The following is a 288,358-nucleotide window of genomic DNA, read 5'->3' as shown; positions in this document are numbered from 1 at the left end:
ACAGACACTCCAAGAATATACACCTATACGCATTAAATTGTGAACTTTCAAATTGTAGCACAAAATGTATATGCGGTACACGAAGAAAATTAGACAGATATATTTTATTGATAAGTTATCGTGGAATGTAACAGAAAGTTCTTTATAAATTTTTTAAAGCGGGGTGCATGAAAATCTATATGATCTTCAACAATGTTCAATAGCCGGGGTACTTGATACTCAAGGTCCTGACGCCCATAGTTAGTTCGCACAAGTGGTGGCATTCTCGTTTGGTGGCGTAATTGATATCGACGGGGAGGAACGGGCAGGCTACTAACATGGAGCCTGTGCTTTTTTATGTACAAAAGTAATCTATAATAGTAGATTTGATTTGCTCTGATTAACGAGTGTTTCTCAAAAAGATTGTGTGTGGGTAAATCTCGCGGTCTACCGTGATAGTTTTCGAAAATTCGCATTGCTCTTTTTTGCAGGTTTATTAATTTGTTGTAATTTTTTGCAGTTGTTGTTCCCCATAATACATAAGCATAAGCATTATAAGCATAAATAAACATTTTAATGATGTCTCAACGGCGGGATTTAAACTCCAGAATACAAGTATATACCAAAGCCCAATGTTATACTCCACCTCATCAGGCACTCTACTTGAAAGGTGAAATATAACGCCTTGATTAATGTCCCGCGGGCAAGTAAGCGTGCCCATACGCTTAGCGCGCTTCCACATCGCTGATGGTTTCTTCAAGAGCTTTCTTCGGGCAAGAAATATACTTTGATTTAGCTGGCACGCTTTCGAAACATTAACGTAGTATCTCCGAGTCGTCATTCATACAGTTCACATTACCAATTATAATGTGCAGCTGTAAATGTCGCCCTCTATCGCAGCAGTCTTTCCCATCGCAATATTGGATCACTTGTACGCTACAACCTACAAATACGGTACAGCCGTTTGTGGGGGTCAGTTGCTCTCAAATATACTATGTTGTAGCAGTGGTTATGTTACTCTCAGTTGCAGTGACCTGAGATGCCGGCATTCCGAAAATATTTTTCTGATCACCATCATTTATAGAAGCGGTCTCTCTTGATGAGGTGCTAGATAACGTTTCCTATATAGCTATAACAAGAAAACTAGGATCCAATCTCTCAGCGTCATCTAGCACTTTACGTGCAACCTAATTAAGAGTACAGCTAGTGCAAATGTAAGAGATTGCCTCCGTATACTGTCACAGACACATACAGTCCCATAATGTTGAATAACTAATAAAAGGAGACACTACAGACTGCAAATTTGGCTATTTAGATTATGTTTACAGCTGTAAATAAAACTCTGCGCTAACACGAAGGACGAATGAAAGTCAAGAACACTATCACTGCTTCGCAATCGAAGTTTTATCGTGACATGCTTGGAATACACATACAGAGGCATAAAAAAGAACAAGAATATGACGCACGAAAATCACGAAAGGCAACATCCCGCTTCAAAATACATACGTACATCCCGTACAAACCTGAAGCAACACTCGACATTCTCTCTTTGGCTCATCCAGCAGTTGCGAATAGGACTGTCCGCATGTGGACGGCTCTCCTCGTCGTGCGAGTGCTTATAGCAAGTACACCATAGGAATCAGCCTTCCGTGCAGCGATTCAGCCAAATCACAAAAGAAATCTTAATGGTTTCGTTATCAAAAAGAGAAAGAGAGATATTAATGGTTGCCTTTCACGCACTGGAGTACTCAAAGCAGTTGCAGCACGCGCACGCACGCATGCTGAAGGTATAGCCAGTGTATTTCACAAGACGTGGCCATTACCTCTCATCCATGCCAGCTTGCGGAATGCTTCCACTATAGCGCAAACGCCAGCCGTGTCAGGTCATAGCGTACGCGTGTGAAGCATGCGTGCGACACATGAGACCAGCTAAGCGTCGCGGTTCCTACGTCCAAGATGATGCATGGCTACTGACCATACGTGAGTGGCGCCTTGGCGCCACCGCAAACGCTCATCGTCACGCGTCGGGGCCACTGGTATCGTGCTGTCGTTTCGTCTGTTCGCTCACGATAAGTTCGGCAGTATGCAGTTCCAATTGGCACTATATATGGAAGCAAGCAAAGTGCGTGGTTTCAAGCAACTTTACGTGACGAGATTAGCAAATACTAGTTCCTCGTCATCCCCATCCGCTGGAAACATGAACAAAGCCTCACCGTGCGCATAGTCGCTTGAAGTCAATAGTGATCAGCTCCCTTCACCCTCAACGATCCTCAGTATGCGTCTCTCATAATCATATAGTGGTTTTGGGATGTTAAACCCCATATCAATCAATCAATCGATCAAGTAAGACCTCTGCTCAATGTCTTTGGCGTATTAGAAATAAATAAACAAAACAAACAAAGAAATAAAATAAAAGCTAGAACATCGGAATGCGGGCTACAACATGGGCAAACAAGACTAGTTCCTGCTGCGTTACCTGCATATTATAGGCGATTATTTCCTGCGGATTACTTCAGCTTTGGTACGCTTAGGGTATATCTCGCGTCTTAAAGTTCCCAAACTTAAATATTTTTTTCTTGTATACATCTCGGGTGGGGGCTGTGGGTCATGTGGAACGTACTACCACGTACAACGATGAGCACTGTTTGGGTGAACACGCGAGCGCGTAGCCAACAGCACAGTCAGTGCACCGCGTAACACCCATCGTTGGAAACATTGCAAATGCGCAGCATGTGTGCTGTCGCACATTTTTTTTTTCATCGCACGCCCACGTCATAGATATGGTTCTTCGCTGTCTGCTAGCGTCATTTTTGTCTGGTGAGCTAGCGCATCCTCCATTTGAAGGTCCATCTGGATCAGAAGGTGGTGCGTGAATTCAACAATGAGCATAAAAGAGTAAATTCGAACAATTTGCATTCGAACATGTACAGTATGGTCCACTGCTAAAGGGAACACTCTAATGTACACCAACAATATTCCTGGCCACCGAAGAGCAAGTGGATTAAGAAACAATCTTCATGCAAGTCAATAGTCGGTCAAGACGAGTCGGAACTTTCAACCACCAGTAGCCTTATGCATATCTAAGCCGCTACGATTCCGTAAGATAGCGAAATCTAAACATGCTGTTCACGCAGGTGTTCTCTTTAATAGTGGACCCGTCTGTACATTCGAATAAGTACGGCTCTTTCCACCCTGACGTGGTGGAAAGACTGTGTCGCCGCGCACATGCTGTGCACGCATGAGCAGTGTTCCCAAGGACGGCTGCTACGCGGCGCTGATAGTGCCATCGGCCACGCGCTCACGTGTTCGCCGCTGTACGGTCATGATGGTATCGGGCCTGTCTTTCTCGCGTGCCTACCGCCAGTGTGCTCTCACCATCAGCTGTGACGTAATCAAACCCGCAATTGTTCTGCTTCCCCTCTCCGACAGGTGATAAATGGGGTCAAGATTATGCATGACTGTCCTAAACATGAGTTCGACGAAAATCGGGGCTACAGACCATTACGCATAAAACGTGTCCGGAGCTGCATGATTCACTTCAAGTGAACCAGAAATACCTGTTCGCGAAATAGCCTGTTCGACCAGCTTAACAAGTGACGAGCTGAATATCCAAGGCGGTTTTATAGATTATGCGGTATAGCACTGGAAGGCGTCGCTTTTACCAGCGTATAGGCTTTAAATTTAGAAAAATCATCACTCTTAATTTCTTCGGGGAGTTTTTGTAAGCATAAATGAAGAAAGGCAGTCATTAAAAACAGAAAAGCACAAATTAAAAAAATAAAATTTTCAATATCATAAAATAAGAGAATCACCGGCATATCTGATTGTTTCTCAGATATGCTGGTGATGGTGAATGTTTCTCAGGGCTTGTTTGTGTCTTTTTAATTCGTCCCGTGAGTTTGTGCGCTAGTACTGCCCATAATGTATCACCAACTAGCCAAACTATCAGTCCTGTTTCTCAGATCCGTCAACCCAGGACCTTGTAATAAACAATTTTTTTAATGTTTGTTAGCTACAAATCGCCTATACTGAAGCGATACACGAGCTACGCCCATTCCGCTCTTTCGTAAAAAAAAAAAAATCACGCTCTACTCCGCAAACATCGACGTTAGATATCTGCAAATAGTCAAGGAACCCCTGAATGCGGTCATCTAAATTTGGCCTGGATTGTCTTCTGCACGAATATTCAAAAATACAATTTTCATTGCATGAACAGCAAATCACCGGAAATAATTCTTTATGTCTATAGTAAGTGCCTTATTATGATGGAGCACTTTCAGGCAATGAATTACTTCGAAAAAATTTATGACAAACAAAAACTGTTCACATCGGCGATTCATTGGTGCTCAGCTGCTGACCAGGAGGTCGTGGGTTCGACCCGGCCCCAAGGGGTGACATTAAATGGAGGCGAAAAGTTCTGGTCCTGTGCGATGTCAGTGAACGCCAGATGGTAGAAATTCCCGAAGCACGCCACTAAAAAGTGCCTCATAGTCACATTATGGTTTTGCGCCCAAAAAATTATTTGCTATTATGTTGTGTATCTCCTTTATCCAAGCTTTTGCGTATATTATTTCGACATCAAGCCACTTGTCGAGCGTGCGTATACGTAATGGCCGGCATATCCTTAGAAAGTAGTTAATCCTGTGAAACCTGCGTCTTTATCAGAAAGCACAACCGAAAAGCTGTCCTGCTTGGTGACTAAGACCCTCTTTAGTGGCCCACCTAATTTGAACACGCAAAGGCATACAGCATCAACTCTCTCTCACAAACCTTTCGTGGATGTTGTCTTGAGCTCTGTTGGAGACACTTTTCACCATGTTCACAAAACTATGGAACTGTTCCTTTTTCAACCGCAAACTGAGTGTCTGAGATAGGTGGTTTTTCTCGCGTATTTAGTCAGGTATAGGAATACACTACCTTAAATGTCGACCATTTCAGAGTTGCACTTACCTCAAGTGAATGAGTTTAGGGTAGAGCGCAGGTGTCCACGTCAGCTTTTCAGACCACAGTATTCAAAGACCGTGAACCAGTGCCCATGCAGAAGACGTACTGCAGCTATCCATTGCGTCCTGGGTTTCACAAGGAAGCCACTTGGCGTGGATGCATGGCACGCACGAATGCTAAAAAGTGGTAAGCAAGCCTTCCACAGCTTCGTCGCGAAATGGGCTGCCTTTCTTAGAATGCGCAGTAACAGATGCGCCCACACTTCGACACTACGTCGTGTATTTCTACAGTGTGTTTTTGTTGCACCATGGCGCTGAGAAAGTGCGATTGTCAATTATGAGTGTGAAATCGCTCGTGCATTCCCCCATATTTACATGTGTTCTTTGAAAAAAAAAAGTCACTTGGAAGTCAGCGCATGCCTGTGTTCACCCTTTCCGCCGTCTTTTCTTTTGTCACACTGTTAAAAAAATGACACTTATAGCAGCATAAACCACACAGCCAAAGACATTCGCAAAAATTAAATACATTTAAGACATGCTACAAGGGTAAAGTGCATAGCTTCGGGTGTATACGACCATCGAGCCGCCAAGAGCGATACGGCATAATCATATCAGGGTTGTGGGATGTTAAGCCCCAGATATTATTACTGTTATGAGTGCAGTCGTTCAGTCAGCATAAACTAGTGAAAAGTTTGCTCTCTTTACAAAAGAATGACCTTAGCCACTAGACCACCGTTGCGGGGCGAATTGATTCGTTACTTGCTTTTATTTCTACCCTAACTTTTCACTTCACATTCGAAGGACTTGCAACTATATTAGTAATTCGCATGACAAAGTAGAATTGCTTTTTATGTAAAGAGGGAATGTTATTTCTGGTCCACTGTTTTCATTGCAAATGCAGTAGCCAGCCAAGCAAGAAAAATGAATCCCAGCTCGATCTACTCTTACGGTAGCTATTTACATATACCACACGCGCATGAAGTGCGCTGTCACTTCCAAAAAAAAAAAAAGAGAGACTAGCACTATCCTCTCAGCCCACACAATGCAAAGTATATACAGACAAATGCGGAACCATCTATGGGGACTGGATGTTCAACATACCGGCAGCCTTAGTACCAATCATATCTAGGAAAGGGAAGTGAGCCATTAAACATGGTCGGCACACATGTTGCTTGAGCTAAAGTAAACATCGTTTTAACTTTCAAATGAAAGCCAACAGCTCATGAAAGCACACCAGCTGATATGTCATACGCGGCACGAAAAATGAAAGTTGTGCGCGAGCGTCGTTTCATTAAGAGAAAAAAAAACATAGTTACGCGGAAAAGGAAAGATGATCGCCAACGTGTACATACATCGTCCTCTATCCGATAAGGCATTCTGCATCGCTGTCGATTCGGGGCTCACTGTATGCGCAGATGGGCACGGAGTACTACTCGAAATTTCCTTTTGTGCACACGCAATTACGTAACTTATGTCTGTTACCCACCTCTCCTCCCATCATTCCCGACAACGCAGCTGTGTTTTCATTTCGTGCAGCTGCACTTGGTTCTATATCAATGTTTTGCCATCTTTGCTCACTCTTCGGTGCATCTGTTTTTACTCTGTGTTGCTAGAGAAATTCGTTCATCTTGTGGGCGCAGCGACAAATGTATCAGCTTGAAGGAATCGATGTGAAAACGCGGGGAGGTATATAGTTAGAATTGTATTGACTCTTCTTACATCCATTACTCTCTCTAATGACTCCTAAGCAGCCTCCACGTATATTTAAAAAAAAAGGGGGGGCACTACACCCACTGACACCGACAAACTAGCTAACACTCTGTATTAAAAAAAAAATTGGCTGCTTTGACTGGAAGAGCATTTTTGTCGGAAAACATGGGACTTCAACAGCCAACGGCATAAAATTGTTTAAACCATGCGGGAATATGACATGTCGATATATAGACCTTCTTACTGAGGGCTTACTGGGTGCTGCCATAATCCTCTCTGGGCTTTGGTTAACATGCGTGACTCCCAACAAATGCACTGCCGAGGCTCTGACGTCGGCTTTTGTGCTCAGAAATAAGGAGATCCTCCTCTCCATTAGAAAAGCGCATTGTTTTACTTGCGTAATACGAGTGGAGATGTGACATAAAACTAAAGAGCATTGATACTTTAGTGCCGAAACATGAAAGTATCAACGCCGTTGTCAGTCTGCGGAAGTTTTGCATATTTAAAATGTTAAGAACCATGGTTGACCATCGATTCGCGATCGATACCGCGGCCCGCAAAATCTCTTAATTGGTGCACACGGCACTATTCCGTCTACAGAGCTTGCTATCTGATAAGATGGCCATGCTCACCTAGAATCGAATTTCTTTTTATGAACAGCAAAGCTGTGTAAGCTTTTCTTGGCATGATAGTAGGAACAATAATTATCCTCATCATGAGCAAGCACGCACTTTCTTCGTCATGTTATTGCGCCGATTTGTCGGGCATGGAATGCAGTAACTCTGATCGGGGAGTCGCAGGACTAAAATCACATATCAGGTACGTAATATTGCGTAACAACTAATGACGTCACTAAAAGTTACGTAACATCTAGTCACGTGACTAAAATCGATAAAACAAAACGTAACAAGTCCTGTGACTCAAATCACCTGGCATCTAGTCAGGAGATTGAAATATTGTAACATCACATAACAATTAGTGGCGTGACTAAAGGTCACGTAACATCCCATAACTAGTCACATAGCATAAATCAAGTAACATTTAGCCCCCCGACTACAATCACGAAGCATGCGTATCCACTAGTCACGTGACTCAAAATGACGTAATATATTTTCACGTGACGGTCACGTAACATCACGTAACAACTAGTAACATGAGTAATTAATGTAACATCACGTGACAACTAGTCATTGAACTAAAATTACGTATGTGACAATACCTGATCACTAATGACGTGAATAAATCACGGGACATCTAGTCACGTAACTAAAGATTACGGAATATCACGAAACAACTGGTTACGTGACTAAAATATATGTAGAAAAACATAACTAGTGGTATCACTCAAATCACGTAACCAAACATTCGCGTAGAATGCCTTAAGAACTAGTAACGGGACTAAATATCACGTAACATATCCCGTAACTAGTCCCATGACTGAAATCTCGTAACATCTTGTCGCGTGACTAAAATGACGTAACATCATCTTAAATTTTGTCCCGCGTCTAACCGAACGTAATGACTACCCACATCACTAAAATTAATGTAATATCATGTAACCCCTAATCACGTGAGTTATTCCGGCAAAGACCACGCAATAGTTTGTCGCGTGACTCAAATCATATAAGGTCACGTAACATATCCTTGTCACTTGGCTCAAAATCACGAAACGTCAAGTAACAGCTAGTCACATGGCTAAAATCACGTAACATCCTCTCCCAACTAGTCACGTGGTATATTCCCGCCAAAAGCCCAGTAATAGCTATAGCCACGCGGCTAAAATCACATCATGTATAACATCTGGTCACGCAGCAAGTTTCTTCCAAAACCCCGTGACGAGTGTGTAGTGTGGGAAAGCGACCAAAACCAGAGAAGAATAACCAAGCCTAGCCATACTTAGTACCACTAGCAAATACTTGGCATATTTCACAAGAGCTTGGTATTACTAGCAAAAACTTGCAAGTTAGTTCGGAAACTTTCTCCGCTGTCTATTGGTTCCAGCCTTGCACCACTAAGACAGGCTGTGCAGTATTTTTTTTTCTCTTTTGTGTTTGATCGCACATCGCACAGAAATTGCGTATGACATGAATAGTGAGAGATTGCCTTCCGGAATTCGTTGCTGGTCTGTTTCTCGGCAGACTGTGGTGCTTCTACCAGCGAATAGATAAGAGTTCTCGCGTCACATTTGCTCAGTACCAGTTGCACCCGTCATCTGCTATATTAAAGAAAATTGGAACATTACGAGCCCTGTAGACTTCACAAATTTCAATATAATAACAATTTTTGGAGTTTACTGTCCTGAAACTACCATATGATAATGAGAGGCGCACCGCAAGGGAGAGCTCCGGAAATTTCGACCACCTGGGTTTCTTGAACGTGCACTTAAATCTAAGCACACGGGCCTCAAGGACTTTCGCCTCCATCGAAAATGCGGCCGCCGCTGACGAGATTCGATCCCGCAACCTGCAGGTCAGCAGGCGAGTGCCTTAGCCGCTAGACCACAGTGGCGGGTATTTCACAAATCTGCTTCAATGCAATCGAGTGAGAAGATGGCTTTCACCTTCGAGTCGCCTAAGGCGAATGTCTGAGGAACCGTGAAATTTTTTTAGATGCCTGCTTTTGAAGGTCAAGCGCAGCACGAAGCTATCAGCCAAAAAAACTACTCCAGAGCCACGTCATGAGCGACGCTAGCTAAATACACAGGCTTGATCGCGCACACATACGTAGATACCTAAGCAATGTATCTTATTAAAGTATACTGAACTTCCAACTGTTGACAAAGCTCGTTGACGACGCAGTGCTCTGAAAGGCTTAACCGAGTGCTGTTGTTCTGTCGAGTGCACTGTCCACTTCTTTAGCGCGCGTCAGAAGTGTCGTAAACATAAAGCAACCAGTGAACTCCCAGCTAGTTACGTTAGGGTGTAACTAAGCTATATACAACTGGCTATAACTATAGCTCTCAACTGGATTGATTGACGGATCATGGGAGAGGCCTTTGCCCGGCAGTGGACGCAGTCAGACTGATGATGATGATAATGATGATAAAGATGAAGCTATAGAAAACTGGGCACGTCTTTGTTTGCTCAAACTAACCATCTTCTTCGTAATTGCCATGTATTGTCATAACTTGTCACATGACATAAGTCAAGTAACATTTAGCCCCGCGAATCTTTATCTGAGCATTTTTAACTGCTCTGCTACATATGGAACCAGAAATGTTTAGTAAAAATGTAGAACTATAGAGATGTTTATAAGCTCGGTACGTTGTTTTTTTTTTTTTTTTTTGCTGTCAGGAATTGGGGCAAGGACCCTTGTCAAGCTGCTAGATAGCAGGTTTTTGTTCTTTTCCTTGTGTTCATCATCTAAATGTAATTAGTGTCCAACATAATTGATTGATTGATTGATTATAGACGCATAATGCTGAGCGGACACTGTGGCTTATTTAATCGGATGCGCAATTGCGTCACAAAAATTGCGATCCCACGCAGCATGTCTCAATGTCCGGCCAACGGCAAACCACACCGTAGCAATCCTGTGAATGAGCGGGAACAGCTCAACTCAGAAGCTACGGCCGGGCACGGACTATTATCTGCTCTGGGGTAGAACGGTAGATTTCATGGGTATGCTGCAAGCTAAAATTATGCTCGGCTTGACTAGACAGCGTCGCCTCTGCGTGCACCGAAAGCTTTAGTCGGGAGCAAACAAACGAGGGCGAGGAGGATGTGGAATCACAGCGGTGATGACGCTTGATTCATTTAGAGCGGCCGGGTTTACTGAATAGATGTCAAAGACCCCTCACTCTTCCCTTTAGTCGCAGACCATTGCGTAAGCACTGTACGCTAACAATTCGACTTTTTATTTCGCTACAAATCCCAAGAGACAGCGAGCGCCGTCGGTTGAGTGCGGCAGGGGAAAAAAGAAGCTGACCATGTTGTTTCGTCGAGTGTAAAGCTCCGGCCTTATTGTGGTGGGTGCAGATGTCTGGATAGAGGTAGATCTCGTTGCAGCAGGTGTCGTTCCACAATGACTACGCGCCGCAAAGGTACTGTAAGCTTCAGCGAGGCGTCCGCCTCGACGATGACCAACGGTATGCTGGCGGGTGCCTATTACCGGCGTGGCCCCGGCGGTAACTTCATCCAAGACAGCTTCCACAGCTCCACCGACGTCCCCACGTATATCGCGTGGCAGACCCTGTCCACCGACTTGTCTGAGGGCTTGCGCCAAGGCTCGATTCGTCTAAGCCGTACCAACACGCTCGAGTACGTGCCCATCACCGAGGAGGATGAGGAGGCACCGTTGGTAAACATTCAGGACGCCGCGAGCTTGTCAAAGTCAACCGTCTCCACGCCCACTGTTGAGCAAGGTAAGTGGGCCTGTGTTTAAGGCTGCGCGCCTTGCTTATTTCTGTTTCAATACAAATACTGAGCTATTGCAGTGCTCGAACAAGAGTTATGTGCTTCCCGCGTTTAAACAAGAGTGTCTAAGGCCAACCCGTTGCTTTTGTTTTTTTGTGTGTGTGCTAGTAATTCAAAACCTACTGAGAGAATAAAGCACTCTTGGTAAGCTACGCTACACAACAAAACAATTCGTAATCGCCTAGATTTTTAGCCCCATAATCACATTGATCTTGTGTGTTGGCTTCATGGTGGAACCGAACACAGGGGGCGGACTTCCTATAGACCTCACATCTATTCGCTCTCGAGAGCAGCAGCACCGCTTTTACCACTGGCGGTTGCCGGGCATCCTACTAGAAATAAATCACGAAGAGAAAATTTGTTTCATGACGTCACTGGTGTGGTCTCTAAATGATAGGATAGAACGAAAAAATCTAGAGGAGGAGGGTTGCCGCAGGAGCCTTCCTTTCCCACTTCGCATGCAAGCGGAATGAGCTCGTGCCTTCTTTGAGGTCCGTCGGCCGCTTGGGCAATGCTGCCATAAAATTTTGTGAATACTTCTTTTTAATTGTGTTCGTGTTTTCTGAAGAGGCGAAAGTTAAGCTGACTGATTTCTCAATAACACGAAAATCTGTCGACACAAATGCACTTTTATTGCATGTTTGTAATTAAAAAATATAGATACATACACGCCGTGTGAAAGTGTCTATACACAAAAGCAACTTTAATTTACAATTTGCATATGGGCATAATGAGCAAACTTAGAACCCAGAATATCCGAGCCAATGCGAAAATTATCGACAATTGCGAGTTGGACACGTCGTATTTGATTGAGTGACGCTTGTTATAACGGCGCACATAGTTTTCTTACAGAACTTGAGTACCAAACGAGACTGTAGTTCAGAGGCATGAAGAGGCTTGAAGCGATCAGAAGTTTTCCGAGAAAGAACGTCACTAGAATCAGTGTTTTGGCATGTTGGCTTGTCCTCGTCAGAGCAACAGCGTTGCCTTGACGAAGAAAAGTTCACTTGTCAAGATGTTGGCTCCATCTACATTCTCTGTAATAAATTTTAGCATGATTTAGTTCATCACGTGTATTTGAGTGACACTTTTAGAAGTAGACTTTGAAACCACGGCTACAAGAAATTCATCTGCAGGAAGCAGCGAAATCATGTGAACTACACGCCAAAAGTAAAAAAAAGCTAAAAATATGTAGCCGAACCAGCTCGAATTCGAGCCTTTCAATAAACGCATTTTTTTTTTTACAGGAGCTTAGCTGCCGTCTTCACACATTAGTCGAGTGACACTGCACTTCTGTCGATCCAGACAGGTTTGCAGAGAACTGGGTCAACTGCACACATGGAAAAGCAAAACTTGCTAAAATAATGGGTCTAAATTCTTGTGCTCACACGTTTCCTTAACGAAACGCTGAAGAACCTTCACGGAAATAGAAAAATCTGGATCAGCACACCGCAGAGCCGCGGAAAACTTGTGTTGCCCGATTAAGTCATCTTTGACAAATGCATGCTTGACTTGCTCGGCGTAGCTCACCGCTGCTTCCGTTCTCTCCCCGCCACAGCTTGCTGCCTTTATCTTTCCCGTAGTTGGCGCGCCAACCGAGCGAGATGACTGAGCGCGATCCAACTTCTATAATATTGCGGAGCGAGGGGCGAAAATGAGCGGAAGCAAGCACTACGAACGCTAGTCAATCACCTCCCCCGCTTCTTCTGATTTAAAATTCACAAAGTAAGGAATAAGAAAATACATATAAACAAAAGAAAATAAAATTTCTTTACAAGGTTAATGATTCTTTTTGTAAAAACTCGCGAAAGCGAATAAATGCGAACGTTCAGATCAGCCTCACTCCGTTCAGCCGGATCTTATAGGATGCCCGGCAACCACTACGATCGTGCAGGGGCCTGCCTTACTGGGAATGTAGCACACAAGACGACTGTCTCGGTGTGTGCATGTACATTTATCAACTAATAACAAGTTCGGGGAAAACTTCCTCAAGCTGAACGAGCAAGATGCCCACTGATTGGTAAACTACACTTGAACTGATTCTTAAACTCCGGCATACTAACGGCTGCTCTTAAACTCTTCCACTGCAGCAACAAGCGCCCAACTTCTTTCCGTCTGGGCAAGCTTGATACGGAAATATTCATATTATCTAAGGCCTTTCGGCAGCTCAACGCACACTAAGTTGGCGGAGCACCCCTTGGCACACTGCGGGTGCGTGGGCGCTTGGTTGAAAATGCGGCTCATCAGCGGAAAACAATAAAAAGAAGCTGAATACGTACTGTCTTTTGCTTTCAAATGACTTCGAAGCCGAACATTTTCATTGCCACGATGTCGTTCTAGTCAGACTGTGTATTTATCGGAGCCTGACGGTCAATTCGCAGGGGTCGCATGGAGCGTGGCCGCTTTCCTGTTGGTCAACTCGGCTTTGGGCGCCGGGGTGCTCAACTATCCGGCTGCTTACGATCGCGCTGGCGGCATTCTGGCAGCAACGCTCCTACAAGTAGTAAGACATTTGCCACACTAAGTTTAAGCATGTTGCACCGGGTGCACAGGAAATGTGTATTTATTGATCCGCTTTCGCGATGTTCTTTTCTACATCCGTGCAGCCCTCTATCCCGTCTTTTTTATGCTTATCTCTTCAGTGTTTTTACCCTTTTGCGACGGCGCAGAATAGTCGTTTTTTTTTTTTTTTTGCAGTGTATACGTGGCTGGCATTCCTATTTTTTTTCACAATCTTCCTGCACCTTCGGATTCTGTCGCCGTAAGCACGCGCTATATACAGCTGATGAATCGGCATGCAAGAATGAATGATGCTTGCTGCAAGTGTATGACGTCCAAACGCTCACGCTATCCTGGCAACAAAGCCAAGTACAACGTGAACGTGTCGATGGCGATGACTACGGCGACAATGATCTGACCGCACATGTCGCTCTATTTCTGTTTAAGTTATATTGCATTGCGGAACCACATTTCGTTCATAAAATTTCTGCACTTGGTGTTTTATTACAGTACTGCACAGAGCTGGTGATTTTCGTTACGCATAATTTCTTTTCACTTATGCCTGCTAGAGACTAAATTACGGATTGGTTTTGGTGCCACCGTGTTGTAAGCCTTGCCGTCTTGTATCTGTAACAGCAAAACTAACAGTGCTACAATGGGTGCATTTATACGTGAAAACGGTTGCGTTGGTGAATTCGGCGCTTCGTGACTTTGTTCATTTAGGTCGGATATTACAAATTAAGAAGACATATGTTTAACAGTCCAAGTTGGCGGTACCCATGCGTATCATGCAAAATCATGAGCAGTTACTTAAGACTATAGCCTTTCTATCAGAACTGGACTGAGATAGGGCTGATAGAGCAATTCGTCAGCATGCAATCCTGAAGAAACTAAACTACATCTATAGCGGAACATGTTGACACCAAGCTTACTATTTTGGCGGGGCATGTACGTCTAATCCGTGCGAAATGGATGGTTTGGAAGCCATGCAGTGATTTCATTCCTTTTTTTTTTTTTAATACTGCGTAACTGGTCACATCAGAGACGCGCTTATCAAATGTTCATGGATAGATGACTTTCTGACACAGTACGTACTCTGGGTAACGTAATCGTGAGTTATTCCTGCTTAAACTATAGATTTTTTTTTGCATCTTGAAATACCTGTAAAACATTAAACCAAATTTGGAACCATGAAAAGTAGTTAACCACTTGAATGACAATTAGTGATTGAAAAAGCACTGTCACGTCGTGTTCTTTTACATTGAGGAAGCTAGCAGTAATAAAGTGGCGATGGTCACCACTTTGCTTTAAGTAAGAGATGGAACCACACCATTGTCGCAGCTCATGATCTTCTTGAACGTGGTGACCATGCTGATCCTGGGCTACTGCGCCGACCTGAACGGTGACAACACATTTCACGACGTGCTGCTGACCACATGTGGTCGGCGAGCACAGCAGATAGCAGCTGCATCGATCTTGCTGTCGTGCTACGGCGTCTGCATCACCTTCCTCATCATCATCGGTGACCAGTATGACCGGTGTAAGATCAATGTTTTAATTTTTCCCCTGTTATAGTCATTCATGTGAATTGCCAATTACATTATCGATGAAACGCTGAGCCGCAATGACCGACGATGTTTCCGAGGTGAAACTTGGCCTTCCCAAATGGAGAACTGCGCCCACCTGCGAGCTAAGAAGTGGCCTCTGCATGACGAGAGAGATAAAAAAAATTTATATGAATAATTGGGAAATGTCGGGTGCGTGGAAGGGGGGGGGGAGCTTTAAGTCCAGAGCTTTAAGAGCAGCTGCCGCGTCCCGTGCCCGACGGACCAGCGCCCGCTGGCCACTCGGGCTTTCGTCACGCCACATCGTCACGCTACAAGCCTCCCAGTCTTGTAGTGTTGGCAGAGGAGTTGGGAAAGCGCCTGGAAGGCCGACGCTGACATACCAGTGTTGCGTGAACTAACGTAGGGACAGCTTCACAGCCAGGGCTTTTGTCAGACTAGGAAGTAGGATGCGAAAGAAGTATATAGGCTGGCGAATGTGTTAGCCTGCAGTTGACGCACCACGGTTGCATCTTCTCGGGTCAGCGTGTAGAAGGGTATACCGAAGGTTTTTTTGTTTACAGTAATCGAGAGAGTTTTGACATCCCAGAAGTTCCGTGTTTGTGTCCTCCTCATTTGGGTTGGAAAGTTCTGCCTCCGGTTGCATGTTAGTGAGTGCTCGGCGGGTAGCTGCATATGCGCAGTCATGATCGAGGAGAGAAGCGTGCCCACGGGTCCAAAAAAGTCGGAACTTATGCGGTGTGTGAAATGCAGTGTTCAAAATTCAGTGTGTGTGTCTGTGTGTGTGTGTGCGTGCGTGCGTGCGTGCGTGTGTGTGTGTGTGTGTGTGTGTGTGTGTGTGTGTGTGTGTGTGTGTGTGCGTGTGCGTGTGCGTGTGTGTGTGTGTGTGTGTGTGTGTGCGTGTGTGCGTGTGAGTGTGTGTTTAGTGAGACGATACCAAGTCTGAAGGCTCGATAGGCATCCTGTGAATGTATAAAGATGTGAGAAGGCCCTTGAGAAAATGGCAACCTCGCGTTCCGCTTGTGAACGCTCGCCATGCAGGACTGCAACATTTGGGTGAGCTGTTTACAGCAGCGTCTGCTTTACGCTATATGTGACCGCGTGGCGTGCTCCAACAAGAGTTTGGGACGAGTAACAACAGCAACTGCGGTGAATTCATGGTGTGCTACACTTGAAAGGAAGCGTTACCATCGGGCAAGTTGCCCGTTATGAGCGGAACTTTAAGTCGACCCATCACTGCTTCACATGCTACTCATGGTTCCCTTTAATGAGGGTGGTGTAATAATTTTTTTCAACTATTATCCCCGAGAACGAGCAATGGTGTCACTGCGGTGACGGCGATGTCACGTCACCGCAAAGAGTCGCCAGCTCCGCCAGAACTTGTGTACACACCCATCGTGTACACGCTCTTTAGCGATACGTTGTGGTAATTCCTCAATTTCGTGATTTCTCAATATACAAAATGCAAGTTTTAACAATTAGTGAAAGTTTGGAACCTGCATGTAAGAAGTTTAATAAATTTAGCTTAGGATAGGCAGACTACCATCCGAACAGAATATTTCCTGTGAAAATGGTGATTCAGGAGAATACGTTCATTGTTTTCATCGCGTACACCACAGAATAAGTGCCCTGCCGTGGTGGTCCAGTGACTAAGGTACTCGGCTGCTGACCCGCAGGTCGCGGGTTCAAATCTCGGCTGCGGCGGCTGCATTTCCGATGGAGGCGGAAATGGTGTAGGCCCGTGTGCTCAGATTTGGGTGCACGTTAAAGAACCCCAGGTGGTCGAAATTTCCGGAGCCCTCCACTACGGCGTCTCTCATAATCATATGGTGGTTTTGGGACGTTGAACCCCACATATCATCAACCACAGAATAAGTGCTAAAAATATGCTAAGTGGTACTAACGTGATTAAAACTAGGCACACGTCAGAAATGCTAATGGGAGCATCACGTGGGAGCACCACTGATAGCAACGATTTCAACACAAACGTCAGAAAATCGAAATGAACTCTTTTTTTTATGGCGTACTCACCGACGTGATCCATGCTGTGGCGTAACCAGGGGATGGCTCACCGGGCCTGTGCCCTACCCCCAAATTTTTTTCTCCGTGTAGAGAGAAAAATGGCAATTTCAAAAAAGTGCCCCTCCCCCCCCCCTTCCATAAAAAATTCCAGCCTATAGGCTCTTGGGCCCATGTTATAATCAAATATCCTTCGCCTCGCTGAGGTGGCGACTGGTCTCGCATGTCATGTCCACCAACAGGTAATCAACTCCAAGAAAATTCAACATATGAGGTGGCTATCTCAACTGGTAGTTAGGAGCGCGACCGTACGGTTGCTACGATTCTGCACGGAGACAGAATCTGACAGCAATAGGACTTTCAGCCCCTAAGCACAACTGCACTATACATCAATAATTTTAGTCAATTAAGGCTTCGAAAGTATTGCGAGAAAAACATGAAACTAAACAACGCGTTGAGCCAGCAAGTACACGAGAAAAACGCACGACAGGGGCCGAGGTATTCTAGGGCGAGCGCGGGGATCGACGCACATGTGAAAGCGCTGTCCGTAGATACGTGGATTACTCCGGTACAAATTATTCTAGGAGAGGAGAAACCCCGATATCTCCGAAAGGAAACACCCATATACATTTCAACCAATAATGTAGATATGGTGTCTTAATTATTTCTCAAAAATCACATGATTACTTGCCAATGAGTTTGTTGTATCCAATCAGAAGCGTGTTCTTGATTTTCACATCTGTCGGAATGCGGCTGTCGTGGCCACGAATGGAATTCATCATCGGGTTTAGCAGCGCAATCAAGACCTTTTCACTCCTTTCACTTTGCTACACGACCCAGTGCGTGATTGTGCAGAGGCAAAGGTAAACTTTTTATTGTTTTACCTGAAACATTACCAATTTTATTTTTTTATTTTTCATTCATCTGCAGCTTGCGATGAGCAAAAAGCGAATGCTAACAGCGGAACAGCGCGCGATGTGAGCGTATCATTATGTAGGCGCGCCGCTGCTGGCATCGAAGAGTCCGTGCCGTGACGTCATCCGCCAGGCGGCGCCACTCCAACTGAGTGGTTTAGATCCGCCACAGTGGTGTAATGGTGTTCGGCTGCTAATCCGAAGGACACTGGTTGAATACCCCGTTCAGTTCACTAACAACGTCAACGCCAGTGGTTTACACAACCACCCTCGTGCACTCGTTCTGGACGTCGTCTCGGCGGCGTTTCGATTTAGACAACGGCCACTTCTTGAAAATCTTTAAGCGACAAATTCGGTCTTCGCATGATATACTTCATTTTTCCCATTTGATCTGATCACCTTTATTTGCTATATAAAAGCCTAGTTGATTTAGTTTTGTAATTACTGCCATAAATAATGCATATATTTATCTACTGATGTATTGCGCCAGAATAAAAGTAATACCAGAGATAAAAAAGCAAATATTTCAATTTTCCCAAGCCGAAAATTTTCGGACAGATTTCTTGAAACACTTGGTAAACTAAGATACGGGTGCTTAACCGAAACAATGAGCGTAAACAGCTTGTATCATATGCGGACTACTCGTACGTGGGGTCTGCCAATGTTTTTTTTTCTTTATTCTATTGCTCTTTCTTTCTCTTTCTCTCTTGGCTGATACTGTGCTATCTTGGCTGATACTGTGACACTTGGCGGTGCCCAGAGGAAAAGTGAAGTTTGAAGCGCTAATCATTTAACTTGGTTCTTCGTGCAGAGGAGCAAGTCCGCCATCATCAAAATTTATTAATATGCGGGAAGGAATACTTAGTCAAATTCTGGAATCCAGCTCACGCTATTGGTATGCCGTACGTTGAAGTAAAAAAACCCATTTCATCCATGAATTAAATTTAAGGCGCGAATATGACAGACGAAGAGAGACAATGCACACACATGTAGCGCTCTCTCTCTCTCCTCTCTCTCTCTCTCTGTGCGCGCGCGCGCGCGCGCGCGCGCGTGTGTGTGTGTGTGTGTGTGTGTGTGTGTGTGTGTGTGTGTGTGTGTGTGTGTGTGTGTGTGTGTGTGTGTGTGTGTGTGTGTGTGTGTGTGTGTGTGTGTGTGTGTGTGTGTGTGTGTGTGTGTGTGTTATCCCTCTTCGCTCATGTTATATTCGCGCCTTAAACTTTAAGTATGTTAAACCAACAAGCCCAGTCTGCCAATCTTTCATCGTGAATTTTATCTTCTTACGTTAATACGAGGGGGATTCTTTCCATGGCAACGCCATTTATTTTGACTGGTGACCCGATGTGCTAACTTCAGCAATCGCCTCTACTATACTGACACGACGTTGTGCGCTGCAGTGAATGATTTATCCGCCAACCTCATGACGGCCACATGTCCTCGTGTATATGAATTCCTGTATATTAAGAACTCTCATGACATCTGTAAATATTCGAGAAAACCATGTACCACATTCTCGCAGTGTTTACATCGCTGCTCGGTCCCTTCTTTTGCCACGAGTGGTACCTAAACCGCCAGTTCACCACGTCTGCTACTGCCGTGCTGTTCATCCTGCCACTCTGCTACTTCCGGCGTCTGGATTTCCTCAAATACGCCAGGTTTGTGGACTCTGAGTAGGCACTGCCCAGAGAAGATAACATTTTTCAGTAGAAACAATCGGTGATGATTGTCAATGAAAGCTAAAAGTAGAATGTTTCTAGAAGTTCGATTCCTTTTAGTAATGTAATATAGTGCGCATCTGGTGGTTTTTCTTTGCCGCAGTGAGAATATTTAGTCTTTTTTTTTTGCACAACGGCGCAGACTGCAAAGCTGTTAAACCGCATCCAGCACCTTTGTATTGTTTGTCAAAGTCCAGCCATGCACCTTTCATGGTAAAGGTGTAGTAAATTTTAAAAAGGGCTGGCACATTCTGGAATTGTGTGCGAGACCGTTTGATAATCAAGATGCAACGAACGAAGAGTTGCGAAGCCAGATTTCGGCCCTGTTTGTTTTGTTCAACAATAAAAAAATTGTTGCGTATCAGCACCATTTGAGTCTAGTTGATTTAAACAGTTTATCTAATCATCTAGACTCTTCCACAGAATATATCATGCTGTTAAAATATGTAACGCATTTTCATTTTTAAAATTATTTTTACCGTGTGGTGAACTTGGGTTGAACGAAAAGCACATTATACTGGGCAAAAATTGTCACTTCTTAGAATGATCAATCTGATTACCGTGTAATATCTGATACGTTTTCATTCTTTCTTTCATTCTTATCTTTCCAGCACACTCGGAATCTTTGTTATGCTCTACCCCGTTTTCCTAACGATATTCATTTTTTCCACGGAAGAGCTGGAGGACGTCACCATGAAGTCAAAGTAAGTCTTCATAGTTGAAGTCTACCATTGATTGCTATACAACATGAAAGGATAAAAAAAACGCGCAGATGATTCCGACGCTGGGATGGGGTGTGCATGTTGCCTTAAAATGAGAATGAACGTTGGAGATGGCCAAACAACTAAGTCAATGTAGAGTAAATTTTAATGGATTTTCAAAGGAAAGGACAGGGCTAGCTTTTTTGAAAACCAACGTGAGCTTGCAGTTCTCTAACCACCGGAACCGTACTATGAAACGGAACGGATCATCAATTCTTGTGTTTTTTTTTCATTTTTTAATGGCGTGTCGTATATTGATCGATATGTGGGGTTTAACGTCCCAAAACCACCATGATATGATTATGAGAGACGCCGTAGTGGAGGGCTCCGGAAATTTCGACCACCTGGGGTTCTTTAACGTGCACCCTAATCTGAGCACACGGGCCTACAACATTACCGCCTCCATCGGAAATGCCGCCGCCACAGCTGGGATTCGATCCCGCGACCTGCGGTTCAGCAGCCGAGTACCTTAGCCACTAGACCACCGCGGTGGTGCTGGCGTGTCGTATAAGCAAGGTACCACGTATGCGTTTTCTTATCAACCCCTATTTCAGTATAGGCACTGGTGTTTCTTATACCCATTTTTATCTTACATCAGTGTCTCTTATAAATAGATTCGACTGTATATGCACCAAGAGGAAAATGTTCAGAAGCCAGTGGAAAGAAATAACATGAAGTTCGTCACATTTTGACAATTTCCTAAGCTATTTCTCACCTACAACCCAACAGTGGCCAAAAGCCATTCTTTTTTGTAGCGTTAGCTACACTGGCCTCGCTGAGCCGATTTCGCGTGGCACTGGTCTGTGCATGCGCAATGATACTCCGCCGCCGCCGTGCGCGGCTCGCCGCCGGTGTGTGCGCAATTCGATGCGCTGCGCAGACGATCACTGGTGTCACGCACCGGAGCCGGCACCTCCCTCGCACTCGCACTCGGCCGCTGCCTCGCGCGACTCGCCGCCGCCGGTGTGCGCTTTCCAGAGAAGTTTCCTACCTACCTTCCAGAGAAGTGCCGTCATAGCCTTGGTAGACATATGGACGCCGACGCGCGTGCCTTCCCTGTGCAGTCGCCATCTGACACTGCGCTGGAGCCGCTTGATAGCTCCTCTGACTGGCGTTTTCCACTGTGGTATAGCCATGGAGAAGGAGAGTGCAAATGCTGCTCAACGGTGCAGTAGAGCGGAGAAGCTTAACTCATCGGATCCCGAAGTAGTTGCCCGGCAAAATAAATATACATGTGCCACATAATACGTATACCGTGTGTGTGTGATTGGAACAGCTGTAAGCATGATATCTGGAAAGCTAAGAATAAACAGCTGTACCTTTGCTAACGCTACGTATATCCTGGCATAGCTGAGCTAAGCCACTGCCATTTTTTTTTCAATAAAAGTCGTAAGCTTTCACTCATCTTTGCCCCGAACTGAGTGTTCAACATCTGCCTCATTTAATTGTATCGTGAGTGAATGGTTGCGGCGATGGTGTTTGATGCCTTGTTTTTTTTTTTTTTTTTTTTGTCGATTCAGACCAGACAACTTTATCGACCTTGTCGTGATCCTGCCAGTCATCTGCTTTGCGTACCAGGTAAGTGCCACGCTATTACGCTGTGTGTTCAACGCTTTGTTGAACCCTTTCAAGAAGAAATGGCTATTTTGCCGATGCGCCATATTCTGCACGTGTAACTTAGAAAATAACTTCTGTGTCACGTGCCATGATAAAATGGGTAAATACGGCATATAAGTTAGCTGGTTAGATGCCCTTGAGTAAATCGATGTGCGTATTCAAATGTGATTAGCTGCGTGTACTGAGTTGAACAGTTGCATAAATATGCCTGCGCAGACATTATGTATAGAAACAAAGGGTTGGGCAAATAACACCATTTTTTTACGCTTGTTGGGAAAAAATTTATGAAGTGTAAATGTCACCATGAGAGGCTGCTGAACACCACTGCCAGCTATATAATAAGTAAACCATGTTGTCTAACCTAAACGTGATGTGCATTGTAGCAGCTGCTTTTTGGCCAAAAACGCAAGAATTCACGAAATGAGGAACCAAAAACCAAGTACTCGGCAGTCATGTTCACACAGTGGACATGGGTTGCTTGATAATTTTCTTGTGCACAAAATTTCTAAGCGTTCTTTTTTTTTTTGCTGATGCCCTTATATGTCTCTTCTTTTATGATGAAATAGCCTGCCCCTTATTAGCCATAATTTTCATGTATGTGGAGCTAATAAGCACCTCCTGTCTTCGCAGGCGCACGAGGTTGTTGTCCCCATCTACGCCAACATGCGTGACCGACGACTGGTGAATCTAGCCAAAGCCACGGTCCTCACCACTGCCTTCCTGTTCGTCATTTACACGCTCATGGGCACGTTTGGCTACATGGCCTATGGCTCGGCCGTCAAGCCGGACATTATGCAGATGTTCGATGCCTCCAATCCTTGGGTCCTATTCGGTATCGGCGCCCTCATAGTCAAGATGGTCACCACGTACCCACTGCTCACCTTCTGTGGTCGGTCGGTGCCCTATTTGCTCCTCCACTTTGTCGTTCACTGCCTGCTTTCACCAAAGCTTGCACGGAGAACTCGGAACGTGAAGAGCTTAAACAAATTTGGTCGCACACGCTTCATAGCGTCACTTCATGCAGTTTTTCTTGCATTCGCGCGTCCTTGCGCGATTTTTCTCCGATGCTCGTCATGGTTGCCGGAGCACAGTGAAGATTGAGTCGTGAACCAACAGACCATTCACCGCCTAATCAGCGATTGATTGATTAGTGTATTAATTGATTATCTGATTGATTGATTGTGGTGTCGCATAGCAGTCGCTTCGACAGCATTAGTCTTACTGAAAGGAAAATAACATTTCCGAGAAGTGAGACAGCCATGGTAAAATACAGAGTAATCAATAGTAACTTAAGTTGACGTTGCTCAGTGGTAACTTATCTCTGATAAGTTGGAATCTTGTTCACAGAAATACGCAAAGCAGTAACTTGGAGTAATGCTTCGGATATATCAAATGCTTGGTGCAACTACTATCAAATCGGAATATTACGACATCTGATCAATCGAATTATCCTTTACATTCAAATATTTTCAAACACAATGCTTCAACGTCCATGTGTATCTACGGCTACGTCAAACCAAAATAGCCTGAACGCCTCCTATATTGCATATCAGGCAACGTGGAACACCCCTAAAAGTTGGCTTTTCCTTACAACTGGAGTTTGCACCGAAGCAGTCTTAGAGTTCTTCTCAGCGAAGCGGTCTTTCCCGAATACCTTTGAGAGACCAAGTGGGACGATGTGCGGAGCGAGTAGAAGCAACCGCCTGCCGTCACGAGCCTTCTCCTATGACATCTCGCTGGCGCACCGTCGGCCCATCGTGCGCAATCACGGGGTTCGCCGTTCGTTTCTGCACGCCACTTCCCTATCTTTGTTAATGCGACGGTTTTTTGTAAAGCGTAAAAACCTGCTCGTCTCCGTAAAGTTGGGGATAATCAAAACTCTCGCAACATGGAGAATGGAAGTCTGATGTCACCGCTACGTGCAGTATCTCAAGAAGCTCGTTGAGTACGATATTGAAGAACCATCCCAGCGTTAGGGCCAATATGCGCACTAAGGGCTTTCCTACGACTACGTGCAGCTTCGTATGGAAACGTTGAGGTGCTGTTTACATTGACACAATTCTTTCTCGCGTGCTCCTGCATATACGCGTAAGTCGCACCCATAAATAAAACCGCGAAAAAAATAAAAGCTAAAAAATCCCTGCATTGTTGTCGGTTCTTTAGCATTATCGCGAATTGGTGCCATGAAACTAACTTGCGCACAAACGATACGTTTTTAAACTTGTGTATAGAGTTATACGATACAGCAAAATTACCCTATTTTTGCGAGCTCAATATATGTGGGTTTGACTGTATACGCATGACGCAGACTGCGCAATATGAACGTACAGGTAACTTTTATATGATTATAGCATGACCATGTGTGTCCGCAATTGTGCAGGGGAGCCTTCGATGGCTTGTACGCTGAGTTTACGAAACTTCCGGCGAAGGAATTCATCAAAGGCGAGTCACGGAGACGCATCATCATCACCACAGGCTGGTTTTTCACCACCGTTGCATTCGCCACTTTCACGTCCAATGTTGGCGTTGTGATCGACCTTCTTGGCTGTTTGGCAGCTGCCAACATATTCATTTTTCCAGGTAAGCTCGCACTGAAGACTTTACAGCAGAGATGTTATGCCCGAGGTTTGCCGCGTGTCATATAAATAAAATTACTAACCGTCGCGTACTCTCTCGCGTCCCAGAACACGCACTTGTCCGTACTTCTCTATTCTTGTGATGTAAACATATACATACCACCTTATATGTCAATGACAAGGGTTGCAGTCGGAACGCTCCCATCACCTCTTGCAAGCTAGTCGTCATTACAGTGGCATGACCAATTATGACCACTGGATATATAGTATTCCACAAGATGCTACTTCACTTCATGCATGACGGCCTAGCGGCTCACATCTAATACGAATATATAACCAAAAAAAGTCAGTTTCGCCGCAAGGGCGCAATGAATGCGATAGCAATAACTTGGAATGTAACGCTGAGAACGGCTAGCAGATGAAAACGTCCAGTGCGCTGCTCACGCACAAATGACGCATGACAACAACACACACAGGACGAGAGCTAACAACGTTTAGAACTCGACACTTAATGCGCTGTTTAAACAAAAACGACTCGCGAAACGTAATCACAGGTATACATATATGAGTGTGAACTAACGAATGTCTCAGTTGTTACTTCGCTGTGTTTGAAAAGCACGCTCTTTTTGCAAACGGCGCCTGTACAGCGAGTGAAATTGACCTTAGTTGTCCAGGCAACTAACACAATCATTCCGGTGACAGGCCAAGGCACACGATTCTCCCCACCTAAAGATAAGCGTGACCGCACGAACACCTAACCGCCCCGCCGCGGTGGTCTAGTGGCTAAGGTACTCGGCTGCTGACCCGCAGGTCGCGGGTTCGAATCCCGGCTGCGGCGGCTGCATTTCCGATGGAGGCGGAAATGTTGTAGGCTCGTGTGCTCAGATTTGGGTGCACGTTAAAGAACCCCAGGTGGTCGAAATTTCCGGAGCCCTCCACTACGGCGTCTCTCATAATCATATGGTGGTTTTGGGATTTTAAACCCCACATATCAATCAATCAATCAACGAACACCTAACCCTCCACCCCCATGCGTGGGCAAAGAACGCGTATGAGATAAGCGCGCGTTGGCGTATCGCGACGAGCTGGGTGCCGAGCGCGGGCGGCTTTTTTTTTTTTTCTTTCTTGAGTTTTCCTACACGCATACATATACGGTGCATGACGTGCAGCTTTGGCTTTGGTAAAAACCAGCCAAGACTGTCCATCTAATTGTTATCGCAATAATATTCGTGTCATTATACCGGTAATAATTCATTGCCGCTAGGTTGGATTTGCAGAGACTATAGGGCTAGGTCGAGTCACGCCGATGTCTTGCGTGCTGCCATTCGCGGCGAGATCGCAGCACCGTCCCCGCTAAAGTGGGGATCAGGCGGCGCGTATGCGCTTTGTTACGTGCCGTGGAGCCGATTGTCGGCGGATAATATGCGCTGACTACAGTTTACCCTTAATATCTGCACTCCTCTATACTGAATAGATGCACGACACCTATGCAAGGTTAACATCACCCGCAAGTAAAGCGCATTCTGTCATTCAAAGGGGTGGTCGCACTGGGTGACTCTCTTCACGCTTTCGCACATAACGCCTTTGCTGTGTTGTTTGTACGTGGTTAGCTCGCGTTGCGCCTGCTACGCACTGCTGCAGCGTGACTGAACTGCTTATTTATATCTTTGTCATCTGCATACTACAAAAAAGAGACAAAGAAAGGTCCTAGAAATCCCGCATATCTGTGCGATCAGTTCAGTACCTTATACGCATGTTTTTTTTTTCGCTCACTCTGTTCACCATGAAACGTGGGATAGTCGATAAGTCTAGTCAGGAAAGCTTAGTGGCTGACGGCGCTTTCCGCTGCACTGCGTTTACCACGTGTACGCTCTTGTTCAACCGTAACAATATAAAAATATTGCATGAGTTCAGCAAAAAGCTTTCATCGATGGATTACTAGCATGACAGTGCTACAACTAAGGTCTGGTTAATGAAACAAGCATGCTTTTTTTTTTTTCAGACAAAATATGACCACTGATTTTCGTAGGTTACTAACAATGCCACACAAACGCTGAAGACAATGTAAAAACAATGAAATTCATTTCCAATGTCTGGGCTCTTTATATCGTTCTGAAATCTAAGCACACGGTTGCGCACGGTAACTCTGCTTCAGGTACAGTTTAAGTCCCGATGTGTCACAGTTTATGTGATAATAATATTTCTGTGTATGATACCATGGCCTGATGAACACAACTAAGGCTCTTCGAATGATCAATAAACTACAGTCACTACAATGCCGTAGTTGTACACCTATCAATAGCGTGCAATTGCATGACTTAGAGCGTTTTTTTTTTTTTTACAACCGAATGGCTATAAAAAGCTGCATTCACACACCATTTAGTAGTGCTCATGTTGGGCAGGATACCACGAGCATTTGGCCATGTGCTTGAGAACGAAACCGGCACCCACTCTGAAATTATTTTGGTGAATAGAGGGTACGACGACAATAAGCAGCTCTCTGAAAAGTTGCACTCGCTAATCTTATTACAATGCAGTAGCAGCCGAGCAAGACCAAATTCTTTCGTATGTCGTTTCAGACATTCGTAGAAACAGTTGCACTCGCGCTGACATGACCGACAAACCACACTTTGAAAACGTGCATGACGTGCGCGTACATAGAAACACGACGGGGCTAGCAGACGACGCACGGAGAAATCCACACTTCGCCCCTTCGGCCAGTTGCCGCCAGGCGGTGACTCTACTCGATATCGCGGCCAATAGGCGTGCGCAGGGTTCCCTTTGGGAGAGGAGGTGAATATTCATTGCAGCGCTGCCCCCCCCCCCCCTGTTCTTATGAAAGGGGCCCTGCAACACTTTTTTAAGTAGCCATAGAATGGATTCAGAAAATGAGCTTATTACCTCACGAATTCACCACAAGAACTTTCAGAATCCGTCCAGTATGAGTGGAGTTACTAACACATGTCGCACGCTGCAAATGCATGCTAAAGTGCTAAAAGCTAAGCATGGGGAACTGCAGGGAGGAATAGGGATGCGCCCGCGCCTGCACCTTGTGACCACTTTCTCTCTCTGTCTCTCCATATATATATATATATATATATATATATATATATATATATATATATATATATATATATATATATATATATATATATATATATGTAATACAATTGCTGCTACTTGGCTTGGGACGTATAGTGATTTCTGAGCCTGTGCCGTTCTTTGTCGAGAGAAGAGAAAACAATTTTTATCAGTCCTTGCGAATTTATTGTAAATTCCACACCTCCTCCTGTGCTATAACGCATGGAACGCGTGTTCTCGGGAGATCCGACTAGCGATCGGCAGCGTTGTTTGACCATGCCCCCCCCGCCCCCCGTTCACACGGCTATGCGTGTAGTACTGCCGTGGTCAGCAGCATTATAGCACATATGTGAAGCACTATACTAGACCAAATCAAGTACAGGAATACAAATCAAAGGACCGGAGTGTTACCTAGAGATGTTGTGATGCTCCGACCAATTATAATTCGGGCGTGTTCTGTGGCACCGCTTTTCAGAAAAGCTTCAATATTCTTCCTGGTGTTTGTTTATTTCTGATTTATGTCAGCATTTGAGCAAATCACAATTAGTTATTTCTGCGAAACATTGCTTTGGCTCCTCATTTGAGTCAAGCGCAACCCAATAGCGAAAATTTGCTTTGGGATAACGTAGTCAAAAAGCATCGGCCCCAGTATGGCTGCTCATGCGCATTTATACTCGCAGTAATACCCGTGTTCCAGTTCACCTATCCTATTGTCACATAATTAGAGAAGTAGTCAAATTCAGTGACAATAAGATAGGAGAACGACGATCAATTCAGGGTGGTCATTACGTGACCACCCTGAATCGATCGTCGTTGTGAGTTAACCGGACAGGAAAAAGTGGATTGGCTGGAGCGCGACAATCCGTTTTCTTTTGATGGATGTTCAAACGCAGAGTGGCTGCTTGCAGGTCTCTGCCTTCTGGGCGTGTTTCACCAGCAAGAGAAATTCAACCTGAGGTGGCCCACGGTAGCGTTTGCCATCGGCGCCATCATGGTGGTCATCGGCAGCTTCATCTTCGGCGTGGTTCTGCTCAATACCATCATGCATGACATCACCGAGGGCAACTCTCACCACCTTCTGTGCACGTGACGGCGTTTTATACCTCCACCCTACCCGCCCTCACCCCCTCTCTACCTGTTTACATTTTGTCTTGAAGAGTGATGAGTGCGCCACCTTTTATGATGTTTTAAGCTTTAAATATCTAACTTAAGTGTATTGCGAATTCTGACTTTACTGCGTTTTTATTATAGCATTGTTTTCTGATCAAGTCCGCGTGTTCTTGTTAGAAATAAATGCCATCTCAGTACATCGTTCAATACTCGACGTCATGTGCCTATTTTACCACGATTGCTCCTTGTTGCTGCTCACCGACCCTTTCGCATTAGCGACGTACAACGCTTACGACTCTGGGGTGTTTGACTAGAGTATAAAGTTGGGCATGTTGGTAAGACATAGTTGATCGACGTAGCGCGTTTAGAAACATAGGACAAGGGAAGGGACAGAAGGGAGCGCTCCCTTCTGTCCCTTCCCTTATCCTATGTTTTTAAACGCGCTACGTCGATCATCTATCTGGGGTGTTGTTAGATTGTTGAAGAACGGATGCTATAAAAGCACAACACTGGACAAGTTCGATGGTTGTAAAACTGAATATTTTGTAAGGCAAGTGAGAGGACTACAACGGAACTTGCCAAAGCATCCGGACGCGAGTTTGGTGATCTCGTTTACTGTCTCACTCGAAACACACTATAAAATTGGTCGTTTGCACATCACTAAACGTTTTATCAAAATAAACTTTATCTTAGTGATGTGTATGAGATAATTCTGTGTAAATGCCTTGAAAAAAATTACAACTCGATCGTGTGTTCTTCCGTCTTTTACTGTTGGCCAGACCATGTTTCTCTCATCCGAATTTTTATGCAGAGCTGTGACTTCGCTCAAAATCCTAAAGTGACATATTAAGACCTTTACAGTAACGGAAAACATGAAAATTGTGATATTGCAAAAGACTATGGCGTCGAATCTGTTTCCATTCAATGGCAAGTCATTCATGCGAAGTCAATACAAGCATTTGCGTACACAAAGAGAAATTCTTTCCTGACGTCCACTTCTCTTGCAAGGAGAAGGAGAAGCTGAATGCAGTCATAATAAAATGGTAATTTGCGGCTGCAATCCCTACGAGTGGGTGCGCGGAACATTCATAAGGAATAATCGTGACTACTAACGTTCGCAAATGCCATTCATTATATCAAAGCTAACATTTGATGGTGTTGAAAGTTGATGAATTATAGTTTATATAGTCGCAGGCATAGGTTGCCAATACTTGTAGAGCTCATTCAGACTCACTCATGAAATATGTTTAGAGCTTTGGACTGGCCGAGACTCGCGAAAGTTTTCTGGGCCGGACTCGCTCAGACTCATACTCGGGAAAATTTTCTTCAGCCGGACTCACTCGGACTCAAACTCACCAAAACATTACTAACTCATACTCACGGCTCGTTCTGAGTCTGGGGGAGTCCAAGTGAGTCGAGTTATGAGTCCATCAGCCTAGAATTAGCTTCTTCAACCATGGTTTCGATTCTCTTGACCACCAATACCTCTCGTAATCGATGCTCTCTTTGGTGCCGTTTGACATAGTATCTTAGAAAACGAGTCCTCAGTGCTTCCAAACCAGTACGGTAATTTTCCTTGGAAGAGGGGACAGCGTCAGATATAATTTATTGATTTATTGAGAGTACTTTCAAGGCCCGAAGGCACTACAGAAAGGAGGTGTAAACAATAGTAAGCGCAGTTTAAGTAAAAAATAAAAAGAAAACAGAAAAGAATGGCAGCATATCCACGGAGTGAATGATGGAGAGTGGGGCGAAGCATTCGTCCGTCCATGTGTCCGTCTGTGTGACCGTCCATGCGTCTGTTCGTGCGCCCGTCCCTGCGTTCGTTCATGCATCCGCCCCTGCGTCCGTTCATGCGTCCATCCATGCATCTGTCTGTGTGTCGGTTCGTCCATCTATTCAACACTCCAAGTCCCACCATCTCGCATCTTTTTATCATATATTCCCCATATAGAAGCACCGCCATTCAGTGGACATTCCCAGGACTAAACGAGAGGTGGCACATGCACACTTTCTTACGGCTTGCGCTTCGGGTCTACTTCCCACCGTCATCCACCTTGAGTTCATGGTATATACTAGTTCACTGTATTCATGGCACTGCGGCCCGATGCTCGCTAAACCTTTCTAAAACCAAGGAGGTTACGCCCAGCGAGTATAACGTAGCAACCTTTTCCTGTCAGATAGTGCTCAATGTACATGCCAGTGGCTGCTAATGTGAAATGAGAGACAGGAGGATTCAGCTTTTAATTTCTTACGGCTTGCTCTTCGTATCTGCTTCCCCCCTTTAACCACCTCGAATTCATTCATGGTATATACTAGTTCATTGTATTCATGGCCCTGCGGCTCAACGCTCGCTCAACCTTTCTAAAACTAAGGAGGTTACACCCAGCGAGTATAATGTAGCAACCCTTTCTTGTCCGATAGTGCTCAATGTACATGCCAATGGCTGCTAATGGGGATCGCAGCGTGCGCGTTGACTAAAAGCCGAATGCTACTGTCTCTCATTCCCCATTAGCAGCCACTGGCATGTACATTGAGCACTATTTTTTATTGTTAAACAACGCACAGAAGAAATCTCTCAGCGGCACCATCTTGGAGGTCAAATGTTATACCTATTTCGGGTATGTGCCACTGGTGGTTACGTACTACGAGGGATGCCCAAGCCACGCCATAAGGAGCTTGAAGTCTTTTAGGTCTGATACAGGCGACGGAGGCGGGAAGGTGGTTCCAGGCCGTGCTTGGTCTTGGAACAAATGAATCGCTATACAGTCGGGTGCGACAGGATAGTATGCTCGATGATATGCCCTTGATAATATGAATAGAGGTGAATGAAAGAGGGCGTCCTTCAAATGACTGTTATGATATAATTTGTGAAAAAGGTTAAGGTGAGACGATTTGCGGCGCAATGAAAGACCGGGCAAGTTTAGAGTGCTCTTCATGGATGTGACACTGGAATGGCGTGAATAATTCAATAAAATGAAACGCGCTGCGCGATTCTCAATGGCTTCAAGAGATTGAATGATAATGCCATGAGTTGGGTTCCATATGGCGCATGCGTACCCTAGTTTTGATCTGGCCAATGTTTTATACAATGTTAACTTGAGTGACGATGGAGCAGAGGAAAAGTTATGGCGCACATAACCAAGCATGCGGTTAGCGTTGTTAATCACATATTTTGTGTGTTTATTCCAGGAAATGTTAGAAGATAGGTGAACACCAAGTTATTTATAATTGTCAACAGATGGTAAAGGAATGTTATTGAGAGAATAAGTACGTGGATAGTGGGTTGTAGTGCGACGTGAAACTTGGATGCTCTTTCATTTCGATATATTGTCATGAACTAAGTTACACCTCGCGAATATGTTAAATAGGTCACGTTGAAGGTTAAGATTATCCACAAGACTGGTTATTTTCTGGTAGAGGACACAGTCGTCTGCGAATAGTCAGACATTAGAAGAGACGCAAGAAGGTAGATAATATTGTAAATTAGGAAAACGGCCGATATCTGGAGTTTAACGTCCCAAAACCACCATATGAATATGAGAGACGCCGTAGTGGAGGGCTCCGGAAATTTTGACCACCTGGGGTTCTTTAACGTGCATTCAAATCTGAGCACACGGGCCTACAACGTTTCCGCCTCCATGGCATGTAAATTAAGAAAAGCAGTGGGCCTAAAACGGACGCTTGTGACGGCGTATAATTATCATGAAATTCCCCGAAATAATTAGTGGGAGGAGGAGGTTAAGGCAACTTCTACGTAATTGATGCCTCTAATTAATAAATATTGAAGCGGTGTATGAACGACACTGCTTTGGAGTACCTGTAAGTAGACGTGAGTATAAACACGAATCTATAGGTAAGGCTGATAGTGATGCTGAAGATGAATAGATAAGACTTTAGGTCACCAAAAGGAAGTGGAACTCGCTTAGACTCACTCAAGAAATATATTTTGCGCTTTGGACTCGCTCAGACTCACCAAAATTTTCCTGAGCCGAACTGACTCGAACTCACACTCACAAAAATGTTGTTCACTCGCTTGGACTCACGGCTCGATTATAGTCTGAGTGAGTTCGAGAGAGTCAACTTAGAAGTGAGTTCACCGACCTATGGTCACAGGAGATGCCGACGCGTGTCTATCTAGCGGGCATCCGTGGTGAAATCATTCATGGGAGTGAAAGTCCTGGTGTTGTCATTCTGCCATCAGGAGGTATATCTCTGATGGCATATTCAGAAGACAGATCCCTATCGCATGTTCAAACGTCAGGGTGAAGTGACCGAAAAGGTAGACCAATCCTGGAGATATTGTAAGATAATGCTGACGGAAACATTATTGGTGATCGACCGACCTAGATGACTCAAAAAAACCGCAAGTCTATTCTAGGAAATGTTGCTTTCTCTCCCGGTCCGCTCCAGGCGCTGCTCTCGACGGAACAGCACTATAAACACTTTTAGCTGGGCGTACGTGACGAGCCTACGTATGCAGCATGGCTGCAGCAGTGAAGTGTACATGCGCCGTATGCAACGCATCTATTCCACCAATGCGTCTGTAAGCCCGAAAAGAAAATAACCGGCGCACGCAAACGTAACGAGACGTAGCTACGTCTCTCGCTCCCCTTTGTGCCCTTGTTTTGTATACGCCATCCTTTTCAAACCAATGCCTCCGAGTGGAATACTTACAACTGCTTACAAGATATAAAGGCTCATGCGGTCAATCTCAATCGCTCTTATGTCGTTCGATTGATTGATATGTGGGGTTTAACGTCACTAAACCGCCATATGATTATGAGAGACGCCGTAGTGGAGGCTCCGAAAATTTCGACCACCTGGGGTTCTTTAACGTGCACCCAAATCTGGGCACACGGGCCTACAACATTTCCACCTCCATCGGAAATGCAGCCGCCGCAGCCGGAATTCGATCCCGCGACCTGCGGGTTAGCAGCCGAGTACCTTAGCCAATAGAGCACCACGGCGGGGCCTCTTATGTCGTTCCTGTCCTGCTGGTGTTCCTATACAAACGCTGCGAAGGTTGTGGGTTCAACTCCCCCTGGCGAGAAGCCGTTTCTTTAAGGGCGAATCTTCTTATGCTCGATGCTTGTCCGTTGACGTTGTGCACCGTGGCCGCAACTGACGATGAACGATGCTGATGACGATCAAAAACAAGCGCGTTCAAACCACACCTTCTTTTTCTGCCATGCACGGCACATGCATGCCATGACGATGACGATGACGCTCATGACAATTCTGACAATGATGAGCACGGACAACTACGGGCTTGTGCAGTAGATGACTTCGCGATATGCTTTACGATGCGTTTCGTATGGCTGGAAACAAACAACAACCACCAGGGGAACGTGCCCAGACATCGTCTTTGCCAACTTCAGGCTAGATTCGATACCAATCAGCAATAATGAAGGTGAAATGAAATTCACAACTGAACACAACTTACCAGTTACGACCAATAAACCTTGTATGCAACTGTGCACCGCTTGGCACTCATTTACATGCATGAGTGGTAAATGTCACCGGTAATTTACGGTAACACCAAACGATCCCACTGCTTCTCCCACTCATCATTATTCAATTCGTTGATATGCCGTGTTTTTTTTTTCACATCTATTTCACTTTATTCCCATCACATAACTTCTGTACTTCACTAATAAGTACAAATAATCTTTTTATACGCTTTACCGTGCACTACAGCTTTTTTTAGCTGCGAGGTTTATTACTAATATTATACGTATATAAATCATGTTGATGTTATTGTCTCACTCCTACTGTCCAGACAGATAGCCTCTTGACATTTTCTTCTCTGTCATTTATTCTCTCTCTCTCACACACAAAAATTATTGGCTCAACTTAGTGCGTCATTAGTGATGCTGCGTTAATTATCTTTAAAGTTACTCTGATTGGAGGGCTAAATCAATCAGTAATTGGTGTTCGTCTTTCAACTGCTCTAGCTGAGCTATGAAATTTTCCAATTCCTGCGAAAGCCACGCGAGCAAATATTTCCTATTTTAAAGCTATCTGAAAGCGAAACTGAGGCAGGAGAGAGTGTCTGTCACGTCAACCTCAGCCCACTTCTTCTTTCATCATATTACCTTAATCGTCAATGACATGGCTACGCAGTCCGGACTAGCTCCACAGTCTGAATTTTTTTATTAGTATTATGCGCATATTTGATTTCTATAGTTGCTCCCATCATTCCGCACCAGTGAAGTGTATTCAAGTAACTTAAGTACGAGTGAACAATCTGAGGATTGGAAGTGTGGTCTCTCTCTTAAGTATGCAAAAACAATCGATAAAGCTCAAAGGCTCGTGTTGCAACGCGCTTAGAGGGAGCGTATAAGCACCCGCCGCGGTGGTCTAGTGGCTAAGGTACTCGGCTGCTGACCCGCAGGTCGCGGGATCAAATCCCGGCTGTGGCGGCTGCATTTCGGATGGAGGCGGAAATGATGTAGGCCCGTGTACTCAGATTTGGGTGCACGTTAAAGAACCCCAGGTGGTCAAAATTTCCGGAGCCCTCCACTATACGGCGTCTCTCATAATCAAATGGTGGTTTGGGACGTTAAACCCCACAAATCAATCAAGCGTATAAGCAGGCATACATCACCCAAAAACCACACACATGGCTTATTTCAGCAACAACGGCGAACTGCTCGGCAGTAACTTTATTCGAGCGAATGCAGCCGCTATGTACAAATGGCGAGATCGTCGGTGCGCGTACAGGCAACCGGCCCGATTACGACATCTGGCGAGTTGTCGCAATGCGCAGTGAGTGTAGTGACATTTGTCCGATTTCCGAGTGCCGTGCAGACATGCGCCGCGGCCATTGCTGGAAGCACGGCCGTAAATCTCGTACGTTGCCGTCACGTTCGCGAGGCGACACCACGCCTCCCGTCGCCATGCACGTGACGGTCCGCACGACCCGAACCGGTAGTCGTGCGGTATAAAGGGACCACATACCGAGCAAAGGTGTTCGCGGGGCATATTAGCGCCGCGCTTGTCTCGACGGCGTGATCACACCGGATGTCCGAGTACCCGACCAGGCTCGCGCAGGTTAAGCTTCTGCGACACCGCAAAAGATCAACACGATTTATTACTCGAGTTTCCCATTAGCAAAGAGACACGTGCCGAGGTCGTCTTTACCATGGGACCAGTGGTGAACTCGTGTCCCATTCTGAATACGGCACGCTTGCGCGCGACTCTGCCTCAGTTGTCGAAGGTGCCGTCTATACGCGCCGCACGTGCCTCGAGGTGTTCTCGTGATGCTTGTGTCCGTCGGCATTACACGGCAACGCGTTCATCAGGCCAACACAAAGAGCAATACATAAGTGCAGAACGAGGACACCATCTCCGAAGGACGTGCGCCGGCGGTCGCGCGTGTCATCTGAACATCTAGGTGTATATATACGCACACGCCTCAGAGCTCTGACTGTGCCGGAAAGAAGCTGCTTCCATCAGCAAAATGAGTGCTGCGTGTACGCGCCCTGGAAAAAGAGTGGTGCTTTTTTTTTCGTTTGTTTTGGTAGCTGAGTGCACAATAGTTGCTTTCTATTACAGCACCCTGTTAGCCACACCGATCGGAGTCGACACAGATGTACCGCACCTCCTGCGTTCCCGCTCATCATGAATGCAATCACTGAGGGTCACCGACAAGCCTCTATTATTATTATTATTATTATTATTATTATTATTATTATTATTATTATTATTATTATTATTATTATTACTATTATTATTACTATTATTATTATAAAATATTCGCGCTCAGCCTCACGTTGTGAGGAGACAATAATTTATTTTCAGTATTTTATTCCACTTTCAGGCGCATTCTGAAACCGAACCTTTCTCCCCACCCTCTCAGAAAAGAAATGGGGCTACAGTCCTGCTGGTGGGGCTTGCTAAACTTTTGTGGCACATAGCTGCGCTAGGCACACGCAGACACATCCTAACCACATACAGCTTCGCTGTAATGAAATGCGACGGCACCTTGACATTCGCTCACAAATTCACCGTGACGTCACATTTATTATGACTTCTGCCAGGGCTAGAAATTATGTACCGATAAAAGTTACTTAAATCATGCTCTAAAAGCGCCAGAAACATTACACCTTAAGTTTCGAGACATCTTATTGAGAAGATGTGGCCATCATAGGAAGTAAAAAAAAAACAACTTCGAAAAAATGATTTCACAATGACATCTATAGGCGCTGAAGTATCAGTGCAATGCTCAGAAATGAAACTTTGACGTATTTTTTTTTTATTTTAATAATGAACTCACGACAGCAAACTTATCGGCAATGCAGCCCTCAAGTCATAATATTATTCTCAACTAATTTAGTCTTTTATTTTAATGTCCCCTTAAAGAGACCCTGATATTTAGTGAAAATTGACACGAACACCCATACAACCTGCCGTATAATCTAGAAGTACTTTTGAAATTTAAAAGCCCATAATTTGTCTCACTTGCCAAATCAACCATTTCGTAACCGGGCTCAGAGTTTCCTTTTTCTTTAATGAAATTATCCTTTTTCCGCAATGTAGTCAAGAGCCCCCACTGTTAGGAAAGTTGTGCAGCTAACCAGTGATGTTTGCGGCGAGCGTTCGAAGCTTTCGCACACCTATGTGCCGGAATGCCTGCGCGAGCCCACCAGCTTAGGCAGCTATTTCTGTGGACGTTCCTTTGGCCCGGAAACTACTGTTTCGCAATAACTTGTTAAATTTTCTGAGGTGGGAGCCAAGCCTGCGCCATATACCTTTACTAAGCTTGGTTTGTCTCGTCCGCGTTTAAATGCCAAGGTTATGGCTGTGCAGGTTTTTGGCGACGACGGCAACTGAGGCAGGGCCACTGATGTTGCACTCAAAAACTGTATACCACCCACCCTTGCCCCCAGAGAGACGGACACCAACGGCAGGCCGTTGAGAGATGCACATCATCGCTTCATTCTCTTTAATTCAACCATCTCCGAGCTTAGGTAAATCCTGGGGCACTGACCGTTAACCATACGTGTATCTGATGCAACAGCGGTGGAACAAACTGCCAACCATGCCGGTAGGTGCTTTTTTGCGCAGTAACATGTTGTATTGCCCTTCTAAATGTCTCCTCGCTCGACATTCTAACCATCTTCGCAGGAAAGTTGACATGCTCCTCCTATCAAAATATCCATTTAATCCTATTGACGTTCGCGCGTTTATCTCCTCGTCTTAATGGCAGAAGAAAGCAGCCACCAGCAGATGCGACGACCGTCTGCTCCTGTTAGCACTCTGCCCGTTTCGTTTATTTTCACCTTGTCCACACACAAGTGACCACTTTGCCATTCAGGGACGTCCACCACACGCAGAACATATATTTACGACAGGGCACGCAGCAGTTCAACTCGCAATTCTTCGGCCAAAAGTGCATCGGTAACTGCGACTGCTGCCGCAAGCATCAAATATAAAGAGTGCGTGAACTCGGGTTTACTTATTCGCTACGAAAGTTTGTGAACCACTGCCATATAAAATATAGGAGTTCTCAAAACTTTTGCCTGCCACTGACATCTTAACAGTGTTATACGCGTTCTTCTAAAACAGGGACGAAAGCTCAATCCACGTTCTTTATTAGTTTAGGAACGAGTTCCCATTACAACTTCCTTAAATGCAAAAGGAACTCGTTATACCGTTACATTCCTAAAAGTTGAAAGTTTCGTTACATATACGTTACATTTGGCTTCCTAATGAATATATCGTGTCGGGTAAAGCTGGGGTGGAATAAAGTGAGCTATTTCAAACTCCCATCGAGCTGTATGTATCACACGAATGTAAAATTGCTTACCGCAGGGTATACGTGCATAAAAGTAATGTAAATAAACACTGCTATAGACGAATTCTTTAGAGCCTTACTACAGACATGCCCAAGTGCAGCTTTCATGCTCGCCTACTTCCAGTCCAACAAATGAAGCACTTTCCACGTAGGTCTTCAAAAACGCCGTCAGAATACTGTACTTCAAGTATTCAAATGAAAATCTCGAATGCAACAACACACTCAAACTTCTTGCATAGGAAACCATGTCGAAAGGGACAATACTTACGTGTTTAATAAGTGCTTATAATTATATTGCCATAAGATAATAATGTCTAGGATAGACATTTACAACCTAGTAAAGTCTTTTGTTTGCAGTCAGCGAATCTATTTCTGTACATATTGTTCACTGTCTTTCTTTATCTCCTTGTTCTGTTTCGTTCGCTCTATTTTTCTCTATCTCACTTTATATACCTTTCTTCCCCCCTCTCTCTCTATACCCTAGTTCTCACCTCATCCTTTCTCTCATCTTCACCCTCACTTACTTTCCCCACCCCTTTGACGTATGGCGATATACAAGACTGTATATGCCATGCAATTCAAGCATGCGAGCGTGTTGCAGGAAAACGCATAGCCAATAATTTCCCCAACATTCCACTTCACTAGCATGGTCACACAGGTAAAAGGTGTATACGAGCAAATTGAAAGACAGTCGGTATGGTATTTGCATTGGTGTTTATGCCTGCCGCCGTTAGTGTATAACTGGAAATGGACGTTACTTGATGTATTCGCTTTAATCAATCGAATTCTTTAGTGGTATGTGTTGGTCGTTGGGTCGTGATAAGAGCAGAATGAACTTGTCTGTCCTCTGTCTGTTATGAATCGCTTCCGAGTGTTACGCCTACATTTTGAATAAATACTACTAAAGAAAAAAACTACATATTGCCACCTGGCCATGAACTGCAGCGAGCCCGCATCCTGGAAAAACAAACGAGAAAGTCGTTTTTGAGACAGCGCATGCTCTCGCCGAAGCTTTTTGGTTGTGTCGCGTCACTCACTTGCGTCTCTGCGACTACGTGGTATTCCTTGCCCGAAGTCCCTCTTTTTCACACGCGACAACTGGTGGAGTCACTGGATATTCCCAGCCAATGATCCAAACTCCTCCTGGTAGCCCTGTACCTGCAGTAGCAACACCTGTCCACCGGGCCAGCCGAAAAATCCAAGGATTGTCTCCCGAGCGTGAACCTTTACTGGGGATGACATCAACTGCATCACCCCAGAGGGGTACGGAAAATAACTCTGATGGCTAATTACGCGCTGCAGAAGCCACGGGTGCCGAAAGTGTTCCGCGGCTCCATGTTGGAGGATGTCGCGGACTGGTTCGCTCACTTTGGACGCATTGCTGCTTTCAACGAGTGGACCGACGCAAAAAGCTGCGGAATGTATACTTCAGCCTTGAAGATAGAGCTCGTACTTGGTACGAGAATCGAGAACCCTCCTCGTCGTGGACGGTGTTTTGCCGTCAGCTGCTGGCAAATACCGCCAACCCCCTTCGCCATGAACGAGCGGAACGGGCCCTTCAATCACGCATTCAAATGCCGAACGAAAGCGTGATGACGTACGTGCACGGAGGACATGACGAGCCTTTCCGTCACGCCGACACAGGTATGGCCGAAGACAAGAAGTTGCGGTACCTAATGCGAAGAGTTAAGGAGCAGCTATTCGCTCGTCTCGTCCGAAGTCCCCCGAAAGCTGTAGCGGAGTTTTTAACTGAAGCTACGGTGATAGAAAACATGAGGCTGTAGCGATCGGCTGTGTGCGACCACCATGCCGATGCTGCTTTGCCGGTGGACCAGATTGGAGTTGTGGAGAGTACCATCAGTCTCGAAGCTCTCTGTGACCTCATCCGATCAGTGGTACGCGACGAGCTGCAAAAGATTCACTGCAGGCCTCCACCTGCTGCAGGATCCATCTCCAGCCTCATAGGGAGTGAAGTACAGCAGGCTCTTCAAGTCCCGCTTTCCAGCTATGCTTCCCCGCCTCTACCGATGGAGCCTCGCCGTGCACCATATGCCGAGGCTGTGAGCTGTTACGTCTCTCCTGCATCATACGCCGAAGCTGCGAGCCGTTACGCCCCTCCAAGCCGTTTCGTACCCCCACACCTCGCAATGCACTTCCATCAGTCCAACCAGTCCAGGATTTGGCGAAAAACTCAGAGCGATCGAGGAATACCTGTCCGAGCAGCGCATGCCACTGCCCCCGCGGCGCCAGTCACGATCACCATCTCTAAGAAGGTCTTGTTCAAGTGTCCTGAACTACCCAGGGGCGGCGCCAGCGCGGTCGCTCAGCCCTAGGTGGGAAAACTAACGACAGCGACCTTTTGGGCTGGGGCCGCTGATATGCAACACGAGCAAAAGCCCCCATCGACGCGAGTACGTACCAGCAGCGATTCGATGACGACAGCTCCCGAATAAGAAAGCCGACTTTCCCTAGACATACCTGCAGTGCTCGACGGCCACCACGGTGCTAGGCCTTATGGCTGACTACTCCATCATGAGCAGAAAACTGGCAAAGCATCTCAAGAAAGTTGCAACGCCGTGGTACGCTACACCAATCCGTACAGCCGGCGGGCACGTTGTCACCCCTCTCGGTATGTGCACGACTAGAGTCGGCATTCGCGGACGCATATTTCTCTGCAGCTGCCTTCTTTCCGAATGCTCCCGAGACGTCATCATAGGCATCGGCTTTTTACGTGAATACAGTGCTATAATTGACCTCCGACAGCACACCGTGACGTTCTCGACAGACAAAGCAGCAGAAAAACCTGATGACAGCTATCTCGGCCCATTTCGTGATTCGGTCGACATAATCACGTTGCCCCCGCGTTCACGCGTCCTGGTTGATGTGTGTGACGAGCTACGGGACGGTGAGGCAGTCGCCGAAGGCAACTTGACGCTTTTGTTCAGCATATGTGTCTGCGCGGCCCACAGCCTCATTATGCTTCACGACAGACGTGCCACGGTGCTTGTGACAAATTTTAGAAATGAGCAGCGACACCTTTTTCGTCACACCGCTATCGCTTTCGCCTACCCCATCAAATACGTTGCTGAATGTTTTGCCGCCACATCCAGCGGGCTACAATCGACATCGACAGGTGTTTCTACGGCTCTTACAAGGTGGACATCAATTTGAGCCTCATGCAGCAAGAACGCGCAGCGCTGCAGGAACTGTACGTTGCTTGAATTCCAAGAGTGTTTTGCTTCGTCCTCGAAGGTGCGTCAAACGCCGCTTATGAAACACCGGAGTAATACGCACACCGATGTCTCGCCCATAAAGCAACGGCCCTACCGAGTTTCGGCCGAAGAACATAACGCGATCGATGCTCAAGTCAAAGAAATGCTTGAGGATTATTTTATACAGCCGTCCAATAGTCCGTAGTCATCACCAGTATTTCTTGTAATGAAAAAAGACGGAACGTTGTGTTTCTGTGTTAACTACAGAAAGCTGAATGGCGTGACTAAACAAGACGTGTATCCTCTGCCACGCATCGATGATTCACTAGGCAAACTACGGCGGGCAAGATATTTTTCATCCATAGACTTGAAAAGCGGATACTGGCAGATTGAGGTTGATGAAAGAGACCAAGAAAAAACTGCTTTTGTTGCAGCGGATGGCCTTTATGAATTTCAGGTGCTCCTCTTCGGGCTGTGTTCTTCACCAGCCCCGTTACAAAGAATGATGGACACTGTTCTCACCGGTCTTAAGTGAAACATCTGCCTAGTTTATGTCGGCTACGTCGTCGTGTTTTCCGTCAACTTTGAGGAACACTTGAAGCGTCTGCAGGCTGTTCTGGAAGCACTCCGCTCTGCGAACCTCACGCAGAAGCCAGATAATTGCCCCTTCAGCTATAAAGAACTTAAACTTCTGGGCCAAGTTGTGAGTGCACACGGTGTTAGACCTGACCCCGAAAATACAACCACCGTAGCCTCCTTTCCCGTTCCCCGGGACAAGAAAGCAGTCCGTCGCTTCCTAGGCCTGTGCCCTACTGTCGTCGCTTCATCGCCAATTTTTCTAGCATTGCCGAGCCTCGGACTCGTCTCGCACGACGACGTACGATTCGTTTGGAATGCAGAACAGAACGCAGCTTTTATCGATCTACGTGAGCGTATCCTGGCACCACCAGTTCTTGCTCACTTCGACGAGGATGCTGCCACCGAAGCTCATACCTACGCGAGTAATGTAGGTCTTGGCGCCGTGCGTGTACAACACTAAGAAGGCACCGAGCACGTAATCGCTTACGCCAGCCGTACCCTGCCTCACATCGATATGAACTAATCCACCTCGGAGAAGGAGTGCCTAGCAGTAGTGTGGGCTACCATGAAATTCGGGCCTTACATCTATGGTCGTCACTTCAAAGTAGACGGTTATCATCATTCATTGTGCTGGTTAGCCCAATTACGAGACCGAACTGGGCGTCTGGCACGACGGAGTCTTCGTTTGTAGAATTCAACCTTACCATCGTCTATAAATCAGGCCCCTAGCACAAAGATGCTGAATCCTTGTCCCGTGCACCTACTGGAGTTTGTGATCCGCACATTGAGGATGACAGCGGCTTCCTCAGAGTCCTCACTGCAACAGACGTGATCGCACGACAACACGACTGTCGCTTGGTTAGTGCCGCGAAGTGGCACGGGGACGCAAGAACCGACACGCACAAACTGGCTCCCTGGACAGAACTGGGTTCGCCGCTTTTATCGGGACCGACATATATAGACATACACAGAATGTACAGGGGTCGCCACGCTCCGATGGCAGCCTAATCAAAGCACAGAAAAATGGCGACATCTACATCTCCCCCCTTGAATCGAAGCACTAAATGTCTGTTGGGAGGATGGAGGAAGCCTAATACATGGTTTCACAAATCCACCGTGCCGACCGTAACGTGTTCGCGTCACACTGCGGTATCTGGTCACAGGAGACCGTTGCGCCAAGTGCCCACGGTGGGTTGATGATTCTGCGAGGCCAGCAGGCTGAGGTTCCTGAGTGGAAACATGCTGCGGTGGTGGTGGTGGTTCTTGCGCAGCTATCTGCGGTGGCTCCTCTCTGGCAGCAGCAGGTGTAAAATGCACTAGGTGACGGTGGTTGTGCTGCAGGACTCCACCTCGCTCTGTCTCGACCACGTAGCTTCGGGGCCTTTACCCTGCACTCAGGACTTTACCTTTCACTTTCTCGGGTCGCAACCAGACAAGCTGACCGGTTTGAAGCAGTGGCAGGTCTCGTGCTCGGGGATATACGTTGAAGTTGTCTGTCTGCTTCCGCTTGTAAGTTGTATCCTTAGCAGCGACGTCTTTTCCTGACGGCCAGTTGGGACGTAGCTTGGATTCTTGTTTCGGTACCTTGGTTCTGAGTTGGCGTCCCATTAACAGCTGGGCTGGGCTGAATCCATCAACGCCTGGAGTATACCGATAGCTGAGCAGGGCCAGATGAGAGTCGCTCGACTTGCGGAACAGGTCCTTGACTGTACGAACCATCATCTCTGCCTCTCCGTTCGATTGGGCGTAGTATGGACTTCTGGTCGCATGTTTGCAGCCATACGATGCTGCAAATGATGCAAATTCTTGTGACGAGAACGGTGGGTCGTTGTCTGACCTAACCTCTTGCGGGATTCCGTGTCTGGCAAATATACTATTGAGAGCCTCGATGACTGCCTGAGCTGCCGTGCTTCTTAGGGTAACAACCTCAGGGAACCTCGAGTAATGTTCACCCCTAGGATGGACATCTGACCATTGAGGTGGGATAAGTCCGTTCTAAGAAATTCCCAGTGACGTCTAGGTAAGGCCGTGGAGACCAGAGGCTCAGCAAAGTTCACGTGGTGGAGTCACACTGTTGGCAATTGGCGACGACATATGCGATGTCTGCAGAGATGCTCAGCCACCAAACCGATTCCCGAGCTAGGGCTTTGGTTCTGTTGATGCCCTGATGACCTCCGTGCAACAGCATTAAGACCACAGACCGAAGGGATGATGGAATGACTATACGGGGGCCTTTGAGCAAAACACCATCGCAGACTGAGAGCACGTCTACTACAGAGGCGTGCTTCGAAAAGCACAGTGGTATCTTTGACTTCTATGGCCAACCCTGCTGGCAGAAGGAATTGAGAACCTTGAACTCTCGATCGGACTCTTGTGCCTGTCGTATGTCTTCATGGCTCAGTGGCAAGATATACGATGTGCAGCCGACGACTTGTGCTGCAAAGAGGTCCACTGTGTCGAGGGGAGTGGATGCCTTGACGATTCGAGACAAGGTATCTGCTGTCGCTAGCAGTTTTCCCGGCACGGGTAGCATACGAAATTGGTATTGCATTGTCCTGACTCACAGTCTTTGAATACGAGGTGGCACACAGGTCCAACTCCATCTTGCCCAGGAGTAAAACGAGCGGCAAGTGGTCAGTCTCGACGTCGAAGTTGATGCTGCGGACGAACTCGTCCAACCTTTGAATAGCCCATGTCGTTGCCAAAGCCTCTTTTTCGGTCTGGCTGTAACGCTGTTCGGTCTCAGTCAGTGACCTCGAAGTGAATGCCACAGGACGCGCTCTGCCGAGGGTTGCATCTGTAGCAAGACTGCACCGAGTCTGAACGAGCTGGCGTCTGCATACACTGTAGTGGCGTATGAGGGATGATACTTAGCCATGCACCAGTCTTATGTCAAAAGCTTCTTATTTTTCTCGAACGCAGCTTTTTGCCCGTGTTGCCACACCCAACTTGCGGACTTGCTCAATAAGGCTCTGATGGGTGCTGTGACGTCCGAGATGTGTGGCGAAAATCTGGTGAGATGATTCACCATTCCCAGCAGTCTTCTAACGCTGGCGACGCCAGTTGGAGCTTCCATGGCTTTGACTGCTTCGATCTTGCTTGTATCTGGCTTGATGCCCTCTGCTTAGACAACTCCGAGGAAGTAGACCTCAGATACTCCAAAATGGCATTTGTCCTGGTTCAGTGTGATGCCTGCTTTTGCAAGACGGGACAGCACCTGGCTCAGTCTAGCGTCATGCTCTTGGCGGTTGCGTCCAAAAGCCAGAATGTCATCGATCATATTGGTGACTCCATCTTGTCTCTCCAGGATTCTCGACAACTGATTTTGGAAGTATTAGGGCGCGGAGGTGATGCCAAAGGGGAGCCGGCAAAAGCAGTGGCAGCCTTATGGGGAAATGAACGTCGTGAGCTCTTGGGAATCAGCTGAGAGCATAACCTGGTGGAAGCTTGCAGGTGGATCGAGCTTTGAAAAAACTGTTGCATCACCATGGAGGCCAAGGACTTGCTCCACAGTTGGTAGAATATGACGTTCACAATGGACGACCTTGTTAGTTTCATCAAGTCAACGCACAGCCGGTAGGAACCATCGTCTTTGCGTACTACAATGAGACCGGAGTACCATGGTGCAGGCGTGTCGACCCTTCGAATCACGCCGGTGCTTTCCAATTCGTCCAGCTCACGGCAGGCGACTTCCAGCAACGGGATAGGAATCCTTGGGGGGACACTTAGTGAGAAGGGCAGGCCATCAGGTTTCAGCTGGATGATGTACTCGTCTTTCAAAGTGTCCAGTCCTTTGAAGAGCTCGACGTGCAGCGTTGCCTTCAAAGTCTTGAGTTCGTCAAAAAAACGTTTTCAACTAGCAATAGTCGCCCCTCAGTTTACACTTCATTGGGTACGACACCGCCTCTGCGCAAAGCAAGAAACTTTACTACTTGCAGGTCTTGCAGTGCAGGCAATCTCAGAGGAGGTACAGTGAGAGACTGTATGACGTAGAGGCGCTGGCAACTTGTTTTTACTTGCCACCAAAGTCGTTCCAAATAGGAGTCTAGCACGCGAAGTAGCTGTCCTTCAGGGCCGGTGAGCAAGCTGTCGACTTGGTCGAGCTCGGCGGGCAGCATAGGGAAGTCGCTGGGCACGGCAGATACTTCGACGCTGGAGCCAACCTTCAACTGCGCCGTATAATTGTCAAGGGTAACGTCGACAAACTTTGCCGTGGTGGGCATCCCGATGGCTTAAATGAAGGGAGCCGAACTTCTGCTTATACTTCCTCGAGTGGTACACTTCAGCAAAGTGCCCTTTCTTTTTGCAAAAGCTACAGGCGAAGCATCGAGCTAGACAGTCTGAACGTCACTGAGGCGCGCGGCCACCGAATTCACATGTGGACGGCTCGTGGGCGCGCTCTGCTTGCGGCTTCCGCGCAGTAGTCTTAGCTCCTGAACGACGATTGGCGAGTTTGTCCATTTTTGCGGCGTCGAGGTTGAGCTCACGCGAGTTCTCTGTGCAGTTCTGAGAATACTTTTCTTTATCGGCGTATTAAGACTGACGGGCCTGAGTACATGCCTTCCTTGAACGTCAGCTTCACTCTTCGGCACAGCTGGTCCGAGAGGCGGGAGTTGTGGAGGCCGACGACGAACCTGTCACGTACGAGCCTTTCCTCGACGGTAGCTAACTGATAGTTACAGCGCTTCACCATCCTACATAGCTCTGCGTAGTGCGTATCGACGCTTTCATTCGGCAGCTGGACGCGTCGATGAAACCGTGACGACTCGTAGAGCTCGTTGGCCGGTTGCACAAAATGCTCAGTGAAGCGAGCGGAAACAACTTTGTATGAGGCGAGCGACAGGGCATCGAGCGAAAAAGTCGCGAGGAGCGGGCGGGCGTCCGGGCCCATGCAGTACTGTAACGAGCGTACCTGCACGTCTTCCGACGCTTTTGTGAGCCCCGAAACCACGGCGTAGTCTTCGTGGCAGCGGAGTCATGTCGCCCATATGTTGCCGGGTTCGCGAAGTCGAACGGAGCCGGTGGCTGGAGGTTGACGCCATACAGTTGCGGCAGTTCGCTTGTCTCATTGAGATGTGGTACGCTTTCACCATGGTTCCGTGCTCGTCAGTGCTACGAATGTAACATCGGAGAAAATTCTGCCACAGGGAACCGCAGTAGCCTGTGCTGTGGATGCTGAGCCTTTAGGCGGAGTGCCACTTAAAGGGGAACTACGGCGCTTTTATTGCGATAGCAATTATGTGGACACTCTCAGCTAAATTTCGCTGCCGGCGTCATGCTCCATATCTGTATACGTATCTCTATATATGAAAACGCAAGAAGGAAAAAATCCAGAAAGAAGACTCCGCAGCACGCGTAACCAAACGTGGAACCTCCGCGTCTTGAATGCGAGGCGTTAACCACTGAGCCACCGAGATGTACCTTTTTCAACGTTCAAACGGCAGTCTATTTGTATCTACCACTTACCGCTGTTGGTGGGCATCTCGTTGGGGGGGGGGGAGGAAGGGGAGCTATCGTGTTTCAGAATTGTCAGCAAGATGGCACATTGAGCGTGCGACGGCTCTCGTTTCACGCGTACTTTGGCCCGCAGAGAGGAGGGGGGTGGACGATCTCTCGCGCGACCCCATCTCCCAGTAGGGAAAATCATACGTGTTAGCTGGCGTAGGGCTTGCACTGGAACGATTCTGTTGTAGTTAAGGGGCGCACAAAGGTCACTGCAATCGTTGCACAGCATCTGTTTGCGAAAAGGGCACGCTTTTCAGCCACAGCGAAGTAACAACTGAGACGCTTATTCGCGTTCACCTGTATCTGTGAGTACGTTTCGTGCGTCATTTGTGAGTGAAAACGCGGGGCACGTTTCGATCTGCTTGTCATTCTGAGCGTGGCCTTCCCATTTGTTGCTATTGTGTTCATTGCTTCGCCTTTGCGGCACAGCTGTGGAGGAGGAGGAGGAAGAAAGTTTAAGCGGAAAGACAGGGAGGTTAGCCAGTTCTTAGACTGGCTGGCTACCCTGTGCCGGGGAAAGGGGTGAGGGGAATAAAAAATGTTAAAATGAAATGTTGCGAACAGAGAGAGAGAAATTGCAAAAAAAAAATGCAACAGAGGAAAAGCAACATCAAAGAGTATAAGACACTATAGTCTGTCTCTGAGGCCAGTTGTCCGCAAAAAGTGCAGCACAGCTTTCAAAGCCCTCTGGGCTGAGGATGGGCTCGACCAATGACCCAGAATCCTATTTCCCGACAAAGGCCGATCATCCAGTCTATCCAGAGCTGCAGTCAGTTCTTGTCTTTGCGCGCTGAAATGGGTGCACTCACACAGAAGGTGCACGATGGTTTCTTCGCAGCTGCAGTAAGTGCATGTAGAAGAGCTGGCCATTTCAATGAGATGAGAGTATGCGTTCGTGAAAGGCACTCCAAGCCACAGGCGGCATAGAAGAGTCTCCTCAGCTCGAGATATCCTTGAGGGAAGACGAAGCTGCCGATCGGGATCCAAGTTATGCAGGCGTGCGTTTGTGAAGTCTGTCGAGTTCCACTGTACCAATGTGAGATCACGTTCGCTTTCACGTGACGTGCAAGCGAACGAAGTCTTGTAGCTGCGTCGGTTCTTGAGAACGGGATGGCTGTGTATTGGGTACCGTTGTGTGCAGATCTGGCGGCCTCATCTGCGCGGTCATTGCCATATATGCCGCAATGACCTGGTATCCATTGATACACTATGCTGTGCTGTTTCTCGATTGATTGGTGATGAAGAAGCCTTATTTCATCTACTAACTGTTCATTAGGTCCATGGCGAAAAGGTGACATAAAACATTAAAGAGCTGCCTTCGAGTCCGAGAAGATAGACCAAGTTCCCGAAGGTTCTTCAACTATAAACTCCAGCGCTGTGATTTTTTTATATTAAGTCACAAAGTCATATAAAAAGTCAGAAAGTTATAAAAAGTCATAAAGCTGTGACTTTTTTTATATTGATGTATTTCAATAACACTTTGAACATGTGTTCTCTTCTGTACCATGGTGATATATGACAAATTATACAACCGTAAGCAATTTAAATTTCTAGAAAACCTATTTTAAATTTGGTAGCGAATTCTGGAATCACACTTTTAGATGCGGAGCATCTAATACTCGAGGCTTGTAGTGCGGCGCCGTCCGCAAGCTTCCTCCTCCTTCTTCCACCATCTGTGCATCCCTTCCTCCTCTACACACCGCGCGCGCTTCACTCCTCCACCATCTGTGCACCCTTCCTCCTCTACACACCGCGTGCGCTTCTCCTCTTCACGAACATTCGCTAGCTGTATAATGTAGCGCGCATGCGCCGTCACGCTTCGAGAACATCGGCAGCTGACGCGCGCGCATGCGCCGTCGCGCTTCGAGAACATCGGCAGCTGACGCGCGCGCATGCGCCGTTGCGCTTCTCCCCCTTCTCGAACATTCGACAGCTGACAGTGCATGCGCCGTCGCGCTGTATATATACTCAAGGTCGGCGCTCGCTCGCTCAGTTGCCGCTCGTCGGTTGGTTTGTACGGCGCGTCGACGTCCAAGGTCGCGGTGAAATGAATTCCAACGAATCCACAAACACAATGATCGACGTCCCTTCGACCAGCGCCGCCCTTTCGCATACGTGTGTACGTGTTCACTCATTTAACACCCCCTCCTACAACCACGTTAACCAATTTAGCCATCGACCCAAGTAAGTCGCAATTTAACACCCCATTTCACAACCACGTTAACCAATTTAGCCATCGACCCAAGTAAGTCGCACTTTAACACCCCATTAACCAATTATATGCTCCGCATCCTCCTCAGTGTTCCCCCGAGGGAAGCTGCGGGCAATTTTTTAATGTCAGGGCCTACTATTTTACAAAAACCCCGCCTTTCCCAGCAGACGGATCCAGCGTGCGCTTTCTTCTTCGAGGCGACGACCAGGGACGACAACGCGAGCACAGTTCAGTCGGGTCTTACAGTATTGAGCAACGAGGAAGTATTTGGGGCATGTCAGAGGCTTCACCCGCCGGCGGGTCGAAATCAAAAACCGATGCTTCCGTGCTCAGACGGTAGCGGCAGTCATCGCTGAACTGTCACTGGTATGTTCAGACGAGCTGGAACAGCTTGATTCCGCGTCGAATGACATCGCCAACTTGCTTTTCGCGCGTAAGAAGAGGCACGTCAGCCATGTTTGCACCCTGGCCAGCCGTGGCGGGTTGTAGCGGATCTCGTGACGTCAACGGCGACGGATTATTGTGACGTCATCTGATACCTACCATGGATGACGGAGCAGCTCCCTGTATCGGTTGCTGTTTTGACTCATCGTTTATTGCTTAATCAATATTATTGACGAGTGCCTCGGCGAAATGAGCCACCCCAGCTATTGTAGGACTGTAATACTATTTGAAAACAGCATTATCTCAGTATATATATTAATAATATATACTGCGACCCTTTCCGCGACCCTTTCGTTCCAAAGAACTACGCAGTTTCCTTGGACTCGCATCGTACTTTCGCCGCTTCATTCGCAACTTTGCCACTATTGCCGCTCCTGATCTCCATAAGCTCCTTGCTAGTACCGGTTCCTTCGATTGGAATGATCAATGCGAAGCCTCATTTCAAGAGCTCAAGCAGGCCGTGACATCCCCACCGGTCCTTTGTTATTTCGATGACAAGGCACCTACGATATTACACACTGACGCTGGTGGACAAGGAATCGGCGCCGTACTCCTCCAGCACGACCATGCCTTTCGCGAGAAAGTTGTCGCGTATGAAAGCCGCACTCGGACCTCTGCAGAGAAGACGTACTCGATAACCGAACAAGAGTGGTTGGCTGTTGTCTGGTTCATCCAAAAATTTCGTCCGTAACTACATGGTCGACATTTTACTGTTGTGACAGACTACCATGCTCTTTGCTGATTGTCCACAATCAAAACCTTGTCGGGACGACTTGGCCGCTGGATTCTCCGATTACAATCGTATCACTTCGACGTCATCTACAAGACTGGAAGACAACACCAAGATGCCGACGCTTTGTCACGATGCCCTTTGCCGCAGTCTTCGGCGCACGTCACATCCCCTTGTCAAATTGGCTATAGGGGAGACCCGCTCAAGTTTGCCCGGCGACGCCAGCGCTTGTGTTTCCCCTGCCAGAAAAAGCGCACAACAGTAGAGTCTTCCGACCCTTCCGCTCCCTTTGGCTTCTACGCATTTGCGAAGCACGCGCTGCACGTGAAACGTCCCTCGTTCCGCGATGTCACCCCAACAGAAAAGGGGGTGTCATTGCTGCGTCGTCAACTGTCACAATAACCATGCAAACACGAAGAGGTCGACTCCACCAGTGAAATTCTACCGATTCCCAAAGCGATGGTACGAAACAAGCAGACGACAGAAATGGATTAAAGCAGTGCGCCGAAAAAAGTATGTAAACAATTTTTTTTCATAAAAATTAGCACGCGCACAATGCATTCAAAATTACGGGTGTTAACTCCTGCGTAACCGTTTCTCTAATCTATCGAGTTACTGGGAGATGCACGTCGCCATCTCAAAAGTATAAATTTTCAACGCCCGTCCTTAGAGCAGCACTGTTAAAAAATAGCGAAGAAATATTTTATGCTGCTACTATTATTCGATATTGTTGGGGACGTAGTAGTTGAAGCTGTGTGCACATGTGGTATTGGTAATGTGTTGTTATATATTTTTAAATCAACGTAGCGCCGACGGAAGTGTGTGGTTGCCAAAAGCTTCGACAACTATGAAAAAAAGAAAAAAATGCATTAGCCGTTGTTGCACGTCCGTTGGCAGATACAGTGAACTAGTTGTTACTGAGTGTGCAGGGGTAGCCCGAACAACACGGTGCATTTTTGATACGGGACCAAGATAAAATGCCTTTATAGCAATGCGCTCTTCCCCTGCAGATTAGACACACACAAAAAAGTTTCTCTGAAAGCTGGGTGCTCATCATGATGGTACGCACGCTGTTCGTGAACTCAAGGTACCCGCGATGAGAACGGTGATAATGCAAGGAAAGACACGCGAGATAGATGTCAATTATTGTTGTGGGTCAGAAAGAAGCCCCAAATAGACCATTTATTTTTAATGTGCTGTGTATATACCGCACGATAACTTGGGTGGGTGCTAGTAAATTAAGGTATCCCAACTAATAGCAGTCACAGCGCAAGAACCGCTTAACCTAAAGCACGAGAAGTGGCCTTACCCATGCATCCAGTAACAAACATAGTGCATAGTACACAGAGTAAACCAAATAAAACAGGTATATAATTATGAACACCCGCAGGGGCGCCTGCGCAAGTAGGCGTTTGGTGTGTAGCGACACCACGGACCCGAGCTAACGGGGGAGTTTTGACTCCCTCCCACGCCTAGCCGTGCGTGGCTTTGCCGTGTCCGGGGAAAAGGGGATCCTGGGGGTTGAGCCGACGCTGGGTGATTGGACCTTTAAGGCCCCCCGGCAGAGGCAACACACCCCTTTGGCCCCGGCTTCACGTAGACGGCACCCCTGGGCTGACCCACCCAGGGGAAATCGGCAGTCGCCTTTTCCTATCTCTCTCTCTCCCTACATCTTCGTCTTTATCTCTTACTATTTATCTGTCCTGTCTTCTACTCTCTTCCGTTTACTTCCAAACTTCCTGGCGGCTAGGGTTAACCCTGTGCAAATAGCCTACCTAGGTCTAGGCGCATTGGGTTATAGTAGCGTTGTACGGCTGGCGTCTGCAGTTTTCAGCACCTGTAAACTTGTAGCGTCCCCTCGTTGGGCTCCGTGGTGGGTGGCCGCCAACGCTGCTGAACAAAAATAAGAAAGGCATGCATGGAGCATCCCCCCTAATGTCTGATCGTACCGGCTTAAAGCGGGTACGCACCGATGCTATAAATTTTTTCAACCAGCCAAAAGAAACATATCCTCACTTTCATGTTATCCATTGTGAAAAAACTGAAAAGCAAGCCAGGACCGTCTCTCCTTTCCTAGTTTCTAGATGTCTCACCGAAACTCTTGGCACGGGATATAAGGTAACCAAAATGGCTAGTGGAGACCTTCTCCTCGAAATCCGCGACAAAGAACAATTTGAAAAGCTAGACCGTCTTTCAGATTTCGGTGGCATACCAATAACCATAACACCACATAGGTCAATGAACACAACTCGCGGAGTGGTATCTGACATGGACTTAATTGACTTGACTGAGACTGAACTTCTGGAGGGGTGGAAGAGCCAAAATGTCACTAATGTACAGAGAATCATCATCAGAAGAGACAACAAGGAAACACCGACAAAACACTTGATACTCACGTTTGCATCCAGTAAACTACCGGATTCCATTCAAACAGGGTACACGAAAACATCTATCAGGCCGTATATACCAAATCCTCGTCGTTGCTTCCAATGCCAGAAGTATGGCCATGGCTCTAAGACCTGTCGTGGTCGCCAGACTTGTGCACAATGTGGAGTCCTAGGCCACGTGTCCGAGAACTGCAAAGAACCGGCACACTGTGTGAACTGCGAAGGAAACCATGCCGCATATTCACGCTCCTGCACATACTGGAAAAAAGAAAAAGAAATAATTACATTGAAGGTGAAGGAGAACATTACGTTTAAGGAAGCACGGCGAAGAGTCGCTCCATTCTATGGACCTACATACGCTGATGCGGCGCGTCAGGGGGCACCGCCGCACCAGCCCTCACCACCCCTTCGGCCCGCGCAGAGCGAGCCGTCGGCTGTGGCACCTGCCCCCAAGGCGGCTGTAGCCCAGGCTACACCGCCTACTCTCAAACAGAGACCGGAGACTCCAGAGTCTTCGGGTCTCAAGGCCTCCCCTCACCAGGCGAGGCCCAAAATCCAAACTAACAGCCCGCACGTGCGGGCATCCAGTGCCTCCGAGGAGGCAATGGATACGTCGGCACCCTTGGTGCCGAAAGAGCGGCGTGGCTCCTTGGAGCGCGCCAAGAAAACAAAAAAGCAAATAACAGGGCCTGGTGATGGCCCTGTTAAGTGAACTCAAACTCCCCGTCTAAACAGCCACTTGTTTTTTGTACACACAGCATTATTTTACATTCACCATGAACACTCAAATTATACAATGGAACGTCAGGGGCCTTCTCAGAAACCTTGACGACATCCAAGAACTCCTACACGAACACTCACCAAAAGTGCTGTGTGTACAAGAAACACACCTTAATTCAAAACACACAAATTTTCTTCGCAAATACGTTATTTTTCGAAAGGACCGTGATGATGCCGTGACATCATCCGGAGGTGTTGCCATCATAGTAAATCAAGAAATTGCATGCACACACTTACAACTCCAAACATCCCTTGAGGCAGTGGCTGTTCGAGCGGTTCTTTTTGATAAACTGATCACAATCTGCACGATTTACATTCCTCCTAGTTATCAGCTACAAAAACGTGATTTACACTCTTTAATTGATGAACTTCCGGAACCTTATGTTCTCCTTGGAGACTTTAATGCGCATAGCAGGCTATGGGGAGACTCTCGGTATGACGCGCGAGGTCGACTGATCGAACAGTTCCTTCTCTCGTCGAGCGCGTGTCTCCTAAACCGAAAAGAACCAACCTATTATAATCTCGCCAATAACACCTACTCCTCCATAGACCTGAGCATAGTATCTCCATCTCTTGTGCCTCTACTCCAGTGGAAAGTCGTCAGTAATCCGTACGGAAGTGACCACTTCCCCGTAGTTTTGAGCACGACAGTAACTGAGTGTCCATCACGTGTTCCCAAGTGGCTCATAAACAGAGCCGACTGGGAACAGTTTTATACTATTGCTAGTCTAGGTTGGAATGACATCCGTACTTTGAACATTGATGTTGCGGTGAACTACTTCACAGCGTTTTTGATCGATGCTGCAACAAAATGCATCCCACAAACAAATGGACACCCTGGAAAACGACGTGTGCCATGGTGGAACTCTGAATGCCGAAACGCGCGCAAACAGCAAAACAGAGCTTGGAGGCTGCTTCGGAACTCGCCGACAGCCGAAAATCTTGAAACCTTCAAGAAAATAAAGTCTCAAGGCAGGAGAACGCGTCGGCAGGCCAGAAGAGAAAGCTGGCAGAAGTTTTTATCAGGGGTTAATTCATACACACAGGAGGCTAAAGTCTGGGACATGGTCCATAGGATAGCAGGAAAACAAGTACACACACTTCCACTCGTAAACACTCAGGGTGATACCTTGGAAGATCAGGCAAACTTCCTCGGTGCACACTTCGAACAGGTATCCAGCTCTTCCCACTATACTGACACTTTCCAAAAATACAGAACAAGAATAGAAAAGCAGAAACTTGAACACAAATCCACTAGATACGAAGGATATAACCAAGCTTTCAGTCTTGCTGAGCTCCGAACATCTCTGAACTCCTGCAGTACTTCTGCCCCAGGTTCTGACCGTGTGATGTATGAAATGTTAAAGAACCTACCAAACGAAACCCGAAAAACCTTACTTTGTTTGTACAATGCTATTTGGTCTTCTGGCACTATTCCTACCTCCTGGAAAGAGGCTATTGTTATTCCCATTTTGAAAGAGGGCAGGGACCCTTCTTTAGCTTCGAGTTATAGGCCTATTGCACTTACAAGCTGCTTGTGCAAAGTCTTCGAAAAAATTATAAACTGCCGACTTGTACACTTTCTTGAAACAAACAATTTGCTCGACCCATTTCAGTGCGGGTTTCGAGAGAGTAGATCCACGACAGACCACCTTGTTCGTATCGAGGCACAGATCAGAGACGCCTTCGTCCATAAACAATATTTTCTCTCCGTGTTCCTCGATATCGAAAAGGCTTATGATACAACATGGCGTTTTGGAATTCTAAGAGACCTATCCAACCTTGGCGTGCGCGGAAGAATGTTTCACATAATCAAAAGTTACCTGTCAAACCGGACATTCCGTGTCCGAGTGGGCACGGTTCATTCTCAAACATTTGTCCAGGAAACAGGCGTTCCACAAGGTGGTGTACTTAGCTGCACACTTTTTCTCATAAAAATGAATTCCTTGCGCTTGACCATCCCTCGCAATATGTTTTATTGTACATATGTGGATGACGTCCAGCTTGGCTTTAGGTCTTGCAATCTGGCAATGTGTGAGCGGCAGGTTCAGTTAGGTTTAAACAAGCTCTCAAAATGGGCAGAGGAAAACGGATTCCGACTGAACCCACAAAAAAGCACGTGTGTCCTGTTCTCCAGAAAGAGAGGCATGCACTCAGAACCCGACATTGAACTGAACGGTCAGTGTCTGTCTGTTAATACGGAGCATAAATTCCTAGGATTAATCTTGGACAACAAGTTGACCTTCGTACCGCACATCAAGTATCTAAAAACAAAATGTTTAAAAGCCATGAATGTTTTAAAAGTGTTGTCACGTACTAGGTGGGGTAGTGACAGGCAATGTCTCATGAACCTATATAGAAGCCTCATTCGCACCCGCTTAGATTATGGGGCCGTTGTTTATCAGTCTGCGACTCAAAGTGCTTTGAAGATGCTGGACCCCGTGCACCATTTGGGCATCCGCCTTTCTACGGGTGCTTTTCGCACCAGCCCCGTAGAAAGCCTTTATGTTGAGTCAAATGAGTGGTCGCTTCATCTGCAGAGAACTTACATGTCCTTTGTTTATTACCTTAAGGTGAAAGCAGACAAGAAGCACCCCTCATACTCTACTATTAATGATTTGTCGAGCTCAATTTTGTTTCAAAACAGGCCTTCGATGAGGCAGCCCTTCTCTATTCGCCTGAAGAGTCTAGCTGAGGAAACTGAAATCTCACTAGAACACAGTTTAATGGCTCCTGTAGCATATCCGCCACCGTGGCAATGGCAGACTATAGACTGCGATGTGTCTTTCCTAGAAGTTACAAAACATGCACCTGTTGCCCATATCCGAACATACTTTTTGGAACTTCAACACAAATACACATGTCCTGAGTTCTTCACAGATGCCTCCAAGACTAACTCCTCTGTGTCCTACGCTGCTGTAGGCCCATCCTTTTCGGATGCTGGTCCACTACATCCACGCACAAGTATCTTCACAGCGGAAGCGTACGCGATACTTGTGGCAGCTAAACACATCAAACAATTACAAATACAAAAAGCAGTAATTTATACAGACTCCCTAAGTGTGGTAACGGCTCTGCACAGTCTTAAAAAACAAAAAAACCCAGTCCTTGTCTCACTTTACTCTATTTTATGCACACTTTACACACTCAAACAACATGTTGTAGTGTGCTGGGTGCCAGGGCACCGTGAGATTCAAGGCAACGTGAGGGCGGATCAGCTCGCTGCATCCGTGCACAAAAGCACTGCCCCTACACCCATATCAATCCCGGCCCTCGATCTTAAACCATCCCTCAAACGAAACCTCAGAGTATACTGGCAGAGCAAGTGGGATACACACACACAAAACAAACTACACGTTATTAAGCCACACCTTGGTCATTGGCCGCCCGTATCGAAATCGCGTTATACAGAGGTGATACTAACGAGACTCAGGATAGGACACACATACACGACACACACACACCTTTTGTCCGGTGGCGATCCACCATTGTGTGACAGATGTGGTGAAGCATTGACAGTCCTTCACATTTTAATTGAGTGCAAACAATTCGACACTGTAAGAAAACAACACTTTCCATTACCCTACCGACAACATATACCTTTACACCCTGCAATGTTTGTCGGTAGGGAACCGCTTTTTAGTTATAAATCATTGTTAGCGTTTTTAAAAGAAATTCATAGCTTTCATGTCATATACCCGGGCATACCGTAGCATGACCTCTCCAGAGAGGTTTTTGCTGCGGTGGCTACACAAGAAAGCACATGCCTCACGGCCCTTGGACGCAAGGGTATGAACGAGTGAGGCACTTGTGCTAATGCCATACATATGCACCATCGTCTTTTATTATCACCAACTTTTGTCATCTATTCACATCACACACACCTTTCACCGCATGGTCATAATTTTATTACTTGTATGTTTTTACCCGCCTTACTGCGAGGAATTTTATGGCCCTTATACAGCCGCTTATCACAATCATTGTCCATAATTTTAGTAAGATGAACTGGCGCTCTTTGGCCGTGAAATGGCCCTTGCGCCATAAAAAATCAAACATCATCATCATTAATTATGAACGTACAGCAAGTTTTATTCACCTCTACCATCGTAAACAGCGTCGTCTTTCACTTGCGAAACGCACTTCGCTCTGACGAAGACGGCGTCGTCTGCTACAACTTGCTTCGCTGCCCTTTTACCAAATTGCTGCCACGAAAAAAAAACCCTCAATTGCGGCATCCTGTTAAATGCGGACAGAGCGCATACATCATAACCACGCGCGACGCGAGACTCTCAAAAACACGTGCAGAACGCGTGCACCGTGCGAGCAAAGCAATGCGTTTTCAAGCAGGTTGAATGGGACAGCGGAGAGGCCAACACTCGAGTAACCAGTTTTCTCCCCACATTGACTGACAGCGCCACGCTCCGCAGCGCCTCCCTCGGCGTGGGTCTCCTCTATACGGAGGACGCCTCGTCGATATCATCCACGGAGGAAGGAAAGGTAAGGAGAGGCCCTGACGTCACTCGTTGTGAAGCCGCGATGAAGCCGGAAGTCGGCCATATTGACTAGGCAAATTCTCCTCTCTTGTTTACATATGAATGCGAAGCAGAAGGCGCGACTCCCTCTCCGGCTCGGAAAGCACGTGGGCTGCGCAGCGCGTGTGTCGTGACGATCCGAAACTAATGGAACTGGGCTCATCAATCTGAGCCAGCGGGACACCTTCAGCGAAATCGCTTCGTCCGAGTAATAACAGGGAGTAACAGCTCGCCGACAACGAAGCAACTACGAGAGAACGCGCGCTAGATGCACTGACAACGGCGAGTGCTTTCACGTCATTAATTCAGCAACTGTACAGACAACACGATCGGTAGTGCGCCTTCTACGGTTGCATTCCGCCATGCAGTCGACGCAGCGTCCTGCCACTGTGTCCCGTGTTCCGCGTGAAACTCACCGGTGTCAGCGTTCTGCGACCGTGGTGACTTTGAGCCCGGTGCTAGTGACAGTTGAACGTGGTTGCTGTTACGTTGAGATTACATGCAATGCTGGTGGAGAGTGTACCAAGCGGAACAGAAAAGGTGTTTTAATACGCACATGCAAGTTGTTACTGTACATACACAACACGAAACTACGTATGTTCACATGGTCCTCACGGCGTCTTGCTGGGCTCAACAGCGTCGTCCGTTGTCACAAGCAGGAGCACTGCTCAACCGTCACTGACCTTCAAGGCGTTCGTCGTCATTCAGCTTCGTCATGGTGCTCAACGCAATTTCGCTGATCACTAACTGCTTCATCCGCGTCATCCGCCGCACGACACATGGATATGCACTTGTTCTACGCACTGTTGAAACCCCGTGATGGACAAAGGGATTTGTAAACGTTGCTAAGAGTAATGTAACAGCCATGAGAACACTGCGTAACCAATAACGCGGCGCAGAACACAGATATTGTCCGCCACGGCTCAGCACGAGACCTGGGGAGGCACACATTCCGCCGCCAGCTGCGGCCGCTCACTGCTAGACCAGCTCCACTGCGCAACACGTATAGCCATAGCAATGCCGCCATTGTGCCTAGTGAATATGGCCGCCATGATGTCATTTCCGCCACATTTTTTACGCCCTACGCCGGCTGGGCATGCCCTCTCCTTACCTTTCCTTCCTCCGTGATATCATCCATTTCTTCCCTACCTTCATCCACCCATCCATCAGTACTCACCACTCACCAGCGAGCCAAATTCTTATTGCACTGACATCATCGGTCGGCTTACCGGCGCTTCATCTTCCCCAAATGCCAGGCTCCGGAAACAACTTCGACTATTCAAATTGGAGGACGATGTGCTACATCGATACATTTTCCACCCAGAAGGCCACCGATGGGTTCCCGTCGTACCACGCGCACTACGCACTGAAGTTCTGCGCGCTTCCCACGACGACCCGACGTCAGGACACTTGGGTTACTACAAAACATACGAGTGCATTTGCAGTCGATTCTTCTGGCCACGTCTTTCCACGACGGTAGCTAAATATATCGCCTCGTGCACACTTTGCCAACACCGCAAGTGGCCCACTACTGCTCCAGTCGGGACCCTACAACCACTTCCTTGTCCATCAGAGCCGTTCTCTGTCGTCGGAATTGACCTCTTCGGGCCCCTCCCAACTACATCAGACGGCAAGAGATGGATCGTCACCGCGGTTGATCACTTGACCCGGTACGCTGAGACGGCCTCGATCACTTGAGGAACTGCTTCGGAAGTAGCAACTTTTTTCTTGCATGCTATTTACCTACGTCACGGAGCCCCTCGTGTTCTTTTGAGCGACCGGGGCAAGGCATTTCTTTCAAGCACGCTCAGAAAGTTCTTCAAGCATCAAAAACAGTTCATAAAACAACATCTAGCTATCACCCACAAACCAATGGCTTAACGGAAAGATTTCATCGCACGCTGTGTGGCATGCTGTCCATGTATATCCGACCGAACCAACGCAATTGGGATGCCATACTTCCCTTTGTCACGTATGCATATAATACGTCAGTTCAACGAACCACAGGCTATTCTCCATTTTTCCTAGTATACGGACGCCAACCGACATCACCACTCGACGTTTCATTCTTTTCTGGCCCCGTCAACTCTTCACCATTCGTTTGCGACCAATTTCTGTCCCATGTTGCTCAATGTCGTCGTCTTGCCCGTGTAAACACCGAAGCTAGCCAAGAAGACCGCAAACATCGTTACGATGCCACTCACCGCGTCGTTCTCTACCGCCCTGGCGACGATGTACTTCTGTTGACTCCTGCGCGAACGCCTGGCTTATGCGAGAAGCTTGAGTCACGCTATCTCGGCCCCTACAAAGTTGTCGAACAGACCTCACCGGTGAACTACCTTGTCACACCTGTTCATGCCCCCACTGAACAACGCCGCCGCGGGACAAAGATTGTGCATGTTTTGTGTCTCAAGCCCTATCGTATGCGCTCCACAGCGTAATTCGCGGCCAGGCTGGCCGCTTCTGTCGACGGGGGAAATTAGTGTAAGAATTCATTGGACGTCATCTTCCTCATCTGTCAATAAACATCATCAGTATTCGTTCCGTTCCTCTTCATCATCGGCGCCATCTTGCTGTTGCTTGAATAAAGCGTCAGCTGAACCTGTGGTATTTCAATATAGTCGAAAATGCACCGGAGTTATCCTTTAAGCCTACCTCTACTAACGACCCTTCTACTTGTAAGCCTGGTCAGCGCCTCCTCTATTATTTATATTTTTTTTTTCAATGCCCGGGCGAACGCTCTTTTCAGGCCGTCGAACGGGCGCTCTGCCTCCGCTCCCCGCTGCCACATGATCTCCCTTTCTTCTAATCTTTTCATTGATCAGAAGGGATGCATCCCTTCTACAGCTTAGAAAGATTTCCCATTTTCTTTCAACATCACCTTTCGGTTCACCCCGCTGCTTAGCATGTCTGTGTTCCCTAGAGACTTCCTGACGTTTTGCTATGGCTCTCTTAACTTCCTCATCCCACCAACTTTTGGGTTTGTGTCTTTTTTCCGGGGTGACTTGTCACGTGCCTTAGCAAGCTCTAGCCCAAACAGTCCAATTAGATTCGTGTATGTCCACACTGTTTTATTATCATCAGTGATTACTTTCTCAATTTGTTTAGCAGCTATTTCAATTTGCCTTTCTGAATAAAAATTTTCCTGTAGTTGCTCATCTTGTCTCCTTCCCACTTTCACTTCTCTTTCAAAAATTAGCTTGATACGTTTGTGACCACTACCGAGACTTCTGGAGCCACCTTCATCTATGTGCATTCCCCTGAGCTTATCATACATCCTATGTGACATCAGTGCGTAATCTATCGTCAACTGCAGCCTTCCTATCTCCCATGTTATTTGCCCTTCCCACTTCTCGGTACTGTTGAAAATGATCAAATCAAGCCTTTCACACATATCCATGATCATTTTGCCTGTTGGGTCGGTATACCCATCGTTGTCTACTCGCGCAGCGCCAGTTGCTGGCAGAAGTTCATAAGAAAGATAGAAAGGCAGCTGCGAAATTTTGGAATCATCTAAACTCCCTAAGAAATGAGACGAGCCTAGAGCAGAGGTTTATAACTACAGCCCAAGGTGCCAGGCTAGAAGGGGACGAAGCTGTTGAATATATAAGAACAAGGGTGACAAAAAAATTTCAACAAAGAAGTGCTTTATGCACCACAATAGACAAGGATGAATCATGTCGCACAATGGCTCCATTTTCACAACGAGAGCGGGAAAGGGCTGAGAAAAGGGTTCCTTATAGTACACCAACAGGCCCAGATGGCATGCCAATTATGCTGATAAAGACATTAGGTCCGAAGTCTAAGCAGGCTTTGAGAGAGGCAGTGAGTAAAATAATAATCTATGGAGAAGTTCCCGGTGGATGGAAACTTGGCAGGATGAGCATGATCTATAAAGGAAAGAAGGTCAAAGCTGACATAAACAACTACCGTCCTATAACAGTGACATCAGTGATCTACAGGCTGGCGATGCAGATTATAAAGGAAAGACTGCAGGTATGGATAGAGGATGAGGGGCTGCTGGAGGAACTGCAGAAAGGGTTTCGGAAACACAGGAGGTTGGAAGACAATCTGTTCTCACTGACGCAGTGCATCGAAATAGCAGAAAAGGAACACAGGTCCCTGTGGCTAGCATTTTTGGATATCAAGGGAGCGTACGATATCGTGGTTCAAGTGGAATTGTGGGGAATACTGGACACACTAGGCATGGAAGATGTAGTCACTAATCTTTTGAAGGGTATCTGTAAAGGTAACAAGGTAATTATAAAGTGGGAAAAACAGGCATCCAAGCCTGCAAAGGTAGAACGGGGGCTTAGGCAGGGGTGCCCCCTGTCACCCTTATTATTCATGATGTACCTACAAGGATTAGAGGCCAAATTAGAGAGAAGTGGACTGGGCTTACACCTCCCTTTCGTCAAACAAGGAAAACTCATTGAACAGGCACTACCAGCATTGATGTACGCAAATGATATAGTGCTAATGGCCGACAACAAGGAAGATTTGCAGAGATTGGTGGACATCTGCGGTAATGAGAGAGATATGTTAGATTTCAGATTCAGTAAGGAAATTCAGCAGTCATAATTTTTAATGACAATGAAGGTAGTGAGCTTAAAATACAGGAGGTCACGCTAGAGATAACAGATAAATACAAATATCTGGGCGTATGGATAAGCCATGGGGCCGAGTACCTAAGGGAACACGAAATATAAGTGACGACTAAAGGTAACAGGAAGGCAGCGGTAATGAAAAACAGGGCACTATGGAATTACAATAGGTATGATGTTGTGAGAGGAATATGGAAAGGGGTCATGGTTCCTGGTCTGACGTTCGGCAATGCGGTCTTGTGCGTGAGATCAGAAGTTCATGCAAGATTAGAAATTAAGCAACGTGGAATAGGTAGGCTTGCCTTAGGAGCTCACGGGAATACGCGAATGCGCTAGCCACCGCCCGATCTAGAGGGTACAGCCATAGCTATCCATCCACGGGATGCTGGCGCTGAACGGCCGTGCGTATTAGGAAGCTCTTCAATTCGAGTTTCCATGCGAGTTAATTTGCAGTCATGCTTCTTGAAGGCTATCACGGATGCGGGGATGATGAAAAGCAACACGAACATAGCGACATGCTGTTTTCACCTGGCTATGTCAGACCGTGCTACCGGTTCGATATATTCGATCCAGTTTCATAGCATTCGGGTTGCATTTTCATTTTCAAGCGATTGCAACATCATTATTTGCATGCCTCAGTATATAATACTGCTGTGTACCACTCTGAATATCGGACAGAAAAAAAAAATTAGATTGTCTTTATTCATTTCTCATTATATACAAAAAAAACCCGCCGGTCCTCTTATGGATTCACCAGAGGTGACTGAAAGGAAAAAAAACTATTCTCGTTTTCTTCCGATTCAATGCACTGAATGTTTCCTACTTCCCTACGGGATATTTCGGTGCCAGACATGGCTTTCTTACTGCATCAAGCATTGGAGACACAGCTGGCTTTCTGCCCCTCTGGTGGTTATGCACTGCCTTCATGGTCAGCCCATTTCAACCAAGCCAATATGTTATATGATGCTGTGAAGTTTTGTGACCTTCCGATATGCCACACACATTTATGATATGTGACGACATATGATGACGTTTCACGTAATGATGATTTTTTGCATCACTCATGTTCACGCCGGCGACGCGAGAAGACGCCGGACGCCACCGGCGATAAATTTTCGCTTTTTATGAGACATTAAAGCTATTGCAATAATTATACTGTACGATAGTAGCTCCATGAAAGTGCAGCTTCCGCTGCTGTTCGGAGAGAGCGTGCTTGCAGTAATCAGGCAGACCAATTGGCATCCTAATAAATCTTCGTACTACACTATAATATGTAACCGTCATTTACAACCCGGGTATTCTATAGATTATAAGCAGTGATGGCTGAAGAATACCCATCACGTTTGGCAACATGGCAATTGGTATCACTAAACTGGAGTGCGTTGTATTCTAACAGTCAACAAATGAGTATATCAGTAGCAACGCTGCCTCGCGATCACTGCCATGTGCAACGCTAACATTGCGCCCCGAAGGTGAATGGGGGGAGCCAATGGGCACCACAAAGGCATTCGGCTCTTCTTTGCTTGCTACCGAATTAAGAGGCCAGAGGGAAGAAGAAAGAAACAGAGCTGAGCAGCCGGATATTAAGGCTACAACAATCTGTCCACGAATACGCGGACAAGCTCAAGCAACTGAGCACAGGCCGCATTTTTCATGTCTGTCACCTTCGCTGAAGTTGAGAGTCGGCAATAGACTTCAGACTTTAACAGCGCCTGTTCAAAACATAGGCAATCATCGCAGAAATCCCGCCGCATAAGGAGCTGTTCTTGTTTATTTCACGATGATTTCATTGTTTAAGCTCTCAAACGGTGAAATAACCTGCAATAGTTCCTCGTATTCTGACACTTGGTTTTTCTCGGAGGCAACACATGTAATGTTTTGCGAAAGGAACGGATGGTGACCTATATCCCTGAAAGCAGCCTAGTGGGATTTTTTGCTATTCAGTGCATGAACTCCAAGCTTGCGCATAATGTGCCGCGCCACTATATAGAGAAGCAATCATCGGAGAACATTAGGCACCCAAGCTTTTAATATTAGCTCCTGGCAAATGCTTCTCTCAAAAATTGACTTCCAGTTAGTCAAAAAAGCAACTCTCAGTCATGAGATCACCACGGTGACAAAACAATCTGCGGATTACTGGCATCACGTATCTTGTATCAGCCTAGCAGACGATGCGCGAGCGCTTCGATCAAGTAGTCGCGAATGACACATGCCTTTGAAATGAGCTAGGTGTCCAGAACAACAAGTGTTTCACAATTCTCGTTTCCAAGTTTCCATTAAATCTTACACAATGCGAATACAGCCGAAAACCGAGCCGTATAGCAACTTCGAATGCAGCCGCGGCATTCGTTTGCACGAGAGATGACGCGGCGACATCTCTACTCCAGTTGCGGCGCCTGGCGGTGAAACGCCGCACTAGCACCGACGGCCGCTTCCCATTGAAATCCGCTCCTTCGCCCGGGCACTGAAAAAATAGAGGAGGCGCTGGCCTGGTTCTTCCTCCCCCTTCACAGCACTTATCAGTCGCAGCAGTGTCTTGCTTTCTCAACGAAACACGCCGATTCCTTTTACGTCTGCTCCTCGACGTTGGGCCGAACTACCACTGCAGCGCATCGCATTCAGGCCGAGGGAACATCTATTGTGCACCGCCGCCTATACCACGTGTCTCTTGCTGAGCAAAAAATTACAGAGGAAAACGTCGCTGCCACGCTCCAACGAGAGGTAATTCATCCGTCAGCTAGCCCTTGGTCATCACCTGGTGTATAGGGGTGTACGGCTCAAGTTTCGCCGCGCGCTTGCAGCGCCGTTTCCTCCCCTGGCGGCCTTTGCTCCAATTCATTGCCGCACACGGGACGCGCTCGTCCGCAGATTCGCTTGGAGTACGCTGCTTGCTGCTTCGCCGTGATGAAAACTAGCGCGCCTAAGAGGAAAAGACCGGGCTCTAAATACTGTTGTGTAGTTGGGTGCCACAACAGCGTCGCAAACACGAAGGGAAAAGAGCCCATCGTCAGGTTCTATTCGTTTTCCGGCAAGTGGTACGAGCCAGACCGCCGAGAAGCCTGGATTAGAACTGTGCGGCGGAAAAAGTGAGTGACCGTTTTTCTGTCTTTTTCCTGTCATTCAGTAGCTGAACTGCACTAAATTACCTTGCTTTCTAATAGCTCTGATGGCTCCCCGTGGCTCCTGCAAAAAAAAAAAACACGAATATGCAGCAGGCACTTCGTGAACAATGCGAAGAGCGAGAGCCAGGCCAACCCAGCCTACCTGCCGACTCTATTTCCGGATGTTTACAAAAAGCGGCGGGTAAGCGGTGAGAGACACGATAGGTAAGATGAAGGGTAGAATCAGCCAGATTTCGCACTGACATACTCGCCCTGCTTTTACCGCAGGTGGGCAAGAAATTTGACGTCGCCTCATCCGCCCGAGGAATTCTCACCCGTGGACGTGCTGTCGAACGCGTCGGAGGCCGACCGCTCGCCAGACGCGAATGCGCAATCAAAAGCCTTGGAGCAGGGCTCGCTGCTCTTGACGGAGGTAAAAGTCGACGCTCAGCAGTTCACATTCACTTGCGTCGTGGTTAGTTGTCTTACAACGTGCAGATCGCAGGCTATGTGACCGGTGGCATGTAGCTCACCATGTATAATTGTTTTTCTTCGAACTACGCAGGAAACGCAGACAGATCCTGTGTGCTGCAAGGGTCCTTTGCAGCTCATGCTGTCTGCAACCGATGGAACCCATGGGTCCACACAAGTCACTCACGTTGCTCAAGCAGACAAGGTGATATTTTTTTGCACTTAAAGCAACATACTTTCAACTCCTTCGATGGGGTAACTAAAAAAATAAATCTACAATTAAATTGTGCACCTGTTAAAATTATAAATTTGTACGCACTTAACTTACCTTTCACCCCTCTAACCTTCGCAACGGAGCTGCACTCATCCCAAGCATTTGAATTTGTATCCGCAGTTGGTTCTGAAGTACTACTGCCCAACGAACCAGATTTGTCGTTGGAATTAGTATAAAATTTGGGCCTGCGAGTTCTACTTTTTAAAATTCAGCCATGTTACCGAGGGCTGCACTGAGAGCAGTTGGTTAAATGCTGCAGATAATCCTCGTTGAGTGGGTTATAGTAACTTCTGTCATTGAGTACAGCTGCACAAACTATCCGTTGGTGAAGACGCTGTTGCCATATCTTGCTTTTGGAAGCAGGGTGCTCGAATGAGCTATTCCCGTAACTTTAGATTTGCATGCAAGGTCAATATCCGCGCAGTGGGCAAGCTGAATGATGTTAACTCTTCTTTGACATGTTCATTGAGAACTGTGCTATAACCATTTCTACCTCAAGTCACTACGTAATAACAAACATTACACATTGCCCATCCTTTTAGTGACATTCGACGAATACAAAGGCAAAGCTGATGAAGCTAAACACAAAAATGAAGCCTCGTAGCAGACATTTATTGGAAAGTTTTATTTCCTTTCTTGAATATTTATGAATGGTCAATTTTATTCTCGGTCACCCATCCTGAAAAGACATGGGCAAGTAGGTGCGGCTTCCTCGGATACGAGTCCGTGAAATCATCTGAGCAAGCACTTCAGGACCTCTGCAGTGTTACAGTGACAGTCTTCAGCATGCTGCTCAACCTTCTGCCCGAGCAATGGTACCGGTCGTCAGATGTGACAAAAGAGGACAGATTGGTTCTCTTTTTGATGAAACTTAAGTTAGGTGTAAGCTTAACGGCACAGGGGGCCATTTTCGGCATAAGTAAATCCACTGCCTCACGGGTGTTCAGGGTTACACTAGATCTCCTCCACCGCGAACACATGTTTCACGAGTAGCTTTCCCTTCGTCAGGTTCGCTTCCCTAAAAAATAGCTCACAGTTTTCGAGAGGAAGGAAGCCGCAATAGAACGCCAACGTGTTACTCGCCATTGAAAACCAGCAGCGGCGGCACGGCAGCTCGGTATGCCAGCGGCCAACTAGGGCGGTTCTCCGCCGCGCACAGCGCTGCTAGTATCGCTCCGGCGCGCCACCTGGCCCAGCCGTACGCCCCTATATGTATGAAAAAAGAACGATGGCCCCATGCGTTTTTTCGTCGATTACCGGGCAATTTATAAGATCACACTCAAGGACATGTACCTTATGCCAATGGCGCACCGACAGGGGGGGGGGGGTGAAACCCCCCAGACTCCGACCTAACCCCCCTGTTATACATGCCCCAATGTCCTTATTATTATTATTATTATTATTATTATTATTATTATTGGTGCAGGTAATACAACCTATATTAATTATTCAGTATGTGGTAATTTAGTGTTATCTAAAGTATCACACCCCCCCCCCCCCAGAAAGAAATCCTGGGTGCGCTGATGCCTTATGCCACGCATTGACGACACCTATGATTCCCTGCAAGGCACCGAATACTTTGGAAGCTTTCATTTGCGTTCCGGATATTGACTAACTCTCATGCAAGACGGCGATAAAAAAACTATGGACCATCTCTCCGAAGGGAACCCTGATTGGATTCGAAGCAGTGATGCACGCGGCGTTGACTCGACGCGGGTGCTGGAAGAACGGTTTGAAGCAAAGCTTGGTGTAGCGTTTACTCGAGTAAACTTTTGTTTGAAACGCAAGGACACGGGAGTCAGGATGCGTTGAAGACACTTGCACTCGGCTTCCTCGGCTCGCGTCTCATCGGTGTTACCCACGCGCCATCTGTATTCTCGAACGCGATCGGTGTTGTCTGACAACACCGATCGCGATCGCATTGACTCACACCTCATCGGTGACGCTGGTCTTCTTCTGCCGACGCTTTCGTTCGGCTTCCCTGGCTCGCGCCTTGTCGGTGTTGACGTCGCCATTCGCGAACGCGATCGGCTTCGCTAACCCTCACAACACCGGTGACAGCCGGTAAAGGTATGCGCACACTAGCGGGAAGCATGCCGTGATGGCGCCCCCCCTCCCCGTCAGCGCGATCGCGCGGCAAGCAGCGGTGCGCTACCTTTAGTTAGCAGAGTTGCGCATACCTTTTCTTTCCACCGCTCACGCCACTATTCGGCGAGCACTGTCACATGTTGCTAAGTGACGTCAAATGTTAAATTTTACGTGGCGAAGCCAACTTTACGTGCACGATGGAGCCGCGCCCGTGCGTTTTCTGCCCGCGCCGACTAGTCTCATCGTGACCGTCATTGGGGGCTTTTACCTTTTACGTATAGTTCTTTACGATACCGTGTTACTGGATAGAATCAGCGCATGTACGGGTCTCAACAAAACGTAAACCTTTACGTAACGTAAACTACCCGCCGGATAGGCTTGACGTTTGCGGCTTTATTCGCAAATCCACCTTCGTTCCTAGGAACTCGCGATATCCGCACTGCGGAGACTCCTGACATCCCGTCAAAATAAGCTGAAGTGCGAGCACCAATAACGATTACATTGCTTTAACTGAATTACAAAAGCTAGAATGGCCAGAACATCGAAGCTGCAAACGTGTGAGCACCCGGTTGGATGGATGGATGTATGGATGGATGGATGGTTGGATATGGCTGTGCCCTTTAGATCGGGCGGTGGCTAGCGCCACCAAGCCGTAATACTTAATGAACCAAAACTAGATTTATTTTTTTTTATTTAAAAAGTGAGTTTAAGGATTCGTACTTTGCAGTGAAGGGTTTAATTTTCACTCGTGCCTTGACTTTAGTCACCAATCAGATAACCTCCTTCTAGTTAAATCTACCCGCTTAAAGTTTATTTTGCCCTCCCGGTCCCTAAACCCCAGTGCTTTGAAAAACTCTGCGCCATCATCCTGAACTATAGGGTGAAGCCCTTTACAGAACATTATCAAGTGTTCGGCAGTTTCTTCTTCCTCTCCACACGCACTGCATACTGTGTCTACCCCTTCGTATTTGGCCCGATATGTCTTGGTTCGCAGTACTCCCGTCCTGGCCTCAAACAGTAGAGAACTACACCGAGTATTATCATAGATCCTTTCCTTGGCAATTCCCTGCTTAAAGGTTCGATAGGTCTCTAGTGCGGACTTCTTAATCATGCCCATTCTCCACATGTCAGTCTCCGTTTCCTTCACTTTCTTCTTAACCGATAGTTCTTTTTGGTTTGGCCACCTGCTGCTTTCTAAGTATTTACCAGTCAATTTCCTAGTTCGCTTCCTCCATTTTGTATCGACATTCTTCATGTACAAATAGCTGAAAACCTTCCTAGCCCAACGCTCTTCCCCCATTTCTCTCAATCGCTTCTCAAATTTTATCTTGCTGCTAGCTTCCCTGCCCTCAAATGATGTCCATCCCATATCACCTTGTACTCCCTGATTTGGTGTATTCCCGTGAGCTCCTAAACCAAGCCTACCTATTCCACGTTGCTTAATTTCTAATCTTGCTTAAACTTCTGATCTCATGCACAAGACCGCATTGCCGAACGTCAGCCCAGGAACCATGACCCCTTTCCATATTCATCTCACAACATCATACCTATTGTAATTCCACAGTGCCCTATTTTTCATGACTGCTGCATTCCTGTTACCTTTAGTCGTCACGTATATTTCGTGTTCCCTCAGATACTCGGTCCCATTGCTTATCCATACGCCCAGATATTTGTATTTATCTGTTATATCTAGCGTGACCTCCTGTATTCTAAGCTCACTACCTTCGTTGTCATTGAAAATCATGACTGCTGATTTTTCCTTACTGAATCTAAAATCCAACCTATCTCCCTCATTACCGCAGATGTCCACCAATCTCTGCAAATCTTCCTTGTTGTTGGCCATTAGCACTATATCATCTGCGTACATTAATGCTGGTAGTGCCTGATCAATAAGTTTTCCTTGTTTGACTAAAGAGAGGTTGAAGCCCATTCCACTTCCCTCTAATTTTGCCTCGGTAGACTACATAGAGAGCGCCGTCTAGCGGGAAGAAAATGAACCGGGCATTCACAAAATTATTAGTGCAGAAACATTGTGCATCGTATGGGTGGTGTAAAAACCGTGCAGTACGTTGTTTTAAAAGAATCGCCTTTTAAATCATTTTCACCTCATTTAATTAATTTTGGAGTATAACGTCCCTAAATCACCATACCATAATGAGAGACACTGTAGTGAAGGGCTCCGGGAATTTCGACCTCCTGGGGTTTTTAATGTGCACCTAAATATAAGCACACGGGCCTCTAGCTTTTTCGCAACCTGTAGCAATATACCGCCTCGCTGCAACAGTGCAATCTTGCTCAGCGCACGCGAATACGTATGCGGCACGCCACCCACACCGGAACATCGCTTCGTATTTTTCTCCTGCGCATGCGAGTGGCTTCACTGCACAGACGTTGAACATAATGGCAGACCTATGCGCAACGCTGCTGCCGTAAGGAGCATATAATGTAACTCTCTTTGTCGGCGCCGTAGCATTCTCCATGGCTCAAGGCTTCTTCTCGCCGAGAGATTAGAGAGGTGGCGCGGGTGAGATGATGCCCACTTGAGGAGTGGGCTCGGGCAACACCAACGGTGTTGGCTCGGGCGTTGCGAGCGCTGGAGAGGGTGAATCGAGAGAGAGCGGACACGCGGCGAGTGCGCGGCAGGCGAGGGAGAGAGACGTCACTGCGCACTGCTAGGAGGGCATGAGCCACATGGCACGGAGGAATTCCTTCCTCCGTGGCTACATGGCAACGCTTCAACACCTGGTTCGAGCGGATTTCGCTCGGAGGATTTCAAGCTGGACGGTCGTGCCCTCGCGATCTCCGACGCCAGCGTAGCTCCCGCCAACTGGTTCGCCCTCCGCGGTCTCCTGACGCCGTGCAGCTCTCGCATTGTGGTGCCCCGCCCTTGGACTGCTTCGACCGGATCCCCACTTTGCAACTCCTTCTATTTTCCGTCATTTGCCTCTTTATTTCTTCATCTATTTCCTTCTATTTTTTTATCCCTCCTTCCCCCCACCCCTATCAGGCACTGCGCCGTGTCGCCGCTCAGGCAGACAAAAATTAAGTGCCTTTTTCCCCTTCCTTACAAACACAACCAACACCTGCGACGAGGGGAGCGGTGGGGATGGAGGTACAGCGTTAAAAAGGCTAGTCACAGACCTGCATCGCATCTAAACGTCGGGGAACAAACTCGTCCTGCAGTATATGTGCTCTGAGCACACGATCTGTCGTCGTAAGACGCAATGCTTTAACTTACACAATCATAATCTGCACATCATTCTTCGGGTCGGCGCGGATCATGGTACTACGAAAAGGCTCGTGGCGGCAAGTTTACGCCGTCTTCGGGTGAGCCACCGCTGATCGGACCACTTATCTGCAACACGCTGATACACCACGTGTGCATTATCATAACAAGATTGGCAGGATTGCCACTAAGCTCGGGACCATGCTCCATCCGTTTATTAGACACTTTTAGTTGGGCGTACGTAACGAGCCTATGCACGTGGCACGATACGTTGCGCACGCTGCATGCGAAGCACTCAACGGCACTTTTAGTTCACCGTATTAACCGCATAGAGTTTCCCAATATACACTAGAGGGAACTCTGGTGCTAGTGTCTATGGGAGCTGCAATGCACGGCGCTTCAGCGAGTATGGGAATGGTGGGTAGTACACACATTTGTCTAAACTTCGTACTTCTGTCCTGCTTTTGGCTCCGTGTGTGGTGGCTTGAAGCTGTTTTCTCACGAAACAAAAATCAGCAAATGTTCAGTGATTGCGCTTCACCACCCTATTTTTCTCGAATTACCTTTCCAAATTGGGTCACGAAGTTCAAAAGGGTTAAATCTTTCTTTCAAAACAAAATCGAAACACAGCAATAAACGAAGCCGCAAGTACGATTCGCCGCCCGCCAGTACGACGACTAGGCAAATGTGTGTACTACCCATCATTCCCATTGTCGCTGAACGATCGCAGCGCCAGAGTGCCCTCTAGTTAATTTTGAGAAACTCTATGATTGACCGTACCGAGATACGTTTGGTTCAACTAGACATATGTTCTTAGAAATAAAACAGCTTTTGGGTGCTTTTTAGCGTCTTCGTGCGGTAGCAGCGCAACATCGTCCCTCAAAGTAAAATATACTCGGTTTGGGCCGGCTTTGTTGCCCCGTTCGACGCCGTCGCTGCCGTTTGGCTATCTGGTTCCTATTTCAATCGAGATATCGCGAGAGCGTCACGCCACGTACGCTTCACCTCATCACGTTTACGCACGCCGCGTTTTTTTTTATTTCTTTGTGGGGGGGGGGGGGGGGGGGGGGGCTTACGCGCGCATCTTTGGATTGATGCGTTACGTACTGCACATGCGCAGCTCTCTGCCGTGGCAGTGCTGCGTACGTGGGCTCGTTACGTACGCCCAACTAAATGTGTCTATTGTGCCGAGTAGCTTAACAATGATGTAGGGTGCAACCAGTAGAATCGGCGTCGGGCAAAGAACATTACCTTTTTGTTGACTCGGTCAGACTTTGAGCGCTACAGCCGGGTCTCCGAGGTCCATAGGGAGTTTTAGAAATAGCGCACCGTGAGCCCTTGCGGTGCGGTCGCTGCCACTGCGCATGCGTCGTACGCAAGTCGGCGTTCGCGTTCGCTGACCGCACGCAGGAAATCCGAAATTGCGTGCGGTAATCGCGGCCCGCATGTGACCCGCAAGCGCTGGTTTCGAGGCTACGGGCGGTGATGGCGGCCCGCATCATGTGGCTCGCAAGTGCTGGTTTCGAGGCTACAGTGTCGCTGCGATCATGCATTGCAAATTGCAGCAGATCCAACGCTATTCTATAACTTATGACGCCCGCAGCGCTTGAAAACGGTTTTCTAAAACTCCCTATTGTTTGCACACGCAAGCAGAACACGTGCATCGACGCGGAATTTTCGCTCTCGGTGAAAAAGTCATTCGTCGCTTTCTGCCATCACAAATATACAAAACAACAGCTGGACAGAACTCACCAATGGTCATGCCTAGATGCGCCATCACACGGGCAGCCGCTCCGCATGCCGCCATTGAACTGCACAAAGGAAACGGAGGAAACAGCGTGGAGACCGCTAAAGCCGCCAAGAGGACACTTTTTTTGTGTGTGTGATAATGGACACTCTCGGCTGGATTTTGCCGCTGGCGTCGGCGTCATTCACCATATGTGTATACGTATCTAATATATGAAAATGCAAGAAAGGAAAAAAAAATACAGAAAAAAGCACATCGGCGCGCGGAATCGAACGTGGAACCTCTGCGCGGTGAAAGCAAGGTGTTAACCACTGAGCCACCCCGAAGAACTTTTGTTTTAAGGTATGAAATAATCACCAGTAAAGTACACACAACATATTCATCAGAAGCCAGGTAAACACACACAAGCGTCAAGAACGGAAAGCCTCTCCGGAACGGGGTCAAAAGTCTCAACAACACTGCGCGGAGCAGCTGCTTCTCGGAATACAGATCTCGTCGACCATGGTGGCTCGGCGTGTCTATCAATCATGCGACTTTTCCCCAGTGAATAAAGTCCCAACAATATAATCAGATCAAAAGGAGTATTATCAGTCCGACTCTTTTTGAATGGGAGGAACCTAATGCCATGAGCTGTGATTAGAAGTTCTTTTCTTAATGATCTTTTTAGAATGTCCCAAAAATAAAAAAGCGTCACGACAATGAATAAAACAATGCTCTATAGTCTCAGGTTGGTTGCAGAGTCTACAATTCACTGTCCAGGGTACGTATATTGATTTTTTTATTCAGCAACGTTTTCACTGGCAGCATGGAAGTGTGCAGTTTAAAGAAAAATGTTTTCGCTGAAGGAGATATCCACTTTCTACGTAAACGAAATAATACATCGTGACCAGGCAAAAGCGAATATGGCTTTCGATAAACAGGATCAGGGTAAAGGTTATTCACAAGTGCAGTGGTTAAATTTGTTCTGTCAGTAGTATACAAATACTCTAAGCTAAACCTGGCTTTCAAAAAATTCGCAGTATCAACAATTTTTTTTTAGGAATCCCCGCAACGGCAATTCCTTAACGACACTTGTTGTGACATGAATAAAAGGAAGGTGCTAACATAGACGGTTACGAAGAACCGCTAAAAGAAAGGGGTGGCACGCATTCTTGAGGTAAAAAAATCGCAATATATATACCAACTGTCGCACGAACAAATGCACAAGGCCGAGGCCACCCTTTTCAAGCGGAAGAAAAAGATTTTCTTTTTTCATAGGTTCCCAGGAAGAGCTCCAAACAAAGCAGGCAAATATCCTATGAAAAACTTGAATGTGTATACGAGAGCAGTGCAACACCTGCAGAATATAACTAAGCTTTGATGCAAGGAATATATTGCACGCTTTCGCTCTGGCAAAAATGGAAAGCTCCAGTCCGTGCCATGTAGCCACCTTTCGGTGGATCGTAGTTATCGCAGCGGTCCAGTGTGGGCCGCTGTTACGATAGTTATCAAGAGGCACACCAAGGTACTTCATAGGAGTCGCATTCCAATGGATATTTGCGAAGACCGAAGGAGTTTGGGCCCACATGCCTTGCCAGAATCCACTACTTTTATCAAAATTTATGCTAGCGCCAGCGACGTCAAATAAACGTAAAGTAGTGTTGACTGATTCTTGAGCGTGGTTTTATCAGCGCAAAAGAAGGCAATGTCATCTGCATAAGCTAGAACTTTACCTTCCTCAGCATCATATCGGTAGCCTCCTATGGCTTGTTAAAGAATTTCCGTTGCGGGGATTCCTAAAAAAATTGTTGATACTGCCAATTTTTCGAAAGCCAGGTTTAGCTTAGAGTATTTGTATACTTTAGAAGCACACTGAAATATAATGGTACCAGATAAATTTCAAAAATCAAAGGCGAGAGCAGACATCCCTGATGTACAGATGAATTTAACTCTATTATATTGGGAAGTGTGCAATTTACTATTAACCTGGTTGTGCACTTCTTATAACAGAGTGAAATACCATTGTACAGTACATCACCCAACTGCAGGTTTCGTAGGAGCCGGAACAAAAAAGCATGCTGTACCTTGTCAAATGCTTTTTCAAGGTCTATTTGTAGGAGGGCTACTTGGTACATGCTATACCACCAATACACTCAAGAACTGAACGTGCAATATGAATGTTTGTCTGTATAGAGCGACCGCGAATTCTACATGTTTGGTGGTCACCTACACATTTAGTAATCACTGTCTGTAGCTGATTTGTCAACAATTTAGCAAATATTTTGTAGTCAACGTTACATAACAATATAGGCCTGTATTCGTTAACTCTCTTTAATGCGTCAGGATCAGCACTTTTTGGGATTAATGTTGTATGGCCCTGATAGAAATAAGGAGGAAGTTCACCACGTTCATAAGCCTCTTTAAAAAGTTGCTCAAGGAAAGGTATCAGAAGTTCCTGAAAAGCTATGTAAAATTCGCCACTAGGCCATCTGGGCCAGGAGTTTTGTTCTTCTGCAACGTTGTTATTGCAAATCTAATATCCTCTCTGGTTATGGGCCCATCTACAGTGAGTCTATCATCATCTTGTAACTGAGGCACAAAGGCAATGAAGTGGTCAGCTTCTTCCTCAAAATTCTCCTGAAGCTCAGCCGCGGTGAACAAACTTTTGTAATAATCTTCAAATGCAGCTCTTATTTCACATGTCTCTGCGCAAAGGGAACCCCGCGACTCAATTTGCAGTATCTGTTTAGAAAGTGCATATCTCTTTTCATCCCCGGGGAATTTTTAGTGGGTTCCTCTTCAGTGTAATGGGTAACACGGGAACGAATCTTTGCTCCTCTGTATAAATCTGTATCATGTTTTTGTATCTGTGCTCGAATCAGATTTATCTCGTCCACGTACAATCTCGGCTGTTGACTTTCAAAAGTGTAGAGCTTATGAAGTAAATCGTAAAGATAGCGTTTTTCAGCTGTTTTCTTCGTGCTATTTCACATGAAATACTAATTGCCTGATACTTAACTCTTTCTTTGAACCTTTCCCATTGAGCGAAAATTGGCAGCTCTCGACACTGTGTTAGCTCTTGTATCGGTTCTCTGACTATTTTAACAAAACAATCTTCGCGCAACAACTGTGCGTTAAGCTTCCATAAGTCCCAGTTTAAAGGGGTTTTACGAAAATTTTCAGGACCCCAAAAAACAGTGAACAAGCAGTGGTCTGTAAAAAATATGGGCTTTACAGCATAATTATGAATGTGAGACCATATGCTTAGGGACACACATGCACGGTCAAGCCGAGCACGAGAGATGCCTTGAAAGTCGTGAACCTCACCGAGGAAAGTGCATGCGCTCCCACATCTATTAAATTGTGGTCATTCATTAATTTCTGCAGTAAGGTTGCACTTGCATCATAACGATTTGTTATATATGAATGATCTCTCGCGTCATGAACACAATTAAAGTCTCCAAAAACTATTGAAGTTCTGTCAGTGTTTAGCAGCGAAGTTAAAGAGAGGAGAAAAAACATTCCTGTCATTCACTTTGGAGGGAGCATAGACACAGATAAACCTCCAATTATGGGAATTAAAAGATAAGTCGCAACGCATGAGGCGCCCTTCCCCATCAACATGTGGCGGCGTCAAAGTATAATCCAAGTGCTTTGTAAGTAATAGAAAGCATGCAGCGGATGCACCACGTGCTGGGCTGATGTATAAATTGTAATCTCGGAAAACTTCCAGCGCAAGATCGGTGTCACGAGCAGCCGAAATCTTAGTCTCTTGCACTGCAACTACAGCAATGTTGTACTGCTCGAGCACGGGGTGCAGCTGCCACTGACGCCTTACATTCCTCAAGCCACGTACGTTGAGTGTCGCTACACACATGGGAAACGTTAGCGCGGTAGCCATTTTGTTATCCTAAAACTTTTGTAGGTCACCTTTAGCCACAGGGCAACCTGTGGCTTTACCTCCTTTGTACTTTTTAGGAGCACTTTCCTGAGGACGCTGGCATAGACGGCACGTCCCTCTGTCCCCAAAGAAGGTGATACGTGGACCAAATGAAAACACTTGCTCTGTCGTGTCTGGAGCACTTGTTGCTTCAAAAGTGACCGGTGCCTGGCGCTTCCTTGTCTGACCGCTATCCATTGCTTCTTGTTCCCCATTGTCAGGAGGATTGTCTTTAAGGTCTTCCAAGTGGTGTTCTTCTGCAGCAGCGCATTCATTTATGCTTTTACTGGCGTCGTTAGAAATGTTATTTTGCGTGCCGAGGGTATCCAAGGACAAGTGTTCAGCTTCATATAAGGCACCTTCTGCTCCTCCCACTGCTTCTCCTGTCGCATCAACTAACTCAGTAGCATCCATAAGATGATCCAGATGTTGCTCTTCTGTGCCTTCACCAGAATGGAATTTGTTGGCATAAGTCAACACGCAGGCATCCGACGAGTGACCAAATCGATGGCACTTCAAGCACCTCGGTGTTTTGCACTGTCGATGGACATGTCCCACTAGCTTGCACCGAAGACACAGTGGAGGCCTACCGGGAATAAGTACTAGGCACTGGTGGCCATAGATTGGCATAAGGTGTGGTATTGAGCTCACAGTGATGGTGTCTTTGAGCTCCAAAGCAACGTCCTCATCTATTGTTCCATTCCTGCACATCTCCATGCCTCTCTCTCAACGGACTTCACAACACCGTAAGCTTGGAACGCCTCTTCAACACGTCGCGATTCAAGATGAGGCGGAAGCCAAAGAAGTTTCAGCCTAATATTTTTGGTCTCCGGATCTAGCACCATGCACTTCAGACCTTTTACACGGAGCTCACCACAAGTAAGTTGTTTCTGTTTCATCATGATGCTTGCACACGTAACCATCCATACATGGCTCATTTGATACTGGCCAACTCCTATGATGTCCGCTGTGCTCACTACTTTAAGCTGCGCGTCACGGAAGTTTGGGGCACAGTACGGCCAGAGTCCTTCAATTTTATACCGGTTGGGAGACGTGGCAGGACGACTTTATAGCTTGAGTCTTCATCATGAAACGGAGTCGATGATCCTCGGCCATTGGCGGATACGCTGTTCCCAGCAGAGAGCATTTCTAACACAGCTGATCAGTGCGGCTTCTTCTTCTACTGCTTCTTTTTAAACGTTCAAACGACAAGCTATTTATATCTACCACTTACCACTGCTGTGTTTTCGGCAATACCAGAAAGATGGCGCAATGAGCGCACGTCACCACATCGCGCAGCGGCGCCTGCTCTAACCTCCTACGCGTACTTCGCCCGGCTTAGAGAAGGGGAGCGACGCTCCCTCGCACGCCCTTATCTCGCGGTGGCGAGGAGGGGAGGATCGTGCGCCTTGGCTAGCCTCGGGCTTTACGTGGAACGATTCTGCTGTAGTTACCGGGTGCACAAAGGTCACCGCGATTATTGCAGTCTTTATTCGCGAAAAGTGCGCACTTTTCAGACTCAGCGAACTAACAAATGTGGCGCTGATTCGCATGCATCCGTACCTGTGTACGTTTCGTGCGTAATTTGTGTGCGAGAAACGCGGGGCACGTTTCGATCTGCTTTCCATTCTGCGCGTGACTTTTCAAATTGTTGCTATCACGTTCATTGCTTCGCCTTTGCGGTAAAGCTGTGATTTTTTTTCTTTTCTTTTTTTTCGACCACGTGAGCGGAAGTGTTTTCCGCCACGGCTGCTTCATGAAATGTGCCTTGTCATCGAGCGCTCTTGTTTCAGCGGTGAAAAATCTTTAAAAAAATTAAAATATGGCGGGGAATTTCTACATTTCGAAGGTTATTTTCGCCCTAACTAGGGTTGTGTAAACAACAGGAATAGCTTTCCGATGAAGCTTAGCAGCACTTTGTTATGGTTTGTAGAAATAAAAGTGTTTTTTTCTAATTTCCTCAGACAACGCAAACCACTACAGCGATTTCTCAGGCTTGATAGTGGGCAAGATTTGGTAGTTTATAGGAAGAAATAAAGTGAAAATCTGTGACTTTCAGCCTATGTGGATATGTGATTTATCTTTTCCTAAACTAATTTTAAATGTGAATGAATTTTTTTTTGTTCGGCTATGTCAGGCGTACATCGGGATCCGTCCACCGCTTTCTCCAATAGCAACAGCTGGGGGCGCGCGTGGTTATCCACGAGGCCCTAGCAACCGGAGCCTCCACCTCCTTGACTTGAACGTGACTTGCCACCGCCTCAATGCAGTGCGTTTTGAAACGCGTTTGTGCTGCTAGTGTTTGTGTAGCGTTTGTGTTGATAAGACGCTGACATTATGGCCATCAGGTACAATGACATCACAAACAGGTGTTGATGAATGTGTATATAAATGGTTACAGTACAAATTCTCGTCTCGTCATTAATTTACACCATTAATATTACTACGCCATGTACTCTCAGCGCAAGAAATGCCTTCGCATTTCCTCACAATTATCTTCGGCAAAATGGGGTAATTTTTTTTCAACTGAGACGTGTTTCTTCCCACGAAATTTTTGTCAATTTACATGACGCTTCGCGCTACAAATTGGTGTAGATTGGTAACGTGTACTCTGAGGACTTAATGACCTTAATTTCAATTTATTAATAGAGGAGAAAGACAAGGTTGAAGTTTCACGTGCCTAAGTCTTCGTGCGTGACGTGAATGATTTGTATTTCGTATTTTGGCTACATTGGCTCAACCAAATTTCCAGGAACTTGGCGTACGAAAACCAAGGCCCCTTTGAAAAACAATCTCTTGCATTCTTACAGACGGAGAATGACGTCAGACTCAGTGGATGACAGACGGAGAATGACGTCAGTCTCAGTGAATGACGCTCAAATCTATGACGCCACGGTGATTAGCGTCGCCACAAGTACTTTCTTCTTGCATGTTTTCTCGCTTACAAAGCGTCTTTTTACGGTAAAAGTTGTGTTTTTGGTATCGTGAAATAGTAGTTTACTAAAGTGAGAAAAATCGTTGTTTTCTTTGCCCCGGAAATAATGACGTTATGAACAAATAATGATGTATTGCTGTAAGAAACTTTCAGCGATTGAAGCAAAATGATCGAGAGGTCCATATGAAACCTCCTCCTCAGAATGTTGAGTTTTATATGTAACACGCGCACTAATTTGTAAACTAGGGCGAGCTCAGACGTTTTACTCAGACTTCGTGGTGCTTTCAGCACCTTTCTTATTGGACCTGCTCTTGCAGCACCGGGGCGGTGATAATTTTCTTTCTCAAAATAAGTATTATTCTAATGCAAGGCCCCCATTACCACCCTCGATTCAGTTGCGTCGCAAGTCAACTCCTTGGGTTTTATTAACGTGCGAACACATTAAAAGTACCCAGCCCCTACTTGTCCCGACCAGGACACAAAGATGCCCCTTCAGCAGGTCTATCTGTTGCTAAATGTCACCCAAATTTTTTGCACTCGCGTTTATCAAAGCAGTACATCAGCGCCGCGAGGCTTGTCCGTCCACGTCCCCGAACTGTCAGGAGAAAGTGTGTGGATGTAAGACACCAAAAATGTTTAACAACCGACAACTATCATTCATAATTGTAGCGCAACAATATAAAACAGCTAAAAGCACAAATCATTTATGCTAATTGGCGACTTCAACGTACACATTATGAACCTTTAGCTTTGTCGTCGACACCCACTGTCCACTGTAACGATGTATAGAAAAATTGAGGGATCCTACAGTCACTGGCCTCAAACCTGCCGAGTGGTGACGGTATTATCATAGAGTATATAAAATGTATTACCAGTCACTGAGTGCAAACGACGGCCCCCCGGTGGTGTACATTCCTGGCAATTAGTACCTGCCGAGCGGTGGCGGTCACCGAGTGCGAATGGCCACCCGGTGGTGTACGTTCCGGGCAAGTACCTGCCGAGCAGCGGTAGTATTACCAGTCACCGAGTGCGAACGGCCACCCGGTGGTACGTCCCTGGCAAATACCTGCCGAGCGGCGGTGGTATTACCAGTCACCGAGAGCGAACGGCCACCCGGTGGTGTACGTTCCTGGCAAGTACCTGCCGAGCAGCGGTGGTATTACCAGTCACCGAGTGCGAACGGCCACCCGGTGGTGTACGTTCCTGGCAAATACCTGCCGAGCGGCGGCGGTATTACCAGTCACCGAGAGCGAACGGCCACCCGGTGGTGTACGTTCCTGGCAAGTACCTGCCGAGCAGTGGCGGTATTACGAGTCACTGAGTGCGAACGGCCTCCCGGTGGTGTACGTTACTGGCAAGTACCCACAGCCACCAACCGTGCCTGCCGCCTACAGCATGCATGGCCTTGGAAAGGCGGACTGTGGGGAAGAGAAAGATTCGAGTTTTCGAGTTTGCGAGCCAACTCAAATCTAAGGCAATACGGTAGCCAGACTTCCATCCTATCTAGATCAAGCAGTCTCACAGCCAACAGGCCCCTCAAGCCTAGAGTCATCCCTGCAGTGTCCAGGAGACTTTGGCCCACAAGAGCCTGCTGGTTGCCCCACAGGTTGCCAAAGCCAGCCAACCCTCTGGTACCCAGGCTCTGGCCGCTTGTCAGCAGTCCGACCAGGCTAGCTAGAGCTGTGCTGGCCAGGTTCTCCGGGATCATAGTGGCCGTCCAAGCACCAATGCTGGCGAACCACCTGCTTCGCAAGTCACCCAGCCCCTCACTTATCTCTGCTGGCTGTCCAAGCTAAGGTAAATGGGACTTTCATTCCAGCGAGTGGGTACATTGTTAGCTGAAAAAAAAACACCCCAAAAAGTACGAGAACACAGAGAAACAGTACACACTCAGCACTCGTATGTGAACTATGTTTCTGTGTCTTCGTCCTTATTTAGCTGTTCCCAGCTAACAATGAGGTAAAGCGCGCTGTGTTGGGCCCTGCATGCAATATTGATCCTCACTCTGATTGGTAGGTCGTGACTGGCGAGCATCGTGGCACCTGGAACAAGGCTCGCGTCGACCTTCCCTGTGGCACTGAGGTAACCAACCAGACTGGTAATTTAGGGGCTATGTGGGCCTCAACGAACCACCCTTCGGCAGTCCAGACTTCAACCACCCAAGACCAGAGTGCCCCGCCAGCACCAGGGGCAATTGACGTGCACGCCCTTGCTCGAAGGCGTATGGGCCCCGTAAGCTACGACTGAGCATCAATAAACCTCAATACAGGGCTTTTTATATGCGTCGGAAAGGCAAATAATAATTGTTTCTATCTGAAATTTTCATTCTGAACGTCTTGTTGGGCCTTTCCTTTAATTGGAACATTTCTGCTCGACAATACGTTGATAGAAAATCTCAGGTGCAACTATTGCAGTTCATCTACTTTGTCAGCTCAAGTATGAAGACCTCGCGGGGTAATGTCACCTTTATTTGGGACTTCCTATTGAATCTGTGAATAATTGTAAGGGTCATTATTGTATAACATATTATAAGTACAGCATACGAGTGCATAATATTCGAATGCTTGTTCACTAATTAGAACTATTTTTGCACCTCACCAACTGCCGTTTTCCCATTCGGTAGCTTCCTCATTGAAGTTGCAGATTGCCGTGAATTGAGAACTCCAGAATTATTTTATCTCTTAAAATAAAAAAAATGTAATGATAAAACTTGTATTATAAGAGCTGTTTACTGATTTCATTTGAGGTTAACACTGATTTTTAATGGGAGTACCACATTGTGAAAAATGAGTCAATTGGGACCAAACGTCTTTTTTAAAACAGATTTTTCTTGTAAAATATAGAAATTTCAGTGTTTTTAACATAAAATATATATTTTGTGAAGTAATTATTACTCTGATATTTATACACAGTGCAATACTGCGAAAAAAGAATGCTAACTTAGAACGTTCTGGTAAAATTCTTCAAGACGTACAATTAAGGCAGTAAAATTGCAGTAAAGTCATTGAGGTTCGAAAAGCTTTCGCAAACGCCTTCGCTTCATATGTAAACCAATTTTCTTGTTGAAACAAGAAAGCAACAATACTCTCTGAATCAAATTCCTAACAAACAACAGTGGGATGACTTTCTGTAGAAAACTTCCACGTGACCAAGAATTTTTTCTCATGAACGTGTTTAGCAGTAAGCTGTTTTTAATGCATTAAGATCGCGAAAAGGGCTGAGACATTTTGCAAGGCATTTGGAATCTGTTTGCCAAAAGTACATCCAAGTAAAGCTATTAATTGGTCTAGATTGATTGATTATACCCGGAGAAGTCTACATTAATTTCACAAGCATGTGTTTATCAAGAGAGGGGAAAGTCAAGGTTAGAGTTTCATTTTTAGATTTTGCACCGAAATTTCTACGCATGACACCACAGATTTCTTAGTGTATTTCTCGCATTTTGCCAACATTGGCTCTATGAAATTTCATAAAACTTGGTAACTCTACAACCAATTCACATGACAATGTAATTCATTCCTACATTTAGGATCTATGTATGAACTAGTATACACTGTCGAAATCTATTAAGTCACAGATTTGGCGCGGCAATTACGGGGTGGCATAACTACCAGCGTTTTTCTTCGTGCATTTTTTTTTGTTTTCCAAACGTCCTCTCACGATAAAATTTGTGTTTTTGGAGTTACAAAACTGTTATTTGGAGTTGCAAAACTGTTATGAGTGTAACGCCGGAGTCAAGTAGGCAAGTTAGATGTATTTACGGGAAGCACACTTCCAATTAAAGTGCTGTCTACCAAACGTATATAATGCAAGCTGATTGCCGTTTGCAGAAGAGAATGTTGCGGTCGGAGTCTATTCTGTGAACGCACTTTGCTTCCTCTTAGCTGCATGAATTCCTTCCGGTATAGACTTGAAATGCTTGTATAAGAGGCAGCTGCGCTTTTGACTAAGAAAAACATAACCTAGAATTGTTACTAATATTTCGATATAAAGCAAGCACCTTTCTATCTTTGTTGCTTTTTCATCTGCATTTACGAAAAACATGCTCACTGACCGTAACAATTTCTTCTTTGCTATACCAGCGCACCGTGTTTTCCTGTTTAGCGCTGTGCACCATAAAGTGTATCTCGGTTTTCCGAAGCTTACTTCCGTATTCTAGAACGTCCCTTCACTCAACGCTCCACCTTCACTTGAGAAAGCCGATGGGAGCGCCGTCTCTAGTCTCGACTAGTCACTGTACATCAGCGATAATCTGCTGTGATTCTTGAGTAGCGCAGTGCTCTTTTCAGCCGAGCGGCGGCACACTGCTGTGCCCAACTCTGTCAAGTGAAGGGTGAAAGTCGAGTCGAGGAGCGTTTGTGAATACGGGGGTTATTCTCCAAAGGTGCAGTGAAGTGGCGATGCAAGTAAACAAATGGAAGTTTTTTTTTTTTTCAGAATGATGTATTTTACTTTTTATTTGCTTTCACAAGTTTAACATTTCTACCTTCTCGACAAAAACTGAAAATAGTAATTAAACTCGAAGTAGGTTAAATTGCTTTTTAAAAGCACAAACTCGCTACTCAAAACTCAAAAAAAAAAAACGCCAGGCCTGTGTGGAAGGCGCAGCACAGTCTCAGCGAAAGCTAGAATAGCGGCCTTTCGGAGCTTTTTTCTAAACACTCATTGGGTAACTACTGCAAGCACACTTGCTTGATACCCATTAGGGCATTATTAATAATCTTTCGGGTAGTAGGCCGGCATTCGCTATGCTACTTTTCGTTGTGGCATACTTTTCTTCTTCTTCTGGCACGACACACTTGGGACATAAGCTAACAGTGGGTAGTCTGCTGAGGAGAAAGAGAAGTAGTTGGAACAATGGCAGAGATGCATTAATAAACCACGCTGTGTTTTCGAAACCGCGTTTCAGAGTGCTATATTTATTGGTGACCCGGACTACGAACGCGATCTTCCATGAAGCAGCGTGAACGTCTCGACAGCCTCAGTCCTGGTACCGCTGCCACTGCACCCAGCCATGTACCCTCTTCGGGTGTTGTTGGAGGTACTACTACCATGACGCTACCACAGCTGTGGCTTGCCGATCCCTCCTTATGGTTCATTCAAGTCGAGAACAAGTTCCGCATTCATGGCATAACGTCAGAAGTTCGCAAGCATGAGCTCCTCGTTGAAGCGTTGCCGCCACAGGCAATGGCCGAAATACGCGACATCCTCGTGGGCCCACCTGGTGACACTTCACATACGGCAGTCAAACAGGCTCTTCTTCACCGACTCGTTCCGCCTAAGCATCGGCGCATTCAGCAACTTCTGTGCAACGAAGAGCTCGGGGACCGCCGTCCCACACAGTTTCTACGTCACCTGCAGCACCTGCTTGGGGACCAGCCGGACGGCTCGGAAACATCCATATTACGTGAGTTGTTTCTACAGCGTCTTCCACCTACCATGCGAATGGCTCTTGTCCCAGCTCAGGATAAGCCGCTGTCGGAGCTGGCAGAAATGGCCGATGACATGATGGACGTTGCTCCGGCAGTCATAAACGCTGTCCACACCTCTCCGATTCCCGAAGCAGATTCCCTTCGAGAAACGGTAAAAGATCTCGCTTCTGAAGTCGCCAACTTGCGCCTGCGATTGCTGAGCATTCGCAACTTAAATGACCAGCCTCGTCCACATCGACCATCTCTCACGTCGGCTGCTCCGCAACGGCCCCTCCACCAGCCCGAGCACTGCTATTCACCGCAGAACACATGCTATTATCACCGGCGTTTTCGTGCCGCGGCTCGCAGATGTGTGCCACCTTGCTCATGGCGCATGGGAAACGCTCCGGCCGATCGTCAATAACAGCGGCGGGCGATCAAGGCCAAGCATCAAGCCGCCTTTTCCACATCACCAACAGAACCACAGGTCTGCGCTTGCTGGTGGACACTGGAGCAGACGTCAGCATAATTCCAGCATCCAAAACTGACCAGCGTCTTCGCGAGAAGTCAACTCCTTTACAGCGATCAATTCTTCAGTCATCGCAACTTACGGACAGAAGTCTCTGACCCTTGATCTCGGTCTTAAGAGGAAACTGGAGTGGTTATTTTGGATAGCAGACGTACGCCACGCAATCTTAGGCGCCGATTTCTTAATGCATTTTTATCTGCTCGTGTATATGAACCGCTGTCGCCTGGTGGATAGCTATACCGGCTTATTGGTCAATGGGTTTCTGTTACGCGCTACGGCCCTAAACCCCACATTCGTGAAACTACCCACGTCACCATATACAGCTCTGCTCAGCGAGTTGCCGGAGATTACAACGCAGTCTCCCATGGATAAGACCCCCAAGCACACTGTGACCCACTGCATCGTTACCACAGGCCCACCGGTTCACTGCCGCCCTCGTCGACTTGGCCCTGGTAAACTTCGAATTGCTCGCAACGAGTTTGAGCATATTGTTACGAATAAATATAGCACCTGGTACTATATAAACTCTTTATTTAGGGCGAACTTGTGCCCGTAAACTCGAAGCTAAAAATGGTCAGCCCAAAAAATGTCTGTGCTCGCTGACTCGACTTCGTCGGTCTCTTCTTCTGCCCCTCGAGTCTCGTGCCAGTCCCATGGCGTAGCATCGTGGCGCGTGCAGGACGGCGTTCCATGGCACGGCTTTCTTGCTACTTGCTTGACGGCTTTTACGAACGCGAATTGTGGTACGCGTCTTCTGCGATGGTCGAGCTGTGGCATTAGTCCCCCTCCTAGCACGCATCACCCCGATGCGTAGAGCCGGCTGACAGTTTCTAAACAATAGGACTTGTCCTTGTGTTAGACGACGTTGTTCAGTTCCTGTTGTAGTACGGTTTCATACGTACTACGTGTACAACTTCCGGGAGATTCCTGCGTCGTGTTGTGCATACTTGACCTTCAGGGATCACTTCGTAGTTTAATGGGCCTAGCTGACGAAGAACCCTGTAAGGGCCAAAATAGCGCCGCATAAGCTTTTCTGATAGGCCACGTGCACGTACAGGCGTCCAGACCCACACTTGGTCTCCAGGGGAGTATTGAACGTCCCTTCGTTTTAGATTGTAACGGTGCGCGTCGACGTTCTGCTGTTGAATGATGCGGTTCCGTGCTAGTTGTCGCGCCTCTTCTGCCCTTTCTACATATTCGCTTATGTCAGGGTCCTCTTCATCCGTGCTGTTGACAGGCAGCATCACGTCTAATGTCGTTATTACTGTCCAACCATAAACAAGTTGAAATGGCGTGAAGTGAGTTGTCTCTTGTACTGCGGTATTGTATGCAAATGTAGCATACGGTAATATCGTGTCACAAGTCCGATGCTCAACGTCCACATACATCGCGATCATGTCAGCAAGCGTCCTGTTCAGCCTTTCAGTTAACCCGTTAGTTTGCGAATGGTATGCGGTAGTTCTTCTGTGGTCGGTGTGCGTTAGTTTCATGACAGACTGTACTAGCCTGGCAGTGAACGCAGTTCCTTTGTCAGTTATAAGAACTTTAGGTGCGCCATGTCGCAGCACTATCTGGGTCACAAAAAACTGAGCCACTTCATTTGCCGTTCCTTTTGTGAGAGATGACGTCTCGGCATACCGGGTCATGTAGTCGGTTGCTACAACTATCCAGCGCTTCCCAAACGATGACATAGGAAATGGTCCCAGCAAATCCATTCCGACCTGCTCAAACGGGACTTTCGGTGGCTCTATCGGTTTCAAAAGACCTGCTGGTTTTAGGGGTGGTACTTTGCGTCTTTGGCATTCTCGACATGATCTTACGTAATGCTGTACTGAATCCATCAATTTTGGCCAGTAATATCTCCGGCGGATTTTCGCCAAAGTCCTACTAATGCCCAAGTGACCTGCCGATGGGTCATCATGACACGTTTCTAAAATTTCCGCTCGCAGTGATGATGGTATCAGCAGTAGGAACGTTTCACCGGTGTGTTGAAAGTTTCTCTTGTAGAGAACGTTGTTGCGGAGGACGGAGGAACGTAGTCCACGGACGAAAACTCTGCCCCTCTAAATATTGAATGAGCAGAAGTAATTCTGGGTCCATTCGTTGATCATGAGCCATCTGCGACACATTCACAGCTCCAAGAAATGCGAAGTCTTGTTCATGCTCAGGAGACGAGTTCTGGATTGGTGCTCGTGACGAGCAGTCCGCGTCATTGTGCTTGTGGCCAGACTTGTAGACTACGGTGATGTCATATTCTTGTAGACGTAGGCTCCATCTAGCAAGTCTTCCGGAAGGATCCTTGAGGTTCGCAAGCCAGCACAATGAATGATGGTCACTGATGGCGCGGAATGGTCTCCCGTATAAATATGGACGGAACTTACTGATGGCCCATATAACTGCGAGATATTCCTTTTCCGTAGCTGAATAATTATACTCAGCTTTCTACAGAGTGCGGCTTGCATAAGCAATAACTTTTTCTTCCCCGTTCTGCCATTGAACAAGAATAGCACCGAGGCCAACGTTGCTGGCGTCCGTATGAATGTCTGTTTTGGAATCTTCGTCAAAATGAGCAAGTATGGGAGGTGACTGCAAACGCCGTCGTAACTCAGAGAAGGCGTCTTCTTGCTCTTGGTGCCAGATGAATGGCACACCTTCCTTCGTAAGCCGTGTCAGTGGTTCCGCAATCTTGGAGAAATTTTCAACAAAGCGCCTATAGTAGGCACAAAGCCCCAGGAAACGTCGCATAGCTTTCTTGTCTCTTGGCCTTGGGAAATTTTCAACCGCAGTGATCTTATCCGGATCTGGGCGGACACCATGAGAACTGACAATGTGCCCGAGGAACCGAAGCACCCGGAACCCGAAGTGGCACTTTTCGGGTTTGATCGTAAGTGCAGCCATACGAATAGCGTCCAGTACCGTTCTTAATCTCTGTACATGCTGCTCGAACGTAGTGGAAAAAATTACTACGTCATCCAGATAGACAAGACATGGCTGCCGTTTGAGGCCGGAGAGCACAGTGTCCATCATCCTCTGGAAGGTAGCGGGAGCAGAACACAAACCAAATGGGAGTACTTTGAACTCGTAGAGTCCGTCGGGTGTCACAAACGCCGTCTTTTCCCGATCTCGTTCGTCGACTTCTATTTGCCAGTACCCGCTCTTTAGATCCAACGATGAAAAAAAGTGAGCATTGCGCAGTTTATCCAACGTATCGTCGACTCGTGGGAGTGGGTACACGTCTCACTTCGTGACGAGGTTGAGTTTTCTGTAATCAACACAGAACCGCAAGGTGTTGTCCTTCTTCTTCACCAGTACTACCGGCGATGCCCATGGGCTTTTGGAGGGCTGTATGACATCGTCGTCGAGCATCTCCTGTACTTGCTTCTTTATCGCCTCCCTTTCTTTTGGAGCTACTCGGTATGGATGCTGACATACTGGTCTAACATGCCCTTCGATTACAATGTGGTGCTTTGCTACAGGCGTACGTCCGACTTTCGAAGAAGAGGAAAAACACTCTGCTAATTCCTTGATCAACTCCACAATCTGGTCTTTCTGCAGAGATGAAAGCTCTCGGTCAATATCTATTTTCTCGAGGACACTGTCCACTGTTGAGGGCGTTGTAGGTACTTTTCCTATGGTGCAAACATCTGAGATTTGTATGAAGTCATGAAGTGATGCTATGGCTGCTCCCTTCGCCACATGCTGTACCTCATTGGTAAAGTTAGTCAATAGCACATCAGTATATCCGTTCCGCAGGTTCACTAGATCTCTCGCCACGCATATTCCCTTTGTGAGCAGCAGTTCGACATTTCCATCAGCTAGTCCGGCATATTCACGAAAAACGTCGCTTTTCACAGAAACTGTCACAATGCTACGTGGCGGCACTGTCACACCTTCATCCACAATACGAAGAGACGAAACAATTGGTTGCTCCGCATGACACACGGCAACAGCGTTCTCTGTAGAGAAAGAAACTTGGGATTTCTGCAAGTCGATGATGGCACTGTTTGCTTGCAGAAAGTCCATGCCCAGAATTGCCTCACGGGAACATTCAGGGAGAACAATAAAACTGCAGACGTACACATGGCCTCTTATTCCCACTCTCGCTGTGCACAATCCTACGGGGCTGACTAAGTGCCCGCCGGCGGTGCGTATCTGCGGTCCGGTCCAATGAGTGAGCACTTTCTTCAGCTTCTTTGCGAGCATGCTACTTATTACTGAGTAGTCTGCACCTGTGTCTATTAACGCTATGGTTTCGACGTCGTCTATTCTGACTTGTAGCTCGGATGTCACGTCACCATTACTGCGCTTGTCCGTCGTTGTGTCAGTGTCGTCGTCTGATCCGGTTAGCGATGGAGGGTTTTCAGTTTTTCGAAAATCAGCGGCCCTGCCTCCACAGGTCGCCGGTTCTAGTTTTCCCGTCGCGAGCTTGGTGAACGACGCCTCGGGAAAGTAGATAATGGGTGTGGACTCGGCGACCTATTGCGCATTGGTGCAATCGACCGCGATTCATGTCGCTGAGTGTTTGGATAGGCATAGCGCGAAGATAAATATTCTTCGATTTCGTAAGGGCGCTCACCGTTACGAGGGCAGGGCGCATTCACTGGGAAGCCGCGTAGCCCGACTCGACGGTAGTGGCATGTCCGGTAAAGATGACCTGCCTCCCCACAGTGGTAGCAGAGGGGCCGCCGGTCTGCCGTGCGCCATACATCACTTTTGCGGGGTCTTGCTTCTGGCATCGGCGCTGGAGTACTGCGAGGAAAGGTCGGTGGCATAACGGGAGCTTGTGCAAAGCTCGGGCGTCTCATGTCTTGCCGTACGACTTGCGCGTACGACAGCTGTGGCTGAGGTTCCGGTTGCGAGTGGTGTGGCACCTGAGGCTGCGGTTGAATAATTGCTTGCCGCACTTCTTCACGCACAACGTCCGCAATCGAGAGCATCGCTGAAGGACTTTGGGGGAGTTGCAGTTTCTGGAGCTCCTCCTTAACAATAGCCCTCACCATTTCCCGGAGGACGTCAACGTTGGTGGGGAGGGTTGTTGACTCCGCCCTGACTGAAGAGACACTGAAGTCTCTGTTGTACAGTCGCGCACGTTGTTGTAGTGTCCTTTCCATGGTCGTTGCCTCGGACCGGAGCTCCACCACAGTTCGCGGTGGATTACGCACCAAGCCTGCAAAAATTTCTTCCTTTACTCTGCGCATTAGGTGCCGCAACTTCTTCTCCTCGGCCATGTTTTGGTCGGCTCGGCAGAAGAGCCGTGACATGTCTTCTATGTACATGGCCACGCTCTCGTTATTCCGCTGGTTCCTCGCCTGAAGAGCAGCCTCTGCCTTCTCTTTGCGGTCCGTGTTCAGATAGGTTGCGATTAGCTCTCGTCGGAAGTCGTCCCATGACAGCAAGGACGCTTCGTGGTTCTCAAACCACGTACGTGCCAAATCTTGCAGGGCGACGTAAACATAACGAAGTTTTCGGGCTTCGTCCCAACCATTCAAACGTGCAACGCGCTCGAAGCCTTCAAGCCAATCCTCGGCGTCTTCAAAGGTCTCACCGTGGAAGACCTCTGGTGTACGTGGCGAATCCACGATGAGGTGAGATGAAGATGGCATCGACTGAGTGGCCATCGCAGTGACACTTGTGCTTGAGGTCTCGACAGGTATTGATGAGTCAATTAGGGGGCCAAACTCGGGCTGCTCACCACGTAGTCGGCGACTCGTGCGTTGGTGCACAGGTGTCAATTCTGCTGGCTCCAATCTTCTGGGATCTGGGCTTCTCCTTGCCTGTGGTGGGCTTAGAATCATACCCAGCACGTCCACCAGATTGTTACGAATAAATATAGCACCTGGTACTATATAAACTCTTTATTTAGGGCGAAATTGTGCCCGTAAACTCGAAGCTAAAAATGGTCAGCCCAAAAAATGTCTGTGCTCGCTGATTCAACTTCGTCGGTCTCTTCTTCTGCCCTTCGAGTCTCGTGCCAGTCCCATGGCGTAGCATCGTGGCGCGTGCAGGACGGCGTTCCATGGCGCGGCTTTCTTGCTACTTGCTTGACGGCTTTTACGAACGCGAATTGTGGTACGCGTCTTCTGCGATGGTCGAGCTGTGGCAATATGTTACAGTTGCAAATCATTCGTCCATCATCAAGCTCGTGGTCGTCGGCGCTACAAATGGTTCCCAAGAAGAACAATGACTGGCAGCCCTGTGGTGATTATCGGGCTCTCAATGCAGTCACCGTTCCAGATCGATACCCGTTACCCAATATTCAGGACTGTACTGCCCTTTTAACCAGCACAACTGTATACTCGAAGATTGATCTTGTAAAAGCTTATCACCAGTTCCCCGTTGAACCTTCTGACATTCCCAAAACTGCAGTAATTACCCCATTTTGGCTCTATGAGTATTTACGAATGCCTTTCGGTTTGAGAAACGCAGCTCAGACATTTCAGCGTTTCATAGACGAAGTCACAAGAGGCTTACCGTTTTGTTTCGCATATATAGACAATCTTCTCGTTGCCAGCAAGGATGCTGAAACGCACAAGGCACATCTACGTCAGCTTTTCACTCGACTGCGTGATTACGACCTTGTCATCAATGTAGAAAAGTGTCAGTTCGGAGTCTGAGAGATAGCATTCCACGCACATCAGATCTCTAAAGATGGCATCACTCCTCTACCTGACAAGGTTCAAGCTATCCTCAAGTACCCGCCTCCCACGTCCATACGCAGTCTACGACGTTTTCTCGGACTCGTCAATTTTTATCGCCTCTTCATCCCTACATGCTCTACACTGCTGCAGCCTCTGGAAGCACTACTCTCGACTTCGCAAGCCGAGTCAGCCGTACTTCCCTAGGACACGGTCGCGGATCAAGCTTTTGCCACCGTTAAGACCAAGCTCGCCCAGGCCACCCTCCTGCACCACCCTTCACCAACTGCTTCCACTAGCCTCGTGGTGGACGCTTCTTCAGAAGCAGTTGGGGCCGCTCTTCATCAATGGATCAATGGTGCATGGGCTCCAATTTCCTTCTTTTCCCGCAAGTTACGCGACACTGAGCGCCGATATAGTACTTTCGGACAGGAGCTCCTCGCGGCCTACCTTGCGGTGAAGCATTTCAGGTACTTCCTTGAAGGGCGACAATTTGCTATTCTTACCGACCCTTGTTTCGGCTTTACGTTCCTGCAGTGCCACGCACGCTCCTAGAGAACTTCGACACCTTGCTTTCATTGCCAAATTCACCACAGACATACGTTATGTAAAAGGCAGCTTTAACAGTGCAGCAGACGCTCTCAGTCGTATTACAATCAATGCCACGACAGGCACCACCGACTTTTCATTGTCCTCGCTTGCGGAGGCACAGGCATTAGACGATGAGCTTCCACGACTCCGATCATCTACTTCCCTCCGACAGGAACAAGTCAACTTTCCCGACGACGAAGTTACGCACTGGTGCGATGTTTCACGCAACTGCACTCGTATCTATGTTCCTTCACAGCTTCGTCAAGCTGTTTTTGACACCCTCCACTCCATCTGCCATCCAGGCGTAAGAGCCACGCAACATCTGGTCACTGAACGCTATGTCTGGCCGCGCATACGCGCTAACATTCGTGACTGGGTTCGCACTTGCAGAGCGTGTCAGCGTATCAAGGTGCAACGGCACGCCAAGCCTCCACGGGGAAAATTCCCTCTCCCTGATGCACGTTTCGACACCATTCATTTGGACATTGTCGGGCCATTACCTCCATGTCGGGGAAATACGTATTTGCTTACGTGTATTGACAGGTACACTAGGTGGCCTGAAGCAGCTCCGATGCCTGACATCACGGCAGAAACAGTTGCTCGTACCTTTCTTGCTACCTGGATTAGCCGTTTCGGTGTACCATCAACGGTGACTACTGATCGAGGCAGACAGTTGAGGAGGAACGCCGCTTGCTAGACGCGAGCCGGACGCGCTCGCATCGGCTCCTGCTTTTTAAAATGTTTTTGACCGCAAATTTGCCGATCGACCTCGGTTTTTCGACTCATCTGATCCAGTTTCTTTCAAGGATCGAGTGGATACCGACTTTGGCGGGTAGGTCAAGCTTTCCAACTTTTATTTGGGTGTTTCACCCTGTGCCACGTTGGCGCTCAGCTCGGCCTGCCGAGCGAGACGCTTCGAGGATGCCGCTCGAGGAGATGGTCTTCGGCGAAGAAATCTCCAGGCAGGAGGATGAAGCCTCCGGATGGATTGTTGCCCACTCTCGGAAGAAGCAGCATAAGGATTTTACGCCCGGCGACAGCCCTGGCCCCAGTGCCGGTCATCGTGCCGCCCGTCCAGCGCACCCGAAGGGGCCGATAAACAAGCTCATCGCCGCGTCGCGCCTGCCGCGATTGCCTAAAGATCACTACCGGGTTGTCGTACGTCCCAAGGGAGGCATGGATGTGCGCAAGGTCAGTGGAATCAAGGTTACCCAAGCTTTGGTGATGGCTGCTTGTCTCGGCCCGCCGCAGGCTGAGGAAGATATTGTTTGTGCCAATGAAATGCAGAACATTTTTGTGATCAGCACGCCACACGCTAGGAACGCAGAAGCCTGCGCTAAAGTGAAGCAAATTCGAGTGGGAGAAACGCTCCATGAAGTCTCTACTTACGTGACGCCACCCGGGGATACGTGCAGAGGAGTTGTTCGCGGTATCGACCCTGAGCTCTCTGATGACCGGCTTGGTGAGCTCTTCGTGCACGCAAGAAATCCGAAGGTTCTTGGAGTACGGCGCATCAAGAAAACGCCCACGGTGATCGTCCTGTTTGACGGTATGAAAGTTCCAAACTACGTCATGTGTGGGACGAACCTGATCCGGTGCACGCTCTACCGACGACAAATCGACGCCTGTCGAACCTGCGGAAAGCTGGGACATCGCTCGGACGTTTGTCCCACTCCTACAGTCATCACCTGCCCGGACTGTGGGGTCTCATCGCCCCCCGAGAATCATACGTGCCAGCCGAAGTGCTCCATCTGTGGAGGAGCGCATCCGACCGCGGATCGGGCCTGCCAAAGCAGGTACCAGGTTCCCTACATCGTTCGGCGTAGAAGGCGACGACGGAGAAAAGCAAACAAGCAGCGCGCGGAGTTCGTGCCACAGAAAGCTCCCGGCCTTGGGTTCAACCAGGGGGGTGGCCTTGATAACCCTGGGCGGGGTGCGGGTCACCGCTCTCGCTCGAGGGATAGGTCTGCCTCCTGTGCCCGGATTCAGCAGGAACCTACCTGGGCTGAACGAGTGGGCCCAAAACGTGAGTCTCGCACTATCGTGCAGCGCCAGTTGCCAGAGCAAGCTACGGCTAGAATACAGCAGCTAGAGCGTGAGAATGCAACTCTGAGGAGTGAGCTTCAGGAGATTAAAGCATTAGTTGAGGAGCTTAGGCAGCGCGAACGCACGCCGGAAGGGGCGGTGAAAGTGCAGCAGGCCGAGGCACAACCTAGAGGCGGTAAGCGAAAAGCCGCTGACCCTCCGGTAGATATCGAGAAGGAGTTCAGTGACTTTAAACAGGAAATTATGGGGGTGGTCCATGAAATTAAAGAGGCCATCGCTGGTGTCAGCTCTGTCATCCAGTCCCTTTCTGCAAGGGTGGTGGTGGTGGAGCAAAACCTAAGTAGCAATCATGGCGAAGCTAAATAAAACATTTGTCATTTGGCAATGGAATTGCGCGAGCTTCCACAGGAAGAAGGCAGTCTTGCAGCAGTTCGTCAGCTCACAGGAGAATAAGCCAGCCGTAATACTCCTCCAGGAGACCCTTAAAGGAGAGGTGGCCCTCCGGGGTTATCGCTCCGTGGCCTGCTGGGGGGAAGGAAAACGCGGGGTCGCCACCCTCATATCCGAAGAGTTCTCCTTTGAGGTTCGCGATGTACGTCCAGACCTAAAGGTGGAACATATACTCATTGAGTTAATCCCAAACTCTCGGCTTAAGGAGCACCTATTCATTCTCAACGTTTATAGCTCACCATCTGATACTCGGGAGACTTTTAATGCGCTTCTCTGCAAAGCCTCCAAAATCGCGGGCTCGGCTCCGTTGACAGTTGCTGGCGACTTCAATGCGCAACATCAGACATGGGGCTATATCAATAATACGGCTAAGGGGCGGGCGCTTCTGCAGCATACTACCAATCTTAATATGTTACTAGTTACTGATCACAACTTTCCCACACGTCTCGGCAATTCTGTAGCGAGGGACACCACGCCGGACCTGGCTTTTGTCAGGAACGTCGAGTGCCCTTTCTGGCAGAACTTGCATGAGAACTTGGGGAGCGATCATTTTATCGCGTCTATCTCCCTCGATGTTAAAGCACCGCCGCCGCGGGTTTTCAAAATTGTTGATTGGGATGCCTTTCGGGAACTGCGTCTCTCATAGCCATATGGTGGTTTTGGGACGTTAAACCCCACATATCAGTCAATAAAGCAAGCTGTCAGTATGGGTTGAGGATTCAAGAAATTTTCACATAAAATTATTTTTGTCTAATAAAATGTCTCATACCCACTTTTTTCATAGTTATTTGCATTATGCAGTTAATGTAGAAAAATGTAAATGATTAGCGGCTCAGAACCATAAAGATTAAAGGTAGAAAGAGTTCGTCCAAAAAGAGTTAATACTTTACACATCGCCATGCCATGAAACCAATACTGTGCAACTTACTACAAAACTGATTACATAGTTAAAATCAGCATAAAATCATATATATACAACGAAAATTTTATTGCCCTAGGCTAGATTAAGTCAACTTTTTTAAATTTTATCTTCCTTTAACTTGCTCTTTTGACATGGATATATGTTATTATTGATATATAGCTGAGTTTGAGTAATACTGAACACATCCCATAATTCTAGCTTTGGCCCTTACGAGCAGCATGTTGATTTTTGATCAAATTTCATTTCTTTACTTTGTCATCATTACATGCACTGCAGTTAAAACCTATGCTATTTCACTAAGGGGAAAACTACTCGAAAAATGTCATTTTTTATTAAAAAATATCGTTTTAACATTTGCCTCAGTAGATTACGTTTGGTTATTAAACTTTTATTTTGAATTAAGATTAGAAATTGGTGAAAGATTAATTTTATTCAGCCCATGTCACTCTGGCCTCAGCTACAGCAGTTGCTCAGGCTACAGTGTATGGTGAAGTTGATGTAAATAGAGAAAAAAAAGGCCAAACACAAAGGCGCGCACTTCGTAAACTGCCATTACCACCCGCACCGAGAGATAAGTTGAAAGATGGTGCAATACAAGAGGCACGAAATCATCAAATAGCAATAACCGCCAATCCAGCCATGCTACTTTAATTCTCAACATGAAAGGAAGTCGCCAATTCTGTCTATGAATAAGAGTGACTTCTGCTGTAAGCGGAGGCAACCAAGATTCAAGAGTCCACACCAGATTACTTATTAATGCTGACTAACAAACACCTTTGTGGCTGCACACCCCACATAGTATAAGCACCTCACAGATCATCATCATCATTTATTAACCCTAAGTCACGTCGGCGATTAACATATGTATTCATTTGAAGTGTGAACATCCGGCGTTCTTGAAGCACCCGAGACGTTGCTTTAAGGGAAGGATTTACTTAACTTTCAAGAAAACACAAGCCACACAGGCTACAAATACACCACACAGGCCATTAATCACGAGCTTCTCTTCGAACGTCGTCCTCTTCCTTCACTATCTACCAAAAGGGCACGTGAATTTCTAACATTCGGCCATCCTGCAACGCTTAACGTATTCGTTAAGGCTGTCCCGAAAATGTTCGTGACTTAACATACAAATGTTCGGCCATGCTCTTACATGAAATACTTAGTCAATGACACACGAAAGAAACAAGATAAAAAAGACACAAAAACAACACAAATAAAACCGTAATACCGATACACTGGCGCATTAAGCTCTTCATGGCACGCAGAAGTTCGCCCATTCGAAGCGTGAAACTTTCAAGATGTCGTACTTTCCGGCCATCTTGACTGGCTTGACCTTGAGAAAAGGAACAACATGCAGAATGCCAGAGTTCTTTTTTCTACACTTCAGTTTCGAAGTTTGGTTCGGCTCGGGCTTCGGCTTTTTGCCCATCTGCGGCGAATCTTTCTGCGGATTTGCTCTGGCATTTCCAATGTTCTTGGTTTCGGCTGGTTTTTTGGTTTCGGCTGTTTTGGCTCGCTATCTTCGTTCAGGTTGGTCCGGGGCTCTTCGTTCTTTCTTTCTGTTTGTCGGGCACTATTAACCATTTCTTCTAGTAGCTTGTCTTGTGCAACCTTGTTGTCCTCCTGCTTATCCTTACCTGTCACATTTTGTCTGTTGACTGCTTCTTTATGTTCTTCCTTGTTTTTTCCTACGGTTTTTGTCGTCTTGGCTTGGCTGGGTGTTTGGCATTTTACCTTGTGCAACCTTGCTGACCTCCTGCTTATCCATATGTGTCGCCTTTTGTCCCAGGGCTGCTGCTTTGTCTACTTCCTCCTTTTTTTCTTCTCTGCCTTTTATTGTTGCTATTTCTCCATTCGGGGTTTTTCTTCGCTGTCCTTTTTCGAAGCACCGGGTTGGGAGTTCGTCTGCTTTCTTTTGCTTTCGGCTTCAGCTTCACCCTTGTCTTATGGTTTCCTGTTGCTCCGGCAGACATATTGGGTTGTGGTTGTTTGCCTTCCTTCGTAGTCGGGGCTTTACAATCTCTGTAGTTCACGGCATGGGGCGAGGCTTGCTTGAAAAGTGGGTCTACGTGTCTTTTGGGGGTCGCAACAGGCACAACTTATGGCTTCTGTAGACACTGGGCATATTCTACTTCCGCCGCGGCGCTTCCGGTTGAGAGTAGATGATGGCCTGTCGCGTTAACTCTGGAGCCATGTTGGACAAAGGTACGACGGAAACGTAGCTCGATATCCTCCCACGATGTGAGTTGGGAGCTCCTCGAATGGTACCAGTCATTGGCAGCTTCAACCAGTCGGGCCTTGGCGATTTCCAGCGTGTAGGCAGCTGTCAACGAATGAAGTTTCGACGTTCGACGAACGTTTTCAATCCACTCGCAAGCCGAAGGAGCATCTTCGCGGAGCGGTAAAAGGGGCTGATGTTGCGGCTAAAGTGAGTGATCACCTGGAACGTTGGCGCTGGTTGAGGCTGTGCTGCGCCGGCCGAAATCAGTCTGTTTAGAAGGGTCGATACCTGTCTGTTCTTATCTTGAAGGGCTTGCAGCAGTTCCTGAGTAGTAATGGTGTCTCCGTGGTTGGAGTCAGCGTCTCCACCACCAGTCAGGTTGATTCTATCGTCGGTATGTTCCATACCAGGGTTAGGGTTACCACTTCCGTGCACTGGTAAAACTCACATCCGTTGGCGACTAGATTTCCATCCCACTTCTGAATTGTTATCTTCCAGCGTCCTTGAAGCACCCGAGACGTTTTAAAAAGGGAAGGATTTACCTAACTTTCAGGAAAACACAAGCCACACAGGCTACAAATACGCCACACAGGCCATAACTTCACGAGCGTCTCTCCAAACGTTGTCCACTTCCTTCACTATCTACCAAAATGGCACGTGCATTTCTAACAGAAGTAAGGCAAAACGTGTGCCTCGGCAATATTTTTTAGAATAAATCTGCAGTCAAATGGCGTTCATTGCACAAATCCTGTAATTTCCCTTGATGATGAGCCAAGCTGGCTGCTGTCCTAAACCCATACGCATGAGAACATTTTAAAAATAATCCTGCAAATGACGTTCAGTGAACATTATCAGGATGCTGCCAAGCGGACAAGGACGTTAGTACGTTTTGAGGACGAGCATAAGACTTCGACTGTTGCCTGGGTAATCCCAGGTGACGAGTCCAGCGTGTATGGGTACGACCCGAATACCAAATCTCGGTAGTCATAGTGAAAGCATTACACTACCAAGACCAAGGAAGGCCCGCCACGTGCACAGCAACGTTAAAGTGATGCTGACTGCTTTCTTTTGACTCCCGCGGTGGGGTACACCACGAGTACGCGTCACAGGGCGAGACAATCACGCAACAGTACTACAGAGATGTCCACCGTTACCTACGTGATGCTGTGCGGCGCAAGAGACTACGGTGAACAGGAAACAAATGCATTCATTGTGACAATGCTCCTGATGAATCCTTGCACTTGATTCAGACTTTTTTGGCAAAAGAAAAAAAAACAGACTCCTTAAGTTCAATAGGCTGCTTGCTCTCTTGGCGTGACCCCCCCGAGACTTATGGTTGCTTCCCAAAAGCAAGAGGTCATCAAAAGGAGCGCAATTTTAGCCACGATAAGACATTACGATTGCAAAGACAGCTGAGCTTGACTCCATTCCAAAAGAGGCCTTCTGGAAGAAGTGTGGAGAGTCCCGAAGAGACTACTTTGAGGGTGATTAGGTTTTAAAGGCTCAATGCCAGTTATTCTTTTCTTTGGCCCCAGGCCAAATACTTTTATAACAGACCTCGTATATCGCTGGTCTTCCTGGACGTTGATGTGACCGAGAATATGTTTCTTTGAACTTTTAATAGTTAACTTAGACACAATTCAGTTGACGGTTTCTTTTTTCATACTCTGTGACAGGGACTGATTAACAGAGCTTATTGAATGGCATATTCATCGCGCATGTGATGCAATCACGAGATGCAAGTCTCACTGCATTCAGTTCCTCCGTGCTCTTGCGCTATAGGGTACGGGCGAAATATTACTTACTCGGCGACGTTGGATTGTTAAACCCGGCGGTGTTGAGCGTATAGAAGTGAGGCCCCCGAAGACAAGCCTGTCACAGGCGCATTTGTATGCGCATGTGATCCGAAGGGACTTCTCACGTCACGTTGCAACAGTTACGTTTCCACAGAGAATATGGTGAAGACACGACAAACACCTTTGCTGTACAAAGCCCGGCGATAAGCACTGATCAGCCTTCAGCGGTAGGGCAAATGCGAGCCTCGATCCGCCCAGCCCAATAAAAGTTTTTTTTTATCTCCCTCAGCAACGCTACCATACTTTACAGTTTGCAAGCTTCGGACTGGATCTCTTGCAGAGGTTCTAGTATTAATAATAGGTGCTCTAATATTGGAGCGCATATCTACAGAAAAAAAAAAACACATCTGAGAATTGCCCTGTAAGGTTCGGCTCACATGCTCGCAGGAGCCTCAACTACAGATCACCAGCACTTTCTAATCATGTTCAAAATGTGTTGCAGTGCCTTTTCAAGTCCCAGTAGGTGCTTTTGGCATGATAATTTTCCAGCAAGGAATACTGAGGCGATAAGTCAGCGACGAAACGTTCAATGTTCAAAAACGAAAATCTGCGGCAGTTTCATGTAGCTACATTTACAAGCCCAAAAAAATGCCTGTAAAAACTAAATACTATTTCAAACATTTATACACAAACGTTTCGGAGGCTTTGCATGCAACATAATTTCTTAACCTTATTTTGCCCTGCACGACATTCGTTGATATCCACAAGTGTAAAGAAAAGAACACTTGCAATGTAAGCAGGACTTGACAGACGAAAACAGAAATGGCACTTTTCAGTCTTTTTTTCTTTCTCTGCTATTCACAGTTTACAATATGTCAGCAAAATGGAAGGCACATTTACTTTTGCTGAGTTATGTATACACTAAATAACATATAAAGTGCAGGAACATAAGCACCCTTCTCCGATGGCCGTTTATAATAGTGCTTGCTATTTTTTTTTTTTTGTCTTCACTAGGTGCTGCAGTTTATTGGTGATACATTACCAACCGAATAGAAAAGTTTGTCACGCGTGCTTTTAACTGCATTAGACAATAGTATCCCTAAGCAAAACATGTTTCAGTCTACAACAAACTTTTGCAAAAGTTATCAATTACTAAAATATTGACCTTTTTAGCTCTTCTGCCACGCTCACATAATTGCAAAGCTGAAATGATGTCCTAACCATTTGGCATTCCTAATGCTCATTTTAGTCACGAGACCAATATCACATCATAACAACTGTTACAAACCCCACAGCCATTCATAACAATCTCACAGGGGTGTAAGTAATGCGAGCGAGGAGAATAAGTGACAGGATAAACAGTAGCCTATGAACAGGTAACAATAGAATTGTGAACATTCACAACTAAAGATTGCTCGAAGTAAACGATCAAATGCTGTTCAACGAGGCGTGCACTATAAAAACAAATAAACAGTTACATTAGCCCACCATTTAATATCTCAGTAACTGAGTAGTCAAGATTATTATACAGGCAGTGCCCCTCTTTCCTACCTTAAATATGCATAAACCAATTGTTGATTGAAAGTACTTGGTGGCCAGTGTGGAGAGACGATTTATGAGTGCATAAACTATGAAACAGGAAGCAAAGATAGATACCAAGATATACTGCAACACATCAAAGCCAGTTTTTGTAAGTTGCTTCAAATATGAAGTGAGAAATTCATAAACAGATGGGTGGTGAAGCAGCCGTTTTGACAAGCGGACTTGTCTTTTTCAAGGCTACCAATTTTTAGCACTTGTGTGTGTATGTTTCGCACCCTCTCCTATGATCCAAACAAAGGAGAGAGAAGGAGAGGGCAACCACGAAAGTTGGGGAGGGAGGGAGGTACATTGAGAGGCCACTGTGGCGACTTGGGTTAGTCAGAGGGAAGAAGACATTCCATGAAAAAAAAATAGCGGGGTAGGTTGGGGAGGGGGGGGGGCGATGTACACGTGTCAATACATGATTAGGGGAAAAAAAAAACATTGCTTAAAGGGAAACTGAAGCACTTTTCTAAAAAAAATGACTTAGGAGAGTGTAAGGACAGTTGAATTAGAAAAATGCTGCTGAATTAGAAAAGCAATGTGAGATTTCTCAAAAGTGAATGCCCATACCACTTTTTAGTGAAAAAACAGAGGCTGTGGTCGCCGGGCTTCTTGAGATGCCGAGAGAACACGGCGACGTCATTCTCGGCATGCCACGTCATCTGCAAAAGCAGCACTGCTGAAGTGTGGCCTCTTCGATAAGTACCGGTAACAGCACGTCATGGGTTAGTCCCGGAGGCCGTGGTAGAAGATAAGAAAGAACACTTTCTCTGGGGCAGAGGAAACGAAGATGATGTATGTTTCCACGCCCACACTTTCAGCGCGCTCGCGGGGGCGGAGCAAGACAAGTTTTCATTTTGCTTGTTCTAAAGCTCCTGCAGTTACGGCCACAAAATCAATTATGAAATCATCAACAATAATGCCGGTCCTTCCTAAACACGAAGTTTGATTGAATTCTAAAATCCCTTCAGCTTCCTTTAACAATGTTAAGTTCAAAATCTAGAAGATTCAAAACATTGGTTTCCATTGTGTATGCACCATATCAAATGAACTCAAGAGCACCTTTAGAAACATTTATACCTTCTGGCTGAAGTGTACTAAACTTGTGACTAAGGCCTGTATATGTGCTCTGTATATTTTCTCTCTCTTCGGACCAGAAGTTTGACTTGCAGATGTAAAGTTTGAGGTCGTCAAAATTGTGACCTGCTGGATTAAAATGCTGAGCCACTGCTTTCGGTAACTTCTTTGCCATGTCCACGCAGAGCCTGTTTAACCTAACATTAACAGGCTGCCCTGTTTTGTCAATGTACTGGCCGTGACAATATGAATATTTGATCATATAGACAACAGTTTAGCATGTTGTCTACATGATCGAAGCACGCAACGGAAACTGATAAGTTTTCAGTTTTTCTAGAAATTTCTAACTTAACATTGTTCACTGGTGTTTTCTTCCATCAAGCATTACTCAAGTGACACGTGTGCACACCCAGCCCCCTGACCTCAATACTTTTTTTTTTTCATGAAATACCTTTTTTCTAATCCCATTCCCCACGACGGCCTCCCATTTTGCCCCCTCCCAATCCCGACTTATGCGGATATGCTCTCCTTCTGCTTTGTTTAGATTGAATGAGAGGGTACAAAAAATACACACATAAGTTCTGAGAAAATCAATAGTGCTCTTGAAAAGACAAGTCCACTTGTCGAAACTTTGACTCCAGCATCCACACCCTGCTTTCGAATTTTTCATTGCAGGTTTCCATCTTCCCTTTTGTGCTTTTAGTTCAAGTGTAGTGTAACATTCCCTCCTCTTTTTTCCAGCATTTCAATGTCTAGCCTAATTTTTGTTTTTAAGGGTGACTCATATATTTATTTACTACTGCAGTATATTCAAATTAACCTGCACATCAAAATTAAAAACTTACTACACAAAATGCTGCAAACACTGTGGAAACATGACCTCCCAAACAAGCAAGAAATCTATTATTTAAAGTGGCGTTCAACTGAAGTGATGAATGTCACACCAGGATAGACTAAAAAAAAAAAAAGAAGAAGAAGGAAGTGATGACACAGTGTACCATGCTCATTCTTTATGCAGGAACGACTTTAGCATAAAAAAAGTCCGATTGCAGTTACATTACAGTTCAAAAACACACAGTAATTACAAATTCATTCAAGGACTGTGTCCCTTCAACAATAAAATCTTATTAAATATCTCTTGAAACATGTGCATACATATGGTTATTTCTTTGTAATTTACAAGCAACTATGAAATATAAGCTAATTATCTGGTATCAAAGGTTAACATGATGTGTTTGTGAACTGAAACAAAATGTTTCATGCATGTGGCATACTTACATTACAGTGCACATTATGTTTTCACAAACACTAAGAATGATATTTACAAGCACTGCAGTTCACTTGCAAGTAGTACATGCACGACCTACAACAGAAGCTGCGACAATGCAAGAACTTTTGAACAGCACCGAACAAAAAGTAAGTGGCTGTGAAAAAGGTGACGAAGAGAGCATAAAAAAAAAAGAGAGAGGTACGAACAATTCCATATACTACTCTGCCTACGTGAAGTTGACATTGCATCAGGTTAAAAATGTTTCCAACGCTCAACAACTTCGCAAAGCCTCACTTCTTTCATTGCTCTTGCATGAGAAATTTACATGTATCACAGAAGTTACGACAGCACAAATACTCCTGTGTTGAACAAAGCATGACCTATACATAGCCAAAGAAAAAAGATCAAGAAAGCTTGTACATAGAAAGATATTGTATATAAACAAAAAAGATATCTGTATATAAACATATATACAACATACGGAACAGGACAAAGAAAATGTGTAACAATATGTATAAGTAGATGGAGAGCACTTTTCCATTAACTGAACAAGCATTCACTAGACTGAAATTTTGTTGAGCTTGCGACATCCTTGTGGGTTAAAAAAAGAATACTTGTAGCAAAAAACCTTGACAGCCCAAAGCAAACAGCTATTTATTGATTCAAAAATCTGCCAATTATCTAAACAGAAAATGGAAGAACATGAAACTTTCAAAAAGAAGTTTCATCAAAAAGTTATCTTTAAAGGTTTGGAAGATAAAAAACAAACAACATGTGTATACAATTATACTATTCAAAATACATATAACGAAAAAAAAAAATTCTATTCCCTTCCTCTGCATCTGTGAGTGACAAACAAATCTATTATACAAATCCACATTACAAAACTTATCACTTTTTTCTAAATGCGGGTTGTTACTGTGCTTCTCCCACTTTCCTTTTTGCACAAAATATAGACCTTAAAACAACAAAACAAAAAAGCAATCTACCCCCATATTTTAGAACTTCCCTCCACTCGGTCGACCACTTCGACTCGAGAAAGTTGATAGCAGCGTCGCCCCTTGGCAGAACGGGTCACCCCATATGAATGATAACAGGCAGCTATTCTTGGGCAAGCATCGTGTCATACTCAGTTAAGCGGCGGCACTGTGGTCAACCAAGTTGAGCAAAGGACGGACTTCAAGTTGAGGCTTGTTTTAAATTACAGGGGTAGAAATCAACAAACTGTACTGCTAAGCGGGTAGAATTTGAGGCTGGCCAACAGCTTCTACATTTTCTCAGTGCCCAGGCGAAGGAGCGGATTTTAAAAGGAAGCGGGCGTGGGTGTAGTGTGGCATTGCGCCACCACTGCAGGGTAGAGGCCGAATGGCACAACGACGGTGGTTCACCCTCCTCAGTGGTGAGGACACAAATGTCTGCATTAAAAAAAAAACACAAAAAGAAAGCTGAATGTCGCCGAGGGCCACACCGTGAGTGAAACCATGCACACATGCACGGCATCGAAAAAAAGCGTACGACACGGATACACCACAAAACTGTTCGGTAAAGCCCCCTCCATATGCAGCATAGCCCCACACACGTGACGCTAGCTAAAACCGTGGTGCTGTCAATGCTCTTTTTTTTGTTCTTGTTGTTTTGGAGGAAGGGGGTCAGCACATTTGCGGTTTTTTTTTTTGCCCTCGGTGGCTCGCGGGCCACGCACCCACCTACCCGCCTCGTGCCCTAGCCTGGGAGTAGCCACAAGTGCGCTGGGCACGCCGTCGCCATGGTCAGTGCCTGGTGAAAGCAGCACGCTGCTATGTTTGTGTTACTTTTCATCAGCCCTCAACCTGTAAAAGCTAGAAAGCAGCGCGAATTCAAATAAACTTGCATAAAAACACGAATTCGCGAGCTTCTTAATATGCATGGCCGTTCGACGCCAGCTTCCGGTAGTCTACTTGCGCAGCACCGCTGTGCGGCAGCGGCGAGCGGAGGCAAAGAGCGCGCTACACGGCCTAAAAAGAGCGTTCGCCCGGGCACTGGAAAACATATAGGAAGTACTGGGCTGGCACAAGCCAACATATCAGGGTGGGCAGTGGATGAAACTTCAAGAAGTGCACACACTGTCTACTGAGAGCTAGTGGCTTTGGGCATATCAGAAGCCACTCCTGTGTCCAAGGTGCAATTGCATGTGTGCCCCTTTCTATTTGAGATAGGACTTGTACAGCAGTGTACTGTGTATGCTCTCGCGCTCTTGCTCCAAAAGAAACAATATGTCCTTCAAGTTGACTCGTTTCACTCTTGGCCGCATCTGAAATAAAAAAGAAACAACATTGAAAATGGCAAAAGGTCATAGCAGACTTGGAGCCCATTTGCACAGATTATGTCAGCATGGATGCCAGATGTAGCTCAAAGATTAATAGAAAGCACAATTGATAAAGAAGGTCAGCATCTCAGCTAAACTCAGCAACAAGCAAATAGTCTTTAGTGGAAAGCAAAGAAATAACTATTTCGCGTAATAGAACATGTATAGTGTCAAGTGCCCGCTAATTGATGGCTGGGGCACTTAATAACTGCTGTAGTTTACCAGGGACTTCTGACACAGTCTGGTAAGAACCATCATACTTGACAGAATCTGTGTGACAAGGTCCTGAACAGGGGAGGAAACACACAGCCACAATATCATTCAAAGTGAGCACAGTAGAAAACATGAGCTTTTGTCATATTATAGCCCAGCACGTGGCCTGAAATTCGCAATTCTCAAAGACAGCTAGAAATCATTCTCCCTTCTCTCAATAAATGATACCATAAACCCAAATTCACAGCGAGCTGCATAGTTCTTGCGGCCGTTGCAGCATGCCATGACATACCCACGCGATCACACTGAAAGTAAATCATTGCGGGGTGCTCAAGGTGACATCACACTGTTTGTGAACAGGGAGAGGTCTATTGCAGCAAATTTTAGCACAATGACGTATTACTTGTTCCTGAAATGTCGAAAACAAACAAGGATCATTGGAGTAACTTTGCTAATGCAGAGTTCGATTATGCCATTTTTTTCAGCTCTTTCTCAGAAAATGGATACTTGTGAACAAATTTTATCACATCATGCCCATCACGTGCACAGCAAACCACTAGAAGACCGCTACAGAATGCCTTCATCTCTGTTGCTTGGAAGGGACAGCGCACAGGATACTATCTCACCCACCACTGTTAGACCTGCCCTCGAATGCTCAAGCAGAGAGCAAACACGCCACCCGACTTGAATGAGCATGAAAAAATACGTGGAGGAAAGGGTGGTGGGGGACCAGTTCCTGCAGCAGCAGCAGCGCTGAACTTTGATTCCAAGGGCGTGGTTGTGATAAACTGGCACCTGCGCTATCAGCAAGCATCAATGGGCAGCTTGTAAACCATTCTAAGTGGTGCGCTTTCTACTGATGAAAGATTGTGTGATAAGAGCATTTCTCCCTGGAGCGACCATAGGTCCTTTTTTATACCAGCGTTTTACAGAGTGTCGCGATGTCGGATTCAAAAGCATTAGCTTTCAACCTTCCTATTCTCATGGGGTCGTGAGCTTGACAAAGGCAGCAGCCGCTGTTGTCACGAGTGAACCTTATTTGGGCGAACCCTGTGCCCGGAAAACAAAACGTCACTCTACATGCAATACAAGCTGCAGACTGATAGCTGTAAACTAGAGCGGATTGCACAAGGCAGTGTTACACGCGTAATGATGCGGTAGCAAAAATAGACAGCGCGCACTGCATTACCATTACAAATTTTCGCTATTGCCGTCGTCACTTCACCAATAAAACTGACTTAATTTTTTCAGTTTATATGGTTTGGCTAACAGCTTTGCTGTCAAAACATCTATTGAGTCGCATAATGAAGTATGGACAGAAACAACACCTTAACAAAATTCATGCATGAGCCGAAATACGACGTCACCAAACTAATTTGATATGGATGCGGTGGCGCCGTTGGTGTAGCCCATGCGCGTTGCTCGGTTGACGATAAAACTCGACGAAATATGACGTTGCACACACAAATTACCGTTTAGGCACCGCTTGGCACAGCAGGTCAGATTGGCCCAGAATGGTGCAAATGGCACAGCACTTCCACCCCTGTTTCAAGTGCAGGGCGCTTCAGGGAACCAGGCCGTCATACGCTGTTGTGTGCAGTAGTATGCTGTCGTAATGCTCTATAGTAGCATATTGAGTGCGTGCTCGCAACAAGGAGACGTCTTCTTACTCTTCTTCGTCGAGCAGCTTGATGATGATCACTTATCATCATCAGCAAAAAAAAAAAGACACAACTAGTGTGCTTGGCATAATGCAGGCAAAACCCCTCCATAGACTTATAAAAAAGAAGACAAAGCAAGTGTGAAATAGAAACAGAGATAAAGGAAAAAAATAGGAAAAAAAATAGAGCACGAAAAAGAAATAAAGAGAAGAAGAAATAAATAGAACTAAGGAGAGGAATAACACAGGAAAAAAAGGAGAAAAGGAAAGAAAAAGAAAACCAAAGAGGGGAAAAAAAAAGGCTGCCAAGCTCTTCACTTACGTTAGGCTTCACTAACGATGGCTACTAGCCATCGTCATAATTCTGGCTTAGCCACCGTACAAAGTTATACCCAGCCCCCTCTCATTGATTATATTCATACCTAGTTAAAACAACAGCTTGAACACTATTTCTGGTTGGAAAGCACAGGTGCACATTTAAAAATTTGCTCTCAGAAGTAGCACAAAAATATTACGAAGTAGGAGCCTTACTTACTGGAAGTTTTGAGAATGAGTTGTTGAGGCCAGAGCCACTGCCAAGACCACCCTGGATAATAAGAAGGACAAAACAATGGTTACGCCAATGCTTACATCAATAAAAATATCTACAGTGTTACTATTGAGTGTCATAAAAAAAGAAGACATGCAGACTCAGAGAAGTCCTAAACATTAGCTCACCCCTGCATTCCCACTGTTTTCTGTCTTCAGCTTCTTCCGTGGACCAATGGCCAGAAGGGCAGTCATGTTTGCTTCTCTTTGTCGCATCTCCTCCATTTCTGCCTTTTGCATCTGAAACCATGAACAAATTTGTTTCATATTAAGGTGCAATAAAATGAAGTTTTTTCATAAAGAACTACAAGAAAAGAATTTGAGTAAAAAAAAAAAAAGAAGTGGCACAGTATGAACCATATCTTGAGGTGTAGTTTCTGAAATTCACAAGAGAGCATGCCATGAGCTCTCTTGCCTTTGCTTGGAGCATGCTTGAATGTTCATAGTACCACAAAGGGTTAATGCGCAGCAGTTTTGCTTTTGCAGCTTCACGACAGCTGCACTGGACTGCTCACAGACTACAAGAGCTTTCAGCAGAATATGATTAGGCAGACGGCAGATGACAGCTGCTATGAAAAGATGTGCATGGCATCAGCAATGCCTGAGTGAACTAACACTGTGCACATAGTTACCTAAATTTCTGCACCTAGTTCTCTAACCTTCTTTGAAATTATGTAGGCTTTCTATACATAGGGTTCTTTGTGCCACTTCAGTACAAACTAGACCATGACAATAAGATAAAGGAAATAAGCTGCCGAAGTGATGCATCTGAAATGTCTTTTTTTTTTTTTTTTCAGGACGATAAGCCAGAGGATTAGATTGCCTTCCAAAGTAGCAGAAATTTCTTCACATGATATATTTTCAAGTTCACTGCAAGATGTGTGCAGTAGTACACTCGTGTGGCTTCGTAAGTAAGAAATGGTATTACTAACCTAATTTATATTGTGTACTCTATGTGTCACTACATAAGTGGACAGTGAATTACGTTTTCATTGTCATGTTACCTGTATTCTGTATTGATATGTTGTATTCTCCCCCCCCCTCCTATAATGCCCTTGGTCACTGTGGACACCATGATAAATAAATAAATAAATAAATAAATAAATAAATAAATAAATAAATAAATAAATAAGAGATAGAGATATTACTATGGATTGCCTACCATGATACATCTTACAAAATCCGTACACAATAACACTTAGAATGCTTGGTGCCATGTAGATTGAGTCATTCCAAGTGAATGAAGGTGACATACAATAAAACATAATTTTGCATCTGTGGTTTCTTGATAGCTGCAGAGGTGTAATACGACACTATGTTAGCCTTATCGATGGATGTTTAAATATGTTCTGTTGCCAAGCTTGAAGACTTATTATTCATGAAAAGATATAGCAGACAGTGACATTTTACGAAAAAAAAAAAATGCATGTAGTGTGCACTTAGGAACCTCGCTGCAGAGCTACTCTTTAAAAGGACCCTGAAACAGTTTTGGTGATTTTGTACAAACACATTAGGCCAGTAGACTACACTCTAAGGGTCACTTAGGATTTGAGCTCTCTGAGTAAAGTGTAATTCATTATAACACATTTAAAGCTGTGAATCGCTGCAGATTGGTTCAGATCCCTGAAACTCGGCCAAACGCGTTTTCAACGGCCCGTTCTCATGGCGACATGCTCTGGCCATTTGACGTCACCGTGGCTGCTAATCTGATTGGCTGTCACAGGCTGTAGAATGCGTGGAAGTAGGTTTGGCTGATAGGGTGGCGGCACCTGTTGGGGCAGATATGCACCCCTCGATGATCTTTGTCTCTATAGCCAGACAGCATGCGTGCTGCAGGGGCCACTGTGTGATGGCCTCCAAAATTTGTGACGCAAATGGTTTGATGATGCTCCAACCTAAACACTGACAAAACTTAAAAAAAAAAACGTTTCAGGGTCCCTTTAATAGCATCACCATGTGCAGTGTTTAGCACTTTCCTAACCCAACAACTTACTTTCCAAATATGGATACGATATCAGCATGCACTTTCTGCACAAATGGTGATGCAGTATAATCTGGATTATGCATTACTGTCAGTTCAACTGCCACTTGATTATAATAAAAACTTTACAGCAATGAGCTTGTAGTCACTACAAAACTGCGCGAAAAATCGACAAGAAACAGAGAAGGCACACACACAAGCGCAGATGTGTGTGTGCCTTCTCTGTTTCTTGTCGATTTTTCGCGCAGTTTTGTAGTGATGATTTACCAACTCGCCCAGCGTTCAGTACTCTTGAGCTTGTAGTGTCTGCATTATGGGATATCTCACACACAAATAAACCTCAATGAACCCAAATATCTCATCAATCTCTCCCTTTTCCCTTTGTACTGACTGCTGGGCTAGCTCTCCTTGAATATAACTATTCTTTAATCCAAGGTGATCAACAGGCACAAAGAAAAAACAAACAGAATAAATTTACAGAGATATGTTGATCGCATTGTGATAAGTTACCATAGTTCAAAGCCTTCTGTTTAATCTTTCTCTACATTGCAATATATGCTGTGCAATTCCGTGATCTGTGTTTCTGTTTGTAATAGTCAAACCCATTTACTGAACACAAAAGTGAAAAAAAAAAGGGGGGGGGGGACCTTTAAGCTTTGCCTTAAAGAGCTAACGTGATAGCGAAATCCGGCCCCTAGTGCACTTCAACCGCTAAGTGCATACTTATTAATATGTTTTGTTACACAGACACACACACACACTGATGCACACACACACACACACACACACACACACACGAGCATGCGAGCATGCAAGTGCGACGTATCTATAGTAATGCAGAAACTGTGCAGTGTGGCCACTTCCCTCAGCTAGAACGGCGCTCTACTGTAGTTGACACACATTTTTACTAATGTCTCACAAATGGTACACAGACACGCACACACACACATGCGCAAATTGTACATACAGGTTTTTGATCTAAACCAAGAGTTGCATGGCCTCCAAGATACACGCCGCACACTTGCCATCTCGGAGGCCATAAAGAGTCACACAATGCCTCACAAATGGCAGCATATTATCTAGCGTTTGCTGTGTGCTTGATGAATGCCTCCGGAAAGGCATGATATGTTTTCACTAGATTGACATAGTTGTCCATTTTTAGAGCTGTTTGAAAGTTCCTGTGTGTTTTTAGCGGCGATGGCTGTACTATCCCGGCCTTTTTCGATATAGTTTGATGGCCTCCCAAATGCGCCTACAAATCACCGAATGGGCTGGTTTGCGTCGTGACACCTGTCAAACAAAATGCGTTAAGGAGACTCCTTCCACAACATGGCATTTATGTAGTGTTTTTTCCCGAAGCAGCTGCGAGTAACATCGTGGCTTTGTGGTAAGACACCTGCTTACCACGCGAACTCAACTCAACGGCACAACTCAACGGCATAATCTCAATGAAAACTAGTAGATAATGAAGTCAACAAAAGATTAGGGAATGCTAATTGTACTGTTTAGGTGTATCATAGTAAAATTGATATACAATTGTGAAGAAAGTAGACAAAAAGACAACTAGCCACTGACAAATGATCTTTTCACAAAGAAGGAAATTACAGGCAACAGGACTAAACTAATACTCATCCTATTGCCTGTCATTCCATTCTTTGCTTTTGCCTCTTGTCTTCATACTTAAGCTCAGCTGCGCTATAGCAATACAACATTATCATGCAACTTGCCCAATCAACAGTACGTACTTCACATGAGCACCACTGTGATAAAAAAAAGCATGAGCCAACTTCTTGCCAGTTTCCTTCATTTTGGCCTGCAATTACTACCACACTTATTCTTTATAGCAGGGAATCACATGAACAATGTCACACCTACAATGAGAACTTCTTATGAAAAAGAAAGTGATGTGGTATTTTCAACATAAACAATAAAAGTACAGGAAGCTTTGAGCTTGCAAAACTTTCCATGACAGGAAGGGAAGGAGAGGGGGCAGGAAAAGAAAAACAGATACCACGAAAATCAGTAGCGAACCAGTGTCAGAACGTACCTCTTTCGCCTTCTGTTTCAGCTTGAGCTGTTCAGGATCTTCCATCTTTGACCGACTCTGTGTCAAATAATTAAAGCAGAAAAGCTGATCAGTGAAACACGATCACTAGCAGTTGGGAAAATAAAACATACACCTACAGGTGCATTAAAAACAAAAGTTGAACGAATCTTTTGCATTACATATACAGTCAAATCCCGCTAAAACGGAACTGATGGGACGCGCGAAAAAGTATGTTGCAGCAAAATTTAGTTGCAGCGAAATTGCATGTACAGACCTCAAAAGTTAGGAAGATCTCATGTTAACACTAGTCCTTTGGTCCTGGCAAGTGCATGCATTATCTTTTGTATTGAACTCTCACTAACTCGGACATACTTGGCCTCACGTGGAGTGAATGTAGTTTCTCATATATAATACGCAAAATTTGGAGATAAAGTCGGGGTGTGGGTTATATGAGAATTTTGGTGGCTTCATGGTAATGCAAGGCGAGTATATTTCTTGAATCTCCCGCAGTTTGTGGTGAGGACGCCGCATAAAGGGGGGGGTAATACCGGAGCAAATATAATATTCAAGCTACTCTCAAAGCCTGCATAGAGTACAGCACCACGAACGAGCATGCCAAGGTTCGCTAAAGGCCAACTGAAAACTAAAGGCCAAAGCTTTGCAAGACTATAGTGATAAGCGAGCGACAGGAAAGCCGAAACACTGTGTGCAGTTTTAGGACTTTAGTGCTTTCAATCTCCACATGTGTGGGCTGAGCACTTCCGTCCCCTATCGATGATTGCAATGATAGCGAGCATGGTTTCCTCTTCAGAGGTTGCAGCAAACAGTACCGTAAAAACCCATGTATTGCCCGGCATTTTTTTCAAAACTTTACTACGTAAAATTTCTGCCCCGAACTATATGCGGATCCCAAGAACTTTCGGCCTGAATTCGTAGTTTTCGTTTTGGCAATATGCGGTGCTATCATGATCATTAGGTGTCAGCATGCTTCTGCGGTAGATAGTGTTGAAGCATTAGTGGCGTTAGTCCTACGAGCATGCAACAGTGGTCATAGCAACCAGCTGACGCACGTAACAACCATCACGACTTTACGTCTATGACTTTACGCCATGCCAGCTCCGCGAAGGCAGTATTCGGCTGCCTTTGAAAGAAAGGTTATTTTATCTGCTTAAAACATCGGTAACTGTGCTGCAGGGTGACAGTTCAGTGTGGACAAGTGGTGCATTCGCGGCTGGAGGAAACAGAAAAAAGCCCTTTTTGTATGCAGCGGCCAGGAAAAAAGTTTTCAAGGGCTGGAACATCTAGCTTTTCCTGACGTTGAACAAACAAGAACTGGCGAACTTTGTTTGAGACCAACGGGCTACAGAGTTTGCTGTCAACATCAAGCTGCTGCAAGCAAAGGCAAGGGAAATCACGTGAGATCAAGGCATTGAGCAGGTGGTCTTCAAGGCGAGCAAGCATAGGGTGTCACGCTTCATGCGCCGCGCTGAACTCTCTCTATGTCGGCGTACGTCCATATCACAGAAGGTGCCAAAAAACTACAAAGGGCTGTTTGTGAGCTTTCAGAAGCAGATGGTCCCCAGCTGCAGCCGCTAGATGCGTGCCTCACTAAGCCATTTAAGGACCACATCAAGTGCTTGTAATAGTGTGGATGAAGTCCGGAGAGCCGAAAGTGACTCCAGGCAGACGACTGAAACAGGCCTCACCAGCGATGCTGCGCTCATGGATCGCTGAGGCTTGAGACTGCAATCTCAAAGAGCTTGTTTGTCGTTCCTTCAAAAAGTGCTCTATCTCAAACACCATCAATGGCACTGACGACGAGGCGCTGTGGGAGGGCATGTACGGTGAGGGAGCTTCGGATGAGCGCTTGCCAGATGACGATAAGTAATTGAGTGTAAATAAATGTACTTTTCTGTTTTCTCTGGGCCTATATTCAAGTGAAAACTTTTTTTGCGCATTTGCTATGCCCGAAATGCACTTCGGTCCGACCTATATGCGGGTCCGACCTATATGCGGGTTGTTACGTATACAGTGAACTCTCAATTGTACAACCATCTGCTTTATGAATATTTCAGAATGACGAACTTTTAGATAATCCCTGCCAGTTATTCTATGCATTCTATGTAAAAATATTTCATTTAAATGAACTTCTGTATAGTGAATATATCAGCTGAACAAACGTGCTTTGTGGACTTAGGCTTATTTTTTAGATCAATTCAGTGAAGTTTTTTGCTCTTAAGCACTGCCGTAGCCAATAGGTGCTGCCACCAAAATCGCCAATCCATCAGCGGCGGTACAACATCGCTTGTGCATACGGTGCCGCCGAGGCAAAGTGGCTGTGAGACTGACAAAGCAATATGAACCATCTCCCCGGAGGGAACCATGATGGGATGCGAACCAGCAGCGATGCGCACGCTGTTAATCCGACTGATACGGGCATTGATGCGGGTGCTGGAAGAACGGTTTGAAGCGAAACAGTGTAGCCTTCACTCGAGTAAACGTTTTCTTGAAACGCAAAGACATGGGTGGTGGGTTAGGTTTCGTGTAATTTTCATCGCAGATAAACAAGCCGAAACAGTGTTTCTACTCAACATGCGGTCCGATCGAGTAATGCGGGTGGTCAAGAGGGTGAAGAGAGAGAGAGAGAAGTGTGTTGCGAGCGAGCCGAGAAGAAACACCACCTAAGTATGTTGGAAGGAGCCGGCAGCTGCGACTTGACCTACTTGGCATTATTCCAACAAGTGCGGTGGGGGGTAACGCACTGTGACGGGTTGGCACGAAGACATGGATGGACAGCGTTACACAGGCTAGTCGAAGAGCTGCTTGGCATCTAAATCGAGCCAACTGCACTTGGGTACCAGTGCAGAACTATCAGATTTAGAAATTGTTTCCAGCGTTCGCCTGGAATTAAAAAAAGAAAAGTGCAACTAACAAGTTGTAATGGCTAAGGCACTATAAAATCCTGTATTTCTAGCTAAGGCTGTAGGATATATCAGAAAGTTTAGGGACTTCGTGATATAGGGACAACATGTGCAAGAGGTAGTGCAAACAAACGTAGACACTCTGGGCATTTTGTCGTTTTTTGCTCTCAAAAGGTGTCAGTCCGAATAAAAATTACAGAAATATTTTTAAAATAATATTAACACTTTTGACCTGATAGCGGCTGTGTCCAATGCAGTTTCATAATCTAATGAATATTTTTAGTGAACTTTGAGTTAAGGGGAGATGCAGGTCGAAAAACGAGTTTTCTTCAAAATTATAGATTTCTTTATTTCACCTGTTTTGATAAGATTAGTACCTCTACTGTTCAAAAAAAAAATGTCGAGACTTAACTGGAAATGCTTTAAAATTGCGTCTAAGGAGCACAAGGTGTCTGTTAGAAGGCCCAAAGTGTGCAGTCTTCGAGCACCTTGACTCCGATATGCCGCCGCACATCATTGTCGATCGCATGAGGCGAAGAGTCCAGCCTCACACCTCAAATATCGAGTTTCCCGTGCTGATACAGTGCAAGAAATAACAAAAAGAAGCACGCTTTTGCGTGTTTTTGAGCGCTGCGATTATGTGGTACGAATCGGGGACCGCCATTGGCCATTGCACGCCTGTATGTGCTGTGAAGCCTACTTGCGGGGTCCATGTCTTGTAGAGCAGCGCAGCTGAACAATACTGTTATCGTGCATGTATCTCCGTTATGAAAAAAAAAAAAAAAACCATTGCTAGCGCGTGAGAGCCGTCGTGGCAGCGCCCTCTGTAGGAAACAGGCTACGAGCAGCTAGTGCGATTTGGGGCAGTTGTTGGCTTGCAAAAGCCAATGCATCAAAAGTCATTCACAGCCATCAGCCGGAAAGTTCGTGATGCGGCAATGGATGACGTCAGTGCCAATCTTGCGAGGTCGACATTGCCATTATGTACGACGGTATATGGCACAAACGTAGCCGCAAAACGGCGTCAGCACAGCTGTGTCCCTTGACACTGAACTTAGTTTAGATTTCGCAGTACTGTCGAACTTTTTCCTCGCTTGGAGTCGGCACAAGGCTCTGCCAGATGGCGCGCAAAAAGTTTGGAAAGCGTTTCATGGCCCTGTCTGTGAGCGAAATGTCTGTGACAAGTCACCTCCAGAGAGCCGCGAGGGACAAACTCATGGTGCTGGCGCATTTTAGAGGGCAGAGGCCACCACAAAAAAGATTGACCTTTTTGATGTGCAAATTTCGTTGCACTTAATGACATACTTTATAAATAAAAATTCAGTTTTAACTTTATTACTCGTTTTTCTCAAAACACAGGTTTTGCTCTTTTTTTTTCAATGCACCCCTCCTTTTTCAGGTACTTCTGTTGCTCAGATCTGCATGAAATTTTGCACAAATTTTTTCCAAAGAATGAAAAATGCAATTACCTAGTTTTAATTTCCATATCTCTATTCTATATTTAAAGATTCTAATTCTATGTAAATCTTTACAAGGGTAGGAGAAATGGTAACTTTTTCACGTCTGTTTTGTTTTATGTCTATTACATATTTTGTATGTGCTTCCTAGATAGTTACTTGCATTCTTCACTTTATGAACTGTGAACGGTAAAAAGTTATAAAAGTTTCGGGATAAAAAGAGGAGGGGCAAAAGGGTTAAGGTTTTCACTACCTAATGTCGGAGAGCTAAAAGCATGCAACTTGCAAGAAAACTAATTATATAATTGAAGTAAGCATAAAAAATTCCATAAATAGTAAATATTAAAAAAAAAATGTCTTCGAGTAGCATCTCCCCTTAAGTGAACCATTTTCATGGGCCCCTTGAAGTTCACTCAAGTGAGAGTTTACAGTAGTTCCATTTTCAATCTGTGCACGTGCCTTCAGAACCATGTCGTTGCTGTGATCACATCGACAACTATTCTGTCCCCCGCATTGCTTTGCGTCGGTGCATGTATGTTGGATGCGTACTTTCGTGGTCGCCTCTGACCATGTCGACACGACCGCATTTGTGTTCACAGCAGTTGCAGCAGAATATAGTAATGCTTCAAGAAGGTGCGTGCCACGAGTGTGCCTTCATAACGATGAGGTTGTCATTCACATTCGCAATGACAAGCAGTAGCTTTGTTACGAATGCTACGCCAAAGACATGGCAGGAGTACTTGACGAAATTCTCAAAACTTGCACGTGTATCAAGGCCGCTGGTAGCATCATGATGGACGGAAGGTCTATCGCCCAGCATCACAATAGCCAAAAATTTACCAGGATGTGCATGTGGTGGCGGAAAGCATGTCTCCAATGAAGACACGGGTCTTGCAATGCGGATGCACGGCTCTGGCAACAAGAAATTGTTGAGTCCCTAATAGAATTTCTCGGCAATCCTAAGCAAGCTCTTTTTCCTTACGTGGCAGCACACGCAAAAGCTTCGTTGGATCGCAAAGACTCAGAAAAAGTATTCGTTGTGATGAAACATTTTCTGTATAGTGTTCTAGAGGTGGCTGACGAGGAATCGAAAATTAATCATTCTGGCAGAAACTTTGTTGTAGTGTTATTCCTAATAGCGGGATTAGACTGTATACCATATATGTAACGAAAACGTGTTCACATGTTCAAAAACAAACAAACTTGAAAGAATCATTTTACAAAAGTAGACTTATTATTCAGCAGTCAAATTACAAGATAAGAAAAAAATCTACAAAAAAAAACAGTTCATTCAGGAGCCTGTTTATAAAATTATAGCTTGCCCTCACAACACATACAAATCTACTTCTTATACTTTAAACACAATGAGAAATGTTAACTTGACCCGTTCGCTGCAGCATAGTTTCTTGTGGTTTCCTTTTACGTGCAGTGTGACCCACTGGTGGGCCACTTGGCATATCTTCCAGCTGTGCGCTGACCCACCGGTGCGTCACCAGTGGGTCTTGGCATGTAATATTGCAAAAGAATTCTTCTGGTTATTTATAACCTCTTGCAACAACAATTTCACTGTTGCGTTCATGTGTGATGAAGTTATCACATCAGCAAGCAGATGCATTCTCGTAACATCATGGCCACATAAGAGGAGCACAGGCCGTGACCCACCGATGACCTATGTCACAGTGAACGTGTGAAATCTACTGTGCACATGCTGTGAAACCTTGGTGGTAAGAATCTCTTAGGATCATCAAAAACATTTCTAATGTCTCAAATTTGAGTCACCAAAACACATGCAAAATGAATAGTCTGCAAATGAAAGCTGGCGTACGTTTTCAATCGTTATCTCTCAAGGCCGCAGCAACGCCATGAACAGCTCTGAATAATTTCCAGCAAAGTTTTTAGATGTCGACGATCATATGTACTCGTAAATATATGGTGTGTGTGTGTGTGTTGAATCAACCAGATAAGTTTTGACCCGTGACAGCTAGTCGCCTCTTTCAAATCTTGGTACGCTTTTTCGCATGATACCAAAGTACTGCGGCTAAAGTGACCTGAGGTGTGCTTCGGATATTGGTCAAGGTGGCAAAATTTTAGAACCGCTGACCTTTGTTTTTATTTACTTGTCGTGATGGTGTTAGGCATGTTCTTCAGCAGATTTACAGCTGTGCCTGCACAATGAAGAGGCTTGTTTGAAATTCAGGAGTCTCCCGTGCAAATGAGAGAGTTGGAAGGTGAGCACGTGCCCAACATTTGTGCATGCTGACATTGCAAGGATTAGCTCCTTTGCCAAGGCCATCCGCTTTCTCCTTCTGTCCTCAACCATCTTTCATAGAATGCCTGATTGCGAGGACATGGCTTGCATCGACATGGCAGGCACATGCAAACGTAGTACAACGACACTGCTTCGAGCACGGCAGGACACACCGATGCATAGAAGAAGAAAGAGAAAAAAAAAACGACTGCAATGCCATCTGTAATGTAAATTCAAAGGCACATAAAGGTGCATGACAGTCTCCAAGATTCGTGCACACAATCTCAGATGCTACAACTCCTCCCTCATGCCTATTCTGACAAAGTGGCGGCACAGTGCGCATGCCTGTGTTTGCGTTCCCATGCGCCCGTGTGATCGCCCCGTCTTTCACAACAGCATGGGCAGTGCTGCATGGTATCATACATTCATATCTAACATTGCAGCATAAAAATCGGTTTGCAACAAATGCACTGTTTTACATTGCAGGCTAACGGGACTTGGCTGGGACAACAGAAAAATTTGTTTCACCCCAAAAATCATACAACTGTGTTGGGGCTATGCCATCACCACCAAGAAAGACGCGAGAGTCCAGGATTCCGCTCAGCAGCATGGCCTCACATTGCTGAATGATCCGCTCCAGCCCACGAGAGTGGGAAACAGCGTCTCAAGAAATACCACGCCCGACCTCATCTTTACACGAGATGTCAAGAAGGTGGGATGGACCTGTCTCCCTGAGATGCTTGGCAGTGATCACCAGATAATTCAACTCGAAATCGAATATTACCAACGACCTACAAAAACAGGCACAGCAAGACTGACAGATTGGAACGCCTTCAGAAACGAGCTCGATGGTGACAACACAATAGCAGACATAGACGCCTGGCTCACCAAGATTCTGGATACCGCCAAACGGTGCACCAAAGTAATGCAGCTTGACGAAGACAATCCGGCATTTGATTCCCACTTACTACACCTCTGGGAGGCCAGACGAGCCTTACTGAAGAGATGAAAGAGGCAAAAATTGAACAAGAAACTCAGGAAAAGAATTTCCTTATTGACAGAAGAGACGCAACAGTATGCCGAACACCTAGCGAGACACAAGTGGCGCGATTTCTGCGGTAGGCTCCAGGGTACGCTCAGCACCTAGAAGACGTGGCACCTGCTGCGAACTCTCCTCGGTGACCGCCCCACCAAGACGCAGCAGCGGCTACGAGTAAGTCAGCTAACACACAATTACGATGGCTCGGAGGAAGACCTGCTCCACGAACTATGAACAAGCTGCGTGGTCTTGTCCAATCAGCGGCAATGCCACCACCACACAAAGAATACGAAGGCATGCCCAACTCTGACCTTGACAGGCCCTTCACACCAGCAGAGCTTCAAGCAGCTCTTTCCAAGCTTACAAGAAACACGAGTCCAGACAAAGACAGGATAGTCAGCAAGCATCGCCGACAGCTACCCAATCCAGCTAGGACTGCTCTCCTACAGTACTACAATGAGTGCTGGGACAAAAGAAAGCTTCCAGCAGTGTGCAAGCATTCAGAGGTTATCATGATACCTAAGCCCGACAAGTCCATAGCTGTTGAAAACCTTAGACCCATTTCTCTGACTTCGTGCGTTGGCAAGCTGTTTGAGCATATGACCCATGACCGGCTCACGTCGCACCTTGAGGACAACGGGTACTTCCCAGACACCATGTTTGGCTTCCTCCAGCTGCTTTTTACGCAGGACATCCTCTTACTCCTCAAGGAAGATCTAGTTGATCACTTGAGCAAGAACAGCAAGTCGTCCCTTCTTGCCATTGATGTGAAAAGCGCCTTCGACAATGTTAGCCATATAGCAATACTACAACATCTCGAAGATACTGGCTGCGGTTCCAAGATTTATGGCTATGTTCGAAGCTTCCTCACCGGTCGTACGGCCACGGTGGGAATATACATTAAACGGAGCAGAACATTTGAGCTGCCGAACAGGGGTACACCTCAAGGCTCTGTTGTGTCACCACTCCTTTTCAATGTGGCACTCCTTAAGCTCTCCCGGCTTCTCGAAAAAATACAGGGCCTATGTCACGCCATCTACGTGGACGATATTACGCTTTGGACTCGAGGCAAGAGCACTGGAGAGCAAGAAAGCTGCCTTCAGGAGGCGGTCAATTCATAGAGAACTACCTCGAAAGCTACGGCCTCCATTATGCACCTGAAAAATCTGAATTACTAGTACTGAAGGCCCACACGCGGGGAAGACCTCTAACCTGCGAAGCACCAGACCCATGCATCATCCTTCACGGGGTCCAAACACCGAAGGTCACCTCCCTTCCCATGCTCGGCTTGCACCTGCACCCCGACGGATCCGCCCCGCAGGGGCCGCCCCGCTTCCTGGACTTCAACGCACAGTCTTCCAGCTCACGCACCTCGTAAGGAGAGTCGCAAACTGACGCAGTGGCCTGAAGGAAAACGATACCTTAAGAGTTGTGCAGGCTCTTCTAACCAGCCCAATCACTTATGAAACCCCGTACCTCGCCCTCAAGACATCTGAAGTCGACAAGCTGAATGTGCTTATTTGCAAAGCTACCAAGCTCGCCATAGGGCTACCTCCAATGGCGTCGACCACCAGACTCCTAAGAATGGGTATACACAATACCTGGCAAGAGATGGCAGAAGCCCAACGGACCAGCCAACTCGAGAGACTTAGGCTTACGTCGACGGGCAGATCGGTCCTTGAGCGCTTGGGCTACAGCAAGAGCTATATCTGCGAGGCAGACCACAAAGAGAAGATGCCGCCGCACATGCGAGAATCATTCAGCATCACCCAAGTACTGTGTAACATGCATCCGGAGTACCATCGCGAAAGACAAATCGCTCGAGTCGACACCATTCGCAGAAGACACCAGCACGATCTAGACGCTCGCTGCGTTGACGCGGCAAAATACCCTGGCAAAAATGCCTACGCTTTAAGTGTGGTCGACGTGGAAGGACAAGAGCTGGCATCCGCCACTCTCCGGGTGCGGAGCTCCGAGTCTGCCGAGGAAGCAGCGATCGCCCTTGCCACTACGACTGGCAAGGACTCGGTCGTAGTTTTCACAGATTCCCAATCCGCTGTCCGCAATTACACGCAAGGCCGAATCTCCGCTGAAGTTCTTAAAATTCTGATAAAGAGCCGAACTCCGCTTCCTTACACCTGCGTGGTATGGGTGCCAAGGCACGAGGGGCTCGAGGGAAATGAAGCGGCTCAAGCCACGGCCCAAGGTCACGTAAACCGGGCCTTCCTCAGCGCCTCGCTTGACCCGCAGTTAGCCAGCACTGCAGAAGAAGTGGAGACCGTATTACCAACATACAACGCCATCCTAAAACACTATCGTCTAGCTCGCAGGGTGTACCCGCCACCTCACCCTAAGCAGACTAAAGAAAAAGCCACAGCATTTCGGAGACTTGAAGCTAACACCTATACACACGGCACCCTACTGCATAGAGTCTACCCAACGCTATACGCCTACAACTGCCTGATATGCGACGTGCCAGACACACAGGCCCACCTACTACTCGAGTGCCCGTGGCGCCACGATGATGCCAATACCAAGTCCGCAATGACTGCACGTATCGACTCCCTAGCCGAGACGTGGGAGGCCAAGATTGCCGCATGCGACCTAGATGACCAACGAGGACTTGTCGCCAGGGCCCGGGAGGCGATTGCGGCCAGAGGATTCCTGGAATAAGGAACCCTCCCACCTAGGGTGACCCCGAACTCACAAACTCGGGAACACTGTTTCGAAAAATAAATGTTTATTTCATCATCATCATCTACAACCGTGATCGCATCACCGAGTTTCCACTGCATTTTGCAGAAGAGAGCAAAGGACATTCACATGGCCTGTTTTTGAACTGCATTCTTAATCCACTTAGATGAGTTTAAAAGCTGTGCACATGGTCCACAAAGTCCGGACTTAGGTACCATTTTTGAAGGGGTCCCAATAGGCTTGTTGTGTGAATAGGGAATTTCAAGTTTGAACTGAGTTGGAAAAATTTTGAATTGAATTCAAATGGTATATAGCACACATTATAAAGAAAAATGAGCATATTTGACATGGTCTACTAGCCTGCAAAATACTTTTTGCTTTAATTGAAGCAGGACATGTGCGAATGTTATTCTTTTTGGTTCAAAGAAAGTGAAAGCAGCTTAGAACAGCAGCAGGTTGTAACCTTCAGTAGAATGCAAGTGACCACCAATAAAATATGTTACATTTTAAATTTTACTATTTTTACAGCATATAAACTAGTATAACAAACTTTCAAAATAAAAAAAAGAAATTATGTGAGAGTAGTATCTTCATTTACCTTTAGAGTGGGGCTTAGCTGCAGTGTGAATTTTTTCAGGAAAGGTGTATTCAATGTATTCCAAGTACGGCATTCCTCCACTGCAGTAAAACCACCTTTACAGGGAGATTACATGTGGTCTAAGATACACTTACTGTATAAACGGGACTATAGGTCAAGTGGCAATATAGGTCGACCCCCCAAGTTCAGGTTACCGAAAAAGAAAAAAAAAACAAAATTGTTAAACCCCAATCGTTGGAGCTCCTCTCAACCATCATCGCAACTGTTCCTATTCGTCCGACGAAGCACCCCTGTCTTCTGAAGATGAGAGTTTGTTGCTGGCCGTCTCCCACAGTGTGTTGTCTTTCGTGCCATACAGTGAGTTGATTGATTTGTGGGGTTTAACGTCCCAAAACCACCATATGATTATGAGAGACGCCGTAGTGGAGGGCTCCGGAAATTTAGACTACCTGGGGTTCTTTAACGTGCACCCAAATCTGAGCACACGGGCCTACAACATTTCCGCCTCCATCGGAAATGCAGCCGCTGCAGCCGGGCGAGTTGCTGATGGAACATTTCTTAAAAGCATTTTCAACCATAAAATCTGGCAAGGAACGCCACGCGGAAAGCACCCAGCCACAAACAGTCGCAAGCGAAGGCCTCTGCAGGCAACCCATCGGTGTTTTTGGGTTGTCGCCGGACATCCACTTTTGGTACTCCAGCCGCAGTTGGTCCTTGAACGGCTTGTTTAGAACAACGTCGATCAGTTGGAGGGTGGACGTCATACCACCTGGTATCACGGTGAGGTCCGTTTTTCCCTTGCCCAGTGCACGCTACACAGCGTCGGTTAAGTAACCACAAAATGCATCTAACACCAGCATGCTGCAAAGACGCAGCAGTGCACCTGGCTGACGGTTCCAGACTACTCGTATCCATTCGAGCATCATGGCCTCGTCCACGTATCCCTTTTTGTTGGCGCGAATGAAAGCACAGGGCGGGAACACTTTTTTCGGCATTGTCTTACGTTTGAAAATGATGAAAGGCGGAACCTTTCTACCATCTGCTATGCATGCCAGCATGACGGTGAAGTGTGAGTGCTCGTTGCCAGTGGACAACAGCTTCATATCCTTGGCACCACGCTGCATGATCATGGTCGATGAAGGCATGTCAAACCACACGGGGGTCTCATCTGCATTGTCAATCTGCCCCATCATGTAGTTGTTCTGCTTCCGAAGCCGGTTTACGAAGCCCCAAAGGTTTATAAGCTTGTCCTCGAACTCGTCTGGAAACTTCTGACAGATGGATGTGCGCCACCGGAAAGAAAATCCTTTGCGCCTCATGAATCGACGCACCCAAGAGTTTGGTGCACGAAACTCTTCTCTCGTGAGCCTAGCTTCTCGAGCGAGTTTCACAGCTTTCTTGCGAATGGTATCCACGGTCACTGGCAGCGTGCACGCATTAACTTCTCACACAAGGTTCCCTAGCGCATCCTCCAGCTGCGGATGAACTGCACTTCGCCCACGAAATGACATTTTCTGAGGATTGCACATCTGCAGCTTCCCTTTCTGCACCCTCCAACAGCACACGCTTTTTTCTGATACACCAAAGCGGCGCTGAGCAGCCATATTCCCATTTGCTTCTGCGAACTCAACAACCTCTAGTTTAAACGCAGCTGAGTACTGCCTTCTTGTACCACTACTCATATTCAGTGAATAAAAAAAAGACCACTAAAAATGAAACACAATGTCAAGCGGAGCGAAAACTTAGAACAGATCGGAGGCAAATCACGAACACAAAAAACAGACAGAGAAAAAAAAACCTGCTATTGGATTTGAATGCGAATATGGCCGTGTCCAGCTTCCCATGCACATGCAAGCCACATGTTGCCAGACAGCGCTATAAAGGACAAGGAGCAACTTTAGCTTGTTGTTTTATTGAAAATATCTCGACTTATATTCTGGTTGATACAGTAGTTGTTCATTTAATACCTCAAAATTTCGCACAATTTAAATTCAAATCGAACAAATTCGACTACGTTAATGTTCATATTCCCACAAGCCTAGTCCTGAACCACTCCTCAGGCTTAGTGAAAAAACAAATTCTATAGACAGTAAACACTGTAGTGAATACCTCAGCCAAACTTTGTAGACGTGCACAGCGTGTATAGCGACGGCCGGACTGGAGGAGTGGCATGCACACACTCTCCTATGGCCTGCACTTTGTGTTTAGTTCCCATCTTTCACCGCCGCTAGTTCATGGTACTGCGGCCCAACCCTTACTAACGACTCTCTCCTTCGCGTGTAAGTTTCCTCCTCGATTCAAATACAAATACGTGCAGCTGGTCAGAAGCGAGGCGTCGACTGAGAAAAAGAAAAAGGGAGAGGATAGTGGGTTGGCTCGAAGCCCCCCCCCATGCAATGAGCTGTAAAGAACCTGCCTTATTATTGCCTCTTTGGGTGCACAGGCTGTAAGAAAGTGTGCGCGTGCTGCTCTTTTAGTCTGTCTGTGGCATAGCTTACAAGCGGAGCAAGAAGCTGCCACTTTCGAAAGTGCCCTTTCTTCATAAAAAGGCCTCATCCTCACTCAGTTCAGTGGGTGCAGCACCAGCTCTGCATTGTCAAAAAGCAGACAGATGCTGTTGGTTGATAAGTGACATTATTCAGAAGCAGCATTTTAATTAAATGTGCTTCTTGCCAAAGGGTGACACCACTTGCCGGTGCCTCGCTGTACATTGCGCACAGTAGCAACACCAACTTGCACAAGAATCCCAATGAGAAACAGCAATCACATATCATAACACATGCTGACACAGCTTTTTTTCCCATGTCACCCCTTCCTCCTTAGCTTCCAGCCCGCTCATCAAGATGAGAAAAGAGAGAATACACTAAAAACGTGCAACAAACCTCTGTAACACCGCTTGTTTTCGATGGGTTTGAGAAATCTCGAAGGAATCTATTTGTGAAACAATGAGCTCTCATACTGAGATTATTCGATATTTACTTGTAAAAATGACACAGAACCTCATTAAGTGAGAGAGTTTCAAGTAAAATGTCCTTTCAGCACAAATGCTGAGCTCACCTTTGCAGCCCGAAGCAAAATTTCTCTCTCCTGCTCTTCATGCCTTTTCTTCTCTAACCTGTCCAATTCTTCCAAAAATTTGAGCTGTGCCTTCACGTCCTGAGTCACTTCATATCGAGAGTCAGTCTGAAAAACAATAACATGTTAAAACAAGGGATGAGAAGACTTGGACAGCACAATGTATGTCTCCCAGCGATTCTCCCACAAAAAAACTAACAGTGTACATCTAAATCCATGTGTCTTCATGAGCAGGTTCGTTCACCGAGTTTTAAAATACAATAGAGTGTGAGTGACAACATGGACAATTCGAGGGGACAAGTTCTCGTTCTATCTTCTTGTCTATGCGTTGAAACAATCTCCACAGCACTTATTTAAATCACTTTCATCCATGTGCATTTTGTTTAAAATATGAGTGAATCACATGCTACAGAATCATTTACATAAGCATCATAGTAATGTCAAAATGTAAAGCAGAAAATTTTGTTTACAGACCTTGATGTTTTCAAGACGATGCTCGGCCACAATACCCAGCTTCTGCACAAGTGTTTTTAACCGTTCTTGCGTGGCATGGGAGATTAGGGCAACAACGTCCGATGGTATTTCTTCGATGCCATATTTGACAGCTGCAAGACCAGTTTATGCAAGCCATTAGGGTTAGTGTTACACAATCAACAGAACCAAAATAAACCAAGCCACTACATACCTATGCTTGTGATTCTCCTTTGCAAAGGGTTTGTGAAGAGGAAGTTCTCATCCTTACATGACCTAATCTGCGTTCCAACAATCTCTGCATTGGACGCGAGAATTCTCTGGCTTTCTTCGACAAGGTTGACGCCACCCATAGCTGCCACATCATTGATGTCATCATCGTCCCTGCACAGATGGTGATCATATGCTGAGTGCCTGTGGACATTACTTGCTTTGTCCATTCTTTTACAGAATGAAATTTGAAGACTTTCCTACATGACGATAGGTACAGCCAGTAAGGTGACATTTTGCAATTTTATCATCTACGTCACATTAACTAATAGACTTGAATTCATAAGCAATCTCTGAATAACTTTTCCTCCATTTTTTGAACAATGAACAAAATTTTATAAAGTAAGGCAGATATGCACAAAATAATCCTGAAACTAATGATGTGAGCTGTAGATTATCACTGGTACATAAAGCATTGTTTTTCTTCAAATACTTTTTGGCATTAAATTTTCACTTGGCAGTCAGTGCTTGTCCTGTGTTCTTACTCCCTTCATGATTCCAGTTTTTTTTTTTTTTTTTTTTTTTTGCTGTCCCTGAGTTATGCCACTACGACAAACATGCAGTCCTGAAATGAAATGATGACTACTAAATGCTGCAAAACATACACAAGTCGCCTATAACCAGGGTCATATCACAGCAACAGTGGGTGATGTGAGTAGTCTGGAGGAAAGACTTGCTCTGAAGTTGTATAGCAGCCTGTTCACACATTTGTGCTGTTTCACCACTACCTATTGACAATCTCTCACAACTGATTGATGATAGTGCGTTTTAAATTCAGAAGATTGTTTCTCCTCATCTTAAATACTAATAAATATGTGTACAGGCGTACCAATTTCTAGAGTGCATTGCTTTTCCTCTGCGGTCAATCTCACCAATACTAGCTGAAGAACGGTTCACAAAATCATTTTGTCTCACAAATACAAGAGCACTGTGATGAGTCCCTCTAATCAATCTCAGTGGCAGGATTGTAGGCCTATTGTGAAAGAATGCCTCTCAGTGATACAGCCCCCTGACTACAGTCACTCAAGCGTGTGGGTGTCCTGTCCGACGTATGTGATTAGTAATCCTTTGAGGGGTTTATGCCGTACATGTACGCCATTGCCTGTACAGTAAAACCTTATTACACTCAAACCTCGATATAACGAAACCGGATATAACAAAATATCGGTTATAACAAAGTAACCTAAAAATATTTTTGTAATAAATATAGTATTAAAAATTAACGTTTATAACAAATTTTCGGATATAACAAACTTATTTCGTGTAAGTTGCAACTTTGTTATAAAGAAGTTTGAGTGTAATTCAAACTCGGTTATTTTGAAATCCCACTTAATTAGAAATATTTCCACGGTCCCGTTTTTTGCGACGTAAGTCTGAGCTGATAATTTGAAGCTGCAGTTAGCACCAGTCTGCCTAATTCGAAAATTTTGTGTGCCACGTGCCAATTCCTGATCCCGATTTCACCGTAAATCCACGGAAACGACAGCCTCTAAGAGCCATAAGGCAATAACGCAGCGATACTAATGAGTCGTAGCTTAAGCACCCAAGCCTCTGGATTTCCAAAGCGAAAAAAAAAAAAAAAAAGATCACGTAATCAATCAATACGTGCGCCTGCGATAAACAAAAACAAAACATGCTTCACTGCAATACAATAGTGACGCACGAGCAGCATATCACATGTTGTTAGAGGTTTTTAGTTTGACGTTTTTACGCTCCGCTTAGCAGCTAAGCGGAGCGGGAACGCGAGTGCGCATGCGCCCTCCGCTAAGGCCTTAAGCGGGTTACCGGAGCGGGGAATACGGTCCGCTTACGAGCAGCCTAAGCGGAGCGCGGCGCGTCGCTGCCGTTTTTCCAAGCGGAAGGGGGACAACGCGCGCGCCCTCTCTCGTGCGTGCAGCCACATTGCTCATTTCAAGATGGCTGCCTCCGGAGATGGCACGCTTTCCGCGAGTGCTGCAGCTTCGCCGTCAACTGCCCTGCGCAAGCCGCAAAAACACAGTTTCAACGGTGAAAAATAAAAACAGCGCCACCACACACGCGTAAAATGGGCAAACGACACACAGTGAATGCTTGCAATGGATCTGGAACGGAGCCGTGCTGGCTTTTGAGCGGCTACTATCAAGTCGGAGCTTGCTTCTTTGTCAAAAAAAAATAGGCGGTTAATACACTGAAAGTGAATATCTAAATACTTCATGAAAAGATCATTTATACGTTATTGTTTTGCTTTGTATATGTGAAAAAAAATGTTTTTTTAATTTTGTTTACCGACGATGAAAACGACCAGAGGGCGCTGCAACTGCGAAACGTCCGCTTCGCTGCCGGCAACGAACAACTAAAAGAGGAAAATCGGCCGCCGCTCCGCTGCGGCTTCGCGGGTGCTCCCGGAGCGGAGCGGACCACAAAAACGTCAAACTAAAAACCTCTACTGTCTACGTCAGTGCGTCATGATTTACCCATTCTTTCTGGGATTGTAAAGAAATTTTACACAGGACAGTTTGGCGGAATTCGCGACGTATGTGAACCTCTGAATGCCAGTGGCTCCAGCAATTTGCGCACTTGCACTGCTGGCGAAGTTCTTGCCTGCAACACCTACTTCAAAAAACCAATTCGAAAGCTTCCATGATCATGTTTTCCAGCCAAAACATATCGCGAACTTTGTCATACTGGCCATTATTAGTAAATTCTTAATTTTACCAGAAAGAATAGGCGAATGATCACACCATGACATGTTCACGCAGGGAGGAGCAGGCATTACGCTGCCTGCATGTCACTACTGTGTTGCAGTGAAGCACATCTTGTTTTCTGCAAGCACGCATTTCAGTTGATCACGACAGCATTATATACACACACACACCCACACACACATGCACATATATATATATATTATAGTATTATAGTAATACTATTGAAACGGGGTGTATTGGCGTAAGTAGTACTTGCACAGCAGGTCTATTGATGCGGAAAGCGGGCAGCAGCAACCGACGCAGGAATCACAACGCTCAGGGGAACAGCTCGCGCTCAGCTCCTCTCGCTAAAGACGTGACCCACTGCGGCACATAATCTTCTTCCTCTCTACAATACCCCGGCGACAAAGACGAGCCATCCTGGTAAGTCAAAGTGACGAGATTAGGAGTGGGTCGTGATAGGGCTTGAGACGACTCACGTGGACAGTCTCACGACCAAGGCATCGCCTGTCTGTAGATGGCGTGACCGGCTCGAACACGTATGTGACAGGAGATCAACGTTCGACGACGCGATAAGGACCGTGAAATTTGGGGGCAAACTTAGAGGACAGACCTGGGGAGTGGAAGGGCAGTCGGAGCCAGACGAGCGAGCCCACGGCAAAAGTCTCGACTTGCTGGTCGCGGTCGTGGCGGTCTTTTTCGAGTGCTTGCTAGTCCGAGGTGAATGATCGGGCCAACTGACGACACTCTTCAGCGTGGTGCACAATTTCAGAAAGAGGGTTGAACTCTGAGACGTCGGGACGATATGGCAAAATGGTGTCAAGGGTGGAGCATGGCTCACGCCCATATAGAAGAAAGGCGAGAAGCCTGTGGTTGACTGCGTCGCGGTGTTGTACCCATAGGTCACAAATGGGAGAATTACATCCCAGTTTGATTGGTCGGAATTGACATACATGGCGAGCATGTCTCCTAGCGTTCGGTTGAAGCGCTCAGTTAGACCGTTGGTCTGCGGGTGGTAGGCTGTAGAGGTGCGGTGCACCGTGCGGCATGCCTGAAGGAGTTGTTGCACAACTTCGGATAAAAAGACACGCCCTCGATCACTTAATAGTTCATGTGCTGCCCCATGACGCAGTACGAAGCGTAGCAAAATGAAATTGGCTACGTCACGTGCACCAGCCGTAGGTAGTGGAGCTGTTTTAGCATACCTCGTATGCTGAAACAGCTCCACTATGGTCGACGGCGACAATGATCCATCGATTTCCAGCGGCAGTGTAAGGAAGGGGACCATATAGATCGATACCAACGCGGTCGAAAGGGCACGCTGGACACGGTAGAGGCTGTAATAATCCGGGTGAATGGGCCGCTGTCTTTCGTCGTTGGCATAATGAACAGGACAGAATGTTTTTTGTACGAAAGTGTACATACCACGCCAGTAGTAACGCTGGTGGATCCGCTGATACATTTTTAACACACCAGCGTGAGCATGCTGTGGGTCGGCATGAAAATACGCACAGACATCAGATCGCATGTGGCGTGTTATAGCCAAGAGCCATTTACGACCATCCGCGTGGTAGTTTCTGTAGTATAGTTGCGCGTCCCGTATCGCGAAATGTGTGGCTTGGCAACGAAGAGCGCGTGGGTATGCAGATGTTGAAGAGTTGGAAAGAATGTTAAGGAGAGATGTTATCCATGGGTCTTTCCGCTGTTCAGACGACATGCTTGAGACGGAAATGGGAGCGATGGAGAAGTTGGTGTCCGAATGCAGGTCTGTGCTGGATCTCACTGGTGATCATGAGAGGGCGTCCGCATCAGAGTGTTTTCGTCCTGAGCGGTAGACGACACGAATGTCGAATTCTTGTAGGCGAAGAGCCCAACGTCCAAGGCGACCTGAAGGATCTTTTAGCGACACCAACCAACAAAGTGTGTGGTGATCGGTCCCAAACGTCGAAACTCTGTCCGTACAAGTAAGGACGAAACTTGCCTAATGCCCAAACGATTGCGAGGCATTATTTTTCAGTTACTGAGTAGTTCATCTCCGCTTTCGTGAGTGGGCGGCTTGCGTATGCGACGACATACTCTCGAATACCGGGCTTTCGTTGCGCGAATACTGCTCCTAGACCAACGCCACTGGCATCTGTGTGCACTTCTGTGGGGGCACTTGGGTCGTAACGGTGTAGAATAGGTGGGGACGTAAGCAGGCGGCGCAGTGTAAGGAAGTCACATGCCGGGGTGCAGTTAGAAAGATTAGCTGGACCATTCAGTAGTTGTGTAAGTGGGGCTATTATTGATGCAAAGTTGTGGACGAAACGGCGAAAATAGAAGCACAAGCCAATGAAGCTCCTAAGTTCTTTGAGTGAAGTCGGCTACGGCTCGAAGTTTGTCTGGGTCAGGGCAAATTCCATCCTTTGATACAACATGACCAAGTATAGTAAGTTGGCGAGCCTCAAAACGGCACTTCTTTATGTTAAGATGGAGGTTTGCCTTAGTAAGACACTGAAGAATGGTGCGCAGACGGTCGACTTGGTTAGGGAAATCAGGAGAGAATACGACAACATCATCAAGGTAACATAAGCAAATCTGCCATTTAGGGCCGTGTAAAATGCTGTCCATCATTCGTTCAAACGTTGCAGGTGCATTGCACAGACCGAATGGCATAACCATGAATTTGTATAAGCCATCCGGCGTAACAAATGCTTTTTGGGACGGTCACACTTTGCCATCGGAACCTGCCAGTATTCGAACGAAACTCCAGCGAAGAAAAGAATTCGGCACCTTGTAGGCAATCAATAGCGTCGTCGATGCGGGGAAGAGGGTATACATCTTTCCGTGTAATTTTGTTCAGTCGCCGGTAGTCAACACAAAATCTAATCGAAGAGTCTTTTTTCTTCACTAGCACAACAGGTGAAGACCAGGGGCTAGAAGATGGTTTGATGACACCGTGCTGAAGCATATCATCCACCTGCTCTGCCATTGCATTTCGTTCCTTGGGTGATATGCGGTAGGGGCTTTGCCGCAAAGGAGGGTGCGTTCCAGTGTAGTTTGTGTGAGCGACGGTGTTAGTTTGACTCAGTGCCTTTTGAGGAAGGTCAAATGAATCTCGGAATTCATGCAGAAGGGTTATTAGCTGGTCCCGTTGATAAGAAGGAAGCTTGCTGTCGATAAAACGATTGAAGATATCGGAGGAGTAGTCATCCCGCGTGAAAAGAGGAGTAACAGCGTTCAGTTGAAATTGCTGGCCAGGATCGTGGGACTCAATAGGCACAATAATGTCATCAACAGGATGAACATAGCCCAGTGTTTCATGAGCTTTTAAGGTGAGAGGGCATGAGCTAGGATTGCAAATGACAATTCCGGAAGTATCTTGGTGAGCTGGCAGAACGGCGTATGGCAGAGACGTACCGTGGCGGCGACTGAAAACGTCAGATGGGGAGAACACAACGATAGAGCCGGACAGTTCAGTGCGATTGACGGGGACAACGATGGCACTAAGAGGAGGAACATCAACGTCGGAAGCAACAAGAAGCTTGCCAAGGTGAGTGCGCTAATTGTCGGTAGATGGCACATCTGAAAACACAGAAAATTCAACCTGCGCGTGAGCGCAGTCAATTACGGCGTGGTGGCGCGACAAAAAATCTCATCCAAGTATAACGTCGTGGGAACAAGTGGTCAACACGAGAAACTCGATGTGGTACAGGACGTCCTGAATGTTTACTCTCGCCGTAGTTGCTCTGACTGGTCGAACTGGTTGCGCACTTGCGATATTCAGCAAAACGTCGGAAGGCGTCGTCGTTACTTTTCGTATCGAACGGCAGAGTTTCTGACTCATCACAGATACGGCGGCACCCGTATCAACAAGCACAAGAGTTCGTAGACCTTCAACAAACACTTCCAGAACGTTTGTGGGGGATGGGCGAGGACTTGTACAATGTGACGATTTCGCAGCTCGTGCCTCCGGAGCTGCTGTAGTCAGTTTTCCGTCTCTACGGGGTTCGGTCGGCAACGCAGAAGGGACGGAGAACGGTAGCGACGTGGTGAGGATGAGCGACAGGGACCGAATGGTCGGTAGTCGGCAGCAGGGCGGTGGTCTAGTTCGGTTGGTGACGGGTCGCGTTCCACTGATTGTCGGTCGCATTGACGTGGCAGTTCTCGTTGCGTGTTGTACGGGGCCGATAAAGAGTAGTCAGGGTACCTCGGAGCTGCAGCCGGGCCCGTTGCGAAACACCGGCGACAGAAGCGCGCCACGTGATCTGGATATCCACATGCGTAACGGATCGGGCGATTGTCAGCTGTGCGCCAAGGGTCTCCGTTATAGCGCTGTTGTGTTGCTGGAAATGGTGTCGTTAATACTCGTACAGGCTGGGGAGTCGACCCAAGCGGAAGTCATGGCGGAGTAGCAGCAACAGCAGCGCAAGTCAATGGCGCGGTGACGGGTGCTGTCTGAGAGACGGACGGCAGTGCCTCAGAGACCTGCGCCTGTATTACCTGCCTGATGGTGGGCGCGAGACGCTCAGAAGAGGGTTCCGTTGTCGGTAGATACGACAGGCACGAACGTTGTCGGGTCACCTCCTCGTGCACATATCGTTTGAGTTCCGACATGATTGTGCTGTGGTCTCCATCCAGGGTCAATGCGGCGAGAGTTTCATCGGTAGCCGCTGGCCGCCGTGTCATGACCCGTTGTTTGCGCAACTCCTCGAAGCTCTGGCAAAGAGTGGCGAGTTCGGACAGAGTACGTGGGCCCTTGGCCAGCAGCATCTGGAAGGCGTCGTTGTCTATCCCCTTCAAAATGTGTTTGATCTTGTCTGCCTAGATCATTGAAGGGTCAAGGCGCTTGCACAAGTCGAGCACATCCTCGATGTAGCTTGTGAAGCCTTCCCCCTGCAGCTGTGCGCGTCCCCGTAGGCGCTGTTCATCACGAAGCTTGCGTACTTCGGGGCGACCGGACACATCGGTAATGCGTAGCTTAAAGGCACCCCAAGTGGCAAATTCCGAGTGGTGGTTGTTAAACCAGAGGCTCACTACCTCTTTCAGGTAGAAGAGTACATATTGCAGCTTCGAAGGGTCGTCCCACTTGTTGCTTGCGCCTACCTTTTCAAATGTCGACAGCCAATCTTCTACGTCTTGCTCATCAGTACCGTCAAAAAAAAGGTGGATCGCGCACGCGTAGCGCAGGGGGCACGGTGACCATGGGAGGCTGGGTCGTACCTTGCTGGGTGTTTTCTTCAGCCATGTCTGGCATGGCAGGTAGTTTCCTGTTGCGGAGTTCCAGGTTGAGTTACCCCGCACCTCCACCACTTTGAAACGGGGTTTATTGGCGTAAGTAGTACTTGTACAGCAGGTCTATTGATGCGGAAAGCGGGCGGCAGCAACCGACGCAGGAATCACAACTCTCGGGGGAACAGCTCTGCGCTCGGCTCCTCTCGCTAAAGGCGCGACCCACTGCGGCACATAATCTTCTTCCTCTCTACACTATTATAGTATTAATATTATTATTATATTATAGTATTATATATTATATATAGTATAGTATTATTATTCACCTTCGAGCGCATGATGGACTCAGTTCTTCGGGGTTTGAAGTGGCAAATATGTCTCTGCTATCTCGGCGATATTGTCGTCTTTGCGCCAGACTTTGCGACATATCTCGAGCGCCTGAAACATGTCCTCACGTGTCTGAAGAATGCTCAGCTCCAACTCAACCTCAAAAAGTGCCACATTGCTGCTCGGCAACTACGATTCTCGGGCACGTCGTATCAAAGGATGGTATACTTCCAGACCCGGCTAAATTACGTGCTGTCGCCGACTTCCCCAAACCAACGACCATGAAGCAGTTACGGAGCTTCGTGGGGTTATGCTCCTGCTTTCGCCGGTTCGTGCGCAACTTCGCCTCTATCCTGGCACCTTTGACCGAAGTTCTAGGCAGGGCCACTGATCTTTCGTCATGGTCTTCTGAGTGTGACCAAGCCTTCTGTACCCTTCGTCGTCTCCTCACTTCACTACCAATACTGCGTCACTACGATCCAACGGCAGCAACTGAGGTCCACACTGACGCCAGTGGTGTCGGCCTCGGTGCGGTTTTCGCGCAACGCAAGCCCGGATTCGCCGAGTATGTCGTCGCTTACGCCAGCAGAACTCTCACCAAGGCTGAACCGAACTACAGCGTCACCGAGAAGAAATGCTTGGCGATCGTTTGGGCACTTGTCAAGTTCTGCCCATACCTTTATGGCCGTACTTTTGATGTAGTAACAGACCACTATGCATTATGCTGGTTGTCTTCGCTCAAGGATCCATCGGGACATCTTGCCCGTTGGGCTCTTCGGCTTCAAGAATAAGACATCTGCGTTGTATATAGTTCCGGTCACAAGCAAACCGATGCTGATGCACTATCACGATCTCCCCTATCCCTGGACATTGCAACTGTTTCCTTGGACAACACGCTGTCAGCTCTTGACGAGGACACCATCTTTTCTGCACAACGCAATGACCAATGGATCGCTTCGCTTCTCGACACATTATTCGAGGCACCGACACTTCCAACCACTCAAACCCTGCGCCGCCACGCTCCGCACTTCAGTATTCACGATGGCCTTTTGTACCGGCGCAACTATTCAGCAGATGGTAGGAAATGACTACTAGTCATTTCCCGAACGCTGCGCTCTACTATCTGCGCGTCGTTTCATTTCGACACGCAATGTGCTCACGCTGGTGTTTTCAAGACCTACGAGCGCCTACGAAAAAGGTATTACTGGCGTGGAATGTTTACCTTCGTCCGCCAGTTCCTTCGCGGCTGCCACGAATGTCAGCGGCGGAAAAATCCGCCACATCCTGCAACATTTTCATTGCAGCCACTTCCATGCCCAGACCGCCCATTCGACCGTGTAGGAATTGACCTCTACGGACCACTACCATTGACAATGTGAGGCAACCGATGGGCTATCGGGGCTGTGGATCATCTTACACGGTACGCTGAAACTGCTGCTCTCCCCACAGCTGCAGCACAAGACGTTGCAACTTTCATACTCAATCGTTTTGTGCTTCGCCACGGTCCTCCTCGCGAACTCCTCAGTGACCGAAGGCGTGTTTTCCTCTCCGATGTAATCCAAGCACTTTTTCAACAGTGCCATATTGTATACCGGAAGAGTAAAGCCTACCACCCACAGACGAACGGTTTGACTGAGCGGTTTATCGTACTCTGGGGGACATGCTCGCGACGCATGTCGCTTCTGATCAAACAAACTGGGGCCTCGTTCTTCCATTTGTGACATACGCGTATAACACCGCTACACAAATCACTACCGGGTTTTCCCCATTTTTTTTCTTGTACGGTCGCCAACCATCGCACACTAGCGACACTTTACTGCCATACTCGCCAGATCCTTTCGAATGGACGCCTGTCTCGGAAGCCGCTCGTTACGCAGAAGAGTGTCGCACGCTAGCCAAGTGGCTTACTACAGCCAACCAAAAGCGCCAGAAGGAGACCCGTGACGACGACTATCGTTCTGCACCAACTTTCGTTCCTGGAGCACTTGTATGGCTGCATGTACCTCCCTGCGCCCGTGGTACATAATCCAAGCTACTCTCTAATTACCACGGTCCCTACTATGTGGTCGAGCGTACCTCACCCGTGAACTACTGAACCCTTCACGCCACCGAGTGACCGTCGTCGGTGTGGACGTGATATTGTCCACGTAAACCGTCTCAAGCCCTACTTCGACCCCCTTGTCCACACGTGTTAGATCGCCAGGATGGCTTCAACTTTTTCGCCGAAGGTAATTATAGTGAATAAGAAAGACGTTGATACCATCAGCTCAACTATCATCAACACAAGAAGAAGGCATGAGATCAGCGATCGAGCTCCGTCATCTGGGTCCGCCTGCGTTCCTTTCGAGCTACCACCCGCTTGCTCAGTTCCTTCAATAAACCCCCTTTACAATACCGTATTTACTCGATTCTACCGCCCCCTCGATTGTAACGCGCACCCGATTTCCACGAGGAAAAAAAAAAAACGTAAGACATCGATTGCAACGCGCACCCATTTTTCTCGCTGGCCCGCACGACCACACCACTCGAAAAAACGACTCCTTTCGGGAGCGTCTTCCATTTAAATGTGAGGTACGGCGAAGCTTGTGCCCATCTGACGTGTAACAGAGCATTGCCGTCACTGTAGTTTTACCGTGGACCGATGTCAGCACGCGAACTTGCTTCACCCCCTTCTTCTCGACAGTTGTGGTGCCAGGCATGTTGAAGTAAAGAGACGTCTGATCAGCATTCCCGGTTTTGCCCAAGCAGGTAGCCGTTGTTGTGCCGCAAGTTTAGGACGAACCTCTGAAAACTGTGAAGCTTTTGATCGTACTCCTCCGCAAAACTTTTCGCATATGCCTGGTCGCCTTCGAAGGGAAAAGCCTTTCCTCTTCATAAAGTTAGTTAGCCAGCCCCTCCTCGCTTTAAACTGGCTCCGCATCAGCCCTTTTTCTATTCTAAGGCTAACTGCATAGCCCGCACTTGGAGCAGTTCTGTCGTCACGGGCCGCTGTGCCGCTCGCTGCTCAAGCACATACTCGCCGAGCAGCTCTTTAATTTGCGGAAACCGACCTTGCTGTGGTCCACTGAAGCCTTTGCGTGAAGCTTTGCTGTCGACAATATTCTGCTTTTGTTTCCGCCACTCCCGCACACACGTTTCGGGAACTCCAAACGACCGCGATGCAGCCCGCTTTACGTCCGTTTCGGCACACGCGGTGACTTTTCTTTTAAAAGCGGCACGGTGGTGCACTCGTCGAGTTTTTGGAGTCGGCCCTTCCATGCCGTCGATGCTAATGCACACCAAGATGACGAACTCCTCAGCACACGTACGAAGTGCCGCATATGGGAAACACATAGGCAGAAATGGCCGACGCGCCATGCCGACGCACGTAGGGGGCGGCCATTTCGGAATGCCGATGTCAATAAAACGACCGTATTCATTTTTTTTTTCGTACTCGATTCTAACGCGCATGCGATTTATGAACTTGCTTAACCGGAGAAAAGGTGCGCGTTAGATTCGAGTAATTACGGTATATTTTTTTCTCCATGGCATTAGCGAGGGCCGGCGTTCCTCCGTATTTGCGGCAAAAATTTAGACCAATTATTGCGAGAAGGCATAAACGTTGGACCCGCAAACTAGCCAGCACAGCAAATGATCAGCCCTGGTTACTTCAAATAATTGCAAGTTCCTTGCCTTCCATTTTTTGTATGTTCTGTTAATCCAAAACCCGCTTAAGGGGAGATGCTACTCGAAAAAGGTTTTTTTTTATTTCATAACCCAGCTCCTTGAAATTTTAGGTGTTAGTAAAGCTTGCAGTGCTGATTTCATAACTGCAATTATTTTTTTGATAGCTATAGTAGTTCCGGAGTTACTACAACTTTGATATCAAAATATAGTGTTTTTTGTGCACATAATAAAGCTTACTAAAAATTTTCACACAGAATTGCAAAAGGGCTCATTCTGCTGCACTTGAGCAGTACAATACAGAAAAGTACCTCAAACAGAAAATTTATTTGCTACATTGAAAAAAAAATTAAAAGTACTAAATGCATATTTTACATCTCTCTATCAGTGTATCAAGTTGTGTAACAAAAAATCTGTGATGTATAATGCAACCTAAAGTAGATACTTGTATTCTAGAGTGGCTGATTAAGCTCTGTGCAAAATTTCATCAAGATAGGACTATTTTATGCCTAAAAAAGATTGTGCACAAGATGAGAGAATTACCTCAAAATGGAAATTGAGAAAAATGCATTTGAAAGTTGTAAATATGTTTACTCATGATTACACAGTGCGATTTGCACAAAACTTGGTGATATCATAGAAGGGACACAGCTAGAGCACCTAAAATTGTCCTGCTCCATATGTGGATCCTTCTCGCCGCTTGAGAAGGGAGTCATCAAGGCGCGCTTTCTTTGCCACGTTCCGCCGATGGGCCCTTGCCTCGGCTGTTTCACACGCAGACATTCTTTCGATTCTCCTCTGGTCGCGGGATTGGCCCAGGGTGATCAGTTGATCTGGTGGGACTACACCAAGCTCCTCTAGCACGTGTTCAAAGCTTGAATGTCCTTTATTGAACCACAACACGGCCATAGCAGCTGCAGTTTCCACTGTTGTCCGGGAAGCAAACTTAGTCTTCGGACACAACAACCAGATTTTGCTGTTCAAAGATTCTGCAGCGTTTTGGGTCTTCCCTTGGATACAACGCACCAGCAACTTTTCATCTGTGAGCCGCTTGTAAATGGGAAGCACAGCCAATCCTTGAGCCTTGGTCAAGATTGGTGTGCGGTCGGGTGGGGCCTCCCCAAGCGCTTCGGCTCGCCTATGCTTGCACCAGGAAGTCGCCCCTTCTGGACAGTATCGGTGGCTGCCTGCTGTGTTGCTCGATGATGAATGGAAATATGAGGCCCAGATGGCACGATGCATTTTCAGAATATCACCTCTGTTGTTTGTGATTGCAATACAGTAATAGTTCTGCAGCTTCTGAATTGTGCCATCTGTCAGCTTTTCCCCTCGTGGAAGTCGTGTTGGCAGTTTCCGAAGTGCAGTGCCTAGACGCTTGGCCACATGGTTTGTGCACTCCTCCTTGTCCACAACAGCTTCACCATATACCTTGGCCTCAGCGACAGCGGTATAAGCTTTGCCGTCCCCATCAATGAGGAACTTGGTGAAGCGCAATGGTGTTGTGTATGAGGATGTCCTGCCCCATATGCGCAAAGCTGCCTCAGTCTCCATGGCATGAGAGGAGCACTCTGTATTTTTTTCGCAGACAGGTGTGTGGAATGCTAGCCATATTTCTTCCTCATCACCCAAGTCCTGGTGCCGGCTACAGGCAAGGCAGTAATTCGATAGCACTTCAAGATCTAGGCACAAACCAGTGTCCACAGACACAGCAGTGTCGATGCCATTGTGGCTCTTGTGCCCTCTTTTTTGCCATGTGCCATCATACATGACAGCAACATCAGCCCCATCCACTTTCTCTTTAGTTATCATCCGCGCTTTCGCCAGGTTTTCTTGCACACCTTTGGTAGCTGCAGCATGAACTTTTTTGCCGATTGCAATAAAAGTCTTATGATGCATAGGTATTGGCAGTCCAAGAATAGCGCAAAAACGCGACAGCTGTTCATGCCCAATGCCTATTGCACGCGCAGCCACAACTACCTTTACATTGACAGCGAAGCTGTCGCGCGAGCTGCCGCTTCGGTAGCTCCAGTCATCACCGGCATCGGTGGGCTGTCTTTCCGGCAGAACACGCCGCGAACTATGCGCGGCAGAAACCACTGACTCAGGACACTCACTGTTATCACAGTGCAGCTCGAGGAACGAAGAGAGGCCCTTACGTTTACTTGCGGTGTCGCGAACGACGAGTCCAGCGGTGTGGCATGTTGGACAAACAGCACAGCTTACCATCGATGTCAGTGCGCCGATGTCACAAAATACTCCGCTCACAGAGCCACAAACACTCTTCGGTCTTTCGCTTTCGAACTGTTCAATCTTTTTTTTCTGATGCGCTGATGAACTTGATCGCGGCGTCGATTTCGTCAAAGTTCCCGCAAGCCGCCGTATCCCCGCTGCCTTGATTAGGCCTAGTGGCCCGCGGCTCGCATTCTTCTACCGCTGCTTTGCGCTTCGGTTTACGTCGACGCCCTTGGTACTTGTTCTTGCTTGCAAACTTTCGTGCTCGGAAGTCTCGCTTCTTCGAGTTATCCATGGTGAACTCGGAAAAACATAGAAACGCACGGCAAGTGCCGATCGTCGCAAGCGCTCAGCGAGCGAGGCCGATCAGATGTAGCCAATGGCGGCCTCGGTAGCGTACCATGTGACCGGTAGAGATGCACGAAGCGGCTGCAGCTTGGCTATAAACCGACTTGGAAACGACTGTTTTGCGAAATTCCTCACTAAAATACGAAACTAGGGGGACGCCTGTACACTAGAAGGAGCCTTGATCTACACCACCGAACAAACCCCGATGGCGGACGTCATCGTGTTGCCGAGTGGCGGATTTTCAAAAATAGCCGTCGGATGCGTGAATTCGCGACTTCGGCAGCTACCTTCACTAGCGCAGATCGACTTTTTACCACTTTTTTGTTTGAATTCAGCTATGACCTTTGGGGAAATGATAGTTGAATGATCAAAAGTGATTTTAGAAGCAATATCTCAAAAGTGGAAATTTTCGCAAAAAACGCGATTTTTCGACCCGCATCTCCCCTTAATTCAAAGATTCCTCGCGGCCCCAGTGACCTCGAATTAGTGAGGTTTTACTGTATGTTTAAAATGTGCACCTTTTTCGGTCATTTCTTTTGCTTGGCATGTGCTGCAACACTTAGGAAATACAGTAAAACCTCATTAATTGGAAGTCACTGGGACTCTCTGAGAAATCTTCAAATTAAGTGGGTTTTCGAAATAACAGAACATACAAAACGTAGGATGCAAGGAACTTGAAATTATTCAAACTATTCAGGGCTGATCGTTTGCTGGGCAGGCTAGTACGTGGCTTCAAGAGTTATCTTTTCCAGCAATACCTGGTCACAATTTTGCCGCAAACAAGGGGAAATTCCGGACCTAACCGCAGTCACCAAAAAAACAAGACATCTTCATTGCAACACAGTAGTGAGACGCGGGAAGCATGTCGCCTGCTCTTCGATGCATCAACACATTATTCGCCCACTTTTTTCAGTAAAATAAAGAATTTATGAGTGGACACTGAGACGAAATTCGCGATGTGTTTTGGCTGGAAATCATCACCATTGAGGCTTTCGGCCCGAGGTTTTGAAGTAAGTGTTGCAGGCAAGAACTCCGCCAGCAGTGCAGGTGCGCAAATCGTCGGAGCAACTGGTACTCGGAGGTTCGCATACATCGTGGATTTCTCCAGACTGTCCTTTATTGATTTTTTTAAATTCCCAGAAAAAATGAAGAAATCGTGATGCGCTGACGTTGCGAGAAGCATGCAACACGCTGCCCGCATATCACTAATGTACTGCAGTGAAGCATATCTTGTTTGTCGCAGGCGCACATTTTAGCTGATCACGGGACTGTTTTTTTTTAGAATTTTGTTTTTCGTGCTGAAAGTAGCAAGCATGGGTGCTTCAGCTACCACTCATTAGTGTCGCTAAAGTACATTTGCTGTACAAAGCAACTGTACAAAGTACAGTTGCCCCATTTGCGACAAAATCGGAATCAGGAATTGGCACACTGCACATAAAGTTTTTGAATTAGCCGGACTTGTGCTGACTGCTGCTTCAAACTATCTGCCCAAAACTTACATTGCAAATTACGGGACCATAGAAATACTTCGAATCAAGTGAGATTACAAAATAACCGAGTTCGAACTAAGTAAGTTTTACTGTACATGAAATTTTTTGTCGTGTGCCAATGTCTCCCCCCCCCCCATCCCTTTTTTTCTTTATTTCAAAAGCGGCGCTTTTGCATCCAAGCACGCACACGGTGTGGCTAATTTAAAATGCGTGCATTTTTTATCATTTTTTTTCTTGGCATGTGCTGCCACAATTGAGAATACAACAGCTTCTCATTAAACGGAACCTAGAAGGAACCAGGAGAATATGTTCTGTTTAACACATGCTGCATTTACTGCTAGATGAACAGGGGTGCAGAATGCAAGAACGAAACCAATCTTGCTAGAAGCACTTGTTTCATTTACCAGCAGTTCTCTTTAACAGATTTTTGTTTACTGAGAGCCTACTGTCCGTAGAACTTTTCTTATGAGCTGATGTCTTTTTGTTCATTTTTTATTTTGTTTCTTTCGAAAGTGGTGCGCCAGCTTTAGCTTGTGCATCCAAGTGTCCGCAGTGGTGCAGCTGGTTTGAAACACTCGGCATTTTTAATCATTTCCTTTGCTTGGCAAATGCTGCCACACAACAAGCATATGTGGAAATTTTTAATGTGTCGATGTCGCTCTGTTGTTGTTTTTGTCTTTTTTTCCTTCCTTTCTAAAGTGGTGCCATAGCCTTTACCTGCACATCTGAGCGCGACAATGTTTGAGTCGCACATTCTCAGGAACATCAAACTATTAATTGGCAGTGTTTTCTGACTACGCTGAAAACGTTTTCCTGGGTCCTTTTAAAAGGAATAGTGACAAGGTTGTCAGTGACATCTTTGTTTAGCTTAGAAAAAATTTGTCATTCGCAAACTGTTATTAGGATAACGCCCATTTGATCACAGGGCAAGCCAGCAGTAATCATGCAGTTAACAGGAGGTTCTAATTTCCTGTGTTGTGGTGGTTTTTAATGCGCACGTCCAGTTCTATCTGCCCATAAGAAGCACACGACTACAATCATATAATTATGTGGCACAATTAATAGATAGCATCACATAAATTTGGTTTCACAACCAGAAAAACTGTTACACAGTTATATTTCTGTGGCAGTGGTAATCCCCAACTACCAGTAAACGTATAGAATGTTAGCAAACGGGTCACAACATTCAAGACATTGGATAATATAAATTCGTAACACAAAATGTTACGGAACTGTAAGGCTTCAAGAATAAAGAGTGCAAATGCACATGATCAACGTAGGTACGTGACAACAGAAGTGCTGAAGTATCAACTTTCAGTCTTGCTTTAGGAAAAAATGCAAGAAATCCTTAGAATAAATGAAATATCAAAACTGTGATTTAACAGCATGTCTTCCTATATGTACTACTTCGTTATAGTAAGATTCTACTATATCAGTGTAAATAACATGTATTACGGCTTACATGAAAGATGTAGGCTCTGCAAACATCCTGATAGCAGCCTGGGCCTACCTTACCTAGCTACACCAATTCTCTAAATTGAAAAGTTACCCGCTGTGAATACAACAAACAAACAGAGGCTGATAATAACCAGTGGAAGATACAGAGGTGGGGTGGTATGGGGACCGGCCCTTCCAAAGCCTGTGCCAGTACCTTTGATCCTCCCTTCAGTGCTTGTCCACCTCTCATAACTGATTATGCCAAATGAGTGGGACCACTCTGAGCATAAATTAATGGTATTTATGCTGTGATGAGGTTCTCCTGATGATATTAATTACTAAAAGCAAGAGAGTCAGGACCCCAACGAATGGCTGGATTCCACACCTGATCCTAACATGTGGTCTAACATAGCTCTGTGTAGCAAAGGAAGCACAATGTGTGCCATCGACAGGCACACACTCAGAAAGGAGAATATTGGCAGTTTTTATTTCATCTGCCTACTGCCGTTCGACTGTTTGTACCAAAATCTGGAGCTTAGACAAAATTATATAGAACAATTTCATCCACATACCTGAGTGAAGAATAGGTACGTTTTTCTTTGAGGGCAGCAACAGGTGTCCTAGTTGCCACAGGCGTGGCCACCTTAGTCTGCAGTGCTCCAACAGTGGCTGGTGACAAAGCTGCCGTCAAGTTGCTTGTCTTGGTCACCAACAAACTTTTCGTTCCAGGAGCTACGACTGATGTTGCTGGCCGTGGCTATAAAACAAAACATTATGAAGTCAGACTGGGTGCATTCCATAAAAGACTGTGCACACAATTATTATTATGTCGATGTAGTAATGCAGCCTAACTACAATTGTATACACACTTTTAACACACATTACTATGAACTTGTGTTTACACATTACAGTCTCAGCAATCAGTCCTACGACTGAGGGTCAATGAAAGATATAGCTGTCCTCACAGATATTAATTATATAAAGTGTCACATTCAACGTGCATTGTTTAAAGCTCCTGCAACTAACTACACAACCAAGCAGTTCCTGCTACTCTTACATGCATTACCACTTCTGAAACATATTTCTAATGATTAAATTCTAAGCCCCACCTTTCCACACTGCAGTTATAGAGTACTTTCAAAGAAGAGTGCACATATTTTGCAGAAGTTTTTCTTGCAATGAAGGAAATCCCATGGTAACTGAAAAGTGCCACTCTACAGTGCAGTTAAACGGCTGACCAATGCTGCCCCTAAACATTTCGTGGGTGAACAATGCCTTTGAGCAGAATATTGTAACGATCCAGAACTTTATTCCACAAGTTGTCTGTAGATGTAACTCTATGTGCTTATTCGAAAGACTAAATCCCTTTTTGTAGCTTTACTTAAATTTCTGGAAATGCTCACATTTGGAAATGCCTGCAAAGTGTTGGCTAATCAGACTTTTTGAAAGTTTAAGTGGCTTTTGTGCAACTGAAGAAATATGGTAAAACTGACCTTACTGCTCAGTTTGACATAAAACGAGAGTTAGAAGGCATTAATGTCAACACGAAACAGAAATGTTTTTCTGAAAATATTTTCTGAAAATATTTTTGAAGTTTAGGGTAAGTCTAAGTGAGCGTGCCATGTGTACAATGAGCTTTAACACTATTGGCTAAGCATGAAATGCTAAACTTTATGTCTTTTAGTTCTCAATATTATTTTGTCTAACAAACAAAACGAGCTCTTACGTTTACACTTTTTTCCTTCAAACTACTATCTAAATGTGATAAAAAAACAAAAGATAATAAAGATAATAATTTAATTTATTCTGGTGAGCAGTCTTTCCTCTCCTTTCCATCCCAAACCTGTTCCACCCCTCAAAACTTTCTGAGAGAGCCTTGACAGGCGTAGGTGCAAAACAGTAACCCACCGTAACCAGCCGCTGGTGCTGTGCCAGGACATTGTGGAGGTGTGTCGAATTAGCCAGCTGTGCTGCTAAGCCGGGGTTCGCTGGTGCCACAACCCGTACCTGGGTTGTCGAATGAGGTACTGTTGGCCGCGCCACTCCAGCTACCTGCTGGGAAATCGAATACATTTTATCCAGTTGAGTCCGTACTACTAGGATTTACTCGTGTGCCGTGCTAGTGTGAATACGGTGCAACGAACCTGAATATTTGGGATAATGGTTGGTGTTGATGGCAGCGTAACTGCACCCTGTGGTGGTGGCCGCACTCCTTCAATGGTTAGCTCTTTCGTCATAAGCGAGTGTCGCAGGTATGGAAGGCTTTTCTGAAAAACACACATCAAGATATTCCAGCCTATAATGAACTCTACTTAAAATCAAGCATGACTTGAAGTACTACCACAAACATCGAATATTGATTGATTGATATGTGGGGTTTAACGTCCCAAAACCACTATATGATTATGAGAGACGCCATAGTAAAGGGCTCCGGAAATTTTGACCGCCTGGGGTTCTTTAATGTGCACCCAAATCTGAGTACACGGGCCTACAACATTTCGGCCTCCATCCAAAATGCAGCCACCACAGCCGGGATTTGATCCCGCAACCTGCGGGTCAGCAGTCGAGTACCTTAGCCACTAGACCACTGCAGCGGGGCGCAAACATTGAATATTAGGGGTGTGCAAATGTTGATATTTCGAATATAAAGTGAACATAAATAAGAAAAAAAGTCTTCAAATATCAAATATGTCATCATCTCCCACCTCCTATCTCATGTCCATTGCAAGACAAATGGTTCTGAAAATGATCTACATTTTATCCCCCCCTGACCTCAAGATTTGATTCTATTTTATTCCTCCCAATAGACCTTTTTAACATGAGAGTGTTCTATGTCGGGATCCACCACGACTCCGCTGACGTATTTCTGTCATGAAATGACATTGTCAAATATATAACAGATCACAAAGAAAACAAATGAGAAGGGAAGATTTTGTTGCACGGTGTCGAACCAGCAACCTGTCGATTCCCAGCGCCCAGCGATAACCACTATGCCACAGAGCGAATGTTGTCAAAGATGATAACGGCAAGCTATTTATATACACTATACACCCTTTGGCACGCCTCAGAGCCCCAAAACTCTCGCACATTTTCGTTATCAGTCGCGAGATGGTGCAATGGGCTTGGGTAGTATGCGCTCCAGTGGTCGACACTCCATGGAGCATGGTCTCTCCTGCATGTGCACTTATCAGACCCGCAGTTCAAGAGATGACGAAGGTCACTTCGCTCGTCGCTGTGGCCACGTTTACAAAAGGAGCACCCTGCTGCCACACGATGAGGAATTGTGACATTTGTTTGCTTGTCCTCTGTATACTTGTGCACTCGTTTAGAGCGTCTTTTTTTTCTGTTTGAACAGCGAGCTTTAAGTGTCTAATTGTGCCGATTGCCAATTCCGATTGCAATCGTGCCGATTGCCGATTTAAGTGTCTTAAGCAATCATGCCGATTGCCGATTTAAGTGCGATTGCTGATTTAATTATCGTGCCGATAATTGTGCCGATTGCCGATTTAAGTGTCTAATTGTGCCGAGATGCCGATTCTAAATGGATCCACGAATATCATTGACCACTTGTAGAAACTAGAAAACCGAGTTGAATGTTTTTAATTCATGCTGTAAGGCATACCAGCGGGCGTCAAAAAAAAAAAAAAAGGAAAAGAGAGAGGCATTTCGGAACTTATGAGCTGGCTCAACAGTGACCCTTTAAGAAAACAGTGACCCTTTAAAAAAACTAGCCATATGAAAATCATACAGAGGTCTTCAAAACTAAAGAGAGAAATAATTCATGACTAAACTACACAGCAATACATTACAACTTGTCGGACGTATTTCATTTGAGAATTGCTGGCATGGCGTAGGCGGTGAGCTTAAGTGTAAGAGCAGTGACTGCTGCGGCGTGCAGACTTTTTCCATTAGCACTAGCACACCCGCTGCCGGCGCTCGTGTGCTTGAAAAAGGTCCATTTCTTGATTTTGTCACTTCATGCTACTCTTTTCTGTCCTCGGCCCCAATGAATCGTTAAAATCGGCCCCAATGAATCGTTAAAAGATATAAAAAAGAATGCGACAACAGCCCTCATTATTCCTTTAGAATGAACTATTGCATGTTTTGTGGTACCATAGAGGCTAATGTACCTAGTACAGGTGAAATCGTTTTTATTATTAGTGTCTTTTAAAAAAGACTGACAACTGCCCAGAACATACCACGACAAGTGGAAATCAAAAATACACAAACTATGGTAACAGAGCTAATTACACTGAACGCACTAAGTTATAATATTAAATTGCCGCAGAAAGCCACACTAAATCTTTCGTTGAACCATCTTGTAAGAATACATAGTACTATGTGATAGAAACATTGAAAACCTACATAGTCAACATGGAAGCCAGTGCTGCTTCTGATCATTGCAGCAGCAATGAAACGACAGTGCGTGTTGTCTGTCACTGCCATCGCTACAGCGTGCAAAGACAGCCGCTAGCTGCTGCATTAGCCTGCCTTGATGACAGACCCTTGTCAGAACAGTCAACGCTCGAAAGCTCACATGATCTGTCCTCGCACAGAAAATCAGTGAAGGCTTTTTCGAACTTTTAGCATGGTAGTGGCCTACTGAATTGGCTATAGCACTCCTGCCCTGTTTTTTTTTTCTTTTTCGAACGTCTATATTGCTCTTCACCTTCTTTCTCATCTTTCTTCACCATTCCCTTTCCCTTGGTACAGGGTAGCAAACCAGATGCCCCAATTTCTGGTTAACCTACCTGCCTTTCCCTCATTTTATTCTCTTTCTACAAAGTCAACAGCAACTATTTGATGCCACCATGTTGAACATATAAAATTATAGTTTTTATATTGTTTTATGCTATAGAGGCACTTGCACTTTATTCAATAAACAATATTACATAGTGATGAAGACAATAACAGGCAGCACAGCCTTAGTGGCAACAACTAGAACAGCAGACCCGCAACAAACCGTAGCGTTCCTCATGGAATGGCAGTGCATAGAAGAGCTTTTGTATGCAAACAAGTTTGTGAATGAGTGTTTCCTACGGCCTCCCAGGGGGAAGCAGAAATCTATAAGCGAATTTGCATTAAACTGGTGTTGGCACTATATAGGTATCACTACTCACACAGCAATGCTGGCATGTAACCGCTATCTCAATTGCTTATCACTGTTTGTAGTGTATTTCGTATATAGACCAGAATTTTCATAGCTTACAGGAGGCAGCCATCTTTAGTGGGGGCTGCTGATTACATATAACAGACAATTACGATAATACACGGCCTGTCCTTATCGCACCTTCGCTGTGCTAGCCACGTGTCTTTGCTCGCCATCAGACAAATATAACCAAGACAGCAGCCCCTGGAAGTGGGCGGGCCGAATGATGATAGCTCAGGTTGAAATTACACATGCTTGCTCTAAACATAGGTGCAAGAGTAGAAATAATCTGGTCTATATATACAGAGTCATTCCACGCTAAACATCCTAGCCATATTAGTGAAGATCTGATATATATGAAAAAATTGGGCCAATTTTTTGCATTAAAAACAGTGAGTTGCTAAAACATTTCAGACGGAATTAATTTTTGGTCATGTAGAATGTTCCCAGAATGTGCTTCGTGAGTTTTTTTTTTTTTTATAAAATTTATTTTGAGAGTATTGTTCTTTCTGTTACAAAGGCAAATTTGGTTCACATTTTAAGCCAAGGCCCTTGTGTAAGGTTTTTGAAGCTCAATAATATTACTGCAGTTTTTCTGCCATGTATGCCTCCAGAAATATCACCAAAATGTTGTATGCATTTTTCCCTTGTATTATTTCACTATTTGTGGATATCTGAGTAATAAATACTTAATTCACAGAAGGTATATTTTGCACTAAAAATATTTTAAGACCATTGAAGTTTCTAAATTTTATGAGAAACAATCACAAATTTCAGAAAACCATCATTTTTGTCCACACTGAGACGAAATTTGCATCACGTGGGGGCTCCTATTAAAAATCAGTCTGACACCTCAATCCAAAGCGAAAAAATAGATCTTGCATGGCATGTTTGATCACTACATTTGTTATGTTTTATTTTAAGACAGAAAATAATTTTTGAAGTTCCTCATTGATGGCTCTCTTCCAATACAATCATATGGCAGCTCTCTCATTGAAGTTTCTCATTGGCTTTATTAAAATATTGATAGTTTACTAACTGACTCAAGCATGGCCAATCAACTTTCAGATTTACAATAATTGCTCATACTGGTGCTTAACTTTCTCTTTCTGTGCTTGCATGTGCGAGCATTAAGTGAGAGGGTCCACTGTGATTTCAGAGTTGCAATACAAGAGTAACATTCAAGTGAAACTTTTGCCTTAGAAACTGGTAGTGCTTGCATTATCATAAAAAAAAGTTTACCCGCAATCATGTGACGATATACCATGCTTACATTTCAAACAAAAAACATCTACAAAAAAATGTTTCCGCAAAAGCAAGCCTCACTTTTAAAAATGGTACAAGGCATGGCTGTGGCGAAGAGTTGAGCTCCTTTTGAAGCTGATTTGTGAAGTCTTCAGGTTGAATCGTTCCATCCTGCAAGAAAGAAAAAAAAACAAAAACAAAAAAGAGCATATTACAAGCTGCTCTACCAAACAAACAAACAAAAAAGATATTGTGATAGTAAGCATGCTACTTACAATAAGTCCCTGGATGAGACCTTTGACATTGGAGGCAACTTGTTCTGGCTGATCACTGGCAAGCCGTATCAAAGTGGACAGAAAGTTCTTGCATTTTTTCTTGGCAGTGTTTGGAGACATCTGCAATGTGCAGAACATGGATTCGTTGACTCTCCGACACAATGGAGAAAAGGCTCTAATGGCAGATTTGTTAAACTAAGATGCAGCACAGAGTGACAATCATAGCATTGTGAGCTCTATAAGACAGATTGAGCATGCTTGCCGGCGGCGCTACGGCTATTCGGTTATTGCACAAAGGAAACAGCCAAACACGCGGACGAGAAGATGCCTGCCAAGGCAGCGCATGAATCTTTCATTGCAAGCCTGACAGCATCTGCCCAGGGCAAAAAAGCACCAGAGAAAAACAAGCTTAAGTGGAGAGGGGGCCCCGGGGCTGTCATTGGTGGCCAATGAAGGCAGACATGGCACAGCGATGTATGCAAGCATCATGTGCCACATGCAGTGCCCAGGCGTCTCAATGCCGGGAAAGGGTATGTGTGCCTTGAACCAGAAAATAAGGCCTGGCATTATAGCCATGGCCTGCTTATTGCTGGTCCCGGCAATCAAGCCGTGCAGGGCTCGCACAACGCCCTCGCTAAAAAACACGGCGGAAAGGGAGGGCACTCTTAATTTCTACAAAGTACACTACATGAACTCATGCATGTTGGAAGAAACTGCACAATTCAAAAGTTAATTAAATAGCGACAGATAACTACCTACTATACGTTTTATGCTTCTGAATAAAGCACGAAGTAAACAAAACAGAAGCTTGAGAGGGCCACTATGTGTACCTGAGACGGCGTTGTGGCAGCAGACTGGCTGTTAGCAACAGTCGTTTGAATGGTGAGAGGCTGGGTGACAGAGGCTGTAGTAGTAGTGGCTGCCACCTAAAAACAAAAATAAGAAATTGTGAACAAATGCATATTATATATATATATATATATATATATATATATATAAAAGCAAGAAGAAAAAACATATACCTTGACTGTTACAGTCTGCTGTGCTAGCGGCTGCCCCAGTGTTTGGATTGGGGTGCTGCTGGGCACTGTAGGCACAATGTTGATACTTGGCTGACCCTGTTGCAGGACCGTTCCCACCATTGGTGTTGCATTGGCCTGCAAATTAAAAAGTTGGAAAAAAAACATACCACCAGTAAATAACTGACAGCCCATTATGGTGAACGTAAACATCAAAAGCCTTCTCCTCAAACAGTGCATGATAAAGGGACACTTCCAGGCTCACAAAATTTCTGAGCACACTGCATCTGCTGTGTCTTGGTCTCTTCTTGGTCACTTAAAACATCCTGGTCTCTTAAAACTGTGCCGTGCTATTGACACAGGTTAATAATTTTTGGCTAGAAGCCAGCAACTGAAATAAATTTCTCAATCCAACTGCTCCAGTTAGACCAATAATGTTTGCTTTACAACATTAAAAGCCAGGACACGAAACTTGACTTTGCATCGTGAGTAAGTGATGGGGCAGGTGAGAAACAACAAAACCATTGGTGACAAAGATGGATTGCTCAATAGTGTATAATTTCAATTTATTTTAGCCAGGTTATACTAAATAAAGCGTACGTTAGCTATTTAATTTTTTAGGGCTCTGTGACTTGAAACATTTAGGCTTAAGAAAACTTACTGAAATATAGGCTCTTGTGTCCGTGTACAAAACTGAGTACCGTGTGCTGCTGTCGTGCAAGGTTGGTTTTTCAATTACCACTGTGGGGAACAAACCTGGGCAGGCTCTAGAAATTGATTACACCACAGTTTGTAAGTTTTGTTGCTTTAACACAATAGCGTTAAACAGCTCGTTTTGCAGCAATTACGATGTCAATGTCGGCGGTGACGTCTTTGGTTCCGAGCCAAAAATCAGTGTTTGCCATGATAAATACAAATAAACATAGGCCCTGGAGGGCTTTTGCACTTTGCCTTTCCTAGCGGTACTGTTTGGGTCTCCACCGAGAAGCGAAGGCAGGCTAGCAGTGAGAAGGCAATTACATGTGTGTGCGCTCACGGGAATATCGCTATTGCATTCAACTCTTAACCTTCTCAGTCCCAAAGTACCCGAATGTGTACCGTTGTTTAAAAAGCCACAGATAACCACAATGCAAAATTCACGCATTCAAATTTGTCTCGCCACAATCATGGCCGCTCAATCTTCCCTCTTTGGTGTGGCCTGCCGAGTCGCCTCCCAAACAAAAGAAAATAAGCGCGCTGAAAGCAAAAGTTAACAGACCGGCCCCGACGGGAGGTGAGGGCGCTGCATACTGCCGAGGTGACCCCCCTTGCACATGCCAGCACTGCGTCGTGCGAAGGTGCAATCCCATCCTCCCTATTTCGCGACAGTCGTATCCTGCCGTCGTTTGGTCAGCATTCGATGGCATTTTGTTCTTCCAGACTGCTGTTATGTTTAAGTCCGCACTCCATATTAAGAAGCTATTGAGTTGGTTTGTGGCCAACTGGGTGGAGTTCTTAGCAGCTCGCTAGAAAACATACTCAGACAATTTTGGAAACCACTTTCTGCAAAGCCCTCAGTAAATGAAATCTCACAACGTTTGAGGAATAAATTATGCATATACATGTGAGCCTATTTACGAAGAAACGTTACTGATAGCTGTCTGATTCACATTAAACCTACATGTATGTCGCAGAAATAAATACGTCACGATGCTCAAATAAATGTGCCCAGTATACCTTTATAAAAATAATCATAACTGATTATTGCCCGATTCACATTACACCCAGATATATGTCGCGGACATAAATATGTCACGACGTGAAAATAAATACGCACAGTATACACCTTTATAAAATGCATATTAACTTTGGCTATTTTGTCTACACAGAATTTGGAGCCACTCTATTTTAATTGTGCACAACAGGCCTGCCGTAGCCAGGAATCTTTTGGAGAAACAGCCATTATCATTATTTTTCCTTGGTAAACCCCCTCCCCCCCCCCCCCCCCCAGCCACTGGCCTGATTCACAATAACATTATTATCGCAATGTTGGGTTATCGTACGAGTGAGAACAAGACGAGAATCTTGTGCTTTCTTATTGCTTCAATCGGACAGCCAAACTTGCCGCGTGCATCTGATGGAGCGCCTCTATATGGAGAACCATCTACCCACAAAAAAATTATTGTTGGTCTAGCTAGGTAGTTTTACATAACTGGCTTTGGCATATTGCTACAAGCATATTAGGCATTGGTTCATTTCATGCACAACATTGGTCTAACAGCGCACATCTAGTAAAAAAAACATAGCTTTTGTTACTGACCATATGTCGGGCCTGCTAACACAATAATTTCACCAATGTGCCTATGTCACCAAAATGCTTCAAAGTCTATAAAGTGGTTAAAATCTACATATATAGCCCAATTTGGTTGCTATTCAGGGGTAAATTTCAATTTCTTTGGGCTTGAAATAGCTTGTGAAAGGTCTAAATTACAGCAAATGAACAATATAATTACAACACAAATATTAGTTCGTAATAATAATCATATTTGGGGTATTACGTGCCATAACCAGGATATATGATGATGAGCCCCGCCAGAGTGGAGAATTTAGAATATTTTCGATCATCTGATGTTCTTTAACGTGCAGTGACATAGCATAGTACATGTGCTCGGCCAGGATTGTCTTCTTTCCTGCGTTCATCGTACTCCTTGCACTAATATGTGTCATTTGGTTGTCCACCACTAATCCATTTAAATTGATGCAACCTGTTCATGAGAGCATGACAAAGCACATGTGAAAGTACCGGCGCAGATAGCTCACTGTGGTTGAAGGGAGCTTTGGGAGAAAGACCTGCGTCGCCGACATATAGCGCCATAGCCGATGCGGCGGGTTGAAAGAGAACTAGCGCTCTCACATGCGTAGAGGAGCGTTCGGCGGGCCACACCAAAAGGGGAGATCGAGCAGCCATGCCCCAATAGTCTTGTGTTGCTTTCCCTAAGTGCCAAGAAGTGGTGCTATGTGGCCAGCCATCTTGAAAAAATAAGTAAACAAAAATGGCTGCGCACAGCACAAGCGCTCGGCTATGTCCTCATGATATGTAAAAGCTTTTTTTTTTCTTAGTTGTAGCAAGAATGACACCATCTATAAAACATTCCTTTAGCTATGGACACCTGAAAAATCATAATAGAAGTAATCTCAGTCTTATAATTTTGCCACACACAATGATACAGTCTTCGAAAGTTCAGGATACCTGTTTGGGCATTGCGAGCCTCAGTTGTGTTTCTAACACTTTTTCGCAAGGAGACTGATAAGCTGACTAGTCATTAGCTACTAGTATTCGACCGCTAGTAGCAGTCTGCTGCATAGCCAGAGGGTGGCAGATTGAGCCCGGGCGTACCATACCAGCATGTCAACAACTGGTCAAAGTGCATGATCTCGCCCATACACAACTGCACCAAATTCAGCACAGCATTCAATACACCAACCCTACATGTCAATCATTCGTGTAGCCTTAAGGAGAGGATCAACCTTCCTGAAAGGAAGAAATTTCTGGCTACACCTCTGATATGAATTCACCCATTTAGTGGCTGTGATGACTGCTGATCTGCACTCAATATCCTAATTTTAACTGTTAGACAAAGCTTATAAGCGTCAGAACAACCCTTCAGGCTTGGTGAGACACATCCTGCAGATAACAGACACGGCTATGAACATATCAGCTAAATCTTGCAGTCGTGAACAGCACAGAAAACCTAAAAGCAGAGCACAAAGTTGCCAATATCTCAAGTGCCCTGTTTTCACATACAGACGCCTGTGCTCATTCTCTCCGGAGCTGCCAGTGTCTGCTGTTCGACATCGAATAGCAGGTGCGTTGGACAGCAAAGAGCAAGTCGTCCATGCTACTGGACAATAGTTGACATTAATCAAGAGTGGCATTTGGATGAGATGCGCTTCTTGCCATGGGGGGGGGGGGGGGGGGGGGGCACCACATGCCAACACCACCCTCCACAGTCTGCTAACATTGCAGAGTGAGACACACTCACACAGGGATTGCAATGGGAGAGAACAATTGAGTTTTATCATGTGTGCTGGAGGTCATAATGCACACTGATGTAACTTTCGTAAGACTTGTTTGGCGAGTAGGGTTAACATCAATGGGGTACCTGACCTTTCTGCTCCCTCCAAATTCTTTTCTTTAATCTGTGTTATTCCAATTATGTACCCCATTGATGTAACTTTCCCCCATGCCACACTTCCCTATACAGCTTTCGGTGCCTTTATCAGGACTAGAGAAGAGAGAAAGTGTTTAAACTATGCGACAAACCCCTGCAACTCCACTCTACCTTATACATTCAAGAAATATTCGTAACAATTGATTTGTAAGGCAATAAATTCTGATACTGAGATTATTCGATGGCTACTTGAAAAGTGGCCTATTTTAAACGCTTACAGAACACACATAGCTATTTGCCAACACTTTACAGACGGGAGTGGTGACAACTACATTGTAATCAGCCATTTAAACTGCAAGAGCTCTAAAGTTTTTTCGACCAATAATGATATGCCAGGCAACAATGACTATAAATGGCCGATCGAATTGTGCATCTGGATATTGAATGCTGCAGCATACTGAAACCAGCCCAAGTGTGCTAGACAACTGCATTGAAATTCTCATAATAGATGTAGAACTTGGCAGTTTCGATCCCTTTATTACGTCATTCTGTTTAATGGGACTTCGAAAGATGGCCGACTCTGTAAAATTGGTAATTTTTGAAGCCAGAAAATACATTCTGGTGTAGCTAAGCTCACAACTACTCAGAGGGTTGTAATTATAGCATACTTTTCTGCCTTGAAGCTGCTGCACAGGTTGGGTTCCAAGGTTCTGTAAAGCAATAAATTACTTATTAGGCTTCTCTACCAAGCATATACACAAGAACACATTCAAAATGAAAAAGAAAAACATTGCCTAGTGAATAAATGTCATTTAATTTTACTCATAAGGTATGTTTAAAAAACCTACGAAGTTACAAAATGTTGCATCATGCATGCACGAGTAAGCATCAAATCCTTATTGCTTAGCGCCTGGATGCACTTTCCATACCACACGTAACAAACAACCAAAACAATTTATACATTTACAAGTTACAGTAAGGAGTTAAATAAACAATGCTCTAGCTTCAATGTGAACACTACAGTAGCTAATAGTGATCCAGAGTGGGAACCATGAGAAGGAAGACTGCACAGCTGACAAGAGTATATGAGCAGAATGGTGCAGTCTGCCTTTCTATAAGTAATCATTGGAGTGCACCAAGGAATTCAGGGCAGCACAACTGAAGTTCCACGTCATTATGACTACAAACTGCCGTGCTCACAAACATTTGTGCCTTGAGTGCTACTGATAAGCACAAAGTGGAAGAAGATGCAGTGCTGTATAGAATGGCTATGTGCTCAATTATTCAAACACTATTAACTACTAAAATGATTTCCATCGTAATGGGCCTAGCTGGAGCCTCGCTAACACCACTCAGTATGTATTTAAAAAAATTGGTGCATCATTCTTCCAGATGAACTGTACTGGCTTTATTTGTGCACTTTTATTGCATTTGATGTGGCAATAGATTTTTTCTCTTTACTGCCAACCAGATAAAGCCTCTTAAAAAGGTGCAGTCATGATGCTGCTGGAAAACAATCTTTGCTAGATGATAATATCTTTTAAACAACACCCCCTCCTTCATTTAAATAAGCTCTCTGGTCCTTATCGCTCAAGCAGGATTCCTGCTTAGGTAATTTTTTCCCCCTCTCTACTCCTCTCATTGAAAGGACATCCCATGCATTTTCTTAGCTCTGTCTTCCATCACAAAATTGTAAAAAATGAAATCACTATAGCTAAAAATGAGTCTGTAGCAGCCAAAATAGTTTATTTTAATATTATGGCAATACCTGACACATGTAGGCAGTCCATGTACATACAAAATAAAAGCTAAGTCTTTAAATCCCAGGCTAGAGTTGCCTAACAGTGGCTGTCCCTTCATGTCAGTCAAAGTGGTCAAGGTTCCAAGATATCTGCTGCTCAAAGTCTACACAAGTTAACCAATTAAAGACTGCGACTATGTTACAAAAACTTTTGAAGTCTAGCCATGCGAGCTTAAATGCAAAGCATTTATAGTGTTCTTTCAAGGACACACCACTTCATCTTGTGGAGGGTGACTTATTTTTTTTTTGCTCTAGCTTGGTACATATTCTTTTTTATTACTGTTATTGGCAATGATGATGTACAGCATTATTTACTATTTCAACAGACAGAAACCTTTACAGCACATCAGATAGTTCCTTTGGACAAGCAGGACAGTACTAATTAGCCTAGAGACTAAATATTATTCCTACATAAAAAGATATGGGCAAGTAAAGAGAAGATTACCAGTCGCACACCAGACTTTCTACTGCCGCTATTTTTATGTGTTTGTGTGTGTGTATGCACATGTTTGAGTGCTAAATGTAATGGGCAGTACAAAGCAGACACTACATAGATACGCCAGGGCGAGGAAAGTAGCACAGTGATAAAAAAAGCAGTGGTATTATTAACACACCTTACCAATATGCAATGTCGAGGCAAGGAGAGACTAAACCTTGTAGACTTGAACCACGAAACTTGCTGATAAAAAGAAAGAGGCTGCTAAGATCAGCATAAGCTAAAGATACATGCTAAAGTGAAACATGACTATCGGAGACAATATATATAATAAATGAAAAATGCTTTTTCAATGCTGCTTCATTTAAAAAAAACTGGTTTTGGAGTGTAAAATACAGTAAAACCTGATTAATTCGATCTCAGCTATTTTGATATCCCACTTAATTCGAAAGCTATCAGAGGTCCCGCATTTCGCAATCTAAGTTTGAGTCGATGATTTGAAGCAGCGGCCTGCAACAGTCCGGTTAATTGGAGAACTTTGAGTGCCATGTGCACATTTCCTATTTCGATTACGCTGAAAATCTGCGGAAACAACGGCCCTTAGGAGCCACAAGGCGATGTAGTGCACTGATACTAATACTGATACTAATGAGTGACAGGTGAAGCATCCCAACTTCACTTATACCAGTGCAAAAACATAAAAAAACAAAAAAGGTATAATTGTGGTCACTCGAATATGCACCAGCGAAAAACGTGTTTCCCAACAGACGTGTTTCGCAACAGACATGTTTCGCAACACAGCAAAAACACGCGGGCAGCACATCACATGCTTCTCGCAGCATTGGCGCATCGATCTTGACCAACTAATTTTTTCTGAAAACATCAGAAAATTAATAAAAGCCACCCTGATGCAATTTGCAATGTATGAAAACCCCCGATCGGCGGTTGCTTCAAACATTACACTGCTGGTGGAGTTTTTGCCAGCAGTGTCTACTTCTGAAAGTCAGTCCGAGAACTTCAAAAAAAAAAGAAGAAAAAGACCATGTTTTCCTGCCAAAACACATAACGAATTCTGTAACACTGTCCGTTATTAAATTATTTATTTTACCATAAAATGGGCGAATGGTAGCCGACGCTGAAGGGAGCATATGACGTGCTGCCCGCGTGTCACCACTGTATTGCAGTGAAGCCTGTCTGTTTATGCAGGCGCATATTTTAGTTGACCACGAGACTGCATTTTTTTATTTTCATTTATTTACTTTTATGCTGACAGCAGCGAGGCCTGCCATTCCCTCTTGTTTGTGACACAATTAAGAAGAGGTATTGCTCGAAAACATACCCCTTGGAGCAGCAAACTAGGTGGCACAGGAGATGACCACTGCTGATTACTTTCAGTATTTCTAAGTTCCTTGCACCCCAATTTTAGTATGTTTCGTTAATTTGAATTCTTGCTCAATTTGAAGATTCTTCACAGTCCCAGTGACTTTGAATCAACGATGTTTTACTGCAGATAGTTCTTAAGTTTGTTTAGATAATTTTTCAAGCCTGTAACTTTTGGGAGCAGTACTGTCTCTTTGCTATTCAATCAATTTTTAAAGTGTCCTGAACCTCACTACATGCTTGGTGAAATAGAGCAGAAAGCAGCATCTGGTTTCTGCTCTAGACAGCCAAATCTTGCAGTCATGCATGGGAAGAAGCGTTCATAAGTGCAGCACAGAATTGTCACTTTTCGATGCACTCCTTTCATACAAAGGCCCGTCCACTCTCTTTGGCAGGCAGGGTGTCAGCTCCATGTCACTGCTGCTATTGGCTAATAGCTGACGAAAATCGAGGGTAGCATTTGGATTAGATGCACTTTTCGCCATGGAGTGCCACCACATGCCATCGCAGCATTCTATATTGCGCTAAAATTGATGGTGCCGCCATGCGCCAACGCAGTGCTCTATAATGTGCGAAGGTTAGAAAGCCACGACACTTGCGCACACCAGATTCAAACCAGAAAAAAGCGATTGCGTTTCACAGTGCATGCTGACGAAGCTTCTTCTCCCCGCGTCATCCCTCCCAGTGTAGCTTCCACTGCCCTCATTTTGAATGAAAAAAGATGGAAAGCACTTAATGTGTTCATCAAATCTCTATAACTCTGCTTGTTCTTGATAGATTCAAGAAATTTTTGTGGCAATTGATTTGCGAGGCAATAAACTCTGATGGTGCGGCTATTTCATGATCCCTTGAAAAGTGGTTCAGGATACCTTTAAAATGCCACGTTCTTTACCACTAGTGTCACAGAGTGCAGAAGTACTATCACTGTGTTTTAGGGCACAACACAATTTTGAAAATCTTGCAGAAATCACCAACAAAAATTAATATGTGCAAAGTCCAGTTTAGATTCTTCAGACATGCGGAAATCTACCCACCTAACTCTCTCGCTGCATAAAGTTTTTTTTTTTTTTCAACTTCTGCAGTAAGCACATAAGATTGGATATTTACTGACAATTTTTTGCAAGTCAATACCAAACATCTTATTTTCACCTGAACCCACATCTTCATGTAAGTGTGCATTAAGGTTAATCATGGAATGGACAAAAACAGTTGGCTAGAGGTAAAGTAGAAATCCCTAAGATATGGCAAATTGGCGTTGGAAAGTGAAAAGAGTGGAGGGTCGAATTCTGGTCCAAAATACAAAGCTGATGCTGAAGTTCACGGCCCAAGAGAAAGGTGGAGAGGAAAAGGTACAACGAGAATACAAAGCATATAGCTATTTCTTATGTGTGTCGGCATTTTAACCTCTGCACAAGCCACTAAGAAAGGTGGTTTAGTAGTCATATTCTCAGCATAAAGGGCGGTCACAGAATATGCTGAACCGAGTAAACCAGCCTGTGAGCATAGGCGAGTCATGAAACATGAACAGAGTATACAAGGCTGCACACCAAGAGGAGATGCAGTTGCACTCGAATGTGTGTGTGTGCGTGTGACGCATGCCTTATTCACTTGTTTGCTAACTAGACAAAAATCAAAACACAGTAGTGCTAGTCGGTAGCTATTGCTACCCTTGTACAGACAATGCGCAGTGTAGAGCCATATGGTATTGCAGTCGGCTCAGACTGTACACACTTGCGACATTATGATGTTTTCATTTTTTGTATGTTTACTGCATGTAGAATAAACCACAGATTTGAAGTCTGGCATGTGTTCTGTAGCCTTCTCTTTACCCATCCATATCCTTTTCTCTACTTCATGCTTCTTCCTTTGCTTGTTTCTCCTCAGCCTGAACTAACAAGCCCAACTTTCTACTTTCACAGCATTGATTTGCCTCGTTTACCACAACTTTTTAGTTGTGGTTAACTAATGCTCTTGTTCATTTTATGACCACTATCAGGGTTTAGCACACGGAATGCTGTTTGAAAACTTTAATGTTCTCATCAATGATCATGGTTCCCCTTATCTACAATATATTACACACAAAAAGAGAAGGAACAAGGTATATAATAGTTCTTTGATTACGTGTACCACTCAAAAAGCACAGTGTAGCTTGACAAACGTGACACTTAAGTGTACAGTGTGTGTGCATCAAGACAATAAATAGAAACTTGGAAATATTTTCCAAAATATACCATTAAGTTTACTAGGCAGCAAGCATACTTTAATAACACAGTACAAAATGAAAAATCACTTTTGAAACATTGCTCAGTAACATTTATAAAAAAAAGCTAAAAGTGTAGTACACACATTCAAGTCATCTTTAAACCTAAAGAAAATAACCAAATAAATGTATATACAAAGGTGCACATAACATGCATTCAAGATGCTTCATGCATAATGAATCGGTGAGTCTTACCGGGAGATGCGGCCATGCCTCACAGATGGAAAAGGAATTGAGATGAGAGCACATGCAAGTCAAAGCATGAACCACAAAGAGAAGCACAAAAATATAGAGATAAGCAAAAGCAAAGCATACAGCATCAAAGCACACTGCACTTTTAACCCAGTGATATGGTAACAAATGCTGTTTCACAATATGTATTCATGCCATAAGCTTTAGTATGACGCTTGAACACAAAAAAGCCATACAGAAGAAAATTCATTTAGGAGCCTTCTGAAACCAAAAATAGATCAATTCCTTTCCAAGACTTTTTTGTCAGTTGTAAAAAAAAAAAGCCAAAACTAGCCGGAGTTAGTAGAAAAGTTAGGCATGTGAGAACTTAAGCATATTTACCCCTTCAAATGCTATTTTATGCAAATCAAGTATGATAGGCTTCATGCAAGATGTTACATTATAGTTAATAGAATAAACAGAAAAAGAAATGTATAATCTTAAACGGCCCAGTAAATTAAAACAATTAATGCTCTGAATTTTTTTCACAAGCTTACAGTTCAATACATTTGGCCAAGACAAAAAAACTTGAGGTTTCTGTAGCTACCACTGCATCATTCAGATTCCATGTTAGTAAAAGAACAGTGGATATACAAGTTTGTGCAATTAGGAAGCAAGATGCTTTATGGCAAAACCTTGCCTGATAAAAATTACTGTATCTGTTATAATCATAATTGGGGCTAAACTGCAATATCCTTATGGAAGCAAAAATATGGTGGTGACTTGACGTTTAGCTTGAGCATCTAACCACAAAAGTACACAATGTACAGTCTTGAGACAAATACTGTACATTACGGAAAGGTTTTCAATTACCCGAATTTTGGCTTACATAATTTCATGCAACCATTCGCATCAAAAATTATTTTTGCCATGCATAATCTATGTGGGCATGATCATGTTCAAGTGCCACATTTTGCATGAACACAAACACTAACACACAAACACTTTTTTTCCTAAGGTCTTCCTCATTTGTGTAACACTCTTATTCTGCATCAGCAGCAGCCAATGCAACATTCACAGCGATAAAATGAGACCGTACATATGACCCGATAGGTTTTGAGAATATGAATGACAAAAAGTGCAATTTTATAGAATCTTAAAGGGATACTAAGGACCATTTCATGAATTAAAATTTTTTTATATTTTGATACCAGGTAATCACACCAGATTTTACAAGTTTAGGCTCAATGAAATGCACATGTTCAGTAAAAAAAAAAAAAAAAGCCCAGAAAAAAAGAACTGCAGCTGCCACATTTCCAATGGCGCGTAACAAAATACTGAGTAAGTGCACAACCTAGGCCAAGTTCCCCCTCCCGTTGGCGTGGTTTGCTAGTGCCAAAAAGGATAGAGACAGAAACCCTTGCACGCAAACTGAAAGCAGGCTTTTTCACATATGAGTCACAATTATTTCAAAATCCAGTCATTCTCATGATGCACGGGTATCCCTTGAATTAAATTCCCCTGTTGACATGTCCTGCTATGTCCACACAGGATAATGATACCAGAGGTCGTTACAGCATGTACAAGTGCAGATTACTATGCACCAACATCCTGTGGTTAAAGTTGCACAGCTCTGAATACACTTCATGTGAGGAAGGCATGAGCCACCATTTTAGTTGCAGATTACCAGCAACTCCAGACCACCCCAGAAAGTCGCCATACGAAGTAGCTGTTTGGCTTGCCACCTGAGAATGCGTGTGCTATGCGTTGATTCTTCCATTTATGCATAGTGCAGATACACTGGTACACTGGGCTTTTAAAAAAAATGCCGCAATAAATATAATTGCTGAAAGTTTCGTATAGTAGAGAACAATACGAGGGTATGCATTGAACTGGAACAATGATGCATGATTTTTATTTTGATGTGGGGGAAAAAACCTGGAAAGGTAGGCTATACTAGGATGCATAGTGCATGATCATGATGAGCATGCCAGCTACAAGGATGCAATCTAGAAAAAAATGTGATCCATAAAATGTGGCAAAATATTGTAGTAGCAAATTATGCAATGTATTTTGCAGAATACAGCTGAAGTGAAATTTCTTTAGAGTCCCTTTAAGTATCCAACCTCCTGTGCTTATAAATACTTGGCAAAGTGCACTAGAGCCACGGATAATCACTTTAAACAGTACTTCCACTTTTATGATATTTTTGAACCGAGAGCCGCATGTGATTTATCACTTAGGGGCCATAGCAGTCTAAAAGAATACCAACCACATGAAACGTGCAGGCCAGAAACATTATCACTCATAGACCTTGACACATCCACCATTAATCTCATGTAATCTTGCTCAAGTGAGAATACTGTTGAAACTGATCGCATGTGAATATTACCACTAACCTGAAATCTAAACAATTACAGTAGACAAAAATCTCTTGAACAGAACAGCAGTTTAATTGGAACTGCCTCTCTTATATGATTGGTTCTGGGTTTGTTCACTGCACTCCTGCTCCTCTCTCAGAGAATGGAACTGTTATTAAATGGGACACATTCTCCTGGTGCCTCGAGGTTCCGCTTAATTAGAGCATACTGCATTTTATTTACACCACCTTTCTGTAGGTTCCACACTTCAAAAGATTCAATGGGTGGCAGTACAAACGGCTGCAACCACACGCATGCCGGCATTAAGCAACATGCATTATTATTAAAGTATAAATAATTTACCACAGTGAGATGCTAGCATAAAATTCTAAGTGGAATATAATATTTTTGTCAAGTTTAACATTGACAAAATATACAATGATAGTTGCTTGATCATTACTCTCATACATTATTATGAAATAGTAAACTTATAAATATTGTATAAAAAGTAAATAACATAAACCTTCAAATGTATTGATAAAAGAAATCTGCAGTGACCCAGTAATCAATGTTACTTAAATTTCTGAAATTAACCAGCAAGTCTTGAGCAGGCATATTACAAGGTATAGTATCTTGACACAGCAACTATAAAACCGAACTAAGAAACCCATAGCTGCGCACACCTAAGAGATCCAGACAGAGGCTGTACACTGCTGGTGTAATGATGGTAAAATGGCAAAACATGCAAATTATGAGTAGAACAGCACAAATTATACCAATATAGTTTGTAATCAATTGGAAACAATAAAAAATATGTTATTCTCACCTGTTTCATGTGCTCGTGAATAGGAGCACGACGAACTAGAGGAGTTTGGTGTCTGCAATTCTGTAATGATAGGTTTCTTCAACTACCAGCACAAATCAACTCCTCTATCTATATACCAATAATCTTCCAGCTTAACATTTGTTAGGAAGCTTTGAATGCAAGAATAAGCAAAAAAAAAAAAAACACTGCCAGCTATTAAATACATAATTTTATTTAACTATAGTTAAAAATATGTCACTATTTTGCCACATTGAATTCAACAGATGTGCACTTAAAATCTACTATTGGGGGGGAGGGGGGGGGGGACAACTGTCCAGTCATGACCAGCAGCATGTACATGCTTCTGTACTACAATCCTCACTAATCACTAAGCCCAATTTTGAAATGTCTTGCACATAATACCATGCGCAAGTTTGCTTTGTCTGCACGCCATAATGACCACTTTAAGTACTGAATATGAGCTATGCTCATCTTGTATATTTTAACACTGAAGAGAGTTCTTTTCGGGGCAACTAGGACAGATAAATTCGTTCCAATGATACTGCATAAAAAGAGGTGATCTCACTTAGTTGAACATGTTTGCAAGAGTCTTGTAAGCCCATGTTTAATGTGGCTGAGTCATCAAGCTACAGAGATCATTTAAAGTACTAGTCATGTTATATAGATGGACAGTCTATGTGGCTCCGAGGTCAATGAAACTGTCAACCAAATTGATCCAGTACTGCAGTGGATGAAGCTGATTCATCTCAATGTGTACCTTCATTACCTCCATGCAATTGCCACTGACTTTCAGAAACTTTGAGAGAATGCAAACAAGTTTCACTCATCTAACACTCAAACATTTTATAAACTCAAGACAATCAGATGCTTCCGACAAGGCACACATTGTTGACAAACTAGTAATGTAAGCGAGGTCTCCAAGGAAACATGCTTCTGGTGTCAGGAGTGTTTTCAAGTCAATAACACAGAAGCTACATTTCAACTTCCTTCCAACCTTCTCAATTAAAAGGATGCAGTAAATATAGTAGAAGCACCATGAGCAAGACTGAACTCAAGATGGCATCTAGTAACTGCATATACTGGGCTATAAATATATATACATCATGTTTTTTGCTTTCCTTCCATCCTTTTTATATCTGTGAACATGTTTTCATACTTTTTATATGGCATTTCGGGAGCTCATTTTCACACTTATCAGAGTCTTAAATACAACTGTTCAAAGAAGCAGTGTACTGAAGCACATATAATACGCATGGGCACATCATATGCCCATGTACTCTCCCTGAAGAGGGCATGCCAAATGTCACACCATTTTTAACCTTTCCCCAATATAAGAAGCACAGCAGAGTGAAAGCCCCAACAGCATGAATAATTAGTCAGTTTCAGTAGCCAGCAATGCTGAAGTCTCACTGTACATTTTCCAAAATTTTTCAAAGCATCAGACAAATCACTGCTGCAAAATGAAACTTTTTTGGGGCACCACACATAAATGCATCAACATAAATCACAGCAGTATTTTAAAACATCCTTACTTCAATATTACAGTTAAATAATAAGAAAAAGCAAGCTGTAAATAAAAGTTCTGGTGATGATGCAGCAAAAGAGAATAGTGAGAAAAAGAGATAAGCACCATTTCCTTCCACTCCAAGTGCCACATGATCAGGAGCAGCATTACTTTGTATATGTAATCACCATAACAGGAATGCACTTTTTTTTCCTGACTTTGATTGTGAGATGAAAGGGCCCCAAACGTTTAGTCACCCTCTTCAATTTCCCATCTATAACTATTTTTGAGGCAGTCATTTCAGGCTACTGTTCATACACAAAACGATCTCGCGATGAAATCAGCTGTAATGCAAATGAAAATCATCTACAGAAATTCCATATAATACATGGAAACTGAAACTAAATGTCAATATGAATTTTTTTGGTTTTCCGTCAATACTGCTTTCCTTTTGAAAAACTAAAGCCTGATTAAACATTTAGTGTTGACAGTAAGTGTTCATGAGTTAACTTTCAAAAACATACTGTGCCTTGCTAGGAGAATCTTCTCTGCCAATTTAAAAAGTAACCCTAACCAAGTAAACAATACAAGAGTTGCCAAATGATAGAAAATGTTTCCCAAAGACAATTTGTTATGCTAACATAGAAGCATAATATGGAAAAAAAGCCTTCACAGAGACAGTGGTGTTAGCGCTAGCATCAAGCAAGATAAATTTTAGTCACAGCAATCAAAAGGTACTGTGCTCATGCAATCAGCTGTGTCAATTTAGGGCTAAGTATTGTGCACACTTTCATTTCCACCACCTACACTTCATGTACCATCGTTATAATATTGCCCCAAGTGCTTATAGCAGAGTAAACATCCACTTTACAGACCATGCTCGCAGCAGCATTATGTGATTGCCTGGAGTAACTTTGCATGCCAGCTTTTACAATTCATCTTTATGTTTCATTCCATGAGCACTGTACATCACAGCAGTGACGGCCAATGCGAGTGGAAAGTTCTGTCACTGTACTTGTTTCAATTTCTCATTCATTTTAGCATACGTATCACTGACTTACATGCTAACCAAAGTGGCAGTTTTTGAAGCATTGGTAATCTACAGAAAGAGCTTAATTTGAAGTCCGGTGAAAGCCCAATGACTTCTTAATTTGGCACTAACAAACATGCTACTAGTGACACTATCTTGATTTAATAAATGCAGAAGGGCTGTGTAAATATTTGCTGTATGCTCTTTTTTGAAAACATGGTACCAGTTCTACTGAGGCGATAACATTTGATTGACTGGCCACCGATGGAGTACTTTGCTTCGTTATCAGCATGAATTTTAAAAGGGAATTCTCTAAACTTAAGCTGATATGCAATATGACAGAAACGCAGGCTAGTTGAATAAGCTTGATTGATTTATTGATTGATTGATATGTGGGGTTCAATGCCCCAAAACTACCTAATGATTATGAGAGACGCCACATTGGAGGGCTCAGGAAATTTCGACCACCTGGGGTTCCTTAATGTGCACCCAAATCTGAGTTAGGCTGCATAGTGGAAAATTTGCACACACCGTACGGAGACACAATGAAAAAAAAAAAACTACACAAGGACAAGAGCAGTCACTTCCTCAAGGACTGTCTTCAATGGCATGTTCATTGGGAGATGATGCCAGGATTAATTTGAGATTGTATCATGTGTGGTAGAAATGTGCAGTTAACCTCTCTACCCCACACGATACGATTTCCAGCTCAACAAGCATAGCTGGCTATCCTTATAGGTAGATTTTTTAGCCGCAAAAAGACTAAAGCTGCTGAAAAAGAAAAGGTCCTCCTTCTCGGATACACACCAATAGATGAAAAGCAAAATATCTTAAACTTTGGGCCCAAGTTCTCCGTAAAACCTTCTCTACAGATACCCGAGAGGCTCGCTTTAGCAAGGAAGACTTCAGTGATGTCAAGAACATCAGTGATGTCATAGAGAGAAGTATTATTGCATTAGACACTAGGTAGAAGCAGCGAGTACAGGATGTAGATGCAGATGTCCTTCTGAGAGATTGCTGGCTTACTATTTGTATTCAAGGTATTGAGGGTAGTAAAATCGTACAAAGAAGGTTATGTTCTCGTATTGCCAAACAATACGTATTCAAGTAAAGCTTGTTAAGTGATTCGCGAATGCTTTGAGGAAGTAAAAGTAGTCTCAGGAACTCAAAAAATGTGCTGTGGTATTTGTTGGGCTCGAACTTCGTGCGTTCCCCGAATAACTTATGTTATCCACCCCGTGGCCGGCGACCCCTCGTCAACAAGAAAGCAGGGCTACCGGAATGCGGGACGATGACTGTCTGCTGGCCACAAAGGACGCGACAACCCTGTGCCCCAAGGGGTGCAATAATGGCACCTTACAGGAGACCAAGCCAGGCTGCAGGTGGCCGGTACACGTGGAGGGTACACGTCCGCGTCAGCCGGACAATCAGAATCAGCAGAGGCGACGGCATTGGCGCACGGGCCAACTGTATTGATGGCCTGTCAGCCCGGCATCGCGGGAACTTACTCGGAGGCGCTTTTCCACGACCTGGCAATGCCCGTCGTCGATCATTCCGGGAACCGGTGTGAAGGAAACCTGAGCGATGGCGGAGAACCGATGAGTGGGCAAGAGACGGTGGGTCTTCGAGGTTGTGGCGAGGAGAGACACATCCATGCGTTCCGATTGGACTGTAAGAGTGGTGCGTTACGATTGGACTGTAAGAGTGGTTGAATGGGGAGACAGGGGATAAAACCAGGGGTGCAGGGAGAGAGAGGAAAGAAACCAATAAACGCCTCTATATCCAGATGATGTCGGAGCGGTCGTTTCCTCAAGGTGCCAGCAGATGAAAAGTTCTCGTCTTCGGCTTCCTTGGCGGCAGCAGCAAATGTCGCGCAACAAGCGAGAGGCGAGTGGAAAGAATAAACGGAACGTAACTGGCGCAGTCGGCAGGATCTGCATGGCTGAACTGAGGAGGACAGCGGGGAGCGACATCGGCCGAGACTGACAACCACCTTTAACTGACTACCACGCTGCGGGATCAACGAAGCAAGGCTAGTCCACCGGATTCCGAGGAGGAAGAGCGCACCGCAAGGCTACTTCAGGCGGGTACCTCTTGATTTTCTGTTGGGCGCAGGCGATGACAAAGCATTACAACTTGCGGGACAGAGAAAGGGACAACTCGGAAATGAACGGGGACGGGGCAGGAAACTTGCAGGCATTGGGAGTCGCCGACAGTGGCACAGGGGGTCATGATAGTGGCACGTCAGATACGGCGTCGGAACAGCAGCTAGCGCTGCTCCAGCTTCAACTAAAAATTGCTGAGGCGGAAACGGAGAAGCAGCGCTTGATGCTGGAAAGCCAGCGGCTACGAGCCCGTAATGGGGCAGACTCCAACGAGAGCGATGACAGCGTAGCGCTTGGCGGAAGGTCAGAGGAAGACAGGTGACTGAAATTCGCAAGCTTGTTAAGGGGTGTACTGGCACCAATGCCGAACCAAGAGGCGCTTGCGCCAATCTGGTTCGAGGATGTTGAGGCAACGCTCGAGTCGTATGAAGTTCCGAGCGAATAGTGCGCCGAGCTAGTTTTGCCACAGTTGAGTGAAAGGGCACGCGGGCTGCTGTGCAGGCTTACAGCAGAGGAGCGCAAAGCTTATGTTAAGCTTAAGTCAAGCATTTTGGAGGGTCTCAGGCGTTCGGCGGCGGAGTACAAGAGGCTGTTTGCGGGATTAAAAAAGGGAGAAAGGGGATCAGTTTGCCGTGAGCCTTGAGAATTATTTCGACCATTATGTCCAGAGTTCAAAGGTTTGATTGATTTGATTGATTTAACGTCCCAAAACCACCATATGATTATGAGAGACGCCGTAGTGGAGGGCTCTGGAAATTTCGACCACCTGGGGTTCTTTAACGTGCACCCAAATCTGAGCACAGAGTTCAAAGGTAGGCACGTTCGAGGAACTCAAGCAGCTAGTCGTTGCGGATCGCTTGAAAGAATGTTTGAGCCCGAAAGCGAGAGCGCATGTCATTTGTAATCAACAGGAGTCCTTTTGGCTGCCCAGTGGCGTGGCTAGGCTCACGGAGAGATTCGAGGAGAGCGAAAAGTACAAGGCAGCACATAAGAAGGCAAATGTAGAGGAGTGGCAAAAGAAAGCTAAAACAGCAGTAGATACACCCACGGACGGAAAAGGGAAAAGGCGATGTTTTGAGTGTAAGGGGGCCGACCACATTGCCAGGAATTGCCCCAATAAGGGCTCAGGTGCAAGGCAAGGCACTAGGCCAGCAGGACAACAAAACGGTCCAGTGGTCGCGAGGGTGACGGCTTCTGCATTCGGGTCAGAAATAGCAATGACAGACAGGTTGCGGCAGCGTAAAGAGCAGAAACAACCCTCACTGGAAACTGTAATGCTTAAGAGCTCAGGTCGATCATTAAATGCCGTGGTAGACTCAGGAGCGGAGGTGAGCGTCATCAGAAAGGCAGTGGTACCTCAGTACGATGGTACGGGTTCGCAAATTAAGTTGACGGGAGCATTCGGGCAACAGGTAACCGCTGAGTTGGCTTACGTGCCGCTCATAGCTACTGAAGGAAGTCCTTACGTGACGTCCGAGGCGGTGCAGTCGGCCGTGCTTTGTGCAATCACAGATAAGCTGCTAGACGGCCCCGACGCGCCGATCACGCCCAACGATTACGCACAGCTTCTCGAGGAAAGGGTTAACCGTGACATAGTGTCAGACGAGTGTTCAGCAGTCGAGGAGACCGAAGCTATAGTAGAGCTGTCAGATGAGGCATGCGAGGAGCAACGGGCGATGGCAGGCGTCATAACCGCAGAGAGCAACAGCGAAGGTTCCGAGTCGGTCAAAAGCAAACGACAGGAGTTTCGTGAGGCTCAGGAAGCAGACCCGGCTTTGCGAGATGCTTGGGCGCAGGCAAAGACCGGAACGCATGGTATGCTAGTTCAGGAAGAGCTATTGTATCATCAGGAACACCTCGCGGGTCGCATCTGCAAACAGCTAGTGCTACCATCGCACAGGTACAAAGAAGTGCTGAAAATGGCTCACGATTCACCATGGGGAGGTCATTTAGGAGAGCGTAAAACACTACAACGAGTGAAAAGCTCATTTTACTGGCCGCAGATGTCGCGAGATGTAAAGGAGTACTGTAGGTCGTGCCATGAATGCCAGGTGAAATCGCCGACGAGGCAGATAGATAGGGTCCCGATAAAGCCCTGGCCAGGCCCAGCGCGCCGTTTCAGACAGTAAACATGGACTGCACCGGTCCTATGGTACCCCCTTCGGCTAGAGGTCACCGCTATGCTCTTTGTGTCGTAGACTTACATACCAGATGGCCAGAGGTGGTATGCCTCCATTCCCTAACGACAAAGGCTACATGTGACGCGTTACTGCAGATATTTTCTCAACACGGGGTGCCAGAGACAATTTGCTCAGATCAGGGCACCAACTTTACATCGAGGTTGACAGGAGATGTTGCAAAGACTTGGGGCAACTCTAAGATTTTCCACGCCCGATCACCCGCAAAGCAACTGCTTAGTCGAGCGCTGGAACAGCACGTTCAAAAGAATGCTTTCTCACATAGTCAGCGAACATGGACGCGAGTGGGATAGGATGATTCTGTTTTTGTTAGGGGCATATTGTGAGGTCCCACATGCGACTACAGGGCGGTCACGGTTCGAGCTCTTGTACGGGCGGGTGCTGAACGGGCCCCTATCCATTCTCAAAAGGACTTGGTCAGGAGACTGGGAAGTGTCAGAATCATTGGGTATGCCAGCACCGGAATATCTTGCAAAGCTCCGAAGTAGTTTGGAAGAAGCTAGCGAAGGAGCCGCCCGACAGAGTGAGGTCACTCAGAAGGAGTACGTAGGACGCTATAACTTGAGGGCCACAGACATACAGTTCGTCACGGGGGACCAAGTACTATGGCTCAAGAAGGTCAGGGCGATAAAGGAGATCCCGGCTCCCGAAACAAAGGGATAGCTTCGTAGTTTCTTAGGGCTAGCCAACTATTATAGGGACTACGTGTTTGAGTACTCCAAAGTCGTTATGCCTCTGACTAACCTAACCGGCCAACGTATTCCGCAGAAATTACCTTGGAATACAGAGGCGCAGGAAGCTTTTGACAAGGTGAAAAACTGTCTAGTGCAGGCGTCGGCGTTGCAGGCACCAGATCCGAGGAAAGAATTTATCCTCGCCACAGATGCATCCGATTACACCGTTGGTGCGTGCCTGGCACAGCAGGATCTGGTGGGCGAGGCGCGCCCTATCGCTTTTCTGAGCAAGAAGCTTAGCCCGGCTCAGACTCGATGGGCCACCATAGAAAAGGAAGCTTATGCAATCATTTGGGCACCGGGGAAGTTGGATGCTTGGCTGTTTGGCGCTAAAATCAAGGTGATTACCGATCATAACCCACTCAAATTTCTGACTCTAACCACTCCGCAGAGCACTAGGCTGACACGCTGGGCGTTGGCACTACAGAAGTATAACCTGGAAATTGAACACAAAAAGGGGTGTCTAAACGCTAGTGCCGACGCAATGTCGCGGTTGGTGACTCCTAACGATGACGCATAAAAGGGACAGTGAGTTAAGGGGGGTGTATGCTTTGTTAGCGCGTGCGCGCGATGGAGTCAACGAGGTACGAGTGACAGTTGGTGCCTCACGTGTCGAGCCAGTGAACATGTGTGCATATGCAGTTGTGTTTGTGTCGCATGTCAGAGATACAGTGAAACACAGTTGGAGGAGAGGTGTTGGGCTCGAATTTCGTGCGTTCCCCGAATAACTTATGTTACCCACCCCGTGGCCGGCGACCCCTCGTCAACAAGGAAGCAGGGCCACCGAAATGCGGGACGATGACTGTCTGCTGGCCGCAAAGGACGCGACAACCCTGTGCCCTAAGGGGTGTAATTATGGCGCCTTACAGGAGACCAAGCCAGGCTGCAGGTGGCCGGTACACGTGGAGGGTACACGTCCGCGTCCGCCGGACAATCAGAATCAGCGCAGGCGACGACATTGGCGCACGGGCCAATTGTATTGATGGCCTGTCAGCCCGGCATCGCGGGAACTTACTCGGAGGCGCCTTTCCACGACCCGGCAATGCCCGTCGTCGATCATTCCGGGAACCGGGGTGAAAGAAACCTGAGCGACGACGGAGAACCGATGAGTGGGCAAGAGACGGTAGGTGTTCGAGGTTGTGGCGAGGAGAGACACATCCGTGCGTTCCGATTGGACTGTAAGAGTGGTGCGTTACGATTGAACTGTAAGAGTGGTTGAATGAGGAGACGGGATAAAACCAGGGGTGCAGGGAGAGAGAGGAAAGAAACGAATAAACGTCTCTATTCAAGATGATGTCGGAGCGGTCGTTTCCTCAAGGTGCCAGCAGATGAAAAGTTCTCGTCTTCGGCTTCCTTGGCGGCAGCAGCAAATTTCGCGCAACAAGCGAGAGGCGAGTGGAAAGAACCAAACGGAACGTAACTGTATTGTTTAAAAATCACGAGTAAGATAGGGGGGGTTTCACTAGTGAAAAAAAAAAACAACAGAAAAAGGCCGTACACTGGGGTGGTGGTAATGGTAAAGACGCGTAGATGTTCCATTTAAAGCAATAGTGTCGGAAAAAAACTTCACTGGCCCTTGTGTGCTTTTTTCGCTGTGTCTTCGTATCATGTGCGCGAATTTCGAACTTTTAAGGTAACTAAAAAAAAGTGCATATTACCAAAGAAAATATGGACAGAACAAATGAGCGTACTATAACTTACAGCAACTGTTACTTCACAAAAAGTGAAAAGCTTCCTTGTGCCTGTTTTTTTCACTCCTGTTGCAGATTGATGAACAAACATGTCATTACTTATACCTGCCACTTCATTCTAACCATAGGGCTGAAATTCCCCCCCCCCTCCCCAAAAACATTTATCAGCAAGAAATAAAAGAAATGTTTTTCTGTAATTCCTTATATAAACGTTCCTCATATAAAAACTGAAAATACCCATACTAAAAACACCCATTTAAATCATCACACCTATAAATGTTTGCTACAGGTGATGGTTTCTTTTCACTAATTGTATAAATCCTTCACAATTCTAATTATTGTAACCCTTGTGAATATTCCGTGACCAAATGCTACTACAGCTGATTTCAGGCCCTTTCTTGTACGTGTGTGCCTACCTTCGCATCACATACCACCTTATCATTGCCATCAAATCTGTTTCTGGAAACAACTGCCAATAATGTTTTTGAAAATCAACACAATTTATAATTTCAAATTTTACTCCTTACCTTCCTCTCGTTGCCTCTTTGGAGGCTATAGAGTAACAGTTAAAAGAAAATACTGGAACAAGAATTTTCCTGAAAATTTAATGATGACAGAAGTGAACATGTAGGCTAGACAATGTGCTACACGCATAAGAACCACCTACAAATGCGAGGCATCATTTTACAGTATACATATCACTATTTTGTGAGAAATTCCCTAAAAATGCAGCACAAACAAAAATTGCAACTATCTACAGCAGCATACCTGCCACCCTGGGGAGTTCAAAATCAGGAAAATTCATAAATTGAAAGATAAAAATAAATATAAAAAGTCTAGATTGCTTGATGCTCAGGACTGTGGAAGTGTCACATACAGCTATGAATGATTTCCAGCGAAGTTTTTACATGTCAACTGCAAATCGCACTGGTACTCGCAATTATACAGTGAATTATTGAGCAATACATGCATCTGTGATAAAGGGCCACAATTTGCTATGTCCCATGACAAGTAGTCGACCCCTCCCAACTTTAGTACACTTTACCGCATGAAACTGTTGTACTGCAGCAAATCTGACTTAAAATTCATTTTGCAGCATGAGAAACACTGCGGGGAAAAAAAAAAGATATGGCATATTGCATTAGTAGCCAGTGTTCATTATGATGTTTAGTTCGAAGTACACCAAAGAGAATAAAACCCCTGTCACACGTGGCAACTTAAGTGCACTTTGAGCAAGTGTACGTCCATTCACAAAGTGTCACTTTGGTGGTATGCTGCTTCACGAGAAAGCGAAGTGTACTTAGGAAATGATGATAGTGGCAATAGGTGAATAGTAGCACAACATATATTTGTTATTTTCGCACCCGTGCTTCAGCATCTGACCCCGCCATTGTAAAAGTAGCAACAGTGGCACATGCCATCACAAAAGCCTAGAGAATGACTCATCCAAATATGTGCAAGCGTGCAAAGAAGTAAACAACACAACGGACATGGCTGTTGCACGGCATGTGCTCTCACATCCCTCTATAGCAGTGGTTCTAAAAGAGGGTCCGCAGACTTTAGAGGGCCCGTGAAGCCATTTTTATGATCTGCAAAACCCGCATCCACTTTTTTTTTTTTTTTAGAAAAGTCATGCTTAGACTCTGTTCAAGGGCGACTGTGTCACGTATTTATGAAATGTCCAAAATGAAGCGATGTGACACGTTTGTTTGATGTTTTTGGTTGCAATAGAAGGTACCTGTTTCATACTCCAGTTGTGTTATTTTACCTACGCACCCCCCCTCCCTACCCTTTGCTTAAAGGGTCCCCTGTCACATCCACCAGTCCACAAAGGATCCCCGACACATCCATGGCTGAGAATCACTGCTCTAGGGAATGTGGCCGCTAACAGCCTAGAGAGTAGCGAGGTTTTTGTTTTATTATGACTTGTTTTGAATACATAGAAGTGTTGTTAATAAAGAAAACAATGGTATAAAAATACCTCAGCTGCATTTCCAAAATAAAACCTCAGCTACATTTGCAAGTGCTGTCTCACGTCCACTTTCCTTGCCTGCATTTTTAGTGCACTTCAAACTAAAAGACATAGTGCTCTAAAATAAACTTTTGTGCATTCAAGACTTCATTTGAACTGGGACAATGTTTTATGCCCTACAGTGCCTAATACAGTAGGAATGCACTGCAGAGTGACAAGAGAAAAAAACTGCTAGTCTATTTAGGTGTCATCATGACCTCCTCAATTAGATCAAAATAACACAGCAAACCATAAATTATAAAGGCCACATACAAATTAGATGGCAATACTAAAGCCAAACCAACATATGTCAAACTCATACATGCTAAACTAAAGAAAACACTAAATAAATAAGTAAAGTGTTTCCATATACCGTATTTACTTGATTCTACCACGCCATCGATTGTAACGCGCACCCGGTTTCGACGACGAAAAAAAAAGTAAAACATCGATTGCAACGCGCACCCATTTTTCTCGTTGGCCCGCCCGATCATATCACTCGAAAAAACGACTCCTTTCGGGAGCGTCTTCCATTTAAATATGAGGTACAGGGGAAGCTTGTGCCCATCTGACGTGTAACAGAGCATCGCCGTCACTGTAGTTTTACCGTGGACCGATGTCAGCACGCGAACTTGCTTCGCCCCCTCTTCTCGACAGTTGTGGTGCTAGGCATGTCCAAGTAAAGAGGCGTCTGATCGGCATTCCCGATTTGCCCAAGCAGATAGCCGTTGTGCCGCAAGTTTAGAATGAACCTGTGAAAACTGTGAAGCTTTTCATTGTACTCCTCTCGAAACTTTTCGCATATGCCCGTTCCCCTTCGGAGGGAACAGCTCTTCATAAAGTTAATTAGCCAGCACCTGCTCGCTTTAAACTGGCTCCGCATTAGCGCTTTTTCTATTCTAAGGCTAACTGCATAGCCCGCACTCGGAGCAGTTCTGTCGTCACGGGCCGCTGTGCCGCTCGCTGCTCAAGCACATACTCGCCGAGCAGCTCTTCAATTTGTGAAAACCGACCCTGCTGTGGTCCACTGAAGCCTTTGCATGAAGCTTTGCTGTCGACAATCTTCTGCTTTTGTTTCCGCCATTCCCGCACGCACGTTTCAAGAACTCCGAACGACCGCGATGCAGCCCATTTCCGTCCGTTTCTACACACGCTATGACTTTTCTTTTAAAAGCGGCATTGTGGTGCACTCGAGTTTTTGGAGTTGGTCCTTCCATGCCGTCGATGCTAATGCGCTACAAGATGACGAACTCCTCAGCACACGTACGAAGTGCCGCACATGGGAAACATATAGGCAGATATGGCCGACGCGCCATGCCGACGCACGTAGGGGGCGGCCATTTTGGATATGCCGATGGCAATAGAATGACCATATTCAGTTGTTTTTTTCGTACTCGATTCTAACGCGCATGCAATTTATGAACTCGCTTGACCGAAAAAAAGGTGCACGCTAGATTCGAGTAATTATGGTATATCACATAATTCGATATCCAACTTTTAATGAAAGTTATTGTGCTTCAGATGAGAATTTCATTGCACAAGTTGGCTGCATGGAACTGCCACACGACAATATAAGAAACACACCCTCACGGGAATACGTGAATATTTTGTTCTTTGTTGTTTTGCCTTTTTTGTGGTTTTTGTTGGGAATGCGGGGTTATATGCAGGAGCGGGTTATACATGAGAAAATACGGTATCGATGTAATTCATTTATATGTGGAGTGTAACGTCCCAAAACGGCCAAATGATTATGAGAGATGCTGTAGTGAAGGGCTCCGGGAATTTCGATTACCTGGGGTTCTTTAACGTGCACCCAAATCTGAGCACATGGGCCTACAGCATTTCCGCCTCCATCGAAAATACTCTATGTAATTCAGTGTTGCTAACCAATAAGTGGGAAATATCCTAAGACACAGCCTAAATTACCCTACTTTACTTAACAAAATACTTTTTATTACCCTACACTTTAACCTATGCATAAAAACAGCGCAGTGTAACAATGACAAGGTACGTACTCCACTGTACCATATGCAGATGTGTAGGGGTGCCGAAGTTGGTAGCAACTTTTAACATCGGCTAGAAAATTGGTTTCGAAAAGAGACTAAGGAACATGAAAGACAGCAGATAAGAAGAGAAAGCGTCCCGGTATTTGTATAGGAACAGCGTTTACTTAAAGTTGAGAAAATGAACAAGCAGACTCAATCAATTGCTCTGCCCGTCGTCGAAATATTTTTCTACCTAGCACAATTCTGCACTGCCTCTGAGAACAGGGCCATTGAAAGCTTTCTGCAGCTAAAGCATCTCCGGGATCAGCACACCATGACCAAGTGATGATGCTATAAGATGGTGTCGTCATTTGATGTCACAATATGATATACCAAAGTGACATTACTATGACTTCACGATGACATGACAAATTCTGAAAATCTGTGAAGTCACAATGATGCCATACCATGACTAATTACACAATCATGATATTTTGCATCACTCTTATTGGTGCATACAGCTAGTTTTTCGTGTCTCATGAGGCATCTAAGGCTTTCATCTTTATATTGGAGCCAACTGCCATCACTAAATTAAGAAGCTCCTCCAAGCAACAAACAAATGGCACACGATGGAGAGAGAAAAAAAATTTGTTAAAAAAATAATAATAACGCTAGTGCAAGGATGTGTGATGTATTATCTTCGGTCTCTACATTACACAGGTGAGATCTGAATGGCAACAGCTCAAAGAATAAAGAACAATTTAGTTTTCAGATAGTAAATATAGATTGATTGATATGTGGGGTTGAACGTCTCAAAACCACCATATGATTATAAGAGACGTCGTAGTGGAGGGCTCCAGAAATTTCGGCCACCTGGGGTTCTTTAACGTTCATCCAAATCTGAGCACACGGGCCTACATTTCCGCCTCCATCGGAAATGCAGCCGCCACAGCCGGGATTCGATCCCACGACCTGGAGGTCAGCAGCCGAGTACCTTAGCCACTAGACCAGCGCGACGGGGCAGATAGTAAATATAGTAATATCACCCTCCAATATTTCGCGTCGATTGCCGACATTTTTTGCTGATCGATGACAAGCGAAAGATAGAAATTACCCTACGCCTTGTAATTGCAAGAATATTGTGTTAGCGCCCTAACCCTACGTTGCCCAAAATATTACGAAAATACCCTACAAGCTGGGTAATACCCTGTGGTTGGTGACCCTGATGTAAAGAGTGCCTCAAATACATACAGAGCTGTTCATACTTAAGGGGCCCTGAAGGTGTCAAGTCTGCGCTCCCCCTTATCTTGGAGTGTGCTTCTTGGTATGCTGTATGAGCGACAACGCAAGGCAACTTTTTCCCAAGTTCGAATGTATTTGTATTTGCTATAAACAGCTTTGCGAAAAACAGCACATTTCTCTGTTTTACAGCATCCATATCGTTAACAAAAGGAGAAAAGAAGCAAACGGCATACCTGCCAAGTTGAAGGATTTTGAATCCGTGAGATTCCCAAAATGGGAAGGGGGGGGGGGGGGGATTCACGCCAATTTACTTGGTCCCTTTTTCGCACAAAAAAAAAAGCAAAAAAAAAAAGAGCGGAGGGAGAGGTAAACATCGGCGTCGACCCCAGTAAAATGTGCAAGTCTCAAAGGGGGTGCGCAAATATTCGAATGTCCCGAAATTTCGAGTCATTAAAGCAACTATGTCAAAAGAGCACGCAGCGTCGTTCTGGGACACACATTAATAAACGGGACAACGCTGCCGACTGCTGGGAAAGTGCGGGTCGAAGCTTTGCTTGAGGCCAACTGAAAACTGACTGCCAAAGTACACCGGCCGACAGAAACATTACTAGATTCCCTGGACAATAACACTAAACGCTTGTAGCTTTTCTTCCATCTTTATTACTTTTAAACTCCTGCTGGAAACACCAAAACGCTTCTAGCCTTTCCTACGTCTTTATTACTTTCAATCTACTGCTGCGTTTGCCGTGTGCCCTCGGCTAGTAGTAGTCTCTATTGATGATCGCATTGCCTTGCATCGCCGCGACCGCGGTTTCGCGTGCGGCAGTTGCGGAAAACAAAAATTTCATTTTCAATCAGAGTTCACTGGCGATGCACGTGCCTTTAAAATCAAATTGTTTTTCTCTAGCTTATGACCGCATCTGCTGCAGTTTTGTCCGCAGCGTTTGTGGAAAGCAACGTCGCCTTCACTAGTCAAGCGTTTCAATCAGCGTGCACTGGCGATGCACGTGCCTTTAAAATCAAATTGTTTTTCTCTAGCTTATGACCGCATCTGCTGCGGTTTCGTCCGCAGCGTTTGTGGAAAGCAATGTCGCCTTGACTAGTCGAGCGTTGGATGCACGTGCACTTTCAGAATTCTATCAGTTACGTCGTCGCCATGCATGATCGTGTCAAGAGCAATCGCTGTTTCGTCCACAGCCGTTGTGGAAAACGATAACCACAGTTCAGTCAGTGGGTGCACTCATCGCGCAAGTTCTTCCAAAGCTTTGAGCATGCTGCTCGTGGCCTTCGTTTGACGGTTTCAGTACTAAAGTAAATAAGACCTGCTGCATCAAGGAGAAATGTTCAAAACATCCGGATTTCAGCCCAATGAATATATAGTGGAATTTGGCTGGGGAATTTCCCAAATTCATAGCTGGTGGTTCGGTTTCCCATCATTGAGATTCTAATGTATCTTTCTATGAATGCCCCCAGTTAGGAATTCGCTGTGTCGCGATGGTAGCGGTGGCGAAGAACGACGAGCAGTTGAACAGACTTCGCTGAAGCCTTCATCCGGAGGCGGAATAGGCAGGCAATCAGTTTTGAAAACAGCAACAAGAAGGAGAGTTAATTATAGCAGGTTGCCGTTTTGTACAGAGTGGCATAACACCACTTAATTCATTTACAATTAAATGTGATGGTTTGCAAAATACCTGGATCGGATTGGGCGGCATTCTTGCAATGCAGTCATATAATGCACAGAAATTTCCATTTCCGGGACATTTTCCTGTTAAATAAACAAACCTAAAAACTGGTCGAAATCCAAGAGTCTGCTGGAAAATCCAGGAGGCTTGGGAGATATGAAACGGCAACCTCAGACAAGCCAGCGACACAACGACAAGTAATTGTGGGGGAAAGCACGTGATGACATATGACATTATAAAGTTCTACTCCCTTCATGCGATGTCTTCTTTACCACATCAATCATCCAAAGGCATGCGGGGAAGACCCTTTCCGCAAGAAAAAGCTAAATTTCCTGGAGCTATTCCTGCTGCTCGATGTTCGACATATAACTCATTCTGGCTATTTTGGTTCGATGTAGCTGCATATTTTCTTATGCATTGACACTAAAGCATTGCCATGATTGAAAATAGTTGGATATCAATAATAATTTGATTTGCCTAAGTTCAATATGACCGAGTTCAACTGTACTTTCATTAAAGACAGAACTAAAAGCACACTTGCCTACTCTACATCTATAACGAGAGGAGAGAGTATCGCTGTGCTTCTAGAAAGCTGTTCCCGTTCTTCAAGACCAAGTCTTAACACCACTGCCTATTGCTATCATTACTTTCTTTCCATGATGGGTTAGGCTGTTTTCAGAAGGTTCATGGCCATGCTCACATAATCAGAATTCGCAAGTGTGAAACAGTCGCAGCGCTTCTCAAAAAGCTGCACTAGACCAAATACAGAAACTTGGGGGCTGAAAAATTACACAGGCGCCACAAACAATGAAAGCTGATGTTATAAGACATAGGTTAGTTACCCAGCATCATTTGGCATTCTTAAAAACGGCAGGCCTGCGCGGTAGGCGCAGCACAGTCGCAGCAAAAGCTAGAAGAGCGGCCTTTCAGAGCCTCCTCAAAACACTCATTGGGTAACTACTGCAAGAACACTTGCTTAATACCCACTAGTAGGCCGGCTTTCGCTATGCTATTTTTTGTCATTCTTCTGAGAAGCGTGGTATTCGCCAAACACTTGCAAGGAATTTTGTGCAATGGCTGACGACGATGAAGAATTATGGCTGTAGTGGGTATGCGCCACAGTTAATAGGGAAACAAGAACAAGCTTTTTGTAATATGTTGGAGCATTGGACGGCCCACTCGTTGTGCTAATCGCATTGTGCAACGACTGGTTGTTCCTTCGCTGTTTTAAAATGCTTTATAAGTCGTATTAACGCGATTGCTTTCCCGACATCAAGCCTGCCTAAGACAAGTTTGACAACAAGTCACAAGCACCGGTGTAGCTCAGTGGTAGAATACTGGGCTGGCACCCAGCGGACTCGGGTTTGAGCCCCACTGTGCCATTGGTGCTAGGTCATGCCTGCCTAAGGCAATTTTGACAACAAGTTACAAGCATCGACGCAACTCAGTGGTAGAATATTGGGCTGGCACCCAGCGGACCCGGGTTCAAGCCCCACTGTGTCGTCGTCGATGCAAGGTGGTTTTTTTTTTTTTTTTTTTTCCCCCCCCTTATTTCGCGCGATGTGGTTACGGACACCGGCGGCGGCAGACAACATGCAACTGCGTGTGACCCGAAAAGTGATCTATAACAGCTTTCGCTGTAAAAATGGACCAGCATATTTGAGTAAAGCAAGAAATCACACGTGTGACTACAGCAGCAAAATGGCAATGATAAATGAACAGCAACAGCGTGACAGGTTTTAATTCCAGAGTATTGCCCAACATCTGCATCTGAAGTGCGCATCCGAATTTCCTGTACTAACAAAGAAGAATGCATACCTTTTATGCAAAGGTTTTAATTTATAACTGTAAATACAGTAATAACAATCTGTTAATGAGTTGTTAACTTTATAAAGCAAGAAAAAAATCAAGCAAGAAGCAAGAAGGAGTTTGTTTATTGTTGCTGTAACATAGGCATCGCCTCATGCTAACCAAATAGCAATTAGTAGTGCAGTGTGCACGATTTAACTTAAGTATTGGCAAAAATCTGAGAAGTACACAAAAAAGTGTACTCCACAAATGCTGACCCTGAAAGGCTTGTTGATAACCCTCAAAAAGTCAGCCAGTATATTTCCAGAATTGGGAGGTAAGCATGAACATACAATGGCAATGTAAAAGTTACGTAACAGTAAAGTTCACAATGGTGAAAATATATATCCTGTGACAATAAGCTTCCACACAGCCTTTCCCTATTAATGAGTGGAGATTAGGTTTTATGACAAACCAACAATTCTCTACTCACAGTAAAGAAAGCTGCACATAGTAATGCACCATTATGTATTTTAAGTCACTGAGTTTCCTTCATTTTTACTGAAAAAGCCCAACCTCACAGGTATTATAAACTACCCAAAAAATGCAATAAGTGAGGGACATTGCCATGCATCCAATAACAGCTCTCATACAAAGCTAAGCAAACTTCTACAAAATGCACCGTATAAAGAAAATGCATATGCATAAGCATGTCGATAAACACACACACAAGGTGGACATGCAACCATAACTCAAAAGTGATAGCAGCTTGCACAAGGGGCATAAAAATTACAACCACTGTATGCAGCCTACAGGCACATTCTGGAACAACAAGCACTTATACAATACTGATATCATTGGGCTATTTCTACATCTCAGCATGCAGTTGTTAGGAGCCACCAAACAACCTACCTGTACAGATTGCAGCCGGTAAGTGGGTGCTCCTGACATAGTTGCAGCAGAAGAGTTTGGTGGCAGGCTGGGTGCCACGTTGACAACTTGAAGTTGCCCATTTTCTGTTTTCACAAGCAGGGTGCCACGCATCATGCCTGGCTGAAGTGTGATAGTGTTCTGAAAGAAGTGTCATACATGCAAGGAGAATGTTAGTCTCATTCAATTGTAGCACATCAACTTGGCTGTCAACTGATGTGAAGGGTATTTTCTTCATAGAGAAATATGCATGCTTGTTAAGTTAAATGTCCTCTCTTTTCTATAACACAGGTCAAATACAAATTTTCACCACCTTTTCGTACTGTCATATAGATGCTTCAGACACAAACAAAGAGCTTGCACTACTTCTTGATCAGGTTAAAAAGTACACAGCCGAAAATGCAAATATAATTGAACCAGCAACACTCCTAAAGGTACCACTAAAGCAGAAAGTTAAAATTTCTTCAATATGAGCATTTTTTTTATATTATAAAAGCATTCTTTTTTTTTCTCAGTCTTGTTTGCACATACCTCAACACAGTAAAAGAAAAGAGTGAGCACAAGTATGTGACACTCAAAGCACTACCCAACCACCCTCTCCTTGAAGTAAACTTGAATGACCATCAGTTCTCCCGCAGTTTTTCTACATCTTTGTTATACTAACAAAACATAGTAAAAAAAAACCTTACTGTCCTTTAAATACAATGAGGTCATCAGTGAACGAAAACCAAAGGTTTTGCAGAAACCTTGCAGGGAGCCATACACTTATCACTTCAATACCAGCAAAACTTGGTGAAAAAATACATGGCAATAATTATAATTATTGGGGTTATATGTGACAAAATTATATGATATGATTATCAGGGATGTTGTCGTGGAGGGCTCCGGTAAATATGACGACCTGCTGTTCTTTAACGTGCACATAAATCTGAGTACACAGGCCTCTAGCATTTGTCCTCCCTCAAAATGTGACTGCCACGGCCAGGATTCTCGCCTTCAGGTCAGCAGTTGAGCATTATAACCACTAGACCACCGTGGCAGTGGATTGAAAAATTGCATTACAATGTACATCAGTGAGAAACAACCGGTTTAAACCAAGCAAATAAGACAGCACTATTCAGAAGAAAAAAAAACTGTTCCTGAACCTGAATACTTTAAGCAAGCATTCAAAGCACATTATATCATAAAATACACCATTACATCACACGTTTGGGAAAAAGTAAAATAATATTATCCAATATATATATATATATATATATACATATATATATATATATATATATATATATATATATATATATATATATATATATATATATATATATATATATATATGCTTGTAGGTTTGGATCCCATTGACTGAAAGAGTGACTTTTTAGTAACAATCAATACACTTCAGTTTAAGGGCCAGTAAACAGGGTCAGATTTTTTTCTACACCCCCCCAAACAAGCTCACCAATTCGTACAGTAGACCGTGGCAATCACATTTTTCGAAGATTTCAGTGCTGTGTGTACCACAGACCTTCCATTTTGAAAAGCACTTCCCGTGCCTGACCAATCCCCCTTGTATGTGCAATGACGCAAACATTCTCATGGGCACACGTACCACTGAGCTCGTTGAACCGTCTTTTGCACTACAAAATGGCACGTTGGCCCTGCGGTGATGCAGTATCGGCCGCGCGGTCCGCATTTTCATTTCCCTGTGCTGCCCTCTATTGATTTGCAGAGCCCGAGACTATCGGGAGAAGCGAAATTGCCAGAATTAAAGCCTCTGAGATAAAGGGGCGTCTCACTACTTTGCCGCTAGAGGAAGGGCAATCCTCACACTGTGCCCCTTATCAGTGCCACTATCACACTAGCACATGTGAGGGAAGCTCTGCTCGGTCGTTGGCTGGGTGCCGATGACATATCACTGACTTTGTGTCACGTTCCTGAAGATGACGGAGTCGCGACAACAAGCTATACCTTCCCCTCCTTATGGCAGAGAAGGGTGGCGAGGCCACGCGAAAATTTGAAACCAGTTGAAACAGACGTTCTAAGCCCTATGACTTCCTTATTATGGCACATATTGGCAAAATTCTTGTGGAAGCATGATAAAAAATCAGAAGTGCAAATATTTCTTTTCATTACAATTTTTAGAGCTCAGGGTTATTTACTGGCCCTTTAAGAAACTACTAATAATAAACCCTATGCTTTCCTTGCTTAATTGCATGTTGGTTTCATGAGATGTGTATAATAAAGCAAACAAGCCCTTCGAAGTACACCCCTTCTGTCATACTCAGATTTGCTTGTGTGACAGGAATAAAGGGTTCTAGCCCTTTTGAAAATATTTGAATGAGAAGTTCACCTAGACCATTTTCACAAGGCCAGTACAAATAGTGTGGATTTTACTGCATGCAAACCATACAATACTCGTTAAGTTTATGCCGGGGCTATAAGTCCGCGCAAACACGTACGAGCGCTGAGAGCACGCCGCGGAGTGTCTGCTGTTTTGTTAGCGCCATACCGGTTTGTTTGCCCCATAAATTTGACGTCACTTCTGCCACACTTTTCGCAATGCATTGGGATAGAATAGGGCCTCTCCCACGGAGGAAGGAAAGGTAGGAGAGGGCATGCCCAGCCGGCGCGCTACGTGAAAAGTGTAGCGGAAATGGCATCGTGGTGGCCATATTCACTGGGCACAATGGCAGCGTTGTTATGGTTACGTGTTGCACAGTGGAGCTGGTCTAGCAGTGAGCGGCGGCGGCTGGCGGCGGCATGTGTGCCTCCCAGGTCTCGTGCTGAGCCGCGGCGGACAATATCCGAGCTCTGCGCCGCGTTATTGGTTACGCAGTGTTCTCCTGGCAGTTACTGTACTCTTAGCAACATTTACAAATCCTCTTGTCCATCACGGGGTTTTAACAGTGAGTAGAACGAGTGCATATCCATGTGTCGTGCGGCAGATGACGCGAATAAAGCAATTAGTGTTCAGCGAAATAGCGTTGGGCACCATCACGAAGCGGAACGACGACGAACGCCTTGCCGGTCAGTGACGGCTGGGCAGTGCTCCTGCTTGTGACAACGGACGACGCTTTTGAGCCCAGCAAGATGCAATGAGGATCATGTGCACATACGTAGTTTTATGTTGTGTGTGTACAGTAACAACTTGCATGTGCATATTAAAACACCTTTTCTGTTCCGCTTCGTATACTCTCCCCCAGGATAGCATGTAATCTCAACGTAACAGCAACCGCGTTGAAGTGTCACTTGCACCATGCTCAAAGTCACCACAGTCGCGGAATGCTGACGCCGGTGAGTTTCACGCGAAACACGGACACAGTGGCCGTACGTGTGGCCGTATGCTGCGTCGGCCACGTGACGGAATGCAACCGTAGAAAGCGCATGACGGATCGGGTTGTCTGTACAGTTGCTGAATTAATGACGTGAAGACACTCGCCTTTGTCAGTGCATGAAGCGCGCATTCTCTTGTACTTGCTTCGTTGTCCGTGAGCTGTTACTCGCTGTTAATACTCAGACGAAATGATTTCGCCGAAGGTGTCACGCTGGCTCAGAGTGTTGAGCCTCGTTCCATTAGTTTCGAATCGTCAAAACATGCACACTGCGCAGCTCATGTGCTTTCCGAGCCGGAGACATAGTCGTGCCTTCTGCTATACATTCGGATGTAAACAAGAGAGGACAATTTGCCAAGTCAGTATGGCCAACTTCCGGCTTCATCACGGCTTCACAATGAGTGACGTCAGGGCCTCTCCTACCTTTCCTTCCTCCATGGCCTCTCCTCAATTTTTCATTCCTTCATGATTGCCCCCAGTTTTTGGAGCTCTCTCAAACCGAAACTGATCGATAATAATGGGCCTGTAAAAAATTATCTGTCGCATGCTGCAGCAAACAATGTTTCGTGCCATGACTAACAGGCTCCCAGCAACACATTGCAGCAGAAAAACGTGAGGCCAAAGTTTTTGTGTCAGTGCCCCTTTAAAGCCGGCACTTAGAGCCTTCAAAAGTCTAGTGCGCGTAATGCTGTGTGGTGGCGATAACTTCAGATTATCGATGGTCGCAGCGTGTGCGATGTTTATCACGGCCGGGCGTCACCTGTCTACTGTTAAACGTCGCGCACCGCGGTCAGAGGGTATGTTAAGCTTCACAATCAAAGTTACCAGGGTTCTGCGTCAAGGCTACTCAAAACAATAACAGGGGACCTACATTATCACACTTACTCAAACGAACGGCTGTGGAGAGCCCGAGTATTCGCATACCCAACACGTTCGCAACAGCCTGTATTTAGCGCTCTCGCCACTCTGCGAAAGCTGCGGAAAATCAGTAAAACCGATGTCGTCTACGTCCATGACAATTCCCAACGCAACAGTAAGGGTCTTTTTTCGTAGAGCGCGAAGTTATTGCGTCTGCTCTCATTTTCACCGTCGTTCAGGCGAGTGAACCAGCAAGCACTTCACGGCAGTTCAGTGACGCGCCCGACTAGCGGAAAGGAATTCGTAGCTCTTTTTCTAAGTGTTCAATGTGAAATAGATCTAATATTTAGCTCAATCATTGTTTCGTACGCTGTAGTTGCACCTGGTTGCGCAGCAAACTGTGCAAGGGAGTCTGGCTTTGCACTACTCAAAAATGCGTCGACAGGTGACGCTGCGTGTCCGCAAAAGTTCAGACTGGCAACGGTGGATGGACGTGTTTTTTGAGCGCTCCCGATCAACTGCACAGGTAAGTGGTTTTGCATGTTTCGAGCTTGCCTTTATAATTAATAAGGCAGCCGTTAAAACCTTTGCAGAACTTATTACATTGTACGGCTTTTTCGGGGGTCAGTCACCAGATATTTACTAGTTTGTGTGTGTGTGTTTGTTTCTTTGTTTTATTTTTCCTCTTGCCACCCCGTGGGGGAGATGCACGTACATTGAACACGCAAATTTTTGTAGTAGAGCTTAGACTTTCTCTTTTTCGTAGGGCAGAGTTCGTGTTTTGTAATTATCGAGTGAGACAATTGATAAGGACTATTGGTGTCAGAAAGACATGGTTAAAAAGGCTGTGACGTGTTCAGGATGTGGGGTGGGTTTGAAAATGGGCCCAAGTATAGGCAATGTGAGGTCGAGCAAAAAATTGAGAAAATGATGGTTGCCCAAAGTGAACTGCTGATGAGAATCACCAAGCTGGAGACTGCGTTGGCGACAGAGCAAGAGAAAACGAGGGCTATGGAAGAAAGGCTAAAGTCCGCCGAGGAGACACTAGCGAAGGTGAACAAAGGAGCGGCCAACAGAGAGAACAGTAGGGCACCAGCAACCAGAACGGCGGAGAAGAAAGAACAAGCAAGTTTGGAAAAAAAAACAGGTTCAGCCGGTTTAATGATCGCAAGACCCCGCTTCAGCGAAGTAGTAGTGGAGCTGGGATGGGACAAAGCAGCCGGCATCACAGCATGTGACGATCGCCGGGGACTCAAATTTAAATCAATGTGCAGAAGCAATCAAAGAGAGGGTAAGAGGTGACAAGAGGGTTGCAGTAGGCACATTCCCAGGATGCAAGCTGGAAGCAGTCATCAGGCAAGCGAGCGCAAAACTCAAAACTACACCTGATGGACGAAACCTCGTGGTAATTTCAGGCGGTTTAAATGATGTCTTAAATGAAGATATGGCAGGACTAGCAACCACAATGGCAAAAGGGGTTGATGACATGCGTGCCACTTCTCCTCAGGTGCAGGTAGTGATATGCACGATACCGGAGGTACCGGTGTGTGAAGGCAACTTGCAAAGAGCGGTTGTCAACGCAAACCAAGAGATATGGGGGATGAGTGGAAAGAAAGGCTTTGAGGTGGTTTTTCAACGAGACAGAATTCACTTCGATGGGCGGCTAGGTCATGAGGGGGGTTGGCGACTTGCAGGACGCACAGTAGCTTTCTTGGGAGGCATGCGGGCCCTTCGGAGTGCAAGATAGCTTGTAACGAGGAAAATCAGGGAGACTCTTTGACAGGTGGTATGGTCAGATACGATTCCAAAGTGGCACCAGTGTCTAAGATAGGTACAGTCCGGGGCAGAAATATACATAGCCACAAGCGCCGAGCCAATTCAGAAATAGGGTATATTAACATGCAGAGTGGCAAGAACAGGCTGAAGTGGGAAGAGATAGAAGAACAGCTAGGGGAAGAGAGGCCGATGGTACACGGTTTTGTAGAAACACATCTCAGGGACATGGAACAACCTCCGAACAATCCGGACTACGCGTGGGAGTATTGTAATAGAACAGAAGGCAGCAGAAAGGGGGGTGGTATTGGGGCATTCATTCATAAAAGTACAGACTGGCAAAGGGTCAAGCAGGAGTGCAAGGAACATTTATGGCTAAAAGGGAAAGTGGCAGGTCAAATGACACTCCTTGGTTTCGTGTACTTGTGGACGGGAGCAAAGGCCACAGAGGAAAACCAGACAATGGTAGAGTGTATATCAAAGGACATTCAGGAGTTAGGAAGAGAGTGCGAGATAATTATACTAGGAGACATGAATGCGCACATAGAAGATATAGATGGGTATACTGACCCGACAGGCAAAATGATCATGGATATGTGTGAAAGGCTTGATTTGATCATTTGCAACAGTACCGAGAAGTGTGAAGGGCAAATAACATGGGAGGTAAGAAGGCTTCAGTCGACGATAGATTATGCACTGATGTCACATAGGATGTATGATAAGCTCAGGGGAATGCACATAGATGAAGGTGGCTCCAGAAGTCCGGGTAGTGATCACAAACGTATCAAGCTAAGTTTTGGAAGAGCAGTGAAAGTTGGAAGGAGACAAGATGAGAAACTACAGGAAAATTTTTATCCAGAAAGGCAAATTGAAATAGCCACTAAACAAATTGAGAAAGTAATCACGGAGGATAATAAGACAGTGTGGACGTACACGAATCTAATTAGACTCTTTGAGCTAGAGCTTGCTAAGACGCGTGACAAGTCACCCAGGAAAAGAAGACATAAACCCAAAAGTTGGTGGGATGAGGAAGTTAAGAGAGCCATAGAAAACGCCAGGAAGCTTCTAGGGAACACAGACATGCTAAGCAGCGGGGTGAACCGACAAATCATGTTGAAAGAAAATGGGACATCTTTCTAAGCTGTAGAAGGGAAGCATCCCTTGTGATCAATGAAAAGATTTGAAGAAAGGGGGCTCAGTGGCTGGAAGAAGTACATAAAAAGGATAGAAAGGCAGCTGCGAAATTTTGGAACCATCCAAACTCCCTAAGAAATGAGACGAGCCTAGAGCAGAGGTTTATAACTACAGCTAAGGTGCTAGGCTAGAAGGGGATTGAAGCTATTGAATATTGTCTGGGGTTATTAAATTACAGGGGATTTATTTAAAAACACGGACAGTGGAACTTGTAGAGACGCTCTCAGAGAAGGCCGCTAAAATTGTCGCCTTCTTCACTCGCAGGCGCTGCGCCTCTCGAGCAAATCCGCGTTCTTCGTTGTCGTCGCTATCTCGCCGCTAAATGCAGCTATGCACGCGGCATTACCCTCCAGCCAGAGTTAGCGTCTTCCCGATGCTCAACAGGTAGATTTGCAGCCAGCAGGTGTTCGCATCACTGAGAGTGGTAAAGTTTTATGCGGACCACGTGCACGGTCTCAGGCAGATGCTGGCGACGTTTCGAACAGGAGGAGGCGTCGGGCACGACTTCGTACGTCACGTCGCTAAGATGGCGCAAAACCTTGTTGGGTGGTAAGCTGTCGTCTTCCTATGCGCTGTGCCACTGAGCGTAAGCACAGTGCGCAAAAGCTCGGCTGTAAACGCGGTACCTTTGTCTGTTATGACGACAGCTGGAGCACCATGTCTCAGAACAATGTTCTCAATGAATAACTGAGCCGCTTCAGCTGCAGTGCCACTCGCGATTGCCTTGGTCTCCACGTATCGGGTGAGGTAGTCCGTCGCCACTATAACCCATTTGTTGCCGCTGTCCGATGTTGGGAATGGGCCCAGCAGATAAATTCCGATTTGAGAAAACGGGGTTTCCGGCATGGGCACAGGATGTAATAGCCCAGCGGGTTTGACAGGTGGTACCTTGCGCCGCTGACAGTCAATGCATGTTCGGACGTAATGTTTAACCTCTGCTGCGATTCTTGGCCAGTAATATTTTTCTTTGATGCGTGTCAGTGTTCTTGTGAAACCAAGGTGGCCTGCAGTGGCTTCGTCATGGCAGGCTTCTAAATTTCGCTGCGGAGAGCTCCAGGAACTACCAGCAGATACCTTCTACCTGTTGATGAAAAGTTCTTTTTGTACAGAATTCCGTCCCGTAAACAGAATGACTATAAGTTCTCCGAAAACACTCTTGGTGCATTGGCGGCTCGTCCGTTCAAGAATTCTACAAGTGGGTTGAGCTCCCTATCATCTTGTTGTTGCCGAGAAATGATAGCTGTATCAACAAGTCCTAAAAAACCTGGGAAATCATCATTTTCTATAGCCGGTGATTCAATCGATGACCTTGACAAACAGTCGGCGTCTAAGTGTTGCCTTCCGGACTTGTAAACTACGGCCATGTCGTACTCTTGGAGCCGTAAGCTCCATCGTGCTAAACGTCCAGATGGGTCTTTGATGTTGGTCAACCAACAAAGAGAGTGATGGTCGCTTACGACTTGAAAAGCGCAGCCATATAAGTACGGGCGGAACTTCGCAACTGCCCAAACAACGGCCATACACTCCTTCTCCGTTGTTTAGTAGTTGGACTCGGCGCGTGTCAACGTTCTGTTAGCGTAGGTAGGCAACCACTCTCTCCACATCATCTTGGCATTGGACAAGAACAGCACCTAGGCCCACAATGCTGGCGTCTGTATGGATGGCTGTTGGTGCATTCTCGTCGAAGTGAGCGAGGACAGGGGGAGTTTGTAGACGCTGTCGCAGCTCGTTGAACGAAGCTTTTTGCTCTTCACCCCATACAAATCCCTTGTAAGGCGGTCTTCCCTTGTAAGGCGGGTGAGTGGAGAGGCGATGTGTGAAAAGCCTGCTATAAATTGCTGGTAGTAGGCGCAGAGACCCAGAAAACGCCTGACCGTTTTCTTATCAACAGGCCTTGCGAAATTTGCGACGGCTGCTGTTTTATCTGGGTCAGGCTTCACACCTTCGCGACTGATCAGGTGTCCCAGGAACTGGAGTTCTTCGAAGCCAAAGTGGCATTTTTCCGGTTTTAGTGTGAGTCCAGCGGACCGTATGGCTTGAAGGACTGACAGTAGCCGCTTTAGATGCTCTTCAAACGTGGCCGAAAAAAAGCTCCCGTCGTCGAGGTACACAAGGCATGTTTTCCATTAGACTCTGAAACGTGGCTGGGACTGAGCATAGACCGAAAGGGAGGACTTTGAATTCATAAAGCCCGTCTGGCGTCACAAAGGCGGTCTTTTCTCGGTCGCGCTCATCTACTTCTATTTGCCCGTATCCACTTTTAAGGTCCACTGACGAGAAGTAGCGCGCATGCCGTAGCCTGTCCAAAGAGTCATCGATCCGTGGTAATGGATAGACGTCTTTTTTTGTAACATGGTTCAGCTTACGATAATTGATGCAGAAATGCAAGCTGCCATCTTTCTTTTTCACGAGTACCACTGGCGATGCCCAAGGACTCTGTGATGACTGGATTACATCATCCTCTAGCATCTTCTTGACTTGCTACTGGATTACCTCACGTTCTTTCTGAGCGACGCGATATGGGCTCTGTCAGATCGGTCTTGCTGCGTCTTCCGTAATGATGCGATGCTTAGTCAGAGGCGTTTGGCCCACTCGTGATGTCGATGAGAAGCAGTCCTTGAACTGGTCGAGCAGCTACATAAGACTGCATCTTTCAGTCGGTGTTAGACTCAGACCGATATCAACTGGTGGTGTATGTGGAGGTGATTGAGCTGTGGCTTCCCCTTACATTAGAAGACAGTCGTGAGAGTAGTCGAGCTCTTCGAGGTACGCCACAGCCGTGCGTTTACCGATGTGCCGGCGCTCATTCGTGAAGTTGGTCAGAAGCACCTCTGCGTGCCCATCCACTCCCCGACCACGCGTAACACCCTGGGTTCTTGGTCTGGATAATGGGTCACAGACTTGTCAGCAGCGAATGTGATCACACCATCGCGTATGTTGACCACAGCACCGTACTCTCTTAAGAAGTCCATTCCCAGTATCATAGGTTTGCAGCACTCCGGTAGGATCAGAAATGTGGCTACAAAAGCCACATTCTCAATAGTGAGTCTTGCTGTACATTTTCCCGTGGGAGTCATTATCTGGCCTCCAGCATTTCGGATATAAGGGCCCGTCCATTCCATCCTGACTTTCTTGAGTTCGTCTGCCAATCGTTCACTCATTATGGAGAAGTCGCACCCGTATCGGCTAAGGCCGTCACTTCAACGCCGTCAATCGTCACAGCGAGGTCGGCAGTCACAGTTTTCTCGGCGGAGTCTTCATCGTAGTTTCTCACGTGTTTCAGCAGCAGTGGGGGATTTTCGGCAATTCGACGGCTTGCAACCTTCCCCACAGAGGTCGCTGCTTTCAGTTTCCTCGCCGTGGGCTGGGAGACCGACCTCTGATGGCGTCGGCAAAACTACGGCGGCTTGATGAACCAAAGCGAGCCGGGGATGGTGAGCACGTCCGGAAGGTAGAACAGCCTTCCCGCCTGCTCGCCTGATCGACGTCGATGGGGGCACAGCTTTCGTTGAACTGTCGGCGCGTAGCTGTAGATGCACTAACGCGGTATTCAGCTCAGCGATGTGGGCAAAAACGGTAAATGTGCCCTGGCTCTCCACAGTTGTAGCAGAGTGGTCGACGATCCGCTGTGCGCCATATGTCGGTCTTCCGCATATAGGGTCGCCTGACAGATTCCTGCTGGGCCCAGGCTTCCACAGAATAGGGTTTGAGGTACTGCGGCGCTGGCATGGGCGTGGGTCGAAGAACAGCGTCTGCATAGCTATATCCGTTCGGCTGGTAGGATACTGCTGGAGCCAATGGACGACGCACAGCGCCTGCATAGGTACACGAGTTTGGACGGTGCGGTGGAGCGGAATATTACTGAGGAGAGGCAAACGCTTGTCGAAGTTCATAACGAACGACTTCAGCGACGGAGGCTACCGTGGACTCCTGCTGTGGGGGCGCCTGTGACTGCAATGTGTATTTTGCATTCACCTTCGCGATCGCCTCACGCACGATCTGTCTAATCAGGTGGCGTAGAGAAAACTCGTCGTTTGTGGTAAGTGCGGCGGCGCCTGCAGCTGCGCCGGTGGCCGGGCGATCAGACTGTCGGTATCGTTGCTGCAGCGCACGCTCTATTACGGTGGCCTCCCTGGTGAACTCGTCCACTGTTGTCGGCGGATTGCGCACAAGACCAACAAATAGCTGCTCTTTGACGCCCCTCATGAGATGGCTTAGCTTTCCAGCCTCGGGCATGTCGGGGTCCGCGCAGTGGCACAGAGGCACCATATTCTCAGGAAACATGGCGACGCTTTCATGCGGCTGTTGGGTACGTCCTTCAAGAAGGCGTTGTGCATTTTCGCGTCGGTCCGCGTTACCGAAGGTGTCAAGAAACCGACGACAAAACTCCTCCTATGTCGTCAATGTTGCCTCCCCTTAAGAGGCCAAATTCTGGTTCAAGACCTTGAAGGCGACGGCTTGAGTGGTGCACAGGCGTCTCCACGCATGGCTGTCTCGTAGGGCTGGACTCGGGGCTTCTCACAGGGGTGCTGATCATGAGGTTGTAGTACCCAGCACCTCCACCAGTGTCACAGGTTTTAAATTACAGGGGGTTTATTTAAAAACACGGACAGTGGAACTTGTAGAGACGCTCTCAGAGAAGGCCGCTAAGATTGTCGTCTTTTTCACTCGCCTGCGCTGCGCCTCTCGAGCAAGTCCGCGTTCTTCGTTGTCGTCGCTATCTCGCCGCTAAATGCTGCTATGCACGCGGCATTATATATGAACAAGGGTGGCAGAAAAATTTTAACAAAGTAGTGCCTTATGCACCACAATAGACAAGGGTGAATCAAGTGGCGCAATGGCTCCATTTTCACGAGAGTGGGAAAGGGCTGAGAAGGAGGTTCCTAGTAGTACATCAACAGGCCCAGATGGCATTCCAATTGTGCTGATAAAGACATTGGGTCCAAAGTCTAAGCAGACTTTGAGAGAGGCAGTGAGCAAAATAAGAATTGATGGTAAAGTCCCCGATGGATGCAAACTTAGCAGGATGAGCATAATCTATAAAGGAAAGGGGGACAAAGCCGACATTAACAACTACCCTCTTATAACAATGACATCGGTGGTCTACAGGCTGGCGATGCAGATTATAAAAGAAAGACTGCACGCATGGATAGAGGATGAGGGGGTGCTAGGGGAACTGCAGAATGGGTTTCGGAAACGCAGGAGGTGGGAAGACAATCTGTTCTCACTGACGCAGTGCATCGAAATAGCAGGAAAGTAACGCAGGCCCCTGTGGCTAGCATTTTTGGATACCAAGGGAGCGTACGATAGCGTGGTTCAAGAGGACTTGTGGGGAATGCTGGACACACAAGGTGTAGAAGATGGAGTCGCTAATCTTTTAAAGGATATCTATAAAAGTAACAAGGTAGTTATAAAGTGGGAAAAACAGGTATCCAAGCCCACAGAGGTATAACGGGGGCTTGGGCAGGGGTGTACTCTGTCACCCTTGTTATTCGTGATGTACCTACAAGGATTAGAGGCCAAATTATAGGGAAGTGGACTTGGCTTCAACCTCTCTTTCGTCAAACAAGGAAAACTCATTGAACAGGCACTACCAGCATTGATGTATGCAGATGATATAGTGCGAATGGACGACAACAAGGAAGATTTTCAGAGATTGATGAACATCTGCGGTAATGAGAGAGATAAGTTAAATGTAAGATTCAGTAAGGAAAAATCAGCAGCCATGTTTTTTTATGACAATGAAGGTAGTGGGCTTAGAATACAGGAGGTCACGCTAGAGATAACACATAAATACGAATATCTGGGCGTATGAATAAGCAATGCATCGAGTACCTAAGGGAACACAAAATATATGTGACGACTAAATTTAACAGGAATGCAGCAGTGATGAAAAATAGGGCACTGTGGAATTACAATAGGTATGATGCTGTGAGAGGAAAAAGGAAAGGGGTCCTGGTTCTTGGTCTGGCGTTCGGCAATGTGGTCTTGTGCATGAGATCAGAAGTTCAAGCGAAATTAGAAATTAAGCAACGTGGAATAGGTAGGCTTGCCTTAGGCACTCACGGGAGTACATCAAATCAGGGAGTACAAGGTGATATGAGATGGATGTCATTTGAGCACAGGGAAGCTAACAGCAAGATAAAATTTGTGAAGCTATTGGAAAAATAGGGGAGGAGCGTTGGGCTAGGAAGGTTTTCCGCTACTTGTACATGAAAAATGTCAATACAAAATGAAGGAAGCGAACCAGAAAATTGATGGGTAAATACTTAGAAAACAGCAGGGGGCCAAACCAAAAAGAATTATCAGTTAAGAAGCAGGTGAAGGAAGCTGAGACCGATATATGGAGAATTGGCATGATTAAGAAGTCTGCACAAGAGCTCTATCGAACTTTTAAAGGGTCACTCACCAGGCCTCATACCAAATTTTAGTTAGACAGTGGAAGTTGTTGGGTGTTCGACGAGGAACATTATGCCACAAAAATTTTTTGAATCGGTTCATCACGAATGGAGAAAACAGGGTTTTTTGAAGCGGTGCAAAATGAGGATGAGAGCTCGAAACCCTTGCCACGCCTCCGCGTAGCCTTTGCATGCCAAATCTCTTCCCCACCCTCTCCAGCATCCGACCAAGAGGTGACGTGCGCATGACGTGCCCAAACAAGTCCAACCCCTGAGCACGCGAGCGGCGTTGCTTTGTTGACCAGCGTTATTTTGTGGTCTTCTGCCTGTTTCTGCGAGATCGTTTGGAAACGCTGGCTTAGACGCGGTAGAATAGATGAGCACAATGAGTGCGCGAACGCGTAGGAGCATTCCACGGTGGTCGTCTGCTCCATGTGCTGACCGCGGGGACACGAACACATGCGAAACGCCAACACATTAGCCCTGCATCTCGTTGCAATTCGCGTGAGAAAAATGGAAAAAAGACACTCACATTCTCTTATTGCGTCTCATTAGTTATCGATCTTTTCAAGCAACAAATTACATAAACTACGCATGCGGGGTCAAATAATTTTCGCCATATCGTGTGCCACTGTCTGCAATGTCAGAGCAGAGTCGTCTACGTAGAGGACCAACGGGACTGCATTGCTGTGTACGTAGGGCTATTCATATGCGCACCTCATGCCCTTATTATCTAGGCGTGTGCCGGCAGAGGGGAGGGGGAGCAGCGTTAATCTTGAAATTTGACCCATTTCCGCGGTGCGTAGCGTTGGAAATTTTCGCAGACATGATAATGAACGCCTCGTCTACGCATTGCGCTTGTCAGCTCAAAATTGTCAAACCTGGTGAGTGGCCCTTTAAGTAGCAAATTGCCAAGGAAAGGATCTGTGATAATACTCAGGGTAGTTCTCTACTGTTTGAGGCGAGGACGGGAGCATTGCGAACCAAGACATGTCGGGCCAAATACGAAGGGATAAACACAGAATGAAGCGCGTCTGGAGAGGAGGAGGAAACTGCCAAACACTTGATAATATTCTGTAAAGGGCTTCACTCTATAGTTCAGGATGATGACACACGCAGAGTTTTTCAAAGCACTCGGGTTTAGGGACAGGGAGGGCAAAACAGACTTTCAGCGGGTAGAATTATCTAGAAGGAGGTTATCTGATTGGTGGCTAAAATCAAGCCACGAGTGAAAATTAAACCTTTCACAGCAAAGTACCAGTCCTCAACCAGACTATTTAAAGGAAAAAAAATCTAGTTTTTGGTTCACTAAGTATTACGGCTTGGTGGAGTCAGCCACCGCCCGATCTAAAGGGTACAGCCACATCAATCCATCCATCCATCCACTCCAGAGTCTGACCCATGTGCAAGCCCCAGAGCATCCACAAGACGCGTCTCATACAGGGAAATGGCGCCACGTTTACAGTTATTCGCTCACAGAAAACGCACACGCGTAGGTGACTGCATGCAGCAACATTACATAAAAACTGCAGCAACCGGAGGGACGCACTATGCACAACGAAGGACCTGAGAGTCAACCCCGTAATGCTCGCTACTCGACTGTGGTTTTCGCAAGGCGACAGTGGCACCAGAACACACAGCTTGGCTAGTAGAAGCAGCATGCCCGATGCCCGGCAGCACATTTTTGCGGGGTCACATATATTTACAACAGTTTAGAGGAGATTATGGCGGCACCATGAGAGCCTTCATCACCCCGAAAGTGCATGCAAAGTAAAAAAATACGCGATTGGGCGCGTCTCATTAGTGAACTTGGCCTTTTTTCCCACTGAAGCTGAGGTTGGCATGAAAGTTCTAAATGTCGAGGCTGTTTTGGAGCAGTTCGGTGCAGTTTTCGCAATTTTTATGCTTTTGGAGCAGCTTGGCGCAAGAAAATAGAAATGTACCAAAAATGCACAATATGCACAGCTGTTTCACCCCTGAGATATGTGTATGCTTTGCATTGGTGGGTATGGTGCATGTGCCTTACACATGTAGCACACATTTGCTTGTTTATATACCACTACTACTGTACTTAGTATTCCAACATCAATAGCCTGCAGCTGCACACACATTTATAAGGAATCAAATATCCTGAGCTGAAGTTTTTCATTAGTTACCCATGTGTGCCCATTAACAAGAATTATCAGAAAAATGGGGACTCACTACAGCCATGAAATGATGAAATGAAAGCAGTCAACATTATGCATAACATGCTGCAAAAACTCGCATGAGCTGTGATGACGAAAATACTGTCACCATATCCGAGTGATTGTGGTGTTCTGTTAAGCATGAAGTAATGGGTTTTACTCCCAGACATAACAGCCGCATTTTGATGAGGCAAATACAAAAATGTTTTAATGTTTAAATAGGTGCACATTAGAGAAGCCAAGTCCGTCAATATTAGTCTGGAGCTCTGAAAAAGCACCTCGTAATTTATATGATCAAGACATCAAAGAGATACTATTGCAACTACAATACCAAGCAAACATTCACATGAATGACAGTACAAACACACTGAAGTTGGTTAGAAATTCTCGTGCCCACTGTCCACAGCTAGGTGGCATTGTACTGTGTGTTTAAAAAACACATGCCCCACTGCCTATATTTCAATCAGTTCTCATGTGCATCAACTCTCACTGTTGAATGTACAAATGCTCTTGGATTAGCCAGCAACTTCTGTGGTGTGTTTTTTCTCTGACAGGAATGCTGGCTAAGTTACTTAACAGTGGCACTTGTTTCTACTTTCAAAAGATTAATGTAAACTGATTAATGGTTGCATTGTTCACATATACAACCAAAATGCTGTGATCAACTCAGCATACTGTACAGCACCACTTGTACCAAGCAAGCTGCAACACACTGAAATAAAATTTTATACCACCAACAGAGCAAATGACATTACCTCACTTTGTGTTGGAAATGAAGTTCAGAGAAAGAAATCAAGGTGCCTGCCTTACATTTTCAGAGTTCCTAATTGTGTTCATGAAAAATCAAGAGATCTGCAATAGTTGCAAAGAACGTGCACTCATGCAGTGCTTGGTACATGGACAGCAAGATATGTTAAGAGCAGAAAGTGCGAGCTGGTAGTGGCAATACCTTTTCATGGCTTTGTGTAAGAGGTCAATGACAGCCATTATCAATTATGGAATTGTTTCATACAACCACTGCGATTACAGAAACAGAGATGCTTGAACGTAAAGGCCTTCATACCTCTCGTGCTGTAATATGTTAAAAAAATATTACCAGGGAGAAAAACATTCTCAAAACAAAACCGTGGCTTTCAAAGAAGTTTATGATACTAAAAACAATATGTCAATTTCGAAGTGAAACGACAGTGTACATCATTTCAATCACAAGCACTTTGACTATGGGACACAATCTGATTGACAAAGCAGCGCACCTGTATTTTGGTGAAAATCGAAACATACGATGAGCATATCTCCTGATCAAATTATGCCTCACGAGCGTATATAAAATGGAAGATTTTTGCAGACAAATACAGATATGATTACTATAGGGGTGCCTGGTTTGTACCATAATCAGGTTTTCTTTACTTTATTTTCCAATAAAAGGGGGATAAAGAACCTAATCAATGATGAAGTCAATGATAACTAACATTGGCAAATGTCAAAAGAATAATTCAGCACTACTCTGAGTAGATGCTGCAAAAACCTACCCAAAAAACCTACCACTATCCTGGCTGCAATACCTACAGAAAGCATTTAAATGACCATCCCATTATGATCACATAATCGATGGGACAACTATTTTACGGAATGTGTCTCACAGCAGCAAATATCTATAAAAAAAGTTTTCATCCACACAAATGCACAAGTATTACTAGAGGACTGTAATGTCTTTCAATATAGCTGCAAGGAACTTGTACAGAAAAGCTCACAATGCATGGATGGATGAAACAACTTTATTTCGTCAACTGAAGACGATACCATGTTAGATGGCCACCAGCCCAAGGTATACAGTTATCAACGTTAAACTTGTAAGCTATGCTGAAGTACTCAGAGCACTCATAATGAGTAGATTAGATGAATGCATATTTATTTATTAAGGCCTTTTTTGTTCATATAAAACCAAGTATCTACCAGATGGCAGAAGAAGCACTAGCCTATTTCTTCCGAATATAGTGCAGTAGTGCAAGGCACCCATAATGACACGCATATTTGTGCATCTGGTCCTTCATATGCACTTGCAACTTTTTTTTGTGCACACCAGTATAACATGTGCCAAGCTGGCATCACTTTCGTGCATATGCTTAAGTTAACCCAAAGCCAGAATGTGTGCCAATAGCGACCCCAAGCTCAAGTTTACGGAGCAACAACTCCGTGCTGCGGCTCCGGTGGCAAGCTCTGTGGAAACTGGGGATAGGCATGGTAAACGGCGCAGCATATTCAACCCGTTTCACCGACAGCGGCAGCGGCAGCATGCGTGCACGCGCATTTTTTGGTCGGTGCAGGGAACTTCGGCGCTGTGTAGTCAGCTTGGCATGCTGAACTGAGAGGCTTGCTTTGCGAGGCAGCATTTCCGCGATGATAGAAGTGGCCCCCCGAAAGTGGAAGCGACGCCCGAAGTAGTGGTGTGTGCCACGACAGAGCAGACAGTACCAAAGTATGTGATCTACCTTCAAAACAGTATCGCTTCCCGGAGACCTCGTATGAGAGAGAAAATACACAAGCATAGATCACCGCAGTTAAAAGGATAAAGTAAGTTCTAGCTATGTCTAGCCTTCCGTTCTGATTGTCTCAATTCCTCACTTGAAATCGTTTGCTTGGGCTACCCGAATCAGTACCCAGTCCATGCAACGACTGCAGTAATGATTGATCGCTGTCTTCTCTCATTGTGAAGGTCCTGTTACGGTTGTATGTTGAATCAACTTTGTGTTCTGATTCCTTGGGTTTGTGAGACGTAGCTGTCCTTGTTGGATGTGCACACTCATATACATCATACCACGGTTAGTGTTGCATTGTTGGTTGCTTTCGACTGGATTCCCTACGTGGTCAAAGGTTCGCCGCCTGCAATTCACGTGTCGAGAAGGCTGCATCGTCACGTTGGTCCAAACATCCATGTATTTTCAGCTAAATCTGAAGTCAATTTGAGGTTTGTTCTATTTTCGTCGCTTTATTAGAGCGGTATATATTCGAGCAGCTGAATCTAACTGGCACTTAATACATGAATTGTGTGTGTCACCTTCGGAGCTTGTGCAGATTTTTTCGCGCGAATGCCGCGTGTGTGCGTATACACTTCGTACAGTGCTTAATGCTTGAGTGTGCGTTTATGCGTGTGCTCATTGCCAGAGCTCGTCGCATGCCTGTTATAACAATGTGCCTGAAATTCGACAACTCTCATGCTGAGCCACGTTCACGCAGCAGGTCACACGGGTCAAAAGGCCATCCAGTCAACAAAAAATGAATCCCCACAACTCTATCGACTCAATGAACTTGTCACGCTACTACACAGCAGTTTTGAACGACCATTGAGTGGGTCAGGCGTTTATCGCAAAAACTGTGTGGCGCTGCGGTTCCTTATTTTTGTATCCATGTTACCTCAAGTTCATTAAACTAAGAACTCAAATATGTCTGTTGGTGTACTTTAAATATTTCAAAAAGTTGTTTATTCATAGTTATCAATGCATATACAGCTTTAAATTATTGAGCAGCGAAACTGTGGCGAGCGATATGCAGCAAGACAGCACACACTGAAGACAAGCATGTAGCTGTTGTCGAGAGTAAATGCAATTCACACATTTTAAGTGGGCAAAAATACTCTATTAAATAATTTGCAACCCTCACACATACTGCTTTTAAAGCGTACTGGTCTGATTTTTTCAATTATGTTTACAATCTTGTGCACGAGTACGCCAAGTACTATTATGCCTGCGAGTCCACACCGAACGTCCATGCCTCTGAAAAAGGCAACCTGTGTCAAGGCCACCACGCGAGCCCGCCGGACGCGAACAACTCAACGGCGTCATCACTCGTCCTTGAGTGCAGCCACGTGCAGCGGCTCCGTATTTGACGAGAATGACGTGGCCCAGTGGCGACCCCATTAGAGGTTTCTGACCTCACGACCAGCGGCGCTTCTAGTTGGACATTTGGTTACTTAAAGAATCCACCCGGTGCATATAAAAAAAAGCCCTGCGGCGCGTCGCAAGCAGTAGATCTATGTGTTAGAGAGGAGAGCTCGGCTCTTCGGGTCTCTAAGCTGTCGGCCCCAGTGCTGAATTTGTAACGCCTCTGTATATATGCTGTACATAAACCTTGTTTAACTCACCGTCGTCTCGTCCGCTCGTGTATCAGCTCTGCGCAGAAGCAGTCGCGAGCCGAGAAATCTACGCTACCAAACGGCTGGGGACCTTCCCGGCGAAGTTCGAAGCAGTGGCATCCTTCGCAACGTCGTCGGAGGCGCGCTTCAAACAGTGGTTGGCAGCTGCGGGATCAGCCGGCGTCAGCGACATCGATGCGGTGAGTGCCTGATGTTTTCCCCTCAGTTCACCAGACTACTCTAGCACAGGTTATAGTAATTTAGAGAAAGGCTGTGTGAAGCATTAGAGTGAGCTTTGATCGTTTCAAGCAAAGTCGAACTGATTTGAAACCAAAGTTAATGCGGAGGGGGTAAACACGGGAGTGTTAAAAATTGTTTGCACGTCTTGCTTGTAGACTTATAGTGGGTCTGGCAAGTAGATTCTTAACAGGGGCAAACAGCAAGAGGCTAGTGGAAACGATGGAGAACCTTAAAGTGAAGGAACTCATCGAAATTTGTGAGGAACTCGGCATTACTTTGGGCCATGCGAAACGAAAGCAAGCGATCCTCGAGATCATGAAGGATGAAGGAGTGTCGGCTGAGGAAGTCGATGAGGCCTGGGCGGATATAAAAGCAGGCCGCGAGGAGGCCGAAAGGCGAGAAGTAGAAGCTCGCGAACGTAAAGAAGCTGAAAGGCGAGAAGTTCGCGAACGTGAAGAAGCTGAAAGGCGAGAATGCCGTGAGGAGGCCGAGAGACAGGAGCGCCTTGAGTTGAAACGAATAGAATTGGCAATCCTACAGTGTTCGCAGGTGCCTAGCGAAGCTTCTGCGACAGTTCAGGTCAGCGGTCAGAGAATTTGCGACCAACTGCCACCGTTCGTAGTAGGCGAGGACATGGCGAAGTATCTCGTCAAGTTTGAACACGTCTGCGAGCGAAACGCTTTGGAGCGGTCTCTTTGGGCGCAGAACCTGTTAGCTCTTCTTCCCGGCGAAGTGTCCGACGCGATAACTTGCTTGTCGAGGGAAACGTTTGAGAGCTATGACGAGGTTAAGGAAGTGCTCTTGAGACGTTATAAGTTGTCACCCGAGGCTTTCAGGCAAAGGTTCCGGTATGCTAAAAAGGGGAATGAGTCACACGCTGACTTTGCGTTTCGTCTTAAAGCCGATTTAATTGAATGGCTCAAGGGCGAAGGTGTTTATGACGATCGCGATAAAGTGGTAGAATGCATTGCATTGGAGCAATTCTACCGATGCATCGAGGAGGATGTCAAGCTTTGGCTGCAGGACAAACTTGGTGAAGTACAGCTAAACAAGGCAGCAGAGTTAGCTGAGGAGTATTATACTAGCCGAAAGTTGCATAGCAGGGCAGTGCGTGTTGAAAAGGATGAAAGGAAAGAGGTCTTTTCAAAGAAACCTGATCAATGGAAACCCGCTCCGCACCGTATTTTCAAGAAGGACCCGTCTCTGACGAAGGACACTGTAGGGGAAGCGCAAACGGAAGCGGAGAAATCGAGTGCGGTTCCTGAACAACGCGCTGATACCACACGGGCGTTTGAATCACGGAAGCCGCTAATCTGCTACAACTGCAAAAAGGAAGGGCACATCGCGATAAACTGTAAGCAAAAGTTTGCTTTCGCAACAATCCGAGAATCAGAAAAGAACATGCAGTTGTTAGAGCCGTATCTCCAAGAAATTAGTGTGAATCGGAAAACGTGTCGAGCACATCGAAACTCAGCGGCAACCATGGACGTTGTCCATCTTTCGTTGGCGTTTCCAGATGACATTAAAGGAGAATGCGCGTGGATCAGGTAAGTCGTCGAAAAGCAGAGTGCTTGCTTACCAATCGCTACGGTTGTCATTGAAGGCCCGTTCGGTAAGCTTCGCACCGAAGCGGCTGTGTCTGCTGCTCTTCCGGATTGTTTTGCTTATCTTTTCTCTAACAACTCAGAGCAGCTTCACAAAGAGCATGGTAAATCGTTCTTCCCCAACTTAGCGTACATGGCCCTCACGCGATCGCAAGCGCGGAAGCTTTCGCAGGAGCTTGATCTTGTTCAATGTGGTGAACCATCAAGTGACCTTGGCGGCGAGCCGACGGAACCTCAGAGAGGAAATTCTCTGTGTGAGTCATGTGGGCAGTCACTCGACCGGCCCATCGCCGAAGCGACTGGCGCAGTTTCCGTAGCAGGGGGAGACGACATGACGCCATTTAGTCAGAGCGAGAGGGGTGCAACGCTCTCGCCTGTAGCGGAAAGTGGGAGCGAGCTGTCGAGGGTTGATCGAGAGACGCTCATTCGAGAGCAGCGTGAAGACCTCTCGATTAAAGCGCTAGTAGAAAGCCACATGAATGCTGCACAAGTGTTGTCGAAGGAGTACTACGACAAATCGGCGAAGAAGCGCGCTTTTGAAGTAGGAAGTCAGGTAATGCTGCTGGGGCCGTCCAAAAAGAACAAGCTTGAGAGGTTCATTGGGAAGGGCCCGCCAAAGTATTATCGAAGCTTTCTAATACCAATTATGAAGTGAAATTAGGAGGGCGGCCGAACAAAATTTACCACAGTAACTTGATGAAACCATACGTTCAACGTCAAGCGGTCGTAAATCTGCTGTTGAATGCTTCAGAGGAAGAGGGAGCAGAAATTTTGAGTTCTAGTGATGTAACCGAAAGGGGATCGGAGGTAATCTTGGAGTAGTTGAACCTAGAGCCTAGATTAAGTGATGTCCAGAAGGAGCACCTGAAAAAGATTGTTTCCGAGTTTGGAGACATGTTTTCGGACCGTCCCGGAAACACGACGGTGATCGAACACAATATCGAGCTAACTTATGAGGAGCCAATCCCTAGCAAGCCGTATCGTTGCTCCCCTGTGCAACGTCGCAAGTATGAGCCGCTCTTGGTACCGCATAGGTATCGTCGCCTAAAAGTGGCCGGTTACCGAGATGGAGAATGATGCTCCAACAGCACAACTTCGACGTTCGCTACAAAAAAGGAAAGCTAAACGCTAATGCAGACGCATGGAGCCGTGCGTTTAGTTAGTACCTTTTCCACTTTTCGGTTTCTCGCTGGTGATACGGAGCAAAATTTTGACCTCATCACGGCCTTAGGTGAGCGCTCTCGTCCAGAGTGAGCTCAAGGATCCAACTTTATGTTGTATCCTATTTCGTTACGTTGTTGTAAGTGTAAAAATTTAGTTCTCATTTTAAGAGTCTTGTGTCCCACATGTGCCTCTTGATGTAGAGGGAACGAAATTCCGATATACACGTAGCTAAGTATATCTTGTAATATACTTTGTCAGGTGTTCTGTCGGGCGACTGAGGGCACTTGCTTGTGCCGTGTGTTGTCTGTTGTCGAACCGTTTTTGACAAGCTGCAGAACCATCGACAAGTGCTGAGACCAAAGATCGTCAGGAGAGACGAGCGAAGCTGGCCGACAAGTTGTGGCGACAAGCCAGTGGAGCTGGGATCCGTCCTCAAAAATGGGATGTGTTTCCGGAACGGAGTCTGGAGCTGCATTCTCCCCACATGGCCCTGGAGGCGAACCTGGAGGGACCTGGCAAACGAGCGCGCCTGACATCCGAGCCACGTGAAAGCAGCTCGTCTTTCCGGCGCATTGTCTGGCAGCGGGGGTGCTGTTATGCCTGGGAGTCTACATGGAACGTCCATGCCTCTGAAAAAGGCAATCTGTATCAAGGCCAGCACGCGAGCCCGCCTGACGCGAACAATTCAATGGCGCCATCACGCAGCGGCGCCTTCCTGTCTGGCGAGTGTTACGCAATGCGTGGCGACGTCACTCGTCCTTGGGTACAGCCACGTGCAGCAGCTCCGTATTTGATGAGAATGATGTGGCCCAGCGGCGAACCCATTGGAGGATTCTGACCTCACGACCAGCAGCGCTTCTGGTTGGACATTTGGTTACTCAAAGAATCCACCCGGTGCATATAAAAAAAAGCCCTGCGGCGCGTCGCGAGCAGTAGACCTATGTGTCAGAGAAGAGAGCTCGGCTCTTCGAGTCTCTAAACTGTCGTCCCCAGTGCCGAATTTGTTTGTAACGCCTCTGTATATATGCTGTACATAAACCTCGTTTAACTCACTGTCGTCTCGTCCGCTCCCCTATCAGCTCTGCGCAGAAGCAGTCGCGAGCTGAGAAACCTACGCTACCAAACGGCTGGTGACCTTCCCAGCGGAGTTCGAAGCAGTGGCGCCTTCGGGACCGTGTTGGCGTCGCCGTCTTTCGTAACAGTACACTGTGAACAAGACATGTTCGCGCTGTTTCTGATTCTGTCGCTCAATGGCCACCGAAGTTTCAGTGGAGTTGTGGGGTGCTAAGTTGACTCGATAGACTATCGACTCAATGGCCTTCGAAAACGACCGTGTGGCGATTCGTGCTTCACATTCGAGTCACTAGAACATTGGTGCAATGGCCTTTTCCGTGGCGAAGATCAGGCATAGTTAGGGGGTATCGCAAAAGTCTGTTGCCAGACCTCAGAGTATCTCTGAAGAATTCACAGTATCTCTTCTGTGACACCAAGTAGAGCCTTGCCTATTCAATATTCTGATAAAAAGAGGTCAAGAGAACTGAACACGAAAAAAATAAAGAATAAAACGAGGCGAGCAGTTCAACTTGCTTCGCAGCAGTTAAAGCTAAGCTAGCTGCCTCGCGGCTTTGTCAGCGTGTATTCCTCCAGTGGTACGGGGGTCATGACACTAACCTAATGAGGCTCTTTAGCGCTATGGTCGTGCAATATTTGTTTCTTTTTTTTTTTTACACGCCACGGAAGTTCATTCGCGACTACTACTGCCAGTGTGCACATCAAACAAACAACCGTATATTTTCCTTGCAGACAACATAAAACATCGATAAAGTGCGTGGCTTCATTTTGCAGTACATATAGACCATTATATATTTTTAACATATAACAGAATGAAGCTTACCTCGACGTATACAGTCCTAAATGGTAATGTTGCAGACTTCGGAAATGTATTTCGAGTTAAGTTGGGCATCATTGACGTCTGCTCCACATTGTAAACATTACTAACGAACCCTTCTTCTTTGGTTATGTTTACTTTAAGATGTTCCTGTCTAGTGGGAAGATCTTTTTCAAGCAGGACATTGCATAGCGCTGCAAGTGCACGAAAGCGAGCAGTGGGGCGGAGGGAAGGGAAAATGCGCGACGTATATTCCCAGTTTCCTTTTTTTTACCAGAGATGACGCTGCCTTCCAGAGCCGCAGTGCCTACTGGAGTAAGCGATGCTTGGGGAGTCTCTCGACAGGCCAAGGCCAAGAAAAACTTCACTGTGAAATGCATGTAGCATGGCCAAGAAAAACTTCACTGTGAAATGCATGTAGGATTTCACTTCAAAGGTGAAATGCCAGCTTGCTGGTGGCCTTGGTCGTGCAAAGTGCAGTGCAAAGTGAAGAGTGATACCAGAATCCCCAGACCAGTGCTAGCTTATACTCACGTCATGTTCAGGAGGCCTATGGTAGCGGTACCTCTGCAGAGACAAGTTTCACATGCTACGTTACAACAATGGAAGGCGTTGAAATAAGTGAGGTCTCTACATAGAGACCCATACACCTTAAGAATCCAGCTAAATGTCTGAGGAGTACAAAAACCTAACACATCATAAAACTTAGCTCTGGTGCCAAAAAAATAATGCCCCATAGAATTTATCAAAGCAGAGCAACAAATCCTAAACTGAATGTCAAACAAAGAATGTAACTACCCCCCCCCCCTAAAAAAAAAAGCATTACATGCCTGTCTACCATCCTCATGCTTTTTGCAAATTTGTTCCTTTACAGACAACATGAGCACAATGAGGCATCCAAGCAGTAATAAGCATACTACATCATAAACAACTTGCACCACAGATGAGTAGTTTTGAGAAGGGTTAACAAAGAATTTCTGACACCACATCCCCCTTCAAAGAAATTTTGTTCCTTGACAAACAGATCTACCCACTAGGAGGGTTTGTATTCAGCCAAGAAGGTTACATCAGAAAAGTTGAAAGATCGGGTTCATTGCCTAAGCATACTAAATGTCTTCAAGCGTCAAATGCGATTTTTGGTGCTACTACACTGGCATAGTGAATGACATTCACAGCTAATGGCATTCGTCTTTCATTATTTTTTGAACTCATGTATGATCTCCACAAAAAATTATAAAACTGATAATTTTACAAATGTATAATCAGCATTAAGGTTCTTAGTCTGTGTCTTATTCTGTGAACTTTTTGATGTACAGCACAGTACATGAAGCAATTTGTGGAACTACAAACTTTTCCCCTGACTGACATGACATCATCTCCTGCTGGCCGCGTTTACAAGCACTTATTTGTTCTTTTTCATTTTCAATTCCTCCATGTTATTTTGATGAAGTAGAACTGCAATAACAAGGTCGGATTTCGCATGTGATATCCATCTGCCAGGCATGAAAGCAAACACTGTAGTTCGTCAGTGGATAATAATGAGAAGCAAAAAGTGCACTGCACTGGCAACTAACATACATCAATTGCAATCCTCAGTCTGTATAGCTGTGTAGACAAGAAACAGAAGGCTACCATGACATTCACCATGAATGTCATTTACTGCAAATGACATGACATGTTACATGTGACAGAAGTATTAAAGTAGCTACCTGAAGACAACAGATATGCCAGAAAATGTTTTGTTACAAGATGCCTTCACTCACAGCTTAGTGTATTCCAAGACTGGATTGACCAATAATTACACGTAGTAAAGCTATTCATAGAACTATATGCTCACTCGTATACCACACTTTAGTCAGCAGGAAAACTTATTTTGTAATAATAGCAACATCATGCGCTGTACTGTTGTACCCTTTCGGTCACGAATCATGATGCGCTGTCAGAAACACGTCTAATTCGCGTGACATAATTCCAAGACACTCAGTATTACATTCCAAGAAAGAAAATTAAGGAAAGTGTTGTTCCCTGTTAGTTTTGGTAATTAAAGTTATTGAGTGTATAACTAATTATCTAATTATTATTCTGCCAGCAGTCAGCTTCAGTACATACATTAAAAGAATCTGCTATTAGGACTGAAATGCATGAACAGCTTGTTTCTTGGTTATGTTTGTTTCGAGCATACAAAAAAAGGTTTTTACATTGGTCTTGGAATATGTCACGTCGAAAAATCGTTGAACATGGTAGTGCACCCAGCAAAATGATTCTCTGCAACAATATGCAGCATAGTGAAGTTAATGATCACCAGTTGTCCACTCAGGTGGCCTGCACGAATGAGAACATCAAGTTTCAAGCAATTTGATGAAACACGTGGTGCGTGACGTACCACTGAAGTTGGCATCTCCATTTGTACACATCGTGACTGAAACGGCTAAAGTATGGAGTGTGCAACAATAATGCCCCCGTTTTGAAATACGATTCCTTTAGAGAAATAGTTACATGTAAAAATTTTACAAATTGATTGTAGTGCTTTATAACTGCTTTTAGTCCTTATAGTTTACCACCACATATTACAAACATAAGCCATGTCTTTGTAAAAACTTGAAATACTTCACACTGCTTCACGAAAGTACTGTTATCGTTAATGATAGCATGTTAATACATAATCAACATGTCATACGAATATAATATGTGTAAACTCTACAATAAAACAGACAATACAAGAATGAAGAAACAATTTGATGTTACAAAAAAAAAGCAATTTAAACATTTAGAGCTATACTTTAAGATAATTTCTTAAGGTGGAGGCTAAAGAGACACTAAAGAGAAACTATGACTTGCTTTAGATTGACAAACTGTACTCTGAGAACTCTAATGCGATATATTTCACCATCAGCAGTTCATTATTAGCGGAGATGATCAAGGTTGAAGTTTCATTTTTAAATTTAACACCGAAATCTTCGCACATGATGTCAAAAATTTCAATGTACTTTGCATATTTTCACAACACTGCCTCGAAATTTTCTGAAACTTTGTATGCTAGGTGTATGGCACTTACAGATGACAATGTACTTCCTTTTTATCGGTTACAAGCTAAGTAGTACCCAGCAGACGCCTTCAAAATCTATGACGGTCGAGAAATGGTGCAGAACGAATCTGAAAAGCTCTATTGTTACTGCATGCAGTTGCTCTTTAGAAAATGGGGATTTTTATAGTTGGTACATTATCTCCAATGTAGTACACTGGCTGCCTTGGTCGTCGTTCAATGTTACAAATCCAAGCTGGAATATGAGAACTGTAGTTAATATTCAAAAGAGTTAGGAAATGTCGGTGCATACGCTCTCCTGCTGACACCTGCACCTGACTTCTGTATACTTGATGTTCAAGTTCATCAAATTATGTAATAACTAATCAAAGATCAACTGACCGATTTCCAATTTTGATCTTTCTCTGTTCGCTGCCTCCCGTTCGTTTCTTTTTTTGTCATGCTTTCCTAAAATCATCAGTTCAACTTGTTTTGTAGAACACAAGCATAAACATATAAGCCAGTGTTTCAGTCCTGTCGCGCATGCACTATAGAGCGGCCGCACGCGAACACGAAACTTCTCAGCTTCTGCGGTTCTCGCCTCTGTTTTTTTTCCCCCCTACCCCCTTCACGTGCGCGCCGGAGAACATGAGTGGACGCATGTCTCAATTTTTCTTACAAAATTTTGTTTATGAAACTTGCGAAATATTTCATCCGTGGTCTTTTGATCGAAATGAGACAATAAAATTTTTATTGCAATGTTCTCAACAGAAATATTATTTACGAAATATTTGTTCATAATTTTTTCATAGAAATGTGAAAATAAAATTTTTATTGCAAAGGGCGCAACAGAAATATTGTTTTATAAAATACTCCCACAATGGTATTTCAATGAAAATGAGTCGATGACATTTTTATTGCTAAATGCTCAACAGAAATATTGTCGACAAAGTATTGAAGCAAGTCAATGAGTATTGCGGCACCATTCATGATCAATATTGTCAATCATTTGATCACAGTCCGACAATGTAAAATCAACAGTAATTTTCATAAGGGTTCTTTCATTTTTTGTAAAACATTATGGTTACTATGTACGTTGCTCGTAATTTTTCGTGATAACATGCCCAACCATGTTTCTCCATTATGTGCATTTCTTGTTGGCCGTCATGTCACTAGTTGCAGAAATTGCTCAGTGTGCCCTTCTAGTCATGCCAACGTAAAGAAACGAACAGATGAAGCGAATAAATATACAGGGTGCCCCAGAAATCTCTAGCCAAAGTTTAAAAATATGCCCACAAACGCAATTACGACGCGACCAAAAGCATGTTGCTGACCGATGCCAGAAGTTAGACTATTTTTTGTGTTCTAAAATATTGTTTAATTTTATTTGTTTAACTAACTTTTGAAAGAACTAAGATGAATAAAATTTTTCAATGAGAAAGCTGTAGATCGCTTTGCAAAGCGTCAGATTAGACAGTTTTGAACATTATATCTGTTAATTATTAGTGACTTTCTACTAAGTAGAAACGCCCGTGAAGTACAAAAAATTACCGAGTCAGAAACCAACTGGCGCGCTTACGCACGTCGTTATTTTAGGTGCTCTCTTATACGTTCCGCGTGTGAATGATACCTTTCCCTCGCACCGGTTCAGGACAGCGATAAGCAGTAACAACAATTATCGCTTTTGTGGCCGACAGCAAAATGGTTTCGTCGCGAAGCCACCACCATCGTTGCGGCCCTGTCAAGACAGCGAAATCGGGCAAATCTATGGTCGTTTGTACGCGAAACGTTACAGAGCACTAGAATCATCGTGTGCACTGGCGCGCAAGTGGGATTGTCACGTGGTAGCCTGACTAACTCCAGGCAACGATTTGAAACATGCATTTGGTCGCATCGTAATTGCGTGCGTCGGCATATCCTTAAGCCCTGGCTAAACATAGCTGGGGCACCCTGTATATAATTTGTGGCATATTTTTCAGTTTTATGTTCCTTATTCTTGCGCTGTTTGCCACACAGCTAAACAATAAAACTTGTCCTCACTACAGCTGGCCACACTGCAATTCTCATTACGCTGCTTTTGGTTTATGACCACCATCTTTTTATTTATCAACGTAAGTTACAGGATGAGTATTTTAGTACGCCTTTCTAATGCTCTGATTGGCCTGCACATGTGCCTGTGTTGCATTTTCGTCACTAGAAAACACTTCGGAGTGCCTTAAACGTTAGGACATAATAAAGATATGTATAAGTATATTATACACTGGCATACAAGCCACGTCAGGTGTATGAACCAAATATTCTGTCGTGCGTATGTGTGTGTGTGGGGGAAGGGGTACGCTCCTGTGTGTGTGCATGCAATTAGATGTTGTTATTCTCTGGCCTGAGTATATCCTAATCTTAGTACACGAAGAGTCACCCTGTAGTATGCTTGAACATGGCCTATTAGGCCTTGGAACTGTGTCTGGCTTTTTTCATTAAAACGAACCTCTGCCTATTTTGAAAATTGTCGTAGTGACCGACTCCGGCGAGATCTGTTCCAGCGGGTACAAGTATGATCATGACTTAAGCATTAATCCTGTCGCCGAGCCAACTTAAAACACTCGTGGCCGAGATTCCTCCCCAAAATCTGACAGAGTGCCAAAGCACTGAGAAACACCACGACACATTCTTCTGTATGCAGACATTATTCACCGTGAAAGCGCCCAGGAATGAAAGTGTGATAGTAGCAGCGCTTAGTTTCTAGATCATGTCAGCGTGAAGCGATGAAAAAAATAAATAAGTAGGGTAAATGGCAGGGGGGGGCATTGGACAAAAAATTTCGAGGAGGGCTTGACCCCCCCCCCCCCCCCCTGGCTACGCCACTCGATGTTGCCTTCACTCGCCCTTGAAATGTAACTAAGGGCACCTGGCTTCTTATTTTAAACTTTTAAACTGTTCTCTCACCATGCAGGCATTTTATGACTTGCGAACAAAATTACTTTGGAGTGATCTACGTGCCAACTTTATTTTTTACAGTGCCCAAACATTGTGACAGGCTCTTTAACTTGTTTGGAACACCTTAGAAATATCCGACTTATTTTCATTCTCTCACAATTTTCGTTACAGAGATTCCCCTTAATTGTTATTTGGCAGATAACCTCACTTACTCGCCACTACCAGAGGTTCCTTAGCCAGGCTACTGATTACAGCTTTTTCACATTACTGTCGAACAATTCATTATAAGTAATATCCAGAATCATTCAACAAGACATGATCTCAAAACTGCCAAGTCATTACTGTCGAACAATTCATTATAATTAATATCCAGAATCATTCAACAAGACATGATCTCAAAACTGCTAAGTCAATGAAGTTCTGGCATATTTTCGAACTATAAGTCATATCAACATTTATAACGATTTCTATACATGTGATTATTTTCAAAAGCAGGTCTCTTAACAACAGCATTAATAGCATTAATGGAACACTAACACAGAATTCAGAATGTTTTTTCAAACCACCATTAACATCCACAAAACACATTCGTGGCCTAAAGATATTGATAATGGCAACTATTGCTTTTTGCTCGCTCGATATCACACTCAGTTTACGTCATTTTAACACTTTTTATGCTTTGTAACTCTGTTCTCACAAAAATAATGCAACATATTTTTACAGCTTAAGTTAGAGCACGTGCTTGGGTTTAATTCTGAAGAGTTTGAAAAAAAATGGAAGATTGCTTTTTTTTAAAAGGTCTTCAAAATATTGCATTTTCAGAGACATGTCCTCAGTCAAATGTTTCTACTTTACATTTGATGTCACTCTCAGCAATTATGTTTGACAAACTTGTTAACCTAACATGTGGCAATGCTCTCGAAATTTTCGGGAAGCCTGACATCTGTAGGCACGAAGAAAAAAAAATCTAAACATTGAGCAATATTGAACTGTCTGCCGATTCCGTGATTTTCGGCCTAAAATAACGGAGCCAACACTGCGAAGTAATAATGGTTATTCAAAGAAATCTCTTCTTAGTATGTGGCCTAAATATTTTAAGCCTACAGCTACAACAGTTTTTTTGTGGGATCTCATCGAAAAACCCTTTTCGCGAAATTCAAAATAAGCGGTAACAGCTCAGTGGACACTTGTGAATTTTTTTAGGGTAAATTTTTTTTTTTGCAAAACCAAAAGTAGTTTTGTGGTCCTGGAAACTCTAAAACAAAATATATTTTTTCTGGTGAAATGAGAGGGGGTCAGCGACATGCACCGACATGCTTATCTGAACCAAGCCAGCATTAAACAAAGCCACAAGTGTGTTCAAAGCGCGCTACTACAGAGACCAGGCAAATTTATCTACTACCCATCATTCCCATGGTCGCCGAATAATCGCAGCCCCAGGAAGGCTATTTGGGGGAGGGATCAAACAAAAGGACGAGAGAAAAAACAGCCAATAGACGAGCTAAGGAAATTCAGAAGTGCTTTCAACACACAAAGAAATATAGAATTAATATAACTCGGCATCAATATTGACAGGCATTGTTTTATAAAGTTTGAGATTGCAGTGGGATGACTTTAACAATTTATTTGTGGTAATGTCTTGCATGAACACTAGGTGGTATCGCAATTTGATACGTCGTTTGGTGGTGATTTTCCGCACAAAATTGGGGTAGGCCAAGTGCAAAACAGGCTAATTCAAATCTTCGGGCTTATGAGCTTATGTTTCAATCTAATCCGCATTGTCTGGAGACTGTTTTGTATCCATCCTATTGATAAAACGATGCCTGAGCACATTCTATGCAAATTTTGGAGCTATTCAGATATCTGACCAACAGTGCGGCCCTTGACCAATCCTGTGCGGCTCTCTCTCGCCCGTTTCTTCTATCCCTCCCCCCTTTCTAAGCTAAGCACTAGCGAAATACCGCCCGTCCCTTCAGTTAATAGGAAACTCTATAGTCCAATATGTTGATGGTGTTGACATCTTGTGACACTTCATGCAACCAGAGCCATGGACACGTTTGTTTTCGAGTGTATTTGAGGGAAAAATTTTTTTAAAAAGCAACTCATTTGTTATAATGCCACTGCAAGGTATTTGCACCCAACGTACAGAGCACAATGTTTCTGCAATAACAATTTTGTGCTAGTCTGGTTCACCTTGGCACTGCTAGGTGGCACCACTTATCGAGCCTGTCAGGGGCTTTATTTTTGCGTTTACGGCTTCGGTAATCTGGCTTAAAGAAGGTTACGGTTCGCACTTCAGCTTACTTGAACTCGGCAGATGATGTCTCCACAAGATATCGCGAGTAGCCACAAACGACGGTAGATTCGCCAAATAAGACAGTTAACGTGAACCCTATCTGGAGTGTTGTTTACATTCTGTAAAAATTCTTGTTACATAAAGGCTCGGGCATGCGCGGATACCCTCCGCTATCCAGTAACACACACAATCTAAAAGCACCTATTATGAAACTGCACGACAAAAAAAGAAAGGAGTTAATTTGCACATCGAAGACAATTGGGTCGCGTCTTTTTTGTTTGCCCAAGGCTCGTCACTGTATCTCGAACGGAGATCTTCAGTAGCATGTTAATCATGAAAACAGAAAAATATCTGGACCTCGAAGAAAAGCTGGCGATTTCTTCAGCAGCTCAGCATATATTGGCTTTGTTGGCATGCAATTGAGGCTTATATAGAAGTGAATAATTAAAGACAGCAATGTAGGCTCACAGAAATGCAGGCTCACTGGCAGGAGAATACATTTTCCATTTTTTGAAAAAAAAATTTTGCTTATCCCTCCTTTTTTTTGTTGTTTTCTAATTGTCAACACAGGGCCGTGCTACAGATTTATTGTGAAAATGTGTTATACACACATTCGAGAGCATACATACTATTAACCCCAAAAATCAGGTGCGCATTAGATTCGTATATATGCTTATGTTAAGACATAATTTTTATCAAGTTGACCTAAATAAATGCATCTTCTGGTTATTTCTCCCAATTATAGGCTGACTCCATTCAGTGTTGTCAAGACACATACTTGGGTGCACTTTGAATGTTAGCATGTGTTTTTAAGGGGGCACTTTTAATAAGCCGAACTCCTGATAAGGCTTACAATTGACCATGGTCTCTTCGAGTGACCATGGTCCCTTCGAATGGGTGTCTACTGTATTAAGATGTGATGGCATTGGGGTAGGAGAACAGAATGTGCTCCACACTTGCATAGGGACAGGGACAATTTGGGCTAGAAGGTATAGGAAGAGTGGAGCTGATGTGATGAATGAACTGAATTGTACGGTTCTAATGGTATGTGTTTGTAAGGTATAGTTAGCAGTGGGTGTGGCGGAGGTATTGGTGGAGTAGTGTGAGTAAAATAATGTTGCTTTAGGTAGCACTTTTAAACAAAAACATGGTCAGACAAGGTTAAACCAAGCTCATCTATCAAATAGCAACAATTATCATAGTATTACAGAAGCAGGAGGAGGATACAACTTTATTTGAAAAAAAATCAAAGTAAATGTGGTTGGGCCCCTAGACGTCCGGGAGCCCCCTGGCCGACATCTCTAGGCAGGCCCGGTGCACCAACCAGTCTGAGCAAGTGACCCGAAGAGCGGCCTCCCACGAGGAAAGGGAGGGTTAGGGATAGGGTCTACTGCCACGGGCTTTGGGTAGCTCCACAAGCAGTGGAAAAGATCAGCCCGGGGTGCCCCGCAGGTGTGCAATGTGGTTGGTGAAGAGTGGGGTAAAATAGTTGTGCCAAAATGTATGGAGCGTCGGTGCTTTGGAGCGATAAGCAGTAGTACACTGCCCTTATTTCTCTTCATAGTGCAGGCACAGGAGTCATGTGACAGGAGTTGAGGTTTCTAGGCGTCATAGGCGTATCAGCCAGGGGGGGGGGGGGGGGGGGCTGAGCTTTCTACTTTCGACAGTGCACTATGGTCACTCTTGGCTATACGCTGGGGAAACTAACAAGTAAGGTGAAGTTTTCCATCATGACAGTAATTACTCAATTTCGTTCTTATGGGAGAATGAAATTGCCACAAGGTAATGTTACAACAGCACGAAATTTTACCAACATTGCTGCTGTGATGATTTTGCGCAGGGTAGCAAACCGGCTGCCTATAGGCTGGTTAACCTCCTTGCCTTTCTTTTCCCTCTATTTTCCTTCCTTCCTTCCTTGTAGGCTCTTGGCAGTGTGGGTCGCCTGTGCGACGCTTTAGCGTCTTGTCCAGAGCAGGCAAGCGCTGAACAGGGGCCTATATTATTACATTACTTGTTCATGCTTTTATTATGCCGTGACTTGTTGATGCAGTTACCGATGGGAACGAGAAACTGTTTATGAACCGATCAAAGCATTTGTTGCTTTCGGATAATTTTCTTCGAAGAGGATATACCATCACCACTGCTCTGTAGAAGCTGTTGTGAGCCGATGAGTGGGACGAATCATTTTTGATGTTTAAGTTGTTCCGTACTGAAAGGCCAAACATTGTTTCTGCTTTAAAATATGATAAACTTGATCAGTCTTGTTACGGTAACTTGAACCCATAGCGGCAGCTTGCAAAGTGACCACGAATAAAGCAGTTGACTCGAGCTCAGTAGGAAGCTCAGCTTTTAAGCTTACCCCGCAACTTGACTCACCGGACCAAGGACAAGGTTAAGTACCATGGTTTTTAGCATTATGGAGGCTTAGTTAGGAATGGAGCTAGTTGGTTCTCACTCAACTTGAATTGTCTTTCACAGCTTAAAATACATCTCAGACAGCAAAGAAGCACACACATGCAACACTGCTTATTTCTCTGTATTTCTCTTTCTCTCAGAAACTGTGAGCTGCATACGTGCACAAACTGTACAGAGATGCATACGTGCACAAACTACTAAACACCATTATGCTGCATGTGGAAATATTTTATTAAACTCATAATCCATCTCGCCAGCTATTATATGTAGCTGCTGCTTATGTGATTGGCAGCTAGACTGCTTGAATTACATTTAGAAGGAGATGCCCTTCGGTTTCGTGACGTCATATAACAAGCAGGCGATTTTGTGGCATGCAGAAAATTTTAAATTCTGAAGAACTAATGGCAAACAATATGCCGTATCGAAAATAGTTTATTCTCTTATTTTTGACGTGGTCGTGCGTAAGTGGTCATTACGCAATGGGTCAATTTCGCGTCATTTATTGCCTCGCGTAACAAGCTGGTGCTATGTGAATGACAAAGACTGTTTACACCAATATTCCTTCATGGTTCCCCTCATGCTGCTTTTTCACCTGGTCTCCTCGCAACCTTGTTGTGCAATAAACTCAGCTGAATTCAATATACAGCTAACGACCATTTTTGAAAGGAAGCAACAAGGGATAGTTTAGCCTTATAATTGCTCACATTTTGTTCTTTCAAAGAAAAACTTTGTTTACACTATTTGTATTGGTGTATTTATGCAGGAGCCTGGGGCCCCGTTAAGAAATTTTCATTCCAATGAGTGTAAACAATGTACTACGCCCCTAACACCATAAACTATACATCTTTAAAGAAAAGGGTTCAGTAGTTAATAATACCTTAATAATGGTAGTAATATAACAATAGCAATATTATTAATAATTGCATGCTCCAGATACAGTATACAGGCTATTAAGACAAATTATAATACATGCATGCCTGAATATATGCAATAAAGTTACGAAAAATATAACAGCATTAATTCCTTGAAAAGACTTGGTTGATCTCTTCGTCACAGGAATTGGCATATAACACGAAAGTAAAAGGAGCCTTTACAGGGGTAATGAAATGTTTACTGTACATTGATAAAAGAGGGTTTGCCGAATGTATGTTTTGGTGTTTGGCAGGTATAGCCCCTTTCAGCATGGATGTATCCTCGTTGATGATTGGTACATTTTCATCCCGACGAATAACACCCATGATAAATTTATTAAACTACTGGGTATCTGTAGATGTTAACCGCCAAAGCATAATCATGGACAAAGACATCATAGCAAGTTGAGCGTCGCGTATTGGACGCGGAATTTGGGCTAAGGGCGCCATTCCTTGGCCTGTTAAAGTGTGATTGAACTTCGTGGTAGCTAAATATATTTAGATATAATATATCCCGGCTGATGAGTGAGGTAGGTTTGCCCCCCAACTCACGAAAGAGTTGGTACGCCACTGCCAGGCGTGCATGCCCACTGGCTCTTGCCGATCGATAAACAGAGGTGAGCAGGAGGAAAACAAAACGTCACTGTGAATGTTTGTTGCTATGACAATGCACATCTGAGGAGGAAGAGGCGAAAATTGACCTTTGCTGAGTTTGACGGTAAAACACACGCATCCAGGCATTTTCCGGGATTGTACAGAGAGAAAGAAGCAAAGCTATCACTCTATCATGCCCTATCTACCATGGGTGAATAGGGCCATGGGACCTCTGGAATCTGGATACAAGTATAACAGGCGAGCTGGTCAGCTAGCTTATTGCCAGTAATGCCAGCATGGCCAGGAACCCACACCACAACTAAAGCTGGAAAACGTTGTAGAAGAGCAGAGGAAACTACTGGTACTTCTTTTTACTCAATGAAGTTATTTATATATCTATACACTGCATCACTTCTGCAAATGCAATCTTGCAGGTCAATGCCGTCAACAATGGGTGCATTAAGCTAGAGCACCCCGAACTCCAAAGGAACACGCTCAATGCCCTCGAGTGCGATGCTTTCGGAGCTTAGCTTAAAGAGGTCATGAAACATTTTCCAAAAATTTTCAACTTCGTGTGTACTCAAAATCCCTACTGTCCATTCAATACTATACTTTGACTCGTTTGATCATCTGGGCTCCCTGAATAGCTAAAAAAGCACGATTTCGCTGTCCCAGCTCACGTTTCCATCAACTGTGCACAGCTGATGTCACTTTAAGACAGCCAATGAAAACTCTCTGTCGTCGACAGAACATAGTGACGCAGCGATGTTTTTGAGCTTTAGTTGATAGTGGTGCATAGCATAATACTGTTTTAATCACGGTGCCGTCACTAACATCACAATACCATAACGTCACTGACACACAGCGTAGGATGGCCGATTTTCCCGAATTACATCATTGTCAGCTACAGCGGAGTCAGCTCACGGGCTTTGAGCCGTACGCCAACGCAACCATGCGAGTGCGAGATCAGCCATCGTCAAAGCAAGACAGCGGCGGTGGCGACGATGGTGAATAAGCTAGTGCCCTGGAAGCACGGTATGCAGATTGCGTGGCAGAACCTCTGTTTGCGGAATCCCCGACCACGAGCCTCCACTCTGTGTGCCCATACTATCGGGACCATCACAGTTGATAGTTCGTAGCCCCACTGCTCTGCACTGTGGCTCGCTGGGCAGCTTGCGAAAGCGAACGTTGTTTGCACTTTCATAAGTTGTGTGGCACTGTCCGAGGACACAAACGGTTGGCATAGCGAGGACTTAGCCATCCAGAACACGCAGTCGAATACAACCTGACACAACAAGAAAAGAAAGAATACTGAGACGCTGCACTGGCTGGACCGATCGAGCCAAGGCCACTAGCAGGAAGGGAAAGATACACATGCAACAGAGCCTAGATGTACATGAAAACGTAACCAAGCAGATTAATTGCTGTAATTGCACATCACACAGCTCAGAGCGCAAAAAATGCTCCATTATTTTTTTTATTTTCTCGGTTCTTATAAATCTATTACCTTAGTGCAAAATAAAGTTAACACTCTGCTTGTAACTTCTCTTACTCTGTCATTTCACTGACATCACATGTTAGTGCCTATAGCGACAAAAGGTGCCACAGGTAGCTAGCGAGCCCAAAAAAAAAAACTGCAATTTCAAACAGGCGTCATTTATTACACACCGGATATTGTGCCAAAATATTTAAAATCTAATTCTTACTGAAGCAGGAAAAATTGCAACTGGGAAATTTAGTGTTCGTTTCGCAACCCCTTTAACAGTGATTCTAGCAGTCTGCTTTCGGGAGCACGAACGCGTTATATAGCTACGGTTACAAGACGAATGTTGCATTGCTTTCACGATTGGAAAGAGTGGAGAAGGAGAACGCACCTTACATGTCACTCTTTGGGCGCCGTAGCAGGTGCATGAGCTCTCGTGCACAGTATCAGGGTTGGAGCACGTAAAGCGTGCTCCAGAATCACACACCGGAAGTTTACAAGAGCGCGCTCAAGCTCCTTAACTTGATGCGCTCAATTTTATTTGCATACTCATGCTGGAGCATATTAGTCGTTGTGTATGATAAGGTGTATGTTTACAATGTGTTTTTTTTTTTTTGTGGGAAACAAGGTGTCCAGGTTAAAGAACTAATGTACCAAAATTGTCCTATCTGTCAATATCAGGATTAAAAAGAAAAGCTATGGGTGCCACCACCTTGGGCTGTTAAATAAATCTTTTCTTTTTTTTGTATATCCCTATGCAAATTAATAAGGTCATGAAATGCTGAATGCTGCAACTCAGCAGGTTTCATGCGAGTGCATCTACCATAGCAATGTTCGTTCAGTTGTTAAAGATATAAAATGGCAAGGTTAACAGCTCAATGCGGTGGCGTGGCATCGTCATCCCCAGCAAGAAGCGCAGCTCGCCGGTCTCGTGACGCTCACGCTGCGTGGGAGCTCGGGTTCGACGAAGCTCTGGCTGACTTGGAATAAACAACGTGCCACCTATGTTCTGTTTGAGTCAGTGTGATGCATTGTAACATTGCTGGGTATCAAATACAAACAAAACTTGACTGAATTATGCCGTCCACAGACGCTGTTAGAGCAAAGCCGTGCAACCCACGAGAACCACGATGGCCGGTGGAACAGCGCGTTAGGAGACAAACGTTCTAGCCATGAAAAAGGTGGATATCAGATATTGTGCGGACCACCAGGCAAGCACATGGTCACAGTGGACATGACTGAGGAACGGCGGCATTTTGACCAAGTGCGATGGCGGGACGTTTCAGTTGACGAATCGTGCGACACCGACACGCTATCAGCCCGTCAAGAACCCGGCAAGAACTTTCGGGCGAAAGTGCAAGAGGTTCACCGATTCCAGCCACTCAACCTTTGCGCCGCGCTCCTGATCGTTTGAACTTTTAAGAAGGGGAGAAGCTGTGGCATCATCATCACCAGCAAGAAGCACGGCTAGCCGGTCTCGTGACACTTGCGCTGCGCGGGAGCTCTGGCTGACCTGGAATAAATGACGTGCCACCTATGTTCTGTTGAGTCAGTGTCGTGTGTTGTAACAGGTGGCACTCAAACCCATCTTCAAAACAGGCCAGCCATTTCATGGCATGAAATTGACACTCATCGGATTGTTATTGCAGGATCATCACCTAAACCAGATCAGCATGCAAAGAGCTTTGCATAAGCCTTACTGCTTGCCCATCAAGAAACAGGGCTTCTCCTTCTAATGTTTTTCTCTCTCTATTTTCACTCGAAGCACCAGGCTCTCAGAGATTGATTGATATGTGGGGTTTAACATCCCAAAACCACCATGTGATTACAAGAGACGCCGTGGTGGAGACCTCCAGAAATTTCGACGACCTGGGGTTTCTAAACGTGCACCCAAATCTGAGCACATGGGCCTACAGCCTTTTTGCGTCCATTCAAAATGCAGCCGCCTCAGCCTGGATTCGATCCCGCAACCTGCGGGTCAGCAGCCGAGTACCTTTGCCACGAGACCACCGCGACGAGGCAGGCTCTCAGTGATTTAGAGCATTTCTAGGAACAGGTGCGTACTTCACTGGAGTACATACAGTATCTTGTCCGGCACAACGACAGAAGCAGTGTATCAAGGGGCAATTTAAGTAGGACATTCCGCATTACATGGAAACAAAACTGTTTCTCAAAAAAAAAAAACTTTTTTTTTTTACATAGTATAAAAAGGCGATCATTTGTGTGCACTACTGTTATTGTCAATTATATGAATGTATCCTGTATTTTTGTATTTTCACACACAAGTACCCACAACACTGATATCACCAAACCTCATCCCAAGACAGGTGGTGAAACATTTAAAAATTAGTGCATGAATTTAGGGGGCACCTTTATTCTTAAACAGCAGATGCAGGCATTTGTTGTGGTAACGCATTTTTGAAGGAACTCACATAGGCACAAGGTCAGACTCATCACCAAGAATCAAAAATTAAATTTAGCAGCTCTACCAGTGGCATGCCCTACTTGATATTAAATATAAATACATGAATTCAAAAAAAGCACTAATACATCGCTAGGTGAAATTTTTTTTCTTGAAGTGGCCTATGCTTATGAAATGTCTAGAATCTCAAACGCACTGTTTACTTGCTGCTCAAACTTTGTCTTGTTGTTTTAGTTTCTTTCTACCTTAACATTCCTCTTTCCTTGATAATAGTAATGAAAGAAGAAACAATTTTCTAATTCAAACAATTAAGGTCAACAAGGAGTCTTCTATAAATATATGGCACTTTTGCAGGCCCACTATGCCACACTTTTTTCACCATATTTTTGAGTCTTCACAGGCAACCCAGTGCATAAAGAAAAAAAAAATGATTGTGTCGCATCCTTCTTTTTTAGTAGTTTGTTTCTGCCATTCTATATTGTCACGGCTAAAGGCCAGGCAAGAAGACAGAGGACGACGAAGTGATGAGCGTAGAAAGCAACCACGGTTCCTCCGAGAAAGACGACGTCGAAGCGGCTGCTCTTTTTTTGTTCTGTTAATACAGACCTTGTTTTTCCTGGTCGCACCGTCACCCTGTTCCTTTAATATTGCAACATTGATGGAGGTGCTGGACTTCTCCAACTGATGCTTGGGACACCTCCGCGCCCTGGCACTTCGAGTCCGCCACCGTGACCCGTTCCTGCACTGGATACTTCTGTCCTCCCCTACAGTCGCCGACAGCAAGGCCTTAGTCCCGAGGCAATCTCCCTCGAGCTTCTCCAGCAACACACCGTGCCTGGAGAAATGGCTACTGGAAGGCCTTCACAGCTTACTGTTGTTCTGCCTCAAATTCCCGGGGAGGTTTATGAAGACGTTGAGGACTGATTAGCCCAGTATGAGCGAGTCGCCAAGGCCAACCGCTGGCCCACTCAACAAAAACTATCACGTTGTTGCTTTGGCGGACAGCGCTAGTACGTAGTACGTGAACACGAGTCAACGCTGTCTTCGTGGGATGAATTTCGGCAGCAAATTTTCGGGACATTCGCAAACACCAACCGTCATGATTCTGCTATGCAGCTCATCGAGGCACACATACAAAAACCAAACGAGAGCGTCGCCATGTTTGCGGAGGACATGACCCGCCTCTTTCGGCAGGCTGACCCCGAGATGCCTGAAGATAAAAAACTCCGTCCGACATTTGATGAGGGGCGTCAAAGAAGAGCTGTTTGCCAGTCTTCTATGCAACTTGTGAACAAGTGTAGCGGAATTTATCAAAGAAGCTACGACAATCGAGCAAGCACTGCAGCAACGGTACCACGACCAACCAAACAACACGTCTGTCGGCCTCTCTGCTTTGACTGCTGGCAGTGAGTGTTCTCTGCGTGAGCTCAATCTTGAGGTCGTTCGTGAGATCTGAAACCTCCTTGTGACTTCGCAAGCACATTTATTTATTTATTGTATCCTCAGGGCCCGAGGGCATTACAGAGGGGAGTGGGGATATAGATAATAGAAGCAATGAAAAAAAAAAAAAAACTCACAGCAGAAAAGTAAGTGAAATAAAGTAGGCATAAATGACAACAATTCAATAAGGAAAAAGGTATACTAACAATACAAGCTTACATATACACACATATATGTATACATATATACAAACATATATATACACACAAACATTTAGAGATCAATAGTTTTACGAAACATCTTATTATCAGTTATATAAGCGATATCATGGGGAAGATCATTCCAACTGACACAAGTTCTGGGTATGAATGAGTCATGAAAACATTTGGTGTGACATGATGGAACTCCAACTTTATTCAGTGATCAATGCGAGCTAATATGTATGATGGCCTTGTTAATAATTTCTGTTTCAGATAGCTGTTGTAATAAATTCTGTGAAAAAGACATAATGAAGCTACTGACCTGCGATGAGAAAGAGGAGTGAGAAATAAACTTAATTTCATAGCAGTTACACTGCTTGTTCGGTGATAGTTGGAGAGTATGAAACGGCAGGCACGATTCTGCACAGCTTCCAAATCAGAATGAGTGATTCAATGCCAGGGCTCCAGACAGATGCAGAATAATTTTGAGCGAACCAGTGTTTTATAAAGTAATAGTTTTATTGAACTGGATGAATGAGAGAAGTTTATGCGCATATACCCAAGCATGCAGTCGGTGTTATTTATAATATAATGAATATGAGTTTTCCAAGACATGTTAGAAAAATGTGAACACCTAGGTACTTATAAGAAAGCACAGTTTCAAGAAAGACAATGTTAATGTGGTAAGTGGAAGCTGGGCTAGAATTTCGAGAAATGTGCATGTGCTTACACTTATTAATGTTTAGTTTCATGTTCCAAGTGTTGCACCAGTCCATGACCTTGTTAATGTCGGATTGAAGGCAAGAGACATCGTTATTGTCGTTCATTTCACGATAAATAAAACAATCATCTGCAAAAAGATTAATCGAAGAAGAAATATTAGTCGGTAAGTCATTTATATAGATTAGAAACAGAAGGGGCCCGAGAACGGACCTCTGAGGTACACCTGAACGGACAGGCAAAGGATGTGAGTCAAAGTTGTTTGCTGTTACAAATTGTGAGCGGTTTGAAAGAAAACAGATCAACCATGCAAGTATATTAGAGTCAATGTTAAGATTACGTAGTTTAAGAAATAGAAGTTCATGCGAGACTTTGTCAAAAGCTTTCGAAAAATCCAAATATATACAGTCTGCCTGAGATCCGTGGTCGAGGATGCAATGAAGTTCATGCGTGAAACATATGAGTTGGGTTTCGCATGAAAATGACTAACGGAATCTGTGCTGGGCTATACTTAAAAAAGAATTCGATTCCAAGAAAGAGACGAGATGAGAGTATATAACGTGTTCCACGATTTTACAAGGTATACTAGTGAGAGAAATGGGACGAAAGTTGTCAGGGCAATGTTTATTTCCAGACTTGTGCAGAGGAATCACCCTCCCAACTTTCCAATCATTGGAAATACAACCTGTTTCAAGGGATTGTTCAAACAGTTTATTAAATTGTTTAGGATTGTTAATCAGCATAACAGGCAAAGTGTGGTTGTTGAACGTGTCCTTGGCGCTCTTTATTGCGGCTTTGTACATTGGCTTCCGTTACTGTGGCTTCCGTTGCAGAAGTTGTGCGGCAAGAACTCCGCCAGGCATTTTCGTTGCCCGAATCGCCCTCAGACCAGCGGTCTGTCAGCTACGCATCGGCCGTCCGTCGACCCCCTCCAGTGACGTACAACTCGTCACCACTGGTTTATCGCATCGTCAGCCAAGGGCCTTACAACGAGTCGTAGGCCCCAGCTTCCAATCCACCTCTGCCGTACCCACAGTCTAACGTGCCTATGCAAACGTCGCTTATGTACACTTCGCCGACATCTGCATCTTGGTCGCAAAGGATGCCCACCAGTCGACCACTCATCAGTCCACAGTCTAACGTGCCTATGCAAACGTCGCTTATGTACACTCCGCCGACATCTGCATCTTGGTCGCAAAGGGTGCCCACCAGTCGACCACTCATCAGAAAGACGGACTTGTGGCGCACCGTCGACCATTTTGCTTCCGCCGCGGAGAAGCCGGCCATGTTTTCCACATTTGCCCATACCGTGACCATAGACATCAGAACTTTCTAAAAACCTCCCCTCGTTCTTATCTCGATAACCGCCGTGACAGCAATGCAGGCCCGCAAGCACAGCCACCCGATGCGCCATATCGTCGACCCCGCTCTGCTTAACCTGCACCTCACTCGCCACAGCAGCGCAGTTACGCCGAGGTGGTCCGGGGCAGATCCCCTAGCCCTCGTCAGGGAAACTAACAGCAGCGACCTTTGGGGGGAAGGTTACCGCCCGTCGAGATGCTACCACACCCCCAACGTCTTCGCTACAGCGCGTTACGACGGATGGTACCACGGACGATACGACGTCATCGACATCAATGGAAATCGTAAGCGCGAATCTAGACATTTGTATAGACGAACGCCCAGTAAAAGCGCTGGTAGATACTGGCGCGGACTTTTCTATTATCAGCCGTAAACTCACCGACTACCTAAAGAAAGTCAGAAAAATATGGACGGGCCCGCACATAAGGACCGCAGGGGGTCAATTGGTGACGCCGATAGCCAAATGTACCGCTCAAATTAATATCGCTAGTTCAGATTTCGTTGCCACTTTCGTAATTTTACCAGAGTGCTACAAAGACCTGATCTTGGGCATGGACATCCTTTAGGAATACGGTGCCGTTATCAACATTCCAGAGAGATCGGTTACGTTTTGAATGGCCCCCGGTCAAGTTTCGGATGGACCCGGTACAGACCAGCGACGTAAACCTTTGAGCGTTTTCAACGTGGCCATCCTACCGCGGTAGAGCGCACTTGTGACTGTGACACGTCAAGCAATTCTGAGAACATCGCCGAGCAAATACCAACACTGCTATTCAGCCATGTTTTATCTATCGTAAGAGGCGTCGTGAGCATAAAACTCGGTTACACGCACGTCCTTGTTACGAACTTCAGCTCTGAAAGCCGACATTTAACCAGGGGCATGGCAGTCGCATACATGGAAGAGCTCGCTGAGATGACAGACTGCCTAACTCTTGAGAAAAATAATGCAACTGACTTGCCCCCCGAACCTCTCTCTGTTGATATTGGCCCACGTTTACTGTCGGCGCCGAAGCAAAGTATCCTGCAGCTTATAAACCAGTTTGAAGATTGTTTCTCTTTGACGTCCAGTGTCTGTCAAACGCTACTGACGAAACATCGAATTATAACGGACGACACGACCAGACCCATCAGGCGAAACCCGCACCGGTTAGCTCCACGGGAACGAGAAGCCATCGAAAACCAGGTGCGACAGATGCTTGAAGATGACATTATTCAGCCGCCGAAAGGCCCTTGAGCTTCGCCGGTTGTATTAGTGAAGAAAAAGGACGACACCTTACGTTCCTGCATGGATTACCGCACGCTGAGTCAGGTGACCAAAAAATATGTCTACCCACTTCCACGTATCGGCGATTCACTCGATCGACTATGGCATGCACGTTATTTCTCGTCGATGTATTTAAGGAGTGGGTATTGGCGGATAGAAGTCGTTGGAAGAGACCGGGGGAAAACAGCTTTCATGACACCTGATGGCCTTTTTGAATTCAAGGTACTTTCATTTGGCTTGTGCTCAGCCCCGGCAATGTTTCAGCGGCTAATGGACACCGTACTAACAGGCCTCAAGTGGCAGACATGCTTAGTGTATTTAGATGACGTCATTGTATTTTCTGCCACATTCGATGAGCATGTCTGGCGACTGCACTCAGTATTTCAAGCTATCCGTTCCGCCGAACTGACACTTAAGCCAGAAAAATGCCACTTCTGCTTCGAAGAGCTTCTGTTCCTGGGGCATCTTGTCAGCAGTGAAAGTGCGTGACCTCACCCTGAAAAAATAGCTGCCGTTACGAATTTCCAGCGCGCACTGAGAAAAAGCGGTCAGGAGATTTTTAAAACTGTGGTTACTAGTGACGCTTCACTGAGAACTTCTCGCGCATTGCCTCACCGTTGACCCGCCTTACCAGAGAAGACGTCGTATTCGTATGGAATGACGAACAGCAAAAATCATTCGACGAGCTGTGGCAACGCTTTCAGAAGCCACCAGTCCTCACACACTTTGATGATGACGCCCCGACAACAGTGCACACCGACACCAGCAATGTCGGCTTAGGAGCTGTACTCGTGCAGTGGCAGGATGGCGCCGATCGGGTCATTGCTCAAGCGAGCAGAACTCTTTCACGCACGGAAGAAAATTATTCCACCACAGAAAAAGAGTGCCTTGCGGTGATGTGAGCAGTTATAAAATTCCGTCCATATCTGTATGGGCGTTCTTTTAATATTGTCAGCGACCATCACTCCCTCTGCTGGCTGACGAACTTAAAAGACCCATTAGGACGGTTGGTGCGCTGGAGCCTGAAGCTTCAAGAATTTGACATGACGGTGGTCTACAGATAGAGGAAGCGACATTCAGACACTAATTGCCTTTCTCGTGTGCCATACGAGCCTGCGATGGCAGAAGATGACGATACAGCCTTTGTTAGAGTTGTAAACACTGCTCCTGTCGCACAGCTGCAATGAGACGACCCGGAACTAGAACACATAATTCGCTTTTTGGAGGGTCGCAGTTCAGCTGTACCTAGACTGTTTGCAAGAGGACCTTCATCATTTTGCTTGCGTAACGACGTCCTGTATAGGATGAATTTCACGCCACACGGAAACGACTACTTACTCGTCCCAACATCTCTAAGGAGCGAAGTATTACAGGCATGCCACGATGAACCAACATCCGGCCACTTAGGTTACACACATACGCTATGCAGAGTGAGGCAGAAATATTACTGGCCAAGACTGACGGCGACAGTTCAACACTATGTTCGGACGTGCCTTCATTGCCAGCGCAGAAAAGTTCCACCCGTCAAACCAGCAGGCCTCCTCCATCCTATTGACGTGCCTGTTACTCCATTCGCCCAAGTCGGAATGGATCTTTTGGGCCCATTTTCAACCTCATCGGCAGGTCGCAGATGGATTATAGTAGCCACTGACTACCTCACTCGTTACGCCGAAACAAAGGCTCGGGAGAGGGGCACTGCAAGTAAAGCAGCCCAATTTTTTGTAGAGAATGTGGTGCTGAGGCATGGTGCTCCATCAGTAGTAATAACTGACAGGGGAAGTGCATTCGCAGCCGAACTATTACAGACAGTTTCAAGACTTAGTGGCGCATCCCACCGGCGAACAACGGCAGATCATCTACAAGCAAATGGTCTTACGGACCATCTCAACAAGACACTTGCTGATATGCTCTGCATGTACATTGATGTAGAGCATAAAAACTGGGACGAGATCTTGCCGTATGTCGCGTTCGCCTATAACACGGCCCATCAAGAAACAACACCATTCCGCCTTCTTCATGGTCGTGAAGTCACCACTATGCTGGATGCTATGCTGCCGCACGAGTGCGAAGACGCTGGAACGGATGCTGATTATATCACCCAGCTTGCCCATGAAGCCCAACTTGCAACAACTTGCATTGGTATTAGTCGGCAGCAGAATTACGATTCAAGACGCTACAACCTTCGTCACCGGCCTGTCTCATACGAGCCAGGGGAGAAAGTTTGGATATGGACTTCCATTCGGCGCCGTGGTCTCTCAGAAAAACTGTCAAGACGGTACTTCGGGCAGTATAAAGTTCTACCATGACTCAGTGACATTAATTATGAGGTTGTTTCTGACACTGCGCGTGTTTCTTAAGGCGCCGAAGGAATGCACCGGAAGTCGTGCACGTCGTTCCGATGAAGCCTTATTTCTCTGAATTAACTCATACGTTTCTAATGATTACGAACCACTTTGATTATAAAGCATCGGGACAATGCTTTATTGAATGGGAGGCTACTGTCACGGGTGAAGGCCGGGGAAGAAGACAGAGGACGACGAAGTGATGAGCATGGACAGCAACCATGGTTTTTCCCGAGGAAGACTACGTCAAAGCGGCTGCTCTTTTTTTTTTTTTTTTTTTTTTTGTTCTGTTAATACAGACCTTGTTTTTCTTGGTTGCACTGTCGTCCTGAATCCTGTTCCTATCAAATCGCAACAATATTCGACAATCGCGACAAGATAAAAGCAAAATTAGGACTAGATGGCAAAAAGCATTTTCACATAATGCAGTCATGGTGGCTAAAGCAACTGCAACACAAGAACCAGTCATTACCACAACTTAGTGATGTGGAAAATCCAGCCTACAGTGGCTTTGAATTTTTATTTTGGAGCAAGCACAGCAACAAAAAAAAGCATTTCTATTGTTTTTTGCTCATAAGCTTATCTATAGACGTCAGACTTTGCCCGAACGGCGCTGCGAAAAACGCGTCCACCATCTTCGACACGCCAGCCAATGGGTAGTGCAAAGAGTGCAAGTGAAGATGCATAGCCCTCCTCTTTCGTTAGTCTTAGGGCGCGGTTTCCTGAAAATCAAGGACCTGCCAAGCTTTTTCCTTCAATCCAACCTTGCCACAGAAAAGTAGGCAGCTCACAAAAACAAACTGCGGGTACACTGCGAAAGGTGTTTCAGTTATTTTGGCGTACTGCAATTGGCAATTTAAGTGCAACCAAGGATCGCATGAGATCGAGTTCGAGGCAAACACTCGTACGTGAATTCTGTGATACCTAAATGCACTAAATGTCGGCATACACATGGCACCAAAGTGATGAAGTGCACACATGAGCAATATATCATATGATCACTGGTATAAAGCTCGCTTTATCCGGCATGAATAGCCCTGGCAATTTTTGCTCTTGCAGTTGCATTCTCCATCGATCTCTCGCCTCATGTGCGTTGAACTGTTTTATTATGCATGCTAGGATGTTCTGTTGATGGTTGCTATCCGTTTGTATATACTGCAAATGGGGATACATGCATGTCCACTTTCTCGTTGTACAACGAAAGACAAAACCGAGGCCTCCGAGATAGCTCGGGCAATCGCAGAGACCAACGGCAAGAAAAACCTGATAGTGGTCGCGATCATTTCGCGATTTACCTGTATGAACTACGTGTTCAAATTTCCTAGTTAAAGCCGGAACTTAGAGCCTTTAAATAAAGCCTTACGGGTGTAATGCTGTGTGGTGGCGACAACTTCAGATTACCGGTGGTTGCGACGTGTGCGATGTTTGTCATGCGTTTCACCTGTCTACTGCTTCACAGCGCGCACCGCGGTCAAAGGCTCTGTTAAGCCTCATAAAGTTACCACGGTTCTCTGTCAAGACTACTCAAATCAATAACAGGAGACCTAGATTATCAGACTTTCTCATGCGAACAACTGTGGAGAATGTGAGTATTTCACTTACCTAACACCTTCGCAACAGCCCGTATCTAGGGCTCTCGCCGTTCTGCTTTGCTAGAGCTGCAGAAATCAGTAAAACTAGAGTCCCTCACGTCCCTGGCAATTCACAACGAAACAGTAGCAACGAATGGGGTCTTTTTTCGTAGAGTGTTGAGCTGTTGCATTTGCTCTTGTTTTCACCGTCGTTATGGCGAGAGAACCAGCAAGCACTTCACGGCGGTTCGGTGACGTGTCCGACTAGTGGAGAGTAATTGGTAGCTCTTTTTCGGAGTGTTCAATGTGCAAATACACCTAATATTTAGCTTAGTCGTTGTTTCGTACACTGTAGTGGCACCTGGTTGCGCAGCTAAACTGTGCAGGGGAGTCAGCTTTGCACTACTCAAAACAGAGTCAACAGATGGCCCTGCGTGTCTGCAAAACTCCAGTCTGACGTCTATAGGAGGTCTTCACATGACATTATAAGCAAGGCATGCTAACGTGGCAGCCACCAAAGCCACGGTTGTGTATGCGGTTGCATCAGAGTAAAACTTCAACCAAGGAGCTCGGCTGTACATGTTGTTTGGTATATTTGCTCATGACATCAGACTGCCATATGTTGGATGGCTGAACAACCACAGCTATGAGCTATGTTGGCCAGATGCAGGCACTCACTGCTGCTGCCTGGTGAGCTCAGCTCGGTGAATACCCCAAGCATGAACACCAATCATTTGAATGCACTGCTCTGTTTTTTGTCAGTTCTGAAAATACACAGTACATTGTCGGCATACACACGACTGTTACGTCTAAGTCGACCATTCTTACGATGGTAGTGCCACATGAGGTCTGGCTGCAATCAGTACTCGCACGTCTGATAGAAAAAGCATGGTGGACTGACAGTGCAGGTCACCTCGCTTTATTTACAAAGCATGAGGACCACTAACTACTCACATTGTGCTGCAACAAAAAAATATAACATGATGCATATGCCAATATCCTATTTTACCCAGAGAGAATGTGTCTTGCCTTCCCCTCCTCACAATTTCTCTATAAGAGTCTCACCAACATACTGCAGTCATGTTACCCTGAACACAGAAATGCAACATCAGCTGTATACACTCAATTAGACTACTAATGAAATGAAAATATGCTGCAGCAAGTGTGTTGCTTTCACCATAATTTATTAAAAGAATGACATGGTTAAAACAGGAAAAGAAGGAAACTTGTAGCATCTTGCTACTTTTAACGCAGTAGACCGCAACTAGTATCTTCCATTCAGCCCCTATGCTGTATCACACTTCAAAACAACTGCCAAAGCTGCCCCAAGAGGACACCAGTTTTACGCGCAGAAACCGGGAACAGGTGAACCTCGAAATCGATCTTCAACGATGGAAGATAAGTAACAACCAAAAACATGTAAACATGTTTTTGACTGTTTTTTATGCTTCCGACACCCCGCCGAAATGCAGGTCTTCCAGATTCGCTCTCGAATCTCGCGAAAGCCACACTAGCTGCGTTCTCCGCAACAGTGCAAAGTAGCCAGAGAATGCAGTGCTCTGACTCACGGAGGCGCTTTCGTCGACCCGCAGCTGGAACACTGCCTTAGGATTGACCGATGTCACAAGTGACAAGGCAAGCGCAGCTCCGTCGCGCGCGCGAAGCTACGGGGGCCCATCATGTGGAAACGGCGGGACTGAAGAGAGTGCGCGATCATCGATATGTAAGGCGAGCGAACACGGGCAAGACGACTTACCTGAACGGACGGAGCTCCTGGCCGGGCAGCTAGCATCTGCGGAGCCAACCGCACAGGGCTGCCAATGACGACCCGGGGCGCCAGCGTCTTCTGGCCGACGACGCCTGGCGCTCCGGGCCGGCCAGGGTTCACGTTGACGATCTGCACGCCCGGTGGTAGGATGCTGGGACTGGACACAACCTGCGTGACAACGCTAACGGGCTGCGGACCGGCCTTCGACGCCTGAATGACGCCCGCAGCGGGCGACGAGCAGCGCAGGAACTCTTGGCCCACCGAGGCGGCGGTCGGCGGCTCCTGCTTGATGAGAATCTGCGGCTTGAATGCGGCCTTCGGATCCTTCGGGTCGACCACGATGCGTGGTTTGGTGGGTTGACTGATGATGAGAGGCGTTTGCTGCGAAGCCACATTCGCCAGATTATGAATGGCACTGAGGCCAGGGGTTGTGGCGGGCGTATGCGGGCTGGATCGGATAGCAGTGCTTCCGTTCGGAACACCCTGTATTTTCACATTGCCCCGTTGCTGAATAACGGCGTTATTGACGGCAGCCAGATTGGCCGCGTTAAAGTGGCCCTGCGGCGAATACACAATCTTTATGTCCGAGTTGCTGATCGGGCGCACGAGCGATGTGTTCAGCAAAGCCTGCTGCGTCGTGCCAGTAACTTGGTTTATGTAGCCACTCGCTGGGAGAGCGCCAGGCAAAGTCACCATCACTGTGTTCGTTGAACTGGCCGGAGAAGACGCGCAACTACTGACGCCAACAATATGAGACGTGGTCGCAATCGTCTTTCCAAAGTTCGACACCACGATGCTCGGGCATGAATTCGCAAGCGCTGCAGCCACACCGTGTTTTTGTCCATCGTGCTGCAGACGCTGGAGACCGTCCGAAACTGGCACACTATTGACGTGATTCGTAGTTGCTGAACTGACGCTGAGTTCTTGATTAGGAGCGTGAATTCCAGATGATGAGAGTTGTGACTCTAAAGACCCTACTAATTCGCTTACTACTGACTCATCCACATCTGTGGTCAGCATTTCCTCCAGCGATTTGGCTGACGCCATTTTCGAGTTACAGCTGAACAAAATAAAGTACGCATGCGTGTCCCCGCCAACAGAGAATTGTGGGTAGTGGCGCGCTAATACCACTATCCAGCATGTTTTGTTCTGGCAAAATAAATTTTACAACAAGCTTAAACATAAATTATATTAAATAAATAGTTGTCAATTTAAATTTTTATATTTTTGGTAAAGTTTTTTGTGCGTATAGTAGAAGTATAACGTATTTTACAACTATGTTTTATTGAGACAAGTACAAGTATTAGGACAGTAGTACTTTGCATACTGCTTTCGATGGTGGCGCCTCCTCAGCCGGTTGCGTAAAAACGGGTTCAAGACCGCCATTTCCTCATCCCATGATTAGACCCCAATTGTGGCTGTTAGGCTAGGGTAATCTATTGTGATCGTGTTGGCAGCACGTTATTTGTTCCAGTGTGCACAATGAGTGCCGGTATACCGTACTTAGGCAGCAAAATAAGCCTAATATCAAAGTCAGAGATTCGGTATGAGGGCATTCTGTACACAATTGATACCAAGGAGTCAACCGTTGCTTTGGCTAAAGGTGAGTGTCGGCGTCCTATCTTCCTAGTGCTTTGAGCGTTAGTCTTTGGCTGTATATATGTGCACAATTGTGCAAAATGTATATTGGTGGCCGTGGTCGTTTTTCAAAAACGTTCAGAATTTTCACGTGCCTTCTGTTTGCAGAGGACTGCACAGTACCAAGTGGAAGCAGTAGTTGTCGCCGCTAACGAACGCATCCTATGTTTTAGATTATCAGGTGCTACAAAAGTAGCGCAGAGTACAATTGTGGTCGGGGGAATTTGTAGACAAGTCTCTCTGCAATTGTTCTAGGGAAATGAAAAAAAAAAGAAGCTGGAAGTTGTGCAGGTTTCATTCTTGCGTTGTCATTTTTAGGCTTACTGCTGCGGTACGTTATCAGAGTGAAACTGGCACATAGTTTTGCAAAACGTGCTACGGGCATGCCAGTGTCTGCATATCAAAGCACAACGCCGCTGAACGCATGCACGCCCAGGTTTTTGCTTACTTGCTCGTACGTTTGCAAGACTTGACGCGAAATGTTCATAGCGTTGTGCAGCTACCCCTCTCCCTCTTTGTTATGAAATAGACAACCCCGTTTTTCGCACTTGTGCATTGCATTTGCGTCACGCTTAGTTTTCCTTGTAGCATGTATTGTCATTTAGCTGGTTCGTCACAATTTCCTATGCGCATTTGCTTTACAGTAAATACCGTCTGGCTTTCCAACTTGCCGCTGTTGCATTTCGTAATGCGTTGCCCTCTGCGCGTGAGCACGTGCTTTTTATTCCCTGGTTCGTGTTCTCGCTGATGTGGGGCAATGATTGTGTGCAACCGTTGCTTTGCTTAATCAAAATATCGCACTAGTTTTGTCTTGCAATTGTCTTCGTGAAGGCTGCGGAGTTCAAAATGTCGGAGCCACTTTTCATTTGATGTTGAAGTTGACATGGCCATTATTGCTTAGGTGTCAGTCGTACTTCCGGCATCCTTCATAGTTTACCAGTTTACTCTGACGTTTGTTGTGACCCAATAACACTGCATATCTCGACTATTGACCCACCTTGCACCTCATTTGGGCAATATTTCAAGGAACCCTTCAGCACAATTATCGCATTGCATTTTCGGTGCTTATTCTGGTGTACTGCGAGCAGGAGCGCCTGGAGACTGTTCATAAGAGAAACGGCCTTCTGCTAGGACCTCTGCAGCAGATTTCTGGCTTCAAAGTAGTGCTTAATCATGCAGCACTGTTGTTCCAATTTCCTTGACACCCCATGTTGAATGCAGTGGACATGTAGTCAAATGCAGGCAACCGTAGTCCATCCTGCATTTGATTGCCAAGGGTTAGTTTTCAACCCCTTGCCTGCCGAAGATGAGCTAGGCTTATCCACCCTGACATAAACATTTTCTAGCACCGCAGTTCACCTACATTCTCTTAGCTGTGTTCCTTGGCTTCAACACATTGCACACCAAAATTTCAAAAATGTGCTCAAAGCATGCGTTTCAGCTGAGAAAAACTTCCTTCTTGTAACCAGAATTGACAATTCGCAGGAAAACTACTGTGCATGAGCAATAGCGGCACAGCTAAGAACCCTCTACTGGTGTTTTGGTTGGAAAACATCTGCCCTCAGTCATGCATCACTGTTTTGCCTTCATTGTCCTTATTGAGTTTTCGCTGCTTTTGTCGAAGCAAAACGGAGAAATGAGCTCTACCTTTGACAGGTTTTGGTCGGCGAGGCTATGAGCTGGAAAGAGGTGCTCGGATAACTGCATGTGAAATGTTGGCAGAAAAGTCTTTATTGAAAATGAGTGTGGCGCACGCGACTCTCCGTGGGTGCCATACCAGTGGCCGAACTAGCTTTCAGATCTCGTTGGTGTACCGTGGCAGCACATAAATCTCGCATTAGCGTTGCCACACAATACTTGCATTAATACGCGAGGATGCGCTCTTGTGTATCTATGTACACCATTATTCATAGCACGAGTGAATTAATAATAGCAATAGTGGCAGCTACATCTGTAGTCCTTTTATGTTTAATAAGACAACATTCTGTTATGTGAAGAATCACATGTAGCGTATTGGGAAAGTGTATTCATTATTACATCGATGTTTGACACTTTGGTGATTTTGAACTGAGAGGCAGTTCTATTCAAGTGAACTAGACACGCCTGTGATACGTTCTACTTGTATCTATAACAAAACATAACCCGCTAATGGCAAACACTGTCGTTTTCACACAAACCGCACCTCAGGCGGTGCGCAAGTCGCCGTCACCGTACCTAGCTCGTCGGACAATTCAAGGGTCGACTTTAAGTGTATGACATAGTTCTTCCTTGAAGGAGCAGGAGTGAGGAGCTTCGTGAACCATCGAGGTGGCGAAGTGCATGTATTGCCTCACTTGGTTGTTGCTCAGCCTGAAACACGAGAAATCCTTGTTTTACAGTGTATACAAACATAAACGACATTGTTTCCTTTTTTTTTATTATCTTGTTTCAATAATGGGCATGAATTTTTGGCCCTGAAGCAAAACAAGTGCGTTTGAACCGCTACACAATGCCTTGAGCATGTTAGTTGGCAAAGATGTTTTCAAACCAAAAGCACGAGTGAAGCGTTCCTGTTCACCTGTCGGGAGGCGCTCACTTTTCCACAAATGCTCAATTGGAATGGTGTCTGTCCTCTGAGAGTGTGTGCTGGCTATATCTTCCTTCAAAGCAATCTGTTCGTTTGCAAAGCTGTGCTAAATGAAAAATTCGAGTTCTCCTGAGGGGGGGGGGGGGGGGGCAGACTACACATAGCGGCAATATCTGATCTGATTGCCCGATCTATACTACGTCTTGCCGTATTCGTAGTACATGCACTTAGGTGTAGGGAAACCCCCCACCTTGTGGCACATCCGAGGTTTTTTTCGTGGACTTGCTTGCTCCTGCACTTTATTTCTATGACTGGAGAGGTTAAAGTGTTTTGTGTAGTACAGTCAGTCCTTTTAATATATTCAACACTTTGCATGCAACTTCAAATAGAGTATCTTGGAATGGTGTTATCCACGTATTTTTCTATCTCGCTTGGCCTTAAACAACTTGGCAGGGAAAGGGTCAAATGTCTTGCTTCAAATGTCAAATCTCTACATTGGATACTGCATTTTCCACTGCTATCAAAGACAGTCGAAAGAACGTCGCAGGGCCCCACTGAAACCCAAACTGGTTTCAAAGACCACAAGTGACTTCGCTTTCAGCTTGTCCCAAATCTGTTACCTATAAACCTTGCAAGCTCGCGCTTACAACTAGTAGGTGCTACGCATGGCTCCGTCCATTTTTTTTTTTTAAGAATATATGCTGTACAATATTGAGAGAATATATGCTGTAGCATCAACAGTATAGCATGCTGGCTGGTAAATGGCAGGCTCCTTAGTTCGGTGTGCTATTACTTGGCCATTAGCATTCACTCTTCTAAAGTCTACTCTTGACAACCTCCGAAGCTGAATGAGCGCAGTGCAGGTTTTTCACGAGTAGCCTACAAGGTTCTATTGAGACATGTGTCCTCAAGTTCGGTCATTTTCAGTTCACCAAGTAAAATGGTAGTATCACCCCATGTTATCCGGTGATACCGCACTCCACGAGCCTAGATTAGATTCGGCTACACTTGCATTCACTCAACTAGGCTCATTTAAGTTCAACTTGCCTTAACGAAACAAAGGCAAGCTGAAAACTTAATTTTTCTTTGCTTGGCTTCATCGGGTTTTGTGAAGCTGGCTACGCTTAGTTATGCTTAGAAACCGGTATAAATAAAGACGCGAACCCGGCTGCTGGAAGCAGCGTCGTTGTAGCTGCTACGTACAAATTTGGTGGAGCAAAGGCCGCGACACCCTGTTGTCACTTTGGCTACAAGCACATCAAAGAGAGCGACGCGAGAGGCTTACTGATGCAACTGTTTGCGCATGCGCGCCGCAGCAGGCCTCTTGTCGCTAGATAGCGCTAGATGCTTACAGCCACGCAATGCTGTGGTCTGCGCACTTACGCTCACGCCTGTACATTTCTGTGTAGAACAGTACATATTTGATTTACTCTGGCAACCTTGTCATATGCTTGTCTTGCTCTAAATGGCTACGAACATCTTGTGTGAAGGCAGCTATGCATTTTTGCTTGACCACTCCTAGGTTAACCAGTGACCTTTGATTTCATGCTTTTTATGTGCAGTGCGGTCCTTTGGCACGGAAGATCGCCCTACTGATCGGCCAGTGGCACCTAGAGATGAAGTTTACGAGTACATCATCTTCAGAGCCCATGACATCAAAGACCTCAGAGTGTCGGAACCTCCTAAACCGCAGTCGACATTACCTGGTGGCCTAACAAATGATCCTGCAATTGTTCAAGTAAGTCTGTATTTGTTCTGCATGCCCTATAAAAAAAATTTTAAGTGCCAAACGGTTTTTCACCAGCACAATGCTTCTTTGGAACAGTGCACACACCCGCATTTTAAATGGTCACTGCTGACAAGTTGTTAATGAATCTGTTTAACATTTTTTGGTGAATCTATTTAGTGGCAGGAGCGAATGTGCGAGTGTAGCACGAATGCTAAGAGAGCAGAGACTTCACGGCTGTGGCATGTGTATTGCGGTAGTTTGGCGGCGAGAGATTTTCGGTGTTCAAAATAATGCCACCCTGGCCAAGCACTTACTCTCTCCTCGCTCAATTTCACAGCCATCATTGCCTTGCATACTCTCCGTAAAAACTGTTTTGTTCATGCAAACCAGGTGTTCGGTTTACGGTGGTTTTTAAATCAAGTTCACTATTTATACAGTGCTGTACTTACTTTGGCGTAATTGCACTGGTATCATTGATAATCAACTATTGTGGGCTGCACAAAGGACGCAACAGTGTTCATACCAAATTACGATCGCGTAGTGTTTCGGTTCATACATGAATCTTGCTCCACGTGAACAGAATGCAGAACTATTCTTAAGGTAGGTTTTATCTTCATACCTCATTACGCAACTACATATGTTCTTTAGCAGCAAAGCTCTTTTAGAACATCACTGCACTATAGAGTGCAGTGACGTTCTAAAAAAAACTCGCCGCACCCTTGCCAAGCAACGCACATGCTCTGCAGTGGACTGTTGAATCATGTTGCCTCGTATGGGTTGACGGAACTAAAAAAAAAAAAAATGCTAAAAATTGGTTTCACCGGTGAACTTCTGCTTCAGGGTGTCTACCAACCATGTAGACTGGACATGCGTACACATACACAAAAGAGCAGCAAAGAGACCGCAATTACCACACTGAAAAATCTCTTAAAGCTGCTGAAAAGGGCAATTTGATGCCCAGATTCCTTGCTCAAGTCAAAATCGGACAAACTGCGGCAAGCCGCCATTATTGCTTGGTGGCAGCAATTGCATGCGGCAAGTCGCCATTATTGCTTGGTGGCAGCAATTGCATGGTCTCTCCCGGACCTTCATTGGGAGCATGAACAGCGTGAGCAAAAGCGGGCGGTGGTGCGGCGGCGCACAGCTCTACCACATAGCAACACCAACACTGACATTTTGTCTTAACACCCTCTTTAACAATCTCCATGACTGCCAACTTGTGCGCACAAGGAATGCAAGAAGCTGCCCCAACCGGTCTGTACACAACTAAACAAAACAAAAATAAATTTGGACGATCTCCTCGAAGAACCCTGATGGGATGCAAAGAGGCAGCGTTTTGCCTGAGTAACGTCACTGGTGCATCCATGTCAACGCGGGTGCTGGGGTGACCGCTGGCTTTCGATTGAAGTGATAGCTGGCATAGGTTTCGTAGACGCGTTTCAACGCTACGTTGAGTCATGTTTATTGCCTGTGAGCTGACGAGTCGTCCATATTGCAGGCAAATGGACGATGCTGCAGCTGCGTCTGTCGGGCAGTGCAGAGTGGCAGCAGTGTGCGCGCACTGCGAGCGGTCGCCTGCTTGGCATGGTGCCAACACCTGCGGCACGTGGCTTGTTCGTACGGAGGCACAGTGTTACACTCTACTCAGAGCTGCTTTGCATCTAAAAATTTCGTATGATTTCAGTAATGAGGCATTACATGATGGGTTCTCCCCCTCCCTTGACCACAAAGCACACGTGAAGGCTAGGTGATGTGTGAGAGCAGGAAAGGGCTAGAGGAGAGGTCTGTGAACGGCTGGTTTGGGCACATCTGTATGGCATTGATATAATAGAGGAGGTGCTGTCATGGCAGGGATTTCATCTAGAAATTGTAGAGGTTTTTTGAGTAAACATAAGCAGGAATAATTTCGAGAACAATCTCGAGATAGCCTAGTAGCTTCTTGGCCTGCTTGTCTGCTTATCTGGTGACATTGTGAAGCAGAGGATGGTTTCCTCATGAATTATCGGTTGCAATAAGTTCCCAATATTCATGAGACTCTTGCGTACTTATCCCGAGCATGCAATTGATCTTAAAATTCCATTCATTCGTGTGTGTCCTTCAGTTCGTTTCAGACGGCCGTTAAACTCGGTTTTTTTTTTTTTTTTTTTTTTTCTGTTTCAGGGCTATCCTGCTTTTTTTCCCCCAAGACACTTCTCACATGCCTGAAATCTGATTTGCTCAGCCACTTTGAAAATGCTTTTCAATAAGCGAGAACACGCAATATCAAAACACAAGAGTATTGTCCTCGTATGACATACTGCTTGGTAAAAACGGGATATCTTGCAAGGCATGCTGGTCGTGCCAGCGCGAAGTTCGAAAACTGCAAAAGCCTGGAAAAGCAGACTCTGCGGATTGGTGGCCCCGCCGTGGTGGTCTAGTGGCTAAGGTACTCGGCTGCTGACCCGCAGGTCGCGGGTTCAAATCCCGGCTGCGGTGGCTGCATTTCCGATGGAGGCGGAAATGTTGTAGGCCCGTGTGCTCGGATTTGGGTGCACGTTAAAGAACCCCAGGTGGTCGAAATTTCCGGAGCCTTCCACTACGGCGTCTCATATTCATATAGTGGTTTTGGGAGGTTAAACCCCACATATCGATCAAATGAATCTGCGGATTGGTGACTGCGTCGCGCAAAGTCGGACTGATCATTCCACATGGACAAAAACCTTATAGCAGTCGGGCAATGACATGTAAAATTCGCATGCTCTCGGTGGTCAAAGGAGCATTGCCGTTCTTTTTCAAGGAAGCAACAGATTTTGAAATTTTCAGCAGAACAGTAGTGTCTGTGAAGTCAATTGCATGTTCAGACCCCCGGTGGCAATGTACATTTACTATGCATTGTTGCAGCAATATTGTATGTTATATTGTGCAACATGTATACAGCATGAGCTTGTTTGTAAAGCATGAAAGGTGTGGTAGAACACCTGCTTGCCACGCAAATGACCCTGGTTCGATCCCCACTTGGACCCAGTTTATTTGCATTTTGATTTATTGATAGTGCACACGAGTTCTTTTGCTCACAACCCACACTGACGTTGGGATTTATGGAGGAAACGAGGTCTTTAAAGGGACTCTAAATAAAGGCAACTATTAACTTAACGTCAATTGTTCAAATTGCGGTCCAGAAACCTCCCTCATACTGTCACTTTAGGGCAAAGGAAAGACCTATTTTGAAATAAAAATTGTGCTTTAGTGGTTTGCATTGGATTAGCGCACTTGAAATTTCGCACCTCAAGAAGCGGACAGACTGGAGCTTCCAGAGCGCGCTAGTTTTTCTCAAGTTGCCCCCCCCCCCCCCCCCACGGCTTTTCTTTTTGTTTTTTTTTTTTTTTTTTTCCTTTCTGGTTGGACGGTTCTGGCCACCTGCGGGGAGCCGAGGGTTGCCTGACGCTTCAGGGCAATTTAGTTGTGGAAGCTCTCTGGAAGGTTTTCAGTGGGTTTCGGGCTAACAGAAGTCGAAAAGGTACAATACGCTCTCGTCTGTCTTTATGAGGACTCGACAGATTGCAATTTGGGCGTTTGCTTACTGCGCCTTCGCTTGTCATTATGTGTTGCGTTATATTCTAAAGCCCGTTCCACCTTCCGGGATGAGGCGATTACTAGTGGCTTCGAGTTTTTGAAGCTCTGTTCATAGCTTTTGATTCCCATGGAGCTTCCTCCTGTGAACACTGCGGCGAAGTGTTGCCTGCTGACTGGGTCGTGCACGTGCCTCAAGTGTGTACTGCTCGTTCGTACGCACGTATAGACAACTTTGGAGTTTTTTTTCCATTGTAGTAGTAGTAGTAGAGACCATGGTAGTCGTGAACAGAAAGTGGACACGGCTCCACAAACGAAGACGATTGTGGTTGTACTAGCTCGCTCTGTCCTATGTTTTCATGCGTGAACTTCTTGGAACCTCTGTCCTGCTTACTTGATTGATCTTCGATGGTGATAAAAGGCCTTAGATCGAAACTGTCAGAGGTGCTCGCTGGTCGCGAGCGGCGTGCCAACACACTTCAATCTATGGGCCAGCATATGTGGTATATTATACGATACGATGCGAGAGAAAATCAAATGAAATAATTCAGAAATGTATACATCCTTTCGTTGCTCATTTCATCGTTGGCTTTGTCTTTTTCACCTCTTTGTAATAATGCCGTGCAGTGTTTACTATGACCAAGTAGGTCAAATTAAAGCTGATATACATCGCGATTAAATGTCGCTTGGAACTGGAAAACGGGCTCGGGAAAGTTCCAAAACGGGTGGAAAACATGTTGTGCATAAGTTTATATTATATACAATGCACTCTGGTGGAACACATGCCTACGCATGTCTAAACTGCATAGGTATCTGCGTAGACAAAAACGCAAGTTTGTCAACGAGTGTTTTCAACGTATACTCCGTGATAGCCGAGCTGGTATATATCCTTAAGCTCTTTTGGGCACGCGATCACTTTCGCGGTATTTCGCGTCCTGTTGTGCGGCGACTGTTACATGTACTAAAAAAAATGCAACATTGTTAAGTCGTCAACGTCGCGGCAGCTCGCCTTGCATCGTTCTCAAAAAAGGCGTTCGCCAGATGGCTGTTTCGTTGCAGACGCGGCGAGTGATCATGCGAGCGTACAGTCTTACCCCAGATGCGTACGCTCGAAGATAATTCCGCTGCTTAGTGAGCTTAGCTACGCATTTCTTAGCGGATCATGCAGAAAAAAACCAACCTCCACGGGGCGCATAGTTCGTTTCCTGCCACGATGGTAGAGTTCGTTCACGTTTATGCTGGCTGTCCCAGCATTCGATTTTGCGATCTTTGGGCAGCTCCGGGTTGTCGGGGAGGGGGCGGGGAAAGAGAACAGTGTCGCAGCCACACACGTGGCTGCGACACAGTTTCCTGTCCAGACCAGAACTAGTTGACTGACCCTCTGGCTAGCTCTAGCTGCTACAGAGCTGCCAGAGGCCTGAAAATTGAAGAGGCAGACTGTTGCTGTGCACAACGTTGCCCGGCTTTACTGCGCTAGTAGCTTCCGAATGTAAAGGTGCATTCAGACGACGGACCGAATCCGGATTTGACGTGGATGGCTAATCCGCGGATGATCTGCCTGCAGGCGCATCCATGCGATGGACGGTGTCCTAGGAGAAAACAGACGGATTACCTTCGACAGCAGGTTCGGGGCTCACCTGCACCCGCTGAAAGCAGACCGGTTTGAGAGTATTCAACATGAATGCTCGCAAGAAGCGACGCTTGGCTGCGATGTCTGTCGCGTTGTGACAAATGAACGAGAAGTGTTATTCTGTCAGGAGAAAAGGGAGTTGCTGGCAGAATGTTCTTTCAACTACACTGTTCCCTACTTGTAGAACTTCTGAACGCGTCTTCCATCCTTTTTAGAGGCGGCACGTCACCGGTTGCAGAATTTAGAATATTTCACCATCATGACGGCTATGAATCTCGCATGTCAAACGACGGCGGCGACATTTCCCGAACCACCAAAAGTGATTTCTGCGTATTTAATCACCTGAGAACAAAGCCCCCGGAAACTAACTATAAACCATGCTCAAGCGTAGATGATGCCGACCAGTCATGCAGCTGTCCGCGAGCCATGGAGGACATGTCGCGAGCAGACGAAAAGTGTACTGGTTGCCAGAAACCTCAAGGTATTCCGCTGAGGTATCTGCTTTCTCCCACCAGAATCCCGATGTGAGAAACAGGTTGGGTTCATCCGTCCACGAGCCGCGCGGACCAGTCACGGACGAGGGCAATCGTTGATGTGAGGTCACGTGACGCGCCGTCCGTCCCGCCACATCCGGATTTAGTCCATCGTCTGAATGCACCATAAGCAGCGGGAGCCACAACAGCAACAACGGCCATTGATGAATTGGCCACCATTGGCTCCGAGATTGAAGATGTTTTTGTTAAAATGCGCCCCGATAGATGGCACTACCTATCCAGTGAAACTACACAATAAATTTTTGAACCACACGCACCCTTCCCCATAGTAACATCCGGCAGTTCATTCCATCAAACGAAATGAACAAGCAGCATTTCATTGAGTCTCCTGATGCGCTGAAGGCTCTTTATTTAGTGCAGCTAGAACGGTTAGCAGTGCATTGTAGATGGCCCATCTGATGTCATCGGGATCGTTCTGAAAATTCCTCCGACACATGTGTTCTGCATTTACCTGAATTGCACTGTTAATAATATTGTCACTTTACGTCGGAGTGAATGCTTAATGAATGACATAAACTGTTATTTGACTTTAGTATCCCTATAATGTTACTGCTTTCAAAGAATCAAATTAGCATCGGCTAACACAGCTCTGCCAGACTTGCCACATACTTTGATTTTGTTCAACAAAGCAAAGTAGACAAACAGATCGTAAGGTGGTTTTTGCAGATCGTCAGATTTGGAATCTTCAGGAAAAAAAGCTGAGTAAGTGTGCTTAAATGAATGAAATTTATTAATCTTTTCAAGACTTACATCTCCCCTGAAACCCTGATTGACTTTTCAGCATGAAAAATGGGTGCACTCTAGGTGCACTCTAGCGCTGCATAGGAAGTGTGCACAACGAGCTTCGTAGGCAAGGAGCCCTTCACAAAGGTGGTTGTTGTTTTCGTTAAAGATGTACTGACGCAAAAACTGCTGCAGCACATGACTCGTAATTACAGGCTGCTCATTATCGACCAATTTGTTTCGGTTTCAGAGCTCGTAAAACGAGAAGTTGCATTATGCAATTGTCGCCACCTAGAGTGTGCAGCTCTCTATCGCGTCGGTACGCAAAACTACAACACGTTTCTGCACGGTTAGCTTCACGAATTTCATCTCGCTAAGAAATTGGACTGCAGTGTTGCCAAACGCTATGACACCATAACTTGTTTTTCTGGCTGCAGCGTGGTCAGGTGAGAGGTAGGGGGTCTTCAATTAGTCTCCTTCCAAGATGTCAATGGCTCGATAGTCTCGCGCTTGCCCTAACTTCAAAATTGATTTACAATGCCTTCCTAGGCATTGTAAATGGCACTAGGCACTCCTGCCCCCCATTCGACCCCACAGGCTCTCGGCCACCGAATTTTGGGTCTGTACTCTTTAAAGCAGTTGATGTCGTGGACTGCTGTTTCGCACACGGTGTGTGACATGCATTTCAGATCCTAGTATTTTGTAAATTTTTGCCTCTCTTTTATTCTATGCTTGTTTGTGCATAATCTTTGTATTGCTAGAGACACTGTCCTGTTCCTAACCTGTGCAACCTTAAGACATTGCTACTCTCTGTGCAGCACTCGGCTACTCCTCTTGGAACTGGAGCAGTGTTTTCTGCACCGGCGTACAGTCAGCCACCAGTTTCATATGGTCCGGTGGGGACATTACCGTCGTATGCTATGGCCTCTCAGTATCCATCGCAGCCTTTACCACCACCAAGTCTAGGTGGCTCCCAGCAATCTGGTGAGGCCATTTCAAATTTTTAAGCATTCAACACAACCAAACTGATGTGTTCCCAATGCAAAGCATTTCTTGGCAAACTTTGGCAACTTTGAGCGTATCTATCTGGCTGCTTACGTTTGAGTGCTCTTGTGGTCTTCACGTGAACCAAAATTAGCATTGATACATGCGATACAGCATTGTGATACATGTAGAGATTGTGATACATGCGTATCACAATCTCGTCAGTGGCACATATCCATGGGCGGGTATGTGCCGCTGGTATGCGGGTATGTGCCACAGGTGATTGACATTTAATATGTACCCAGGAATGACAAGCATACACCTGGGCAATTTTAACTTGTGAGCGTTAAGCAATGCCAGACATCGGTAGTGTCAACCCAACGAAAGAATAGAGTAAATGTCGGTGTAAAAAAAAAACCACACATAGGCAGCGTTGACCCCCCCACTCCTGCCCCCCAACCAATTCCAAATAAGGTTCCTGCTGGGATCCTAAAGTTTAACTCAAGCATTCAGTTTGGCAGTCAAGCGTTCTACCACAAAGCTATTCTGCCGCGCCCTCGATTGTAACGCGCACCCGGTTTCCACGACGAAGGAAAAAAAACAAAGTAAGACATCGATTGCAGTGTGCACCCATTTTTCTCATTACTTAAAAACAACTCCTTTCGGGAGCGCATTCCATTTAAGGGGGGAGGCTACCCTGGAGACCGAACTTTATTTTTTAAGATATCTGGATGAAACTTTCAGGGGTTGGTAAAACTAGCACAACTGCTAAGTTTCACGAAGCTGTGTTTCTCAGTTCCAGAGTTATTGAGGTTTAACTGGGTGCTTCACATGGGTGCCTGAGGAAGAGTCGTGAGAAATCCCAGGTCATAGTAGAAAGCTGAATTCATTGTGGTCATTCCTTGATAGCTATCCCAGGGCGCTACAAAGCCGTTTTTAATTTCCCCTCCAAAAAATTTTCACGCAACTTTGAATTTGATGTAACCAGTAATGACCAGATTCATCAAAAATTGTTTATTATAAATTAACAGCACCGATTTTCAAAAAAAAAGGAGCTTGTTACGCCCTTGCAAGGTCATTCAGGAACAGAATAAAAAAAAACGGCACACAAATCTGATGAACGGTTTTCGAGTTCTTGCTTTCCTCAGCACCACAACTAGCAAAAAAATCCGTTCCGAGAAAACAGGCCGAGAAAGTTCAAAACACGCGTTTTCTTCAAAAAGCTCCAGCACAGTAGCTAGAAGTGTCCTGGCGCACTCTTTTCTTCTTTTGCCTGGCCTCCATCTTCTCTTGGTGTCTTTTAGAATTCTTTTTTAGGCGTAAAGCGTCTTTTTCACGAGCTCGCTGGATGGCCAGATGACCTGGTTGAAGTCCAATGGAGTCCGATATCACTTCGGTTGCTTTGCAGCAGCCGGCATTGTAGCGCAGCACTGCTTCATGCAGTGCTGTTTCTACCGCGATCAAGGATGAGTGTTGTTCCTTCGGCATCAGAGACCACAGAATGGAGTGGAATGATTCTGATGCATTTTGCGTCTTCGCTCCCAGGCAGCGCTGAAGAAGAGACTTTTGTGACCGTCTTTCGTAGATGGGCAGCATAGCTGCAGCGACATAATCCGGTAGGCTGTGTTTATGTTTTGGCTGTGGCTCGCGCTTTGCCTCTGCAGCTCTATGGCGGCACCACGATTGAGCCCCCTCTGGGCAAAGTTCATGGTGAGGGTCCTGGTCAGTCGATGTGACGTGGTGATATGTTGCCATCACTGCACGCTGCATGGCTGTTAGGTCAGTTGAATTGTTTCTCGGGGCCCAACCATAATATCCTGTCAGCTTTTCAATGAGGGCTTTAGTCAGCTTCCCCTTTCCACTCAGTGGCTTATCACTTTCCTGCACAATGTTTCGAAGAGCGCTTCGAATCCTTTTCTGAACATGGTTCAGACATTCTTCTTTTACAATTGGCACTAGCCCGTACACATTCTCTTCTGTGAGGGCAGCGAAGGTACGGCTGGCTCCGTCGGACACAAGAGTGGTGTACCGCAGGCCATGCTTGGATACAGACCGCCCAAAGAGAGTCAAGCCTGCCTCCACTTCCATGCTTCCCGATTTTGCGTCTGTGTTTTTCTGGCAAATGTGGTGCTTCTGCCAGCTTTCGTATTCTGCATCTCCAGGTTTAGGCCCTGTTTGGCATCCAAGGCAGTGGTTTGAAAGCACTACAGCATCCAAGATGAGACCTGTAAAGAAGTCAATTACCGATCCCACTCCGATGTGTGATGTGTGACCCCGCTTATGCCATGTGCCATCGTACACTACGGTGATGTCCTTGCAGAAGCTAGGGTCCATTTCTTTATATGTTTTGATCACTCCTGTGGCAGAATCGGCATAAAACTTCTCCAAAGCGGTGGCCTCTGGGTTCCTGAACGTCTCTTTCAAGTGCTTTTGAAACGTCTTGTGGTGAAGACCTCTGTAAGAGACGTTCATGGCAGCCCAAAAGTCATTAAGAGCTGTTTGCCCCTTGCCTATTTGCTTTATAGCCATTATGGCGCGGGCATTTACATCGAAGGCCTGCGTGTCCTTTTTGCGGGGTGATGTCCATAATTTATCGACGGTGCCACAAGAGGCGCACACAACTTCCAGTTTTGTTGCAAGTCCAAGCTTGGTGCTCTCTCGGACAGTCATAGCACCTTTCAAACATTCTTTGCACACTGTGCGGCTGAGCACGACGTTAAAGACGTTCATTTGAACGAGCGAAAAATGTTCGCCCTCGCTTGTCACTGCAGGTGCAAGAGCCGGCTGCATCAGTTGAAATTTCCTCTGTGTCGCCGGCGTAGACTCGAGTTCAGCGCGAACGGCGTCACGACGTTTCACATTCGCATCGATTTCTTCCTTCGTTAGGAAACGCGTCCGCAGAAGAAGAGACGGTCCACTCACGCTCGATGGCGGCACCGATTCAGACGAAGTGCTGAGTCCGGCGATATCGGAAGCACTCGGTGTCACACTGGATGGCATTGATTCGGAGCACGTGTCGAGCCCGGCGATCTCGGAAACTCGGTGCATTTGCGGCTCCAGCCACACTCGATGTGTCGGATTCTCGACTGGCGACAGCCGACAACACAGTTCCGTCGCTGCAAGCGTCTACGCAGTTGGCACCCGCAGCAGAATAGCGGAATTTCGATTATCGTACAAGCCGCATAGCGCGCCTCCGCGCACCGGACTTCCGCACTGACTTCGGCTTCGTTGCCGGCATCGCCCGCAACAATAAAGACGAAAGACACAGTACTAGTGCAAAAAGAAAAACGAGAGAAAATGATCGAAAAAATAGCACAAGGCAAAGAGCGGCTCGTAAGCAGATGTCTGTCGAGGCGGACGGAGCAGAGAGCAACAACGAAGCGACCGCGCTGGACGACCGCATGGTCCGGGAATGGCGCGTGCGCGAAGTTTGGTTTGATTTCGAGATTTGCGCTTGTTCTGGCCGCCGCGGCGGCCTCGAAAATAGCATTTTTTTCGCACTTTGCGGTTGAATCAGGTGCTGATAATTACAGAATAGATAGTTTATGAGACATACAACCCAAAAATGTGGTTTTTCAAAAACTGACTTTTTCGCGATTTTTCAGTTTTCAAGGGCTGCGTCCCCCCTTAATGAGGTACGGGGAAACTTGTGCCCATCTGACGTGTAACACACACACACACACACACAGCTTTGGCGTCGCTGTATTTTTACCGTGGACCGATGTTGGCATGCGAACTTGCTTCGCCCCCTTCTCGACGGTTGCGGTGCCAGGCATGTCGAAGTAAAGAGGCGTCTGATCGGCATTCCGGATTTGCCCAAGCAGGTAGCCATTGTTGTGCCGCAAGTTTAGGACGAACCTCTGAAAACTGAAGCTTTTCATCGTACTCCTCCGGAAACTTTTCGCATATGCCGTTCGCCTTCGGAGGGAAAAAGCCTTTCCTCTTCATAAAGTTAGTTAGCCAGCACCTGCTCGCTTTAAACTGGCTCCGCATTAGCCCAGGCTAACTGTATAGCCCGCACTTGGAGCAGTTCTGCCGCCGGTCTAAAAAATCGGTCGGTGACGGTATGTACTCGGATACAGCAGTCACGTTGGGTTAACGTCAATTGTGGTTAGTGCCGTGCACATATTGCGTATCGATGAAACTCTGATCTTATCTTCGTACGCCAAAGGTAGTCGTTGACAAAGAGCCCGTCGGTCTTCAGAGCAGAGTCCACTTCGGCGCATGAACTGTGTGGCCCACCCGTTGCTTGCGCGGAAAATCTCTCACCGGGATTCGCTCGTCTGATTTCTTGGCAGCTAGGTTGAAGCTGGTCCGGTTTCGTGGCGGCTAGGTTGAAGCTGGTCCGGTTTCGTGGCGGCTAGGTTGAAACGGCACACCCGTCCACGCGTAGACTCTTAATGTATTCGAGTAGTGCCGCGTCAACCTGTGGGTATCTTCCAGTCTTAGGCACACGGCAGGCCTTGCGTGAAGCGTTTGTGGCTTTGAGCTGTTCGTGCTTCCGTTGCCAGTAGCGCACACAGCACTCGTCCATGGCGAAGTGCCTGCCGGCGGCCCTGTTGCAGTGTTCTAAAGCATGGTCGATAACCTTTAGCATGAAAACGGCTCTATAGCTCCTGTATCGGCTCATCACGTAGCCACAGAAAGGACTATGCTAGTTGCAGATCACTATTGCGCTACCTCGGAACACAACACTAGCGCCGTGCCACAAGTGCGACTGCAGAACTTGTGGCTTGGTTTGGATTGGATTAGAGCTCCGTTCCAGCACGTAATTGTTTTTCTTCCCTTTGAAACAAGGCAGGCGTATCACGCGCCACGGGAATAAAAATAAAGATAGATGGTCTGTTCGTCCACTGGCCAGGCATCAGTTTTCTTAAAGGGGTCCTGAAACAGTCTCTTTACAACAACAATGTGGCATCATCGGCAGCCACATGCACTAACTATACAATCGCCACGAATGGACCTGCATAGACGCTTTGCCTATTGAAGAACGTGGAATTCTATGGCATATCAAGCGCGCGCAAGAGGCGCTCAGCGGCGTCTGCCATACACGATCTGCGTCCCACAAGAAAGCTGCTTCAAATGACTTCAAAGTTCAAGTTGGTGCCGATGGGTGCCCCAATTTCACGCACTCTCAAGTACCGAAAAGTTGCATGTTTCTCGATAGGTAAAGCATTACTTATGTCACCTAGTTAGTGCGTGTGGACGACAGTTGTTTTGCATTGTCGCTTCAGAGCGAGGGTTTCACGACCCCTTTAATGCACATCGGTTTCCTCAAACATGCGCGCGCACACACACAAGCAAGCTCCCACTAGTTCGGTGCAAGTCGTGCCGAGCCAAGGCAAGCAGTGTTCCGCACCTGCTCTATGGAGGGAGGAGAAACATGACCTGCTCCGTTCACGTGGTTTAAACTTGGATGTTTAAATGTTGGGTCACTTCACTTTTTTCTATGGTGGCCTTAAACAATAGGGGTGAACTTTAGTTTTCTTGTAACTCATGTTCCCAAAATAACTTATTAAATATTTGAAATCTGCAGAAGAAACTGCATAATCCTGTGCAGTTTTATTTCTTCAGTGATCTTGATCAAACAAAACAAAAATGTCTGTCTGCCCCCTTAATGCAACTTGCTTCTTCTCCAGGATTTCAAGTTGGCTGCTCCAGATTGCTCCAAAAATGGAAAATTTTGCTACTCTAAAAATTGCTCCAAATTGGAAGACCTCGGTGGCACCACTTTTTTTTTTTTTTTTTCCTCTAAACTCTGTCTCAGCCCTGCAACATGTCAACTTTTTCAAGAGACCTTGTGTCACGCCATAGAGGGGCCCTCTGCCCACGCTTGACCTAGTTTCACCCTGAGGTGTCGTTTACGGTTATCTATGCAAACTAAGTGGTACGGATTTTTTAATGTTTGTGACGAGCGACAACTTGGCGCGAGTGCGTCAAGTATTCAAAGCTGTGCAAGTCTCCAACAATAGAAAAACGGGTTGCCCTAATTAAGTTGAGAAAGGAAGCTGAACGAAATCGAGCATTGCGCTGTGCGAGCAGGATGTAGTGGTGACCAGAGCAATGACAGACCAGACGCCGAAACTGTTCAAACGCCCACTAACGTATAGGATGGCGGAGACAGCGGTGACGAGTCTTGAGGTGCAGACATCTTCAGAGACAAAATTTGGTGTACTGGTAGCGGCGGGGAAGATCGACTGATGCGATGTGTCAAGCAGCTCGAGGACACCTTCCTAGGCCAGGGTAGGACTGCAAAGCAGACGAGCATTAGGCCGTTGCCGCACTGCCATTTTATTTAGCAGAGAACAACACCCAGCCTGTTAGTTTTTTGTACGTTTTTTTTTTTAAACCTGCAGTGAAAGAAATTGGAAACTGCGGCTGAACAGCCAGTAAAAAAAAAAAAGGCAATTTTTGGAAAAACTGCTTTTTTTTTTTTTTTTTGGTGCTTGGTGCAGCCTTATCTCGAATGCCTTTATCTCAATTTTTCCTGGTTTTTACAACTTAGCAGTAACGAGGTATTACTGTATGTAGTTTTTAAATGCAAAAAATGAGTAAAGGCCACGTCCAAGTGATCCTGGGACATTGTGTAGCTGAGCAATGTGGATGGAGGCTCAAGAGGCGCAAGTGCTGAACCATTCTGTGCCAATCTGACCTGCTGCACCTAAACGGCAATTTGCGCGAGGCCCAGGTAATGGCGCCTGGTAATCTCGGGGCCGCTTAAGCACTTTTTATAGGGTAAACCTAGTGACTGGTTACCAAATGTGTTTGGAAAGTCGGGCGTTCCTAAATCTCTAGCCGAGAACTGGTCATCGCGGACTTCTAGTGCTCCGGGGTGAAATTATTTCATTAACTTTTTTAGTCGCTTTGTTACTATGATTCAGCAGATATCAATGTTCACATCGGCAAGCAAAGAATACTTTGGAGAGTATTTTTCTAGTTTTAATAGCTACTACTGTAATATCGTGCTCAAATTATTCATGTTGGCCCAAGTACATGCTCTGTTGAAGTAGGAAGGTCGCAACGCTTTTTCTAGGTTCACTTTTAGTTGGCCAAAGCCAACGGTAGGCGTGATGTGTAAAAAGCGTGAGCAATCTTCCAATTTGTAAAAAGAAACTGTGGATAAGTTAGCGTACAAATGCATTATCCTAACAAATAATGAAGGGAGAAACAAGTTATCTTTACACATTGGTTCTCGTTGATATCCCACCCTAAAAGGAGACAACTCCATGCACGGCCTGATCTATATCTCGGGGGCAGTTTAAAACCTTGCATAAATAACAATAAATACATGGTATTCACCTGTGGGCAGGTATGCAAAGTTCTTCTCGCCCCATCTATGCTTGAGAGGCGTGCTTGGCAAGCGCGAGCGCCGACAAGCAGTGCGACCCGGCAGGTGTTTCATATTGGTTGTCAAGCCATGTTACGAAGGCAAGATGCCAACACTGTCCCGAAGGCGCCACTGCTCCACACTCCGCCGACACGGTCGGCAGCCGTTGGTAGCGTGTGTTACTCGGCTCGCGACTGCTTCTGCGCAGAGCTGATAGACGAGCGGGCGAGACAACCGAGTTAAGGCAAGGTTTATGTACAACATAGAAATGGAGGCGTCGCGAATTCGGCACTGGGGCCGACAGCTTAGGGACTTGAAGAGCAGAGATGTCTTCTGCGACACATAGCCCTGCGGTGCGTCGCCAGCAGTACTTTTTTTATAGGCACCGGGTGGATCCTTTGAGTAACCAAATGTCCAACCAGAAGCGCTGCTGGCAGTGATGTCGGAATCCTCCTATGGGGCCCGCCGCTGCGCGTGATTGCACCAAGGACGAGGGATGTTGCCACGCATTGCATATGACTCGCCAGACTGGAAGGCGCCAATTGCAATTGCTGCGCGTGGTAGCAGCCAAGGACGAGTGACATTCCCACGCATTGCGCAAGACTTGCCAGACTTGAAGGTGCCGATTGCTTCAACGTGCTCGCGGTCCGAGAGAGCTCGTGGTACCTTGCGTCGCAGTCTGTCGTTGTCGCTTGATGACGTCGTTGAGTTAGTTGATCGGGTCAGGCGGGCTCGATTGCTGGCTTTGACATGGATTGCCTTTTGCAAAGGCATTGGCGTTCAGTGTGGACTCGCAGGTGTAACAGCCACAAGGTGCATGAGTGGTGGTGCACTGCTCCATCTAATACCAGCAAATCTATAGCATTTTGCTCCCCATTAAACAAATTTTAGTTTTCTTTATATTCACGACCGCTCAAGACGCGGGGCAACACAGGTTAGTCTTCTTCAATGCGACTTTTGTCAAAATGAAAATACGCTATGCCATCAGCTTAGCATTACCCGAATTTAAGCTTGCACAATTAAAATATGCCATTCGTTCAAGCATGCTGACCATGCAAATACTATATGTAGCCGGAGAACTGTTCCTGTGGGAATTGGTATGCGGTGGTCTTACTGCACATGATATGCCACTAATCTACTAACCCTTGACCTTGGTAACGTGTTTTATGTACTCTTGCAGTTCTCAATTCATCTCGTGACACTATATTTATAGTGTCGTTCACTCTTAACTCGATAAAAATTGGGGGACCCTTAAGCTTCGCCTTTGAGTTGAACGCGACAGCGAAATCGGCCCCTAGTGCACCCTTAAACCGCTAAGTGCATACTTATTCATGTTTTCTTGCATACCCACGCACACCGTAGATTGGATCAGCGCGCGCTATTATCCCCAAATGGGCTCGTTTTTTGTCATGGCACCTGTCGAACAAAATGCGCCTCGTGCTCGATTAGTTCTCATTCTCGTGTGGGAATCGCTGGGGCCACGAACACGTTGCTGCCGCTCCACGTTTCGGCGGCGGCGGGTCAACCGTGGGAGATGCATCCTCGTGCTAAAATCGTAAAATTTAAGCAGACAATGTAGATTGTCTGTGGTGAAAATTCATTATATCAAGGTTGTCTCCCGCTGCACGTTAAACAACCTCGGGTGGTCAATTTCTGAAGTCCTCCACTACGGAGTCTCTCATAATTGTATAGTGGTTTTGGGACGTTGAACCCCACATATCAATCAAATCAAGGTTGTGTCCCGCTGTTACTTTGTTCAATAGGCGTTGCAAATACATGCGAGTTTATGGAGTAACGGCGGTGAATAGAAAAACTGTTATATGGAACTGTAGTACTCTTGTTAAATATTATGCTCTCATTATCATTCAGGTTCCCAGTCTGGCAGTACTACTCCTGCACAGCGGAAGAGCCCCACTATGGATGCTGGAGTTCAAGTTTCTGGTCCTCCTGCTGAAAAAAGACAATCTCCTCGCGGGGCTTCTCAGCGAAGCCATGGGCAGCAGGGTTCTGCAGGGCCAAGCAGGCAACATGGACAACAGATGCAGCACCAGCAAGCCTTGCCACCACAGTCTCGTCAAGGGGGCACTCAACAGCAGCGAGGCCGTAGGGGAGGAGTTGCTGGTGGTCCATCTGGAGCAGCCGGTGCACGTCCCCGCCAGGGACCGTTCCGCACTACAAAGCCAAAGGAACCATTGAAGTTCGATCGTGAATACGACTTCGAACAAGCCAATGCAGAATTTCAAGAACTGGAAAACAAACTGGCACAGACAAAGATCAGTAAGTCTTGTTCCACTCATTTGAGACACTCATTTGGGGAATAGTGTTGTCAATGTGCCAAGTTTGACCTCAACATTCATTGTAACAGTGGAATATTATCACTAGTTGTGCTTTGTGCTTGACTGGGCTATTGGAATTTGTTGCCTTACAAAGGCTTTCTACGCAAACTTGTGAACCCGTGGTTTGTCGCCATTATGTGATCGCAGTGACACTGCGTCTCTCTCACAGGAGTCTGCTCGCTAAGAGATTCGGGTTCATTTTCACGGGTAGGCAATGTGCAAGATGAGCCTGTTAATGAGCAAGATACGCATTAGATTTAATTTTTTAAAGTTTGCAATACGAATTCTCTCGCCAATGGCAGCATTACTTAGCCTAGGCAAGGGCAAGAATTTAATCTGCATTTCTTGGAGAAGCACAAGGTCGTGCAGGAGGCTTACTTAAGCTGTCGTTACCAGTTTTTGCTTTTTTTGTGCAAGCAGTGTCATTGCCTGTATTGTTTTTTTTTTTTTTTATATTACGATGCCGGGATTATACGGTTGGTTTGTGTGGTCCCTTGAACGTCGTAGATTATCTGGGTTCCACTGTATGTTTTCACAACCTTTGGTGTCTGAAATTGCAATGAGGTAGGTCAGAATATTCTATTGGGCATCATTTCCAAAAATAAGTCTACTTCGTTAAGTACACTGCGCCTTAGAAATAATGTATTAGCCCATTATGGCGATTTTGCCGGGACCAAACCGATTCGTCATAAGATGTAGTTTTCCTCATACAACCTGGAGGGGGGAGGGGGTAATCGAAGTTCCACTGTCCACGACGAGACACCTCCCCATTCTAGAGCCTTGTCCTCTTAATTTCATAATTATGAAACTTTGAAGGGGAATTTTTAACCTTAATTAGCACAGTGATTTTTTGCCTTGGTTTTATCTGGTTACAATAATGAAGTAACCTCTAATGGGCTGTTATCTAGTTCTAGTATCTTTGAGGAAATTCATCGTATGCAAGACCAGACATGCATTTTTACTGCTGCATGGATTTGTCTTAGCAGTAGCACCCTCATGGACACAGTTGTCCTTGATAAATGTTTCATATGGCTGTGACAAAAGCCTTTATCTCGTGGTGCTCGCTTCCAACAGGAATGCACCCCAAGTTAAGGTGTGGCTGTAGCATGTCCTTTCCTGTGTGTTGATAGCTTCACAATGCAAAGCTGTAGATTAGTTAGGTAAGGTTAGGTTATCTGTGGCAAGATTGCAACCCTTCAACGCATGATGATAGTTATAGCGAGAGAACAAAACTACACAGAGACAAGGACACGAAAGACACGAGCGCTAACTTCCAACTGAGTTTGTTGCGCAGAGCACGAAAATGTATAGAGGAGACGGTAACCATGTGATAAAAACCATATGGCACAAAGAGCAGAACATGAGTAAGAAAAAAACGAACAAACAACACAAAAACAAAAGCACTGAAAAACGGCAAAGAAAAATGAAGAAAACGAACCGGAAAGGTAAAGATAATATAACTACCTCGGACCACGGAGGACTTGCTAATACAAGGCACCTGTTTGCGTGCCATCTGCGCGGCCTCGACACCGGAAAGATGGTTTTCTTGCTCAGCACTGCACCGAGTGCAATTGTGTTCCCCTCTTCAAGGACACAGCGACGCGCTGTACAAGCACAGAGATGAAAGCACTAGAGTCGTTGTGGAGGCCGCGCAGATGGTACGCGAACAGGTGCCTTGTATTAGCAAGCCCTCCGTTCAGAACGCAGGTTCCTTATTATATATTTACTTTTCTGTTTCATTTTCTTCTGGATTTTTCTTTGCTGTTTTTCAGTGCTTTTGTTTTTGTGTTTGTTTTTGTTTTCTTACTCATGTTCTGCTCTTTGTGCCATATGGTTTTTATCACATGGTTACTGTCTCCTCTATATATTTTCGTGCTCCTGTCTTTCGTGTTGTGGTTTTGTTCTCGCGCTATAACTATCGTCATGCCATACCAACTAGCCCAAGCTGCCACACCTTCAAGGCAATCACTAGCAGAAGGGGGTAGCTATCCTGGAGGATTCCATATCGCCAATGACGGGTTGTTTTGCTCACCACTAGGCGACTGGAATAGAGGCTGTGGTTGCTGTCGCACCCGCTTGAATGTGCTACAAGCAGCAGCCCTCCGAGTGCGCGGCACACCTGCTTGCGTGTTCCCTTTCATAAAAATTTACGTTCCACAATATACAAATTTTCTGAGCAGCTTGAAACAGTCCCCCTCGCCCTCCAAAATGCATAACCCAGTCCCTTTGCAACTGCACCCCAAGGTGTGTCGGGCGCTCATTCCCATGGCCTGGGCTGTCGCAGCGGTTGCCATAGGTGTAGTGGAATAGGGACCTTCCCCATTTTCTTTCAATTTGCGTAATAAAATGTTTCCAAATTTCAGGTGATGAAAAGAAAGACGACTCTGGCACTGAAACTCAAGTTGGCGACAACCATGAAGATGACGATGTGGTGTATTACGATAAGAACAAATCCTTCTTCGATAACATCAGTTGCGAAGCCATTGAACGGAGCAAAGGGTAAGCCTGAAGTATTTGTGAAGTATTAAGGGTAAGGCTGAAGTATTCGTGCTTTCGCTGAAAGCAGATATAAATTCGTTTTCTCCTTTTCTGTGGATGCCTGTTAAGGAGAGACGCGAGTCGGAAAGTCGCGGTTTTCCTTTTTTTTTTTTTTTTTTTTAACTGTATTGGCATTCTTAGACTACAATCTATTACTTCTCAAAATATGAAGCTGAAATTCCCACGAGAAATTATCAAAAAGTGCTTCCAAGTGGGCTGCGGTGACGCGAGAAATGCGCGAAAAACGGCGAAGTTCGCATCGTCTTGTCGCGAAAACGACGCGTTGGCCGCCATTTGCAATCGTGCACGCACGCTGCTAGGGCCGTATCCTTCACAATCCACTAGTAGCCAGTCTTGTGCCTTCACGCAGAATAAACAAGAAATGAGAAAAACAACGCGTATGTCGCGCGTTTTGAATATCGAGGCACGCAGCGTGAGGTCGCCATTGGACGGCCGTGCGCTCCACGCTACTCCCCCTCCTATCTCTCGGGCAAACGAGCGAAGCCTCGCACGTCGCGATCGAACTTTTCCGAGTTTCTCTGCATTTTTGTGTCATGGTAAGCCCGAAGAAGTGCAGTTCAGATAACCGAAAATTCAGAACTCTCCTCAAGTATCGAGGGAAACTGCGTCGGACGCTTCACGAAGCGACAGCGAACGACGATGTCGCCCCCGACTAACGCCTCGACGCGCGAGGGGCAGCTGGAAAGCGCAAAGGACTCTCGGCATTCCTCGGAACTGTGTTGTCAAAATTCTGATTGCCCTGAATCTGCACTTTCGTTCACGCACACGTAGAGACTTATTGCTTCGGCTGGGGACCAAGGGACAAGCGCTCTTTTGACAGCGGCAGCTCGCGTGACAGCTTTGCTGTAAACGTGAAGGCAGTTCTGGCAGCACGCGCTATAGGTGCAAGCCACGACTAACTTTCAAGATTTTGTGCTATTCTCGGTCTTCCGAGCCCAATGCATTATAAGACATTCAACGGCATTTCCAAGAATCTCCATGGTGCGGAAATGACGGCAGTGAGCAAAAAACTTGCACCAGGCACAAAACATCGCCAAGGAACACCTGGCAGAAAAGGTCATAAAGTCTCAATAGAGTGGACACAGTCGTGTCTGTCCCTGGACATGGGGCTCTGCCTCGATTTTGAAGTTCTTTCGAACTACTGCCATGCTTGCAGTACACACAAAGACCTTGGGGATAATGAAGAGATATGGCGAGCTTTTCGTCTTCCAGGTTGCCAAAAAAAAAAAAAAACGCCGACTGCTCATTCCACGCAATGGAACCTGTGGCAGCTGTCGGTCATGTCTGAGGACCTTGTCTTATGAAACTCCACTGCGTTTCACCAGCTTCCCAAGTGATGGTGACAGCAAGGCCTACACTTCAGTCTGCGAGGCAAATGTATACTGCGACACCCCCATTATCAAAGAAGAGTGCACGAACCACGTTGCAAAGCGCTTGGGAACTGCCCTACGGAAATTGGCAATGCCACTGCCACGAGGCGAAAAACTGAGATGCGGCAATAATAAAACTACATATTACAAGATCGCCATCACGAGTCGCAAGGACAGTGTCCGAAATATGTATACTGCCATATGGGCATCGTATTTTCATTGCTGCTCTAGTGATGGTGCCAGTAGCCACAACTTTTGCCCTGCGGGACCAAATTCGTGGTGCAAGCACAAGCAGGCGGAAGCACTGGAGGAGCTTGCACCACGCCACACCCCACTGTTGGCGAAGGCTCTAGGATTGGCAGTTATGCCTATCTACAAGCGCCTTACAGAGGAGAAACTCCTTGTTCAGTGCCTTCATGGCAAGACACAGAATGCAGCCGAATCGCTGAACAGCAAGATATGGCTGCTATGTCCAAAAACAAGGTTCACTTCCAGAATAACTGTGGAGACGACCACAGCGCTTGCTGTACTCTGGTACAACAAAGGCCACAGGGGCTTTGAAAAAGTGCTTGAAGGCATTGGAATTTTCCCCTCGCAAGATCTGGCCACACATCGTGACCACTGTGACGCCATGCGCATCAGGAAGATAACCCTGAAGCAAACTGCAGAAGCGAGGGCACGCCATCGCAACACAGCGAAGAGAGCTCGTGTTGAGGACACTAACCGCAAGAGCCGTGAAGGACCAAGCTATGGTGCAGGGGACTTCTAGACACTTGCAGTGCATTCAGTACAAGGTACTTTTCATTGTGCCCCAATTTGATGCAAAAAGAATGATTTCCTAATAAATGCCAACTTTGCGAGCTGTCGAACTTTTTTTTCTCATTTCCATTTTTTTCTGACAGTTTCACATTTTCCGGACAGCCTTTTGGAAACCTATATTCATTGTATAGTAGCGAAACTTGGCTCACATATTCTTCAATACATCCAGAATGCAAATATCTACTCTAAATTGCAATGCCTACTAGCATTAGTTGTGAAAATATTAGTTGATTGTTTCAAGGGAGATTTGAAAATAAGTCATTCAATACAATTTTTTTTTTCTTTTGGTTATAATATTTCTGTGTAGATATTTGCACTTTTCAATCTACCTAGAGTCAAATAAGATCAGACACATTACTTCTACTGAAAGTTTAGTACATAAAGTGCCCGTAAAAAATGTAACTTTTTGATATTGTTTATGGCATAACACAATAACAGCTACACAAAAAATTATTGCATATTTGAAATCTGAATGAAAAACTATACTAATATAAATGTTTCGGGTCTCTATTACTAGAAATAAAGAACTTTTTCGAGGAGCATCCTTCCTTGAAAGGTGTATTCCCAACACTATTCTATTCCCAAACTTATTTTCGTGTAAGATCCAACTTCGTTAGAAGGTTTGGGTGTATACAGTCACACGGATATATCTAACCGAAAGGGGTTCCTGACTTGGTTCGATATACGAAAAATTTGATCCACTTCCACTAAGTCGTCCGCAGACACTTTGTGTGGAACTGCGGCCGGAAAAGGGAACGACAACTAGTGAAGTCTTTTATGTACTTGTTGTCATCTTGGCAGATTTTCGCAGTCCGAAGCCTGCCTTACGGAAGCAGTTGACCACTGTGTACGTCTCCGCGTCTCGCCAGGAAGATCTCCGTGGGAGAAAACATTGTGCAGATTTCCGGCACTCCTTCACCATTCACAGCTGGATGTCTTGGCTGCTGACAGCTTTGCTTTCGACAAAATTAGTTTGCCAGCAATGTAGTATCTCTGCCTAAATCTCTAAAGCCGCGCAGTGTTGTCAGCGAAGTTGTTTCACGAGAGCGCAGCGGCAAACCATTTGTCCTTGGCAATCGGTATCGGGCCATCCACTGGAATGTTCTTTGCGCGCCCTTCTAAAAACGAGGCATACAATGCCTTTTCTACATTCCCGTGGGCAGAAGCACACACATGACAATCTCCCTATGTTCGATGCTCCACCGCTTTTGCCTTGATATCTGCCTTGTTCCAACAAGGTACTCTGAGTGCTTCATGGTATCCCGAAGTCGTTCGCGACGGTAGAACATTTCTCGCCCACCTCGACACGCTGAATAGCCTTCAACTTTGCAAAGTCAAGGGTCTTGCGCTTCTTGACGCTGGCCATAGCTACACAAGAAGTCAATTCGGAGTCTGCAGCGGCTTCGCACACCACGCATGCAAAAGAAAAATGTTGCACATGTTATGGTACATAGGCAACTCTACAACAGAAGCAAAGTGCTTGCGAGGCGATAGGCACCCGAGAGGGCAACGGCAAAAGGCATGAGCAAAACCTCCGAAGACAAAAAATGAAAGGCTCCTTCATTCCTGCTCTCGGAGCAGATGGGTACGCGGAGAAAGCATGAAAGAAGCGAAAAAAAAAAAAAAAAACTTCCCGCAAGTTATAGATTGTGCAGTCCGAGCCCTCTCGCCTTTCGGTTTTTATTTTTACTTAAGTTTCGAGTTATGATGAAAGCGTGGTGCTGCGCGAAAGTCGCTGGGCGAGCAAATGCCATGAAGCTGACTTGACCATGAGGAAGTGGCCATGAAGCTGACTTGAGCTGAAACGTTGGTCCTTGATGTATGTGTTTCGAAGAGCAGAGGCGGTAAGGGCCTCTAGTTTTTCAGACGGCAGCATGCATGAGGCACTGGCCCTAAAGTTTTGTCGTCCTCGCAATCGTATTCCTCCAAATCGCAGCTGCTGCGCACTTAATTCACAATGCCCTAGTCCTTGCATGGTTGCTCAGTGTCGGCATTATGATCGGCCGTAATTAAACAATCTCAACCAATGTCCCCACCCGCTTTACCAGGTCGGGGTCGACTATGCGCTGCCACAAATCGCTGCTGCATACCTGCCAAGTCTCCCGGATTGGCCGGGAGACTCTCGTATTTTGACCGCTTTTTCCGGTTGTAAGATTGTGATGAAAATCTCCCGGAAATCGAAATTTCTGTGCCTGATCTGGCTGCATTCACAAAAAAGCAGCTAAATCCGCTCGAGGCTTTTCCAACCTACCCCATTTCATTATAAATGAGTTTAAGAGGCGTTCATGTAAATGAACAGTAATCTCGGTGATGCGAAACCGTGGCAGATACGAATTCTTAAATTCTCCAGGCAACTTTTACTATGTTCATTGGGCTTCAATTCGAATGTTCCAAGCACATTTCCTAATCGTGGCGGGTGATATGAACTTTGGTACGCAAACCGTCGAATGAAGGCAGAGAGCAGCGTACTCGAAGCTTCAGAAGTACGCGTGCGACCGGCGCACTATGGTGCGTGTGATTGTCGTTGCCACAACCACCGAGGATGAAACCGCGGTCGCTCTTGACATGCTCATGTATGGCGACGACATAACTGCGAGAACCTCGAAGTGTGCGCTCAACCAGTCAAAGCAACGCTGCTTTCCGTTAACCCTGCAGACAAACCTGCTGGTGATGCTATCGTAGATGGCATAAAATGACTTAGTTTTGAAGGCGCGTGCGCAGCCAAGCGCATGGGGATTGTAAAATGAACTACGGTTTGCCGCAACTGCGGTCGTGGCGAGGCGATAGCGATCTACAAGCTCGGAGGGCACGCAGCGGGAGGTAAGCCAGTAAATACGTAAAAAAAAATTTAGAATGTTAGTTTTGCTGCAAGTGCAAAGCAATAAATGCAAGAACTTGGAATGTAATGCTGAGAACGGCAAGCAGATCGAAACGTGTAGCGCGCTGCTCACACACAAATGACGCATGACAACGATACTCGCAGCACGAAAGGTTACTAGCAGCATTTACCGCTCGACACTTAACACGCTGTTTGAACAAAAACCATGCATGATACATAATCACAGGTACAGATGAGTACAAACTAACAAGTGTTCCCATTCTTTTACCTGGCTGGGTATGAAAAGCGCTATTTTCGCAAAAGTGGCCTGTGCAATGACCGAAGTGACCTTTGTGGGCCTGGCAACTAACGCTTTCATTTCAGTGACAGCCGAAGGCACGCCATTCCCCCACCAAAGTATAAGCGCGCGCACAACGAAATACACGTGAGAGATAAGCACGCCTCGTGAAATGTAGAGGAGCTTGGCGCCGAGTGCAGGTGGCTTTTTTCTTGTAATGTGCGCACACACACACACACACACACACACACACACACACACACACACACACACACACACACACACACACACCCTGAAGGACAGCGGCGGTGGTGACTGCAAAAAACAGCTTTGACTGTCCATATAATTGCAGTCCCCATCAGAAGGGGCCAGACGCGTTTTGGCGTTCCTGTCGGAATCTAGCAGTGAGTGAAGCGTTCACCCGTGCTTTTATGGCAGCCAGCTGCGCCGTCCCGTCCGTTCATGTGTGTCCCAGGAAGACACACGCGAGCTGTTTATAGATTCTGCTAGTTGTGTTAATCTCACCTTAGTGAAAAACCTTACCCTCGTGTGTTTGGCCACTCCTAGCCGCTATAAGACCGCAACGCTGATGTTGGCGCTTGCAATTGAGACCCCCCCCCTCCCGCCCCCTTTTATTTTTCGTGCCAGCCTTTTTTGTTTGTTGTCGTTATTAATGCCCCCCCTCCCCACCATTGCAGAAATCTCCGGGATTCAGAATCCTTTAACTTGGCAAATATGCTGCTAGAGTGGTCCTGTTCAAAAGCTTCAGGCTCTATCAAGCTGCTATCTTTAGCAATGCACGCTCGCGCCCCTCGCCTTGTTCACCTGCTGGCAGCCAAGTCATTGGCAGGCCTGTGTGACGTGATCCGTCCTCCTGGTCAGATCATGCCACGCTCTCGCTTTGAAGTCGGAGCGGTTGGAAGCAATCTAAATCTGAGGCCGACGTCCTAAAAGAACAAGCCGAAAGTAGTCCGAGCGCTTGAATTCTACCACCCAAAGGTGCAAGCATTTTTCAGAGCGCTCCTAAACGCCCAACCGAATACACGAATAGAAATTCTGTGTTCAAGAGATCAAATTTTCAACTAGCAATGGTGTTCGTCCCTAGCAGTTGCCCTGAAACTGACTTGATTTTCTACAAAGCGTGCGTTTTGAAAGCTGCTCTAAAACAGCATTATTACTGCAATAGGATGGAAAGGTGGGCTAGTTGGTAATTCATGATGGTTCAGCGAACTGGGAGCGCGGGGGTAAACACAGACACAAGGCAAAGAAGAGGTACACAGCACGAGCGCTAGACTAACAAGCGCTCGGGCTGTGTGCCTCTTCTTTGCTTTGTGTCTGCGTTTACCCCCGCGATCCCAGTTCGCTGAACCATCAGCATTATTACTGCTCTGAAACTCTGAAGCCCGATTCCAACCCTGCATAAGTTTTCGCAAGGATAGAATAAACGGGAAATATTATTGCTTGATAGAACCTTTCATGCTAGCTTTCATTGCCATAGCTTCTGCTTGTGCTCGATCAGTAACCTGCTTTGCTTATGATGACCTTTCTCGTCAAAAGAACTCTTTGATGTATATGTTGCCGAAGGAACGCTTTCAGAGCACTTCCTTGCTTTTGTCGGCTGGTTCCTGGCCATGCTATACAAGCGCTGACAAATCAGGTGCATTGCACTTGTCACTCAAGTGTTCAGTGCTGTTTAGTCAGTTATACGCTACACGTCTTCTCAATCACTAACACCACAGTGCGTGCACGACTTAAACACTTAGTCATTACTGGTGGGATCTTGTACACAATAATGCAGTTTCTCTGAGAACAGTAACCTTTGTAGGATAATGCATTCACTTTCCGTGCTGCTCTAGGCTAAGGACTAGCGTAGTTATGATTGTACCACTTAATTTTTTTTTTTTCCCCCAAACTGTTGCTTGATTGCAGGGTTCAAAGGATAGATTGGCGGCAGGAACGCAAGCTCAACCACGAGACATTTGGCATCTCCGCGAACAACTGGATGAGGCGCAATGCATGGAGGGGTCGAGGGGGAGGTTTCTGGCGTGGAGGGCAGCGCGGTGGCCAGCGTGGCGGCCGTGGTGGAGGAAATCGAGGAGGCAGGCCACGCAACGGAGGCGTAAGTGCAATGTTGACTCGTCATACATTCGGCCTGACCTACATGGAGTAGCCTTCGAGTGAGCAAGCAGCCTAAACTTAGCTGTTTGCCACAGATCAAACTTCCGGGGCGAAGTTTTTGTGCCATTATACGGCAAGAGTTTTTTTTTTGTATGTTTTGTAGTGTCGATCCTTGCCACTCTGATTCAACATAATGACCCTTTTCACTAGTCTATTTTGAAATTGGGTGCTTGTAGTTTAAAATGCCACAGCACACACCTAGACATGTTTTTTATCAGCAGCTTTTCATACAAAAAATACACTGCACAACTCTTGCCAGTATTTTTCAGGTTTCTGCTCCTATCCTTCAGTTGACTGCGTATTTGTTTCCCTTCCAAAAGTGTGAACATCTAAATTAAAATCTCTGGAGGGTTTATTTTTATATAACAGATATTCTAAAGCAAATCTTGTGACTGCAGTACCCCCCTTGGAATATGATTGGACTGCTGCTTAACATTGTTCAGTAACCACTGAAGAGGTGGCACTACAAAATCTGCTCGCTCACTTTCAAATGCTCATCAGCTTCTTAGGCTGGGATTCTCGTAGGCACGCTCAAACCTCAATATAACGAATTCAGATATAACGAATTGTCAGTTATAACGAAGTGAAACTTCGTCATGGGTAGTGTTAAAAATAAATGTTCATAACGAAATATCAGATAGCTCTTTTCGTGGCAGATGCGACTTCATGAGGTTTGAGGGGAGACACTGGTCTTGAAGGCCCAAAAACTTTCCGAAAAGTCTATTTTTTTAAAGTATTTTTTTAATAATATATATACCGGGTGTTCAAAATTAAGCTTTATGATTTTTTTAAAATTAGGCGCTCGAAGGCACGTGAGAACCACTTGTGCAAATAAGTTAAGCGGCCAGGGGGACAGAAAGTTAGATGATAATTATCGCTGTCAGCAGCCCAATTAACTAAAATTTAATAATTAACTTTTTACTGGCTGCGGTAAGTTGGCATGTTTATATTGAAAAAATGTAGGCAGTGGTGTTTGTACACAGTTTCAGTTGGAAGATTTTTTCTAGCACGCCTGTGTTCCGAGATATCCGGCTCCAAAGTTTAATTGTCTTTCGCACGATTACGCATGCAAGAGGGTGAGGGTCCGCGCAAAGCTCCTCCCTAAAGTGACGCATCTGTTGCGTGTGGTGTTTAGTGTGTGTGAAGAGGGTGGAAGCGTAGGCATAGGTGATAGCAATTACCCTTGCCCTCTTCGGCCGTCGAAATCAAAAATCGAAGAACGCTTGCAACCAGTGTCGTAACACGCAACTGCAGAGCCTCTAACGATAGTGGCAGATACCATGCCGAGATAATGGTGCGAGCGGAGAATCTGGATGCCAGTGCGCGTGCGTAATAATCACTAGAGAAGCATGCGTGGTCGTTGCCTGGGCTACGCGAATAGCGTGACTGCTGATGTCCGAGTACTGTAACTTTTATTGAAACAAGAGCAACAACTCCACCAATAATAACTGAAAGTTTTATCCTTGCTAACGCATATTTCCTGCTGCTACATAAGCATATTTCGGTCATGCACAAATCTCATCGAAACTCTTCACCTCTCAAGACGTCAATGCCCCAAAAAGTGTTCAAAATGCCTGCCTTCGGCAGCAACGCAAAGCATGAACCGCTGTCGCGTCGACTCGATGACTCGGCGCAGTACTTCTGCAGGAATACTCGCACAGGCAGATGTTATCCTGTCCTTCATGTCATTAACATCGCTGGGCTCTGTTACGTAAACTCGATCTTTAACGTAGCCCCAAAGGAAAAAGTCGAGCGGAGAAAGGTCAGGTGATCTTGGTGGCCAAAACATCGCTCCTGCGCGCCCAATCCACTGTTGTGGAAAACGTCTGTCCAACCAGTTCTTCGCCCTGGTAGAAAAATGTGGTGGTGCTCCATCGTGCTGAAACCATACTTGGCGCAGGTCATTCAGGGAAAGACTGCAGACAAGATCATCAATGACAACACCTAATATTTCTTCTGTGTACATCTTTCCGTTCAAGTTGTCCTCAAAAAAGTGAGGTCCGATGATCCTGTCCCCGAGTATGCCGCACCACACATTCACACTCCAGCGAACTTGATGCTTGTGCTGCCTCAGCCAGTGTGGGTTTTCTTGTGCCCAATAATGGGCGTTGTGAAGATTAACACTTCCATTTCGGCAAAACCGAGCTTCATCAGTCCAAATTATTCTGTGCAAAAAGTCATTTTCTTGATCAGTTTTGATGAGGCCCCAATTGCAGAAGTCAACTCGCCTTTCAAAGTCCGCCTCATTTAGGTCCTGATGAAGGTAAACGTGATATGGATGGAACTTGTGCTTTCTTAAAACATTTGTGACTGTTCCGATGCTGCGACCGCACTGATCGGCAATCTGTCGCATGCTGAGCTCTGGCATCGAGGTTACGCACGCGACAACGTCGATTTCAAAGTCTTCATCGACGATTGCCTTCCTGGTCCGTCTCGGAAGGTGGACAGAGCCTGTTGTGCAGAAGCGTCGAAACAGGTTTGTGAAAGTGGGCCTTGTTGGAAGGGGACGGTGTGGGTGGCGAGACGCGTAAAGCTCCATTGCTAACGAAGCGTTGCCATTCATTTCAGCCATTGCAAGCACCACGTCTACTTTTACTTTGGTAGAATACCTCACGCCAGAAGCAGCCATATTAGCTCGAAAGGACTCCACGTGGATTTCCTTGGTAGACCTTCAATGCAGAGACGCTGTGCTCTAACCGGAGGCACCCTAGTGCAGGACGGTCCTGCTAACGCGTTCACAAGAAGATGTCTCAGTGTGATCTAAAGTCACGAAAAAACGTCGCGAAAAATGGTCTCCTGTTATCGCGTTCATCAGGATCATGCGTAAGGCTCATGGCGCACCGCGCTGTCACATTTTGATTTCGCCGGCCGAAGAGGGCAAGGGTAATTGCTATCACCTATGCCTACGCTTCCACCCTCTTCACACACTAAACACCACACGCAACAGATGCGTCACTTTAGGGAGGAGCTTTGCGCGGACCCTCACCCTCTTGCATGCGTAATCGTGCGAAAGACAATTAAACTTTGGAGCCGGATATCTCGGAACACAGGCGTGCTAGAAAAAATCTTCCAACTGAAACTGTGTACAAACACCACTGCCTACATTTTTTCAATATAAACATGCCAACTTACCGCAGCCAGTAAAAAGTTAATTATTAAATTTTAGTTAATTGGGCTGCTGACAGCGATAATTATCATCTAACTTTCTGTCCCCCTGGCCGCTTAACTTATTTGCACAAGTGGTTCTCACGTGCCTTCGAGCGCCTAATTTTAAAAAAATCATAAAGCTTAATTTTGAACACCCGGTATAGGGCTTTAAGGTGTTCCTGAATTGTTTCCATGTAATGTGTATTTGTCGAGTTATTCGGTCTCTTCCGTGACCATTATTCCTTGCGAAACTGCCTTGCAAAACTGTCGTAAAAGGGGGAGATGCGGCCTGTTTAAAAGCGATGTCCGTTTGCTGTGCTGCGTTGAACCATGAGCACAAACTGCGTTGAATGGCTTTTTTTTTTCTTTCACCCTGAATGTTTCGCAGAGATGCAGTCGTAAAAAGCTTACATGAAAGTGGGAATGATTCCTGTTTCATAGAAGGATGCCGCACATGTTCTGCTGACCACTGCGCAAGCACCGTCAAAACGCTGTATGCAGATTTGAACTATGGAAACCCTGGAAACATCTGGCATGCAATAAAAAGAAAGCGCTCGAAGAATGACTTCACTCCTGGTGGCTTTTAGCATCATTACTGCACTGATTTACACTATTACCTGTTGAATATACATGCTCACGGTGTTCCTAAACTTTTCTCGTTTTCTCAAAACATTTTTCATCTAGTTTGAGGTCATTGCCCACAGTATCTTCTCATCTAGTGGTTGTATTTTGATAATTGTTGCAGCATTTGAAACCTTATACAGTCCAGTCCGCATATAACTGCCCCACCTAAAACGAACAATATCCGTGCTACCGTGACAATATATTGTTTCAATGACGCAAAATCGCACTTATGAATATCGCCAAGCGCCGCCAATCTGTTACAGCGAACGGAGTCTGCGCTGTGCAGACTTCCCGGGAAACCACTTTCGACCACGGATGCATCGGCGAGGTGCCCATAGATTATTGTTGCATGCCGACCCTGCCACAGAGCCCCTCTAGTTGCCGCTCTCCCCAACCGCTTTTTGTTGCGCACCCTTCCGTCCTCTGCCCCTGCTACTCTGAGCACCCCGCATCGAGTGACGCGATCAGCGTTCTTGCCACCCATCTTTCGAAGACCGGTCTACCATCTCTCCAGTTTTTGATCGCTGGTAGTGGTATGTCATTGACGTTGCCGGCCTGAACTGGAGTGACCAGACCATTTGCCAAAATTGTCTGTGTCTTGTCTGATCCCACCCACTCTGATAATTTGTGTTCTTTTCGTGTTTAGGACCTGTTCTCGCTCACTTCGCACTCGGCTCAGCATGCCCTCCGCACGCGTGCGGAATCGTAAAAACGGCTGTTAATTTGCGCGCAACGAATCTCGAAATATTGAAGCCTGTAAGGTCTCGCAAACCCGCCGGCGAAACAGATTGTTTGACGACGGCCACCCTTTGAACAACGCCGCACGTGGCGATCAAGGCAGCCGTGCTTAAACCCCTGCGCCGGCATTGTACACGCGCGTTTTGCGTACCTTTCAAGCAAGCTGCCCGACCTGCCGCCTTCCCGCGTGTTTTGGTTTTCACGATCGCCTTCCCACCGTATTCTCCCCTCTTCATTCTGTCGCAACTCCTTGCCCTTCTCTTGCAAATCGGTAGGTGCTGAATCTTGCTCCCACAAGGACTGCAGAATATGGTGCCTTTTTTCCTTTCAACCACACCTCGCAAATCGGCTCTCCTCTCTTGACACAACTCCTTCACCAGTCTCCACTGCTCCACGACGCCAACCACGCAGACTCGGATTCGGTTTTGTTTTCCCACTAGCAACACTAGCAATGGGCCCACCAAAGCTGTACCACGCGTTCAGGTGTGTGTTGTGCGTGTGCGCGTCTTGCTCGCTCTCGGTGTGCGTGTGGTTAGGATGGCGGACTGGGGGCCTTGCACGCTTTTTTTGCCGCTCAACAAAACGTTGAAAGTGTGACCCCTTGGCTTGGGCATAATCCGCGCGTTAGGTGCCGCGTTGAGCAGCACGTGCTCGTAGCTCTTGTTCACCTGGCAGTCAACTTGCCGCTTCGGGCGTCCCGGTATTCAGCTGTGGAGATCGTGAATATTTCGTAGGCAGCGGTGACGGCTACATGCACGCGAAACTGTTTTGGCGAGGCAGACTTTGTCGACGGCGGGTCCGAAGCTTCCGAATAGGATCACTGCGGCGGTGATTTGTGACAGCGCATCGTCGACTCCGACCTGGGAGAGCGTGTGGGACATCTGTTACGATGGTTCAATTACGGCTGATGATGATGCCAACACTGCAAAACCGTGCACGGATTAAGGCGTGAATTAGGTACTGGCAAGAGCGATTGGAGGAATCTGATTGCGAGAATGACAAAACTTTAGAACCAGTGCCTCGTGCAGCTTATGCCACGGCCTCTGCAAAGAGCACGCTGCCACTTGAAATAAACTCTAGACTGCCGTTATCACTTCTGCTTTTTGAAACCTGTGCATCTTTTTGGGCAAAAAATTTTGTGTTTTCACTCGCAACTTATTTAAAAACTGTTTCATTTACTACGAACTTCGGGATACAGCGAACGGATGCAGAGTCGGGCTCAGGTTCGTTATAAGCGGGCTCGACTGTACATTGAGTGCCACAAGATCAAAACCTTGTAATAATTTTATTAAGAACAGTGATTTAATTAGTGATAAAGTTTACAAGTATATTTATCAGAAATCTGCAACTGTTGCTTAAGGCCGTAACTCTAAAACCACTGAAGGTAAAAATAAAATTCTAGTTTCCTTGCGCTCTGTTCTTTACAGAACACAACCATATCTAATTTGCAGCAATTTTTTGAGAAAGCTGTCTAAACAGTAGGCAGATTGCCAGTTTATGGAACAGTGAATATTTTAAACTCTGGAAGTGACAGCTGATGATTAATTGCATATTTGTTTTCAGCTGTGAGCACAAATTTTCAGCTGTAAATACTCGAAATTAAAAAATTTAGGGCCAGTGTCTCCTCTTAAAAGTAGTTAATGGAAAATGAGTGTACAGAAATTCCTTCAATTTACACAAGACCTGTACCACTCCACTTCAGTCTCTATAATTTACTAAAGTAGTGCCATGCGCGTGCGTGTAAGCTCCCCCTCCCCCCGTGCTTGGTAGTTTCTGTAGTGCAAGCGCCATCCTGCCTTTTCTCTGCCGTGCATTTTCTTTCGCTTCCACGACTACACCGACTTGCCCTCCCCTGTGTGCCGATAGAGGCTATGCCTGTGTCGGTGAACACGCGTTATACTCGCTAGGAGAAACGGCGATCGAACGACCGCGCCTGTCTACGATGTGCACGTGCTCGAGTAGTTCACTTATGCATTTCTGTAGCGATGCAACTTGCTATAATTCACTACCTAACTGCTGTTTAGGTTGAAATCTGGTTGTGGCCTGTGTCACAGCTATGGAGGGAGCAGGCGGCATAGCCTGGCATAGCACATGACATAGCGTATGCAGCCAACATAAAGCGAGCAGATGGTCCGAGGCGGCTCGGGCTGGCTTGGGACATTTAGATCACGTGCATGTGACGTAGCCGCCTACGAGCCGAGGTGTCCGCCGGCCGCCGGCGAGTGATCCGGGACTTTGGTGAACCTGTAAAGCTCAGTAGTATACTGCTAAATGCTATAGGGGGCTGCTGCAGCTGCCAAGAGAAGGCAAAAGCAAAGGAGTGCAGTTGGCACTTTTTAGGTACTTTAGTAATGTGTGTGGTGGCCGGCAGAGTTCACTAGTCTACAACAATCGTTCAGGTTCTTGGTGTTTCTGTTTCATCAGAAATTATCTTAACACCGCTATCAGCAGCTACTTTCAGTGAGAATCTCGCGCGAGTCACAGGCTTCAAATGCAGCTCCCTTTTGACCCTCTGCTTTAAAAAGGGTCACATAAGCCCGAGACAAAAATAGAACAAGGCAGAAGCTTAAAACTTGTTCAAACAACTTGAACTTCCGCTGCTTCATTGCACACAGTCATGCCGAGCGCTGCTTCAATCGCCGCATTTCCCGCGCACTCGGTAGTCCAATGTAAGTCGTAACAATGCTGTTTCAAATGGCACTAGAGCACTGTCCAACGTTCTGATAGCTTCAGTTTGCCCAAGGGGAATCGGATGGTTTTTGTAGAACGTGCCACACAGCACGCGACGGGTACTTTCGGCCTTGCTCCCTCAACAACATTCGGCCGCATGCACTAATGTCTAGGCGTACGTTTTTCTCTTGCACTTCACGCGCAGTTTTAACACCAGAATATCTGTGCATGCTAGCATAAAACAGTGTGGCAGTCGAACACATGCAAAAGCCAAGGAATATGCCAATTGTAACACACACCGGTAGAGAGGCAGCGGAGAGCAAGAAAAAAATATGCAAAACACAATGGCCACGAGCGAGTGCTCTGGCCAATGAGCATTTGGAAACTTTTCCTTTCGGAAAAGGGACGATAGTAAGTGTTCTGTCAAAGCAGCCTGTGCGGTTGGTTCAGGTGGCAAGTTGACTCCTATGGTATCTAGCAGTACTGCTCTTTTAGCCATTTTTGTACAAGACCAGTGTCCCCCCCCCCCCCCCCCCCCCCTTATAGCAATGGCTCGTATAAAGCCAACGTGTGGTCAACTAGGTGGCTTGTCAGAGGCCTGATCAGGGTGGTTTAGGGGTACCAACTTCTGTTTTGTGCAAATAGCAGAGTGTCTGAATTCACAAGCAGAGCTTAATTTGTGATGAGATCCCAAGTGGCAAAACAACCTTGACAATGCACAATGTTCCAAAGGTATCTAGTGTCGCAATGTGGGAAAGTGAAGTCGAACAGCAGCACTCATTGAAAGTCGCATGCAGTTTCGTAAAACCGCTCCCCTTGCTGTTTGGGAGGAGTAACCAAAAGGCAGAGGTCAATCTTAAGAGGAGACACCGGTCTTTAAAATGTTTAATTTTGAGTATTTAGAGCTGAAAATTTTGTGGTATGCATTTCTCACAGCTGAAAACAAATTGGTTTTCAGCCATCACTTCCAGATTTTAAAATATTGACTGTTCCATAAACTTATTCTGCCCGCTGTAAAGAACAGATGCAAGGACAGCATAATTTTATTTTTAGCTTCATTGGTTCAAGAGTTATGACCTTAACAAATACTAGTCGGATATCTGACATTGCTGCTTAATATCGCCATTTAAATCGCTGTTGTTAATGGAATTATGTTTTCGTCTCGTTGCACTCATCAATGTATAAGCTTTTAAATGCTGCAAAAATTGTCAATATCCCACCACTAGCTCACTCAAAAGATACTGTGGGCAATGGCCTCGAACTTGATGGAAATTGTCCCTAAACTTTTTCTTGTTTTCTCAAAACATGGTGAGCATGTAAATTGAACACGTAATGGTGTGAATCGGTGCAGTAATGATGCTATAGGTCACCACGAGTCTAGTCATTCTTTGAGGGCTTTCTTTTCATTGCATGCCAGATGGTTCCATAGTTCAAATCAGCATACAGAGTTTTGACTGTGCTTGTGCAGTCGTTACTAGCGTGCGTGGCTGCCTACTATGAAACGGGAATCGTCCCATTTTCACGTACTCTTTGTCTTTGCAGCTTAGTGAAACATTCAGGGTGAAAAAAAAAAAAAGCCATTGAACGCTGTTTGTCCGGGATCAACGTGCTCGCGGTTCACGCGACACAGCAAACGAACGAGCGGCGCGTGCATCTCCCCCCTGCTTTCGGCAAGCTCCGTAGAAATTTCGGTTCCCCGCACTCGTCGCACGTCGGCAAAAGTTTGGGGCAATGCCATATTCCCAATATTTCTCTCAAATGCTGCCGGCCCGCCACACACTCCCCACTTCATACACTGAAGCAGCTTATGACGGTGAACGGCGTTCCAGTAGTCGCCCTCGCTTCAGTCTTAAAAAAAAAAAAAAAAAAAAGACCGCTTGAGTCGTGGGGCTGACAGCGAGGCAAGGGCCACTTTTTCAGCCACTGAAACGAGGGGGGTGCTCGTGTGCAGAACTCCCATGTTATCATTGGCCTGGCTTCTGCTATCGCAGCAGATCACAGCAGCCACGTTCGTGATAGCGTTGGCACAGTCTGCTCTAATCCATGTTCTCTGCAGCAGTGTTCTGCTTATAAGACTCTGCATGCTCTCGGACGCGGTTTTTGCTTCTTTTCAAACGCATGAGCAGTATGAGCACTATGAAACTTTCGATGAACGCCTGCCACCACACCGATTGCACAGCCGTCCCTTAGGCCTCGTCACAAAATGGTGGATTGCATACCGCTGTAGCACAGGAATCCCTTGTCATCCAATAGGAAACCGGGAACTACCCCACGTGATAGAAACGCACCAATGGTGCGAGAGAATTTCTTTTTATTCGCGATGGCTGCGTTGATGCTAGACGAAAAGCGTTCTGCTAGGAACAGACAAGAATACGGCTTTCAAACAAGACCAAACTGGTCGTGCTACTTGGCGTGGTTCTCGGGCACTGCGGCGTCCAGTAGGACCATTTTAGAGGTGGTTTCATGAGGGGAAACTGGTTACGGAATTGACTTCGAAAAATTTCCAAAAAATCTAATATTTGAATTATTTCTTTAATTCGGTCTCGGTCTTCAAGACCCGTGCTCCCCTTCAGGCGATTTCTCAACTTTTCCTTCAATTTAAAGAAACGAAGCCTGAGCCCATGGCGGTTTTAGAGAAAAAAAACATTAGTCTTAATTTTTGCTGGCTGACTCGCGGGTGGAAAACGTGAGGTTGGGTAGTTAGTAGGGTGAGCTGTCTCACTTGTTGATTTCGAAATGAGTGGTTATAATTTAGACTTCGTAAACTCTCACTGCAATGACCAGAGAAACTCTTCTCTACTACGAATTTTCTCAATCGTATTGTGGTTTTCTGACCTAAAACCCAAGATGTTATTATACAGTCTAACCCCGCTACAACGAACGCTCAATGAAATTTCCGCCAAGATTTTTTTTTTCCCAGTTAGCAGTCCATAGGAGTCCATGCATAAACATTGTTGCCACAACGAACACTTTTTTTTTTTTTTTTTCTGCAGTCCCGCTTCAATGAAATTTCACGATGCAATTCCAGGTTCAGATGATCATTGCTATACAGGAAACCCAATCTTTCACATTTCGATGCATTTTCAGGACCTGAAAATGCGTGGACAGTCTAAAACGCGCATTGGCACCACCAGGAACCGCCGCTGTTCAAGGATGGGCGCTGCCATTGCTCAATAGTAATGGCAATGCGACTGCCCTGCCAGGCCCTGCTTTCGCCACTGGCTTGCTTTCGAGCCACAGACGATCCAAAGCTGAAGCTCGGGCGCTCAGTTTATGGTTTCTTTCGCGCAGCTGCTGGGTGAAAATGCAAAGCGTTGCCTTTTCAGATTCCAATGCTTATTATTTTATTCGAGCTTGGCCAGTGTGGTACCTAATCATAGCAGCTGTTCATCTGTATTATCAACCGAAACTGCCAGCAGGGAGTGATGGATGATAAGAATGGCATAGCATAATGCAAAAGTCTCCTCTCCACGATACCCTGCCTCCATCTCGGCATTGTCGGATGCATTGACACCTTAACACCAGCAGCTGTCCGCCGTCAAAGTAACTGTTTGGTACGTTCACGAAAGCGATTGTTGGCGTTGCTTCAGCGTGGTTTTCACCATGGCCTCGCTATGCACGACTGTGAATCTTGTTATGACTCTGCTGGAAAAGAATAGGAAGCAGCAGGCACTTTTTTTAATTTTAAGAATAAACTTTTTGTTTTGCTAGCTCAGATCAGCTATATTTTCTAGATTTCACTGCAATGAAATTCTTGCTTTAACCAAATATTTTCTGTGCCCCGTACGTTTCGCTGTAGCGGGGTTGGACTGTAGCAATTGCATTTCCATGTCCCCTAGACATGTGGTCACAGGTTCCAGGTGTGTGCCCAGCCACTGTAGGCTATACCAGTGTAACATGAAGTTATCATGCTATGGCTTCGACTCGCAGACATCTTGGGCTGTGCAGTCCATTTAGTGTGGAATGCACTTTCGAGTTGATGCTTACAGCACCTTATGCTCATTTTCAGGTTCCACGGGATGGTTGGTCGTCGGTTCCTCGGGCAGATACAAGCAGCAGTGTGGAGCCCACATGGCCATAGTCTGCGTTGTTCTCCCACTGCTTTGCACAGAGACCACTGTATATACCCAGCCATGGGGGCTGGAAGCAGAGCATCACTTGAGACATGGGATGTAGGGGCATTTTTTGGCAGAGGCATCTATCTGTTCATTGAAAGAAGCAAAAGGTGGCTTCACACCTTTTAGTGCACTATGGGATTTGTGCAGGGTACCTGAAGTTTTCTTTAGTAGTAAGAGTACCATCTGCTTCACTGTGTGCACTTTTTTTTTTTTCGTTACAACAAAATTTACGCTGAGACCTGAAGTCTTTCACCCCTAAATTGCCTTTCTGTTCATATGTGCAGCCTAACATAGCCCATGCATTACTTTGTAATATTAAACATTCTCCTGTGTCTCTGCAAGCAACGCACAACCGAATCTTATTTATTTTGTACTGTTCAAAAGACTCTGTCGAGAAACAAGCTGCCTTGACTTTCTTTATGGCCATATTTTCAAGTTTATTAGTCCCTCCCCCTTCTTGCCTTTGACCCCTTCATTGAAATCTGAGGAGGGTGATATGGTCCAGAAAAATAAAATCTTCAATTCGTATACCTGTTTGTTATTTCTCCAGTGCCAAATTTTGGCGCCACTTGCTCTGTGGGCTTTGAAAACATTGCAGGCTTTCCAGTTTATTCGCATAAACTTCGGCATGTTTCTCCATGTCCAGTTATTATACCCAGTCTGCGCGAGACTTTACATATTTACTGTTCGTGTTACAATTTTATCGATGCATTTTGTGCATGCGTATACCACGTCTACCTGGAAGCCTATAGTGGCGAGAACAGTCGGGATGTCCACCAAGCTGGGAAAGACATGTTGAGGGGGGGGGGGGGGAATAGGCATTTCTGAAAAAACAACCAAGGGCATAGAAGTAATGGTGGAATGTACAGCAGTCGCGAAAATTACAATTGCCAATGATCAACGCTTAAAACCTACAAACTAAACTGTGGTTGCAGCTGTTAAGCAAGTCTTCTGTAGGTCGTACAGTACCTTCGCAGCACATTACTTGTGCTCAATAGTTTGTGCATATGTGTTGGCCACGATTGGGCTCTACTTGAAGGCCTGATGGTTAGTGTAGAAGTACCACCAGCAGTGGCTTGCCGGGTTATGTCGAGCTTTGCAATTGCATCGCCACTGAATGAGATATACTTGCGTAAACACCGGACCACAATGTTAAAAGTGTTTTAGGTGGACTGATGACTCCTCCGGAAGCGAAGCACTTCTGTCCTAGTTTTGTGGAGAAGGTCGGAGATGGCGCCGCAATAACCGTGGCCCGGGCGCAGGTTGCTTCAGGGCTTGGGAAGCAACTGGGGGGGGGGGGGGTGCCTTTGTTGAAGAGTTCAAAAGTAAATTATTAAAAGTTGCGAACGATTACTACGTTGTGACAATACAGCGCAGATAGCTGTGGAAAGAGTTCAATTAACCAGATTGAAGGTTTGCGATAGGAGCATATGTTTTGACATTCACAAACATCAGATTGTGTATTTAAACGTGACGGTAAAGTCCCGTGTAGTTACGACAAAAGTTAATACTTTGTTGAAGTAATGTTTACATAGTAGTTGTACAAAAATGGCTTGGCTTGTTATGAAGTCTTGCAGTAGAAGGCGTAATTTTTGTTTGTCGGGGCGGTCTCGTTATGAAGACCACCTAGAGTGCTGTGCGATGAGAAGCGTGTACAAAAGTCGACAGACGAAACACCATTTTGCAATGTCTGTGCACGTTAAAGAACACCACATCGTCAAAAATTCCAGAGCCTTTTACTACGGCGTGCTTCATTCATATCTTGGTTTCGGAGCATAAAACTGCAGATATTTTCATTGTTAACAAACTGCAATATTTTCATTGTTCTCACTCCGGGAGAGAACAACACATGTTGAGATTTTTCAATGCAAAGGAGCAACTCTTCATATCGCTGTAATAAAATGTGCCGTTTTTTAGTTAGAGATGCATCCATATATAAACGGCCACAAACAGAATAGGACAGTACTTCAACTCGGAAAGAAAGTAGTATTGGAAGACACGTGTAAAAAACGAAAGCTATGCATTTTGACTTTGGTGTTGCAACTTACTGGACTGCTTTCGAAAGGTTGCGCAACTTTTGAGACTTGTTGGCCTCGTTCTTTTTCATTTGGTTGAAATGTTGGAGCATATGCACTTCTACATTTTCGCTCGGCTTCTTTCAGAAGACCAAATAGCACGGAATTGGAGTGCGTAAGTCCTCCTCTTGTTTTCAAAACTACAAGAGCTGGTTCAGCTCTTGACATATCAGCTGTCCCAGTCAGTTCAAGCTAGCACTTGGAACAATTTGTATTTTTCAGATTTCGACAAAGAAACCCACATAGTTAATTATGCAGTCGGTAGTGCTGTCTGATGCAGGCAGCGAGTTAAATACATCGTCGGACATAATCTAATTCTGCACCAACCCGTCAAGCCTGTTCTTAAGCTCATCCAAGCGGGATTGGCTGGGCCTTCCTTGAAAGCATGTTAAATCGCGCAAGCTAAGGAGTCTTGGTTCTTCACTGGGAAGTAACTGGAAATTCCCGTACGCGTATTTGGCCCCGCATCGCACGAAAGAGGAAAAAGTAAGTACGAGGAGGACGCAAGCGTCAGGATTGCTCGCGTGCTATTGGGTCCTCCCTGTGGGTGACGTGCACGCCTGTAGGTGACGCACGCATGAGCCCGCGATGGAATGTGCGGAGTTTTCTTGGCTGTTCCATCGTGCGGAAGCACCCACAACCTGCCGCCACTCTGCCTTTCTGCGTCCCCTTTTCCCTCTCCCTGTAAGCTGAACCGTGCTACCCATTCAATCAACCACTACCTCATACGCGTCACTTCTGGCGTGGTCGACGCTCATGTGTGAATTAAAGTTCGAAATTACCATCTAACTTCAGAAGAATGGTAAGTTGGGCTAGTTGGTACTGATCCATAAGGTATGTAACTGCGCAAAAAACTAACGGAAACAAGAAGGAGAGAAAAAGGACAGACAAGCGCAGATGACGGAAACAAGAAGGAGAGAAAAAGGACAGACAAGCGCAGCTGACGGAAACAAGAAGGAGAGAAAAAGGACAGACAAGCGCAGTTACCATCTAACGCTCGGCCATGTGCATCGCGCTTCTGTCACACACCATACCAGTTCCAACTGCTTTTGCAGAAACGCGATTCCGACTGTCGTAGCAGATGCTCGCGTCAGAATTAGACGCCAGCACATCAGATGTAAAGCATGTTTCGGTCGACGACGGGGTTCCGAATGACGGCAGTCACGCGCACATTTACGTGCGGAAAAGACGCCAGTTTGGCCGGCCCATTTGACGTGAAGTACCTCCTCGTTCACCTCAGACGGATGCGCACCAGTGGCTCGCCAGCTAAAGCAAGGCAACTAATACGACCATCCACGTCGTATTAGTTGCCTTGGTGGATCGTCGTATTAGTTGCCTTGCTGCTGTCTGTGCTGAAGGTGTCGTGGAGGCACTTCACGTAGACAGTCGGAACCTCTTAGCTCATTGAAACCATTAGTTGATAGCAGCGCGGTGTCGTCTCTTCCTCTGTCCTTGTCTATATTTTTGCGCTGTTTTTACACCCAAAGCATGAACCACCAACTAGCCCAACTTTCGCTATTATTGAAACCATCACCGTGCTATCGCCATCTTATCCAAACTCACTCGCTCGCGCCCTCGCCGCACGGTAGCGATCCATCTAGGGCACTGAAGGGGCGAGGCTGCTTCCGCACGATGGAACAGCCGTAAACACTTCTCTGTGTTTCCGTGACTCTGCTATGACATGACGATAGTTATAGTGCGAGAACAAAACGACGACACGGAGACAAGAAGGACACGAAAGACACGAGCGTCATGCCATACCAACTAGCCCAAGCTTCCACACTTCTGCTATGACGACAGTGACTGTCAGCGTGTCTTCGAGAGATCGGCGGCTGAGTGAAAATTCGCCTCATGTCTTTGCTTCAAACTACCACGAAGCAGGCAATCTTGGGAGAGTTAACAATGCCCTCTCCGAGGCTTCCGCGGTGTCTGAATAGGCAGCTCGAGCACCCAACAGAAGTCTTTTCTTCGCTCCCCTATTGCGTATCCCCAACCCCGTCCCTGGTTACCACGGATTATGGCGGGGGCTGAGAGGAGCGGGGAGCATGGCTGAAAATGAGGTGCAAGTTCAGTCGGTGTTGCTGCGTCACGAGCGTGCGCGTCACCAGCCAACATCCTCTAGCTAGTCTAGAGGGTGTTGCACCAGCACGTCACCTCCAGAGGCGAACCAATTGCGCGCGAGCAACGCTGGCGCTGGTGTTCTCCTCACACTCTTTCTTTTCTCTCTTTCGTGCGATGCGGGACCAGCAATTCCAAATACGCTTCCTGTACTTGGGTGGCTTTATGAGACTGTAAATGGATAGCATGCTGAATAATTGCAAGAACGTCGGCAAGCAGGGATGTTCATTTTGGCCTTCAGCTTGGCGTACGATACCAAAAAACTTCTCCGAAACATCTTTAAAAAGTATTCTTACAGCTGAATTGTCGACAGAATCGTCACTCGCAAGCCCTAAGCAGTGGTTCCTGAAAAAAAATATACCGTGAGGATCAATTCGTCCTGCGTTCAGTTCTTTCTCTCAATTATTTAGTCATTGTGAAAAGAAATTTAGCACTTTAAAATCCTTTCCGCCTAATCTTAGACCTTCCTTAGGGTGTCTACTATTCAAGGCATAAAAATGTTGTTCGTTCGCACTGTGAAATGACTTTTTTCGTGCATGTGTTGTAGCCAGATTTGCACTCGGGCGCAATACACTTCTTTCCCAATTCACGGCTTCCTCACACGAACAGCATCAACTCTCATCGCGCACTTGCAAAAAAAAACCAAAACAAGAGTACAACGTGCCGTTGTCAGATAGGAAGTAGACGCGGCGCCCGGAGGCGCTTTCTCTCAGAGTCTCACGTAACTGATCAACCTATCATCATCCATACGTCTGTCCCGGCATGTCCTCCCTCCCAGGGTCGTGTGAGGGGGAAGCTTTGTTTCGGGCAGATGGCCATACCCTGGCAAGGGGGCCGCCGCTTGGCGTCAGACGCGGCCTACCTCCCGGCGCAAAAGCCAGGGCCTAACATAGGGGCTACCCTTCGGTGCGGAAACGTCGATGACAACACGCAAAGCGGACGTACCTTGACAAGGTGGGCTATCGCAGCGCGTGGGGCGCACTGCGATAGCCCACCTTGACGGCCCGTCTCCTGACCGTTAGGACCTAGTGAGACACAATCCGTCCTTTGGGGACTACTGGACTACTGTTTGGTGCAGAAGCGAATGCCGCTGCATGCAAACCCAACGTACCCTGGTAAACCAGCATGACCAAAAGCCGGCTTAGCCCTTCTCGAAGAAGGGGCCAACACGGACCTTGCGGATAAAGCCCGACAAGGCGACAAGATTACCGTAGCGAATGCAAAAACCAGGCGAACATGCTAAACTCGGGGGTGACCGGCTCGCTAGGCCGAATCGTGGAACTCTAAAGAACGCCATCATTAAAAAATTGATGGTTATCTGCCCTCCT

At 45.8% G+C, this 288,358-nt stretch overlaps 5 protein-coding genes and 1 pseudogene across 13 annotated transcripts; 3 read left to right on the top strand and 3 right to left on the bottom strand.

The window, feature by feature from the left end:
- The first annotated feature begins 10,187 nt into the window (after nt 1–10,187).
- On the top strand, nt 10,188–29,108 carry LOC119185173 (sodium-coupled neutral amino acid transporter 7). The gene is made up of 9 exons (XM_075877427.1): nt 10,188–10,995; nt 13,429–13,550; nt 14,888–15,086; nt 19,561–19,696; nt 20,368–20,460; nt 22,038–22,095; nt 22,765–23,027; nt 24,515–24,714; nt 28,700–29,108. Exons 1-9 carry the CDS (start codon nt 10,656–10,658, stop codon nt 28,879–28,881), a joined length of 1,593 nt encoding a protein of 530 aa, XP_075733542.1. The 5' UTR covers nt 10,188–10,655; the 3' UTR covers nt 28,882–29,108.
- A 17,148-nt stretch (nt 29,109–46,256) lies between these two features.
- Nucleotides 46,257–46,412, bottom strand: LOC119186600 (U4 spliceosomal RNA; annotated as a pseudogene).
- Nucleotides 46,413–66,199: 19,787 nt separating this feature from the next.
- LOC142775696 (uncharacterized) lies at nt 66,200–112,888 on the top strand. 4 transcript variants are annotated; one of them, XR_012886933.1, is made up of 6 exons: nt 66,203–66,774; nt 66,850–67,014; nt 67,078–67,222; nt 67,355–67,465; nt 83,056–83,246; nt 83,466–83,599. XR_012886933.1 is itself a non-coding variant. In XM_075877425.1 (5 exons), exons 1-5 carry the CDS (start codon nt 66,593–66,595, stop codon nt 83,694–83,696), a joined length of 834 nt encoding a protein of 277 aa, XP_075733540.1. In that variant the 5' UTR covers nt 66,200–66,592; the 3' UTR covers nt 83,697–86,309. The 4 variants fall into 4 exon arrangements, 3 of the variants coding, with proteins under 3 accessions (XP_075733540.1, XP_075733539.1, XP_075733541.1); XM_075877425.1 differs by lacking the exon at nt 83,056–83,246 and having other exon boundaries at nt 66,200–66,774; nt 83,466–86,309; XM_075877424.1 differs by lacking the exons at nt 83,056–83,246; nt 83,466–83,599 and adding an exon at nt 68,222–73,863 and having other exon boundaries at nt 66,200–66,774.
- On the bottom strand, nt 105,710–239,569 carry LOC119186599 (transcription initiation factor TFIID subunit 4). 6 transcript variants are annotated; one of them, XM_075877422.1, is made up of 20 exons: nt 238,451–239,569; nt 212,253–212,285; nt 186,938–187,096; nt 168,056–168,115; nt 164,894–164,911; nt 159,490–159,531; nt 154,674–154,808; nt 154,482–154,577; nt 153,652–153,771; nt 153,458–153,547; nt 149,127–149,249; nt 148,891–149,037; nt 147,555–147,739; nt 129,535–129,704; nt 129,324–129,454; nt 128,832–128,957; nt 114,818–114,874; nt 110,919–111,029; nt 110,737–110,787; nt 105,710–108,274 (listed from the first exon to the last, which is right to left on the bottom strand). In XM_075877422.1, the coding sequence occupies exons 1-20, from the start codon at nt 239,507–239,509 to the stop codon at nt 108,167–108,169; spliced, it is 3,021 nt and encodes a 1,006-aa protein (XP_075733537.1). In that variant the 5' UTR covers nt 239,510–239,569; the 3' UTR covers nt 105,710–108,166. The 6 variants fall into 6 exon arrangements, with proteins under 6 accessions (XP_075733537.1, XP_075733532.1, XP_075733533.1 ...); XM_075877417.1 differs by having other exon boundaries at nt 148,891–149,034; nt 238,451–239,566; XM_075877418.1 differs by lacking the exon at nt 164,894–164,911 and having other exon boundaries at nt 238,451–239,566.
- Nucleotides 142,046–143,474, bottom strand: LOC142775695 (uncharacterized). The gene has a single exon (XM_075877423.1). It carries the CDS (start codon nt 143,369–143,371, stop codon nt 142,136–142,138), a length of 1,236 nt encoding a protein of 411 aa, XP_075733538.1. The 5' UTR covers nt 143,372–143,474; the 3' UTR covers nt 142,046–142,135.
- Nucleotides 239,570–239,809: 240 nt separating the features above from the next.
- tral (LSM14 family protein trailer hitch) lies at nt 239,810–283,365 on the top strand. Its single transcript, XM_037434520.2, has 7 exons — nt 239,810–240,065; nt 244,229–244,404; nt 251,670–251,835; nt 261,032–261,439; nt 263,862–263,997; nt 271,292–271,481; nt 282,729–283,365. The coding sequence occupies exons 1-7, from the start codon at nt 239,945–239,947 to the stop codon at nt 282,798–282,800; spliced, it is 1,269 nt and encodes a 422-aa protein (XP_037290417.1). The 5' UTR covers nt 239,810–239,944; the 3' UTR covers nt 282,801–283,365.
- The last annotated feature ends 4,993 nt before the right edge of the window (nt 283,366–288,358 follow it).

This window comes from Rhipicephalus microplus, chromosome X, assembly GCF_043290135.1.
Source record: "Rhipicephalus microplus isolate Deutch F79 chromosome X, USDA_Rmic, whole genome shotgun sequence".
Lineage (NCBI taxonomy): Eukaryota > Metazoa > Arthropoda > Arachnida > Ixodida > Ixodidae > Rhipicephalus > Rhipicephalus microplus.
The sequence above is the reverse complement of the archived record's forward strand: the minus strand, read 5'-3'. Positions and strand labels throughout refer to the sequence as shown.

Bases quoted from the DNA above. Each gene is read 5' to 3' on its own strand.
- tral (XM_037434520.2), top strand. From the start codon at position 239,945: ATGAGTGCCGGTATACCGTACTTAGGCAGCAAAATAAGCCTAATATCA. The intron at 263,998-271,291 runs GTAAGCCTGAAG...GCTTGATTGCAG, and splicing joins GCCATTGAACGGAGCAAAGG to GGTTCAAAGGATAGATTGGC. The intron at 271,482-282,728 runs GTAAGTGCAATG...GCTCATTTTCAG, and splicing joins GCAGGCCACGCAACGGAGGC to GTTCCACGGGATGGTTGGTC.
- LOC119186599 (XM_075877422.1), bottom strand. From the start codon at position 239,509: ATGGCGTCAGCCAAATCGCTGGAGGAAATGCTGACCACAGATGTGGAT. The intron at 212,286-238,450 runs GTAAGTCGTCTT...TTGTCTCTGCAG, and splicing joins CAGGAGCTCCGTCCGTTCAG to AGGTACCGCTACCATAGGCC. The intron at 154,578-154,673 runs GTATATGTTTTT...TTTTGTTTTTAG, and splicing joins AGCAGACTGTAACAGTCAAG to GTGGCAGCCACTACTACTAC.
- LOC142775696 (XM_075877424.1), top strand. From the start codon at position 66,593: ATGAAAACTAGCGCGCCTAAGAGGAAAAGACCGGGCTCTAAATACTGT. The intron at 66,775-66,849 runs GTGAGTGACCGT...GCTTTCTAATAG, and splicing joins AGAACTGTGCGGCGGAAAAA to CTCTGATGGCTCCCCGTGGC. The intron at 67,015-67,077 runs GTAAGATGAAGG...CTTTTACCGCAG, and splicing joins AGCGGTGAGAGACACGATAG to GTGGGCAAGAAATTTGACGT.
- LOC142775695 (XM_075877423.1), bottom strand. From the start codon at position 143,371: ATGCATCATAAGACTTTTATTGCAATCGGCAAAAAAGTTCATGCTGCA.
- LOC119185173 (XM_075877427.1), top strand. From the start codon at position 10,656: ATGACTACGCGCCGCAAAGGTACTGTAAGCTTCAGCGAGGCGTCCGCC. The intron at 19,697-20,367 runs GTTTGTGGACTC...TTATCTTTCCAG, and splicing joins GATTTCCTCAAATACGCCAG to CACACTCGGAATCTTTGTTA. The intron at 24,715-28,699 runs GTAAGCTCGCAC...GGCTGCTTGCAG, and splicing joins CAACATATTCATTTTTCCAG to GTCTCTGCCTTCTGGGCGTG.